The 225,825-nt window shown below is 40.6% G+C and overlaps 1 protein-coding gene and 1 pseudogene across 4 annotated transcripts; one reads left to right on the top strand and one right to left on the bottom strand.

Annotated features, from left to right (window-relative positions):
- Positions 1-3,252: 3,252 nt before the first annotated feature.
- On the bottom strand, positions 3,253-142,738 carry MAP2K6 (mitogen-activated protein kinase kinase 6). Of its 4 annotated transcripts, none has more exons than XM_003808944.6 (12): positions 141,672-142,738; positions 49,750-49,816; positions 38,668-38,716; positions 37,958-38,071; positions 36,140-36,259; positions 35,190-35,306; positions 34,476-34,527; positions 31,614-31,741; positions 30,278-30,355; positions 28,552-28,691; positions 19,090-19,135; positions 3,253-13,565 (listed from the first exon to the last, which is right to left on the bottom strand). In XM_003808944.6, the coding sequence occupies exons 1-12, from the start codon at positions 141,685-141,687 to the stop codon at positions 13,488-13,490; spliced, it is 1,005 nt and encodes a 334-aa protein (XP_003808992.1). In that variant the 5' UTR covers positions 141,688-142,738; the 3' UTR covers positions 3,253-13,487. The 4 variants fall into 4 exon arrangements, with proteins under 4 accessions (XP_003808992.1, XP_008959340.1, XP_008959341.1 ...); XM_008961092.6 differs by lacking the exon at positions 141,672-142,738 and adding an exon at positions 105,031-105,049; XM_008961093.4 differs by lacking the exon at positions 141,672-142,738 and adding an exon at positions 53,179-54,068.
- A 58,658-nt stretch (positions 142,739-201,396) lies between these two features.
- On the top strand, positions 201,397-201,486 carry LOC112437663 (small nucleolar RNA SNORA40; annotated as a pseudogene).
- The last annotated feature ends 24,339 nt before the right edge of the window (positions 201,487-225,825 follow it).

The following is a 225,825-nucleotide window of genomic DNA, read 5'->3' as shown; positions in this document are numbered from 1 at the left end:
CAGTGTCAGCAACACATGGAAGCCAAGACAGTTGGTCTTAATCTTTTCATTTGATCCATCTGGACTCATCCTCACCAAAAGCCATCTGATTTTAATAATAAAATCTTGGCCTTCACTTCCAACCTAGGCTGCCTATAATAATATTGAGTCTGAGGCTGGGCACGGTGGCTCACACCTGTAATCCCAGCACTTTGGGAGGCCGAGGCAGGCGGATCACGAGGTCAGGAGTTCGAGACAAGCCTGGCCAACATGGTGAAACCCTGTCTCTACTAAAAACACAAAAATTAGCCAGGGGTGGTGGCACATGCCTGTAATCCCAGCTACTCAAGAGGCTGAGGCAGGAGAATTGCTTGGACCCAGGAGGCGGAGGTTGCAGTGAGCCAAGATCACGCCATTGCACTCCAGCTCTGGGCGACCGAACAAGACTCTGTCTTGGGGAAGAAAAAAAAAAACAAATATATTGAGTCTGAAGTAGACTAGAAATGATTTTTTTTTTTTTTTTTTTTTTTTGAGACAGAGTCTAACTCTGTCATCCAGGCTGGAGTTCAGTGGCATGATCTCTGCTCACTGCAACAACCTCCGCCTCTCAGGTTTAAGCAATTCTTGTGCCTCAGCCTCTCAAGTAGCTGGGATTAGAGATGTGCACCACCACACCCAGATAATTTTTTGTATTTTTAGCAGAGATGGGGTTTTGCCATGTGGCCTGGGCTGGCCTCAAACTCCTGAGCTCAGGCAATCTGCCTGCCTCTGCCTCCCAAAGTGCTAGGACTACAGGCGTGAGCCACCACGCTTGGCCTTGAAATGATTTTCTAATGAGTCTTCAGGGCAGCTGATATGGTTTGGCTATGTCCCCACCCAAATTATTTTAGTTCCCATAATTCCCATGTGTTGTGGGAGGGACCCAGTGGGAGATAATTGAATCATGGAGGCAGTTTCCCTCATACTGTTCTCATGAGAGTGAGTAAGTCTCAAGAGATTTGAGGGTCTTATGAGGGGCTACCCTTTTGCTGGGCTCTCTCTCTCCTCTTGTCTACCACCATGTTGAGACATGCCTTTCGTCTTACACTGTGATTGTGAAGCCTCCCCAGCCACGTGGAACTGTGAGTACATTAAACCACTTTCTTTCGTTAATTGCACAGTCTCAGTTATGTTTTTATCAGCAGCATGAAAACAGACTAATACGACTGCAATACTGTTGTGTTGTTAGGTTTTTTTCTAGTCTGTTTTGGAAGTGCGGTGGTAGAAATAGGAAAAGCATAGAGAAAGAATAACAAGAATATATAGTCCAGGAAAGCTTTTACCGGGAGAGCCTTTTATACCATGTTCCTGGAATATAGGGTTTCCAACAACTCAATTAATGTACAGACTCACTACGCTTTTTAAAATGTCTTTTATTGGTTGTACATTTTCTTATGAGATCAACACACCATTTTCTTTCAAGAACACTTTGCTCCTGAATACTTAATGTTACTTGTCCCAGCTATGAAAGCCATAGCAAGCACTTTGACGGAAAAAGGTGGTTGGGTGTTTTTTTTTTGCCATTATCACTGTCTTCTCTATCGTTAAACTTTTGTTTGAGTCAGTTTGTAGATTGACACAACATTGAACACAACACACACGGTGTGAAGTTTTACACGCATATACACACATCTGGAGACCAGTTACAGTGTCTGCAGCTTGTTCCTTTCTCCTCAGCAGTATGAAACTGAAGAATATCCTGAGATAGGAAGTCAACGTGAAAGTTCCTCATTAAAAGAGGAGGTCAAGCTTGATTTAATCTCCCAATTTCATTTTCTTTTTGAGGTGGTCAGAGGGGACCCAGAACGGTAGCCAGATGAACCGTGGAACAACCACATGGTTTAATATCTCAGCTGTTTCCTTGGTCAAAAACACAGATTCACAGAAATATTTCATGGCACATCAGAAACCTACTTTTTAAAAATATGATCTTGGATTAGAAAGGAGGGAAATGAAAAGGTTGTTTTTTACTAGATGTGATGGGAAATCCCACCACAGAATGACCTACATACTTGTAAGGCAAAATTACCCTCACCTTTGGCAATTATTATACTTCCTTGTCTACTGACTGATAGAAGTCAATCATCCAGTCTTGTCCCCCATCAATGTTATTTGCATGAAAAGATGAATTTCTCAAGAATAGGGACCCAGGACAGGTGGCTTCTCCAAATGTTAAAAAGAAACATAATTTCTTTAAAGCTACATTATGCCTCAATTCAGTATATTTCTGGGAACACTATCAAAACTTAACCTATGTTAACACCAATGCTTATATCTACTGCAAGTCCTGCATACTGGCTATTTCCTTGGCTTTGGGATTTGGAGATAACATCATTAATAATGATAAACAATAGTTCAAATGAAAAAAAAATGCACACAACCTGGGTGACAGGAAAGCTAGCCTAAAATGAAAATGTTTGGAGCCACCAAAGCCAACAGGCAAAGAAAACAAAGGCATGCTGTCCCACAAAACAGGTATTTTAAATACAATCCTGAGGCCTTATTGAAGTTATCACTTGATGCTCATATATTTCCATATAGAAAAACACAGTTAGATATACACCCCCAACTCCTTCTTTCCTTCTTCAGCTCACAAGCAAAGAGTTCCCAAAGGCCAGAATTTAAATTTAATATTCACCTCAAGAGCATGGAAACATTCCACCCACATGCTTTACAGGTCTTTACTTTATAAACTTCTAATGAGTTTCATGCTCTACAGTTCAGCCTGCCTCATTCACAAAGAGACAATGCGGCAATCCGTAAAGAAGAGATGATTCCAACCAGAAAAAGCTGCACCTGGCAGGAAAGATGGGAGCCTCAATGAGGGAATCCACTGAATAGCATTCATTCTTTTATTTTAAACTCTCCAGAGACACTACTTTGAAGTGCTGGAGGTGGGTTTTGAAAGACAGGGGTGCATAGGACCTCTCCGATCTCCTTTCAGAATATTTCAGGTACCAAGAAGAGGTAGCAAGCTCCTAACTAGCTTATGGAACTACCTCATTCTAGCATCAGGGCATTTTCCACTTGCCCAAAGGCTCTCTTTGCAATAAACATGGTTTGAAAATAACTTTAGGGTGCAACAGGCAAACAATCAATCATATATACAAATAACATGTGTCTATCACAAAATTTACAGAAGGTAAGAAAACGTGTTGTTGTGTTTCCTTACAAAGTCCATATTAACAAACGGAAGCAGCATTTTCAGCTATGAAACTGAAGCACAAAGAAAGCTGAAGAAATCCACCTCTTTTATTAAAATTCTTGTAAAGTTCAATTCCATAAAGAAATTCTAGTGTCTCATCAAGATTTTCACAAAATATATAGAAAACTGTTCATGTATTTAAATAATGTGAAACTACATTCCTAACACCTCTTTCAGCTTTAAATGACTCAATTTGATGATTCAGTATCATAGGAAGTATGTCCTAGTTGTGTAAGCGAATTACACAAAAAAAATACTTTTCCTCTAAAAATACCTATTATTCTATTAAAACATCATTTCAGTTCATATAGAAAATCAGTCCACTCAGAAAATAAATTTGAGACTAAAGAATAAATCAAACACAGAGGTAATACAGGAGATAAACAGAATTTTCTTAATCAAACCTCCTCAAGTGGCTTTTATGCAGATTGGCCAAGAACACTATAAACTGCTGCCCAATGTAAATTTTTGGCACATATAGTTTTCTAAAAGAGTTGCTGTGAAACCCCAGCTATTACATTTGCTCTAGTGGCAAACATAACACTGTCAGAATTCACCAGACTCTTTATGTGTGTGTACAAGGCACCTGATATGACTCAGCTGGTGTTTAAGCATTCCCTTGTGTGCAGTTCATGACAGATACGCCACCACAGCTTCCAACTTCTAAAGGCTGTACCAGGTTTCCATTACCCTTCTCCACCTACAACACCTTTGCAAAAGGCAGCAAGGGGTAGCTCTGTTAGCTTGAGTCTCAGACCATACCCCTGTCTGTGTCAACATTGTCCAAAGGATTTGCTTTTTTCTGATAGGTCAATGAACAAAAACGGTAACTCCTGCCTCTGCAAACCTAGAGGTGCAAAAATTCCACTGCGTATGAAGAGCCCAGTCACTCCACACCTTGTCACTGAGATGGTGAACAAAGATCAGGTCATTCTCAACCACTTTAGGAAAATGTCGCATGTAAGGATCTATAATGCATGGCTGTCATACAACAATTCCTTGCACTTTTCTTTCAAAATGATTTATGCTCAATTAAAATTAAATGACCCTGTCTTCTGGCCACCTATCTCCCTATCTCTGTGAGCATACTCAATACGGCAAAAGCCAGGAACTCACAGCCATGGTTGGCTATAAAATTTCCCATATTTGAGACTGTTTAAAGTCCTAAAGTGGTCATTTAATCCAACGTTCCCAAGTTTTTAATGGCCACAGAGACTTCCAGTTAAAAGGAACAATACTAGAAGCCAGATATTCTGACTGGAGGTTGACAGAGGTTCAGATAGGCAGAGTTCACCTTCATCACACTCTTTTTGCCTTCTGTTCACAAGAGACCCTCAGGGGCACCACTGAATATGGTCTGAAAACCACAGCTGTACCTCGCTCTTATCTCCCCAAGTATTGAACATACAACAGGACAAACAACTTGAGATCAGAAAAATAAAATAAAATAAAAAACTACTTCTTCCCCATCATTCATGGCTTCTGAAACTTCAAACTAGCTTTCAGTATTATATTTTAAAATTATAAAATCTAGTCCATCTGGTGAAGACCTGTAGTGTATTTCTAAGTACATTCACAGTTCTCTGAATTATGGGAAAGAAGCTTGCTCATCAGGTAACCTTCTCTAACATCCACCTTTCTTAAAAATGTCTGCCCTCTGGAACAAAAGGTTAAGGAGCTCAGGCTTTGGTATTTGTGTTTCTTTACCCAGAGGTGGCTGATGGATGAGGGGTATATTCTCAAAATGCTTTAGGCATATCGTTCCTTTTTCTCAACCATCAAATTTCCCGTTAATCATTTACTTTTGTTCAGCCATCTGTCTGAAAAGGTAACTCTTTCAAATCAATAACACTAGGGATACAAAAGAAAATGTTCTGATACCCAAATTAATGCCACTCTCTGAATCTTCTTATAGCTCAGTATTTTTAAGGAAAAATAACAATAAAGGTTTGGCTTTTTGATGGGTTTTCCCATAGTAAATCATCTCTATAATATAGCAACACTGCAAATAAATTAAAAGATATACTTGTCTGCCAGCTTTTTTTTTTTTAATCAGCTTGCTCCTTCAAGGGGTTCCTAATTTAGCACCAACCTTTGCATTTATCACTTCTTCCAGCCCCCAAACATGACTTCACATCACTGTTCAGCCTTATATTCCAAAGTCCAGCAACAATCCCCTAAGATAGTGGTTTGGCTTACTTTGTTGAAATATCTTGCAGACTCCAACACAAATATTGATAGTGACCAAATGATGCAAATTACCCATTTCTGACCACAATAGAATATTACTTAGTGAAATCAGATACCCAACCTTGCTGCTCATCTTTAAAGGAAGTTCTTATTATGAGGTCGCATGTTTGGAATGAGGGTTTTGCTTAAACTTTTCTTAGATAGCCCTTAAATTTTTAAGAACTGGAAACAATAGGGTTCATTTAGGCAGCCTGATACAAAATTGTTGACTTTGATTTTTGTTATATGAAAATGGCCAGATCAGTTCCTTACCACAAAAGCATTAAGTCAGTCCAGGTCATCTGTGACCGGCAGAGAAATAACAAGCAAATTGCAGCAAAGGAAAACAGAAAAGACTTTTGAAGGCCTGGTCTAAGCTACAAACTCCAGAAATTACTTAGAAAGTTCTGTTTCCCACATTAAGACACAAGTAAGTGCCTAAACTTGCCAATACGCTCCCTGAATTCAGCCTCCAGGCCTTAAACATTAGCCTCCTTCCTTGAAAAAGACCCTGAATCTCAGAAATGCAAAAGTGTAAACTGGAGAAAGCTATGGAGCACATCAAGATTAACTGTCCACAAAAAAATTCTGTTCATACTGACAACATCTAAGAAAGAAATACAACACAATTCTTCCAAAATTTAACTGTAAACTCCCAAAAATAAAGGGCTCAATGTCCAAGTTCAAATGATAATACAAGTGATGTCAAGATACTGAAAGTCCCAAGGAATTAGGCTGAGTATTTTTAAGTTCTATTAACACGTGTTTGTGTTACAAGATGATACTGATTTCTTACCAACAAAAATTCCCTACTACAAAGTTTTTTACTTTATGTTTCTGCTTAGGCTAGCAAGTGCCTTCATCACCTCTATAGCAAAGAGGCTTTCAGAGGAGTTTTGCTTGAAAAAGAAATCTGGGTCAGAAACTGAAAAGATTACCTTCCACTAAAGTCTTGATTTCAAACTACTTCATTAGAAAAATCTGTAATAGTACAATATTTGCATAGCTGTAAACAGTGACTTTCTAAACCTCAGAAAAATAACACATCTTCTATGTAGTCACCAGGAACAGGTAGTGAGTGATGTATTTGGTGGCAATGTGCTTCCCCTGGAAGGATAATTTCATTTTGAAGGCTCTGAAATTCAGGTTTTATTTCCCTAGGTGAAGAGCAAACATTCTTTTAGGTAAGTTGCTGGATCAAATACTTCAATATGCCCTGTTAAGGAGTTTCCAAGTATCATTCTAAGCATAATGTATGTTTGCCTAATGGTGCAGCAGGAAAAAGAATATTTCTGAATAATAAGGAGACTATAGCTTTAACCAAGATGTGTGCTATTATTGTTCTGGAAGAAAAAAAAATGAGAAAGCTTCGGTCACTGGCAGACTGTCATTTTTATAGCATTCTGTATGGCAAAGAGGGTGCAAGTCCTAACGGAAGGTGAAGCAAATTACATAGCTGTTCTCATTCTATAGGGAAGACAAGATTTCCACTAGAGGCTTCAGGGCCCATAAATTCAACTAGGGCCAGCAACCCAAGAAAATCACATCAGAAAGGAGGCATTTTGCATAGGCCCCTTAAAATTGAAATTTACTGATGATTTAAAAAAAGAGAAGTACTCCTCTCACTTTTGTGGGACAGCACAAAATGAGTAGGCCTGAGTCTTCTGTCGCAGTGAGAACAGGGAGCTTTAAGAACACCTGAGAACAAATTTTGTGACTTCAGACTACTCTTTCCTACTTCCTTAAAATGTGAACAAATAATTGAGGTGGATAAGTTGGAAAAGGTTAAGAGCTCTATCTGCCTTCTTCTACGTTTGAGGTAAGTCTGACCTCCCAAATTCCCCAATCTCAGTACAGGTCAGGGAATAGAGAGATTGACTAGTGTCTGGGTTTGTGATTCTCCTTGTGTATAAACCACACTACAGAAAGAAAGAAAGAAAATGCAAATAACCTAAGCCAAGGATACAGTTAACAACTAAGAGAACTGTGACATTTATTTCCAAATTGAAGTAAATTATGTTGGTGATTGCATAGAAATGGAAAAAGTAAGTACTTCAGTTTGATCTGAAGAAAATTGTTCTATCAGCTTCCAGAACAATTCATACTTACCTGAGGACATTAACAAGCAACTTTCATGGGACTAAACAGTCCTCATCCTTTCTGAATCCAGTTTCCTATGTCCATTTTCCTAATCTGCCTCAACAGCAGCTGAGCTCAATAGTCACTAAAATGGAAGAACTCTACACATCTAGTTAATCAGAGTTTTATATTTAATGCTGTAAGACTGGTGTTGGCAAACCATGGCCTGTGGGCCAAATTTGGCCCATTGCTTGGTTTGTAAATAAAGTTTTATTGGAACACAGCCACCAGGCTCATTCATTTGTGTATTACGTATAGATGCTTTCATGATACAACAGCAGAGCTGAGTAACTGTGACAGAGATGGTATAACACACAAAGCCAAAAATATTTACTATCTGGTCCTATACAGAAAAAGTTTGCCAACCATGGTCTAGGATGTCACAGTCAATATTCTACAGAACAGAGCTACTAACCCCGTGGAGTATATAAACTGCAACCCCCTCCCAACAACAACCAAAAAAAGTTTGCAAAATTATGTGTTTCATATACAATGTAAATTTTCCTGGGGAAAAGGTCCTAGCTTTCAACAGATTCCCAAAAGAATCCATAGTACCCAAATTAAAGCCAAAAAACACCCCAAAGAGCATCTTTAGCTGTCAGCACATTTAACAGCTCTAGAGCCACTCAAACACAAGAGGAACATAGACCTCCTAGAATAAAATAGTTTTCTTTCTATTCTATCGGGTCTGGTAGCTCCTTCTTCCTAGATTTTACTCTGGCATTTTTCCATCTGACTATGTAAATTTTCAGAGGCCTAATTGAAAACTGCACCTTCCATTTGAAAAGTTAAAAAAAAAAAAAGTCCTATGAAGCTGACATTTATTCAAATACCTTTTCACTTGCTAATTCATTAAAAGCAGAAGATCCTTTGAGCCAACAAATCCCTCTTCAAGTCATAGATAGATGTTAAGGCAAAATCCCAGCACAATTGACATTTAATCCATTTTACTAGATCTGACTACCAGCTCCAATAAATTTTGTAAATATACAAATCTTAGCTTCGAGGGCAGAGGGAGTAACACAGCCAAAACAGCATTTGGGTAGGAAATTAGGAACTAGGTATCCACTGTCCTTTCAGGCCAAAGAAAAAAGTGTTTTGTTAGACACTTTTAAGAGAAACAGAATTGTTTCTCTGAGCATAATTAATAAAGCCCCTTGGTCAACAAAGACATTTTAGTGATAAATTATGCAACATTAACCCCTCTCTGCCTCCTTTGAGATTATAATTCCCAAGACACTAAATCAAGTTCAATGAGAGAAATCAGGAACCCTGTCCATCTTAGCACCAGCCTCCTCCGATGCTGGGGCTTATGAGTATTGCATTTTTCTAGACTAAGACACTACGGCATTGCAGGGCTGATGAACAGCAAAGAAGAGTATGGTTGCAGTTAAAAAATGAATTAGCCAATGGCAAGCAAGAAGAATACTAATAATAACAAAACAAAGAGTGAAATAATGTGGAGAGTTGAGTGGCCAAGAATTTCATTTTGAGGGTCACCAACAGCAGACAGTGCAAACATTGGCATAATAGATATTTGTGGTCCCCAAATTATGTACTGAGCTATTCCAAGGTACCACAGAACACACACAGGCTAAGCAAGATGTTGTACATTTTTTTTTTTTTTTTTGAGATGAAGTTTTGCTCTTGTTGCCCAGGCTGGAGTGCAATGACACGATGTCGGCTCACTGCAACCTCCGCCTCCCGGGTTCAAGCAATTCTCCTGCCTCAGCCTCCTGAGTAGCTGGGATTACAGGCATGTGCCACCATGCCCAGCTAATTTTGTATTTTTAGTAGAGACGGGGTTTCATCATGTTAGTCAGGCTGGTCTCAAATTCCTGACCCGAGGTGATCCACCTGCCTCAGCCTCCCAAAGTGCTGGGATTACAGGCGTGAGTCACCATGCTCAGCCAATGTTGGAAATTTTTAAGGGAAATATAGTGATATATGCAGGACACTGTGCAAACTGCTATTATTAAGCTGTTGGGACCTAATTACTTAAAACACTGAACTATTAAGTATATATTTTGGCCTGGGGCACCATGAAAAAAGTACCAAGACAACTAATGGCACCCTGAACACAGAAAGTTTAGGAATCTCTGGCACATACAATTTTTTGTTAGGCTTGAAGGATATACAAGAACTGTAAAATACAAACAATTTCAAGCCATGCCCATACATACTTGTTTCCATTTCAGATGGCTTAACTGTGATAAAAGCTGCTTATTTAACCCATTTGTTCTGATTAAATCAGTGTGACCAAACACAGTCTTTAGAAAAAATAGATTATTCCCCCACATCAGGACCTTCAATCATAGAAGATAGGTGACTTTCACTTGCAAAATCCGTGATGACCTGATATTTTATCAACAAACATATACCTTTATGGGGGTTCTATCTCCTTCAAAGTAGTCATTTTGGGAGATTACACTTATTCTGGTGGAAGAATGACTCTGCTTAAAAATAATCATGCACTTTGGGCAGGGGTGGTGGGGGCGGGGTGTGGAAATCTTCATTTGAAATTATCTTCAGAGCCCATGACATGGCGTTTTACAAAGAGTCAATGATGCTAAAACTCCAGCTCTGAGGGAAGATTTAACTTCTAGAAATTGTCAAACACAACTTTGTGCAAAATCTGATAAACAAGGCAGGTAAATCAAAGGGGGAAACACCTGGTAAGGATTTTTGTAAAAAGCAAAACAAACAACAACAAAACCTAAGTAATAATTCTCAAATGATGACACACATCTCAGAGGAGGGAGTGGATTCTAAAGCCTTTTCTGAAACAGGAGTGGCAAAAATAATTTAATAGCATTATGAATACAAATATGTAGTCTCTCAAGATGGCTACTCTGGTGGGCAATATTCACTCATACGTACAAACATAGGGTAATAGTCTTAAAAGTTATGCATATTACTTTTTTGGGCACACCTCTTAAACCAATAATATCAAAAAAGATGGCTATTTTAATAAACATTTTCAAAAATTATAACATGGACAATTATATGACATAAAATCAAATACATCTGGGGAAATAAGCATGATCTCTTTTGTAGAGCTATACTGATTTTGTAATACATTGATAGGTGTAGACAGGGCTGATATTCAGATGGTCTATGCTGGTGGGGCATTAACTATTTTGAGGGTCATCCGTGAACACAGATGTCTTTATATATAAGTCTATATGTACAGAATACTCCCCATTTATATATAGTTTAGGTATCTTGATTTTTTCAAAAGTTGGTTGATTGGCACTTACAACACAGTTTTCCAAAAACAAAACCATGCTCTAAAATTTAGTCTTGTGAGGCTATCAGGTCATTCTTTTGACTTTACCCTGTAAGATATTTAATAACAGTGCAAAATATTGCTTCTCTGGGGAAAAGGTGTTCTAAACTTCCTATCAGTATCCCAGGAACATGCCTTCCCTCAGAGTGACAAAGAGATTTCCACTGATGAGGACAGGGAAAGAAATAGGACCTGTTTTTGTTACTCTCTGCAATGGCATGTTACTCCCTGCAAATGTTCAAAAGAAAGTAAATTTAAGTCAGTTCTCTTTAGAAGGTACTAGATCAGTGTTCTGAACCCAGCTTCATATCAGAATCACACGAAGGTGTGTAAAAAACAAAACAAAACAAAAAAACACCAATTCCTAGGCCCCACCAGTTAAATCCAAATCTCTGGTGACTGGAACATTGGCAGCGACAGTGTTCACAGCTCCCAGATGGTTCCAATGTACACGAGGGTTGAGAACCATAGACTAACTTTTTCTCTACCCTACTATTAATATGATTGTTTTTGCAAGTTTGGCCTAGGTTCACAGATGGGAGAGGCATACATATGAGAAGTTACACATTCTGTTTAGAATGTCTCAAAGTGGAAAAACAGGTAAGAGTAATCAGACCTAGACCAGAGAGACAATTTGCTTTACATCGTTCACCAAAAGCTAAAATGGAGTAACCGGATTTTTTTTCCTATTGCTTCCCGTTTTCATAGATGGGTGAATAAAGTAAGGAATACAATTGTAATTTTTCTCTTGATCTCCAAGAGAAGAACTTCCAGATTTAGGAAGAGAGATGGGAAAGTGAACAGCCATAATCACTAGGGTGATACTCCTTTTCTGGCTAGAATAAAATGAGGACAGAGGTAGCTTCAGAGCAGAGGAAGCTCATGTTTAATCAAGCAGATATATCTTGGAACTGAATATGAAGAAGTGTTCGGAAGTGTCACACTCATTCTGGGCAGGAGCAACTCCTCCTTGTCAAGAACAAGGAGGAAAAAATGCAAACAGAGAAAAACATATGATTGCACTTCAAAATCTAAAAGGGGAAGGAAGAGAGGATTCAGGGAAGCAATCCTCTCCATATTGAACTTGAGGCCAAGAAAGAAAAAATAAGGTGTTTTTTTCTTCTTTTTAAAATCAAAATCCTCTGTCCTTCCTTGTCCAAAAGCAATGCTTCCTGGTTATTTATCATAGGTGTATATTTTCCCTGTCAATTACTTCACTCCTTGATCATCAAGAAACCTAGAGCTACAGATCATAGAACCTGTGGGTATATTTAGCCATGAGAAAGAACTTTTGCTGTTTAGTCAACTTGCTAGGAGCTCCCAATGAAGCTCATCTCCTATAGAGGAGCCAGCTATTGCACGCTGCTGAAGAAAGATGCGGCCTCAACACAACTTGTGGTCATCTGGTAGTCCATGCCTAGGAATTAATTCAACCTTTCCCATTATTTCCTCATCTTATCAAAGAATTACTCACTACCTTTAATTTTCTCCTATTCTAGCCCTTCTATGAATAGTAAGGCTGCTTCACTGAACAAGAAAACAAACAAACAAAGCCAAAGAGTACATTAACTACAAAGACAATCCTTAGAACTTACACATGGCAGGAGGGACAAACGCAGAAGAAGGCACCATTTTTTTCTGTGATTTAACACATGTCCCCCTCAAAACTGACAAATGTCCTCCTTACCAAACAGAGATGCTCATAGAAACCACTTGGCAGGACTTGTGAATTGCCAAATAGACACACAAACACACACACACACACAGGTAGATGAATAGGTAGGTGGATATAAAATCATATTACGAATCACTTTCCACTAATACTATACCACAAGTGTCAGGAGAACCAAATGTTTTACTCTTTGAGCTGTGATATGAGTGATTTTTATGTTTTACAAAGTTGGGAAAAAGAGTATGACCAGAGCATCTTGTCACTTCCCCTAAAAGATGTGGTGATCACCCAGGATTGGGCAGATGTTTGCAAAAATGGCAGCAGTCACAACAGCTGGAACAGACATTTCACAAGAAGAGCTCCTTTTTGATATTTTTATAATATTCTCAAAGATGCATATTAAATAATTTCTTCTGGACCACAGACACAATTGAACTTAAAAAATAAAAGCCCTATAAATATTGCTAACCCAACCTTATATTTTTTTTTGAATCTCCCTTCTTGTATAAAATGGAATCTTTTCAACCAAGCACTTAAACATAAATATTAAAATAATAAATGGGACAAACTACAAATCTACTTATAATTTCATCACTACCGTAGCACCTTTTTGTCAGGGCCAATGCATTCATTTTGTAAAGAATAAGAGAAGTCTGAGAAGCTTGAGGACTCATATGACACATCATTAAATATTTAATCACCTTTTGAAGTCCTAAGCCTTTATCATAATTCATCCATCTAGACAGTTCATTCTATACTATAGATTCCAAGGCCCCCTTAAGAGGGGGAATAAAAAGAAAATTGGGAGAGAAAACCCTCTGAGAGGCAGGGTTAAATTATCTCAAAGATGACTTTCTATTGATGCTGTAGTGAACTTGCTTCACCCCGAAACCCACCAATCCACAGTAGGGTCAACCGATTAAGTCCATTGCTTTTTAGTCTCCAAGAATCAGTTTTACAAAAGATGCCACATCTGTTCCTTTGGATTCATGTAGGGTGAAAAATGGATGTTGCTGGAAAAGAAAAAGAAAAAGATAAAACATGGTATTAATATCTTACAGACAATCAATATATGAGATTAGCAAATGAATAGATCTGCTTGGTACAGGGATTAAGTATCCCTATCAGAGCTAGGCTGGGCTTTTCCTACCCTTTCCAAAATCAAGCACACATCTAGTGATGCAAACATTTTAAAGATATCTCTTAGTTGTCACTCTTTCCATCTTGATATCTCTAGGTTTCCACTATATTCTTTAAATTAAAAAAAAAAAGTGTAATTATGCTACGTAAGTCTCATCTACAGCAAAATACAAAGATTGACAAAAAACAACCCAAACTCTGATTTACAAATAGCCCTGGGCCCCACAAGGTCATTTTAGGCTAATATAGTCGTAAGATAATAAGACAATTCATAGGTGTATGTACTTTTTTCTTTTTGAGATGGAGTCTCGCTCTGTTGCCCAGGCTGGAGTGCAGTGGTGCGATCTTGGCTCACTGCAAACCCTGCCTCCCGGGTTCAAGTGATTCTCCTGCCTCAGTCTCCCGAGTAGCTGGGACTACAGGTGCATGCCACCATGCCCGGCTAATTTTTTATATTTTTAGTAGAGACAGGGTTTCACTGTGTTACCCAGGATGGTCTTGATCTCCTGACCTCGTGATCTGCCAGCCTCGGCCTCCCAAAGTGCTGGGATTGCAGGCGTGTGCCACCATGCCCGGCCAGCAGTATGCACTTTTATTTCTCAGGAAAAAGATGATGGAATGAGAAGCCAATTTTGTTGAACAGTAAATGTTCAAGGAAGGTAGCCCTTGCCCTTGACGTTGGAGAATTGGTTTAGACTAAAACAGTTAAAGCCATTTGCCAAGCCACGAGCTTTATTTATGTCTCTCCTGATGAAGAGTTGATCCATCTGAAAAATAATGTAGACTGCCAAACTCTAGTTATGTGCAGAGAAAACTGAACTCGGAGATTAAAGATTGAAAAGGGAAAAGAAGAGTCTCTATCCTCACAGCTCGGAACAAGTAAACTCTAAAAACATAACAAGTCTTATGCTTTGCTAGGGGAGCAAGCATGGTATGTGATTCAAGAGGCCATGCATTTCAAAACAATTCTGAACAGGAAGCCATTTTCTCTGCACTAGAACAATTCTCCCCAAACTGCTCAATTTTGTTACAATAAGTGCCCAGCTCTCACAGTGGAGCCTGCCACCTCTACTTAGAAAGATATATCAGGTCATGAGCCACAGTTCTTACAGTGGAAATAGAACCAACCAAACCTACCCAAAATGGATAATTCCTACAGGTAGAACTTAGTCCTACATGTCTCACCTCCCATGCTCACTTCCTTGATTGCCTGGTAGTACTATTTTCAATGACCAGTTGAGTAGCTAAATGTAAGCATTTTTACATCCAGACACATAAGTGACTCACTCTGTTTCCCCTGACTTTAGGGAGTTTAGTTTACAACCTTTATGTTGCCCAGCTGTAGGTTTTCTAATTATATTTGTTTTAAACCTGACAGCGGAGGGTTGGATGAGTCAGCTCCGTGGAAAACTGAGTTCCCACTCATGGAAAACTCTAGGAAACAATGCAAATGGGAAAGGAACAAAGAAATAAAAACCCCAAAGAAGATAGCGGGTCACGATTAAGTATCATGACTCAGAAAATGGAAAAGAGATTTTCTCCCTTTGCCCATCTGAGGACACAGGTTGGGTGCTGGCTTGGATCCTTACACTCATGAAATCAACTGAAGCTCTGAGTGCCAGGTCCTTCCTCCTGAGCTCCCTCAAAAACGAAATAGCAGCCATACTTCTGATTAGTAACCACATACACAGCACACTTACCAAGGACTCTACCATCATGCTTATTAGCTTTCCCATGTCCTCTGGACATTTGGAAATCTTTTAATGTACTTAAAAGCTTTTTACTATCAAAACAGGACATGCCAAACCTCAGATTATCTTGGTGACTGCTTCCAACACCTGCCAGCCCCACCTTGCCTTTTGTTCTGCTAGTGGCTATTAGCTCAGTAGATGTTGCCTGAGTCTGCAAATGAATTAAATAACCTGACTTGAAGGCTGTAATCAAAAAAAAAGAAAATCGCTAGGCATCTTTCCATTTATTCCCAGGTTGAGAAAATGCTATGAGAGCCAGAAGGGCAGGGGGAGGGGAAAACGGGTAGGCATGACAAATGGAAAGTGTGACTTGCCTTCTTGTGTGGGTTTTGAGGCTGTAAAAGGTTAAGAGGGAACCCAGTCCCTCCTATAAGCAATGGATTAAGATTAGCAAGGGCAGCAACCAGGAAATGGACAAATGAGGGACTATGAATAATACTCAGACTATAATACCAGGCTGGGTTTCCCAAAAGAGGAGCCAGGGAGACAAGAAGGGAGGACTTTACACCATTTAGGCTCACTGATGTGCCTGAAGAAAACATGGAGATCCGTGAACATACTACGAGGAATAGACAGACAAGCTACAGTCACCAGCAGGTCTCCCTGTCCCATGCACAGCACCTCATCCCTTAAGACTATGGTTTTGAATGGGTCAGGCATCTTTGTTTAACATACAGTTCAATCTAGAACTTCCTAAGATAATTGGAGAACATTATTTCACTGGGCAATCACTTGAATGAACTGGTTATCTTTTCTGGTGATTATCATCTAGGACAGGGATCAGCTACCTATGACCCAGAGGCCAAATTTAGCCCACTGCTTGTTTTTTTAAATAAAGTTTTATTGGAACACAGCCACACACACCCCTTTTTTTTTTTAACACATCGGATATGGCTGCTTTCACATTGCAACACTGAATTAAGCCATTGTAAACAGCAACTGTATAGCCTACAAAGACTAAAATACTTACTATTTAGTCCTTTACAGAAATCGTTGGCTGCTACCTACTTTAGAAGAACAAATTCTACTGAGTCATACTCCCCAGTGACATTTGAGAGAAGAAGCAAATGACACGATCTTAAAGAATACACACCCTTCAGTCCGTGTTAGGGAGAGAAACATTTGGGATTTCTATAAGAGGGACATGTCTAGGTTAAGGCCTTAATTAAACTGTCCTTCACCTGGAAAAAGGATTATTTTTTTCCTTCATACTTCCTCACCAACTCCTAAAATCTAAACAATTGCCTCTCAGCAAGTGTTTTCCCAATGCTAAAGTCAGGGAGTTTGGACTCAGATTTTCCGTTTGAAAACCTCAGTTCCACAGGAAAGCAGGGAACAGTTATAGTCTTAAAAGGCAAGTCCATTTCCAGTACCACAAAGACTAATGCTGTAAGAAGAAAAGGGGGACTGACATGATTTTATAACATTGATATATATGTAGGCCATAAAATATCACCGGGTTAGAACATATTACAAATGTAGAATTTGACATCAGCTGCCCATGTATATTAAGCATTCTTTTCTCAAGTGTGTTTCAGTGAAATTTCTGATCCGAAACCATTTGGAAGAAGAAAAAGTAGCCAGAAATATATAGAAAATGTTCTTCTTATCTGAACTTGGTTACAAAACATGGCAACTTTAGAATAGGAGTACAGGTGCACACTTGTAGTCCCAGCTACTTGGGGGGCCCAGGCAGGGGGATTGTTTGAGCCCAGGACTTCGAGACCAGCCTGGGCAACATAATGAGACTCCATCTCTAAAAAATAAAAATTAAAATATAAATAAATAAATAAAATAGGATTACAGGCTCCATAGTATCCTACAAGAATAACTGTATATCTACTGTATTTTATATGAAATTAATTTTAAAATGCCCTAGCGGGTGCATAAGCATATTAAAAAAGAGTAAACAGAACCAAAAAAGCCTTTGACTGGCTATTAAAAAATAATCGGGAAGAAAATATTCAACTTAAACATGTACTATGCTAGGATTTTCTCAAACATTACTCATATTTCCTTAACTGTGAGTTTTAGTTGAATAAAGATGGTAGAGTGCTGAGCACCAGGGGCTGCCTTTTAATGCACCCAATGGAGGCCCAATGAGATGGTCTCATCTCCAATTCATCCAGTTGCAAAATGGTTCAATCTTCAATCAAAGCTTAGGCAACAGAAGTGAAAACCTATGTGATTGGCTGTAACTATCACGCATCTTCCTGATCAGCTTTCTATAACTCTTCCTGACTCGACATTTCCAAGCTGTGCTTCCTCATATCTAAGCCACCTCACCACAGCATTTGACACTAGGAATCCATGCTTCTAAGACATGCCCTGAGTTGGTCTTGAAGACAGCAGGGCTTGTGGCTGGGATAGCAGAGGAGCAAGCATTTAATGCCTGATGAATAACTGTGTTCCAGTAAGAAAGGGTGTCAGTGTTTTATTGCTTTTGAAATTGTGCATGAACGTAACTCTTCCTTCCCCTGCTAAAATGAAAACCTTGATAATTGAAACAAATCTAGGAATTAACATAAATTAGCAAATAGTCTGAATTTTATATATTTCTCCCCCCCAAAAATGTGTTTCTCCTACATTCAACATATACTTAGATAAAGCAAAGCACTGCCAAGTTTAGGTCCTTGCCATTTGTATTTAGCTTTTAGAATCATTAGTAATTAGCTTAGAATTGTAGTTACCAGAGTTTTGTTTGTTTGTTTGTTTGTTTTTCTTTGAGACAGGGTCTCACTCTGTTGCCCAGGCTGGAATTCAGTGGCACAATCACGGCTCACTGCAGCCTTAACTTCCCGGGCTCAAGTGATCCTGCCACCTCGGCCTCCTGAGTAGCTGGGGCTACAGGCAAATGCCACCATGCCTGGCTAATTTTTTGTACTTTTTGTAGAGGTGGGGCTTCGTCATGTTGCCCAGGTTGGTCTCCAACTCCTGGGCTCAAGCAATCTGCCCAACTCGGCCTCCCAGAGTGCTGGGATTACAGGCATGAACAGCCACCATGCCCGGCCTATAGTTACCACAATTAAGAAACATTATTTTAATACAACAAACAATGCTAAGATCTTACTTTCTTCACTCTTGCTTTTTATAGACACAGCAAGTGATAAACTGTGAATGCTGAGGGAGTATAATTTAAACTAATAATGCTTTGTCTTACTTTTTTCCACCAAAGTGAAAACAAAAAGCAAAATTTTTTTTTCCTCCCTAGCTACCCCCCAAAAAGTTGTTCATCTAATTTAGCCCAGATATTTGATCAAAAATTGATCAGTCAAAGAGCATTTAAGTTTTCCTCATTATTGAAATCTCTTAAATCATACTTTCCTTAATTTTATCTTAGTAATATGAGGCTTCTCATATCTTTTAAATTCAAAAATATAAATTGTATACACATAATTTGCTCTGTATCATGACAGGTTTATTAGCCTGGAAAAAAACTACTAAGAATAGTGACAGGTCCCAACCTATGTTTAAGAAGGATGTAGGATGAACTCTTTAACTCTTTTTCCTGGAGTTCAATTCCTGTCACTGATGTATCAATGAACCAACTCTTCCCATATGGTGATGTGATGATAATTTAGGTCTTAGTGACTTTGCCTTTTGTAGCTATCAGTATAGTCATGTTTACATTGCTAACAATACTCACCATTAGCTCTGGGTATGTAGGCCGTTCTTTGGAATTCTTCTTTAAGCTTAAAGAAAAAAAAATAATCATTAAAATCTAGAAGCCATATATATTTTCATTAGACAAGGATTTCAGAACCTGTAGAACACTAAACATAATCAGCTTTAAAAGTGTATTGAAAACACAGCCTCCTATCTTGACTTTCCTCTTCTGTAACGCTTATGTATCATGTTTTAAATCACCCTGGTTGTGCCTTAATGGGAAAAATAGTTGTGTGTGTGTGTGTGCGTGCGTGTGTGTGTACTTTCCTTTTGATACTTTACTGATGATATACACACTAATTTTTCTGATCTATAGCCATTTTTTTTCAAAAAATCTACTTTCCTTCAAAGCAGCTTTAATGCCATTTCCACAGACAAAGAAATTGGCAAGTGTTTCTTACATTGCCATTTGTTATCTCTTCACTGTCAGGTACCTAGTTCTTTTTGCTTCTGTTTCCCATGAATGTATAATTTGCTTTTATATAGTCCTAACCAAACCTGCCTGAGATAGAAGCAATAAACCCCTAATATTTATTTTCTTTTCCTTGAGACAGGGGCTGGCTATGTTGCCCAGGCTGGAGTGCAGGGGCATACAATCTCGGCTCACTGCAGCCTCCACCTCCCTAGGCTCAGGTGATCTTCCTGCCTCAGCCTCCTGAGTAGCTGGGATTACAGGCACGTGCCACCATGCCTGGCTAATTTTTGTATTTTTTGTAGAGGCAGGGTTTCACCATGTTGCCCAGGCTGGTCTCGAAGTCTTAGGCTCAAGTGATCCACCTGCCTCAGCCTTCCAAAGAGCTGGGAGTACAGGTGTGAGCCACTGTGCCCAACCCCCCATAACATTTCTAAGGTAATACTGCTTGTTTATGACAAAGGTAATAAGACCTGTTTACGACAGCTGATAAAAGAGAGAGCGCACTCAGTGACAGCAATTATTCTTGTTAGAAATACTTTATGGTCATGCGCTATTGTCAGGTGACTTCTGGTTATTCTGCTCTCCATTGACACAGACATTTAATAACATTTGATACCGGAGGCAATAAATGCTGTTACTTATTATTTAACAGTAATAAAACTGTAAGATGAAGAGACCAACCCATCACCCCATTCTCAGCCCATCCCTATCCTCTATCCAACTCTGGCCTTAAAATGAAAAAAAAAAAAAAAGAAAAGAAAAAGAAAGAAAGAAAAGAAAAGAAACAATTTACTTGGAGTTGGAATCCCAGGTTACAGAATGCAGAAAAAGATGATTTTAAAAACTATGATTTGCAAGGCAACCTACAGACTCCTGTGCCCAACGGACCACAAAATCATACATGAATGGAAAGGAGCTTTGCCTGGCATTGGAATGGAAAGGAATTTTGCCTGGAGTTGGAGGAATCAAAATGTAACTGATTGTTAGGTTGCTGGGATTTGAGCTAACGGATCATTTTGAGCAAATGAGACCTAGCATGTGTGACGTGAGCTCTGCCTCACCCTCTGAAGCTAAGCATGACGGGGTAAGGTACAGAACCATGAGAGAGCGAAGTAGTTCAGGCACTTTGAGAAACTGTGGTTTAAAACGAAATAAAATTTAAAAAAAAAAGAGAGAGAGAGAAAGTTTTTGAACCAAAACAACTTAAAATCAGCCTACCAGTTTGTTCCAGGCAATGCTGTGGGTGGAAGCCAGGGAACCTGAGACAGGCTACAGGTAGATGTGAGGACAGAAGTTTCAACCTGGAACTGAGGGCAGACCTAGGACCTAGTGACCTCAGTGACCAGACAACCTATGAGAGAAAGTTTCATCTCAACTGAGGATAAAAATAAGAGCGCATTAGAAAGAGGAATTAACAGGCGGCAAAGTCTGATTGATATGGGAACGTGTGCTGAGTGAAATGAATGAGTCCGTGTAACTCCCACCGATGGTTTTGTAGGTACCTAGATGCTGAGAGTCTACGTGGGTGGTTCTCAGCTGGAGGTCATTTTGCTCCCCAGAGGATATACGGAAAATGTCAGGAGGCATTTTTGGTTGTTACATCTGGTGGCAGCGTGTTACTGGCATCTAATAGGTAGAGGCCAGGGATGTTGCTAAACATCCTGTAATGCACTGGGCAATCCCGCACAACAAAGAACACTCTAGCCCAAAATGTCATGAGTGCAGAGATTAAGAAACGCTGTGCTTTGTGTAACAGGTGGTCCCTCCTTGTTGCGGCTTCCTCTCCCCTTCACTTAAAAGGACCATCTCCAGCTGGTTTGTCTGTCTTTAAGCACATTCTCACCACGACCGTCTCCTGCCCTCAACCCCAGGAAGCAAAAGTGTTTCTTTCTAAGTTCAAGAGCTAGTTTACCTAGAAAGAAACACAGAAGAAGCAATGTGATCCCAGGAGCGTTGCTGACTTGCACACAGACCCTGGTAAAAAAAAAAAAAAAAAAAAAAAAAAAAAAAAAAACAGGCTAGAAGCCCTGAATTTCCCACTATTGTTCAAAGCAAATCAAAAACCAGAAATGCTTCTCTATCGTTGGAACAATGTAACACGCTAAGTAAATAACAAAAAGCGCAAGCGCAACATTAAATCCACACTCAATATTCAGATGGTTGATTCTGGCTGTCTCTATTTAGACCTTAAACTCCGCATTGCATCTGGAACATTCTCACTGAGGACCCAGGCCCACTCCATTACTAGCTTTCATCGGTCAACAACAGAACCAAGGCAATGTCAGGAAGAAAAGCTTGTTTCTCAAATGTAAAAATGTGCTGATTTTTTACCTTATATTTAGCAGAAAAGATAAAATGACTGTCTCTTTCCAACAGATAGATGAGCTTAAACATCTCCATTTTTAAAAATACTGTATTTTTTTTAAATGCTGTATTTTTTTAAAATACTGATTTTGAGTCAGGATATCTTATCTTTTCACTTCTGGAACAGCTTATAAAGATTTCTCAGCCAGGTGCAGTGGCTCATGCCTGTAATCCCAACACTTTGTGAGGGTGAGACAGGTGGATCACTTGAGCTCACTTGAGGTCAGGAGTTCAAGACCAGCCTGGCCAATATGGTGAAACCCCGACTCTGCTAAAAATACAAAAATTAGCTGAGCATGGTGGCAGGAGCCTGTAATCCCAGTTACTAGGGAGGCTGAGGCACAAGAATCACTTGAACCTGGGAGGCAGAGGTTGCAGTGAGCTGAGATTGCACCACTGCACTCCAGCCTGGGCAACAGGGTGAGACTGTATCAAAAAAGAAAAAAAAAATCTCCAGATTTTTGTTAACTCTGTATAAAGAAAATATGGGGAAAGTACCCTAGTTGATCCATCATAAAGTGTTAAGGATTCCTGAAACCTCCAAGACTAACTGGTCAATAGGCTATTCCTTGACTCATGGCCCCAGATTAGAAAGCTCACAATCTACCCCAAACACTACTGCAGAATATAAATGGAAAATACTTACACCGCAAAGCAAGGCTGTTTATTAAATTAATGTAACTGATATAACCCATTCTCTCCATCTTTTAAATCAAGAACACTTCAAAACATGGGCTAAGAATAGCAATACACTCAGGATAAGGTTGGGGGGAAAGCAAATTTTCCATGTTTAGTAGGAAGTACTTGAAATTCAGTATACAATAACAACTTTGGAGTTCAAAGCAACACCAATTTCTTTTTGAACTGGAATCAGACTTTTGAATTTTCAAAGAGCTTGTCATTTTCAAGCGTGCAATTAGCTAACTGCCCTAATTCCTTTTCCAAATGCCACAACACACGCTTCTGACCATAGCTGACACTAAAAAACAGCTCATGCTGTCTTGAGAATTGCTAGCTTGTAGTTTGTGCTGACCAGAGGATTTCTGCCTATTTGAATTCCCCCGATCATTTCCAAGAAGGGCTATTTGGTACATCCACAGAATAAAAACACATTGCGCGTTTCAAGGCATACATTTGTCAAAAGCTAAATAAACATCTAGTGCCTCTTTTTACTGTCCTTCCTACACAAGTAGGAGACTGTATTTGACTGTCTGTGTTTTATGCTAGTTTCCCTGAGTCAGACAATATTGATGCTTGAGTGGGCCTCCACTACCCTTCAATATGCCATCAGACTGGTCAGTTAGGCCCACAGCTTCTTAAATAGGCCTGGAGAAAAAGCCAAAGGGAAGTCCAGCTGATTTGGCACTCGGCAGTTGACTTCCAGTGACTTCCTTCTGTGAACCTATAGGAAGAGTTTATAATGAAAAGTGTAAACCGGCTAAGATTCCAATCTTTTGTGAACTCGTTTGTTAACCCTTCTGCAGGACTAGAAAGCAAGACTTCTCTCTTAGACTTCTCTATGATGAATCTCAAAACAAGGCTGACATGGTCAACACAACCCAACTCAAGAACTCCTTAAAACCCCTATGATAAGAAAGAGATATATAGGAAAAAGAAGAAGAAAATCTCATTCTGTAGTCCTATCTCAAAATAAATACAGAAAAGAAGGGTTTGTAAGAAACCATTGTGGGTTTGCTTTTTTCCTTTACGTTCATATGGTTAATTCTTCCTTCTCCTTCAAGATAACATTTGTCAGATGTTACTGCAAAAGAAATGCAAAAACTGGAACTCTGGACTCTAGGTCTAACTTTGGGTGTGGTGATGATAGCCTGTTAGAGCTTTTCTACTTCACCCCACAAACTAAGTGATTTACTGTCAACTAACAAGCAGTGATCAGTACGGATGGGCCAGACAAGAGTGGCTACCAAGTCAATTCCCTGGATACAGAATTATGGTACCTAGCAACATGGTGATGGCATCGTGCCAAGTTGATTCCTTGGCACGTGTATGATACCTAGGCAGGTGTATGATACCTAGTAGCTTTGTGACATCGAATGCTTAGGTAGGATACACAAGTTCACAAATACTCTGACAGTTACCTAGGCTGTGGGTATAATGGGTTCTTTTTCTGCATACCAAAGACAGATGTAGGCAATAAAAACATAGATGTATCTATCTTGAAATTTGAGATTAAATATTTCACTTTTGAAATCTGTAGTCTCCCTTCCCCACTTAGCACATAGAGGGGCCTTTCTGAGAAGTCTGGGAGGACCATAGCCTACATAATAAAAATATAAAAAACATGGAGCTCACGAAAAAAAAAAAGGTCCTTTAATGAAGTTATGTCTCAACAACACAGCTTTATTCATGAGAAAAGTAAAAGAATAGCTGATAAAGGGGAGTTACGTGCACAGGGAATGTTCATGAGGAGGTAGAAGAGGTACTTTTCTGTTAACATTATCACTTTTCCATTCTTTCCACCAAGCTCCAGATCAAACCTCAAGCTTTCAGTCATCAAACAAGTAAAATCACCAGATGGCTAATGGATGGAGGTATGCACCCATATATGAATACATGTATGAAAAATAAAATTGCTTCCGTAAAGTTCTAGGCCAGTCATAAACTCTAAAAGAAAATCAGTGCTACTTTTCGAGTATAAGATGACTTTTTCAACCCAGTTGAAAAATAATGTTCATACTTAAGGGATATCAAAGAAAATATATTGGTGGTTTGTGGCAGGGAAAAAAGTTATTGACCTGGGATCTGAAATAGGAGAGCTTGCATGCTGAAAAAGTCAAACTGAGGATAAGTAAGAATGCTCATAAAATTCAGAATTAACGATTCCCTTCTATTTCTTAATTCCCATACCAACAAAATGACTATTTTAGACAACTGATACTCTTAAGTATAGCATTCTACCAGAACTATAATACTGACACTTTGAGGAAGGAAAATTTATCTTTTAATGACTTCTAGGGTAAAGTGATTTGGGTTTTGTTTCTAGATAGTTTCATATTTTATTTTATTTTATATTACATTTTGTTATTTATTTAATTTTATCTTATTTTGGCAGGATCTTGCTCTGTCACCCAGGCTGGAGTGCAGTGGGACAATTATGGCTCACTGCAGCCTCAGCCTTCCAAGCTCAAGCGATCCTCCTACCTTGGCCTTCCAAGTAGCTGGGTCCCCAGGTGCACACCACCACACCCAGCTAATTTGTGTATTTTTTGTAGAGACAGGGTATTATTTTTAATATACCCAGATATAAGACAAACTGACTTACTTGAGTAGAAATGACATGACACCGAGCAAACAGTATTAATAGAATTAACAGTTTCAGGAAAGCTGAGACATGTCTACGGCTCAAAATTTTTTAATTAATGAACTGTGGTAGCTGGGATTAAAATTAAAAGAAAATGAGAGAGAAGGGGATATCTTTGCAGGCAGCCATGAAGGCACTATGGGTGTTATAAGGAGAGAGAAGGCACAGGGCAGTCATTATATGAAGAGCAATGATGCTGGTATCTGGAACTTCCATATATGTGTGCATACATTAAAATTAGAAAAATTGGCCGGACGCAGTGGCTCACGCCTGTGATCCCAGCACTTTGGGAGGCTGAGGCGGGGCGGATCACGAGGTCAGGAGATCGAGACCATCCTGGTTAATACGGTGAAACCCCGTCTTTACTAAAAATATAAAAAATTAGCTGGGCGTGGTGGTGGGCACCTGTAGTCCCAGCTACTCAGGAGGCTGAGGCAGGATAATGGCGTGAACCCAGGAGGCGGAGCTTGCAGTGAGCTGAGATCGTGCCACTGCACTCCAACCTGGGTGGCAGAGCAAAACTCCGTCTCCAAAAAAAAAAAAAAAAAAATTAAAAAACATTTATTTCTCAAGACGTTCATTTTTAAAATATCTCTAAAAAGTTTCAATGCTCTGATTCTTTGGAGAAAATTCCAGTAAGAGAAAAAATACACTGGTGAAAGAAAATTCAAGCAATTGGATGATTTTTTTTTAAATAAATTGAAGAAAATAAGCCTTCTAAACAGAAACTAGTTGATGGCAGGTCCATAGATCATATGTCTAAACCTGGGGTTATCACCGCAGCTGTACATAAAAATGACTTGAGAACATTTAAAAATATATTAGTATCTTGGCCCCTCCCCAGATCAATTAAATCAGAGTCTATGAGGATGAGGCCTAGGGGGCAGTGATTTTGAAAGCTCACTAGAGTTTTATAAATGAGCAGCCACAGTTGAGAATCATTGGATTAAACTGGTGATTCACAATGGTAGACTCAGCTTTCTCAAACTTTTCACACCAGCCTCGTTCTTACCAAAATTTCCTAAAGCACCCAGAATCTTGGGAAAAGGGGATAGGTGGGAGAAGGGTAATAGGGAGAATAATTTGAAGAGACTTAGCTAGATAAGATAATTCCCCATTACCACCCCTCTTGAGAACTACTGTTCTGTACTACCCAAGATGCCTCATCCTTTTTTTTTTTTTTTTTTTTTTGAGATGGCGTCTCTCTTTTATCACCCAGGCTGGAGTGCAGTGGTGCAATCTCAGCTCACTGCAACCTCCGCCTTCTAGGTTCAAGCAATTCTCCTGCATCAATCTCCTGAGTAGCTGGGACTACAGGTGTGTGCTACCACACTTGGCTAATTTTTGTATTTTTAGCAGAGATGGGTTTTCACCATGTTGGTCAGGCTGGTCTCGAACTCCTGACCTCAAGTGATCCGCCCACCTTGGCCTCCCAAAGTGCTGGAATTACAGGCGTGAGCCACCACGCCTGGCCCCTCATCCCTTTTTTTGATGTGACCTTAAACATCTGAGGATGAGGCAATAAATAAATAAATAAACAACCAACCAACCATCCACAAAAAACAAGTCTTTGAATCCAGAAGGCAAAATCATGAACCCAGGTCAACCTGGCAGAGGTACTACCACATCCAGCACACTCCCTCAAGGAAAACAGACAGGAAGCAGCCTAGAAGATGTATCTTTTAAGAGGCATCCAACAACTATTACACTAGTGCTCGAGGCTCCAGCCCCTCTCTAGTCATCCAGCCAAAAACAAAAACAAACAACTGCAGACCAGCCTCATACATCATCAGGGAAAAGTACCAGGAACGAGAAGGGGCCTAGGGCTAACAAAGAGTCCAAGAGCTCTTAGGTTCACAAGCAACAGACAGTTGCTTTGTTTTATGTTTCTTCCATGTTTCCTGATGAATGCTGTATTCACAGCTTTTTTTTTTTTTTTTTTGAGATGAAGTTTTATTCTTGTTGCTCAGGCTGGAGTGCAATGGCATGATCTCGGCTCACTGCAGCCTCCACTTCCCAGGTTCAAGCGGTTCTCCTGCCTCAGCCTCCCGAGATTACAGCTGTCCGCCACCATGCCCAGTTAATTTTTTGTATTTTTAGTGGAGTCAGGTTTTCACCATTTTGGCCAGGCTGGTCTTGAACTCCTGACCTCAGGTGATCCACTCGCCTCGGCCTCCCAAAGTACTGGGATTACAGGCGCGGGTGCCCTGCCTCACAGCACTTCTAAAAAGCATGGAGGCTGAGGAATGAAGCCATGGGGAAGATGTTCCTTCAGCTTCCTCAGTACCTCAAACAGCCTTCAGAGCTCCAGGCCCTTCCCCAGCAGTGAGTACTCAGAACGGCTCCCCTCCCAGGGTCACAGCTGGGCCTGCCACCATCTCCGAGCCCCCTTCCTCCCAATTCTCATCTACTTCTCCCGGATGGCCAAATACGCTAACCTGGCTCGGGGTGTGCTTCACTTCTGGCATCCTGCTTCCAGCATCACTTGCCATGATCATTACTATCAAGCCATGCTAGGCATCATGACCTCTATGCAGACAGAAATTACTGGATTGTCTAGAGAATACTCTCCCCTCTTGCTTTTCTTGACTGCCCTGGCAGTTTTCATGAAAATATAGTTCACCTCATGAGTATGGCTCCCTCCCACTTTCCACCCCAACTTCCTTTGGATTCCCTTCCCAGAACTTCAGCATTGTCTCTTATGGTGGGCAAGTTTCTCCACAGTTAGCAAGTATTCAGTAGCAACCAAGGTTCTACAAGACTTCTGGGGACCTAAGAAACACTCTCAAACTACCCACTATGTTCTCACCGAAAGTAATTCTTTGCCTCTACTTCCTATCCCCAGGCCTCTAGTGGGTCCTATCAGCTTTCTCTTTATGTTTTAATCAACATCAAATTGCTTAAAGCTCACATAAAGGAGTTTCTTGCTTTTGTGACATTGTGAATGATGTTCCTTCTGTTTGGAATATGTTTCCTTTCCTATTTCCCTTTTGTCTGGAAAATTCCTCTCGTGATCGCAGCTCCAGATTTATCTCCTCCAGAAAAGCCTATCCTGAGGTCTTCCCTCTGAGTTCCTTAAATCGCCTATGCCCCTATCTCTATCACTGGACTTGCCACATTATACTATAATTATTCATTTATGAGACTTCTCTACTTGACTTTGGGCTCAGTGAGGGCAGGGAGTGTGATACGGTCATCTTTGCTTCTCCAGCAGAGAGGGCATACTCCACAAATGCTTTCGGAATGAATGTATGCATGATGGATTCAACCCCGATGGAAGAAATTCATGAGAACTCATCTTCTTCTTTCACACTGACACTTGGGAGGTGAGGCTGTCTTACCACTGTGAGGTAAAGTCAACAAACTCTGCAGAGAACTTGTCTGCTGGGAGTTGTGGCGATGGCTCCTCTACCACCTGTTTGAGCTGCTGAAATGGAGTTCCCCATGAATCATAGGGAAATCGAAGGATGGCCAACTCAATCTGGAGAAAAGAAGAAAAAAGGAGACAACAGTTTCAACAGGGCTGCTTTAGGGAATCACCCACGTTTCATTTGTGGATAGACAGCAGGAAACACAAGGCAAAGTTCAAGTATAAGTCCAGGGGTAGGGGGGCAGGAAATAAACTAATAATTTGTTCTCTAGCAATTTTCCCCAAATTCCTAGTGCTGGGGATTTTTAAATATTACTTACTAGACACAGCCACTTAAGCCTATCTAAAATGGGGACCCTCACTAAAACCCACTGTGGCACTTCATAAAAATTGTAAGCCAACCGTATTAAACTTCAGGATGTAAAGCTACGAGGATTTCAAACGTTTGGTCTGAAAAGTAATTCCCAGCCTAAGATCTTTCCAGAGCCGAGCATCTACTGCCACCTTCAGGTCCCTTGGTGAAATGACAGGGAGAAAAAGCAACCTAGAACCAAATGACAGATCTTTTTTTGGACTTGAGAAAAGGCCACTTTGCATTACAGGATCATGTGCTTTCTGGGCAGGCAGGAGAAATAACTCATGGGATTTATTCAGCTGCTGTGCCTGGGGAGGAGCCAGGACCACAGTGGATAATTCCAGACCTTGGTGATCCACTGAAAATGTATGACCACCAAAGTTATGAAATTTACAATCACCAAAGTTATGAATAAGTTATGAATAAATCATATAACTTTAGGGCTGTGTCTAAGGAAATCATCCTATTGGTTATCATGTATTGAGGATATACCTGACTGATATGGTTGGGCTGTGTCCCCACCCAAATCTCATCTTGAATTGTAGCTCCCATAATTCCTACATGTTGTGGGAGGGACCCAGTGGGAAATAATTGAATCATGGGGGTGGTTCCCCCATACTGTTCTATGGTTCTCATGGTAGTGAAAAAGTCTCACGAGATCTGATGGTTTTATGAAGCATCTCCCTTTTCACTTGGCTGTCTCATTCTCTCTTGTCTGCCGCCATATAAGATGTGCCTTTCACCTTCCGCCATGATCGTGAGGCCTCCCCAGCTGCATGGAACTGTGAGTCCATTGAACCTCTTTTTCTTTTAAATTACTCATTCTTGGGGATGCTTTTATCAGCAGTGTGAAAACGAACTAATACACTGACCTGATCAGACTTTGACTTCTACTTCTCCAATAAAAATATCCTGGGAAGCATAGCCTATGTCCTGGATAACACGGCCCTATCAGGGTTCACGCACATTAGCATTCTTTGCACAGCTTAAGCTTCTTGCCTTGGCTCGAATAATTTAATTTTAAACTATAAGGAATCTAGTCAGATCCTCTCGTTTTACAGAGGAGGATAGGAAGATAGTCCATGTGACTGTAACAATTACTCAAAAAGGCATACAGCTCGTCAGAGGTGGAATCAAGAGAAAGATTGGTTTCCCCAATCCCATATCAGTGTTTTTATTATACCACAATACAAACAATTATTACTCAAAATCTCCTACCATCTCAGCAGGAGAGGGCGCCCCAAACCAGCATTTAGGGCATTTGTTTCTTGAACCCAACGTCCACCTCATTCTAGTTTCATTACCCACAACCTCATAGTTCATGATGATTGGCATACACTACCATCGTGATGCCCAGACTCCAAATGTCAGACTTCACACTGTATCCCTTCTGGTTGAGCTCTGGGTTTATTCTTTCAGGCTGGAAAGGAGACAGACAACTGAGAAACTGGGAAGACAACTGAGATAACGTTCTTAGTTCAATAGTCTCTGGGGATGGGGGTAGCATCAGCTGCCAAGTGAGTTGTTATAAGCTGTTAACATGCCACCAAGGCCAAGAAGACCCGGTTAACTACAATAAATATCAATGTCTCCGTGGGGTTTCCCTTCTTCTGTGTTTGTCTTTTCTTGGACACAGTAATGGATCAAGTTCCTTTCATAACAAATTTAAAATTTGCCTTAAGAAGAAACAGGGTATACATTATAAAGCTACTTTGCCCATCTAGAATTATCCTTGTTTAAAACACGAACAGTCCAGAACTCAATAAAACAAGAGTCACTGGGCCACTGTCCCATGCTAATAGACCTGAGCAATTTTTAGCTAAACACAGAAGGAAGCTTTTCAATTCAAAGCACAAGTCCATTTCCAGATAGAATCTAGTGTCCGTTCCTTCAGTTAAAGGGGATTGCAAGGTCTCTGCTAATGACGGTGAATCTTCACAGCTGTGAGGTCCTCTCATAACTAATCTAACTGCCTTGTTTGGGTAATTTAAGCTCTATTTACTATTTTGTCCTCAACAAACAAGGTAATACTCCCCTGCAATACAGTGTGGAAAACTGTGCAGGCTATATGTATTGTGTATATATTTTTTCAAATAACGTATCTCTTTCACTTGATTTTTTTAAAGTAATATATATATAACTATGTCTGTGCCCCACCAAAACCCACAGGTTAAAACCTAATCGCACATGTGGTGGCATCAGAAGGCAGGGCCTTTGGGGGGTGATTGAATCATGAAAGTGGAATACTAATGAATAGGATTGGGGCCCTTATTTAAAAAGCCCTAGAGAGATCCCTCGCCCCTTTCACCGTGCGAGGACTAAGCAGGAAGGTCCTATGTATGATCCTGAGAAACGTGAGCCCTCATTGGACACCGAATCTTCTGGTGCCTTCATCTTGGATTTCCTAGCCTCCAAAACTGTGAGAAATAAATTTCTGTTGTTTATATGCTGCCTGGCTTACATTACTTTGCCACAGCAGCCTGAACAAACTAAGACAATATATGAAGCAAGTGAGTAAAGATTTCAGACATAAAATTTTGAAGAAATACTAAGAGGCAGACTACTTCTGGAGTCTTAGGTACATTTCCATTTTCCCTCTGTGGCCATCCATTTCTTGTTTCCCAGCATGATTTGTCGGCAGTGACATTACCAGATGCCACCCTAGCTAATGTACTTACGGCCATGTATGGTTTGCAACCTGCATCAATTGTTTTAGCAACAGAGTCCACCAAGTAGCCACTGATTCCAAAATCGCACATCTTCACTTGACCGAGAGCATTGATGAGTACATTAGAAGGCTTGACATCTGAAAGCGAAAACAACCAGAATGCCATCATTTCAGCCTGCTTCCAAGGTTCATTTCTCTGCCACCAGAGGGCCTAAAATCTCCATTTGTCCTTCATCTTCCTTTCCCCAAGTTGCCCAACACAGAAGTAACTGCCATCCCTGACCCACAGTTAACAACGGCTTATTGCTTTCAACTTGATTTTCTATTTCATGTTTTGTTCCGGCCTTGTAGAATTGTGAATTTCTCCATACAAAGAACTGTTTTCTCCACTGATTTTATGATCTTCATTACCCTCATACTTGTAGTAAGAGCCTAAAAAATTATTACTGAATCAAATGTCCAATTCAAAATGATTTATTGATGTTTAACGTAGGAGTAATAAAACAAAGAACAAAAACGCAGACTGTGACACAATGATATACCAAATATGACCAAAGCAACCTTTGTGTTTGTTTGGTTTGGTTTTTCCTTCAAGATAAGGTCTTACTCTGTCACTCAACCGGTGTGCAGTGGTGTGATCATAGCTCACTGCAGCCTCAAACTCCTGGGCTCAAATCATCCTCCCGCCTCAGTCTCCTGAGTAGCTTGGACTACAGGTGTGAACCACCATGCCTAGCTAACTTTTTTTTTTTTTTTTTTTTGACAGACAGGATGTCTCTTTGTTGACCAGGCTGGTCTCAAACTCCTGGCCTCAAGCAGTCCTCCCACCCCACCTCCCAAAGGGCTGTGATTACAGGTGTGAGCCACCAAGCCTGGCCCAAAGCAACAAATTTTGATTGAAACCTCTGCTAGCGATGTGTCAGAGGTCACATAGTGTAAAGGATCATAAACCCAGGTATTCCAGACCACAGGGCAGGTTACTGAAGAAGCAGTATGACAGACCAGATTTTAAACGAATCCTTTTGACTAGAAAAATTTAACCCACCCGCCCATATGCCCAAAAAATGGAACTAAGATTATCTCTGGATAATAACATTTGAAATTACAGCTAATTTTTCCCTTTGTGATACTTTTCATAACACCCATAAAATTGGAAGTAAAAGATTTTTTTTTTTTTTTTTTTTTGAGACGGAGTCTCGCTCTGTCGCCCAGGCTGGAGTGCAGTGGCGCAATCTCGGCTCACTGCAAGCTCCGCCTCCCGGGTTCACGCCATTCTCCTGCCTCAGCCTCCCTAGTAGCTGGGACTACAGGCGCCCGCTACCATGCCCGGCTAATTTTTTTTTGTATTTTTAGTAGAGACGGGGTTTCACCTTGTTAGCCAGGATGGTCTCGATCTCCTGACCTCGTGATCCGCCCGCCTCGGCCTCCCAAAGTGCTGGGATTACAGGCGTGAGCCACCGCGCCCGGCCGGAAGTAAAAGATTATTACAAAAGCTTTAAAAATTATCCTTTATAATTTTCCCTTTAAGCTAGAATATACACAAATTTCATTTTATTATTTTTATACCTTACATATTTTCTCTAATATGAATTACATATTTCATAATGGTGAAATAACCCTTAATGTTAATTTCAAAGTTGTGAATAATCTACAGTCTTTTTCCTATCTGTATTCCTTCCTATTTTCTTCTCCTCATCTTCCTTCATCCTATTTTTCCAATTTTTAATAATAACAACTTACAATAATAGGCACACTGTGGAAGGCATTTTACATTATTTCCAGGCTCAGAGAGTTTAAGAATTATCCCAACCACAAGGCCCTCTTACTTACCAATACATTCCATTATTCTTCCCAAAGACAGGGTTCAGGTTATCTCTTCCCAGAAGTTTCCCTGACTACAATCACTACAATCACTACAATCACCTGCCTCAGCCTCCCAAGTAGCTGGGATTACAGACACCCACCACCACACCTAACTAATTTTTGTATTTTCAGTAGACGCGGGGTTTCACCATGTTGGGCAGGCTGGTCTCAAATTCCTGACCTCAGGTGACCTGCCCTCCTTGGCCTCCCAAAGTGCTGGGATTATAGGCATGAACCACGGCACCCAGCTTGGTACTTTCATATTTCTAAGGTGGTTTTTTTTGTTGTTGTTGTTGTTGTTTTGTATATTTATCTTACTTCCCTATAAGAATCCTGATGCATAATTTAATCAGAATATATTTTCTTCTCAGATACCTCTCAGGGGATCTATTACATTTTAGAAGTGATTTTAAAAGATGAATAAATGGATGAATGGGTGGATAGAAAATGAATGAATGGATGGATGGATGAATGGCTGGTTGAAGAGATAACAGGCCAATAAGAAGGAAGAAAAGGAAAGAGGAAGAGATAAATCATTATATCCTGCCTCCTGTTGTCTGAAAGGGCTCTACATTCTACCAGAGTTTTTCACACTTTCATGTGCACAAGAATCACCTGGAAATCTTGTTAAAATGCAAATTCCAATTCATTTGATCTTGAGACCCATGATTCTTTTCCAACAAGCTCTCATGTGATGGCCAATACAAGATCGATTTTTATCGTATTCTCTAAAATTCTCAATGATATGATCTCATAGCTCTGCTTGCTAACAAGTGTTTATATTCAATTTGGATGTAAGACAAAGATCACGTCTTCTTCTTATGTCCTCAGCCATGATAAGGAATACTACTTATATGGTTTGCTATCCAATCTCAAAGGAAAGCCCCTTAGTTCTCTTGCCTGAGTCAATTCTACTTCCATCCATGGGGGATTGGGGGTAGGCACGGACTCCAGGTGAAAGAGATGAACTTTATCAAAGGAACAGCCAAGGCAGCTCATGGATGCTTACCTCTGTGAATGACAGACAGCTTACTATGTAAATGTTCTAATGCTTTTACAATCTGCAAGAGAAACACAAGATAGATTTATTTATCACATTGCTGGAAAGAAATTGAATGTTAAGTATATCAAGGTTTATTATCCTTGGCTTTAGGTTACCAGTGAGATATTTTCTCAAATAGTGGTGGTCCTATCTAGGAAAATACATAGGAAGTTACACAAATTGGACTCCATCCACCAGAGAGGACTGTATCTTATATCAGAGAGGATGTCTCCCTCATCTGTCTTGTTCATTTGTCCTCCTTCTTTTTCTCTCCACCCTCCTGAGCCTGAATAGCCATGAAGGTAGAAGACCTTCTTTCTATTTATTTTCCTTCTGCTTTCTTCTATGCCTACTAGTCTTAAGAGAACATTTTAAAAATCCATAAATGAAAACCAAAATAAACTAATGTCAGAATATAGACACCAGGAATGTGGTCATAGCTGATGAATGCAGCACTTAGAGTCATTTAACCTAGAGTCTGCCAAACCAAAGCAGTGCTAGAATCTTCTACACAGTGCTCAGAAAGGAAAGCATGTATTTATCCATCCACCAATAAATGTCAACAGACATGTACGAATAGTAGCTGTGGCCCAGGTAGTATTTCTTCATACTGAGGTCCGAAGACACATAGGGACTTTATTTCTCACATTATCCTTGCAGTAGGGATCAAAATGTACTCACAGAAACTGCTATTTTCCCTAAGATGTCCTCTGGAATTGTCTGGCCTTTATCAATAACTTGTTTGTAGAATTTATCTAGTGATGTATCCATGAGCTCCATGCAGATCCACACATCACCCTGGAGACCAATTGTTTCAGGAATTGTTTAAAAGGATGAAAAAGGGAGAAAGAAAAAAACAAAAACCAGTAAACCCTATCCTGAAGAATTAACTATTTCTTTCTTGAATTTTGGGGGGAAATACATTGTTTTCTGTCAAGATCATAAAGGAATTTACAAATAAGCAAGGTTATCTACAAAGAGCAAACCAGTAGGTAGCCGAGCAGAACCTGCATGTGCTCTCCTACCCCTTAATGAAAAATGGAATCTAATTACTAACAGACATAAGCAATACAACCCCAGATATCCAGGCCTTTACTGATACCACTGTCTAGGAGTTAGGTCTAGATGCCTCCTCCATGTCGGATCTCTCACACTAAATACCAGCAATAGTCAGTCAAAAAGCTGGTTTTAATGAGGTGAAGCCTCATAATCCATATAACGCTAAAGTGGAAAACAGAGGTAGAGAAAAGAGATCAAAGTAAGTCTATATGGTACACAAGTAGGCTAGATGAAGCTCCTAAAGCAGTCAAAAGACCAGAATATTTCAAATTATAAGAGATCTAAGCAAATCAGTCTATAGGCGATATAGAAAGTTCTGCCAAGATAAACAAAACAAAAAAGAAAGGAGACGAGAAACTCCACATCTTAAAAAGGCTAACCACATTTGAAAATACCATAATTTCAATCCAACCTTGCTCCAGGGCATGTCATCATTGCACACACATAAACCCCCGTATACAAGATGTGTCAAACAAGAAAGAGCTCTATGATTGTGATGGCATTTACGTGATCAAAGAAACTTCTTTTTAAGTTATTGTTCCTCTTGGACTTTGAATTGAAGGGTCACCTACCTCCCGAAACAGTGCGCCATAAAAGGTGACAGTGAATGGACAGTCCACCGTCCTCATGGAAATATCCAAATCCATCAGTAGCCGTTTCTGTTCCTGGCTATTTACTGTGGCTCGGATCCGCTGAATGGAAATGCATGGAAAATTTATGGTTACTACTCTGAGGATGAGGCAGGCAGGGACCTGAAGGAGTCCCATCGTGAAAATAGTACAGTTCATGACACAAGTTCTGGCAACGACATTGTGAATAGCCACCCTAAGTGATTAGCTATTTGTAACACATGAAAATAAGGAAGGCTGTTACTCATTTGATTTCCTGAATAGTCCTGGTAAGAAACAAATTGATAGTGTGTTTTGGAGAGTGACAAAATGTTTTGGAATGTATTTCCAAGGTACGAAAACAATCTGGTTTACTGTATTATGTCTGTTCAGTGCAAAGAGGGCACAATATTAAGGACTTTGCTGCTTATCTGGGGTCCCAAGAAAATAAAAAGCCAAAAGCTCTTCTTTGGGAACATGTAAGAGTATTTGGAGGGAACAGTAACTGTAAGAGAATTGGTACAGCTATACAAAATAGAAGCAATTAGAGAAATAGAGAAACTGTTCATCCCTATCCCAGTGCTTCTGAGGGAAGAACAATCTGTCACACTAGGAAATGTAGCCTTACAGAAACATGATTATGTCATTAAATGATAGGAGAGATACAATATCACTAGGACTTCACACTTTTTGCCTACTTAGCAAGTCAGCAGAAGAACAGACTGAAAAATCTACAAGATAAAAGTATTCCCATTCTTTAAAAGCAAAAGGATCCAAGTCACCTGATTATTCCTAACAATAGCCCCAATCTATTAACTCAGCTAGAGATGTTAATTCTTTATGATCCTCCGAACACCTACTCAATAATATGAAATGATTTTAAATTTCCTTTCATAGCTCAAAAACTATGCAAATTTACTCTAGATATATTTTACCCTCCTTTTTCCACAAATGGAGACAATTTTCTCTCCCAATTCTGGTTTCTTGATTTTCAGAGGCAATTCTTTAAAAGCAACAAAATATAGAATAAAAGAGATCTATGAGTCATAACAGCCAAATGCAATACGTAAACTTTCATTGGGATGCTGATTTGAAAATCCAACAGGACAAAACAAACACACACACTTTGAGATGATCAAGGAAATTTTCATTTGGACTCCGGATTAGATGAAGGAAGTATCATTATTATTATTATTAATATTATTTGAGATGGAGTCTCACTCTGTTGTCCAGGCCGGAGTGCAGTGGCACGATCTCGGCTCACCACAACCTCCACCTCCCGGGTTCAAGTGATTCTCCTGCCTCAACCTCCCAAGTAGCTGCGACTACAGGTGTGTGCCACCATGCCTGGCTAATTTTTTGTATTTTTAGTAGAGACGAGGTTTCACTATGTTGGCCAGGCTGGTCTCGAACTCCTGACCTCGTGATCTACCCGCCTTGGCCTCCCAAACTGCTAGGATTACAGGCGTGAGCCACCACACCTGGGCCATTAATTATTTTTAAGTGTGATGATGACATGGTAGTTTTGTAAAAATTAAAAATGGTAGAAGAATGGGTGGAGGGAGAGTTAAGAGTTTAAAAAACAAATAAAAAGTAGATACAACTCACACCAAGGAAGACTTTTCCATACCTTTGGAGGAAAATACTGTTCCCTGCAAATAATCTTTTCTGTTTTACCCTACGGAAGATGGTTTTGCTTCTATTAAAAGGGCTGGTTGACAATTGAGGTGGACAAATGTATACACAGCAGATATAAAACATTTGGGAGAATGTCAACTCTACCTTCACTGCCATGATCTGCCCGCTGGGCACGTGCCGCATCTTCTCCACCACCCCGTACGCACCTCGTCCCAGTTCCATTATAGGCTCCAGGTCATCTGCCTTCACCTCAAAGTTCTGCAAGAGAGAAAAGGAATAATGCAATGGGAAAGAGAAAAATAAACAGAACAGAGAGCACATTATCCTCTATCTCGTTTCTATCAATGTTCTAAGGATTATTTCTGGGCCAGAAGATTTTCTAGCATGTCAAAGCAGCCTCTGAAAGCAAGAAGCTACAAGAAGGGCCAAGAGATGTCTAGGAGCTCCCACGGTAGCCCGCCTGCTTGTCCCAGGCGACACAGAAACCCAACTTGGACTCAGCTTGCCAATGTCTCAGTTGAAGCTATTTCACTGAAGTTCTTTAGCCATGACCCTTCATTGTGTCTGTAACCCACTATTGACTGATGGCAACTAGATTATGTCTGAGCTTTGAGAAATGCCCTCCCAAGAGAACCATCTACTCTATTCAAATACCTTCCATCAAAACCACAATAGCCTGATTTCAATTCAACATTTTTTCAAAATAGCAAAAACTTTGCATACCACTTCCCTTTAAATGCAAACTTTTTTTGACTCATCCCCTGACAGCATGCTAGGGAAAATAAATTTTTCAGTCAGAAAGCATACATATAAAATGGCCAACATATTAGGTGGCAGACATGATTTTTTCTTACCTGATTTCCAATAGAAATGCAAGCCTTGGAGTCTAAATCTCGAGGTGGTCTAAGAAAGATAAGGGGGAAAAGAAGAAACATAAGCTATTGAGTCAATTATGTCCTTCCCAAATCACACACCACTGAGGATATTTTTTCCTTAGGAAGAAAGTGGAAGTTCATGAGTAAACTAAAGCAGCCTATGAGTGTGAATAAGAGGGGATTTGAAATAAATTACATTTGGGTTTAAATCACTTAATCTCTTTGGGGCTCCCTTTCTTCTTTAACATGGGGATATTAATATACCTATACTGTGAAGCAGGAGTGAGTATTAAAAGAGACAATACAAGTAAAATGCTTAGCTGAATGTTTGGCATACAGTAAATATCTAATTTGTATGAGCTATACATGTGCTATTATATAGATTAGGATGCCCAACCCCCAAGCCATGGACTAATACCAGTCAGCAGGAGATGAGTGGTGGGTGAAGGAGAGAAGCTTCACCTGTACTTACAGTAGCTCCCCATCGCTCACATTACCACTTGAGCTCCATCTCCTGTCAGATCAGCAGTGGCATTAGATTCTCATAGGAGCACAAACCCTACTGTGAACTGTGTATACAAGGGATATATGTTGCGCACTCCTTATGAGAATCTAATGCCTGATGATCTGTCGCTGTCTCCCATCACCCCCAGATGGGACCATCTAGTTGCAGGATAACAAGCTCAAGGCTCCCATTGATTCTACATTACGGTGAGTTGTATAATTATTTCATGATGTATTACAATGTAATAATAATAGAAATAAAGTGCACAATAAATGTAATGTGCTTGAATCATCCCGAAATCATCCCCCAACCCAGTTCATGGAAAAACTGTCTTTCAAAAAACCAGTCCCTGGTGCCAAAAAGGTTGGGGACCGCTGATATAGGTCATTGTGCTACAGCAGTAAGTCTCAAGGTTTTTCTTTCACCCAAGAGCACCAATATATGTAATTATTTCACCACATGTCTCACAATTGTTTTAAGAAACAAATAGTAATGGCATATATTCTGTTAACTCACAAAATTCATAGAACATAAGAATTTCAAATCTCGTCCCTTCTTTTATAGATGGACAGAAGGTCCAGAGAAGTAAAGTGACTCCTCCCAGCCCACAGCTGCCCCAGGTCCCCTGATTTCCAGTTCTGCATCCTCTCTACTCTACCAGGCTGTCTTATCAAGCCCAGCAATATTTCTTCTGTGCACAGCACATATACAATTCTGGGGTCTTCTTAGGAGCCAGAGGTTTGCTGATTTTGTTTCTATAGTCACTTCCTGAGTATTTATTTCTACCACTTCAATGATCTCTCAGGTGGTATCAATCTACTTAAGAGAAAAATGTTTGGCTCTGGCTGTGCACACAACTAGGAGCTGAGAAAGGCATTTTCCTGAAAGAAATGTACCAACAGTAGTACAATAAACATAGCAAATGCTGGCCGGGCACGGTGGCTCACAGCTGTAATCTCAGCACTTTGGGAGGCTGAGGCAGGTGGATCACCTGAGGTCAGGAGTTCGAGACCAGCCTGGCCAACGTGGTGAAACCCCATCTCTACTAAAAACACAAAAATTAGCCGGGCATTGTGGCGCATGCCTGTAATCCCAGCTACTTGGTAGGCTGAGGCAGGAGAATCGCTTGAACCCGGGAGGCGGAGGTTGCAGTGAGCCGAGATTGTGCCATTACACTCCAGCCTGGGTGACAGAGTGAGACTGTGTATTTAAAAAAAAAAAAAAAAAAAAAAAAAGCAAATGCCGAGAAACAAATTGTTAATGTGATCAAACAAAAAGAACAACTAGAGGCTAAAGACGAAAGAATCCTGGTGCTGCCAGAAAAGAGGGAAAGAGGGTGAGCAGACAGGTAAAGACTCATGTCTCTCTGGAAGCACATTCCATGCCAGAAAAAGGCAAAGGAAAATGGAAAGATGAAAGTGAGAGAGAAAAGAAACCTTTGCCAATGAGGATTTTTTCTAACTCTCAGGTATTATGATTCTAACCCTTTTGCTGAAATTGAATACATAAATAAAATTTAAAAGTAGGAATATGGGCAGGGGCGCAGTGGCTCACGCCTGTAATCTTAGCACTTCGGGAGGTCGAGGTGGGCGGATCACCTGAGGTCAGGAGTTCGAAACCAGCCTGGCCAACATGGTGAAACCTCATCTCTACTAAAAATACAAAAATTAGCCGGGCGTGGTGGCGGACACCTGTAATCCCAGCTACTCGGGAGGCTGAGGCAGGAGAATCGCTTGAACCCAGGAGGCAGAGGTTGAAGTGAGCCAAGATCGTGCCACTGCACTCCAGCCTGGGTGACAAGAGCGAGACTCAGTCTCAAAAAACAAAACAAAAAAAAAGAGAAATACAAATACAGATATAAACATGACTCTAAGATTTTAATGTCAAGCCTTCTCTCACCTCAAAATCCTTTTGGAATACATAGAATACTTAAAGTTTTTTATACTAACTTAAAACTGGGGACTGAGAGGGAGAGAGAGAAAAAAACAATACAAAACAAAACACACACACATGCCCCACAAACAGCAGTGATGTGTTTATATATCTTGTGTTTCTGAGCAGGGAATTTTTCTTCAGAAAAGGTTTCTGGAAGAATCAAATTTCTAAAATTCTAATTCCTCTTTCTCAAGATTTCCAAAGCTATTTTTCCTCAGTTGTCAAAATTTGCTTGTACTAATTTGTAATGGCACTTTGAAATAAAGGCAAATATGACTTGAAACATGTGACTAATATAAACAACAAAAATCCTTTGCAATTATTCAACACCCTGATTTTTTTTTTTTTTTTAAGACAGAGTCTCACCCTGTCGCCCAGGCTGGAGTGCAGTGGCACGATCTCGGCTCACTGCAACCTCTGCCTTACCGGGTTCAAGCAATTCTCCTGCCTCAGCCTCCCAAGTAGCTGGGATTACAGGCACCACACCCGGCTAATCGTTGTAGTTGTAGTAGAGACAGTGTTTTGCCATGTTGGCCAGGCTGGTCTCAAACTCCTGACCTCAAGTGATCCGCTTGCCATGGCCTCCCAAAGTGCTGGAGTTACAGGCATCACCCACCATCCTGACTTTTTAAAAATATGAAGCAACAGAAAGGTCACTAATTATTTGGGGCTGCGACTGTTTTTTTTGCCATCCAATGAGGTTATCGAAAAACGAGTTCTTCCAAGTCTAATATTCTTATATTTTATATATATACCAGGGCTCAGCAAATTACAGCCTGTGGTCCAGCTAAGAATGACTTTTCCAAATTTAAATGCTTGTAAAAAAACAAAAAATAAACAACGGCATCCTCTGTGGCCCATGTAGCCTAAAATATTTAGTATCCGGCCTTTTACAAAAAAGTTTGCTGACCTTGGCTCTATACTAACTTTGCATTACCCCTGAACCTAATAGAAGGGTCTGGTGCCATTTTCCAGATTGAGAAAAATGAAACCCAGAAAAGCTGGGTGATTTTCTGAAGCCATACGGTCATCAACGGAGCTGAAAATAAAACTCAAGTCACCCGAATCTCAGCCTTGATTTAAGGAGGAGAAAGAGGAAGAAGAGAAGGGAATATAAAAAACTGGGCTAAGAGCTTTTTACCTGCTCTCGTGATTCCCATCGAGGCAGACTGAATACAAGGAACTTGCTCCCAATACCCAGGCCTCGTCTGATGAAAATAATCAATTCGCCTGTGCCGCAGGCCCTTGGGCTCATCAAGTGGGCCAAAAATATCAAATGATGGGGCCAAGACTGACAAATCAGATTGGATTAGTTGACACTGTGTTCTCTCCAGGGCTGGGCATATTCGTTTGCCAGGGGCATTGCGATTCTGCAGGAAGTTTATACTGTGGGTGGATGTTCTCTGTCACTTTTTCAATATTTTAGTCCTCTGGGGAAAGAACCAAGCTTATTACAAAAATTCTTCCCCTGGAAGACCAAAGGTCTTCCAAAGGTCACCTAGTATTCATTTTTTTATATGAACAACCAGCTTCGGTTTAGTACGATAATTATTCATTTATAATTTTACATGAGGAATCAGTTCACTGGTTACTATCGCAATTACTATTCATTGATTCAGAAATATTTATTAAGCACCTATTTGGGCAAGAGACTGCGTGAGACCATTTACATAAAATAGCTTCCTTAATTTTTACAACTCTCAGAGGTGTTATTACCTCTATTGAAATAGAATAGGGTATGAATTGAAATCAAGGTATAATACCTCATTAATACCTCTTTCAACAATTAATATTGAAAGTGACTAAATAATTTAAGAACACTTAGGCCGGGCGCAGTGGCTCACGCCTGTAATCCCAACACTTCGGGAGGCTGAGGCGGGTGGATCACGACATCAGGAGTTCGAGACCAGCCTGGCCAACATAGTGAAACCCCGTCTCTACTAAAAATACAAACTTAGCTGGGCATGGTGGCGGGTGCCTGTAGTCCCAGCTACTTGGGAGGCTGAGGCAGGAGAATCGCTTGGACCCAAGAGGCGGAGGTTGTGGTGAGCCAAGATCATACCACTGCACTCCAGCCTGGGCAACACAGTGAGACTCTGTCCCAAAAAAAAAAAAAAAAAACACTTAGAAAGACAATGAGATTAGAACCCAGAGCTGCATCATTATGGCTTCTCATGCACAGTATGCTGTAAAGGATACTACCTCTCATTTCACTAGCCATAAACTGTTTGCTCACAGCCTCTACCAGTCTGATGTGTGGCTAACAGTACATAATTGAGAGTCAGAGATTCCTGAGCTTATATGCCAGTTCTTCCACCGAGAAGCTGTGTGATAATACTAACTTGGAGTTACCTTTCATTGAGCAATTGCAATGCACCAGGCACTACACTAGACACTCATATGGATTATGACATCTAATCCTCATGACAGCAACATCACTGTTATTCCTGAGTTTTGTTTGTTTGTTTTTTGAGATGGAGTCTCACTCTGTCATCTAGGCTGGAGTGCAATGGCACGATCTCGGCTCATTGCAACCTCTCCCTCCTGGGTTCAAGCGCTTCTCCTGTCTCAGCCTCCCAAGAAGCTGGGGTTACAGGTGCCCGCCACCACGCCCAGCTAATTTTTTGTATTTTTAGAAAGGGAAACTAAGGCTTAGCGCAGTTAGGTATTTTGCCTAAGATATTCAACTAGTGAAGTTTAGATCCCAAATATAAACCTAAGTGTTCTGGCTCCAGACCCTGAACTCTTACCCATGAAGCTATGCTCAACAGCTTGGAGCAATGCACCTGACCGTTGCATCGTTCTGTTTGTTCACATGTCAAGTGAGAATAACAAACACTGCCTCTGAGTTTCTTGTGGTGGTTAAATGAAATAATATGAACTAGCATCAAACTGATTCAGAATTGGTCACTATCAATCAAGGGAAGGGACAGCTCACACTGGCATTGGTAGCTCAAAGAAAGCTCAAACAGAGGGGCCACACACGTTGAACTCGGGAGAATGGAGCTTTGTCAAGGCCTATTTATTTTTGTGAAGCGCAGCAGAAGGAGGCAGGGTATGAATGGGAAGAAATCACCAAGCCAGCCTTCAAAAATTGCCAAGAAAAACACAAAATGTGGGAGCTACTTCTTTAGGAGTACAAATTTAAGCCTTGGCATTAAAGTAATAACAAGGAGACTCTTTGAGCTACAGCGGTATACTCTACAATAATGAAGTGATACTTTTTGCTTCACACAGTGAAACAGATAAGTATATTCACAGTATACCTTATTAATACCATACGAGGGAAAATATAAGCTGCTTTTATCCTTGTTTATACCAAGAAAGGGTTTATGGTAGCCTTCCAAAATTCATAAAATTTATAAAATTAACATATAATTTATGCTATAATGTAAACTAATATAAAAGGTAAAGAATAAAAATTGTAAGGGGAAGGGATGTAAGACTCCTGGCAGGTTGATGTAAGAATAAATCCCAAAGGAAATAGCAAAAATAAAAGCAGAAAGCAATAAAATTGAAAATAGGAAAATAAAACAAAGCTGGTTCTTCAGAAGAAAAAAAATCAATAAAGTTGATAAACCTCAAGCAAAATTGACAAATTTAACAAAAGAAGACACAAATTATCAGTATCAGGGGAAAAAAAAAAAAGGATGTCACAACAGATTGTGCAGCCATTTAAAGGATAGGCAGGAAACACTATGAACAATTTTACTCTCATAAATGTGATAACTTGGAAGAAATGGACCAACTCCTCAAAACCACAAACTACCAAAACTCAGCCATGATGAAACAGATAATCTGAATAGTCCTATAACTATTAAAGAAATTGAGATTGTGATTAAAAAGTCCCAGAAAAAAAAAATCCAGGCTCATTTTCTTTCATTGGAGAATTTTAGCAAACATCCAAAGAATTAGCACCAATATTATACAATGTCTACCAAAAAATAGAAGCAACACTTACCAATTCATTTTTATTAAGCCATTATTACCTTAATATTAAAACTAGAAAATAATAGCACAAGAGAAATAATAAATAAACCACCACAGACCAACATCTCCCAAAAGCCTAGAAACAAAAATCCTCAACAAAATTTTAGCAAATCGAATCCAACAATGCACAAAAATATATATACCATAACTAACTGGGATTCATTTGGGGTATGCAAAGCTAGCTGAGTACATAAAAATGAATCAACATAATCTACATATCGACAGATCAAAGAAGAAAAATCTTATGATCATATCAATTGATGCAGAGAAAGCATTCAACAAAATTCAATACCCATTCATAATAAAAGTTCTCAGGCAGGGCACGTTGGCTCGCGCCTGTAATCCCAGCACTTTGGGAGGGCCAAGGCAGGCAAATTGCTTGAGCCCATGAGTTCAAGACCAGCCTGGGCAACGTGGCAAAACCCGGTCTCTACAAAACACAAAAAAAAATTAGCCGCGTGTGGTGGCATGTACCTGTAGTTCCACCTACTTTGGAGGCTGAGATGGGAGGATCACTTGAGCCAGGGGAGGCTGAGACTGCAGTGAGCCATGATCACACCTCTGCACTCCAGCCTGGGTGACAGAGTGAGACCCTGTCTCAAAAAAACAAAAACAAACAATCAAAAAGAACCTCTCAGTATACTGAGAGGTTTTATATAGTTGGGAACCTTTTCAACCTCATAAGTAACATCTACAAAAAACCTACAGTTCGCTTCATACTTAATAGTGAAAGACTAAATGCTTTCCCTCTAAGATGAGGAACAAAGCAAGTTTGCCTGCTCTCATCAACTTTATTAATCTAGGACTGGACATTCTTGCCACTTCAATAAGGCAAGAAAATGAAAGTAAAAATCAAAGTAAAGATTGGAAAAGAAAAAATAAAACAGTCTCCATTTACAGATGCCATGACTGTTTATATAGAAAACCCTAACGATTCGATGACAAGCTTCTAGAACTAATAAGTGATTTTAGTAAAGTCACAGAATAGAAGATCAATTGCAGAATCCACAGAATTCAAGATCAATACAGAAAAAAATCTATTGCATTTCTATATACTGACAATGAACAAGTGAAAACCAAGTTCACAAATCAAATTCCACTTAAAATTTCCTCCAAAAAAAACTTAGGTATAAATTTTAACAAAATCTAATATAAAGGAATTGTATTATAAAAATGCTGATGAAAGAAATAAAATTTTTAAAGTTGAAGAAATATACCATGTTTGCAGATTGGAAGAACCAATGTAGCAAAAATGTCAATTTGCCCTAAATTGATCTATAGCTTAAACACAATTCCTACTAAAATCTCAGTAAGTTTCTCTGTGGACATAGATAAGCTTATTCTAAAACTTATATGAAAAGAGAAAGGCCTTTAGAATAGTCAACATAGTTCTGAAAGAGAACAGAGTGAGAGGAATCATGTTTCCCTGTTATGACTTACTCTACAGCTGTGGTAATCAAGACAATGTCATACTGGCAGAGGGAGAGACAAATAAATCAGTGGAACAGAATAAACAATGCAGAAATAACTTCAAACAAATATGCCCAATTGGTATTGACAAAGGAGCAGAAGCAATTCAATGGAGGAGGGATAGCCTTTTCAACAAATGGTGCTAGAATAATTGGTAACCCACTGGCCAAAAAAATAAAGCTCAACCTAAACTCATACCTTGAACAAAAATTAACTCAAAATGGACCATGGGCTTAAATGCAAAATGCAAAACTACAAAACTTCTAGACAGATCTAGGACTAGGCAAAGGGTTCTTAGACTTATTATCAAAAGCATGATCTGTAAAAGTAATAATTGATAAGTTGAACAAATTTTGCTCTGTGAAAGACCCTGCTAAAAGCATAAAAAGACAAATTACAAACTGGGAAAAATATTTTCATATCACATATATATCGGACAAAGTCCTCGTGTCCAGAATATACAAATAACTCTCAAAAGTAAACAATAAAAAGTATCTAATTAGACAATGGGCAAAAAAATATGCACAGACATTTCACCAAAAATATATAGATGGAAAATAAACACCTAAAAACATATTCTACATTATTAGCCACTAGAGAAATTGTAAATTAAAACTACATATAGGCTGGGCACGGTGGCTCACGCCTATAATCCCAGCACTTTGGGAGGCCAAGGCAGGTGGATCATCTAAGATCATGAGTTCGAGACCAGCAGACCAGCCTGGCCAATATGGTGAAACCCCGTCTCTACCAAAAAAAGAAAAAAAAAAAAATTAGCTGGGCCTGGTGGCAGGCGCCTATAATCCCAGCAACTGGGGAAGCTGAGGCAAGAGAATCACCTGAAACCAGGGGGCAGAGGTTGCAGTGAGCCGAGATCACGCCATTGCACTGCAGCCTGGGCAACAAGAGCGAAACTCCGTCACAAAAATAAATAAATAAATAAATAAATAAATAAATAAATAAATAAATAAAAACTACATATATATCACTACACATCAGAATAGCTAAAATGAAAAACACTGATCATACCAATTGCTGGCAGAGATCCAGAAAAACTAGATTATTCGGACATTATTGCTGAGAACATAAAATGGTACAATTACTCTGGCCAATAGTTCAGCAGTTCTTTCAAAACTAAAGATGGGCTTACCATATAACCCAGCAATTGCACTATTGGGCTTACACCCCAGAGAAATGAAGACCTATTCTCATGCAGGAACTTACGCATAAATGCTCATAACAGCTTTATTCATAATAGCCAAAAATGGAAAACTACCCATATCTCCTTCAAAGGCTAAGGTGTTGAACCAACTGTGGTATAACCATACCATGGATGGGTACTTAGCAATAAAATGGAACAAACTATCAATACATGCAATTATTTACATGAACCTCAATAAAATTACATGGAACAAAAAAAAATCTCAAAAAGAGATGCATGATTTTGTTTATATAACAATCATGAAATAACAAAATGGCAAAGGAGAACAGATTAGTGGTTGCCAGGGATTAAGGACGGAGATGGGGAGAAGAGGTGGGTTTGATTATAAGAGGGTAGCATAAAAGAGTCTTGTAATGTTGCTGTAGTGAAGTATCTTGATTATAATAGTACTTATGCAAGACTTACACATGTGATAAACTTTATAGAGCTACACGTGCACACACACACACGCACAAATGAATACTTGCATAGCTGGCAAAATTAAGTTCTATGATTTGCACTACTGCCACATTCTTGATCTTGATAATGTATTATAGTTGTGTAAGATGTTAACTTGGGACGGGGGGGGAGTTTGGCATGGCCTGGGGAAAGGGATCTATGGGACTTCCTTGTACGTTTCTTTGCAACCTCCTGTTAATCTACAATTATTTCAAAATAAAAAGTTTTAAAAGTATATCCCATAAATTCCTATACAGGTAGTACAAGTAGGCCACATATTTGACTGTAAGCTCGTGAGAAACCAGTCAGAGAGGAAACAATAGTAATTACACAGTTCACAGGTCTACGAGAAAAAGAAATTGCTCAGAGAGACCAAAAAAAAAAGAAAAAAAAAGAGAAAAAAAAAACAATCTTGACAGCAAGTATGGGAAGACGGATCTTCCTCCTGCAGATTCTAATGAAAGGAACATTCTATCTTGAGTTTAGACTCTTGAGCTACAGTCCAGAACCCTGAAGAGTAGCCCTCAACTCTACTTTGTCCTTAAAAATTCTCCAGTGGAAAGTGTCTGTATACTGCTTCACGCAATGCAAGGACCAGTGGCTTTAGCAAAGTCTTACAGCAGACAAGATCCCATTTAAGAACACATTCCAACGCTAGGGGGTGCACTTCCTGGTAGCAGATCACAGCTAAGATCAAAACCCATCACAAAGGGAGGCACTTTTGTAGACAGGAACAAAAGCCTTACCAACTCACTTTTCCATTAGGATGCCCTCTCTTTGCCCTTGCCCTGTCTCTCTAACACCTCTATTGTGAGTTTCCTTGGAATTTCCATTCCTCTCATGCAGATGCCTTGGTAGGTGGTTGTACCTCCAGCTGGACAGGAAGTACCGTTCCCACCACACAGAGACAGATAAAAATAAAAATAAAAAAAAAAATAAAAACAAGAAGGAGACATCCTCACAGAGAGGATGTCATTTACACGACATCCTTCACTAGGACTTGAGCTGACTTAGGGATTTGGGCCAAAACCTCAGCTAATAAAAAAGTGTTCCTTTACCTCATTCTTCCTTCTGTTTATATGGGACAGAATTTAAGTGTCAGGATGTGGGTCCTCACCAAATACCATCTTTCCATCTCAACCCAAGTTTTATAGTAGTGGCTTTCACAGGGATTTGCCTGTTTGCTCCAATCTACAGGGAAAAGGCAAGGAAGTCCACATCCAGGGGCCTTTCTGGCCTTACATAGAGCCCCATCTGCCAAATATATGTGATATTCACTTCCTACTCAACCAATAACTTAAGACACTGAGTTCAAAACTACCCATTCAACGTAACTGACTGATAAGATGATTATTTCAGGTCTCAGAACAGTGAGCAAATGGCTTCCCCCTTAAAGGGCTCTTCTAAAGTCAAGGCATTGCTCACCAGTCCAAAAATAAACCCCCAGGAGGAACCTGAAAGCACAAGGATTTGGATTCAGATGATGATCTTGTCAACTTACGTGGAACTGGTCTGAGGTTGTTCAAATGCTTCTTTTGGAATTTTAAGGCCAGGGTTTCGCTTCTTGCCTATGGGGAAAGACAAAAGGAAAAAGTTAAGGACTAAATCATAGCAAGATAGCAGAGAAAGAGACTGCGGCAAAGGAAAGAGCTGACCTGCACAGGCAGCTCTCATGTCTCCATTCAAAGCGCCACTTCCTACCCAGGAAGTCTGTGAGTGTTAAGAACCCAAGCACCAGGTAGGACAGAGCTTCTCAAATACAGACTGTGGTCATGAATGAGGTTTTTCATTAGTCCAGGGGGCAAACATCAGGATGAGAATGCCAACTCTTTTCCTAGGAAGATCTGCCCTTTCTCCCCACTGAGAATTTGTCATTGCAACTTTTTTTTTTTTTTTTTTTTTTTTGAGACAGAGTCTCACTCTGTCACCCAGGCTGGAGTACAGTGGCACAATCTCAGCTCACTGCAACTTCTGCCTCCTGGATTCAAGCGATTCTCCTACCTCAGCCTCCTGAGGAGCTGGGATTACAGGCATGCACCACCATGCCCGGCTAATTTTTAAATTTTTAGTAGAGACGGGGGTTTCTCCCTGTTGGCCAGGCTGGTCTCGAACTCCTGACCTCAGGTGATCCACTGACCTTGGTCTCCCAAAGTGCTGGGATTACAGGCATGAGCCACCATGCCTGGCCTTGTTTTTTGTTTTTGTTTTTTTTTCTTTTACACTATAATGGTGATGGCAGACACTTGGTTATAGCTTTTTTTTTTCTTTTTAGTGTTAGTAAAGGGTGGTCACCCTTATCTTAGTAACCCACTATTTTCTAAATCGATCTGTTAACTACTACAAAGTTAGCAATGGAAGTAGAATAAAAAATGCTTTTCCACTGTTCTGCCCTCCCCTTTTCCCAACCACCTGCTGTAATTTGAAAAACTTAAGAGAGGGATAGAGTAATACTTATTTACATTTTCCCTGTTCCAGAAAGGATTAAGATAACAGATGAGCTTATGCAAGGAGGTTATAACTTCTTCTTGGGCCAAATGGAAAGGTAACTTGATGTTGATCATACCTGGGCTGAAATTACAAGAGAATTTGGCTCGAATACTTTTGTTGATGAGTAAAAAAGAACAGACTGAGAAATGCCAGCTCAGGAAGCAGATCAGAGCAAACAAGGGCCTGGGGTTTTCCTCATCCATGGAGATCCTGTGTCTCTTTGCACTTGGCAGGGGAAACTAAGGGAGAGCTGCATAGAATGGCTGGAAAGAATGCTACCTTCTGCCCAGGCACGGTGGCTCACGCCTGTAGTCCCAGCACTTTGGGAGGCCGAGACGGGCGAATCACGAGGTCAGGAGATGGAGACCATCCTGGCCAACACGGTGAAATCCCGTCTCTACTAAAAATACAATAAATTAGCCGGGCATGGTGGCAGGCACCTGTAGTCCCAGCTACAGGGGAGGCTGAGGCAGGAGAATGGCGTGAACCTGGGAGGCGGAGCTTGCAGTGAGCTGAGATCACACCACTGCACTCCAGCCTGGGCGACAGTGCAAGACTCTGTCTCAAAAAAAAAAGAAAAAAAAAGAATCCTACCTCCTTTCCCACCTCTTCTCTACATTGCAGATGAGCACTCAGAGATAACACAAGCCCTGGATATGGCCCTGGATAGATCCTGAAGCTGCAAAGAAACTTAAGAAATCAACTAAAATAACCTCCTTGCAGAAAAATAACATCCAAAGACTTCAGTGACTTGCTCCACATCACAGAGGTCAGCAATGACCCAGTCAGAATCAGAATCCAGGTCTCCTGACACCCAGGTGGGAGTTCTTTCTACCATCCTGCAATAGAAGACGTTTAGAGATGACTGGAGAGGGGGCAGGTGAGACGTACACGGGATTTTGAGTTTTAAAATACCCAGCTGACATCTGGTTCTTCCACGCACCACGCAATTTCTAGAATCACTTTTCGTCTGACTCTCAGTTTTCTCAATTGTAAAATGAGGAAGTAACAACCATACTCACCTCACTGGACTGATATGAGAATCAAAGCAGATAACATATATGAAAAATCATTAAGATACCTTAAGTAGCTGTTAATTAGATTCATTTAGGGAAACAATCAGTACTGTCTCATTTTTTTTAAAGTCATTTAAAAAATTAATGAAGAGAACTGGCCACATCATTAGAGCCCACTATAATGTATAATGAAATTTTTCAATTCCTTCAGAATCCAAAATCAGATCAATTCTGCCAAGTTGTATATAGCCAGGAAAAAATATGCTTCGCAGTAATCAGCCTAGAGAAAGCCTTTTAGGACCATCTTCAGAATAAGAGGCTTTCTCAATTCTCTCCTCATTTGGGTTTACTTATGTATTTTATAAGGTTCAAAACTCACCATTCACTTTCCTGCTCTTGGAACTCAAACAGCTGTTAAGGATGTTACTAAATTAGTCAGTTATTGACATCGCATAGAGCTTTCCTATGTACCAGGAACTATGCTAGGTGCTGGACCCAGTTATGAGAATCCAAATAGATATATGGCCTAATTCCAACAATTCCCATCCATGCACCTCAGCCAAACAGACAGGGAATGTTACTTTCGATGAGATTCTTCAGTGAGGAATGAATGACGGATTCAACTTGTTTAGATAACTATACAGATAACTACATACAAATTCCAGTGCAGGTGACAGATAATTCAGGTAATCCCAAAAGGCGACCCTACAGTTCTCTCAACGAAAACAAAAACTGAAGTAACATATATTTTGCCTATGAAAACTGGTCTCCAGTTGTCATTTAAGCAAACCAAAAGCAGAAGTTACTCTTAAATTCCTATATCTTTCTCTTCTTTACCTCTAACTCAGTTCTTACAAGATAGATGTAAAGAGAAATAGCTATTTATTGAGAAAACCCCTTTGGAAAACCTTAATATAGCAAGTAATTAGTAGCAATTCTTAACAGCAATTAATTATTACACCATAACTTAAATCACCAAAACATCTATACAAAGAAACAGTAAAAAAGAGAGAAAGTTTTTAGCACAGAGACCAAAGAAATAAAAGACCAAAATAATAGTAAAGTCTTCCAAGTGGGAGGAGAAGGCCTTTGATTCTCTCTCCAGATCACTGTTACACCCAGCCACCCCCACAGCCCCCCACATCAACATCATTCTTACCCTGAATTTACTGCCTCCTAGTTGAAATTGCCAGCCTCCTGTCTCCAGACTCTAAATCCTTGACTATGTATATAAGTTGGACATCTGCATATCTTAAACCTAATATTTCCAAGTATATCAGCTCCTCAGAACAATAAGAAAAAAAAATAGATCCAGGAGACACAAAACCTAGTTGAATTACAGTGTTAGAAAATACTCTGCCTTCACATTTACATCAAATAAAATACAAATCACAAGCACACACAGCAACACTCTGCAGTTCACTTACTTGCCCATCTCTGACAGAGCAGCACAGTAAGAGACCAGCAGAGGCGACTCTGGTGAGGTTTTCGAGGCTGCAAGGAAGACCAGCAGAGGAAAACCTAACAGAAGTCATTCTTCGCTTAGCTCCAAAGACCACACTTCGGCAAGGAGAAACAGAACTGAACAGGCTCCACCCCCTCCTCAAGTTCGGATTGCAGCAAACCTCTGCAAGCTCATTGTTCCGAGGAAATTGCAGCTTCAGGAAGGGAGAAGGGAAGTGGGTCTATGTGGACACCCAGGCGTGACATTAATCATTAACCAGACTTGGAGGAATAAATCTATAAATCTGGACAGTACCATGTTCTGCAGCTTTTCTATAAATGCCTCTTTGATTTCTTAAAAGAAAGAAAAACAATGTGTGGTCAGTTTCCAGCTGTGTTTACTTCACAGCAATCTGTTCCCCCAGGAAGGCAGCCAACACCTGACGCTAACATTGAACACTGTTTAAAAAAAAAAAAAAAAAAAAAAAAACATGGGAGGGAGCACTATGAATAATAAAGCTAAGTGGCCAACTATGTTCAACAGTCTTTGCCTTTGATATTCTAAAGCAAAGCAGAAAAAATGTCAGAAAAAAAAAGGCTTTCTATGATGTCATATGCTAGAAACAAGCCTTCTCGGAAACAGAGAATTCTGTAGATTTCTGCAGATCGCAACAAGCCTCGACTGCTTATTGGCACAGTCTGCAAAGGGTAAGCCTCGTCGGCCTGATTGGGCATATGCAGCACTATATTGCATCAGACCCTGTTACACGCATGACTGTGTTCTCTGAAAATAGTGTAGTCCCACCACACACATATATTTGCAAAATTCATCTGAAACCAAAGCAAAGCTGGGTCATTTTATAATCCTGGCCTGGAGCAAAGTGGCACTGGAAAAAAAAATTTTAAAAGCCTTGCCAATAGTTAGAAAATATTTACCAGGCCACAGAAATGTTTGCTAGCTTTGACTGCACCGAAAATGATGGGGTACACGAGAGGTCTTGCACACACTCTGAGAGGGTAAGCACAAAGCACTCCTCTGATGTTCCTCATTACATAAAACAGAAGATTATGTTCCACTGCCAACCCAAACAGCATGAGAAGCCCACGCGGTCAACAGAAGGTGGCATCGTGAAGATATGCTGATGCCTAAATATTTGTTAGCGTGGCCGAGGGTTGGGGGGCACAACTATGAGAGTTTATGATTATTGACACAGCTTCACAAAAGGATGGCAGTGTTTCCAGTGCCAAATTTATTTTAAAAATCTGTTTCCCAATATGAATGGGATTTCCAGCCAAGTAACTGGCAATCTAGAGGCCTTGGCTGCCCTCTCCTTACTACTTGCATCTAGGCTTACGTTCCAAGGGTAGTTGGCAATAAAACCAGCAGTGAAGTATCATTCAGTGTTATTAAATTGCAATCATCATATGCAAAGCAACGAACGAAGCAGGGCAGGGGAAGAGGCGTGCAGGAAGAAAGCTGGCTTTGCAACAGCAATGTAAAAGTGAACAGGGACCCTGCCATCCTCCAATCTTCCAAAACCACTGGCTCTTATATACCACTGAGATTCCAAACACTGAGGACAAATCTCTCTGGAATTACAGAAAGTTTAGAGAAGAAAAGCTGAAAACCTCTTTTTTTTTTTTTCTTTTTTTTTTTGAGATGGAATCTTGCTCTGTCACCCAGCCTGGAGTACAGTGGCACAATGTCAGCTCACTGCAACCTCCACCTCCCGGGTTTGTGTGATTCTCCTGCCTCAGCCTCCTGAGTAGCTGGGATTACAGGTGCCCGCCATCACGCCCAACTAATTGTTGTATTTTTAGTACAGATGGGGTTTCACCATGTTGGTCAGGCTGGTCTTCAACTCCTGACCTCGTGATCCACCTGCCTCAGCCTCCCAAAGTGCTGGGATTATAGGCGTGAGCCACCATGCCCGGCCTTTTTTTTTTTTTTTTTTTTTTTTGAGACAGAGTCTCACTTTGTCACCCAGGCTGGAGTGCAGTGGTCCTATCTAGGCTCACCGAAACCTCTGCTTCCCATGTTCAAGCAATTCTCATGGCCCTCAGCCTCCCGAGTAGCTGCGACTGGGAATACAGGCACGTGCCACCCCACCCGCCTAATTTTTGTATTTTTAGTAGAGATGGGGTTTTGCCATGTTGACCAGGCTAATCTCAAACTTCTGACCTCAGGTTATCCGCCCGCCTTAGCCTCCCAAAGTGCTGTTACTGGGATTACAGGTGTGAGCCACTGTGCCCAGCTGAAAAGCTCATTTTAAAACCTGCAGTCAGTTTGATTTCAGAGTCAGAATGAATCTCCTAAGAGCCTACCTTTGCTCATACTGTTCCTTCTACCTGGAGAGCTCTAGCTGTCTTGCAGACAAGAACTCAACCTTCCAAATTCAAAACCTCCCTCATAGAACCTTCCCAGAGCTTCCTGAACACAATCTAAGGATTACTATCCACACATTCCTGCTTTCACATTCTGGCACCTTACACTCGGCCTGCAACACAATATGGGCTCAAAGCAGCTTCCCTGAAACTTTGATATTTTAGTTGAAAAATGTCCACTGTCTCTACAATAGATCTCCACGACCATCTTCCTCTCATTTCCCGCAAACCTTTTCTCACAATCTAGAATTATGTTATTTTTGTATTTATTTATTTACTTCTGCATTTATTTATTACTTGTTTATCTACCTTTCTCCACTAGAATATAAGTTCCATGATGGCCAATGATTTTGCCCAGCACCTGCACATCATAAATATTTGTTGACTGAATGTTTGTTATTCTTTTCTCAACTGTTTTGAACATTTGTACAGAGCTCTTCAAAAAACAAACAAACAAAATGAACAACCAAGAATGGAATGGAAATTGCACAAACCTCTGCATCAATAAGAATCATTTCAAATCCCAGCTGTCCCACTTAGTGACGTAATGTTGAGAAAGTTTCTTATCTTAAACTGAGTTTCCACACCTGCAAACTGGAGATGATGTACAATCTCCGCAGGTCATTAAGAGACTCGATTGACACAGTTCTGTGTGAAGAAGCCTAGCAGGGTGTAGCATAATATAGGTACTCAATAAATACTTTCTTTTGTCCCTTCCATGTTTACGCTTACATTTTTAAAATATGAGCTAAGCAGAATGTTCCCTGGATGGCATCTTATTTCTTCAAATTCCGTGCTCCATTCTCCCTCTTTCGTGTTATTTACGCTAGAATTACATTTTTCAAACATCTCATCAATCTTGAATCTACCTCTCTTTGTGCCCACTGACTATGGGAACTTCTCCAGGTCTATAGATTCAGGATTTCTGGGACTGAGTGTAGTGAGTGCTTATAATTTTACATTGCCTCAGTATCCATTTTTAAACCTAAGTTAAACTATCTCATCTCAGAATCAGGGCTCAGTCACTCTTGACACGGTGTCTAATACCACACTCCACCAGAGTGGCTCCAAACCAGTGGCCAGACATGAAACTCAGAGACATCTCTCCTGCCTAGCAAGCTGGCCTCCCTACTTTCCTGCCACTCCCTTTAAACAGACCATGCAGACATTTGCCCACAAACGTTAAGGTGACCACCTCTCAGTCACGCTGTGACCTCCTAGAACTAGTGCCTGCTTGCTTTAAACCCAACAATTAAAGCTGCCTGTAGGAAACTGGATAATGCCCTGTACCCAATAAAGACATTGGCTCACTGGTCCCTTCTCTCTCTCTCTGCGCGCGCACGTGTGTGTGTGTGTGTGTGTGTGTGTGTGTGTGTGGCTTCCAGGTGTGTGTGTGTGGCTTCCAGGCGTGCTGGGTGCCATACAGAGTCTCTAAGTGCTAAAAAGTCTTAAAATCTCACATTGTAGTTGTGTCACTGAAGCCACACTTGCAATCCTATCCCTATGGGTGAAACTGCCCCAAAAGAACCCATGCAGGTGGGTCCCCTGCTGATGCCCTTTTGTCCAGGTCTCTCAGCTACTGGGGACAGTAGTTACCAGCTAAGTTGATAGAGTGAGGCTTCAGGATCCATATATTTTTTTAAGTTTCACAAGTGTCTGAGAAATCAGCCACAGTTAAGTAGCCCTTGTCTACCATATGTCTATGTAAAGTTGTTTTGTGTTTGTTTGTTTGTTTGTCTTGTTTTACCATTTCTCACTTTATGTTGCCAACGTCACTTTCCTCCCAGGCTCTTGTCACATACCCCACAACCCGCCAGTTCTTTCTGATTAGTAAGAATTAAATTCCAAGCTAGCTCCTCACTGTGTTATCTCTATCTTTGAGCTGAAATTGTCAATCATTCCCCAGCGTACACATTGCAAGGGTCAAAACTTATTAAGATGCAATTCTGCCATCGAAGCATCAGGAGATATGAAAACCCAACTCCATAATAACAGCGGGTATGTGTGATGTGCAATACAAGCATTGCACCCTGAAAGCAGGAGAGAAGAAGCAAGACAAGCAACACTGAGAAATGGTCTCACATACGAAGTGGTATTTGAAGTGGCCCTTTGATTTTGGTAGGATTTAAGGGTACCTGAGGGTTTGTTATACTGTATGTCTTCTTTATATATTTAAATATTTCCAAAATCAAAGTTTAAAAAGACCATGGGTGGGATTTTGACAATCAAGACTTGGAGAGACAATAAGGGGATTCTAAGTAAAATGAAGATGAAATATCTTTGTAAGGAGAAGCACTGTGGTATATTCAAAGAATTCTGAGTTTTCTACTCTGGACAAACTGAAAAGTGGTGGAGAGAGAAACCCGGAGGAGGAAGTTGGAGTCAGAGATCAAAATACTGTAACAAATATATTTTAAATTTCAGATGTAAAAAGAGAAGTCATGTATGTTTTTCAGTAGAGGAACATCATGCCACATCCATGCTTCAGAAAAAAAAAAAAAGATGTAACAAGATGAACTGATCTAATAATATCAGGATGTTTTGAAACTGTGCTACACACACACTCATGCATAAACCCACATACTCTCATGCCTTGATGTTTTATGCCTCCAGGTCTTTGCTCTTATTTTCCTCAGAACGTTGTTATTACCTGTTTTCCCCAGTCAACTGCGACACTCAGCTCAAGTATGTTTTTCTCCAGGAAGTCTGCCATGAAAGTCCCCAATACAATAAATACCTTTCCTCTGTGTTGCTACAGTACCCCGAACCTTCCTATGCCGATTAAGTGAACCCATCTGTTCATCCATGTCTTCCACTAAAAATGCAAGCCCTTTGAAGTCAGGGCCCATGTCTTCTTACCTATGTACAGAGTTTAAGCACTAGACCCAAAAATAAGAGGTAGAGACCACAGTAATCTGTCTCACAAATAAGCTGCTTGAATTTTGCAGAGGCAAAATCTATAGGCTCTGGTCACTTACTGCATAAGAGGAACAAAGGAACAGAAGCGTAGTAGTAGTACTGGAAGTAGTAATAGTAATAGTAGAAGTATTGCTACTAGTAATAGTAGTGGTAGTAAAAATGATGCTCGTCATCTGGCTTTTCCACCCCCAAATGAAGTTAAGTGAAAGAGGAAAGCCAGGTCAGTGGGGGTGGCCAGTGGGGAAAGGGCAGATCATGAGTTCCAATTCAGATGTATTAAGTATAAGATGCTGCAGGGACGGGACGCATGGCAGAATTCAAGCAGGCAAATGGAGCTTAAGAGAGGGACAGGAGGAAATGAGTAGATCTGGGAATGACAAACAGAGAGGTAGAAAGTTGCCTGAGACAGACAGGGAAACAAGAAGAATGAAAGAAGGTGGCCAGGTGCGGTGCCTTATGCCTGTAATCCCAGCACTTTGGGAGGCCAAGGTGGGCGGATCACTTTGGGTCAGGAGTTCGAGACCAGCCTGGCCAACATGGTGAAACCCCATCTCTACTAAAAATACAAAAAATTAGCCGGGCGTGGGGCACACGCCTGTAATCCCAGCTACTCCAGAGGCTGAGGCGGGAGAATCGCTGGAACCCCATCTCTACTAAAAGTACAAAAAAATTAGCCGGGTGTGGGGCGCACGCTTGTAATCCCAGCTACTCTGGAGGCTGAGGCGGGAGAATCGCTGGAACCCGGGAGGCAGAGGTTGCACTGAGTCGAGATCGCACCACTGCACTCCAGCCTGGGAGACAGAGCAAGACTCCCTCTCAAAAAAAAAAAAAAAAAAAAGAAGGGAAGGCAGCCAGCCAAGCTAAGAACATTTTGAAGAATCAGTGAAGGACACAAAGAATTACATTCCTGTCAAAGGAGAATGAGCCAGCCTGTCCATCCACTAATTGGGAAATGGCCCCATTTTAAGAGAATAAAAGTGCTCAAATGGGTTTTATTACAGCTTCATGTGATTAAAGCTAAAAAACAAAACAAAAAAAATCCTAGTAGACCTTTTATGTCATGTTAACAATTTTGGTGTTGACTAAGATGTTCTTAAAAGAACCTAAAAGCAAATCACAGCCAATGCCCTGAGTTATGTTCTAGGCCCAGGGAGAAGGCAGGAGGCAGGCAGTAGGGAACTCCTACTGTCTCGGTTCATCTCCTTCCTCATTTATGGGCTGCTTCACTCATTAGCATTGATCGCAAGGAAATGTAGTCATAAGGGTGTTAAAAACATCACTTTAAAATAAAAATATGGCAACGGGTTGCAAAGAAGTTTAGTGGCGTGCTCGAGCTTTTCAAAATACACACTGGGTTTTGGTTAGGTTTTAAAAAATAAGTATTTTTTTTTTAGAGATAATACTGAAATGTTTACGAGTGAAATGATATTATTCTAGAATTTGCTTCAAAAAAAAAAGGCAGAGTGGGGGATGGAGATGCAGATAAAATAGGATTGGCCATGAGCTGGTCATTGTCAAAGCTGAGTGCTAGATACCTGGCAGTTATAATACAGTCCACTTTTGAATATGTTTGAAATTTACCAAAATAGCCAGGCGCAGTAGCTCAAGCCTGTAATTCCAGCACTTTGGGAGGCTGAGGCGAGTGGATCACCTGAGGTCTGGAGTTTGAGACCAGCCTGGCCAACATGGTGAAACCCTGTCTCTGTTAAAAATACAACAATTAGCTGGGCGTGTTGGTGGGCACCTGTAGTCCCAGCTACTTGGGAGGCTGAGGCAGGAGAATCACTTGAACCTGGAAGGTGGAGGCAGTGAGCCGAAGTCTCGCCACTGCACTCCAGCTCGGGCGACAAGAGCGAAACTCCAGCTCAAAAAAAAAAAAAGAAAAGAAAAAAGAAAACGAAATTTACCAATATATAAAGATGTTCTTAAATAGTAACAGAATCACAGAAAATTCTGTTTTAATAGTTAAAAGAGTGGCATAGTGAATAAGAGGGGTGAATTTGTTGTTGTTTTTTTTTTATGTGGAAGTAATGGATTATTTTTTTCCTCTGGTCCAAGACCACAATTTTGGGTTTTTGTTTTGCTTTTTGGTTTTTGGTTTTTTTTCTAGACAGAGTCTCGCTCTTGTTGCCCAGGCTGGAGTGCAATGGCGTGATCTCGGCTCACCGCAACCTCCACCTCCCAGGTTCAAGCGATGCTCCTATCTCAGCCTCCCGAGTAGCTGGGATTGCAGAAGTGCGCCACCATGCCCGGCTAATTTTGTATTTTTAGTAGAAACAGGGTTTCGCCATGTTGGCCAGGCTGGTCTCGAATTCCTGACCTCAGGTGATCCACCCGCCCCAGCCTCCCAAAGTGCTGGGATTACAGGCATGAGCCACCACGCCCGGCCCACAATTTTAATAGCACTCTGATCACCTCCCTTTTAACCAAAGGAAACTCCAATATAGTAACTTTAATTCAACCAGCTGCTTGAAGACTAAGGGGTAATAAAGAAACAAAGGAAAGTTCTTCATCTGCAACTCCTCCCCTAGAATGCTATCAGTACAGGGTCTATTCTGCCTCTCACCCAGCTCCATCTGATTTCTTTGGAGCTGAATTCTATCCCGATGCCACTGGCCCTTGTTGGGGTACACCTTACAAAGAGGCCTCTGGAATACATGTCCCTGAGGATGTTTTGCATTATCTTACATAATGTTCTCTTTATAAAGACTCAGGGGAAAAAAAAATATGTATCAGTAACAGAAAGAATTGGCTTCTCCTGCATAATTGATCAATTCCTGCCTAGAGCAAATGAGAATGATGTTTCCTTCCTTGGGTTAATGGCTAAAAAGCTTAGAGCTAAACTAGGAATTATATTCATATTCATTTCTGAGTCACTGTTTTTTTGCACGTCTACTTCGTTTCTGTCTTATCTATTCTTTTAATAACATTTTATTATAGGACATTTTAAATGCAGGCATACACTGCATAATGATGTTTAGGTCAACTGTCACCTGGTGACATGGTAGCTGTCATAATGTCATAGTGCAATTCATTACACACATTTGTAGTGCTACTGGTGTAAACAAACCTACTGCACTACCAGTCATATAAAAGTACAGCACACACAATTATGTATAATACATAATATTTGATAATGATCATGACTATGTTACCGATTTATATATTTACTATATTATACTTTGTATTGTTATTTTAGAGTGTACTCCTTCTACTTATTTTTTTTTAAGTTAACTGTAAAACAGCCTCAGGCAGTGTCTTCAGCAGGTATTCCAGGAGAAGGCATTGTTATCCTAGGAGATGACAGCTCCATGCCTGTTATTAGCCCTGAAGACCTGGGACAGAATGTGGAGGTGGAAGACAGTGATATTGATGATTCTGACCCTGTGTAGGCCAAGGCTGATAGGTGTATTTGTGTCTTGATTTTTTAAAAAGTTTAAAAGTAAAAATTAAAATAATTTTAATCTAGAAAAAGCTTAGAGAATAACGATATAAAAAAATATTTTTGCATAGCTATACATTTGTGTTTTAAGCTAAGTGTTATTACAAAAGAGTCAGAAGTTTTTAAAAAATTACAAAGTTTAGAAAGTTAAAAAGTTACAATAAGCTAAGGTTCATTTATTGCTGAAGAAAGAAAAACATATTTATAAACTCAGTGTAGCCTATACAGTGTTTATAATGTCTACAGTCATGTACTGTAATGTGAGGCCTTCACATTCACCCACCACTCCTTCATTGACTCACCCAGAGCAACTTCCAGTCCTGGAAGCTCCATTCATGGTAAGTGCCCTACACAGGTGAACCACTGTTTATATTTTATACCATATTTTACTATACCTTTTCTATGTTGACATACACAAATATTGGCCATGTGGTTACAAGAGCCTACAGTTTTCAGCACAGTCACACGCTGTCCCGGTTTGTATCCTGGGAGCAATAGGCCATATCATATAGCCCAGGTGTGTAGTAGGCTATGCCACTGAGGTTTATGTAAGCACATTCGATGATGTTCACACAACGACAAAATCACCTAACAGTGTTTCTCAGAACTTATCCCCGTCATTAAGCAACAAATCACTGCATAGGAGAAAATAAACAAAGTAGTTATAATCAACCCCTATATATTCATTTCCCCAGCTTCAACAATATTGACTCATGGACACTTTGTTTAGTCTGTATCCCAACCTCTTTCCCAGACATCAAATTATTTCATCCATATACTCTTTACCAAATATCCCTAAAAGAAACTGACTATTGAAAAAATAGTAACCGTAGTAGCACTATCACACTTAAATAATTTCTTAATATCTGCTCAGTGTTCAAAATTCTAATTGTCTCACAAAAATCTCAAATACTTTTAAATTACTATATGTTTGAATCAAGATCAAAATTAGGAGCATGCCTTATAAGCAGTTAAGTTTCTTAGTTCCCTTTTAATCCAGGGGCTCTCCCTTCATTTTGTTTTTTTCTTTCTTTTTTTTTTTTTTAAAGACAGAGTCTCACTTTGTCACCCAGGCTGGAGTGCAGTGGCACGACCTTGGCTCACAGCAACCTCTGCCTCCTGGGTACAAGCGATTTTCATGCCCCAGCCTCCCAAGTAGCTGAGATTACAGGCATGTGCCACCATGCCCAGCTAATTTTTGTATTTTTAGTAGAGATGAGGTTTTACCGTGTTGGCCAGGCTGGTCACAAACTCTCGGCCTCAGGTGATCTGCCCGCCTTGGCCTCCCAACGTGCTGGGATTACAGGCGTGAGACACTGCACCTGACCTCCCTCCGTTTCTTTTTGCCTCTCCCTTTCCTCTCCTCCTGCAACTTCATGCAATTATTTTGTTGAAGAAATGCAGGCCATGTGTCCTGTAGTTTTTTCCACTGGATTCTGCTGCTCTTATCCCTTATTATTGACTCACACATCCCTCTGTTGGTTAGAAATTGATCAGATTCAACTTGATCAGATTGTTTGGCAAGACTACTTTGCAGGTGGCCTCACTTACTTTTAATTTACGCTAAATTGCTTAATTTTATGCAACCTAGCAAGCTAACTTAAACTCTTAATGAAAAAAGGAAAAATGAATAAATATAAATAATCCCTCAGCAAATTAACATTTTCATCTCTGTCAATTTGGTAGGTACAAGGGTACAAGGGGTGTCTCATTGTTTTGAATCACATTTTTAAAATATTTAATGAAGCTGAGTATACATATATATATATATTTTTTATTCTTTTTTCTTGAGATGGAGTCTCACTCTGTCCCCCAGGCTGGACTGCAATGCACGATCTCAGCTCATTGCAACCTCTGCCTCCCGGGTTCAAGAAATTCTCCTTTCTCAGCCTCCCAAGTAGCTGGGACTATAGACGTACACCACCATGCCCAGCTTATTTTTGTATTTTTAGTAGAGACGGGGTTTCGCCATGTTGGCCAGGCTGATCTCAAACTCCTGACCTCAGGTGATCTGCCTGCCTCAGCCTCCCAAAGTGCTGGGATTACAGGCGTGAGACACCACGCCCAGCTGCAGCTGAGTATTTTTTATATATCCACTGTCATCTGTATTCATTTTTCTGTGAACTCCCTGTTCAAGTCATCTGCTCATTTTTATAACAGGTTATTATTATTGTTTTCTTTGTAAAAGAAGGCATTGCCCCTTTTGTAGTTAGTGTTGCAACACACACACACAAACACATACACTGTTTTTTTTCCTTTTTGGTTATATAAAATTTTAAATTTTTACATTCTTTTATGTTCTCTGCATTTTCATAAGGTAAAAACATTCTTTCCGCTTCCCCAATGGCTAGATAGTTCTTCCAATATCACCTATTAATCTGTCTACTTGTTTCCAAATGAATTGTACACAACTTTTTAATATTTAAGCCTCTTATTCTTTTGTATAAGTTCATTGGCTGACGTGTCCAAAACATATATGAAATATTCATGTAGACATCTTCGTTTGATCCTCACTTTAAGAGAATTCTTTCTTGCTTTTCACAATTTAAAAAAAATGATGCTGGCTTTGGATTCAGCTGAATAGACCAACTGAATGATTTTTCTCATGTTGAGGAGGTATATCACTCTTTTCATTTTACTGAGTGGGCTAGGCTGAGGATGGTTCCCAAGTTCATGCCCATATCCTAATCCATGCAACCTATGAATGTTATCATGATAATTTTTTGCAGATGTGATTAAATTAAGGCTTTTGAGACGAGAAGATGATACTAAATTATCCAGGTGGGACTTAATTGCAATCAGAAGTGTCCTTACACAGAGGGGCAGAGGGAGAGTAGACACACGCAGAGAGGAGAAGGAGAGGCGAAGGCTGAGTCAGAGACTTTGGTGATGCAGCTGCAATGTAAGGAATGCCAAAGGCCAGCAGCCACCACAGGCATGGATTCTCTCCCAGAGCCTCTGGAGGGAGCCTGACACGCCAACACCTTCACTGTAGACTTCTGGCCTCCAGATGTCAGAGAAGAAATTTCTGGTGTTTTAATGGGACAGAATACAGAGCCCAGAAACAAGGCTGCACACCTACAACCATCTGATCTTCGACAAAGTGGACAAAACTGGATCCCTTCCTTATACCATATATGAAAACCAACTCCAGAGGGATTAAAGATTTAAATGTAAAACCCAAAACTATAAAAACCCTGGAAGACAACCTAGGCACTACCACTCAGCCATAGGAATGGGCAAAGATTTCATAATGAAGATGCCAAAAGCAACTGCAATAAAAGCAAAAATTGACAAACAGGATCTAATTAAAGAGCATCTGCACAGCTAAAGAAATTATGAATAAACAGACAACCTACAGAACGGGAAAAAATTTTTGCAAACTATGCATCTGACAGAGGTCTCATATCCAGCATCTATAAGGAACTTAAACACATTTACAAGAAAAAAGCAAACAGCCCCATTAAAAAGTGGGCAAAGGACACAAACAGACACTTTTCAAAAGAAGATATACGTGTGGCTAACAAGCATGTGAAAAAAAGCTCATCACTGATCATTAAAACCACAGTGAAATAACATCTCAGACCAGTCCGAATCAAATCAAAACCACGGTGAAATAACATCTCAGACCAGTCCAAATCAAATCAAAACCACGGTGAAATAACATCTCAGACCAGTCCGAATCAAATCAAAACCACGGTGAAATAACATCTCAGACCAGTCTGAAAGGCTATTATTCAAAAGTGAATAATAATAATAATAATAATAATAATAACAGATGCCAGCGAGGTTGCAGAGAAAAAAGGAACGCTTATACATTGTTGGTGGGAGTGTAACTTAGTTCAACTATTGTGGAAAGCAGTGTGGCTATTCCTCAAAGAGCTAAAAACAGAACTACCATTTGACCCAGCAATGCCATTACTGGGTCTATATCCAGAGGAAAAGAAATCATTCTACCATAAAGACACATACACGTATATGTTCACTGCAGCACTATTCACAATAGCAGAGACGTGGAATCAATCCAAATGCCCATCAATGATAGACTGGATAAGAAAATGTGGACCGGGCACAGTGGCTCACACCTGTAATCCCAGCACTTTGGGAAGCCAAGGCGGGCAGAATAGTTGAGGTCAGGAGTTCAAGACCAGCCTGGCCAACATGGTGAAACCACGTCTCTACTAAAAATACAAAAATTAGCCGGGCGTGGTGGCATGTGCCTGTAATCCCAGCTACTCAGGAGGCTGAGGCAGGAGAATTGCTTGAACCCTGGAGACAGAGGTTGCAGTGAGCCAAGATGGTGCCATTGCACTCCAGCCTGGGCGATAGAGTGAGACTCCGTCAAAAAAAAGAAGGAAGGAGGGAAGGAAGAAAGGAAGGAAGGAAGGAAGGAAGGAAGGAAAAAAGACAATGTGGTACATATACACCACGAAATACTATGCAGCCATAAAAAAAGAACGAGATCACATCCTTTGCTGGAATATGGGTGGAGCTGGAGGATATTATCTTTAGCAAACTAATACAGAAAGAGAAAACCAGATTATCTCATGTTCTCACTTATATAAATGAGAACTAAATGATGAGAACACACAGACACATGAGGGAACAACACACACTGGGGCCTATCAGAGGGTGGAAGGAGGGGGAGGGAGAGGATCAGGAAAAATAACTAATGGGCACTAGGCTTAATACTTGGGTAATGAAATAATCTGTACAACAAACCCCCATGACACAAGTCTACCTATATAACAAACCTGCACATGTACCCCTGAACGTAAAACAAAACTTAAAAAATTCTGGGGTTTTAAACCACCAAGTTTGTGGTAATTTGTTACAGCAGCTACAGAAAATTATTAAATAATATGCTGTTATCAGAAATGGACAATGAATTTTGTCAAATTTTCTTTCAACATTTATTGAAATAATGCAGCATCCTTCCTGCCACACCCACACTGCCACACTCTCTAACAAATGTATTTCTTGCTTTTCCCATGCTCTTCTCTTCCTTTCCCTACCCCACTTTCACTCTCTTGCCTTCTTAACTCCTGTAGCATTTGGCCTTCAGAAGCATCTTGTGATCCTGCATTGCTAGTGGCGACAGAAACAAAGAACTGGCTAATCCCTGGACTCAAGAAACATCTACAGAGTCTCCATTTGACAATATAAGAAGGCAAAACCACCAAAGTTGAGAAATTAACTGCAAACTATAAAGAATGGATATCAGCAGAGGAGTCCCCTCCTGCTCTTCCGTGGAGCAAGGAAGGAGGAGAGGCTGACCCCCTTCCAGGTCTTTCTAACTCAACGCCATCTTGGAGGAAAAAGCATAAGGAAGAAATGCAGCTCTTTCCCCAGGCCTGAAATTCCTCATGAATTCTGAAACTCTTCATGTTCCCTGCCAACAAGAAACAAGAGGGTAAAGAAACCGCGGCCAAAATAATAGAAAATATATGGCAAGATTCTTTACCCTGTAACTCAAACCCTGCAACCTGGAAAACCTCAGTTTAATCCTTTGCCCCATGGCTGTTTCTGCAATGTCTAGTTACCTTTCTTTCCAGAGAAGCTGGACGTTTGTGAGAGTCATGTTTTGCAAAAGTCATAGCCTAGCAAAAGAACACAGTAGCTTTTGCCTTTTGTTCGGCTACATACTTTCCTGGCTTAGCGCATTTCCCACTGGTGACACTTCTGGCTAAGGGTTCGTGATGCCCAATTAAAAAGCAAAGACAAAGAAATTGCTTCAAGAAAGTCAAAAAATTTAAATCTGAGATTTTCTAAAAAGAGAACGCTAATCTACAAAAACTAACAACTTATTTTCAAAGTACTGTAGTTTGGTTCATGCAAGTGTACTCATTTCAATATTAACTAGTTCAGATCCTCACGTAACCCTTAAAGTGAAAATTCCACAGTCCTATAGAAAGATTTAAACTCTGACTTTTTAACTCCTGAAGAAATAATCATTACCGTAATTAACAACTATTGCTTCAGGCAATGCCATAACTCAGGGTGTCAAAAGAAGTGGAGTTCTGTAGTCTTAGGTAATAAGTCTGGAAATTGTTCCAGGCAGTCACCTTGAAATATCTAAATCAGTTAATCGCGAAGACTGAGCACAAGAAAAAGTATATAAATTCTCTATTGTACCAGAACAATGTTCCACCTATGTGATCACAGAAATGTGGGTGAAACGTATTAGAGTAAATATGTTCCATGTAGTCTCATATACACTGTAACCTACGCAATGTTCCCAAACTTATTTTATTTTTCCTTTTTTCCTTTTTTTTTTTTTTTTTTTTTTTTGAGACAGAGTTTCACTCTTGTTGCCCAGGCCGGAGTGCAATGGCGCAATCTCAGCTCACTGCAACCTCCATCTCCCGGGTTCAAGTGATTCCCCTGCCTCAACTTCCTGAGTAGCTGGGATTACAGGCATGCACCACCATACCTGGCTAATTTTGTATTTTTACTAGAGACGGGGTTTCACCATATTGGTCAGGCTGGTCTTGAACTCCTGACCTCAGGTGATCCGCCCACCTCAGCCTCCCAAAGCGCTGGGATTACAGGCATGAGCCACCACACTCAGCCTAATTTTATTTCTATAACTGCAGTTTTTATTTTAGATTCAGGAGGTACATGTGCAGGTTTGTTACATGGGTATATTTTATGATGCTGAGGTTTGGACTGATCTCATCACCCAGGTAGTGAATACAGTATCCAACAGTTAGTTATGCAACCCTTTCTCCCCTCCCTCCTTCCCCCTTCTACTAGTCTCCAGGGTCTATTGTTGCCATCTTTATGTCCACGAGTACCGAAGTGGACATAAGTGTTTAGCTCCCACTTCTAAGTGAGAGCATGCAGTACTCGCTTTTCTGTTCCTGCACTGACTTGCTTGCCTCCATGTTCCTGCAAAGAACATGCTTTTGTTGTTTTTATAGCTGAATAGTATTTCACCGTGTATATGTACCACACTTTCTTTATCCAGTCTATTATTGATGGGCATTTAGGTTGAGTCCATGTCTTTACTACTGTGAATAGTGCTGCAAGGAACATATGTGGGCATGTGTCTTTTTGGTAGAACAATTTTTTTCTTTTGGATATATACCCAGCAATGGGATTGCTAGGTCAAATGGTAGCTCTGTTTTAAGTTCTTGGGGACATTCTCAAACTGCTCTCCAGAGTGGCTGAACTAATTTACGTTCCCACTAATAATGTATAAGCATTTCTTCTTCTCTACAGCCTCACCAGCATCTCGTCTTTTGACTTTTTAATAATAACCATTCTCACTGTCTCATTGTGGTATTGATTTGCATTTCTCTGATGATTAGTGATGTTGAGCATTTTTTTGTATGTCTTCTTTTGAGAAGTGTCTGTTCATGTCTTTTGCCCACTTTTTAATGAGGTTATTTGTTTTTTGCTTGTTGAATTAAGTTTCTTACAGATTTTAGATATTAAACCTTTGTTGGATGCATTGTTTGAGAATATTTTCTCCCATTCTGTAGATTGTCTGTTTACTCTAGTGTTAGTTTCTTTTGCTATACAGAAGCTCTTTAATTCCCAAACTGATTTTAATGTCTAATCAAAAATATGAGGAGATAATTTATAATATTTCCTACATACAGTAATTTCATAAGATTTTCTTTGAGTTGTAGGTTTTTATTGGATTGATTTTAAGTAAATATTATTGATGGAAATTCTCACAAGTCTTTATTATTGGGAAGCAGAATTAAAGACTGAAGGAAGTACCCACTCATATCCATACAAAGTCAGATGATTTTAAAGTCTCCAACAAAGTTATATGTAGTAAATTGGAAAACAACACAACAAGACCCTGTGAAAAAGAGACCTAGTGGGAAAGGACCAAGCCCCTCATTAGCAGTGAAAACTTGGGATATTATTAATGTAAGCCTCACCCTTAAAACGGGAAAGCCAATATCTACCTTGGTGGCATTAAAGGAGCAAATCAATATAGGCTGTGATGCTCAATAAATATGTCTGGGATAAATGAACGCTGTAAGTTACCAGTCAGCTACACTGCTGTTTCTGGCAGGTACCTTCTTATTAACAAGTGGCTGCTCATGAGAATAATAATAGCACCTAGAATTTATTGCGTATGTGTTACATGCAAGGCACAGTTCTCAGCATTTCACACGAATTGCTTAATTTAATGATCACTACAGCTGCATGGGGTATTACTTCCTCTGTTTCAAGGACCTTGTCCACATACACAGAGCTTGTACAGATGTAAGCAGTCGGCTTTCCCATATAATTGTATTTAGTCCTTCAGCTGAAATTACTCTTCATCACAAGTCTGTTTCCACTAGCTCGTGTAAGGATTATTGCTGAACTATGTCAGGGCTATATATAAATTCTGGTATCCAAAGGAAAAAGTCCAGGATTAAATCCACTGTACAGGCTTTCTACTCACATGTCCAGGCTCTTCTGGATCACAGAGGCAGGTTATAAAACTGTTTACCAGAAACTGTTTTGACACGACCCAGGTCTATCAAGGGAGATCTAGACTCAATCAAAAAACTAAATTGCCACGACCTTTGCCCAACATATTTTCACCTTCCTGGACTTTGGTTCCCCTGATGCTAAAATGGAAAACGTTTGGGCAATCGACTAGCTGATTTTCTCACTAAACGGTGCTCTGGTGTTTGAGAAGGGTACCACACCAGCTTTACAGATAAGGTCACCAAGTTTTGTATTCTTCAATAGCTCTGTAGTGTGTTTACAAACGAATGCCCCTTCCCTAAGCAGGGGGTTTGGATGACATTGAAAAGCCTATTCCCTACTTGACATAAATTACTTTAGCAGAAGGGTAAGGCTGAAGTGACTGTTTGAAAAGCTGTGTCTGCGATCCTTATTTGCAGATGCTGAGCAAGATCAGTGCTGTTTGTACTATGTGTGGCAATGTCCCCTCTCAATATCAAAGTAAAGGGCTCTTAGTCCCTTAATGGACTCCCTGCTCACCTTATCCCGATGATATTCTCAACCTGATGCTTCTCACTTCCTGGTAGAACACTCATCAGTCTCAGACTAGACTAAACACTCAAGATCACTGAGATTCTGAAATCTGGCTTCATGCCAGAAACCTTAACATTCAAAGTGAAATGAACACACTTGACCAAATACATCTTGATGACTCTCTCAGGGCATTTTCTGTACAGGGAGAACTTCCATCTCTTAATCTCAAGAATGGTGCTTTCTCCCCCAAGAAACTGGCCCATTCTCCAATGCCTAAAATATAAACAAACAAAGTGGGACACCAAATAACACTCTCACTGCATCCAGCCCTGTAGCCAGAATATGAGTCTAATTACAGTCGTTGGGCTTCAAGTACCACAACTTGGAAAAACAATTTAGAAAATGCCTTCTCCTCCTTGTGGCCACCCCACTTCTCCTTCACATGCAGAATGCTTCCAAGTATGATATGTTCTAGACTTAATTTTAGCACAAGGCTCTTTGCTTTGTAACTCTGGTCTCTTCATTCAAAGTTTACATAAATGGAAATAGGAAAATACACAGACTTTTCAAAAAAAAGTTGACTGTGAGAAAATAAAAAGATTGTAGTCTATTGAGAAAGACATAAACATCTAAGGAAAGTTTTGATGCTGGGGACTTTTTGTACATTTGTTACTACTTTCTTAAAAAATGATGGGAAATTTGAGCAACTGTGAAGCCAAGAAAAAAAGCCCATGAGGGAAAGGGTCAAAAGAGGCCAGAGAGGTACACAGAAATGATGAAGCAGTGTCCCAAGGGACAACGTGGGATCAAGAACACAGGAGACAGGTAGCCTCAGAGACAGGAGTGAAGGATGTCTCTCTTTAAGACAAGAAGGAAAAGGGGCAAAAGGGGGTGACAAACAGAAAAATCTGATGTGAAGGGAAGCTGTGAGAGGCACTCAGTATAGATGTATAACAGGGTGTTCTGCCAAGATTTCCCATGGGGTCCTAAGCAGCATGAAGCCAAGAAACATTAGGAACAGCCACAATAGGTCAGCAAAGGAGTTCCCGTAGTTTCAAATGAAATTTTACCCAGTACTCTAACAGTGTATAAGCTTCTGAGGAAGTAGTCAGTGTTCCATAGAGATAAGAGAAAATTCAAACAGGCAAACAACTCTGCAAGGCTGAATTGCAGGCATGATCTAAAACTTCCTTCTTTCTTCTAAAGGCCTCCTCCATTCCAAAGTTGCTCATCCTAAAACCTGAAAAAAAAATGACTCAGAAGTGGTTCCCATCTCAAGAACTACCCACGAGTCTCAGTGGACACATGTGAGTATGAGATGTGAGTATGGGATACTTTTCTAGAAATTTTAGAATGTTTGCTACTGAAGAGTTTGAATTGTTAATTTAGAGTTGGTCCGTGACATTACCTTTGCACTCTGACTCTTATTAAAATACCTTTATTGAGATATAATTTACCTATTCACTTATTTAACATGTATTTCACCTATTTTAATTGTACAATTCAATGGCTTTTAGAATATTCAGAGCTGTGCAACCATCATCACAATCCATTTTAGAACATTTTTATCACCCACATAAAAAACACCATACCCATTATCAGTCACTCCCTCTTTTCCTTCAACACTACCCTTCCCTCTAGCCCCTGGCAACTACTAGCCTACTTTCTGTCTCTATAGATTTGCCTATTCTAGATATTTCATATAATGAAATTATACAATATGTGCACTTTTGTGACTGGCTCCTTTCACTTTGCAAAATATTTTCAAAGTTCATCTGTATTGTAGCTTGTATCAGTAATTCTTCCTTCCTATAGCTGAAAATATTCCACTGTATAGAATACCTGTGCCACCTTTTATTTATTCATTCATCAGATATGTATTGTTTCCACTTTTTGGCTATTATAAATAATGCTAAGTACATTCATGTACAAGTTTTTTGAGTGAGCATATGTTTTTAATTCTCTTGAGTATATACCTATGAGTGAAATTGCTAGGTCCAACAGTAACTCTATATTTAACCTTTCCTGGACCTGCTAACCTGTTTCTCAAAGCAGCTACACCATGTTACGTTCCCATCAGCAATGTAAAGGGTTCCAATTTCTCCACATCCTCACCTACACTTGTTATTTTCTGTTTTTGTTACAATTGTCATCCTAGATGTGAAGTAGATCTCACTGGGGTTTTGATTTGCATTTCCCTGATAATCAATGATGCTGAACATAATTTTACATATTTATTGGCCATTTATAGATCTTCTTTGGTAAAATGTCTGTTCAAATCCTTCACTCATTTTTTTAGTTATCTTTTCAGTATTAAATGAAAGGTTCTTTACATGGTCTACATACAGGTCCTTTATCAGATACATAATTTATAAGTATTTTCTCCCATTCTGTCAATTGCCTTTTCACTTTCCTGATCGTGTCTTTGCCACAGAAAAAATTTTAACTTTGATGAAATCTAACTTACCTATCTTTTCATAGGTGCTTACGGTTTTGCTATTATATCTAAGAAATCATTGACTAATCCAAGGTTATGACAACTTACACCTATGTTTTCTTCTAAGAGTATTACATGTTTAGCTCTTATATTTAAGCATTTGGTTAATTGTAGTTTTTGTATATGGTGGGAGGTAAGGGTCAAAATTCATTCTTTTACATATGTATATCCAGCAGTCCAAGCAACATTTGTTGAAAAGACTACTCCTTTCCCCCTGAATTGTCTTGGCACTCTTGTCAAAAATCAACTGATTGTAAATGCAAGGATTTATTTATGGACTTTCGATTCTATTCCATTTGTCTATGTCTATCCTTAATCCAGCATCACGCTGTCTTGATTACTGTAGCTTTCAGTAAGTTTTGAAATCAGGAAGTGTGATTCCTCCGAGTTCATTCTTTTCCAAGGTTGTTTTGGCTACTCTGAGGCCTTTAAATTATCTTATGAATTTTAGGATTAGCCTATCAATTTCTGCAAAGAAGTCAGCTGAAATTCTCATGAGAATTGCATTTAATCTTCAGATCAATTTGGAAACTACTGCCATCTTAACAATATTAAGTCTTTTGACTCATGAACATGGTACGCCTTTGCATTTATTTAGATCTTCTTTAATAATCTTTCAACAGTGTAGCTTTCAGAGTATAAGATTTGCATTTCTTTTGTTAAACTTATTCCAAGGTATTTTATTCTTTTTGAGGCTATTATAAAGGAAATTATCTCACCATATTTTATTTACAAATTGATCATAGCTAGTGTATAAAAATACAATTGATTTTTGTATGTTAATCTTGTATCCTGCACCCTTGCTGAACTTGCTTGTAAGTGCTAATAGTTTTTTTAGTGGGTTCCTTAGAATTTTCTATATATAAGATTGTTTTATCTACAAACAGAGATCATCTTACTTCTTCTTTTCCAGTGTGGATCCTTTTGATTTCATTTTCTTGTCTAGCAGTACAATGTTTAACACAGATTGCAAGAAAAGACATCCTTATGTTGTTCCTGATCTATGGGAGATGTCCTCTGATTTTTGCTTTGACTCCTGCCAAGCCCTCATGAAGACAGTCATCACTAGATTAATAAATTAGGGCCTGGTCTAATATATTTGGAAACTACTGCCATCTACTCGTCATTAAAAGTTCCATAAGATGATAGTGAAAATATAAATTGGTAAAGTCCTTTGAAGGAAAGCTTGGCAAAAATCTGTCTTATGAATGCATAGTCCTTTTGTCCCAGCAATTCTACCACTAGGAATATATACTAAAGATATAAAGATATAACATCTCCCGCTCATGCAAAATGATGTATGTACAAGTTTTTTAAACACCGTATTGTCTGTAATAACAACTGTCTAACAACAGGAGATGGCTAAATGAGGAACAGGGCATTCAACAATGGAATGCTATGGAGCCAAAACAAGAATGTAGAAGTTTTTTTTATGTATTGATGTGGTACGATCTCCAAAATACATTAAGTGAAATAAGATGCAGAAGACTACAAATTACCATTTGTATAAAAAAATGGCAAAAAAAAAAAAAATACACAAATGGAGTTGCTTATACATGCATAAAATATCTTTGGAAGACTACATTAGAAACTGGTAATATCAGTTGGTTACGGGGAAGGCACACCGTTGCTGGTGGATAAACATAAGAGAAAGACATTCTACTGTAAACCTTTATAAACTTTTGCAATTTTTGAACCAAGTGAATATAGTACCTTTTCAGAAAACTAAGTTTAAAAAAATAATAAATCACATACCATAAAAGCCAGAAAATAGTTAATAGCAAATAACTGAACAGTCTGTGAAGGACTGAAAAGAAATGGTGCATGGTGGTATCAACAGTCCTGACATTGCCAAAACCTAGGTTATTTTTCTGAATCTGATGCTAACCAGAAACTTGAAGACGTAAGTTGCCTAACTTTTGTGGACTCAATTTCTTTGCCTAAAAATCCAGGGATCAGAATAGTTAACTTTACAGTTTATACAGCTAATTGAAGTCAACTTTTTCTGGGGCCAACCCTACACTAGAACTTTTACGGGCATTTAAATCTCACAGCCACCCTATAAAAATGAACTATGTCCTTTAAAAAAATTAAAAATAGGATTACCATATAATCTAGCAACTCCACTTCTAGGGATATATCCAAAAGAATTGAAAGTGGGGTATTAGGGGCCAAATTGTATTCCCACAAAATTTATGAAATCTTAACTCCCAGTACTTCAGAACAGCATTTTATTTGGAAATACATTTTTAAAGAGGTAACTAAGTTAAAATATGGTATTTAGGATGGGTTCTCATCTAATATGAATGGTGTCCTTATATGAAGAGGAAATTTGGACATGGACACACAGACGCACACACACGAAAGATCATGTGAAGATATAGAGAGGGACAGTCATTTATAAGCCAAGGGGAGAGGCCTCAGAAGAAATTAATCCTAATAACACCTTGATCTCAGATGCCTAGCCCGCAGAATTATGAGAAAATAAATTTCTGTTATTTAAGTCACTCAGTCTAGGGACTCTGTTATGACAGCCCTAGCAAACTAACACACGGGTCTCAAGGAGATATTTGTACACCCATGTTCATAGCAGTATTATCCACAATTGCCAAAAGGTGGAAGCAACCCAAGTGTCCACTGACAGATAAATAGATACACAAAATATGGTATATAAAGACAACATACGGATGATGGAAGATTATTCAGCCTTAAGAAGAAAGGGAATTCTGACACATGCTACAACATGGATGAACCTTGGAGACATTATGCTCAGTAAAATAAGCCAGTCATAAAATGACAAATACTGTATGATTCCACTTAAACAAGGTACCTGGAGTAGTCAAATCCATACAGACAGAAAGTAAAGTGATGGCTACTAGGGGCTGGAAGAGGGGGAAAAATTTGGGGAGTTACTCTTTAATGAGTGTGGATTTTCAGTTTTATAAAATGAAAAAAGAGTTCTGGAGACAGATGCATACCAATGTGGATGTACTTAATGCCACTGAATTATACTATAATGATTAAGACGATAATTCTATGTTGTTGTATTTTACCACAATTTAAACATCTTTCAAAAGGGAACAAATGAACTATTATTCTCTCATTTCACAGGTTCAGAAACTAAGGTTTAGATGCTAACATTGTTTTCTCAAGTTCTAACAGTTAGTATTCCCATCCAGGTCTGAATCCAAAACCAAGCTAGAAGTACTACTTTCCCGTCCTACCATTAAATTTTTCCATTTTAAATAAAATTTTTTAAAAAACTTTTTTTTTCTATTACCTCCAAATTCAGGTTGTTTTCAGATGATTTTTCTTCCCCAACAAGCATTCTGCTTGTTTAGCTACCCTGGAGGTGTACGCTTTCTTCAGAAGTTTACTTGAATCATTCCCATGCTTCCCAATCTCTATATTCCTGATGGCACAATAGCTTCTTGTTTCAGGATCCAAAAAGAGGAAGAATGAAATGGACTTTTTCCAAAATACCCAGTGGCTCTAATGACAGATGCCAAGACAGCTTCCTCCTTGTATGCCAAAGGCTACATTCTCTGCAGTTAAACATATTACTACTTCTCCTCAATTGTCTCAATTTCCAAATACTGTTGGACCAGAAGCTTTGCTCTCTGAAAAGCTGAAACTAGTCCCCGGGGTAAGACTATGTGGAGAGTCCTGTTCCCCGTGCTTGCCAAGTGGCAAACAGGTTAGGGCTGGTGAGAAGAACAGAATGTCCTGTGAAAAAAAGGAGGGATGTAGAGGTAGCCACGAGCAATAAGGGTTGCTGCCATGGTGTTTCATGTGCTGGGGAACGAAAGTGAAAGAACATGAAGGAGCTCAGGGTACCGATGCAAAATTCTAGGAAATGATGCTACGTTCTTTAGAATGCTCGGCTCTCCAGAACATAAGGCCCTGAATTGCTGGAAGATTTTAAAAAATACTTTTTGCTTAAATTTTATGAACAAATAAAAAAACATTCAACCTGGGAATATCAGATTAATTCTCCAAATCCCTTTATACTGTGAAAGAGCCAAGAGCTAAGTAACTCTGCAGCCAGAGTTGGGAGGCCAAGCCGGGTGGATCACTTGAGGTCAGGAGTTCGAGACCAGCCTGGCCAACATGGTGAAATCCCGTCTCTACTAAAGATACAAAAATTAGCCAGTCACGGTGGTGTGCGCCTGCAATCCCAGCTATTCGGGAGGCTGAGGCAGGAGAATCGCTTGGAGGCAGGAGAATCGCTTGAACCCAGGAGAGGTTGCAGTGAGCTGAGATCGCACCATTGCACTCCAGCCTGAGCAAGAGTGAGATTCCATCTCAAAAAAAAAAAAAAAGAACAAAAGGAAAAGTGCATTTCCTGGGCTCAGCTCCCCAAATATTCTCACAGTAAGGCAAAATCAGTGACATAAGCCTCCAAGTCATTGCTCAGATTCTGTCGTGTTACTGAAATTTTGTTACATTTAATACAGATTGAATATACTTTATCTGAAATGCTTGGGACCAGAAGTGTTTTGAATTTTTTTTTTAATTTTGGAATATTTGTACATGCACACTGAGATATTTTGGGGATGAAACCCAAGTCTAAACATAAAGTTTATTTATGTTTCACAGACACCCCTTTACACATAGCTTGAAGGTAATTTTATACAATATTTTAAATAATTTTGCACCTGAAGCAAACTTTGTGTTAAGTACCCGAGTGTGGCATTTTTCACTTGTGGCATGATGTTGGTGCTCAAAAAGTTTCACATTTTGGAGCTTTTCAGATTAGGGATGCTTGACCTGTACTGCTTGGAAGAAGTAGGCCATGAACTAGGGCTAAGAATTTTTTTTTATAAAATAAATAGCTACAGCTATTGTAGTCTTCTCTTTCATCGCAGAATGCATCCTGTTCTAGATATTCTGGCAGAAGCTGTGATCACTGGTCACACCACACTTCCTTCTGAGTGTTTACACAACCACATTATTTTTCAGTGAATTGAATACTGTATAAGCACAGGCTGAAACACAGCCACATCAGACCTAGAAAGAAAAATGGAGACGCACACATTCAACATGCATCTAAGCTCAAAACCTGTCCAAAGTCTTCAACCTCAGAACCTAAGAGAAGTTCGCCCCTGTGCTAGCTCACGGCTGGCTCTGGCACAAGGCAGGCAAATGTCTTACCCAAGGAGCCACATAAGCTAACAGTGCCACCAAGAAGAGAACTGGAAGAGATAAATACATAGCACTTTCATTCACTCATCCTCTCCTCAAATATTTACTCAGCACTTACTATACGTTAGTTAGCACTGGGCACTATACACTACGCCTTGAAAGTAAAATATGAGGCCAGGCACCGTGGCTCATGCCTGTAATCCCTGCACTTTGGGAGGCCGAGGCAAGTAGATCACCTGAGGTCAGGAGTTCGAGACCAACCCGGCCAACATGATGAAACCCCATCTCTGCTAAAAATACAAAAAATTAGCTGGGCATGGTGGCAGTCACCTGCAATCCCAGCTACTCAGGAGGCTGAGCCAGGAGAATCACTTGAACCTGGGAGGCAGAGGTTGCAATGAGCTGAGATTGAGCCACTGCACTCCAGCCTGGGCAACAAGAGTGAAACTCCATCTCAAAAAAAGAAAGTAAGTAAAACATGAATGAGAGCTAGCCCCCTACTCCTGCCCACCCCCATCTTCCCATATGTCTCTTCTGGAATGATTAAGTTACACAGTGATATCCCCAGAGGCTACAAGAAGGACACATATGCAATGGTAACTTCCTGCGTGGCCTGAATGAGCTGAGGGAATGGGGAAACTAGAAAGCAAACTGGCCTCTTTGGTTGAATTTCCAGTCTTTGGAGAAGTTGTCTATAGCTCCTTTCTAGGCTGCCTACCAAGTATAATTCAAACTATTCAAACTGGCGTTCAAGCGCCTACCCCAGCTGTGCTGTCTTCTGTGTCCACTCCTAAGAAATAACTACAAGGCACTCAAATGGAAGTCCCGCTATTTCCCGGAACACACCCAATCTTGGTCTGGACTCTACTTTGACCATACTAATCTTGCCACCTTTAACACCTTTACCTGTCCTCTCTCCCTGTAACACATGCACACCACTCTCTGTTTATGAAGAGTTCTTTTTCCTGCATTTCTGTCCAATGCCCTCTTCCTATGAACCCGTCCCTCATCCACTATCTCCTTCCCTTCCCTTCTACCTACAAGACTAGAAAGTTATCTGTGCATCTGCTGCTTTGCATAGTCATACCAGGCCCAAAGCAGGAACTTAACAGATGTCACATCTGCTAACTCTCCCAGTTGCATAACGAGCTGATATCCTCATTGTGCAGACGAGAAACTGAACTTTAGAATAGTCAGGTAAATAAACCAAAGTATTACAACTAGATAAGAGTGGAGCCAGGTGTGGCTTGTTCAAAGCCTGCATTTTCCTCATTAGACCCTTTGGAGTGTAGTGTGTGCATGGGACACAATTTATGTAACACTCCTAATTTATCTCCTCTCACCTCCCACTTCAGTCCCCGATGCGGCTTTCCAATCCAGCAGAGGTTCCAACCAACTTCCAAACAGGTGCAACTTGATAGCACCTCATCTTTGGCTGTACCAGATGCCTTCTATCTCTGGACTCCTGCCCTCAGACTTCTCCGACACCTGAAGAAAGCTTCTGGGACAGCTGACATGCACAACCTGGGAGCTAAAACATGTGGGACCAGCAGTGACCAATGAACAATGATGGACAGGAGACGATAACCCCATTAGTTCCTTACAGTGCTGAGATAAATTTCCTGAGTCTCCTAGAAGATCTGATGGGATTGAACATCAGTTGTACCTAGCATGGCCGCTGTACTGGCTTTCCTTCCTTCCCTATTTCATCCCCCCTCGTCCCTCCTCCTACTCCTTGGGATCACATTGACAAATAAGTCTCTTGCACGCAATTCTCTATTTCAAGCTCTGTATTCAGTTAGCAGACGGCAGAAATGTGGTCCAAAGCAGGAGAGGACTCAGCAGCAGCAGGCTCTGGAACAATCTGCCCTGTCACTCAAGCCATGTGAATGAGAAGATCCAGTGGTGGCTGGTTGAATGCATGACTCCCCTGTGGATGTCAGCCAGAGTCTTCTTCTCAGACAACCAGTGCTAGCACAATGGGCCCATGGATGAGATGGCTCAGGTGGCAGGATAAAGGCTGTATGTGGGCTCGGCATTGTGGGCTTTCTCTTAGCAATGACCTAGCTATTACCACTGCTGAATGGTCCAGCCAACCAATAGCAGAGGGAGATGCCAATCTCTACAGCACCTGCACGGATATCAGCCAGGCCCTTGGGGAAAGGCTGATCATAACAGACCACTTCCACCCCAAAAAGGAGAGGGGAGATAGAAATTCATGCTTACATAAATTGACATGTACTCCAGTTTTGGGTTTGCTTTCTCTGCCTTTAGGGTCTCTGCAAGTGCCACTATTTGAGAACATAAGAATGCCTAATCTATCAGTGTAGTATCCCACACAACATTGCTTCAGACCCAGGGATTGATATATGTCAAAGGAGGTGCAGCAATGAGTGTATGAGTAGGGACTCCATGAGTTTTCTCATATACCACCTCATTCACAAGCATCCAGCTTAACTGAAGACTGGATTGACCTGTTAAAGGCTTAGTTAGGAGACTATCCTGAGAAACACAATCTGCGATTCCAGTATCACCTTGATTCACGCCCCAGCCCTGGAATTTCTGCAAGGTAGCTTGGTTTTTTGGTTTTGTTTTCGAGGGGTTTTTTAGTGAAGAATGGTGTCAGAATCTGGGTAGCAGGTGTTCTCATTGTTATTGGGATCTCATTTCTTCTTGGTCCTTTTAAGAGGCAGAACTAGGAAATATATGACCGTATGTATACTATACATATATATGTCTTCACACATATTTATAAATATACACATACATACATCTGCACATAAACACACATATATGCATTCACTTGCATATTTTAGAAATCATAAATTCAATTCACACCAATATGCCAATTCCAATCCACTCCATAGGGCTATTTCTGCCTTTTCTCATTTGCTCAACCTTATTATACACCTAAAAAGGGTTTCGAGATTGCTTCATCCATACTACTACATGGTTCACATCTTAAGAGTGATGAAACTTTGTCCCAAAGCTACCCGGCAGGATTACACTCCTCTTATTTGTGAGAAATGTATCACATACCCATGGCTGAACCAGTCTCTAGCAAAGGAGACAGGGGACCATCATGATTGGTTTAGACCAATCATTCTCCCCCATCCCCACCACCCCTGGGACCAGAGGCCAGGGCCCCCTCTCAAACACACCATCCCATGGAGGAGGGTGAGCTACCTGGAGATAATAAGGTTTCTCCTAGGAAGAAGGAATGCAGGCTACAGAGCATGGATATGGGAAAGGCAACCAACTATCTCCTATATTAACCTACAATCCAGAGTCGAATAGGCAACATAAAACTTCTGAAGTTATATATAAAATGTTCTTTGTGTGTACACACGTGAGAGGAGAAAATCCTCAGTCATCATTTTCTCAGAGGGCTCAGTGACCCAAGAAAAGTTTAGAACCATTTTCATTTTAAACAAACACAGATTTCAATCTTAAATTGAACAAGAACAAGAGGTTTCCAGGAACTTAAACCCTAATTCAGAAAATACAAGTGTTTTCTCAATCTCATTTATTACACTCTGCTTTGAGGGCAGGAATCAGAAGACTGCACAGCCTTTGTCAAAATACAAATGTTTGTCTCAATTTGAGTCCTCTGAGCTTATTCCTAGAGCCTGACTTTTCAGGCTTCTAAGGCAATTAAGGGGCACTGAATCCTCAGTGAATTAGACATGCTGCCTTTTAAATTCTCATTCTTCTAAAGAAAAAAGGGGATGGAGCAGGAGTCCCTGAAGGAATAAAGGAAACAGAAGTGCAAACCGCCATAAAGAAGAAGTGAATCCATGGCTTAGGAGCTAAAGAGCAAATGTCAAGGCAGCTTGTCAGTTTCAATGTGCTCTTGGGATTTCATCCCATTGGCCCCAAATGCAGCATTCAGGGTCCTAGAAGTATTACCACCATCTGGAACAGCTGTGGTCACAGAAAGAGATCAACTTGTCCAGAGCTTTAATCCTCTAGGGCTTCTTCAACAGTTCTATTTAATCTATCTGAAAAGGCTTAGTACAAAACTGCAGCCATTACGCAGGGTAAGAAGGAGAGAGGGAGCATTAAAAAGCATGTGCTTTTGGGTGTGGCTCTTACATTTTTGCCAGGCAGACAACTGCTGTTCAGGCAGAGATGAACGCATGGAATCTAGAAGATTTTACTCAGCCACCTCAGTCAAAAAGTGGCCCTATAAAACAATCATCCAAATGAAAGACTTTTGAGAGTAAAAGAGGATACTATTAATGATTAAACCAAGACAAAAGCCACGAAGCAGGGCAGACTCAGCCAACCTATGACATCCTCATCAATCAGTACTTTATATTACTCTCCTCTGCTCTGGTCTCTGTCATTGACTCAGCACTTTGTACATGCCCAACATTGTGTTAGTATCATAGAGAATACGCAAAATTAATTAAAATGAAATAGCATACCATAAATACCATAACACACCAAAACATGTAGCCCTTGCCCATACGGAGCCAGCTCTTCACATTAACATCACTCTGGCCGCCTTAAGCAATAGCCATTTGGCTAGCCTTAAAATTAAAATTAACTGATGTTTACTCTGAGCTAAGGCATTAGGAGCATTTATTTGCATGCTTTGGTTTTTAAATCTTTGATTCAGAATATGTCCAAGTGACTCATTAGTCTATTTTGGTCTTGGGCATTAAGCTGCATTCAGAAAGTCTGGCTTACGATCACACATACCAGGGTAGAGGGAGGCTCTCCTAAGAAACCACTGGAACATCTGCCAGAGGTGATGAAACCAAACAGATCTGATCAATAACACCTTGAAAATAGATATATTGAACCCTGAACACATTTTTACATTTTAAGTCAACTCCAAAGCATCTCCTGGATCAATTATCATTGATGTACATTAACTGCCCTAGTCCTCTTAGCTAAAAACATTTCAAACCTAGGACTCCCAATTTCTTGCACTCTTCAACACTGGAGGGGGACAAAAGTAATTTTACCACTGATGCTTAAAGAAAAATTTACCTTGAAAAATAAATACCATAGATTTCCTGAGTTCAAAAAGAAAATATTTATTATAAAATTTAGAAAATAAAGAAAGGTATAAGGAAGAAAGCTGAAATTACCCAAATTCCACTACCCAGGCAAAACTGCTATTAGTATTTTGGTGTATTACTTTACAGCCATTTTTGTACACAAACCTATAACTATATATGCTTGCATAGATATAGAATTTTCTCCTAAAATTAAGACCATACTGTGTATATAATTTTTAATACCATTTTTATCCCTTGGCATTTTACTGTGAACATTTTCTGCAGAAATTAATCCTATTTTTGTAAACTTTTTTCAGTTGCAAATTATTCCACTCAAAATACAGTTAAGTACTCACTTAACATTTTCAACAGTTTCTTGAAAACTGTGACTTTAAGCAAAACAACATATAATGAAATCAATTTTACCACAGGCTAATTAATATAAACAAGAATAAGTTTCCTACGGCCTATTTCTGATCACAAAAAATAACCAGATTTCTAAATAAAGACCAAGACACATCTAATATTAACACTGAAGTGAAAGTGGGCTATGCATACATTTAAGAAAGATGAATAGGCCAGGCGCATTGGCTCACACTTGTAATCCCAGCACTTTGGGAGGCCGAGGTATGTGGATCACTTGAGTCCAGGAGTTCGAGACCAACCTGGAAAACATGGTGAAACCCCATCTCTACTGAAAATACAGAAGTACAGAAATTAGACGGGCATGGTGGCGCATGTCTGTGGTCCCAGCTACTTAGGAGGCTGAGGCAGGAGGATTGCTTGAGCCCAGGGAGTAGAGGCTGCAGGGAGCCGAGGCCATACCACTGTACCCCAGCCCGAGCAATAGAGTGAGACTCCATTTCAAAACAAAAGAATAAAACAAGTAAGATAATGATGTTGCCAATTACTCCAGTTCAGGGTGGCCAGATCTTATCCCAGTAGCTCAGAGTACTGAGCTGGGACCCAACCTGGACAGGATGCCATCCCGTCTCAGGGTGCACCCACCCTCACCCACACTCACTCAGATGAGGACAATGTAGACATGCCCACTAATCCACATGCACATCTTTGAGATGTAAGAGGAAATTTGAGTGCCCAGAGGTTACCCTTGCACACACGGGCAGAATGTACAAACTCCACACTGACAGCGGCCCTGGTTGGGAACCGATTTTGTTTTCTCATCAACACTATAATAAAACAATGTTGAATGAAATGGCATTATTCAAGGACCCACTGCACTACAAATCTTGCTTGTAACAATGCATATTTATTTGTAATTTATTATTGTTAATGTTAAACTTTTTTTTTAGATTCAGGGGTACACGTGCGGCCTTGTAACAGGGAGTATGTTGCTTAATGCTGAGATTTGAGCTTCTTTTGAACTCATCAAGTAACCAAATGCAGAGCTAGCATGCATTTGTAGCATGTGTGAATATGTTTGGCTCTTTAAAAACACCAAGTTGAAGAACGATATGTTAAGTCACTCAGCTTTACAGGACTTGAAATCAACATGCTCAGAATAACCCAAGGCCTCTGAAATGGATAAAGAGATAAAAATCAGGGTGGTATCAGACTACTTTCTCTAAAGGCCAATCAGAACAGAAGGACATCCCTGGGGGGAAGATGTGCTAGATACTGCAGCTTCTAGAAACAGATAGTAATTTTTAAATCATACAAAATCATTCATCTAAACATTTTAATACTTTCTACAGGCTTTATATTTTGTGTCAAGTACTGACAATACAAGGAGGGCTGAACCATAATCTTTTCTCTCACGGACTTTACAGCCTACAGAATAATACAGATTTAAAGCTGACACTTTGTTGTGTTTTTTAACATATGAATTATTTATGGAATTTTTTATTTGTTATTTTGTTTTTTTTTTGTTTTCCTTTATTTTATTGTATTCTATTATTTTAGATTCAAGGGAACATGTGCTAGTTTGTTACATAGGTGTATTGCATAATCATGAGGTTTGGGCTTCCAGTGTACCCATCACCCGAATAGTGAACATTGTGCCTAGTAGGTAATATTTTTAATCCTTACCCACTTTCCACTCTCCCCTTTTCTGGAGTCCCCAGTGTCTATTATTTCCATCTTTATGTACGCACTGTTTAGCTCCAGCATATAAGTGAGAACATGCAGTATTTTGTTTCCTGTCCCTGAGTTACTTCACTTAGGATAATGGCCTCCAGCTCCATCCATGTTGCTACAAAAGGCATAATTCCATTCTCCTCTGTGGCTGTATAGTATTCCATGGCATATATATATACCACATTTTCTTTATCCAGTCAACCACTGATGGATGCTTAGGTTGATTTCATGACTTTGTAAAGCTGACATTTTGAATGCTTGAGCCCACTGAAAGCTGGTGGTTGAGAGTGAGCAAAATGAAATTATACCAAGTCAGCAAGGAGTATAACAACAGTTCTTTTCCACTTAATACATTTCATTTTTTTCTACCCTATTTTGATAGTTTGAGATATATGCTCAATCAATTAATTTACCTGCAATGAAGTTATTATATTGAAAAACATATACTGAGCTCTTCCTGTGTGCAGGTACTGTCCTAGGTGCTGTGAATTTCCCAATGAAAGCACCACGGCCTCTGCCCCTATAAACAGCCAGGGTGAGGGTGTGTTTCAAGGCTGGTTCCTGGAAAAGGAGTGTGCATTGGGAGGTGGGGATGGGAGACGGTAAAAGGGAAAGTGAGAAGAGGCAAGGCATTCTGGTAAAGGCCATAAGCAAACACACCATCAAAAGCAAAGAGGTGTGGTGTGTCCAGAGGGCTAGGCCGAATGCGTGAGGAGGTAGTGTCAAGTTCTAGGCAGACAGCACCAGGAAACAAAAACAGAGGTAAGCAGGTAGTGCCGTTGAGGAGTTTGAAGCAAGGTTGGTATGGTCACAGTTCTGTTAGATGATGCCCTGCTTCATACTTCATTGACAAAATAAAAGCCATGAGATGGCACTTCACTTATCTCCCATCACAATGTCACAAAGCATCCAAATCCTCCATCTTCCCTTCTATACACAAGGGGGCATGTCCCTCCCATCAAAGGCCAAGCTCTCTGCTGGCTCTGGATTCATCCACTCTTGTCCTGGGAAAGATTCCAGTGCTTCCTTGCAGGGTTTCCTCCCTTCCCTGACGGATGAAGCATCTATCCTCCCTGGATGAAGGATTCCAGGGCCTCATCTTGGTGATGCTCCGAGTATCATCATCATGCTACTTTTGCCTGGTTTATTCTTATCAGTAAACATCATTTGTATTTGCCTTAAAAAATGCTTCAGTTCATTCCACATCCCCTCCAACCATAATCCAAGTTATCTAAAGAGTTGTCTACACACTACATTGTTTCTACTTTATGGTTTTCTTTTTGCAACAGGGTCTCGCTCTGTTATCCAGGCTGGAGTGCAATGGTGTGATGAGGCTCACTGCAAACTCTACCTCCTGGGCTCAAGGGATCCTCCCACCTTAGCCTCCTGAGTAGCTAGGACTACAGGCACACACCACCATGCCCAGCTAACGTTTTGGATTTTTTTTGTAGAGATGGGGTTTTGCCATGTTGCCCAGGTTGGTCTTGAACTCCTGGACTCAAATGATCCACCCGCCTCAGCCTCCCAAAGTTCTGGGATTACAGGCATGAGCCACCATGCCAGGCCCATTGTTTCTACTTTCTAACTTCCGCTTTCATTGCTCCACCGACCATGATGTGGCTCTCCTTTGCCATCATATGTCCAAAAAAGCTCTTGTCAAGGTCATCAACCACCCCAAAGATACTTTTCTCTTTATTTACTTATTTATTTTTTTGAGATGGAGTCTCACTCCATTGCCCCCAGGCTGGGGTGCAGTGGAGTGATCTCCATTCCCTGTAACCTCTGCTTCCCGGGTTCAAGCAATTCTCCTGCCTCAGCCTCCCGAATAGCTGGGATTACAGGCGCCTACCACCATGCCTGGCTAATTTTTTGTATTTTTCGTAGAAACCAGGTTTCACTGTGTTGGCCAGGCTGGTCTTGAACTCCTGATCTCGTGATCCGCCCACCTCGGCCTCCCAAAGCACTGGGATTACAGGTGTGCACCACTGCACCTGGACCCCTATAGATACTTTTCTCATTTGACTCTACCTTTGTGGTAGGCAGAATAATATCCACTCCACTCTCAAAGCTGTCCATGTCCTACTTCCCAGATTCTGTGAATATGTTACCTTCCATGACAAAACGATCTTTGCAGATGTGATTAAAGTTAATGATTGATCAGGATTACTTGGATATTTTGAGCGGGCTCAAAATAGTCCTTAAAAGTGGAAGAGGAAGGTAGAGGGGTTGGTTAGAGAGATGCAATGTGAGAAGAACTTGACCAGCCTTGCAGGCTTTTAAGATGAAGGAAGGGGACAGAACTCAAGGAATGCATGTGGCCCCTAGAACCTAGCGACAGTCCTCAACTGACAGCCAGCAAGAAAACAGGGATCTCATTTCCACAATTACAAGAAAGTGGGGTCTATTCTCCCCTAGAAAATAGGTCCTGCACTCTCTGCTGCAGACCACAAGGGCCTCTGTAACACGATTCTTGCCCATTTTTCTGATCCCATCTCCCATGACTTGTTCAATTGCTCTGTGCATTAATCACTCTCTTCTAGTGTTCAGTTCTTTGAAACCAATAAGCTCTTACACATCTTTGCACAGACTGTTCATTCTGTCTGGATTGCTTGTCCAACCCGCCTTTTGTTGTTTTTGTTGTTCTGTTTTGTTTTGTTTTGTTTTAGGCTTTTTGCAGCCTGAAATCATGGTTTTTAGTTTCTCTCTCTAGTGATAAGCAGAAAAGAGGGATGATGAAGGGGCTTTACTGGCCCAACCAGAAACAGAAACTAAGAACCCATAACTGTATTCTCTCCCTTGGACACCCCTGGCTCCCTTCATTCCTCTTCTAGTTTCTTCGCACCTTTTCGAACTCAGCTTCGATGTCATCATCAAGGACAGCCCTTGTTCATCAACCCTACACAAAGGATACCTTCCCTTTCATCCTCCACCTCAAATCCTGGTTTGTTTCCTTTGCAACAGTTTATAAACACATTAGTTATGTTTGCGTACACGGCTTTATTGGCCTTCAGTACTAGAAACTAAGTTTTGCGAGAGGAGAAACAGTGATTCGTTGGCTGTGTTATCCCAGCCCTGAAAAGAGTAATTGGCTCGTAAATGGTTGTTGAATTACTTCCTTAGTCATTCTGGTGGCAGATGGAGAGTGGGTCAAATAGAGGATGAAACTGGAGTCAGGAAAACTCATTGAGAGATTACAGCAGAGGCTCAAATGAAGGATGAGAAGGGCCTGGATTGGATTAGTGATGGTAGAGATGGGGAGAAGGAACTCTGAATTACACTAAAGGTCCTTCTATGGAAATAGCAGGTAACAACTGAGAACACTATCACAGGAGAAGCAATCTAGGAATGCGGGAAGGGGTGCACTTGGGCTGAAACAGGTTAAGATTCAGGCACCATCCAGGTAAAGAAATCCAAGGCCAGTTGTGATGGCTCATGCCTGTAATTCCAGCAGTTTGGGAGGCCAAGGCAGGTGGATCACTTGAGGTCAGGAGTTCGAGACCAGTCTGGCCAACATGGTGAAACCTCGTCTATACTAAAAATACAAAAATTAGCTGGGCGTGGTGGCACATGCCTGTAACCCCAGCTGCTTGGGAGGCTGAGGCAGGAGAATCACTTGAACCTGGGTTGTTGCAGTGAGTTGAAATCACATGCCACTGCACTCCAGCCTGAGTGACAGAGTGAGACTCTAACAAAAAAAGAACACGAAACTAAGAAAAGAAATCCAGCAAACAACTGCTTACTCAATTCTTAAGCTTCAAGGAAAAGACTGAATAAAAACTGAGATTTGGGAGGTACTGTTATACATAGATATGTACACATTAACATTTTTATAGTATGGTAGTTCCAGGATGTTCTCAGTTGTCTCACCAAGAAGTCTAAAAGCATTACTTAACAGTCAACCTAGCAACAGTGAAAATGGAAAAAGACTCAGTCCAGAGCTGTCCTCTAGAAAACCCAATCAATACACAATGAAAGGAAACTCACCACAATGGCATTTCACAGCTCCATACAATCCATTCTCCTCCCACTTTCCCCCTCCTGATTATCTCAAGCCTTCCTGGCTACAGATGGCCCACTTCCTAACAAACATCAGCCAATGAGCACCACATGGCTGTGCTCCCTGCAGAGCAGAGCAGTCAGATATCATTAAGTATTAGGTAAAACATCATTCCAGGAGTTCTCCCTGACAAGTATCAAAACACAAATTCTAACATGTTTCAGTCTCTTCTTGTACCTATTCATATATGGTACCTCGCTTACTTAATTCCATGTTCTTTGCCTTATATAGAGACCCCTTTATTACTGCCTAGGATGCAGGTATGAAGAAATAATTAGTGGAACAAAACTCAGCTTCAAGTAAAGCATTAACCAGAAGGATAGAATGGGAGCCGCTGAGATTACCAGTTCATGAGTCATTACCAATTCTTATTGTAATCCATGTAAATATTAAGATGCACTTTTCTGCTTTGTTAGTATTATCTTTGCAACAGATTTCATGGTAGAACCACCATAATAAACAGATGGTACATCAAAAGTTCACTCGTTAATCTGATTGTTTAGCTCTGCATATATTTCTCAGATACACAATATTTCAATGGGGAGCCTCCAACATCAGCCCAACAAAAGCCTATTTAACTGATAACATAAGTGAATCCTAGATGTTTGAACCTGGAACAGGCCTTAAGTGAGTAGAAGTCATTTTATGAGGAAAAATGAGGAAAGATGAGGAAACCGAGGCTGCTCCAAGTCATACAATTAGTCCTGTGAATAATGCTTTAAACCCATCCACCCAGTATAACCTGTTTCTGTAAGAAAATGCCACGGGATTTCCCGGCATTCACAGGGATTGCTAAGAGCATCTGATTTCCACTTTTGCTTTGGAATGCAAAGTCTTGCCTGGTTTCAAACCACTGGAGGGGATGCAGTGCCGATGGCTTGAGAAACAAATTCCAGAAAGGAATGGGCCAAGGAATAGACCTGAGGGATGATAAGGAGGGTCTACACACTTTCTGGGAAAACGGAGATCATAGTAAAAGTAAAAATACAGAATACCCTCTTGCATTTTTGACTTCTTTAATTTACAATATGCTTTTCCATAGAGGAAGAGAAGATAAAGGACAAGCTACTAGAGGAAGGGGGTGGAAAGAGGAGGTCTATATATTTCTTTTTTTCTTTTCTTTTTTTTTTTTTTTTTGAGACAGTCTCACTCCATCACCCAGGCTGGAGTAGGGGCTTGCTCTTGGCTCACTGCAACCTCCGCCTCCTGTTTCAAGTTATTCTCCTGCCTCAGCCTCCCGAGTAGCTGGTAGCTGGGACTACAGCTGTGCGCCACCATGCTTGGCTAATTTTTGCTTTTTTTTTTTTTTTTTTAGTAGTGACGGGGTCTCATCATGTTGGCTAGGCTGGTCTTGAACTATTGGCCTCAGGTGATCCACCCACCTTGGCCTCCCAAAGTCCTGGGATTACAGGCATGAGCCACCACACCCAGCCAAAGGTCTATATATTTCTAAGAAGTGGAGGAAAAGGCTCAGAAGAATTAGAGGCACTAAAAAGCATCACCAGGGCTGGGTGCAGTGGCTCATGCCTGTAATCCCAGCACTTTGGGAGGCCAAGGCGGGCAGATCACCTGAGGTCAGTAGTTTGAGACCAGCCTAGCCAACATGGTGAGACCCCATCTCTACTAAATACAAAACATTAGCTGGACATGGTGGCACACGTCTATAATCCCAGCTATTTGGGAGGCTGAGGCAGGAAAATCTCTTGAACTCAGGAGGCAGGGGTTGCAGTGAGCCGAGATTGCACCATTGTATTCCAGCCTGGACAACAAGAGCGAAACTTTGTTTCAAAAAGAAAAAAAGAAAAAAACAAAACATCACCAGGAAGGGCACATCCCTCCTCTGCATCCCCTATCTTGTCACCTCTACCATTAACAAAATCAGCAATAAGGATGTATCAGGAGGTGGCCTTTTGTCTTTCAGCCTGCTGCCAAGTGTACAGTAGGTCGCTTCACAAACATTTGCTGATTGAATACACATACACTGGGAATCTTAAAGCAAAAGGAAGAAATGTTTACCTTTGCTGAAGTTATTAAACTTAGGTTGCTTTTGATACAAAATGCAAGAAGGCAGGAAAAATTCAAATAAGGGAAATAAGGGCAGGCTGTAACTTTTAGATTTATAGAGCATAGTAATATCATTTTATTAAAGACTTTGTGTTCCAGGCAGTCATTTCAGTTAACCCAACTAGGGTACTGACAAGGACAGGATGAATCTGGAATTCTTGCCTGGATATGGTCCAATCTCGTATGCATAGATTACAACTTAAATGAGTCCAGGTGGCTCTGACCATTAAAATAGCTACCATTCATTCAATCAACAAATATTATCAAGGAGCTATTATGCATCAGGCTCTGTGGGGGTCTGTAAAAATAAACACAATATTTATTCTCTTAAATAAATGCACAATCCGGACGGGTGCAGTGGCTCACGCCTGTAATCCCAGCACTTCGGGAGGCCGAGGCGGAGGGATCACAAGGTCAGGAGTTCGAGACCAACCAGACCAACATGGTGAAACCCAGTCTCTACTAAAAATACAAAAATTAGCCAGGCGTGGTGGCACGTGCCTGTAATCCCAGCTACTCGGGAGGCTGAAGCAGGAGAATTGCTTGAACCCGGGAGACAGAGGTTGCAGTGAGCTGAGATCACACCACTGCACTCCAGCTGGGGCAACAGAGCGAGACTCTGTCTCAAATAAATAAATAAGTACATAATCTATCAAAGATAAAAGGACATCTTACAAAAATAAGTAGCGGCGGCTAACACCTGTAATCCCAGCACTTTGGGGGACTGAGATGGGCGGATCACTTGAGGTCAGGAGTTTGAGACCAGCTTGGGCAACATAGTGAAACCTCATCTTTACTAAAAATACAAAAATTAGCCAGGCGTGGTGGCGCACGCCTGTAGTCCCAGCTACTCAAGAGGCTGAGGCAGAAGAATCATGTGAACCTGGGAGGTGGAGGTTGAAGTGAGCTGAAATCGTGCCTCTGCACTCCAGCCTGGACTCGAACTCCAGCCTGGACAAAAGAGCAAGACTCTGTCTCAAAAGTAAAAAATAAAAAATAAAAATAAGTAGTGAGTGTTTATAAGGGGAAAGCACTATACTAAATGTGCAATAACTCATTTAATCTTCATGAAAATTATGTAATCAACTATTACTGTCTCCATTTGACAGATGAGGAACCTAAGACCCAGACACTGTAATCCCAGCTACTCGGGAGGCTGAGGCAGGAAAATCGCTTGAACCCAGGAGGCAGAGGCAGCAGTGAGCTGAGATCACACCACTGCACTCCAGCCTGAGCAAGAGTGAGACTCCGTCTCAAAAAAATAAGTAAATAAATTAAAAAATAAAATAAAAACATACAATATTTTAAATATTTATTTATCAATCAATAAACTGGTTTTGTTGTATTGGTGAGCCTATGCAATGTATAGCTGGAGTGCAGTGGCGCAATCTCGGCTCGCTGCAACCTCCGCCTCCCAGGTTCAAGCGATTCTCCTGTCTCAGCCCCCAGAGTAGCTGGGATTACAGGCACACGCCACCATCCCTGGCTAATTTTTTGTATTTTTAGTAGAGATGGGGTTTCACCATGTTGGCCAGGCTGGTCTTGAACTCCTGACCTCAGGTGATCCACCCACCTCGGCCTCCCAAATTGCTGGTTATAGCTTATTTTCAAAATAAAATTCTTTCTAAGTAGATTCACTAATATACATATATGTATTTGTGTGTATATATATGTGTGTGTGTATATATACATATATGTATGTGTATGTATGTATATACATATATGTGTGTGTGTATATATATAGAGAGAGAGAGAGAGCGAGCTAGCTACTCTGGGGGCTGAGACAGGAGAATCGCTTGAACGTGGGAGGTAGAGGTTGCAGCGAGCCAAGATTGCGTGTGTATATATATACATATATGTGTGTGTGCATATATGTGTGTATATATATACACACATACATATATGTATATTAGTGAATAATATATTCACTATTATATAGTGATATATACATATAATAATAGATACACACATATATACACATACATATATGTATATTAGTGAATAATATACATATATTCACTATTATATAGTGATATATATACATATAAGTATATATACACACACATATATACACACATACATATATGTACGTGAAAGCAAAATGTAAAAAAATGCTTCATATTGATTATCTGAACATTATAAAATAACAAAAGCCGAATCATTTTTTCTTGGCACACGTTCACACACTTCAAATCAGTTTCTTAGCCATAAACCTCTAACACTGTGTCTCATGGAGGTGTCCCGGTGGCTGGTGCACCCACAGGTCAGCAGGGGCAGCAGTGTCAAATACATCTCCCATTACCATGAAGGAGTCAGCCAATCCTGACCGTATGGATTTATCAGCCAGAAAGCACCCTGCGTGCTGCCCATGAAAGGCAAAAAAAAAAAAAAAGACAAGTCATTGCTGGGCCTCTTTCAGATGGGGTTTCACTGTGTTGGCCAGAATGGTCTCGATCTCCTGACCTCGTTTTCCGCCCGCCTCAGCCTCCCAAAGTGCTGGGATTACAGGCGTGAGCCACCATGCGCGGCCAAAAACATGACTTCTTAAAGGCAAATATGGAGAAAAGGGCATTCTAAGGGCAAGGGGAAGGAAAGCAGCAAGAACAAGAGCATGAAGGTGGAAAATCCAAGGGCTTTGCAGAACGTCTAGCTGACGCCCGGAGTGTGAAAAAGGAGAACAGTGCAGGAGAGGCCCAGAAATGAGGCCGAGACTTAATCACACAGGGTCACGTATGCAGGGCAAAAATATCCATGGCGTATACACATATTGAAGAAGAAACTGTAGTTCTGAGTGGTTGAGAAGGTGACCCAAGGCCGTCAAACTCAAATGGGGTGGAAATGGGACTTGAACCTAAAGCTCCTTAGATGGCTGGTCTAGAATTCACTTGAAAAACCATCTTTGTCATGGCTCTAGAGGAAAACGTAGATGGCTCAATACAGATCTAGTGGTGTTCAGTAGCACACTGTGTTCTTTTGTTGTTTTATGGAGGGACTGTGTGTGCTGGAGTCCACAGAGACCAGCCAAGCATCTCTTTACTCTCGGAAGAATGTACGTGCCACACCAATCAGCTGACCAGAGTCCATCCCCTGGATAGAGGAGGTGCTAACCTGTCCCCTGCTAACTGAGGTAGAGGTTCTCGTGTCCTCTATGGCCAGTGTTGTGCCTTGCTATATTTAAACCCTGCCTGTGAAGGATTCTGCAATGTGCCCAGGGCTATGAGATGAAGCAGGGGGCGCTGAGAAGGAAAATGCAGCATACTTTCGCATGCCACCATCCCGAATGTCTGTAATTCGTCCCAAGTGCGAACTAAAACCTCACTAATTTCACCTTCCTTTCCAAACTGCCTCCTTGCGAATTTCTACACATAAATTCTGACTAAACCTGACATCGTGTTTTCTGCAAAAGAAAGCAATCTGACTGCCAACCACGGAGGAAAAGTTATGAAGAGTGGCACACAGCTGCAGCCTTTTCTTTCTTTTTTATTTGGTAATGTGTGATTGACGATTAAAATGGAATCTTGCTGGCCTGAACTCCTTCCTGACTACTATTAAGCTGGTGAAGCTGGCAACAGTTTCTCTCCCCTCCACTATCTGAGTTAGACTTGGGACGAGGATGCAAAGGGCCTCAGATGACCTCCGTGAGCAAGGGGTGCCTGCGGGATGCTAAATCGCAGCTCCCTGGGGGGCCTTGGAGATATCCCCAGAAAAAGTGGAGCCCCACAGCTTTCTCAGCAGCCTGCTTTATCAAATGAGCTCTCCCCAGAACAAAAACGACCCTGTCAGGCACCATAAACAGTCAGGAAAACATGCCCCTAAACAAAGCTAGGCTATTCAGTGGTCCCAGAGCTGTCTCTTCCACCCCTCGGGTTCACCAACCCAACAACTCCCACAGAGTTGGCTGCAGAAATTGGAAGAAATAAATCTCCGCTGAAGGAGAAAAGGATGAAGACAGGGCCAGTCACTGCCCTCATTCTTTCCATTGCATCGGGACCACGTGCTGCTGGCTATGTTCACAGGGCAGGTGAGTGGTTTAGAAACCATGTCACATACAGAGCAGTGAGGACACCCAGGAGTACATAAACCAGGGAGGAAGAGATTGAGGAAAGTCATGAGAGTTTTCTTTCAATCATTTCAAGAGCTGTCTTGTTGAAAGGGGAGTCAATTTGCTGTGAGTTACTCCAGAAGGCAAAGGAATAAGGGAATACCACTCACATCTTTTACTATATGCTTTTTATAGTAGAAAAAGGACTTTCTTGTTAGTCAGAAAGGGATATTGAGTGTTTTGAATCTGTATCACATCCTACTTCTCTAAGGAGCTCTTCCTTCACTCCTCCTGATCAAAGGTTGATTCTGTCTTCAGCCTATTCTTTCCCTGTGCGGCTCACCCACGGCAACCTATTCTCCAGGTTTCTACCACTCTATGTCACTTCTTAATACTGCACCCCAACCAGGTATGGTGGCTCAGGCCTGTAATCCCAGCACCTTGGGAGGCCAAGGCAGGTGGATCTCTTGAGCCCAGGAATTCAAAATCAGCCTGAGTAACATGGGGACACCTCCTCTCTACAAAAACACCAAAATTAACCAAGGGTGGTGGCACACCCCTGTAGTTCCAGCTACTTGGGAGGCTGAGGTGGGAGGATCACTTGAGCCCAGGAGGTCAAGGCTGCAGTGAGCCATGATCATGCCACTGCATTCCAGGGTGACACATTGGGACCCTATCCCAACAACAATAACAAAATACTGTGCCCTGGTCTAACAAGTCTTAGCCAGACTTTTGCACTGGTTTTCTTACTGATCTCTCATTTTTGAGGACTGCACTTCTCCTGTCCACTGTCCTCCATCACAGGCATATGTTCATGCTACTTCCCACATTAAAATCCCAACACGTTCCTCCTTGCTTGCCCCAGCCTCATCTCTCAATACTCCTTCAGCTGCACCAGGTAATCTCACACCTCCAGGTCTTGCTCATGTATCTGCAATGCGTTAAATACCTCCGTCTTCCTAATGGTGCAAACTTTTGACATTCAGCTCAAGCACCTGTCCTTCTAATGTGAGTTTCCACCCTTTCTCCATGTACCCCACCTTCATGACACCCTCCCCTCACCACTGGACCCTGACTTTCCCAGTATGTTTAGCAATCTGTTATGTTTATTTGATGACAGGACTGCCCCACGCTAAGCTGGAAGCATCTCAAAGGCAAGGGGCCACTTTTGTTTCATTGCTCTATCCCCAGAGCCTAATGTGCTATCTGGGATGTGTCTGATGAATATGTAAAAAGAAAGAAAGGAGGAAAGAAAAAGATGAAGGGAGGAAGGGAGAGAAGGAGGGTAAAAAGGAAAGAAGAAAGGGAGGGAGGGAGGGAGGGAAGGTAGAAGGCAGGGAGAAGGAAAGGAAGGAAGGAAGAAAAAGAGGAAGGGAGGGAAGGAGGCAGGGAAGAAGGAAACAAAAATTTTTTTTTTAAGAAAGACACCTTGCAATCTATGTATTTCTTTTTTTCCTCTTTTTTTTTTTTTTTTTTTTTTTTTTTGAGACAGAGTCTTGCTGTTGCCCGGGCTGGAGTGCAGTGGTGCAATCTCGGCTCACTGCAGCCTCCGCCTTTCGGGTTCAAGCGATTCTCCTGCCTCAGCCTCCCGAGTAGCTGGGACTATAGGCACGCACCACCACATCTGGCTAATTTTTGTATTTTTAGTAGAGACAGGGTTTTACCATGTTGGCCAGGCTGGTCTCGAACTCCTGACCTCAGGTGATCCACCTGTCTCGGCCTCCCAAAGTTCTGGGATTACAGGCATGATCCCCAGTGTATGTATTTCTTATTCTATTTCCTTTTAATCTAAGTTCTTCTCTTTTCCTTGAATTGTAAAGATTTAGTTCACATATTCTCAAAGGAAAGATAATGACTTATTTAGTTACTCTGAATATGGGTGCATTGCAGAAAACAAGGGAAAATTCTAGTTAGAATCAACTACATAATATGAACCATCACAAGAAAAGTACAGGCAATTATTTGCCTGAAGGAATTCAGTAATCAAAGGAATTAGAAATTAAAATAACTAGCTTAATCTTTTAAAAAAATCACAGTAAACCTGAATTTGTAAAACACGTTTTTAAGTATAAAAACTTTCAGTGACCAACTACTTTCCTACCCTGGGGGCTGGCAAGTAAAGACACAGTAAGATCCAATTTCTCTCTGGCTTAGAGGTTGCTATTCATGTTCAACTTTGCACACCAGCAAAGGAGGTTAGAACCAAACACAAATTTTTTTATAAGGTTGCCAACCTCTAAGAGGTTTGCTTTAATGTGCTCCAAAAGGTCAGTGAATTTGAAAATAAGGAAGTCCCTGGTGACTTTTGAGAGAAGAGTTTTGGTGGAGAAGTGGGAAGAGAAGGCAGACTACAACAGAGAACGGGGACAGGGGCGACACACCATGAACTTGACAGGAAAGTAACACCTGCAAAGAAACAGGACAATTACTAGAAAAGGCCACAGATGCTAACAAAAACTTCTTTTCTTTCCTGAAACCTGGAGACACTGCACAAGGTAAGAGTATTTCAATAATGGGAATGAAAGCCAGGTGGAAATCTAGGGACAGTAGGAGAACGATAGTGCTATTAACAGCAACAGGGAAACTGGAAAGGTAGATGGGTATAGACCACAACAGAGTTAACACTAATTTTGAAGGTGAGCATCTTCACTCCACAGTTTTGGGGAAAATCAGAGACAACTAAAGAGTTAAAATTTGCCCTGGAATGTGGTCCTTATACTTCAGGGTGATAAGAATCTCCTGAGGTATTTGTTTAAAATACAGCGGCCCTCCCCACTGGGATTCTGATTCAGTAAGTAGAGGGCAGGTCCTTGAATGTACATTTTAAGAAAGGAGCGGCAGGGTGCAGTGGCTCACGCCTGGAATCCCAGCACTTTGGGAGGCCGAGACAGGCAGATCACTTGAGGACAGGAGTTTGAGACCAGCCTGGCCAAGATGGTGAAACCCCATCTCTACTAAAAATACAAAAATTAGCCGGGCTTGGTGGCGGGCACCTGTAGTCCCAGCTACTTGGGAGGCTCAGGCACGAGGATCACTGGAACCCAGAAGGCGGAGGTTGCAGTGAGCCTAGATGGCACCATTGCACTCCAGCCTGGGCGACAGAGCAAGATTCTGCCTCCAAGAAAAAAATGAAAGAAAGAAGGAGGGACAGAAGGAAGGAAGGAAGGAAGGAAGGAAGGAAGGCAGTTGCAATTTTGTTAGGACTCCCTGAATTCTAAGGTATTGTGTTATAGGTAGTAATGGGCCATAATTTGAGACCAGCCTAGAGCAGTGCTTCCCGAACTTTAATGTGCACAAGAATCTTCTGCAGACATTGCTAGAAGACAGATCCTGATGCAGCAGCTCTGGGGTGAGATTGGAGATCCTGCCTTTTTTGTTTTGTTTTGGTTTTGGTTTGGGTTTGAGACAGCATCTCGCTCTGTTACCCAGGCTGGAGTAGTGTGATCATAGCTCACCACAGCCTCTATCTCCTGGGCTCAAGCAATCCTCCAGCCTCAGCCTCCTGAATAGCTGAGATTCCAGGCACAGGCCACCGTGCCCAGCTAATTTTTGTTTGTTTGTTTGTTTGTTTTTAGCTCAAGTGATCCTCCTGCCTCGGCCTCCCAGAGAACTGGGATTACAGGTGTGAGCCACTGCACCCAGCTGCAATCCTGCATTTCTAACAAGCTCCCTGATGTTGCCAGGCTGCTGGTCTGCAAGTCCAGGGACCATACTTGGAGTAGCAAGCCCCCAGGGAAGGACAGACTTTAATAAGAAGAGGATCCCCTGTGAAAATTCCAACTTGAGCTCCTTTGTTCATTCAGACATTCATACAAATACCAACTGTGAGCCAAACACTGAAGATTTCCAGGTAAATACCACTCAACCTGGGGGATAAACGTGTCCACAGGCATCAGATAAGACAGGGAAAATAGTGTAATGGTGCTGGCATGGGAGTCCTTCCTCAAATGCTTCCTATTAATGCACAAAGGTAATTAGAAGGACTAGCAAGGGCCATGCTTTGATCTGCTAAATCCCAAGCTGCATCCTTCAACAGAAGAAACCACCATTGTAGAGAGATGCTGAGGTCTCTCTGGGGTAGGAACTCTTGCTGAGGAGGTCTCACAGAAAAGACATTTGATTTAGATCAGAGAGAATGGTTCCACAAGGAAAAGGAGATGTTCTAGAAGGGAACAGCATATGCAAAAACGTGGGTTGTGAGAGGATTCCGTATGCGCGGCCGTGAAGCAGTAGGTCAGGTAGGGCGTCCAAGCTAAGAAGCTGGCATTTATCAGTCAAATGGAAGTGTCCAAAGGAAGCAGCAGGGACAACTTTAAAACGGAAGCGTGGGGACAGATGTGTTGTAGGAAGATAGTCAGCAGCAGTGCAGGGCAGGGATTTGTAGAGTGATGTAAGTGTAGAGTGGGGTAAGAGTACTCATGAAATGGTCGATACCCACAAGAAAGCAATTAACTAGGATGAAGGAGGAAGGCTAGGTGGGGAGACATCTCTGGGTAGAAATAACAGGGTTTAGTGGTGACAGACCAGTGGGGAAAAATCACTTAGGGCAGACATCACCAGACGCCTAGACCCCACTGAGAAAACAATTGATCCAGTCAAGCAAATCTCTGTACACAACAACACCTCACCCTCCAATTACCATCCACCTTATGAACGTCACAGTTGGGTAGCTCTGAGTAGACCAAACTCTAATGAGTTTCAATATCTGATAATTACAATGGAGAAGGTTAATTCAAGCCAATCTCTAGAATCAATGATTTCCTGAAGTTCTAAAGACATAAAATTGCCTTACTTTAAAATAAGACTCAACACAAACCCCAGGCCATCCCTAACCAAGTTTCTTCTCTGTAATGGAACAGAAGAGACATCTCAAGACACAGGTGTTATTTTCCACCAAAGAGGCCCGAAGCATAGGCACTCACCGCTCCAGACCAGCCACAGCCAGGTTCCTAGAAGGTCCACTAAACAGGATGATCAACTACACCCAGTTTGCTCTGGATGTTTCTGGGTTTAAAACTGAAAGGCCAGGACAGGCGCTGTGGCTCACGCCTGTAATCCCAGCACTTTGGGAGGCCGATGCGGGCGGATCTACTGAGGTCAGGAGTTCGAGACCAGCCTGGCCAACATGGTGAAACCACATCTCTATTAAAAATACAAAAATTAGCCAGGCGTTGTGGCACGTGCCTGTAATCCCAGCTACTCGGGAGGCTGAGGCAGGAGAATCGCTTGAACCCGGGAGATGTAGTTTGCAGTGAGCCAAGATCGCGCCATTGCGCTCCAGCCTGGGCAACAAGAGCAAAACTCTGTCTTAAAAAAAAAAAAGCAAAAAACTGAAAGTCCAGGAACCCACTCAGTCCCAGGCATATCTGTAGGGTTGGTCATGCTATAACTAAACAAATCAGTTTTTAGAACTTAAGTTCCAAAAAATGATTTTTGCATTTTTACAGGGTTAAGGGGGGGGAAAAGAACCAACAAGAATATGCAGAGACCATATGTGGCCCACAACACCTCAACTACTCACCATCTCACTGTTTGTAGAAAAAGTTTGCTAATCCCTAGTTTACGCCAACCATAATGCCCCGCCTTTGACAGGACAGGTTTGAGCATGAAAAAGTGACACAGCTTTGGGTTCCAGGTTCGAAACCTAAAAGAAAGTCGGCTGGGAGCTCCTGAAAAGATTTCCTTCCTGATTAAAAATAATGAGACTCAGGAGAAATACTGTCCTCTCTTCCTGCCTTTCGAGGTTGTCGTATTACATCATGATATTTAGAGCTACAGTAGCCCTCCTGTGACCAGAAAGAAAAAGTCAGGCAATCAGGAATTGCAGGGATACCATCCCTCACCAGGGCATGGCTAAACTACTGAATTAACCAGCCCTGGAACAGTATAAATCCAGTTATCTTCATAAAGGGTGTAATAAATCCCTATTGTTGCAACCACTTTTGTTGGGTGTTTGTTTACATGCAGTGGACAGAATCCTAATCTCTTTCCATTATCCCTCACTAAATGAAGCAACTCTCATACCTCCAATATAATGGAGCTTGGGAAGTTGCAATAGGCATTAAAAATAGTTTGCTCCTAGCTGGAAAATTCTTCAGAACATTGTACCCTTACCTCCCCTCCACCAAAAAAAAAAAAAATGATAGTAAGAATGACTCTCTAACTCTTGCTTAGGAAAGAAAGCACTAAGTCTTTGAAATTTAGCCTATTAAATGCTTGAGCAATTCAGTGTCGTAAGATTAGACCTTCTATTTGTAAAACGAAAAGAATGATGTTTGTAAGCAAAATGCCGTAAGATCCCTTTAAAATGTTCCTACTTGCAAAATATTATTATACCCATATCTATATCTTCAAATGAATTTCCACATATTTTTATCAGATAGTCCTTGAATTTACCTTTTGAATTGTCCTATGTTGCCTTAATAACAAAAATTACCTTTAGCTTAGTCAAATAGGTTATCTCTAAGAAATATCATCAGTTAGGCTGGGCATGGTGGCCCACACCTGTAATCCCAGCAGTTTTGGAGGCAGAGGCGGGTGGATCATGAGGTCAGGAGTTCAAGACCAGCCTGGTCAACATAGTGAAACCCCATCTCTACTAAAAAAAAAAAAATACAAAAATTAGCCGGGCATGGTGATGCGTGCCTGTAGTCCCAGCAACTCAGGAGGCTGAGGCAGGAGCATCACTTGAACCTGGGAGGTGGAGGTTGCAGTGAGCCCAGATTGTACTACTGCACTCCAGCCTGGGCAACAGAGCAAGACTTGGTCTCAGAAAAAGAAAGAAAGAAATATCATCAATTATGTATGCACCCATGATAATGTTAGAAGGCTATGCCCTCCGGACACAGTGAGAACATCTGCCCTGATCATTTTCTCTGTAAGACTGGCTTCTAGGAGTAATGGCTTAATCACTGGAACCTGGAAGCTTTCACAAAGCTCAAAGGCTGTCACCACACTCACTGATGGAGGAAGCGCTTCTGGCTAGAAATATAGACATCAGTCAAATCCCAATAGCTTCCTGATATTTCTTTTATTGCTCCTACCAAACCACAACAAAGAGTTTTTGACCGTGTCACTAGGAAATACGTTTTTCTGAAAATAGCCTTTAAAATCTGAAAACTCCTATGTTTGCGGCTATAACTGGAGGGCCATAAAGGTTACCGACACGGGTAAATTTCCTTCTTTATTCCAGCATCTAAAGCAAATGTTCAGGACTTTTCTTTCTTCTTTAAATCCAAGGACGTGATTCTCAGCCTTGGCTGCACATTGGAATCCCCCGGGAAGCTTTAAAATATAATGATGCCTGGGCTATCCCTGGAGTTCTGATTAATTGTTCCAAACTCAGCCTGGGCATTGAGATGTCTAAAAGTTTCCCAGGTAATTGTAATTTACACCCAAGGTGAATGGTAAGTAGAAGAAAATCTAACTAAGAACTATACCCAAGACAAAAATTGCTAAATTGCATTTACAAAGGGCTAAAAGAGAGGACTAGAAAAGGTTTCTCCTACTATTCAAGACTTCCAAAAAAGAATAGAAAATTATCAATCAATAAGCAATTCAAATATATATGCATACATATGCATTCTAAATTACTTAAAAGGAGAGAGGTGAGCAGGAGAAAGAGGCCAAAATAAAGGAAAGAAAATGAATGTGTTTGACCCCCTTAATCATCAGTCTTACAGTTGAACCTACATCTCCATGTCCACACCTTGCTTTAAGTGCAGCAAAATCATTTTTTCAAGTACACCTAACAGCAAGCTACTGCCCAAGGGCCAAATCTGGCCCACCACCTCTTTTGGTAAATAAAGTTTTATTGGAATGCAGCACTTGGATTCATTTGCCTGTCATCTGCCTGCCTTCACAGCAGCAGAGTTGCCACAGAGACTGTACGGCCTGCAAAATTTTAAATATTTACTATGTGGCCTTTCACAGAAAAAGTTTTCAGACCACTGCTCTAGTTCTATCACGTAGTTTGTCATACCAGGAATTAATGCATCTCCCTTTTATTCTCCTCCCACTAGTGCCTATCCCAGAAATCTGCACTCCTGTTCCTGCCAAACTCCTGCTCTGCATCATCAGGTAATCCCCAGCAAAAGGCAAAGTGTCTCCATGAGTCACTTCGTCCCAACGCTTAAATGGTGTTGGCTTCTTAGCTATGACAGGGACATCACAGAGCACCTGGTTGAGGCTGTCACTCTGTGCAATAACCAGCTTTCGGCCAAATGAAAGACAGCACCAAAGTCATCACCAACTGACTATAATTGAATATGCCAATGTTAAGATGCAAACAAAGACATTTTATATTATGCTTTGGTACGACCTAAATCCTTATCGCCCTAATCAACTTCTGCTTTTGCCTAATTAAATTTAATTGTCATCATCTGCTTTGCTACTTTGCTAAAACCTAAACAATCCATTTTAAAATTATCCCCATAGTTCTACTATTTCTTTGCAAAATTTTTACTACGGTAGCAAAAAATAGAGGCTATTGTAAGAGCCCCTCATCTGTCTTATTATTTGCTTGCTTTCACCTACACCTATCTCTGTGTTTTTAAATAGAAATGAAACTCCACTTTAATCTTCTGGAAGGAAGACAGTGGGAAAGACATGTGAATCTACTGCTATCTAGATTTCTTGAAATTTTCCTATGAGGCAGGTAGGGCTTTAAAAATAATGTGATACGCATTTGCTTACAAGATGAAAGTTCTCTTCTCTATCCACCTGTAAATTATTATCTTCCCTTTAGCTATCTGGTAATGAATTGTGGATTCAATACTCAGACATCCAAGGCAGGAACAGAGAAGGTAGGCATCTTATACTTCCTTTCCCTTACTCCTAATATCATTAGGGTAGAATGTGTCAAATTCAGTACTACTGACATTTTGAGCTTGCCCATTCTTATTGTGGGGATGGTCCTGTGCAGTATAAAATACTCAGCAGCATGCCCGGCCTGTACACACTAGATGCCAGTAACACCCTCCCCCTACCCCAGTTATGAAAACCTAAACTGCTTCCAGATGTTGTAAATGTACCCTAGGGGTAACCTCCCACCCTCCGTTGAGAAGCACTGCGTTAGGGGAACTTGTCCATAGACTCTACCTACACCCTTGTGGCCGCATTCCTACTGCCTCCATCCCCACCGCTGCTACTTTAGCTCAGGCCTTCATCATCTTCAACATGGACTATTACAGTACACTCCCAACAGCCTCCTTGCCACCCACCTCCAGGGATCTCACACATTCTCCAAACTGCCAGCGGTGTGCAGTGGATGCTGGAGTGCACCACCAGAATCACCTTCAGCCTGAGGCACTCTCTCCTCTAGTTGCTGAGCCTTCTCCAGGAACTGCCCTCAGGGAAAGAGAACCACTTCACTATGGTTATGTGCCCCTCTGCAGGGGCAGCCTGTATCCAGTCATGCTCAGCACAGGGGTATAAAGGCCTGACCTCTCTGCCTCTCTGGATAGGGCCACTCCACCTCCAAAGCTTCCCTGTGGGACCAGGTGAATCTGTTACAGCTGGTTCCTCATTCAACTCCTCCTTTGCCTAAACCTGCTTTGTTAGCATCCCCTCAAATGCTGGTCCCAAGAACACTCCCCAGTAAACTTCCTGTATGCAAATCTCCCCTCTTGGGTCTCTTTCCTGAAGGGCAAGACCAAAAACACAGAGCTGTCTTTCTAGATTACAAACCTGACCATGTTTCTTCCCTGCCAACCTTTCCACATTCACTTCTCATCGCCTGCACTGAAGAGTCCTAAAATAATTTTTAGAGTCGCATCAAGGGGTCACAATCAGTGATCTGCTGCGAAAGCAGCTCTTTGGTTTGTGGGGTGGGGAGAGAAGGCCCTAATGTGTAGCATTTGCTGATTTCCACGGTGCAAATATTTCCACCACTGTTGATCTCCAGCTACCACCGGCTTGCAACCGGCTTGCAAAATGACTGGCTATGTAATAACCAGCTCCCATAAGCCAGACACAAGCCAGCTTGAGCACACCACTGATAGCCCCTGACCATTCGCTATTGTTAACTCTAATTGTTTGCCTTCGCTTCAGCCATGACAAATTCTTGCAAATCTCAGACCTCCAGGATGCGCTGAGGTTCTGTGCCCTTATTCACGCTGTTTTCTCTGTCTAGAGTATGTTTCCTTTCCCTGTCTGACTCATGCAAACCTACTCAATGCTCTGGATCCAGCTCACATAAAATCTCTTCCATAAACATTTTCAGGATTCACCTCCACCCATCCCATTTCACTCAAAGGTGAAGCAGAACCCTCCTTTTTGTGTGTCTGCATGTGTTATAAATACTTTCTATCATAGTGCTCTTCCTATATTTTATTACATATTTCTGTTTACAAAACTCTACTGTCTAGACTGTAACTACTCTGAGGGCAGGGTCTTATTTATATTTTTAGTAACTGGCAAAAAGTATACTCATGAGATGTGTTTAATGAATAAACTAAAAAAAAAAAAAATTGGCCCCACTTCCTAGCTCAACTTTATCATGAAGTACAAGTCTTAAAAATGTCTCAAGGAAAAGACATTCCGTTGCCCCAAATGTGAATCATAAGTTTGACCTCCCACGTCCTACTTCCAGAATGTTTCAGAGAGGCAAAGCATGGATGAAGGCTGGGACAGGGCATGACCTCTAAGGCTTCATCCCAAACCCAAGGGTCTCTGTATCAAGGAAAAAAGCACTTGTGGAAACAGGAGCAATTTTTGTTGGTCCAAGGGGAGGGTGCAGGTGCACCATCTGGTTACCTCCTGGCCAGGCAACTTGGAGACCAACCTTTTCAGATGCTACTGCCTCAGACTCAGAGTCAAGCTGAGTACTTTATTGTGATTCATTTTTAAATCAAACTACATGAATTCATGCAGTGCCTACTGCTTGTAAAATGCTGTATCTTTAAAATAAGAATAGAAAGGCCAGGTGTGGTGGCTTAGGCCTGCAATCCCAGCACTTTGGCAGGCCGAGGCAGGTGGATCACCTGAGGTCAGGAGTTCAAGACCAGCCTGGCCAACATGGTGAAACACCGTCTGTACTAAAATTATTAAAAAAAAAAAAAAAAAATTAGCCAGGTGTGGTAGTGCACACCTGTAGTCCCAGCTACTTGGAAGGCGGATGCAGGAGAATCACTTGAACCTGGGAGGCGGAGGTTGCAGTGAGCCAAGATTGTGCCACTGCACTCCAGCCTGGGTGACAGAGTGAGACTCCATCTAGAAAGAAAAGAAAGAAAGAAAGAGAAAGAAAGAAAGAAAGAAAGAAAGAAAGAAAGAAAGAAAGAGACAACCAACAGCTCAGAGGACTCTGAGGAGTAATAATCATCCCTGCTTTTAACTCAAATGTACCTCCCCACCCAAAAAAACTTCTGCAAAACAAAGAAAAATAACCGTAAACTCTTCCACAGCACCTGCTTGCTGTATACCACTTCTTTTTTAAAGCCTTCACATATATTAACTATCTATGTATAGTTTATGTACTATATATTATATGTAACATTTATATGATGTATATTATATAGCATATAATACTAGTATTAACTCTATGTCCTGGATACCAGTATCATCCCCATTTTACAGATTAAAAAACAGAGATGTTAAGTAATTTGCCTAAGACTACACAGCTAGTAAGTGGAAGAGCAGGGATTTGAACCCAGGTAGCCTGGCTCCAAAATCCATGCCCTTCATAATGCTAAAAGAAAGAGAAAAACGCTCCTTTACAGCTTTTCTCCACTGTCATCGAAAGATAGGTAGTATCCCTTTCAAAGACTGTAACCCGGGAGTGCCGGCCTTTGCCCTTAACCTTGGCATGCCACACATGGCTGATCACCTGCAACAGCTACACCCAGCCAGCCCTACACCTACTAACACCTCCGTTGTCAAGGAAGCCTTTATTTTTAACAACTTCAGTGTGTGGAAATGCCATGAATCCCAAGGACAGAAGAAAAGAGAGGCGAAAAAGGAAAGGCAACTCCACCTCCGGCAATGAAGACAAATCCCTCTGAGCAATGCTGCAAAGCGCCAGGATGAGTTAAAGCAGCAGGAGGACATCCGGCCCCGCAAACAATCAGTTCACTGACCAGGGAGAAGGAGCCTTCTCATTACCTGGGGATGGCTAAAAGAGTGAGCCACAGGGGGTCAAGAGTGGAGATGTGGCTGAGAAAAAAAAAGCAGAAAGAAAATACAATGGAGAATGAAAAGAGCCCTGGCCAGGGCCGGCTGCAACTGGGAGTGAGGCCAAGGCAGTGATGGGCAGACTCGGCAGCAAGCAGCAAGACAGCCATGGGGGAACCACAGACCTCCAGCCTCGGGCTGGGAACAGAAAGGTCCGCACCTTAGCAACCTTAATGGGCTCTCCATGCACTGCAGACCAGCAAAATGACTGTGTTTCCTAAATAAAAAGTTAGACTACATTTAAGTGACAAGAAAAAAAAGACAGTGATTTTTTAGAAAGAGTCCAGTGAAAAACAGAGTCAAATTAGGCCTCTGCACTCAGAAAGCTAAACTCGAATTTGAAAAAAAAAAAAAAAAAAACATATTACAATATTTCCCTACAGGGCTAGATAATTGAGCCATTGCTAGTGGGGTAAGGGGTCCTGGGGATATACATTAGAAACAACAAGACAAATTAGGGAAACGCTGTAACAATACTTAGGTGAGTCTGTCAGGGTTTATTGATAGAAGAGGCATTTAAAGATGCCTCCCTGTTTCAGTCCCAGGCTAACGGGCTGACTTCCCTTCATCTCTACCCCAAGAACGGCTCAGTCCTCTTTCTGCTGTATTCCAGATGCAGCCTCTCAATTTCGGGTTGAAACAGCCCTGTTTGCCAACTGACCTCAACAGTCTGGCAGTTCTGCACTCCCCTGGACTCAGCCCAGTCTCTCCCTTAGCAAGTCTCCCCAGCACGGGCTCCCCGCTAGGAATAAGCGTCCCTCAGCTCCTGCTCACTCCTAGTACACCTTCATTAACTGTCTCTTCCCTGATCCACTAATGCTCACCCTTCTGAATGCCCCAATGGCCCAAACTAAGCCGTTGCCCTATTTCTTTCTTTCTTCATCTCCTTCCTCCTCCAATGCCTTTTACTCAACTGCCTTCCATGCAATCATCAAATTCCAATTCCTAGCCGGGCATGGTGGCTCACGCCGGTAATCCCAGCACTTTGGGAGGCCAAGATGGGCACATCACTTGAGGTCAGGAGTTCAAGACCAGCCTGGTCAACATGGTAAAACCCCGTCTCCACTAAAAATACAAAAATTAGCGAGGCATGGTGGCAGGTGCCTGTAATTCCAGCTACTCGGGAGGCTGAGACTGGAGAATCACTTGAACCTCAGAGGCAGAGGTTGCAGTAAACCAAGATCATGCCACTGCACTCCAATCTGGGCGACAGAGCAAGACTCCATCTCAAAAATATAAAAATGACATTAAAAAACTCCAATTCCCAAACCTACTTCTACATGAAACTATTTTGTATGTAAGAAACAAAGGTTAGGCTGGGCGTGGTGGCTCACACCTGTAATTCCAACACTTTGGGAGGCCGAGGCGGGTGGACCAACTGAGGTCAGGAGTTCGAAACCAGCCTGGCCAACATAGTGAAACCCCGTCTCTATTAAAAATACAAAAAGCAGCCAGGCGTGGTGATGCATGCCTGTAATCCCAGCTACTAGGGAGGCTGAGGCAGGAGAATTGCTTGAACCTGGGAGGCGGAGGTTGCAGTGTGCTGAGATCATGCCATTGTACTCCAGCCTGGGCAACAAGAGTGAAACTCCGTCTCAAAAAAAAAAACAAACAAACAAAGGTTATAATAAAATACAAAGTTATATAAATCACCCACAACATCAAGTGGTCCAATGAATGACCACTTCAGATAATTGCATAATTCAATATCTTTAAAAAAAAAAAAAACCTTATTCTTAAGTCTAGCAATTGTGTTTTCCAGTACCCATTCTGCAATAAGCTCAAAGCACAGCAATTGTAAAAGGGTGGAGGAGGCGTTCGTGCATGTACTTTGGCGTCTGTGGGGGGTACTCAAATGATATCCAAAAGGCAGGGTAAGCAGAAGCAATGAGACTGAGTGGCTCTGGAGTGCCCCTGATCGAAGTTGGCGTCCCGACTCTGCAATTAACTACTTCTGTGACTTCAGAGAAAATTACTTAACCTCCCTGAACTTTGGTTTCCTCACCTGTGAAAGGAAGAAACAACACATACCTAATAGGTTAGTAGTGAAGGAGCAATGAGCTGATACACATGAGAGCTCTGGAATACAGTAAGTATCTATCAACATTGGTGGAGAAACTGAGGTACAGAAAATGGCTTAGCTCAGCCAGTCCTACTTCTGATTTAGCCTGAGTAACATGATTCTTAATCCAGCAATTCAATCTCTTAGCATTTAGTATAGCTTAGGCTTTCTGTGTGTCACTCAAAAAATTTGTTGACTAATGTAAATCCAGGCTGTATCCTTGTATTGTGTTCCCATTCCCTAGCAGAATGCTAGAGTTCTGTTGCTTAATGGAAAACTGTCAATTATTGGCTTGAATCTTGATATTCTTAGGCCAAATGATAGATCCACCCTCCCCCATCCCGGTGTCTATTAATCACCAGAAGAGACTACAGCAATAAAAGTAAATATAATGCTAAGGTAGCAGCTGGTAAAACAACATGCTGCATACCCAAAATACCTTTATTGCAGGGTAAAAAATAAGCACTTCTTTTCTTGCTTAAAACCCTTAACTCCTTAGGTGTATGTGTACCCATTTGATTTCTTATGCAGTGTTCAATACATATTTTAATAAATTGAAGTAAATTGGAACTAAACCTAAGATTGATACATTTGAAACTGAAGCTGATAGTATAAATATCTCAAAATAAGAAAAAGAGACCTGCACAAGCTTTACTTTTCCAAGCCAGATTAGAGAAATGCACCATATCTCTCATCTAAATAACTATTAAGGAGAAATAAAGGTAGTGTGTATGTCCTGTCAACCCAATTATTACACATAAATCAGGAGCTCTTTTAGTATTCTTAATGACGCAGGCTTTAAAAGCAATTCATTTGTTACCCAGAGAGAATTCTTATAGGGAAATACTCATGGTTCAGTGAGAAGAATATTTAAAAAAAAAAATGGAGAGATTCGGTCCTAGCCTTGGGTTCACCAACTGGTAGTCATGTAAGCCCAAAACAAGTTACTTCCTTTAAATATGCAGAAGTTTTCTCATCTACAAAACAAGAAAAATATGTATTCTTCTTTGTTAACTTTTTAATATGAACCAAACAACATTTATCCATGATTTGATCTTTGATTTCTGAAAATTGTTCACAAATCAAGGCAGGGCTGTCCACATTTACAATTTCACTTTTGTTAAATGAACCAGAATTAGCTTACTGACAGACAGACTTAGCTAAGGCTGAGCCAGCCCTTTTGCTTTTGAGGTCAGGAAGTAATCTAAGACCCAAGAGTTTTCTCTCCACTGCTTAACTTCCCTGAGTCAAGTTTCCTTCCTCTACCTCGGAGTTGGTAAAATTTCTTTCTGATGAAAATGTACTCTGGGGCCGGTGTGGTGGCTTATGCCTGTAATCTCAGCACTTTGGGAGGCCGAGGTGGGCAGATCACCTGAGGTCAGGAGTTTGAGACCAGCCTGGCCACCATGGTGAAACCCCATCTCTACTGAAAATACAAAAATTAGCCGGGCGTGGTGGTGCACACTTGTAATCTCAGCTACTTGGGAGGCTGAGGCAGGAGAATCTCTTGAACCCGGGTGGCAGAGGTTGCTGTGAGCCAAAATCGTGTCACCGCACTCCAGCCTGGGCAACAAGAGTGAGTCTTCATCTCAAAAAATAAAAATAAAAATAAAATAAAATGTGCTTTGGATTTCCAGTAAGTCTCCAGTAAATGAAAGTTAGTGGCATGTATGCAATAGCCAACTTGGAGAGTTCAGTGGACGTTTGTCATGCATTTGCCATCTTCATTCCCTTTTATGTTTGGTGACTCTTCCACCTCTTGAGGCAGAGTCTGCTATCCCTTATAGGAGCTAAAAGTGCTGGATACTCATCTCCCAGCATTCATTGCAGCTAAAGTGTGGGCCCTGGGCAACCACTGCCACCTCAGAATCAGTCCCCAGTGATGCAGACATGGAGAGACTGCAAAGGATCCATTTTGGGACTTGACAATGATAGCAGCAGCCCCATCCAGTTGGGGAGGCTTTATTGGCAGCAGTTTTGTTGAACTGGTGGTAGCTGTGTTATATTGCACCAGACCCCTTCCTTCAATATGTTTCGGGGCTTCACTCCAGCTGGATTGCCTCTTATTCTAGTTCTCTGGCCCTGTGGAGTGAGCTACACCAAATTCTTTTGATGGATTCTTTTTCTTGCCAAAATTGGCAAGAATCCGTTTCTTTTAACAAAAAACTCATTGACCCAGAAATCATCCTCAAGGCCAAGAAATCAACCAGGACCAGCAGAGTACCCTGCTCTATCCTAAAACCTCCCAGTGAGGTGCCACTAAACCTCCTGACTCCATTCAACCTTTCCATTTACAATATATATCACACAGTGAACCACAGGGATGAAAGGGGGAAATCCCAAAAGTAACCAAATTGTAGTTCAATGGTACAGAAAGACAAACCTAGGAGATTAGATCATCTAAAATATTTTAGGACCAACCCTACTCAGACCTTTTATATGGAAGCAGAATGGGATGTTAGAAGAAGAGCACGGACTTTTTAGTGAAATAATCTTTAAAAATCTAGTTTTGGTCATTCCCTTCATCATCTCTTGTCCTTCAATATCCTAAGGACAATACACCCAGACACATCCCAGTTGTAGCAACAAACTGATACCCCACACAGGACATGTTTATGCCTCCTTTGCTTTTCCCAGGCCTATCACTGTGACTAAAATGCATTCCTCTTTCTGGAGAACTCTTATCCTTCAAAATACAGCTCAACAAGCCCTTCCTTTGTGAATCTTTCTTAATTCCACCTCTCCCCCTACCAACTTATCACTACTTTCTCTGCGTTATCGGAATCTCTACTGTGGCCACTGTGCTTCCCTCGGTTTTGAGAGTGTCAGTCAACCCCTTTACCCTAAACCCCAGTGATGAGCTCCCAAGACAAGTGAAAGTCTTACTAGGGCAAGGATTAGGGTAAGACAAGTGTGGCACCTAGGGCACAAACTTTATGCAAGTACATAAAACTGGTCCTTACCCATCTTTCTTTCTTCAGTAACTACCTCAGAGAACTACCGTAGAATAACCGCTCAGATTTTTATCAACTGAATGGTCAATAATATAACAAAGTGTATAGGATTCAGAGAATATTTTATATGACGTAGAGAGGGTAGGGTCTAATACTACCACAAACAGGTCGGATAACCTTCCTGAAGCTTGTAACCTGGCCAAATGGGAAGAACTACACAGCCTCCATGGCGCCTTACACTGCCATGGTCTATTGCTTGGTTACTCCAAGTTCAAAGGAAGTTCACAGAGGAAGAGATCAGGACAGAAGGGAACAGCCACAGAAGACTCCAGCACTTGTGCTGAGGGCTGACAAATGCATGGATGGGATTTGAAGGGGAAGGAGGGGAAATGGACATTCTAAGAATAAACATAAGGTATGAGAGAGGTACAATAAATTCAAGGTAAATAAAGATAAGAGGCTGACTAGAGGAAAGAATGCATGTTAGGGTGTGAAAAACAAGCTGAATATAAACTGGATGGTCTGGGTGGGAAGAGACAATAAAACACCTTGGAAAATCAAGCAGGAAAATTCTGGGGTTTGGGACTGAGCAATAGGATGGAAAACACTGTTTTATATTAATAGAAGACCAAGAGCTATAATTACTGAATCTCTATTAGATGCCAGATATGTTTAGGTATTACACATAAATAAACTTATTTCATCCTTGAATCAAACCTCTGCAGTTGCTATTATCACCATCCCCACTTTACAGATGGGGAAACTGAGATTACTGAAGTTAAGTCAAGTATTCAAGGTTACACAGCTTACAATTGGCAGAACCAGATTTAACTTGTGCTTTTTGCCCTGAATACACACCTTAGGTAATGCATGTTGAAAGACAAAGGGACAAAGGGAACTAGGTTTGTCTTTCTGTACCATTGAACTGCAATTTAGTTACTTTTGGATTTCCCCCTTCCATCCCTGTGGTTCACTGTGTGATATATATTGTGAATGAAAAGAAAGAAACCAGATGATTTAATGTCCACAGGCTTATGAAAACAATGCTATTATGGACAGAGGTTGGGAAATTGAGAAGGAAACAAAACTGGGATAAAGAAAGCAAAACAACTGCATTTTTTGTGATAGTTATCAAGTATGAAGTGGTGGCAGATGAAGTCAGAAGTGTCTTTCAAGGAGGGAGACCATCAGGATTAAGGATCCAAGGAGAGGCAAGATCTAGGGAGCAAGATCTGGAAGTTGCCATCATGAGAGGTAAAATCCAGAGGTCTGGAAACAGTGAAGCGCTCTTAGAGCAACAGCATACCTCAAGAGAAAAGCCATTCTGGGAAGGGTCCACATTTGGGAGGGAGAAGATGAAGAAGGAGTCAAGAGGTAACAGAAGGAATAATCAAACTAACAGGAAAGTGAGAATAGCACTGTGTTTATAAAAAGGTAACTAAATGGATTTTCAATAAGTACAGATAGCACAAATCAAAGAAAATGTCCAGAAGAAAGTTACTTCCTCTCCCCACAGGGAGAGTGTCAGATAAGACCTAGTAAAAAATCAAGACCTCTACCACCGTTGAGTGGTAGCAAAACCACCCTCTCTACAGCATCAGTGGAGGCCAGATGGGGAGCAGAAACCAAGTGCCTTTCTCCCTCCCAGCCAGAGAACTGTCAGTGGAGGCCTAGGAGGAAGCCTGAAGCACCCCCACCTATCAGTAACAGGGAGTCCCTTCTCTCCAGGTGTCAACAGAGGCCCCGTGGAGAATCTAGATGTCTACACCCACCTGGCAGTAAGGAGGCAGCACCCCCTTTCAGCCACCAGGTTAGTGTCAGAGGAGATCTTCTAAATCATAAGGTTTAGGTAAGAATCATAAGAATTAAGTAAGAATCGGATATCACAAAATGTCCAGATTTCAATCAAAAGTCACTTGTCATACCAAGAAATAGGAACATCTCAAACTGAATAAGAAAAACAATCAATATTGAAACGACACAGAAGTGAGAATTACCTGACAAGAATTTTAAGGCAGCCATCAACGAGCATTTGAATATGCCTGAAACAAATGACAAGAGGACATCTCAGCAAAGAAATTGCATATATAAAGAAGAATCAAATGGAAAATTTAGAACTAGAAAAATACAACAACCAAAATTTAAAAACTCAATGGATGGTCTCAAGAGCAGAATGGAAGATACAAAGCAGAGAATCAATAAATTTGAAGACATATCAATAGAAATTACCCAATTTGAAAAATAGAGAGAAAATAGACCTGAAAAAAAATCTTCAGGGACATATGAAACTATAACAACAGACATAACATTTGAAATCTCAAAAGAAGAAGAGAAAGAATTTGAGGCTGAAAAAGTATTCAAAGACATACAATCTTCATTGGTTAATTGAGGGACTAAAAAACAAACAAAAAAAATACAGTCACACCCCACATCATGACATTTCTGTCCTACATACACAATGGCGGCCCCATAAGAGTATAATGCCATATGTTTACTATACCTATAGTCACATAACACATGAATGTAATGGCTGACATTTGAGAAAGGTATATATTATCTGCACACACACATACACACACACACACACATATATATACACACTCACACATGTGCCCCTATGGATTCATGCTGTGCAAACTCCAAATAGGATAAACTCAAAGAAATTTAATGAAAACATATCATAGTAACCAGAAAACTAAAGAAAAGAATCTTGAAAGTAGCCAGAAACAGTGCATTATGTATCAGAGAAAATAAGTTGAGTAACAATAGATTTCTAATCAGAAACAATGGAGGCTAGAAGGATTCAGCACATTTTTCATGTGAAAAAAAAAAACCTGTCAACCCGGAATTCTATAGCCAGAGAAAATACCCTTCAGAAATGAAGGAAAAATCAAGAAATGTTCAGATAAAGAACAACTCTGAGAATTTTTCACCAGCAGATCTACTGTTTTTTAAAAAAAATGGCTAAAAGAAGTTCTCTAAAGTGAAAAGAAATGATAAAAGAAGTCACAGGTGAGCTGTGAAAGCAATGTTAGTATTAAAGAGAAAGTAGGTATCACACTATGAGATGCAGAACAGAATGGGTGGTTTTGAAAAGGAAGAAGCCAGAGGGGACCACTGTAAGTCACAAGAGGAGATGAGTTATATGGGGTGAGGCTGGGGTAGGGATAGGGAAGTAAGGCATACTGATTGGAAAGTACAGAGGGTTCAAGTCTAGGCCAGGCGTGGTGGCTTATGCTTTTAATCCCAGCATTTTGTGAGGCCAAGGCAGGCAGATCACCTAAGGTCAGGAGTTCCAGACCAGCCTGGCCAACACAGTGAAACCCTGTCTCTACTAAAAATACAAAAATTAGCCAGGTGTGGTGGTAGGTGCCTGTAATCTCAGCTACTCTGGAGGCTGAGGCAGTAGAATCACTTGAACCCAGGAGGTGGAAGTTGCAGTGAGCCGACATCATGCCACTGCACTCCAGCATGGGTGATAGAGCAAGACTTCATCTCAAAAAAAAAAAAAAAAAAGAAAGTACAGAGGGTTCAAGTCTCTATTCAGATTCTTTCCAACTATATGCCCTTGGATAATTTCTTACCCTTTCCAAGGCTTGGTTTTCCCCCCTTTTTAATGGTAATAATAGTAGCAACTTCGTAAAACTATTATGAAATTTAAATGAGACAACACTTATACAGTATTTAGCACAGTGTCTGGTGTGTGAATGTAATGGCTCAAGAAATGCTATTCCTATTCTTAGTAGCTAAAGTAGCTATTTTAGCTAGAAGACGAGCTGGCCTAAGGGAATGTTGTTCTCAGGAGGCAAACTTAATACCAAAAGAAATGATTAGAAAAAGAAGGGAAGAAATCAAGAGGGCATACACAGAAGAACAGGGTGGAGTGTGGTGTGGAGGAGATGGCTTTTGGTGCACAGAGCGCAAAGATAACATCAGACAAGAGAAGTAAAGTCCCTCTGATCAGAAAGACGTGTTCAAACTCTGGCACCACAACTTACTAATTGACACAACCTAGAAAAGCAATTTGACCTCCCCAACCTTCAACTCCCTCATCCCAGAAATGGAAATAATAAGCCTGACCTTACATTTATCATCTCTGAACCTTCTTCACAACTCTGTAGAATGCTAGAAATCTCAGGCATCTAATAAATGATAATATTGTTATTTCTCAGAATAGAGGAAATCGAGAATTGATGAAAGGACACATACAGAGAGAGAGATGGGAAGTCAGCATATGGATGTATGACTGGAGATGAGTCATCTATTTTAGATAGACTCAATCTTTTTAAGAAAAGAGACAAACTCAACTGTTGAGAATGAGAGAGGGCAGGGAGAGATGGAGACCTCATAGGAAAACAGAAGATGTAAGCAATTTTCTCTGCAATTCTCAGAACATTTAAGTTGAAAGGGACCTGAGGAATGACTTAATTCTTTCTCTGCCTCCATTTTATGAATGATAACCGGCAAATTTGTTCTTTAAAGGGCCAGATAGTAAATATTTAGAGCTTTTGAACCAGAGTTTCTGTGCCAATAACCCAACTCTATCATTGCAGTACAAACACAGAGCTATGCAAGTAGGGCTGTGTTCCAATAAAACTTTATTTATAGACACTGAAACTTAAACTCCATGTAATTTTCAGGTTCATAAAATATTCTTTTGACTTGTGTAAAGCATTTTAAAATGTACCAGCTGGGCGTGGTGGCTCATGCCTGCAATCCCAACACTTTGGGAGGCTAAGGTGGAAAGATCTCTTGAGCCGAGGAGTTCAATATCAGCCTGGGCAGCATAGTAAGACCCCATTTCTACAAAAATAAAATAAAATAAAAATTAGCCCAGTGTGGTGGTGCACCTGTAGTCCCAGCTACTTGGGAGGCTGAGGTGGTAGGATGGCTTGAGCCTGGGAGGCCAAGTGAGCCAAGATGGTGCCACTGCATTACAGCCTGGGTGACAGAGCAAAACCACATCTTAAAAAGAAAAAAAAGAAAAGTATCAACAATTTTAGCTCAGAGGATGTACAAAAAAATGCAGAGATTCATAGTTTGCCAGCTCCTACCATATAGTGATTATGAGCTCAGGCTAAAGAGAGTCAGACATGAGTTTGAATCTCTCCCTCACAATTCACTGAAAGTAAAACTTCAGCTATTGTATTTAGTCTTCTATGACTTCCATATAATTTTTTGTGAAGAATTAAATGAGATAATGCACGTAAATTAGCTTAGCAGAAGGCCTGATAGAAAGCCAAACCCAAGGTAACCAAAACAACAAGCAGAAACATTGGACCCAGGGAAATGCAGGCAACCCAATTAGTTAACATCTAAACCAGAATCAAAACCTGTGTGTCCATCTACTCAATGCAATGCTTTTTCCAGTCCCATAGCTATTGGTAGACTTAGCTTTACAACAAGTCAGCCATTCATGTGGCACCAGAAAGTCTCCTGTCCCCCTCGGAAAGGTTTCCTCATCCCTGAGATTTCACCACAGGAGCAACGCACATTCCCCTGGATGAGTTCTCAACTCACTTTCTATTAGCTACACGTAAGTGTAATTTATTGGCTACTTTTTCAGCGGCTCTCTAGATACTAGGTTTTCATAGGAAATATAAAGAGAAAAATGTGGTAAAGCAATGCAACAGAATTATTATTCAGCTATAAAAGGGATGAACCACTGATACATGCTACAACATGGATGAACCTTGAAGACTTTTTGCCAAGTGGTAGAAGTCACACACAAAAGGCCATACATTGTATAATTCCATTTATAGGAATATCTAGAATAGGTGAATCCAAAGAGGCAGAAAAGTAGATTAGTGGCTTCCAGGGACTGCAGGAAGAAGGGTTGAAGAGCAACACCTTCATAAGTACAGGGCTTCCTTCTGTGATGATGATAGTGTTTTGGAATTAGATAGTGGTGATGATTGCACAACCTTGTGAATAAACAAAAGGCCACTGAATTGTATACTCTAAAATCATTAAAATGGTGAATTTTGCATTATGTGTGTTTAACCACAATAAAAATACATACATATACAGTTGGCCCTTGAACATCAGGGGTTTGAACTGCACAAGTCCACTTATATGTGGATTTTTTTTCAATAAAAGTTTCACCAAATGTGTCTGCCTCTCCTGCCTTCCTCTCCACCCCTGCCACCCCAAGACAGCAAAACCAACCCCTCTTCTTCCTCCTCCTCCTTAGCCTACTCAATGTGAAGACGATGAGGATGAAAACCTTTATGATGATCCATTTCCGCTTAGTAAATATATTTTCTCTTCCTGATGATTTTGTTAATATCATTTTCTTTGCTCTAGCTTAGGTTATTGTAATAACATAGTATATAATACACATAACATACAAAATATATGTTAATCAATTGTGTATGTTATTGGTAAGGCTTCTGGTCAACAGTAGGCTATTGACACTTAAGTTTTAGGGGAGCCAAAAGTTATATACAGGCAGGCACGGTGGCTCACGCCTGTAATCCCAGCACTTTGGGAGGCCAAGGCGGGAGGATCGCCTGAGGTCAGAAGTTTGAGACCAGCCTGGCCTACATGGTGAAACCCCGTCTCTACTAAAAATAAAAATAAATTAGCCGGGCCTGGTGGCAGCAACCTGTAGTCCCAGCTACTTGGGAGGCTGAGGCAGGAGAATCACTTGAACCTGGGAGATGGAGGTTGCAGTGAACCGAGATCATACCATTGTACTCCAGCAGCCTGGGTGACAGAGTGAGACAGTGTCTAAAAAAAAATAAAGAAAAGAAAAGAAAAAAAGAAGAAAGAGAGAGAGAAAAAAAATTATATGCAAAGTTTCAGCTGCATGGGGGGGTCAGTGTCCCTAATCCTCACATTGTTCAGGGTCAACTATATAGAGGACACATGAGGATTCTGCAGGTGTGACAAGATATTCTCCTATGAGAAGAAGGAAGAGGAAAGACTAGAAAAGGGAGGGTGAATTTAGCAAAAACCAACTTAGTCCACTTTACAAGTTTGCATAAGGCTCGCCCTGGATACTGATAAAAATAATTTATTTATTCTAAAGGTACTCGTTGACCACCTACTACGTGCCAGGCACCGAGCCTGAATCTGAGGATAAAACATTGTAAACAAGATAGAAAATTCTTAAAATTCTTTCCAAGGTTTAAATAACCAAAGCACAAACTCCCATATAGGTATTTTTGTAAAACTATATAAAAAATATTTACTGTACCATCACTATTATAAAACAAAAATAATTATAGTATTTTTTTATCAATTTTCATTTAACCCTACCTATTAGCATATCCAACAGTGAGCGAAAGGAAGTAAAAGTTCTTTGGATCAAGTAAATCAAAGGGCTGTGCTCTTGGAGGGGGAGGGATTAGGATGGCAGAAGCTCCAGGAAAAGGATGGAATTTAGATAAGATCTGTTAATTTACAAACTTGTTATCTTTCCAAAGCTAAATCTCTACAGAGGACAGAGAAGTGTGACAGCTGTTCACTTCTTTTAAAGTGTTGTTTGCAGTCTAACAATCTAATGCTGGCAGCACATTTGTTTTTTTTTTTTATTTTAAATCGATTCCAAATGATTGGAACATATTTGAAATTATTGTTTTTTTGGCTGGGCACAGTGGCTCACGCCTGTAATCCCAGCACTTTGGGAGGCCGTGGAGGGCAGATCACCCGAAGTCAAAAGTTCGAGACCAGCCTAGCCAACATGGCGAAACCCCATCTCTACTAAAAATATAAAAATTAGCCAGGCATGGTGGCGGGTGCCTATAATCCCAGATACTCAGGAGGCTTAGGCGGGAGAATCACTTGAACCTGGTGGAGGTTGCAGTGAGCTGAGATCATGCCACTGCACTCCAGCCTGGGTGACAGAGCAAGACTCTGTCTAAAAAAGAAAAGAAAATTTTTTTTTTAACTTTTACGAACATCAGATCTAAACCAACTCACAAAGCCAATGCTGTTCTTTCCTTGAAAACTTCACAACCTTTCTTAATTTTACATTCTACCATTTACAACTCTTTCTTTTCTTTTCTTTTTTTTTTTTTTTGAGACAGGATCTCACTCTGTCACCCAGGCTGGAGTGCAATGGCACGATCTCGGCTCAAAACCACCTCCACCTCCGGGTTCAAGCAATTCTCCCGCCTCAGCCTCCCGAGTAGCTGGGACTACAGGCATGTGCCACCACACCTGGCTAATTTTTGTATTTTTAGTAGACACGGGGTTTCACCATATTGGCCAGGTTGGTCTCGAAATCCTGACCTCATGATCCGCCTGCCTCAGACTCCCAAAGTGCTAGGATTACAGGCTGAGCCACGGCGCCCAGCCGCATTTACAATTCTTATTCAAAGGCCATTCTTCCTCTATCTCCATTGTTTATCTTTTATTCCTAGCAGAGTGAAAATGGAAAAATGCATTTTGGAAAACAAACATGGGTCAGTTTTATATATAAATTCAGGTTACTATTAGAAAATGGTTTAAGTCATTCATTTTTTCAAGCTTCGACCAAAAACAAAAGCATGGATGATATCCTTGAGCCCAACTGGAGTGCAGGAAAGGTAAAATGTTTGAGATATTTCATCCGCTAGCATTCACCCATCTTAATTTTACACTTTTGCTTTTGTACCCTATCTCTGTATTCACATTTTTTGGCCTTAATGGATTTTCTTAATCAAATTAGGTAATTCTTTAAATAATAGTATGTAGTGACCGTCCAGTTACAGACAAAAAAACTGAGGCCCAAGGCGGTTAGAGGATGTGGAGGAGATCACAGATCTTGTTAAAAATGTAGATAACTAATTTTTTTCTCTGATTTGTTGCTAAGTTTGTTGCTAAGAACTATGCAAGGCTGTGGATACAGACTTTGGAAATTTCAAGATTAAAAAAAAGAAAGTGGAAAAATAAAAAATAATGTGAACTGCTTATGAAATTTGGAAGAGCCCATGTTAGGTGTGGCTTTGCATTTTATCATAACCTCGGTGCATTTTCCTGCACTTTTGTAAGACTCCGGAACCCTGGAGCACTCTCCTGTTTCAGAGATTAAGACTGACTTCCAAAGGCCCAGAAGCTCCAGCTCTAGAACACAGAGGCTGAGTTTTCTGTTCTGTAAAACCTCCAGAGTGGCAGGCACTCAAATGTGAGTGAGCAGCACTCACATGACCTCATGGAAGAGGCCAATGGGGAGAGCCAGCAAGCTCCCTCGTTCTTGGCAAGCAGGAATGTTAAGTTACAAAAAGCAGAGGGGGAGACATGTCGTATGAATGAAACCGTATAATCAGACCTCAAGGCATGCCCTGTTGAACAGAGGCAAGTGCAAGTTGGAGAAATGCCAACAAAATGTCATTATGAGTTGAGTCATCAAATGGTAGTTAAAGAAAACTACATTCAGTACTAATCAACCCATGCAAACTCTCTTCTCTGTAAAGGTTGGTACCTTTTAGGGGTAGATTTACCAGAGGAAAGCTCTTCAAAGCCAATTTGGCTATCCATTCCATTCTGAGCTCAGAATATTAACAAAAACCTGTTGCTAAGGGACATAGATGCATAGTTGAGTCTAAAATACAAAATGATGCTAATCTAGCTGCTGGAAGAAACCCTCTCTCGGCAGCACTTCATAGTATATTGAAGTCAAGCAATCAATGCCTCCTCAACTGCAAGGCCTTCTGTACCCTGGCTCCTGTCTATTTCTCCTGTCTCATCTCTCACGGGTCTGCTAGGTGACCCCTACATCCCAACCATACAAAACTTTAAAATTTTCTAGATACTCGTGTCATTTCACTTGCCCCACAGACCAAAGCTGTATCTGCTTTGACTGTCCACTCCCAATCCTTGATTCTCCCATTCACTTTTCAAGATCCAAGCAGTTAATAATCACTTTCCCTTTGAGGTATCATTACATCACAAACATTGGCAGAGACATCTGTCCCCCATTAGAATGTGAGTTTCTAGAAAGTAGGAATCATCTCTTTTTACACTCTCCATGCCTAGCAGTGAACCACACAGTGAAGCAGCTAATACATGTCCAAGGAATTAATAAATAGAGGAATGGCTACATGCACGATTGAACAGACCCACTCAATCAGCAGATGACCGACTGAATAAACAGAGGTCCTGATTTCCACCATGCCTGGTGTTCTTGTTTGTTTTATATCTTAAAGCCTCAGCAGTTAGTTTCTGTCTTTATAGGAAGACTATAAGGGCTCCCCAGAGAGTCAAAGTCTGACTTAGCTTCAAGATGCACTGAGATCCTAACAAGAGCCCAGGCATGAGTTTTACAAGATCTGTGTTCCACACTTGGCTTACCGCTACCTTGGCCTTTCCAGTTACATAATCTCTCTCGGTCATAATTGCTGCATCTATAAAATGAGGTGGTTGGGCTAGCTGATTTCCAAAGTCCCTGCTATGTGTAATATTCCATGATTCTGAAGTCTTGTCTTTAGATTTTGCCTGATATCTCTTGCCCTGACTCTTTGTACCACATATCATTGGGCAACTGTTACATCATTGGACAATTAAGCTTGTACTTGTCACTTAACCATTAGAGAGCATCAATGTGCCTTTTCTGGTTCTCTTGGTTCAAGAGCATTGCCTCAGTTTGTTCACCAGAGGGTATTGTAGCCTTTTTTACTGTTCCAGTGGTCTTGTTATAAAGGTAATCAGCAACAGAACAAATCATAGTGTATATGGTCTGAGTCTCTTCCCCTCACAAAGAATATAAGCAAATCCAAGGAGATGCATCTGTAATAACCAAGATCCTTTTTTTTTTTTTTTAATTTTAGGTTCCAGGATACATGTGCAGAACGTGCAGGTTTGTTACATAGGTAAACATGTGCAATGGTGGTTTGCTGCACCCATCAACCCATCACCTAGGTATTAAGCCCCACATGCATTAGCTATTTGTCCTGATGCTCTCCCTCCCCCACCCCTCCCGATAGGCCCCGATGTGTGTTTTTCCTCTCCCTGTGTCCATGCGTTCTCATTGTTCAGCTCCCACTTATAAGTGAGAACATGTGGTGTTTGGTTTTCTGTTTCTGTGTTAGTTTGCTGAGGATGATGGTTTCCGGCTTCATTCATGTCCCTGCAAAGGACATGATCTCATTCCTTTTTATGGCTGCATAGTTATTCCATGGTGTATATTTGCCACATTTTCTTTATCCAGTCTATCATTGATGGGCATTTGGGTTGGTTCCAAGTCTTTGCTATTATGAATAGTGCTGCAATAAACACACTTGTGCATGTATCTTCATAATAGAGTGATTTATATTCCTTTGGGTATATACCCAGTAATGGGAATGATGGGTTAAATGATATATCTGGAGTAAAAATCAAGTTCTTAATGATCAATAGTACGTAACCTTATGCAGAGTTTGTATTAAAAGAATGATGTAAAACGCCACAGGTCACAACACTACAAAGCTTCATTTAAATATCAGTCTAACCAACCATATTCATTCCTTTCATTTGCTTAATGCATTTCCTTTCAGTCTGCGTATGACATCAGCCATTTGACTGTTCCTTCTGTGACCCCTACCCAGAGAAGCTGGATCTACAGCACCTCCAAGTGGGTAGTGAGCCAGGGGGTAATGCCTCATATGCACAGGGGTGAACACCTGACTCAGATCCAGCCAATCCGGCAGCCACTCCTCATCACATTATCCCATTTTTCTCTTTTTTTCTGAAAGACAGAGAATGTCATCTCAGACCAGAAAGTTTAGCCAAAATATGGTGGGTACTGAAACAACTACACATCATATAGATGCAAGAAAGTCACAGAAGGTGAGTCTTTTAAACTATGTGCATGTTGATTGATGAGTGAGCAAAAAGCCTGGTCCACAAGAAAGGCAGAAAGCAGAGAAGACCCTCAGAGAAAAGCCGAATGAGGGACCCTGCAAAGGGAGGGGATAGACCGGATAAAGAAAGAGGGAGGGAGTCAGAGAATGCCTTACTTAGCTCCTACCAGGCCTAGCTATACCTCCTGCAACTGGACTCCATGAAATTCTCCTTAACGCAGACTCTTACTTAAGGTAAAACAAAATACACATAAATACACAAACACATGCACTTATTTGTAATCATAGTCCAGATATATTTATATCCACTCCTCCTGGGTCACAGGCATCTTTCCATTAATGGTACTGCCATCTCCTCACAACCTATTACATCAAGTGAGTATTTGATAACTTAAGCTATCCCCTTACTATTATAATTATTATATATAATTATAAGACATAATTATATGTATAATATACAATATAGTATAATTGTATATTATACAATAAGGGTGTTTCTATTTTTCACTGTTTGGACACAGCAGTGGTATAGAAAAGAAGCATGAACTTTAGTGTTTAAATAAACTAGATTCAAATCCCAGCTCTGCACCCATTAACGGTATAATCTGAGACAAGTTATGCACCAAAGTTGCAACTTCCTCCTTTGTAAAAAGAAGATAAATATTGCCTACTGCCCAGGTTTTGAGAAGGATTAGACCTAATTAGCAAAGTGCTTATCACAAAGCCTCGCACACGGTAAGCACTCAATAATCACTTTTATAGGCTAGATTCTCATAAATAAAAATGCTGGATCAAAGGGTATGAAAATTGTCCAGGTTCTTGATACGGGCCAAATGCTTTCCCAAAGACTGAGTGAGTCGCTCTACATCCCCCTGATACATTGTTAGAATAGAATAGCAGTATAACCCTTCCTCTAGCACTTGCGTTTCTTCTATCCAGCTTTGCCTTGAATGTAGAAGTCCAGAGCTGAGGGTTGCTTGTTCACATTAGACTGCGTGCTCCCTCTAACCTGACAGAGAAAACCAGTAGCTGGTTTCTGTCTTAAACAAAGTGGCTTGACAGTCCAGCTGATTCACTGCTTCCTGTTTTCCTCTGACTCCATTGGTCCCACTTAGAGAGCTGTGTACAGGTACTCAGCATGGAAGATAAGTCCGGGCTTGTTTGAAACAAGCCCCAAACTAGTTTCTGCTGCTCTTTTTCTGTGTGTCCTTCTACACCCTACCTACTCAGGCTTCTTATGAGTGCATCTTCACAAAATAGCTAGATGAACAAAGACTGCTGCTGAAGCTGAAAGAATCAGAGATGTATAATCATTTCTTACAGGCAGAACTAATATGGAATAAAAGCTCACATGATTGCCTGGATTCTGCAGCATAGTTTCTTGAATCCTTTCACTCTCTGATTCCTGGTTTCCAATTGGCTTCTCTATTTTATTCTTTCTTTTTTTTTCTCTTTTTGACAGAGTCTCGCTCTGTCACCCAGGCTGGAGTGCAGTGGCACGATCTTGGCTCACTGCAACCTCCACCTCCCAGGTTCAAGCAATTCTCATGCCTCAGCCTCCCAAGTAGCTGAGACTACAGGCATGTGCCACCACGCCTGGCTAATGTACTTTTTAAATATGTTTTTAGTAGAGACGGGGGTTCCACCATGGTGGCCAGGCTGGTCTCGAACTCCTGACCTCAAGTGACTCACCCACCTCAGCCTCCCAAAATGCTGGGATTACAGGCATGAGCCACTGTGCCCGGCCTATTTTATTATTTCTTTCTTCCCCTTCCACATTGACTCATCTAATTCTTGACTTTCTGCTGAGCCTCTGCTGCTCACCTGTTCTTTTGTTATTCGGATCACCTGTCCCACGACTATCCCTCCACCTAGCTCCAAGGGATGCCCAGGCCCCACGCCCCGGCTTCACCTTCCTGTGACTTTCTCTGGGTTGCCCACCTGGCCCCCACACTTGAAGCCTGCTGCCATCAACACCCCAGCAGGATAATCTGATGGATGATGGACATCAGCTCTCAGCTGGAAAAGTTCCTTTCCACTGACCTGACCCCCAACCACCTCACACAACATGCCTAACAATTTCTTTCCTTAGTGCCCTTTCTTACTGAAAGAGCTTCTGATATTTTACTCATAATTTTATACTAAAGGTACCCAGATCACATAAAGAAAATAAAGCTGCATATTAGCTCTAGGAAATATACACATAGTTGAAAAGACCTTTGTTAATAATCAATATTGCAAGAGCTTGGTAACACATGAATACTTTTTTTTTTAAGACTTACAGGCCTTATCTAAAAATAAGCTTTGCCATGGCTTGGTTCTTACTCTCTCTCTCTCACTCTCCTTTTAGAGGCAAGATCTTACTCTGTTGCCCAGGCTGGAGTGCAGTGGAATGATCACTGCAAACTTGAACTCCTGGGCTCAAGTGATCCTCCCACCTTAGCCTCCCAAGCATCTAGGGCTATAGGCATGCACCACCATGCCCTGCTAATTTTTTTTTTTTTTTCACTTTTTGTAGAGACAGAGTCTCACTATGTTGCCCAGGCTGGTCTCAAAACTCCTAGCCTCAAGTGATCCTTCTGTCTCAGCCTCCAGCCTGACTGGGGTTTACAGGCATGAGCCACCAGCCCAGCCCACTCTCTCCCTCTGAAACTTTGTCCCAGTAGGACTAGGACCATTTGTTACAATGGGAAGGATGATCCTTTCTCCCAACCACCAAGTCCTGTCTCTGTATCTATACATCAAAGCTGCCTGTGACAACCACAGGGAGTGTTGTGTAGGTCTCATTACCACTAAACACAAATTCAGTTTTGGGAATCAATACAACAACATGTGGTGTGTGTGTGTGTGTGTGTGTGTGTGTGTGTGTGTTCTCTAATTTAACACACCCCAGTTTAGAACTATCCAGTCTGTCATTAACAATTAAAAAAAAAAAACAGAAGAAAGGGCAGGTAGTCTGTCCTTTCAAGGACCAGATGGGAAGTCTCTTGTTTTACTTCCTTATTCTCCTGAGAACCACACTGCAAGTTCTGCTATACCAACTTAAGGTCCTTCCTCTACCAACAGACTCCTGATCTTCCCAGGCTGAGTTATGCACCCACCTTCTTTGGTATCCTACTCGTATCTTATACCAGAACTTACATGCATTTCACACAGAGTATCATTAGTTTGCTGACCATGTTTGCCTGCCACGTTACGGGTTGAACTATGTCCTCCTAAAATTAAAATACTGAAGTCCTAACCCTCAGCTAACCCTCAGCATCTCTGAATGGGATCTTACTTGATGACAGATGATGTCATACTGGAGTAGGGTGGGCCCTAACTTTAATATGACTGGCTTCCTTATAAAAAGGGGAAATTTGGATACAGACACAGACAGGCAGAATGCCATGTGAACATGAAGGCAAAGTCTGGGCTATGAGTATACAGGGGAAGAAATGCAGAGATTGCCAGCAAACACCAGAAGCCAGGGAAGAAGCACAAAACAGATTTTTCCTTATGGTCTTCAGAAGGAGCCAGCCCTGCCGCCAACTTGATCTTGGACCTCTGGCCTCCAGAACTGCGAGACAATTAATTTCCGTGGTTTAAGCCACCCAATTTGTGGTACTTTGTTACAGTAGCTCTAGCAAACATAGACATCCCACTAGAATATGAGCTTCTTGAGGGTAGTAAGAGGATTCTGTTCATTTTTGTATCAATCTAGCACAGAGTGAGGTACAGGTAATTTATTTGGTTGTTCTATAATCCTTGTTAAATGCAATCCAGAGACAGCTAGTCCTCTACCTGCCATGTCTTGCTCAACACTGACTAGCTATCCTGTCCTTAGATAGGGTTATATCAAAAAGAAAGAATGAAACTCGGGATGGAAAACAATTATTCCAGACTGAATATATCAAAATTTCTCAATCCCGTTCTTAAACCAATTTCAGAATTAAATCTGCATTGTTTTCCTCTACTTTCCTTACAAAAATAGAGGCTCATTCAGGAACAAAGTCCCAAGCAAGAAGACTTTGCAGGCCACTTGAATGAGATGATATGGCTGACAGGTCTTCTACCTGGCTGGGTCATATGTTACCTTTAACCACACAGCAAAGTGAGGCCAAAACTGCCCTGTGGCTTACATGAATCTGAGTAGGGGTGACTCAATTCACCTCCTTCACACTGTACTGACTCTGTTTAAATGGAGTTATTGAGGGAAAGAAGGTGATTAAATGCTAGGTTCACAGAGAAACAGCCCACTGTGAGCCCCAGAGCTATATGTCACTCTGTTTTTGAAACCAAAATAATAAAAGAAAAAATGTATTTAATCTATTAATTGTATTAAATATTTTATCTTTTATCCTGTATTTTTATCTTCCTTTTTATTTTTATATGTTTATCTTTTTATCTCTTAGAACTGTATTTTTCTGAAATTAAAAATAGAAAATAAATTATGAACTCCCTTGCTAATATCTAATACCATGCTTGAGAAAGTCAATTTGGTAATACGAAGAACTTTCCAGAACACTATTTTACTTGAGGTAAATAAAATGAGAATTCAAAAGTACATTGAACAGGTTTCCTTCTCTTACACTGATTTCAGATGATTCGAGAAAAACAAAAAGAAATGGAAAAGGCAGGTTGGCATGTTAGCAGGTTATAAAAAATGAAAATTACAGCCGTGGCCAAGCTCTGGAAAATATTCCCTGACCCAGCTACACGTTGATTATTGAACCAACAGCTTGCTTATATAATTACAGTGTGTCTATAAACCTGGTTGATATGATATACTTGTTTAACTATTAACCTCTAGATTTCCTGGAGTTTCCACAATCCAAAAAACACCTAAAAGTATGAGATATGATATATTCCATTTATTCACCTATTGCAATCACAAGCAATAGCTACAGTATTAATCTTGGTAAGAAAAAGGAAGTTCTTAGAAAACACAAGTAAGGTCTCTTAAGCTTCAGATACTTTGCTGGGGCATTTTCTTTTCTTTTTTTTTTTTTAATCCTTCTAAAGAATTGCTCTATTTTATTGTCCTATTGTGCCACTGGATACTAGAAGTCAAGAGTCCTTCCCGTACCTATGTTGGATCTAATTTCCTCATTGATTCTAAAAATCACATTGATACCTCCACACCTGTCAACACTTTCCTGATCTCTCTCTTATTCATAGGACTTTCCCACTCAATAGTATCTCTTTTAAGCTAATCTAGGATTCCAGTTTAGATTCTACACATTTTTATGCTTTTCTTACCTCCTCCTAGACAATAACCTCCTTAAGGGCTGGAAGGAAAGGAAGAGTGAAGCAAATGTATGTTTATAGAGAGAGTACTATAGCAAAGTACCTCAAATATAAAGTGCACTCAATAAATATTTGTTGAATAAATGAATGCCAAGCACTGGCCAAAGCATGTTACATATATGACCTTGCTTAATCTTCATAAAGACCTCGTGAATGAGTGTCAGTCTTTTTATTTAGAAGGTGAGGAAACCGAAGCTAGAGGTTAAGTAGATTTTCCAAGGCCACATGGCTAATCAGTGGAAGAGTAAAGTCAAATGCATTTCTGTCTATTTCCACCCAGCATGATGTCCTAAACATAACAATAGATCAAAAATGTATTCGTTGAGCCGGGAACAGTGGCACTGCCTGTAATCCCAGCTACACAGGAGGATGTTTGAGCCCAAGAGTTGAGGCCAGACTGGGCCACATAGAAGACCCTGAATGAAAAAAGCAAACAAACAAACAAAAACCTTTGTTGAATTGATCTAAACAAACTCCTTATCCAAGTCCTCTTTTTAGGTATATCCAGAGTTTGTGATTTTTTTTTTCAAATGGCAAAGGTGTTTCGGGTACAGGAAGGGGTAAATAAACTGTGAAGACTGCCTCGCAAGGTTTACAAATATCACAAAAAGGTTATCTCTACATTTACTTCAAACTAATTTCCATACTCTGAACTATTCTGTTCCCACTGATTCTTCAGATTCTAGCCCTACACTTACAGCTATCTCCTCTCATCCCATTTGAAATTGGAGGAGGGAGAATAAAGGAAGGGAATAAATAACTTGTCACTCAACAACCAGACCATCTATTTCCGCAGCTTCGGCATGGGATCATGAAAAACAACTGAGGCATAGGTATAGCTGTTCTGCTTTGGCTGGAGAGAAAGCCGAGAAAGAATTCATTGGTTTAGGCCGGGTGCGGTGGCTCATGCTTGTAAGCCCAGAACTTTGGGAGGCCGAGGCGGGCGAATCATGAGGTCAGGAGTTCAACACCAGCCTGGCCAACACAGTGAAGCCCCATCTCTACTAAAAATACAAAAAGTAGCTGGGTGTGGTGGTGGGCGCCTGTAATCCCAGCTACTTGGGAGGCTGAGGCAGGAGAATCACTTGAACCCGGGAGGCGGAGGTTGCAGTGAGCTGAGATAGCACCACTGTACTCCAGCCTGGGTGACAGAGCTATACACCGTCTCAGAAAAAAACAAACAGAAAAAGAATTCATTGCTTTAAAAGGAAATTCATTTCCATCCCCATCTACCTCCTCTGCCACAAAAACAGGCAATTCCAGTTTCCTCCACTCTGTCCAGTACAAGAGGAAAACACTGGAGATGTGGGTTCATTCATCATTTCAAGGAAATTGTTACATTTACATAGAAACAACCAGGAAGAAAAAAGTCACTAAGCCAAAAAGGGGCTGCAAAATCCCCACACTTAGGTATGCTGCCACACTGGCCACGTTCCTGTTACTGTTTTAATACAATTTAACTTAGATGTGTAAGGAAACACACAAGGTTTGAGTCGGCTTAGTTTCTGTGTGATACAACCTACAGAACAGCAAATGGAAGCGATATTTGTTACCTACATTTTAATATAACATTCCTGTATATCCAGACCAGTAACTATCAGTGGGCCAATTGTAATCAGCCTCCTTCAACCAATGGGCAGTTTCTATTTGGAACTCAACCTTAAGAGTCAAAATGAGTCAGACTCTGTACTCTGTGATCAAAAGACATATAAAGGGACATGTCAAAAAGAACCTATAAATAGCTAGACACAGGTCAGCCCTTCTTAATTACCATACTTGGCCCTGGTATGCCCAAATCTATCCAAATTCCTACAGAATACACTCGTTTTTCATTCTTCGACCATGTCTTTGGTGTAATGGATTTCATACCTTTATTTTGGAGTGACGTCTCAAGTGGAGTCGCCAGGAGCTCAGATTCTGAGGTCAGACAGACCTTGGCTAAAACCTCTGCTCTGCCACTATCGGTTTGGTAACTGAGGCAAGTTCTTAACCTCTCCGGCCTCAGTTTGCTGATCTACAAAATGGGATATCACCTCACTGATCCATAGTGAGAGTAAATGATAGAATTCACATTCATCACTAAGCACAGTATCTGGAGCACAGAAAGAATCACAGCAGTGATACCATCTGGGATGGTAGAAATTAGCACTTCTTTGTACGTGACTTAAATTTACATCATTCTGGATGTGGTGAACAAATCTGGGCTCATTCTACCAAAGCTCCTCTGTCTACATGTAGCTTTCACCTCCCTTCATTTTCAGACCCTCTATCAAAACCTTCTCTCCTAAATATACCCAATATCCACGATGTAAGCGACTCTGTGAGCACAAAGAATATTCGTCCTCAAAAGAAAATTGCCCACCCGGGGTTAGGGGGTTAATGTAAGAAAACAGCTCTAAACTTTGCAGGAGATGACAACTGGAAACCTCTCTGATCCCGTGCAGGGAGGCTTTCACGTTGACACAAAAGAAATGATGGAACCTCTGAGCTGGGTCATGATAATAACCAACAAGCCAGGCAATGGTGGTAGCAGGAGAGTTATTTTTGATTTCTTACGTCGGTGCAAAAGTAATTGTGGTTTTTGCCATGAAAAGTGATGACAAAAAACAATATTACTTTTGCACCAACCTAATACTTTCTAAAGAAATGTGGGCTCAATAAGGGGAGGATGAAGAGTCTCAGGGAAGAATTAATAAGCAGCTTCTCATCGAAGGGAAGAAAAAAAGAAAAGAAATATAAAGCAAACAGGAAGAACACAACTAAGGGGAAAAGACCCCAGGACGGGCAAAAGGAGACGGGTAACTTAGTTCAGAGGAAATGAGCAATGACCTACAATTCTTATAACTAGGAGAGACACCACTCAGACATTTCCTGTGGGCTGGGCCCAAGAGGTCTCTGGCTGAGCAGCAGACCAGTAGTTATCCAGGTTAACAACTTCCAGTTAAAGCCAGAGAGGAATGTTTCTGGGAGCTCTGTCATGAAGAGACCCCAGTATTCGATGGAATAAAGTCATAAAGGAAAGGGTCAACAAACATTTTCTGCAAGGGACCAGATAGCAAATATTTTTGGCTTTGTGGGACATAGGGGCTCTGGTGCAACTACTCAACTCGACAGCTGTCGAGCAAAGAGCAGCCATGGAAAACATATAAATGAATGACCATAGCTGTGTTCCAATAAAACTTTGTTTGTCGATGCTGAATTTGAATTTCGTATCATTTTCATGTGTCATGAAACATTGATTTTGATTTTTTTTTCAATCATTTAAAAATGGGAAAACCATCTTCGCTCACGGGCTATACTTAAAAACAGCTGAGGCTTGGCCGGGCACGATGGCTCACGCCTGTAATCCCAGCACTTTGGGAGGCCGAGGACGACGGATCACAAGGTCAAGAGATCGAGATCATCCTGGCCAACACGGTGAAACCCCGTCTCTACTAAAAATACAAAAAATTAGCTGGGCGTGGTGGTGCACACCTGTAATCCCAGCTACTCGGGAGGCTGAGGCAGGAGGATCGCTTGAACCCAGGAGGTGGCGATTGCAGTGAGCCAAGATCGCGCCATTGCACTCCCAGTTGGGCAACAAGAGCGCAACTCCATCTCAAACAAACAACAAACAAACAAACAAACAAAACAGCTGAAGCTAGATTTGGCCCAGGAGCTGCAGTTTGCTGCACAGGCCCTCCAGTCAGACATCCATCCTGCCTCTGCCACCGACTGGCTATCCAGCCATGGGCACATTGGTTAACAACAATTGATTTCCTCACTCGTAAATTAAGGATAATAACACCACCTTTGTCCACAGTGTTTATGGGACATCCTAAAGCATACTATATGAAAAGTAACTGGCTTAGGGTAAGTGATGATGACAACAGCCTTGGCAGTGGTACAGGGAGGGGTTGTGATCAGCAGCTCCACCTGGGGCTAATGGTCTGTCCAAAGAAGACTGATCTCAAGAATCTGACTTAAGGAGGGATGTACAGACCAGAAAGTAAAACAGATGACAGGGATGCTGCAAATGCTTATTTAATGCTTCAACTCAGAGTGGAGTTGACTAAATTACGATGATTTGGCCAGGCGTGGTGGCTCATACCTGTAATCCCAGTGCTTCGGGAGGCTGAGGTGGGTGGATCACCTGAGGTCAGGAGTTTGAGACCAGCCTGGCCAACATGATGAATCCCTGTCTCTACTAAAAATACAAAAATTAGCCTGGTATGGTGGCGGGGACCTGTCATCCCAGTGCTTCGGGAGGCTGAGGTGGGTGGATCACCTGAGGTCAGGAGTTTGAGACCAGCCTGGCCAACATGATGAATCCCTGTCTCTACTAAAAATACAAAAATTAGCCTGGTATGGTGGCGGGCACCTGTCATCCCAGCTACTCGGGAGGCTGAGGCAGGAGAATTGCTTGAAACTGGGAATCAGAGGTTTCAGTGAGCTGAGGTTGCACCACTGCATTCCGGTCTGGGTGACAGAGCAAGACTCCATCTCAAAAAAAAAAAAAAAATTACGATGATTTCTGATAGACTTCATTGTATGGGGATTATAACCTGAATATCCTCCTCAAGTCAGAAAGAGGGAGATTATGGACTACATACTGAACCGCATGGGCCAACTCAGGAAGACCATCAAAGGAGACAGAGTGGGGAACAAGCCAGGGAGGAAGGGGCTGGGCAGAGGCAGTGGAGGTGGTCAAGGAGGAAGTGAAGAATCATTTCACTGGGAGGTGATCCTTGCGGAGTTCCCTGTTTTGTTAGAGGGCAGCCAGCTGTTAAAAACACTGTCTCTGGGCCGGGCGTGGTGGCTCACACCTGTAATCCCAGCACTTTGGGAGGCCGAGGCGGGCGGATCACGAGGTCAGGAGATCGAGACCATCCTGGCTAACACGGTGAAATCCCGTCTCTACTAAAAATACAAAAAAAATTAGCCGGGCATGGTGGCGGCAGGCACCTGTAATCCCAGCTACTCGGGAGGCTGAGGCAGGAGAATGGCGTGAACCCAGGAGGCGGAGGTTGCAGTGAACTGAGATCGCACCACTGCACTCCAGCCTGAGTGACAGAGCGAGACTCTGTCTCAAAAAAAAAAAAAAACAAACAAACAAACAAAAAAAAAGGATTGTCTCTGACAATCCTTCAGAGGCCTCATAGACTTAAAAACCAGCTCCTAAAACCAGCACAGGATGCAGAAATCACTTCAATTCTATTGGATGGGATTCTTTGGACAATTCATCTTCTCATATTTTTTAAAAAGAAAGTTAGCAGAGAATCGTGCAACCTTTAAATCTGTTCAGAAGGCTTAGGTAGGAGAAATGACACTTCGCCAGCCATTATAAGTTGCTTTTCATGCTGTTCTTGCAACTTCCAAATAATTAAGCAAATACATAATGGGAATATCAGTGCAAACAAAGAAGAAGCACAAGAAGAAAACTGCATTGTAATTTAATTACCCCAAATCTTTCATAAAACTTAGGAGCAAATGAGAGCTTATCCCTACTGATGAAAAATACTTTCATTGTCAGACATTTTTTGAGCACCTATTATTTATAAGGACAATGCTATAAGAGTCAGAGATGTAAAGATATATAAGAAAAAGTTTAGTTACCCAGCAAGGGCTTTCAAACAAGACAGCCCATAAAAGGCAAACAACCATTACAGTGGTTAAAACTTGCAGCTGTACTATGTAGGCACTGGGAATCAAAATGAGAGCATTTGCAAAATATCCTTTGGCAGAGAACTGGTAAGAAACCCCACCACCATGATTCACATGTCACCATTTCTTGGACACAGAAGAATAACCCCTGCTCATTATACCATCAGCTCCCCCTTGCCAGACTGCTCCCAACAAAAACAAGCAAAGCTAAAAATGTGAAATATACTAAAGATTCTGAAGAAAAAAAAAATTTTATAAATGTGGATTATTAGTGTTCACGTGTGGTTTGGTGAAAAGAACTTACGGACAGAGAATCTGTAGATCTAACTTCTCCCTGTGACTCCACTCTACTGTCTTCAGGAAAGTCACTCACTTCCAAGGCCTCAGTTAGCTTATTTGTAAAATGAAGTGATTGGACTATAAAACTTTCACAGCTCTAAATTCTATCACTTAATATCAGGATGCATAAATAGGCGCATTTATTAAGGCTATGTTAAGGATATGTTAAATCTGATTGACTTATATGACTTGTGAGGTCATTAAAATTGATTCTTAACAAGAATCTTAAAGATTCTAGACTTAATTATTTTAACAAATGTAGGAAATTTAAGTCAACCACCTTTTGTGATTAGGCATTGCACAGGAAGCTAAAAAAAATTAGATTAAATTTCTCTGCAACAATGCATATAACACAACCAGGTGCTATGTAAGAATTATTTATAAACCTAAAGAAAAACTAATTTTGCCTGAAAAGATAACTGAAAATGCAGGAATGCCCAAAAGTAAGCTATTTATCAGACTGGAATTTAATCAGATCACTACATTTTTCTTATTATTTTCATATAGGTCTGGATAGCTATAGACTATATAAATAAAATGAGTTTATAAAATATGTGATAGCAGCTTAAGACATTAGGTTAAAATTAAAATTAGAACTCATCAAGGAATTAAATTGTTTAGATACACAGAACCCAACTATCAATCCAGGATTACCTAACCTCTACAATATTGCTATTTTCTGGCTAACTTTGAAAATAATTTGATCCCCAAATTAATTAATTTTTTTTTTTTTGAGATGAAGTCTGGCTCTGTCACCCAGGCTACAGTGCAGTGGCACAATCTCTGCTCACTGCAACCTCCACCTCCCAGGTTCAAGCGATTCTCCCAAGAAGCTGGGATTACAGGTGTGCACCACCACGCCTGACTAATTTTTGTATTTTTAGTGGAGGCAGGGTTTCACTATGTTGGCCAGGCTGGTCTTGAACTCCTGACCTCAGGTGATCCACTTGCCTCGGCCTCCCAAAGTGGGGTTACAGGCGTGAGCCACCATGCCTGGCCACCCAAATTAAAATTTTAAGGATATATTTCATGAGAAAAAAAGAAATTTGGGCACATGAAACACAAATGTCAAAAAAAGTGAAAAATGCAACTGCCTTATCACTAATAATATTAGAGTAGAATATTAATAGCTTTCATCAAACTGCCAAAGATTTTTTCAAATTGTTATACCCAGGATGAAGAAAGGAACCATCTTCCTGAAGAGCAGTTTACTTGGCAATATTTACCATTATGCTTGAAAGGACAGAATGGGCACGTCTAAATATTATTGGTAGAAATGAGAATTAGTGTTACCTCTATGGAGGGCAATTTAGCAATATATCTATACATGCCCTTTGACCCAGGACTTCCACCTCTAGGAATCATCCTAAAGAAATAATTGGGCAAATGTATAAGGATGTATGTTCCAGGTATTCCTTACAGTACTGTGTATAGCTGTGCAAAAAAATGGAAACTGTTTGAAAACTCAATATGACATTAAGTAAATGGCTACATTCTTACAAATTAAAATACACGGTTGTTAAAAAATAGGTAACCTTATGTGTACTACTACAGAAAGATATCCAAGATATATGGTAGAGTATAAAAAAGCAAGTTACAAAATACAATATATAGTGTGTAAAATAACATGTACATACAAATATGGAGATAGTACCCAAAAAACTAACAGTAATTAGCTCTGGGTGGTATGACTTTGAGTGCGTTTTATATTCTTATTGTGAATTTATCTTTGGTTTGAATTTTTTGATTAGCATATGTCTTTTTTTTTTTGCAATAATAAAAAGCTATTTTCAGAAGGAAGAAAAGAGAATGGAGAGTGAAGAAGAACTGGACATTCAAAGCCTGTGGTTTTGCTCCCTGGAATTTAATCTAAGGGCATAGTATGCATGATAATGTAGGAACTGGTATGATCATCACGGAAATATTCACAATAGTGAAAGTTAATAAACATTAAGAGTCTATTTAAATAAATACAATGGAAGAGGATACTATGAATGTAGAAATATATAAACTTGGGAATATTTTGCCATATATTGGTAAGTGAAACAAGAGGGAACGAAATAGACTTAGTTTTACACACATTTTGGATGCTTCATACACAGATAGAAAAAAAAGTCCAAGAGAATAAATGCCAAAGTGTAGACTGCAGTAACTAGTCATTCTTATTTTTCCTTTTCTATGAAATGTTTCTATAATGAACAAGGGTTATTTATGAAATTTCTTTTAAGTTTTAAAAATATTCCTTGTAGATCTTTCAGATTTTAAAATACTGGGGAGTCATTAAAGCAACACTAATCTGAAAAACAAAGACAAGAGAATCTCAGCTCTTTTCTCCAACATTAAATTTACCACCCAGAGACCCCTGAAGCCCCCTACAGTTAACAGGCCGCATGCTCTAAAGAACTGAATGCAATGCTAATACAAAGCAAGCTCAGGAAACCCAAGCTACCTATTCTGATTTTGTGTCCTGAGATGTACGGGGTTATAAAACATACTGGCTCAGATTACAGGCTAAGCATGACAAGTCCGTCTGGTACAACCTAACAAAGGAATTTATAGAGAACAAGAAATTTACACATTTCATTTCCCAGGGTGGAATGAATTACAGAAGCAAAGAACCCCAGTAGAGTTAAGACCTTTCCTACCACTCTGCTATATGCTTCTGAATTGTGCCTCATAGGCATTTCTTACATGATTTACTTATTGCTCTCTAGAACTAAAATAAACTAATATTTTTTAAAGGTGAATAGGAGGAGAAGTGAGAAAAGTGTATTTTAACAGGGTCAAACTTTTTGTGTATTTTCAGGTGAACTAGGGGATGCCAGATCTCCCTACCTCCCTCTTTCTCTCCCTCCCTCCGGAGATCATTATGGCTGATAACAATAGTTTTTCTCTCCCGGGTAGTGTAGATGACACATTTTTCCTGTAGCTTGTCTTCCTGTAGTGTGCAGGAATTCCTGCACTTTCTGGGTGCCCTTCCTGTTAACTTACATTTCAGATTTCCTCAAAAGGCATTCTACTGCTTTAATATTTGAAAAATGTCAACTCAACCCCAGACAGCTAATATAAACAAGCTGAAAAGCATACCACCTAAAGTTACAACTGTGGAAAACAAAATTTCTTTTTAAGAAATTCTTTCTCGGAATCTCACTGTTGGTAAGGCTGTAGAGCAGTAACCCAGTCCTTCCAGCTTCCAGAGAGTCTGTAATTCCTTTGCCTCTGCTGTGCCTTAAATTAGAGGTCTGTTAAACCGAATTATAGTGATCTAGAAAGTTCGTAAAGGTCCTTGAATTGAACATGTTGTTAAATTCTTCAATACTATGAGATTGTATCCACTTTTCACTTTTCCTCCCATTTCCTTGGTTAGAATATTAAAAAAGAAGTTTGGTACTGCAAAAAGTATTTTGGCCATTTGAGAATAGCGTAGCTGAATAAGGCCAATTCCACATTTAAAGTCCAGGCCAAGGCGGCTGGCTCTTTTGCCATTTCCAAAATGATCACCCACTTCTTTCTACCAATAATTTTCCTTTCGGACAAGAACCCCATGTTCATTCCAGATGTACTTTCCAAGCAGAATCCAATTAAGAAAACTCATCTGGGTAAATGGGGATTGATTTGAAGGACCACCAGTACCTGATCCATTGTAAACACATCCATAGGGAAGAGTGCAGTGCTAATATCTCCTTTGGCTTCTCAACTCAAAAACTGGCTCTACTAAGAGGGAGCTACGTTCATAGTGAGCCCAAAAATATGCAAAAAGGAGCCTGATTTAGTTTAGACCCTAAAGTCCAAAGATAAGATCACAGTAAACACCACCTTCTTCATAAACCTTCCTGACTATCCCCCAAATAGATAAATCACTTCCATTTTTAAACTCCAATAGCACCATTTCTCTTCAATACCTGTCCTATTATCTTGTATTATAATGATTTCCTTACATTCTCGTTTTCACCAACCCGAAGGAAAAACTTCATTTTAAATATTTTTGTGTGTCCTTAAATCATGTGCACACATACACACACAACACATACATATACATGCATATATATACACACATACATATGTATATACATGCATATCACAATATATTACACATATATTAAACTGAATTGAATGAATGAACGAATGTTTACCAAATACAAAGTAACTAAATGCCATCTCTTTAATACATCAAAGCATGGGCTGCCTCTTCTGAACTATTATTTCTCTACTCAATAAGGAGATTTTTAGGTTTTCCCCACTTGAGGAACATCTCCACCTGATATGTCAATTCCTAGGTTCTTCAGCACTCTTAACTTTTCAGATTTCCATTCTCCCCTAATACTCAAAGAAAAGCAGAGTGCTACTTTGAATGCTTGAGATTACTACTTCCTTCTTGGGCTGCTGAGATATATGACTCCCATCAGGTAGAATTAAAAAGCGGTGCAACAACTCCCCACACTCCCTCCCAAAAAAATAGCAAAAAGCTTGTTAGACCCTTTAATTTCACCATGTCTTACTCAAAGAGTGCCCTGGGTAGCCTAATTCAATAGTATCTAACACCTCTCTTCATCATCCCATACTTCTCATATGGCATATGCTTTCTCTATGGTAAAGAAACAATTGTTCTGAAACAAGTGACTTGGGGTCCCAGGGGCACCTGACAGCACCTAGTCTGCTCTTTGATGTCATATCAGGAATTTTTTAAATCCCCTTGCCAGAGTGGCATTAAGCCTGCAAAATACAACTGTGTTTAAAAACAAAAATTAAGAAAAGAAAATAAAAGAACATAAAGAAAACAACCATAACGTGAACTTCCAACCTATTACAGCTGACTAAATACACGCAGTTACACACTTAAAATATTTCATTATGCTTGTCAATGAAACAGTGCAGTCCCTTCACACTACTGTAATGCTTAAAAGTACAGTTTTACCCCCAATATTTTCCCCCAAGATGCAAAGCATCCCCCAAATGGGCAGACATAAAACATTAGGTCTTCACTGCTGCTTCTAAATTTTGCGAGCCAATAAGCAATTGGTGTAAAGTGCAAAATCTCAGAAGAGCAAGACTCGTCTGCTTTTTTGTGATATGCTGTTATTCACCCTTCACCTTTACTTCCTTTAAAAATCAAAAGTTACCTAATGTTCAAGGCGATATCAATGGAAATTTAGCTAAATACTGGCACCGCAACGGTCTATTTCCCCCAAAGAATATAAGATTACATTAATTTCCTAGTAGTTTAACTCAAGTTTTACCTTTCATCTTCACCTATAGAGTTTTTAAAAGTTTCTATTCCTGTTGCATACGAAATTACTTACAATATCTGTGCATAGTAAAGAATTTTACAATTATATAAAGCCTTGCACATTTAGACGCTACCAACCTGCTCTGTCTCTCCTGACTGTGCAAAAGGCAAAAAGAGCTCAGTAATCCTAGCAGAAGAATGCAAATAACGTCAATGCACAGCTGAACTGCAAGCCCTGCCTTACAGGAACTCTCTGTGTCTGCAAAAAAAGACACATACTAAACAGGAAATGCAACTGAGCTGTGGAAAACCTCAAACTTAAAAATGCACTCGCCAGGCGAAAATTGCATCCATGCATTCATAAATGCATGCACAACCCTTTGCATTTTTGCAACTAATGCAAACAGCCTCTTACCTTTCGACTGAGACATTTTCCCCTTTCCTTTGATGGGGGAGGGGAGCACAAAAGACTTTGCCTTGCTTCTCTTCTGTAGCTAGTTTTGCAACAAAGATGCAAGCTGCAGGCGTGCAATCTTCATGCAAGTGGAGTTTCTCTTGACCGATGCAGCAGATGGACTTTCAGGGAATCAAGATGGAAATGCACACCTTGCAAAACAGACTGGAAAGTGATTTTTCCCCCAGTTGCAACGTTAGGGAAGGCTGTGCTGCAGCTACATGATGGGCCAGGGCTGGCAGCTAAAAGCTCCAAACTTGGAACTGAGTATCTTAGTGCGCAGACGTCCTTCCTGCGAAGGGCGCGAAGGCCGCTGGGTAATGTAGTTCTCCGGCGGAGTCCACCGGGCTCTGATTTAAGGAAACGTGGTGGCCCCGGTCGCTGAGCGAGATAACTGGGTGCGACAAAGATTGCGTCCAGATAAACAAGTCAGACACACACTCAGTAGAGTGATGGGTGAAAAGCGGCAAGGCCAAGACGGGGCGGCAGTTTTGTTCTCGAAAAGCCTCTGAAACAACAGCTAAAGAATATTAGGTTAGCTAAAGAGCTTTTAGCTTGTCTAGAAGGTCTGTTTGGGAGTTTAGTGTGTTGATTTTGCAGCTCAGCACCTGTTGTGCTGTTCTTGCCTGTAGACGTTTTACCCTCACACCTCCGTTTTTTGTTTGTTTGGGGGTTTTTTTTGTTTTTTCTGTTTTTTTTTTGTTTTGTTTTGTTTCCGAGAGTGAGTCTCGCTCTGTCGCCCAGGCTGGAGTGCAGTGGCGCGATCTCTGCTCACTGCGAACCTCCGCCTTCCGGGTTCAAGCAATTCTCCTGCCTTAGCCTCCCAAGTAGCTGGGATTACAGGTATGCGCCACCACGCCCGGCTAATTTTTAGTAGAGACGGGTTGTCAACATTTGGCTAGGCTGGTCTCGAACTCGTGACCTTATGATCCGCCCACCTCGCCCTCCCAAAGTGCTGGGATTACAGGCGTGAGCCACCGCGCCCGGCCACACCTCCATTTTTAAAAACATTTTTTCTAGTATGAAAAATGTATGGATGATTTGGTTGGCTAGAGGTAAGGTTACCTTTGCTCTGTGGAGAAGATGCAAAGTTTCATTTTTGTCAGAAACGATCCAGGTCAGTTATTTCCAAGGAACCCGAAACTCAATAGGGGGTAGGTGTGGGGAAGAAGATTGGAGGCTTCTCATTTCTCACAGGGTTACAGAGGAAGTTCTGCTTTTTATACATCAACGCTAACTTTATCAAAATTAAGGTACCTAGATGATTTTTTCTCACCTGGGAGGAGAGTCCCTGGCCTAGGGGGAAAGTGGGTGGAAATGAATACCGTCGAATATCTTGAATTTATTCATTAAAATTAACAGATACTTGTTCAGTGTCCAGGATGTGCCAGGCGCCTTTCTAGGGCCCTGGGGTGTTCATTCATTCTGTACCGCACACACATAGTGGGTACACAGCACCCTGATGGAGAACGGCATCACCTTTTTCACAAGGAAGCCGGAGATGCTTAGAACAATTCACTGCAAGGAATGGAGAGGAGTGAGCAGGGCATGGGCAAAAATGAGCTCGGACTTATACTTCATGGAGCAGACAGACTCAGAAATGTTCTTTTAAGACAGAGGGAGGAATTGAGGAATTCAAGGAGGCGTGGACAAAGCACTGTGGCAGAAATAAGGACAACCTTACTCAGAGGCTGCCAAGGAGACCTTGTTGCCTTGTGTGCAGGAGTGGTGAGGGCGGGGGGGAATTTACAGGTGAGGACTCCACAGGGCCTTAAAAGGTGGGCTAGAGGTTTGGACTTTATTCTGCAGGTACTTGCGGGGAGGTGAAAGGGTCTTGCAAAGGGGCGTAACTTAATCCAAGCATTGTTTTAAGAAAGTAAATTTGCCCTCAGCAATCAAGGTGGGTTGGAACTGGGAGAGGCTAGAGATAGGTCAGGTCAGTAGTGAAAGGCAAAAAGAGGCACTTTGAAAGAAGATTCAGCTAGATTTGATGATCTCTAATGAAAACTATTGGAATTGTATTTAGGATGCTGGAAGCCAGGACCATCTGCATAAGGGATGCATTAGAGGGAAGGAAGCCGTCTTATTTCAGCTGCAAACCAGCAAATCAAATCTTAAATATGCAATAGGTTGTGAGACTAACATTAATTTACTTAAGTTGGTCCCCTTTACTGACATTCTTGAGAATTAGTGAAGGCAATCTAATCTCCATATTAGCTTCTGCCCCTAAGAGGAAGGCATTTCTGGTCTGTGAACACAGGTGCAAGGACTTTCTAACTCTTTTATTGTCCTTCTAGGCTAATCCATGTTGTCCCTTCCCTCCTATCGTATACACACAAGCTCAGCACCCCCTCAAACCACCATGGTTTCCTAAGTCTCATTTAACCAGGAGACACGTGTGAAAATCTAGTTCACTTTCCCAAACACTGATGGAGCCAGGCCCTGGGATAGCTACTGGAGCTTTCTGTAAACTGGCTTAGCCCAGGCAGGGCCTGAACAGCCACCTAGAGCTTGCTTCAATTTGCATTTTATGTGGTCAGCTGCATTGCTCTTAAGTAGCCCCAGACTCCCTTCTTTATGGAAGAGTTCTAATCACAACTTGTCTGGTGCATTTTGCCACTGTCATTACTGCTCTTACTTTCTCTGCATAGGCGTGCAGAGTCCACAGCTGGCAAATGGATTGTAGCTTGAAAGTCAATCTGCAATTCATTTTCCCATAGCACCAACAATATGTTCAGCAGCTAATATACACACACAAGCACACATGCATACACAAAACACCTCTCATCCATAAATTGGCTGAATCATCCGTTTAAAAATAGCAAAATTTTGTATCATATTTCTTGCTGGGAAAAATGTATCCTGAATTTCAAGTAGGAAATTGGGATGACAGGGAACTCAACCTCTCTGTGAAGTCTTGGTTCCCAGAAGAAAAAGTTCTTCTTCCTGCCTTGGTGTTCAAAAGTTTCCTCTCCCACATACGTGGGTGGTGGAAGAGGAGGTACCTGTGCTCTTCTTCCTGCCAGTCTTCGTGGTATCATTGGTACTAGGAGGAGAATCCTCCCCATTGTGGCGTAAGAAGGCAGGAGTGAATTCTGGCAGGTGTCTCCTTTTATATGCACATCAAGTGTTCATCTTCAGGTGGCCCATGCTTCTGTTTTAAATCCCCCATCTTTTTTTTTTTTTTTTTTTTGAGATGAGTCCTCGCTCTGTCACCCAGGCTGGAGTGCAGTGGCGCGATCTCGGCTCCCTGCAACCTCCACCTCCCAGGTTCAAGCGATTCTCCTGCCTTAGCCTCCCGAATGGCTGATGTTACAGGCACCCACCACCACACCCAGCTAATTTTTGCATTTGTAATAGAGACGGTGTTTCACTGTGTTGGTCAGGGTGGTCTCAAACTCCTGACCCCAAGTGATCCACCCACCTTGGCTTTGCAAAGTGTTGGGATTACAGACGTGAACCACCGCGCCTGGCCTCCCCCATCTTTTTAATTGTTTGTTTGTTTTTATTTTATTTTTTTAATTTTTTGAGACAGAGTCTCACTCTGTCGCCCAGCCTGGAGTGCAGTGTCATGATCTCAGCTCACTGCAGCCTCCACCTCCCAGATTCTCCCACCTCAACCTCCAGAGTAGCGGGGATTATAGGTGCATGCCACCAAGCCCAGCTATGTTTGTTTGTTTTTAGGGAGAAGAGTCTTGCTTTGTCTTCCAAGCTGGAGTGCAGTGGCCTGATCATATAGGTCACTGTAGCCTCAAACTCCTGGGCTCAAGACATCCTCCCGCCTCAGTCTCCCAAGTAGCTGGGACTGCAAGCGTGAGCTACCATGCCCAGCTAATTTTTGTTATTTTTTATTGTAGAGACAGAGTTGCTACGTTGCCCAGGCTGGTCTCAAAGTCCTGGCTTCAAGCAATCCTTCTGCCTCAGCCTCCAAAAGTGCTGGGATTACAGGCACCAATCTTTGTAATTTTCTGTACTTCAGATCTTTCTAAAATGCAAGTCAGATGCACTCTCCTCTCAGTTTCTAAATATCCTCAGGATCTATTCCAAACTCCATGGCATGGTATAATTGGTTCCTCAAGACCTGGGCCCTGCTTTATCTCCAGCTTCATTTCTCATCGTATGTTGACATTAGAGTCAGGAGAAGGCAGCTTTTCTCACTCCTTGCCATTAGGTACATGCTCTCATGCTCGCTCTCTCTCTCTCTCCTTTTTTTTTTTTTTTTTTGAGACAGTCTTGCTCTGTTGCAATGGCATGATCTTTGCTCACTGCAACCTCCACCTCCCAGGTTCAAGCAATTCTCCTGACTCAACCTCCTGAGTAGCTGGGATTACAGGTGTGCACCACCACATCCAGCTAATTTTTGTATTTTTAGTAGAGAAAGGGTTTCACCATGTTGGCCAGGCTGGTCTTGAACTCCTGACCTCAAGTGATCCACCCACCTCGGCCTCCCAAAGTGCTGGGATTGCAGGCATGAGCCACCGCACTCAGCCTGGTACATGCTCTCTGTCTAGCAAGCATTTTCCATTTTCTTCCTAGTTCCTTCTGACTTGTCCTTGAAGACTCAGCGGGCATGTCCTTTGGACTTTTTCAGCCACCCTCTGTAACACATCACCCTGGATTCCAACAAGGTAGTTACCACTGGCAGGGAAACCTGAGCACCTCGCCTGGAAAGAGCCTTGTGCTGTCACGTTCGAGGTGTGAGATCCTTGGAAGGAGGCCCTTAGGTTAGGTCAGACTGGCATCTGAAGGAATTATTCTAGAGGCATATGCAGGGAGGAGGAGGTCGGGGAGGTGTCACATATATTCCACAGGCCAGGAACAGTACCTGCGACTTAATATCCGAATATCAGTGTTTCTCAACTGGGGGTAATCTTGCCTCCCAAGAGATGTTTGGCAAGTCTGGAAATATTTTGGGTTATCACAATAGGGGGAGAGAGTGTGATACTGGGATCTAATGGGTATATTGGTATACAGGGATACTGGTAATCATACTATAGCATACAGAAAGCCCCACAACAAAGAATTATCTGGTCCAGATGTCAATAGTGCTGAGTTTGAGAAACCCTGCTACATACCATGGAAAGTTACTAGATGCTCTGCTTTTTTCTTTTTTGAGATGGAGCTTCACTCTTTTTGCCCAGGCTGGAGTGCAGTGGTGCAGTCTCGGCTCACTGCAACCTCCGCATCCCAAGTTCAAGTAATTCTGCTGCCTCAGCCTCCCGAGTAGTTGGGATTATAGGTGTGCACCACCATGCCCAGCTTATTTTGTATTTTTAGTAGAGACGGGGTTTCACATGTTGGCCAGGCTAGTCTCGAACTTCTGACCTCAGGTGATCCGCCCGCCTCAGCCTCCCAAAGTGCTGGGATTACAGGCATGAACCACCTGGTCTGGCCTAAACGCTCTACTTTTAAGTTAATTTAAAGCTAATGAGATTTAGTAATGGGATATTTTGACATAGGAAAAACACTAGAATCTAAGAGATTTGGATTCTAATTCTGGCTGTAGAAAAAGTTAGCTGTGTCTCCTAAGGCAAGTCATTTTACCTCTCTGGGCCTCTTTTAGTTCCACTATAAAATAAGGAGACTCAGACTAAGGCCTCTTCCAGTTTTAACATTCCATGTCTCTAAACCCAACTCACCTGTTTGATTAAAACCACTAATGATTTAAAGAGAGAAGGGAATTGTGATCACACATTCTATTTTATACACTGGCTAAACATCTTCCTGATCCCTTGCTTTGGCAAGCCACTGATGACTCTCATAACAACGTCTCTTAAGAGATGAGACAGGCCAGGCGCGGTGGCTCACGCCTGTAATCCCAGCACTTCGGGAGGCCGAGGCCGGCGGATCATGAGGTCAGAAGATCAAGACCATCCTGACTAACAGGGTGAAACTCCGTCTCTACTGAAAATACAGAAAAATTAGCCAGGCATAGTGGTGGGCTCCTGTAGTCCCAGATATTCAGGAGGCTGAGGCAGGAGAATGGCATGAACCCGGGAGGCAGAGCTTGCAGTGAGCCAAGATTGGGCCACTGCACTCCAGCCTGGGTGACAGAGAGAGACTCCGTCTCAAAAAAAAAAAAAAAAAAAAAAAAGATGAGACAAGAAATACTTATATTACCATTTGAAATACTGCCTTCAAAGTAGTAATACAAATCTGCACATGACATTTATGAATGTTTTCCAACAGTGTCTACTAGATGTCAGAAACAAGAGAAAGGAAGCTACCAAAGTTCAAGCTAAGAACTCAAGTCTAAATATCTACTTTTCCAGACTCTAGAAAATCATTGCATATTACAGGTGTGTTATATATAGTGAAGTATATGGGGGACAAGCAGGTGGAGGATTCATTTAAGGGACTGGATGGCAAGTTGTGATGGTAAAATATTTTTAAGTACAGTTTTGTTTTTTTTTTTTTTACTGCACTAAAGTGTCACAATGAACTATGATTACCAGCAGAAATTCTAGAAATCTCAGTGTGATTCAACTTACTATATGGCTGGCTATAGCTGTTTAGCCTTATGTCTCATTCATCCACCATAGGATTCCTTTGTTTAAGCAATCCAGTCCAAACAGGATTACTTATCCCAATGAGCCATGAATTGACATGGCACCACTTCTATACCTTAGTGCCTACTGTCCAATGACTTTGTTCTATGACTTTGCCTTTTTCTGGCCTCCACTGCCATCTCTGTTTTCTAAACTCTGTTCTTCATTTGAGGTTCTAGCTCATCTCTTCCATGAAGATGTCCTTGATCACATCCCTCTGTCCCATTAAAGAGTATCCACCCTTTTAAATTCTGGTGGCATCTATTAGCTCTTATGTGCCATATATCTGATATTATCTCTCAGTAACATTACTTAACTACAAATTTTACCTTTTCTACAAAATGGTGTGTTCCCTGCACCTTCCTAACCTACTCCTTTGGGAAGACCTTGCTTGTCTGTATTTGGCCCTTGACTCTAAGCTTAAGCAGGGACAGTTTCATCAACATCATGTAGCCCCAGGTCTGGCATTTGTCATGCATATAATATGTGCTCAACCAATATTTGTTTATCTGATGTTTGCATGGATTTATTATCTACTGAATGAATTCATCTAAAATAGGTTGATTATCTGTTAGCTTATCTTAGCCTTCTTTGTTAAAAGTTAAAGAAACACCAGCATAAAGATTTGCTAAGAAGAAGAATTTCTTTTTTTTTTTTTTTTTTTTGAGACGGAGTCTCACTCTGTCGCCAGGCTGGAGTGCAGTAGTGTGATCTCAGCTCACTGCAACCTCTGCCTCCTGGGTTCAAGCGATTCTCCTGCCTCAGCCTCCCGAGTAGCTGGGACTACATGTGCACGCCATCACACCCAGCTAATTTTTTTGTATTTTTAGTAGATACAGTGTTTCACCATATTGACCAGGATGGTTCCGATCTCTTGACCTCATGATCCACCCGCCTCGGCCTCCCAAAGTGCTGGATTACATGCGTGAGCCACCATACCCGGCCTAAGAATTTTTATTTAATTATCTCATTAAAAACATTTTGGCTAATACTTTCTTGAAACTCCTATTAAGATTCTAGATTTTCAAATTACTGTCAACAAATCTTTATAATTAACAGTGCCTAATATATCTTATGGAAATGCCAACGAACTATCTAGAGTCCTTATTGGATGACATTCTCATTGAATTAAAAAATGTATAAACTGAATGTTCGACATTTCTTAGTAATTAAATAGCCATTTAGAGCCCCAGTGTGATGCTGTTACATACTTTTCCTCCAAACCACATTGCATCTTGGACAGGCATGTCAGCATGAGCCAATTGACAACAAGATGTATGTTCTGGGAAAGTAAGAATAGACATTATTCCAGCCTAGCATTCACCCTTTAAAAGTGTCAGCATATCATCTGTGTATTAAAGCACTGGCAAGTAGTGAACTACGCTGAATCATTAGATTGAGTAATACAGGGCACACAAAAAATTTCAAGTTCTGTTAAGAGAGGAAATTGGAATGGTGTCTAATCTCACAAACAGCATATATTTTTCTCTTCTACCCTAATCAATCAATTTCTCTTTCCTGATACAGTTGTCCCTTGGTATCCACGGGTTTGGTTCCATGGCCTCCCTCAAATACCAAAATCCATTGATCTCTGATGCAAAATGACATAGTATTTGCATGTAACCTACACACATATTCCCATATACATTAAATCATCTCTAAATTATGTATAGTACCTAATACAATGTAAATGCTATGTTAATAGTTGTTAGACTATATTGCTTAGAGAATACTGACAAGAAAAAAAAAGTCTGTACATGTTCAGTACAGGTGGAAATTTTTTCTGAGTATTTTTGATCCACAGTTGGTTGAATCCTTGTATATGGAGAGCCAACTATATATATATATATATATATATATGGAAATATATATATACATATCACACATCTGTGTATATTTTTCTCTTTCTTACCACACTCACTCATTTTCTGCCGGTCCTGCCCTGCCTGGCTTCAGAAAATCTGAAGACACCAGAGCTCTACAGAAAGCCAAATAAATGGCTGTGCTCTCTCTGTAAAGTTTCAGTTACACTTAGATTCGGAACTCCTTTGTAACTCACCTAATCAATTTCATATTTAACTAATTACTGGCTTGTCTTGTATGGGGTCATTGAGAAAGAATTGCACATTGGTCACCCAGAGTCCTAGTTTCTCACTTTACCACTTCTCCCCGAGAGGATGACTTCATAATCTCGTGTTTATACTGTATTTTCTTTTTCAAACTTAAAGAATTGAAGAATCTCACTGTGGCTACCACTTCAGCTTTCAAAGGTAATATGCTACAGAGGGCGCAGGGTGATCGATGGATGCCCAGTGACATGAGGGGTGTGTAGTGAACATTGATTAAGTTATAGAGAGAGCAGAGAGAATTCCTTTAGAATGAGAATTGTCAAATTGTGGCCTATGGTCCAAATCCAGCCCACTGGCTCTTATTATAAGTAAAGGCTTTTTTGTTTTTGTTTTTAGTTTTTTTTGTTTGTTTATTTGTTTGTTTTTTAGTCTTGCTCTGTCACCCAGGCTGGAGTGCAATGGCACGATCTTAGCTCGCTGCAAACTTGGCCTCCCAGGTTCAAGCGATTCTCCTGCCTCAGCCTCCCAAGTAGCTGGGATTACAGGTGCCCACGACCATGCCCAGCTAATTTTTGTATTTTTAGTAGAGACAGGGTTTCACCATCTTGGCCAGGCTGGCCTCGATCTCCTGACCTCAGCTGATCTACCCGCCTTGGCCTCCCAAAGTGCTGGGATCACAGGCATGAGCCACCACGCCCTGCCATAAGTAAAGTTTTATTGAAACACAGCTATGCCCATCCATTTAAGTACTGTCTATGGCTGTTTTTGTATTTCCCCAGAGTTGAATATTAGCAACAGAGAGCATCCGGCCCCTGAAGTCTAAAATATTTACTGTCTGGTCCTTTACAGGATAAATGTGTAGATCCCTGCTTTACAAACTGGTCTTGACTGCATGTTTCCATAAACTGGAGTTACTGACAAATGTGTCATAAGTCATGAATCTTGCAACATAAGAAAAAAGGATTGGCCAGGTGTGGTAGCTCATGTCTGTGATCCCAACACTTTGGGAGATCGAGGTGGAAGGATTGCTTGAGCCCAGGGATTCAAGACCAGCCTGGGCAACATGGCGAGACCCTGTCTCTATTTAAAAAAAAAAAACAAGTTAATAAAATAAATAAATAAAATTTTATAAACAGACAAAAGGATTTCTCAGTTTTCCTTGAGTATATATCGGAATTTCCACCTATTTTACTTTTCTTACCTATCTCTCAGGATGTCCAAGTCCTGGTACATTTAAGTAGTCGGTCTATGTATTTAGAGAAGGACTAGGAAAAATCAAAATATAGAATTCAGCCAAAGAAATGCCAGCTGTAAAAGACATATCTCACAAATCTGCTTTTTAATCTCAGGGACCAAAAGAAATAAGAGGGAAACACCTCAGTTTATTATATTTCATTTTTTAAGTCTTCAGTCTTAAGCCTTTTCTTAAGACTTACAATAATGATAGGGTATAGGTTACAAAAATGTAAAAGTATGATTTCTGGTCAGAGAAGCTTAAAATTCTGAGAAACCCTGCTATACACCATGAGTAATGTTAATAACATTTTTGTAATATTTTACAGTTTACGGTCTCTTTCCACACACACCATATCATTTTATCCTTACGATGACGCTGTGAAGTGGGTTGTCCCAACAGCCCAGTTTGTCATCATCACCTCAGGGTGCTTTACTTTCGCAAGATGGAAAAATCTGTGACCTGAAACCATCTTGACTGCAGATGTAAAAATGTGTCTTCTGATTCCTACTTCCTAACTTTAAACGATCTAATCTAGTATTAAGCTAGGTAACTTTTCCTAAGTGCCCTGGAAATGTGTCCTTTTCAGGCTAAGAGTCATCTAGCAACATTCTGGCTCATTTTATATTAGTTGTTAATGGGACAAGCTCAATTCAGGACTTACAAAGTCCACAGCAAATCTGTTTATCTCCTTACAACCCTGTACCTTGGCCAATACACTGTGACAATTCAATAAATGCTGTACTATTTGAGGATGAGTTAGAAACACTGATATAGGACAAAGTGTTGTACCCTTCAAGGCTCCTTGGTCTGTTCACATTGATATTAATAGATGGTTCTCAGCTTCAGTCACAGAACTGAATAATTCAGGTCATACTGAACTACTGCACTTTTTTAAAAACTATAAAATATTCTGGGAAATTTTTTAGGTAAGTGACATATGCAAGTTATAGAAAAAGTTTAAAAGTCCACAGAAAATGAAGTTGTCTGAACTACAATTGTGTAGAAATAATCAGATCCTCAATATAAGAAATAAACTTGTTCTTAAGCTGTTGCATCTGGATTTGCATCTAGAGTGAATGTTTTATAATTAACAACATATGGCAGATAAGTAGAAAATACTACTGGTTTTTAAATATTTATTCTCTTTTGAGATTGGTAGACTAATAATTGTATCTGCAGACCAAAGTCAAAAAACCAATCAGTTTTGTCTGTTGGGATTTTTGTTTCATTTTTTTGTTTTGTTTGAGATGGGGTTTCACTTTATCGCCCGGGCTGGAGTGCAGTGGTGCAATCATAGCTCACTGCAGCCTTGACCTCCTGGGCTCAGGTGATCCTCCCACCTCAGCCTCCCAAGTAGCTGGGACTACAGATGCACGTTACCATACCTGGCTAATTTATATATATACATACACACACACATTTTGTAGAGTCGGAGTTTCATCATGTTGCCCAGGCAGGTCTCAAACTCCTGGGCTCAAGCAATCTGCCCACCTCAGCCTCCCAAAGTGCTGAGATTACAGGCATGAGCCACTGCACCTAGCCTAGTTCTAACTGTTTTTTAATTAACATATCACACAATTGGGTAATATTTAATCAGTGTTATGTGGCTGTGTAGTATTGGAAAGTAGCTATTTGAGAGTATAATGAACACTAATGGCATTTTATAAATGGGGCTTCCTATTATCCATAAAGATTATGGCTAACCTCGTAGCGCAGCAGCATGAGCTACATCCTGTACATTTGTTAATGATTCTGTATCAGACAGTATAAGAAGTAAAACGGCAGAGACATTAGACTGTACTTTATGGCCACCAGAATTCTTTGGAAGTGTGTCCTGGAACCCCTTTCTGGCAGCCTTACCTTACTGGCATTTAGATGGAAAATGAAGAGAACCTAGAAACCCTGCACGTTTGCTAAAGATAACTGAAGATGTCCACTTTATAGGTCCTTATTTATTTTTTTGGTTCTGGTTTGTTTTTTGACCCAAATAAATATCAAAATGAATTTATTAAACATTTTTGGGGGCATATTGCCAAATCGGATGCTACTATATATAAAGAAACTGTGTGGAGTATGGTAACACCATCTGGCACGATGAATAAATTTTGGGATGCTTGTGGAAATTTCAAAGAAAAATGTAGGAAATTTTGTGCATAATTTTCTTAAACTTATTTGTATGAGATCTAAGATTATACAGGTTTCCAATAGACATTTGGATGAATTTTGTTAATACTCAGATAATCCTTTAAGAAAAAATATAATGCCTGGCTTTTAACTTTTAAAAATTCATTGTTTTGGGGCCAGGCGCGGTGGCTCATGCCTGTAATTCCAGCACTTCGGGAGGCCGAGGTGGGTGGATCACAAGGTCAGAAGTTCAAGACCAGCCTGGCCAAGGTGGTGAAACCCTGTCTCTACTAAAATACAAAAAATAGCTGGGCGTGGTGGTGGGCGCCTGTATTCCCAGCTACTCAGGAGGCTGAAGCAAGAGAATCACTTGAACCTGGGCGGCAGAGGTTGCAGTGAGCCGAGATCACACCACTGTACTCCAGCCTGGGCGACAGAGTGAGACTCCGTGAAAAAAAAAAAAAAATCCATTCTTTAGTACAATAGGGGCTTCTAACAGTAGCTATTTAAAATATGCTGTGTAAAATATTTTTAAAGGATTTGTGAACATCGTAATGCAAGCATACCTCAGAGCTATTGAGGGTTTGGTTTCAGACCACTGCAGTAAAGCAAATATTGCAATAAAGTGAGTCACACGAGTTTTTTGGTTTCCCAGCGCATAGAAAAGTTATGATGACACTATACTATAGTCTATGAAGTGTACAATAGAATTGTGCTCATAAAAAAGTATACACATTAATTTTAAAATACTTTTTCTTTTTTTAAAAAAGACCGTTTTTTTTTTCCTTCAGACGGAGTCTCACTCTGTCAACCAGGCTAGAGTGCAATGGTGCGACCTTGGCTCACTGCAACCTCTGCCTCCCAGGTTCAAGAGATTCTCCTGCCTTAGCCTCCCGAGTAGCTGGGACTACATGCATGTGCCACCATGCCCGTGCCACCATGCCCAGCTAATTTTTGCATTTTTTAGTAGAGATGGGATTTTGCCATGTTGGCCAGGCTGGTCTCGAACTCCTGACCTCAGATGATCCACCCGCTTGGACCTCCCAAAGTGCTAGGATTACAGGCGTGAGCCACCGTGCCCAGCCCTTTTTTTTTTTTTTTTTAGAGATGGGCTTTCGCTCTGTTACCTGGGCTGGAGTGCAGTGGCATGGTCATAGCTCACTGTAGCCTTAAACTCCTGGGCTCAAGCAATCCTCCCATTTCAGCCTCCAGACTGGCTTGGATTACAGGAGTGACCCACCATGCCCAGCACAAAAAAAATACTTTGGTGCTGAAAAATGCTAATGAGCACCTGAGTCTTTAGCAAGTCATAATCTTTTTTGCTGCTGGACAGTCTTGCCTTGATGTTGATGGCTGCTTACTGATCAAAGTAGTGGTTGCTGAAGGTTGAGGTGGCTGTGGCAATTTCTTAAAAGAAGACAACAATGAAATGTGTGACTCAATAGGCTTCTTTTGATGAAAGATTTCTCTGTAGCATGCGATGCTGTTTGATAGCATTTTACCCAAAGTGAAACTTCTTTCGAAATTGAAGTCAATGCCCTCAAGCCCTGTTGCTGCTTTATTAACTAAGTGGATGTAATATCGTAAATCCTTTGTTGTCATTTCAACAATGTTCACAGCATCTTCACTAACAATAGTTTGCATCTCAAGAAGACACTTTCTTTGCTCCTCCAGAGGAAGCAACTCTTTATCCATTCAAGTTTGATCGTGAGATTGCAGCAATTCAGTCCTATCTTCGGAGTTCACATCTCATTCTAGTTCTCCGTATTTCCACTACACCTGAAATTATTTCCTCTACTGAAGTCTTGAACCCCTCAAAGTCATCCATGAGGGTTGGAATCAACTTCTTCCAAACTCCTGTTCATGTTGATGTTTTCACCTCCTCCCATGAGTCATGAATGTTCTTAATGCCATCTAGAATGATGAAGCTTTTCTGGAAGGATTTCAATGTACTTACTTTGTCCAGATTTATCAGAAGAATCACTGTCTATAGCACCTGTAGCCGTACAAAGTGTATTCTTTAAATAATAAGACTAAAAAGTCAAAATTACTTTTTGATCCGTGGGCTGCAAAATGCATGTTGTGTTAGGCATGCAAACAACACTCATCTCTGTACATCTCCATCAGCACTCTTGGGTGACCAGGTGCATTGTCAATGAGCAGTAATATTTTGAAAAAAAGTATTTTTTTGAGCAGTAGGTCTCAACAGTGGGTTTAAAATATTCAGTAATCCATGCCATAAACAGATGTGCTGTCTGTCATCCAGGCTTTGTTGTTCCATTAACAGAGTCCAAGCCAAGTAAATATAGCATAATTCTCTCTCTCTCTCTCTGAGACAGTCTCACTCTGGTGTGATCACAACTCACTGCAGCCTCAACGTTCTGGGCTCAAGTGATCCTCTTACCTCAGCCTCCCAAGTAGCTGGGACTACAGGTGCATGCCACCACCCATGCCTGGCTAATTTTTGTTTTTGTTTTTTTTGTAGAGGCAGGGTTTCAACATGTTACCCAGGCTGGTCTCAAACTCCTGGGCTCACCACCCACCTCAGCCTCCCAAAGTGTTAGAATTACAGGCATGAGCCAACGCACCCAACCCTAGCATAATTTTTAAGGCCCTAGGATTTTCAGAATGGTAACTAAGCACTGGCATCAACCTAAGTCACCAGCTGCTTTAGCCCCTAACAAGAGTGTCAGCCTGTTCTTTGAAGCTTTGAAGCCAGGCATTGACTTCACCTTTCTTGCCGTGAAAGTCTTAGATGGCATCTTCTTCCAATAGAAGGCTGTTTCATCTATACAAAAAATCTGTTGTTTGGTGTAGCCATCTTCATCAATGATCTTAGCTAGATGGTCTGGATAACTTACAGCAGCTTCTGTATCAGCCTTTGCTGTTTCATCTTGCAGTTTTGTGTTATGGAGATGACTGCTTTCCTTAAACCTTATGGACCAACCTCTTAAAGCTTCAGAGTTTTCTCCTTAAGCTTCCTCACCTGTCTCAGCTTTATAGAATCCAAGAGAGTTAGTGCCTTGCTCTGGATTGGGCTTTGCCTTAAGGGAGTGCTATAGCTGGTTTGATCTTCTATCTAGATCACTCAGAGACTATCTTCACATCAGCAATCAGGCTGTTTCACCTCTTCTTCTTCTTCTTCTTCTTTTTTTTTTGTGATGGAGTCTCACTCTGTTGCCCAGGCTGGAGTGCAGTGGCACGATCTTGGCTCACTGCAACCTCTGCCTCCCAGGTTCAAGCAACTCTCCTGCCTCAGCCTCCCAAGTATCTGAGACTACAGGCACGCACCACCACACCTGGCTAATTTTTTTTGCATTTATAGTAGAGATAGGGTTTCACCATGTCGGTCAGGCTGGTCTCGAACTCCTGGCTTCAAATGATCTACCCACCTCAGCCTTTCAAAGTGCCGGGATTACAGGCGTGAACCACTCACTTTTTTTTATCATTCGTGTGTTCACTGGAACTGGAGTAGATAGCACTTTTAATATGTTTTGAGAACTTTACCTTTGCATTTACAACTTGGGTAACTGTTTGGTGCAGGAAGCCTAGCTTTTGGGCTACTTCAGCTTTCAACATGCTTTCCTTACTACGTTTAATTATTTCTAGGTTTTTATTTATTTATTATTTTATTTTATTTTGTTTTGTTTTTGAGATGGAGTTTCACTCTTGTTGCCCAGGCTGGAGTGCAATGGTGCGATCTTGGCTCACTGCAACCTCTGCCTCCCTGGTTCAAGTGATTCTCCTGCCTCAGCCTCCCTAGTAGCCGGGATTACAGGCACGCTCCACCATGCCCAGCTAATTTTTATATTTTTAGTAGAGACAGGGTCTTGCCATGTTGGCCAGGCTGGTCTTGAACTCCTGATCTCAGGTGATCCACCCGCCTTGGCCTCCCAAAGTGCTGGAATTACACACCTGAGCCACAGTGTCCAGCCCCTAGGTTTTGATTTAAAACGACAGATCTGCAATTCTTCCTTTCACTTGAACACTTAGAGGCTATGATAGGGTTCTTAACTGATCAAATTTGAATACCGTCATGTCTCAGTTAATAGTGAAGCCAGAAAAAAGGGAGAGGAGACTGGAATGGCCAGTGGGTTGGTGGAGCCATCAGAACACACATAACTTTTATGATTAAGTTCAATGTCTTATACAGGGGTGGTTCAAGATGTCCCCCCAAAATTACAATGATAACATCAAAAATCACTGATCATAGATCACTGTAACAGATATAAGAATAGAAAGCTTGAAACATTGCAAGAATTACCAAACTGTGATGTAGGGACACAAAGTGAGCATATGCTGTTGGAAAAATGATGGCAATAGACTTGCTCCACTCAGGGTTGCCACAAAACTTAATTTGTAAAAAAAATGCCGTATCTTCAAAGTGCAACAAAGCAAAGCACAATAAAACAAGGCATGCCTGCGTTCATTCTGACCCCATCTTAATGAGGTAGCCAACCAAAGTGCCTCCCAGTTTGAAGCTAGGGAAACTGAAGTCAGTCCACAATATATATTTGATTCTTATAGAATCAAGAAAGAAAGTATGGTACTACTAATTTTAGGTCCCAGTTTTGTGTTTTAAAGACTTTGATAGAGATAGTAAAGTATCAAATAGCAAATATACATTGCTTATGACATCTAACTACTTACTTAGCTAGGACCTTAAAAATTACTAAAACTCGGCTGGATGCAGTGGCTCATGCCTGTAATCCCAGCACTTTGGGAGGCTGAGGTGGGTGGATCATGAGGTCAGGAGTTTGAGACCAGTCTGGCCAACATAGTGAAACTCCGTCTCTACTAAAAATACAAAAATTAGCCAGGCATGGTGGTATATGCCTGTAATCCCAGCTACTTGGGAGGCTGAGGCAGGAGAATTGTTTGAACCCAGGAGGCAGAGGTTGCAGTGAGCCGAGACCATACCACTGCACTCCAGCCTGGGTGACAGAGCAAGACTCTGTCTCAAAAAAAAATAAAATAAAATAAATAAGTAAAATAAAATTACTAAAACTCACAAAATGTAAGCAAAATGGCAGCCTCAATGTAAATTACATTGCTCTATTTATTCCTTTATCTATAGATACTGTTGATCTGTTCATCAACACTGGAGGAGTCAAGTCGATTCGGCTTTTCATTTGGTAGGCTAAAGACACTGTTTTAGTTTGCAAACTGAGAATCATTGTCACAATTTTAAGTGGCCTGATTTTATATAACGTTGATCTAGAAGTAATATCGAGGTAAAATGAAACAAATCATTACTGACTATTCTCTGTTATATTTAAAATTAAGTATCAGAGCAAAAAGTGTTTTAAAAATATGATTAAAATAAGATTAAGCTATTTGGATGTTACCAACATATTAGTACATCTCACAGCCCAGACACATAAATCTTGTGTTCTACAAAGAAGTGTAGTTATTTTACATGCAAGTCTTTACATAACCAATAGCCATGGTTTTTTCAAGGACAGTAGGTAACTCTAAAATATGGAATTTATTGGCTGATAGTGATTTTCAAGTGTCCTTCTAAATAAAATGTTTCATATGTTATATTTGAAACCCATTTATTATAACAAATGTTACAACACCATTTGTTACAAATGTTGCATTAAAAAATTATTCTAAGGGTGCTTGCTAGTTTTTTCTCCCATTCACATATGATTTGGGAAGGGATTTTAGTATTTAATACCTATCCTACGTATCTTTAAGGTTAATATAGTATATATTTCAAGATAGCTATAAAACAGGATCTTGAAAGTTATCATCATAAAGAAATGATAAAGATTTGAGGTGCTTGACATGCTAACTACCCTGATTTGATCATTATACAATGTACACATATATTGAAACATCACGCTGTTTCCCATAAACATGTACTATTACTATGTGTCAATTACAAATAACATCTTTTTTAAAGTTTATGTAAATAGAAGAGTCAGGTCGGGCACGGAGCCTCACACGTGTAACCCCAGCACTTTGGGAGGTTGAGGCAGAGAATCACTTGAGGTCAGGAGTTCAAGACCAGCCTGGTCAACATGGTAAAACCCATCTATACTAAAAATACAAAAATTAGCCAGGTGTGGTGGCACGTGCCTGTAGTCTCAGCTACTCGGGACGCTGAGGCAGGAGAATTGCTTGAACCCGGGAGGAGGAGGTTACAGTGAGCCATTATTGTGCCACTGCACTCCAGCCCGGGGAACAGAACTAGATTCCATCTCCAAAAAGAAAAAAAAAAATAGAAGATTAGATACGATGAGTATTCCTTAAAGTCAAGTGCTTTACTGAAACCAGTTTAGGCTGGAAAAAGTAGCAAATATCCAGATGACAGTATATCATATTAAATTACAAGCAACTATTTCATGTAAATTAGTAGATATGGTCAGATATTAACAAAGAAAGATAAGAGTTTCAGTTTAAAGCATATTTGATCTTCTTATAATTTATACCTTGAATACCAAATTAATATAACAAAAAAGCAAAGTAATCAATTTCAGATTAAGGGAAAAAATTAGGTTCATTTCATGGGAAATTGTCCCTGCCTCATATCTCAGAGTAACTGAGCTTCTCTGTTATTTCAGCTCCACTTATGATCATCATTGTTTTCATTCGGCTGAACAGTTAGATGATGGTTAAGACTTAAGACGTTTCAGCTGATGCGATACTATTCATTGTGATTTAGGCTATAATACTGTGAAGCATTATATACAATAAAAATTCAAGCGAATGTGAATTTGGAGCTCCGCTTTTCCATTTTGAAGACTTTGGTAGAGATTTAGTAAAGTGTCAAATACGAAGAACATATGCTTGGAAGATTTTGTTTTCCTGTACTGTACTCCGTAGAAGCAGATAAATTGACACAATGCTGGCACTTGCTTCCATCACCCATTCTGGTTTCCATTATCTTCTTCAGTTGTCCATAGATGTAATTTGACTACACTGTAGCTATATAGTTTGGCCATAGTTGTGAGGGGATCAAAGCACAGGCTCTGAAGCCACACTGCCTGGGTTGGACTCCCAGCTCCCAAATTGCTAGTTCTGTCATGTCAAGCTAAGCAAATCACTTTCTATGCCTCAGTTTCCCCACCTGCAAAAAGTTGATGATAATAGTACCTACCCTATGGCGTGGTTGAGAAGATTAAGTGAATTAATTACACTAAAAGCACTAAAAAGAGTGCCGGGTACAAAATAGTGCCTGGTGCATATGTACTTAAGAGCTATTAGCTATTGAGGTTTTGGCTATTATTATTGGTATTAAATTTCCACACGTTGGCTTCTTTCTTGAGAACAAAGATATAGTATTTGATATGGAAGAAAATTAGGATGTAAGAACATGTGTCCTACCAAATGATAAAAGAAAATCTTTTCTTCTTTTTTTTTTTTTGAGATGGAGTCTCACTCTGTCGCCCAGGCTGGAGTGCAGTGACCCGATCTCGGCTCACTGCAACCTCCGCCTCCCAGGTTCCAGCGATTCTCCAGCCTCACCCTCCTGAGTACCTGGGATTGCAGGCGTGCACCACCACACACAGCTTAATTTTTGTAATTTTAGTAGAGACAGGGTTTCACCATCTTGGTCAGGCTGGTCTCAAACTGCTGACCTCAAGTGATCCGCCTGCCTTGGCCTCCCAAAGTGCTGGGATTACAGGCATGAGCCACCGCGCCTGGCAGATAAAAGAAAATATTTTAAGACCAGAGATAAGAAAGCTCTGAAATTAGAGAGCTGTTAACACCAATGTGAGGAAATATTAATAGAAATGCTTAGTTTAATGAAAGGGAAAGGGAGAAGACATTTTTTTTTTAATTGAGGGAAATCAAAACACTGTTGGATGCTTGTGAAGAGGAAATGGAGGCCATCTGGAGAAAACAATTCCATTCCACAGTGTGGAATGAATTTAAAGGACAGCTGAATAGCCTGGACATGCATTATATAGGCCCTCGGCCATATAATGTCGTAGATTAACAAAGTGAACAGCAGGGGGCGTAGTGGTGGTTAATGAGAGATGGTAAGAGTTGCCCAGCTTCAAGGATCGGTGTTTATGATGTGGTTTCCCCTGTTAAAAAAATATACTGGCCAGGCGTGGTGGCTCACGCTTGTAATCCCAGCACTTTGGGAGACCGAGGCGAGAGGATCACCTGAGGTCAGGAGTTCAAGGCCAGCCTGGCCAACATGCTGAAACCCCGTCTCTACAAAAATACAAAAATTAGCGGAGCATGATAGCAGGTGCCTGTAATCTCAGCTACCCAGGAGGCTGAGGCGGGAGAATCGATTGAACCCGGGAGACGGAGGTTGTAGTGAGCTGAGACTGCACCACTGCACTCCAGCCCGGGCGACAGAGCAAGACTCCGTCTCAAAAAACTCTCTCTCTATATATATATGTGTGTGTATATATATGTATATGTGTATATATGTATATATATGTGTATATATGTGTGTGTGTGTATATATGTGTGTATGTATATGTGTGTATATATGTGTGTATATATGTGTATATATATATTCACACATACATACACATATATGCGTGTATAGATAGATAGATAGATAGATAGATACAGATATAGATGACATTATTTTGGTCTTTCCAACCATTTGAGTACATTAGGACCTTAAGATTCAACATTCTTCCATTTTATTTATTCTGGCTATATATTTCTTACACCCATTAACTTTTTTTTTTTCTTTTGAGACTGAGTTGCCCAGGCTAGAATGCAGTGGCATGATCTTGGCTCACTGCAACTTTCACCTCCCAGGTTCAAGCCATTCTCCTGCCTCAGCCTCCTGAGCAGCTGGGACTACAGGCGCCTGCCACCACAGCTGGCTAATTTTTGGTATTTTTAGTAGAGACGGAGTTTTGCCATGTTGGCCAGGCTGGTCTTGAACTCCTGACCTCAAGTGATCCGCCTGCCTCGGCCTCCCAAAGTGCTGGGATTACAGGCATGAACCACCGTGCGCTACCCCATTAACTTTTTATTAATTTTTTCCTTGTAACCATTACTAGTGGTTGCTGCCTTTTCACTAGTTAACTTGTTAATTAACCAATTGGTTCAATTAAAAAATTTATGTTAGGCATTGTATGTATTTATTTTTTAGAGATAGGGGTCTTGCTATGTAGCCCCGGCTGGTCTCACACGACTAGGCTCAAGCAGTCCTCCAGCCTCAGCCTCCAGAGCGGCTGGAACTACAGGTGTGTGCCACTGCACCTAGCTGTTAGGCATATTTTTAAAATATGTTTTCCCTAGTGGCCTGGTTACCTGATGAATAAATAACAGAGAGGTTTAGGCATGTATTAAGGATATTTTATTATTATTTAAAATGGAGAAATTCTTATTAAAGATTTATTCATTGAATATGTGTTTAAAATAATTGTTTATTATCTATCCAGAATGATCCGCATGGATTGTTTGGGATTAGAGGTAAGAAGAACCAGAAAACAAAGAAAAATTAGATAATTTTGTATTAGCTGAAATATTTACCTTCTGTCATAATGAGTTAAAAAACATACATAGAAAATAACTCTTCTTCCTTTATCAATATTAAGAGAAATCCAGATGTGAAAGCTATCCTGTAAGAATCTGCAGGATTTCAAAAAGATATTCATAGACTTATATTGAAGCTTTAATATATTCAAAAAGACTTTAAAACCCAACCTACAGGTAGCATGCTCTATTGCTTTCTTTCCATAATATTTTTATCATATTCTTGGGTTCTTATAGACTCTAAAGTTAAATTTTTGACTTGACTAAAATTGTTACATTTAACCCCTTTTAATTTAAATCTTTTAATTTTAATCTAACTTTAACTTTCAAATAGTACATTTTTTAGAAATTTATGATCAGTGCTAGTTTTGAGTAGATCATAAGTGAAGAAAATTAATTTTTTTTTTTTGAGACGGAGTCTTGCACTGTCGCCCTGGCTGGTGTGCAGTCGCGAGATCTCGGCTCGCTGCAACCTCCGCCTCCCGGGTTCAAGCGATTCTCCTGCCTCAGCCTCTCAAGTAGCTGGGATTACAGGTGCTCACCAACACGCCCGGCTAATTTTTTGTATTTTTAGTAGAGATGGGATTTCACTATGTTAGCCAGGCTGTTCTCAAACTCCTGACCTCATGATCCACCTTTCTTGGCCTCCCAAAGTGCTGGGATTACAGGCATGAGCCACCGAGCCCAGCCGAAAATTGAGTATTTTTAAGATTTCATGTTCACAGTGACTGAGATTCTTTCAAAGAAAAAAAAAATTTCTGCAGCAAGAGCTGAGCAAATATCTATTGGGGTGCCTTCCAGAAAATGAACTGAGCCTTGTGTCTTAAAAACAGCACTTTATTTGCAGCAACTGGGATGGAATTGGAGACCATTATTCTAAGTGAAGTAACTCAGGAATGGAAAACTAAACGTTGTATGTTCTCACTTGTAAGTGGGGGCTAAGCTATGAAGACACAAAGGCATAATAATGATAAGATGGACTTTGGGGACTCAGGGGAAAGGGTGAGAGGTGGGTGACAGATAAAAGACTACATATTGGATACAGTGTACACTGCTCGGGTGATGGGTTCATCAAAATCTCAGAAATCAGCACTAAAGAACTTATTCATGTAACCAAACACCACCTGTTCCCCCAAAAACTTATTGAAATAAAAATAATAATACATAACAATAATAACTGCACTTTACAAATGTCATGAGGGGGATGAAGAACTAAGCAGAAACCTTCATCCATGCTGGATGATATTCTATTCCAGTTTCCTCTTCAATCAATTTTGTATAATGCTTTAGAAGCAGAATAACAAGTAATATGAAATCATTTTTCAAGATGCTATATGTACACACTCTTAGTTCTATTTCTGTATTCATCGGAACAGACAATTTATGCGATGCATTTGTAATACTCAGGAACAAAGACCTATTTCCCCGAAGGTTATGAGCATTCTTGAATGTTACAAATGCAAAAAAAAAAAATTATTTTCATGTTGTCACATTTAGATAATGAAATGTGCTAGGTTTACAGCATCTCCACGATGAGTCTCAGGAAGTATGCCCACGGTGTATGTGAATTTTATTCTGAGATTCCAAAAGTGGATGTAGGCAGTTCTTAACAAGCATCGACAACAGTAATTAAACAGTGAGTGTTTGGGAAGATGGAGGGAAAGCAGGATCTGGACCTCAGCTTCTGAACATGAGTATCTTTCATCCTTGGAAAAACAGGTATTCAGTTGATCTGTTTCTTATCTTTCGTCTGAGTTTCAGGATGGGAACATGAATCAGTGTGTGACTGCAATGAGCCACCTGATTTCTTCAAATGCAAGTAAGGAAAAGGGTCCAGTAAGGATGACATATTAATCCTTTTGGCACATGATAGCCATTTTGCTTATTTTGTTTTACTTTGAGTGGATGTGTCGGGCTGAGGGTAGAATTGCCACACATTTGGACCCTCATGATTCTACCCAAGATGATTGCATGCTGTTAAGCATGCACTAGCAACGTAGGAGATTCCAAAGTTCAAAAGTAGCCGCGTTATCTTTGTTCCTTCTGTTATTCCCATTAATGTTTACATGGAGTTGTTTGCTCTGTAATTGTGCCAATGGTGTTGTGCTGTAGAACACATGCAACATATATAGAAATAATATTCATGTTAACATTTTCATAGCTACCCGACTAATAATCAAATACAGAAATCCATGTATTGCCAAGAAGCACAGATATTTTATAGCTCTCTTTCTTTTTCATAAAATCTAACCCGAGTGAACAGAACACAGATCTTGGTTGGTTACTCTCTCCACCAACTTCCCCTGAAGTTCTCCTATCTTTGGGGGCACAGTTCTGCCTAAACTCGTCTCTGTCACATTCCAGATGCACGGCAGAGTTCCGCATGTGTAAACACCCTACCCCTGCTTTGTACCATGTTATGTAATGACTGTAAACGCTCTCGTGTACCTGAGCATAAACTAGAAGGAGGAAGAGGCAGAGGCAGGTGCCGATCTAAGCCTTCATGAAATTTCTACCAGAAAAAAAAACGTGGCCGGGCGCAGTGGCTCACGCCTATAATTCCAGCCCTTTGGGAGGCTGAGGTGGGCGGATCACCTGAGCTCAGGAGTTCGAGACCAGCCTGGTCAACATGATGAAACCATGTCTCTATTAAAAATACAAAAATTAGTTCAGTGTGGTGGCACGTGCCTGTAATCCGAGCTACTGGGGAAGCTGGGGCAGGAGAATTCCTCGAAGCCCAGAAATGGAGGTTGTAGTGAGCCAAGATTGTGCCACTGCACTCCAGCCTGGGCAACAAGAGTGCAACTCTGTCTCAAAAAATTAAATAAATAAAATAAATAATTTGCTTTATAGCTAATAGTTAGCTGGCATGCCAATCTCAGATTCCAGCAGCTAACGGACTACCATGTTCAATCAGGTATATCCGACTGTTGGAGTTGTCTTATTCAATGACTAAATTTGGTTGGAGAAAAGAAAGGAGAGGGGAATAAAAACACGAGGAGCTGGCCGGGCGTGGTGGCTCACACCGGTAATCCCAGCACTTTGGGAGGCTGAAGCGGGTGGATCACCTGAGGTCAGAAGTTTGAGACTAGCCTGGCCAACATGGTGAAACCCCGTCTCTACTAAAAATACAAAAATTAGCTGGGTGTGGTGGCGGGTGCCTGTAATCCCAGCTACTCAGGAGACTGAGGCAGGAGAATTGCTTGAACCTGGGAGGCGGAGGTTGCAGTGAGCTGAGATTGCGCCACTGCACTCCAGCCTGGGCGACAGGGCGAGACTCCGTCTCAAAAAAAAAAAAAAAAAAAAAAAAAAATACAAGGACCTAAACTGAGTCTAAAAGAGAGCTTTGAGGTCAGCTATTGTGAGGTTTCAGTTATAACTTCACAGATGGTCCGAGCAGATAAAGAAGAAAAGGATAGTTTCAGAGATCTGGTAGTCAGTCTCTTGAGTTCTGCTACCAATGTTAAAGGTGTTTTCATTTATTTATTCATTCATGTATTCACTTACTTATTCATTCACACACCCATTCGTTCATTCTGCTTTGCAGGGAAGATGAAGTGGGGATAAGAATGAGTTTGGGCGCCAGGCATGGTGGCTCATGCCTGTAATCCCAGCACTTTGGGGAGCTGAGGTGGCAGGCAGATCACCTGAGGTCAGGAGTTTATGACCAGCCTGGCCAACATGGTGAAACCCCATCTCTACTAAAAATACAAAAATTAGCCAGGCGTGGTGGTATATGCCTGTAATCCCAGCTACTCAGGAGGCTGAGGCAAGAGAATCATTTGAACCCAGGAGGCAGAGGTTGCAGTGAGCCAAGATCGCACCATTGCACTCCAGACTGGGTGACAGAGTGAGACTCTGTCTCAAAAAAAAAAAAAAAAGAATGAGTTTGGCCATCTGACTTGATGATCTTATTCTTCCTGAGAGCTTTACCCACTTGTCACTGATAGGAAAAACTTTGATTGTAAAACCAATTACAGATCACTCTATTTAGAGGTGTGGCGATCATGGCAATCATTTTGCTTAAAGTTACCCTTAGCCCCCTTTTCTATATACTTTGAGAATCCAAGAAGCTATCAGAACCAATGATGTTGTAGCTGAACTGAGCCTCTGGCAAAAGAAAAGATAGCTGATGCAAAACAAAACCACAATTAAGTGATGCAAAACAAAACCACAATGAGATACCACCTCACACCTATTAGGATGGCCACTACAAAAAAAAAATAAACAGAAAATAATAATTGCTAGTGATGATGTAGACCAATTGGATCTCTTGTCTACTGTTGATGAGAATGTAAAAGGGTGTAGGCATTATAGAAAACAGTGTGGAGTTTCCTTCGAAAATTAAAAATAGAATTGCCATATGATTCAGCAATCCCACTTCTGGGTATATATTCAAAAGAATTGAAAACAGATGTTAAAGAGATATTTGCACGCCCATATTCATTGCCGCATTACTCCGGATAGCCAAGAGGTGGAAGCAACCTAAATGTCCATCTAGAGATGAGTAGATAAAGAAAATGTATATACATACAATTGGGATTCGATTCAGCTTTAAAAAGGAATGAAATCCTGTCACATATCTCAACATGAATGAACTGTGAGGACATTAAGTGAAATAAACCAGTCACAAAAATAAAATACAGTATGATTTCACTTATATGAGGTATCTAAAGTAGTCAAATTCATAGAAATCAGAAGTATAATGGTAGTTTACAGAGACTAGGCATAGGAAAAAAAGGGAATTGTTCGATGAGTATAGAGTTTTGGTTTGGCAAGACAAAAAACTTCTAGACATGCGTTGTACAACAATGTGCATATAGTTAACACTACTATACCGTATACTTAAAAATGGTTAAGGTGGTAAATTTTACATTATGTGATTTTTATGCAATAAAAAAGAAGGAAAGAAAGAAGGAAAGTGAGTGAAGTTCCCAGTAAAACCCTAGTTGTAACCTTTTTTTTTTTTGAGACAGATTCTCGCTCTGTCACCCAGGCTGGAGTGCAGTGGCACAATCTCGGCTCACTGCAACCTCCGCCTCCCAGTTTCAATCAATTCTCCTGCCTCAGCCTCCTGAGTAGCTGGGACTATAGGAACGTGCCACCACGCCTGGCTAATTTTTGTATTTTTACTAGAGACGGGGTTTCACCATATTAGCCAGGATGGTCTCGATCTCCTGACCTCGTGATCCGCCCACCTCGGCCTCCCAAAGTGCTGGGATTACAGGTGTGAGCCACCACACCCAGCTTTCCCTAGTTGTAATCTTAAGGCTGATTGGCTCTATAAATTCTTCTAAATGTATAATTGCTTAATTAATACTTTGTTACATTCATGACTAGATGCCTTTTTTGCTAAATGGCCTCATATCTTTTTGAAAGTATGCTGGTTAGAAATGATCAATGAATGAAGAATAAGCATCCTTGTAATTTCTCTCTTCAATTTTAATGATCTTTATCTCCATTCATTTCAGCAAACCTAGCCTTCTCATTCTCTTTCCTAGTTCTAGGGCAGAGTTTCTCAGCCTCAGCGCTATCGACATTTTGTGCCAGTTCTTTGTTTTAGAGGACTGTGCTCTGCAGTCCCCTAGTCATGGCAACCAAAAATATCTTCAGATGTTGCTAAATGTCCCATTGCGGGCAAAGTCACCCCTGATTGAAAACCACAGCCCAAGGGTGAAGAAGTTTTCTAAGATAGTCCTGGATTACAGGTGTTTTCCCAAGTGTATGGCATCCCTTTTCATTCTCAACAGTGTTGTAATTTGACAGTGAATTAAATGGTCACCCAATTTATCTCAGTAAATAGCAACTCCATGTTTCTAGTTGCTCATGCGAAAACTTAGAGACATTCTTCACCCCTCTCACTTTCCCATTTAGCCATTAGTAATCCTGTTTTTTTGTTTTGTTCTGTTTTTTGTTTTTGTTTTTGTTTTTTGAGACGGAGTCTCACTTTGTCGCCCAGGCTGGAGTGCAGTGGCGCGATCTCGGCTCACTGCAAGCTCCGCTTCCTGGGTTCACGCCATTCTCCTGCCTCAGTCTCCGGAGTAGCTGGGATTACAGGCGCCCGCCACCACACCTGGTTAATTTTTTTGTATTTTTAATAGAGACGGGGTTTCACTGTGTTAGCCAGGATGGACTCGATCTCCTGACCTCGTGATCCGCCCATCTTGGCCTCCTGAAGTGCTGAGATTACAGGCGCGAGCCACCGCCCCTGGCCAGAAATCCTGTTAAAACCACTTTCAAACTATATAAACTATCCAGCACGTCTCTCTTCAACCACACTGGTCCAAACAACCTCTTCTTGCCCAGAAGAATATGTGTTCTTCTTCAGACTCTTCCTGAACGGCTGCCAAAGTTATTATGTTGAATTAGTCATTTGGATTATGCACTCCTCTGCTCAAAACGCTCCAATGGCTTCCCATTCCACTCCGAATAAAAGCTAAAATCATTACAAGATCTTCAAAGCAGCCTTACAGGACTCGCTGTTGCAGCCACACTGGCCTCTTTGCTACTTCTTGAAAACCTCACACTGTCCTCTTTCTTTTTTTTTTTTTTTTTTTTTTTTGAGACAAAGATTCACACTGTCACCCGGGCTGGTGTGCAGTGGGGCGATCTCAGCTCACTGCAGCTCCCGGGTTCAAGCGATTCTCCTGCTTCAGCCTCCCGAGTAGCTGGGACTACAGGCATGCACCACCACGCCCAGCTAATTTTTGTATTTTTAGTAGAGACGGGGTTTCACTGTGTTGGCCAGGCTGGTCTCGAACTCCTGACCTTGTGATCTGCCTGCCTCAGTCTCCCAAAGTGCTGGGATTATAGGCATGAGCCACCGTGCCAGGCCAGCACTGTCCTCTTTCAGATCTTTGCTTTGTCAATTCCTTTGGCCTACAATCTTTCCCCTAAGATACCGTAAAGCTTGAGCTCTCAATTTTCAAGTCTGTTTTCTAATGTCTCCTTCACAGTGAAGCCTTCTCTGGCCATCCTATTTCAAATTGCACTCTCTGCTCTCCTCCCTCATTTCCTTTTTACTGTAACCCTTATTACCATCTGATATACTAAAATTTTACTTGTTTATTTATTTATTTACCTGCTTATTTATTGTGTGTCTCTCTGAATTAGTACGCAAAGTCCACAAGGGTATGGATTTTTCTTTATTTTGTTCACTGTCATACACTCAGTGCTTATAGCAGTTCCTAGGAAACACGTAGTAGAAACTCACCAAATGATTACTGGACACATGCAATGATGAATTTGTTGAATACTTACTATCTTCTAGAGGTCAGGCTAGATCCTGAGTGTACAAAAGTGAGTGCAATATGGCATCTGCCTTCAAAAATTTACAATCTAGCTAAGGATGCAAGTGCATAAATAAACAAGCACAGTAGAGTACGATGCCTGCCATAAAGAGAATGCATGGCTGTAGCACAGAGGAATTGATTTGTGAGGCTCAAGGACTGCATTGCAGATTGAGAGGAGTAAGAGGAAGTGAAGGGATACTACTTTAGGGGCCGTTTCTTGTCACCCAGTCCCCATCTATTATCTGTGTAGCTGCTGCAATGCAAACGTACTCTAAATGGCAATGTAAAGCTGTGTTCCAGTGGCTCATTATCTTACACACCTACACCTGCAGTGAGAATTCAAACTCTTCAGCATGGTATATAAGACTTGTCATAATCTGACTTCCTGTCCAAATCTATTTGCCATTCTCCTCCAAAGAGCCTTTCCCTCTAACTAGACTATTGGGAACAAAATGTGTTCTCAACATTTTTAGCTTGTCTTTGTTCCTTGAATGCCCTCCCCCACAAAATGGTCTGATATGTTTCAAGAGCCAAATAAAATAGAATCAATTCTACTAAAGGCTTTCTTTCTTTTCTTTCTTTCTTTCTTTTTTTTTTTTTCTAAGGCAGGGTCTCACTCTCTTTCCCAGACTGGAGTGCAGTGGCACGATCTCAGCTCACTCTGCCTCCCAGGCTCAACCTCTGCTTCCCAGGCTCAAGCGATTCTCCTGCCTTGGCCTCCTGAGTAGCTGGGATTACAGGTGCACACCACTACCACCTGGCTAATTTTTGTATTTTTAGTAGAGATGGGGTTTCACCATGTTGGCCAGGCTGGTCTGGAACTCCTGACCTCAAATGATCCACCCGTCTCAGCCTCCCAACGTGCTGGTATTACAGGTGTGAGCCACCGCACCCAGCCTATATGCATAAATTAAATGTGTACTAAACTATATAAAGTTGTATCATTTATAACCACTAATTTCTATTATCCTGATGAAGCCATGAGTTGAAAGTTCTACTCAAGTGTTTTTAAAGGTAAATACCACAATCAAATAGACCACAGTGACGGTTACAATCAAGATTCAAGACTGGGCATGGTGGCTCATGCCTGTAATCTCAGGACTTTGGGAGGCTGAGGTGGGCAGATCATTTGAGGCCAGTGGTTCAAGACCAGCCTGGCCAATATGAAACCCTGTCTCTACTGAAAATACAAAATTAGCCTGGCATGGTGGCACATGCCCGTAATCCCTAATCCCAGCTATTCGGGAGGCTGAGGCAGGAGAATCGCTTGAATCCCAGAGGTGGAGGTTGCGGTAAGCCAAGATTGTGCTGTTGTACTCCAGCCTGGGCAACAAGAGTGAAACTCAGTCTCAAAACAAAACAAAAATTAGCTGGGCATGGTGGCACATGCTGGTAGTCCCAGCTACTTGGGAGGCTGAGGCACAAGAATTGCTTGAACACAGGAGGCAGAGGTTGCAGTGAGCCAAGATCACTGCCACTGCACTCCAGCCTCGATGACAGAGCAAGACTCTGTCTAAAAAAAAAAGAAAAAGAAAAAAAATTCAAGTGACCATAGTCAGGCCAGATGAATTAGAAGCATACTTTATAGAATAGTATCTCTATATGACCTATTACTCCTTGAATATTTATTCAACAACTGAATAATTCAATACTCAATTGAGCAATCCTCCCACCTCAGCTTCCCAAATAGCTAGGACTAGAGGTGAATGCCACCACGCCTGGCTAATTTTGTATTTTCTTGCAGAAAAGGGAGATAAATTCTCACTATGTTGCCCAGGCTGGCCTTGAACTCCTGAGCTCAAGTAATCCACCCACCTCGGCCTCCCAAAATGCTGGGATTACAGGAATGAGCCACTGCACCTGGCCACTGTATTAATTTTATCACATTCTCAAGAACCCTATGACTCAGGAGGCTGAAGCAGGAAGATCGCTTGAGCCAGGAGTTCAAGACCAGCCTGGACAACATAGCAAGACCCTGTCTCCAAAAATCAGACCCCTATGAAATAAATTCTATTTTCTTCACCCGTGAAGCTGAAGCTTTAGGGAGGTTTAAGTACCTTCACTAGTCAACACATGGAGGACTTAATATCTGAACCCAGTCCTTTCCAAAGCCAAACCTCATTCTTTACTCTGCACTTCTGCTTCTGTGTTATGTGTCTAGATGATTTCATTTCACAGGCATTTATAGCTGAATTGAGGGTACTCTTTTTCACCACATGTATATGTTTTTTGATAGTAATCTATGTATTAGGAATCATGGTTGGTCACAGAAATTATCTAGCTCATTTATAATTGTTAACTTATTGAGATTAATACATTGACTGATAATAATGTTTGAGTTCAAGTTGTTAGCTTGAGCCGGTGTACAGCAGACTGGTGTTTAATTACATAACATGCTTTTGTGAAAACAGACCAGTTGTAAGACCATTATCAGCAACTCATGAGGGAAGATTCCAAGAAGAAGCTGACAAGACTTAGATATTTCCCTGGGTATTACGGACTTTATTTCAAGTGAAATGCAAAGCAATTAAGTTTCTTTTAACTGAATTCCTTAATTATACATAATTGTTACTCTTATTTACTTTTTATTTAAAAGTCAAGAACCATGATTTCTTGCAACTATACAAAAATACTAGTGAAAATGGAAAAAACACTGGAAGATGATAGGCCAAAAAATATATATACACATATATATACATGTATATATATACACATATATATGTGTATATATATATACATATATACACATATATATGTGTATACACATATATATATACACACACACATATATATATATACATATATACACATATATATGTGTATACACATATATATATACACACACACATATATATATGTGTGTATATATATATATTTGGTCCAAGAATAGTAGGAAAAATAGGATGAGTTTTTTCCATTTATTAAAAATTTCATATCATTTTAGTTTTTAGTTTTTCTTTACTTTTCTTTCTTTTTTTAAGACAGGGTCTCATTCTGTCACCCAGGCTAGTGTGCTTCCACTTCCTCAGGCTCAAGCGATCCTCGCACCTCAGCCTCCCAAGTAGCTGGGATTACAGGCATGCACCATCATGCCTGGCTAACTTTTGTATTTTTCATAGAGACAAGGTTTCATCATGTTGCTTAGGCTGGTCTCAAACTCCTGGGCTCAAGCGATCCACCTGCCTGGGCCTCCCAAAGTGCTGGGATTACAGGCTAAGCCACCACAGCTGACAGTTTTCCATTTTTTAAAAGAAATAGATGTAAAATAAGCAACACCATTCTGAGATAATGTGATGTATTTACTGCATAAAAGAGCATAGTGAATTCTATTCTAATTTACAGTTTATGTGATATTATATAAGCCATTCAATTCTCTATACACAAGTAAAATATTTTTCCTACGTATAAAGTAAATATTATAGTTAGAAATATGGAGTCTAAGATGTATATTTAAAATGTTTTCCTCTAAATTCAGCCAGTCCTGGTGGTTCACGCCTGTAATCTCAGCACTTTTGGAGGCCAAGGCAGGCAGATCATTTGAGGTCAGGAGTTCGAGACCAGCTTGTCCAACATGGTGAAACCCCGTCTCTAATAAAAATACAAAAATTAGCCGGGCATGGTGGCACATGGCTATAGTCCCAGCTATCCCAGCTACTCTAGAGGCTGAGGCAAGCAGGCCGCTTGAACACGGGAGGCAGAGGTTGCAGTGAGCCGAGATCATGCCACTGCACGATCAAGAAATTTAAAATACAAAAATTTTTCTCTAGATTTTTCATTAATTTTAAAATAGGTATTTTTCCAGCCTGTTTTAGGGTAGAAGTACAATTTAGATGTGTCTTGGGTGATACTAATGTCTAAAGCAAACTTGTTTTCAGTCCACCATCTTGTATTCTTTATTTTATTTTATTTTTTTGAGACGGAGTCTCGCTCTGTCGCCCAGGCTGGAGTGCAGTGGCGCGATCTCGGCTCACTGCAAGCTCCGCCTCCCGAGTTCACACCATTCTCCTGCCTCGGCCTCCCGAGTAGCTGGGACTACAGGTGCCCGCCACCACGCCTGGCTAATTTTCTGTATTTTTAGTAGAGACGGGGTTTCACCGTGTTAGCCAGGATGGTCTCGATCTCCTGACCTCGTGATCCGACCACCTCGGCCTCCCAAAGTGCTGGGATTACAGGCGTGAGCCAACGCACCCGGCCTATTTTTTATTCCCTTAAACCAACACCCTCTTCTTCCACTACAAACCCTATTCAGCCCACTCTATTCCTTAGGTATCCAGTGCTTTCACCTTTTAGAAATCTCCCCATTCCTGACCCAAAAAAAAAAAAAAAAAAAAAAAAAAAAAAAAACCACCTAGGAAAATAGACGGAAAATCCCTGAATGGCCTCCATAACAAAACTCTACACGTTATCCCCATGCCCTCTTCCTCCGGTAGGTTCCATTGGGGGAAAACACCTATTCTAGGTTGAATTGTATCTTCAAAGAGGTATGTTCAAATCCTACTCAGTATCTTTGAATGTGACCTTATTGGAAATAGGATCTTTGTAGGTGCAATCAAGTTAAGATGAGATCATGCGGGACAGGGTGGGCCTTAATCCAATGATTAGTGTCCTTTTAAGACAAGAGAAATTTGAGCACACAGAAGACACATATGGAGAATGCCATGTGACAATGGAGGCGAAATTGGAGTGATGTGTCTTCAAGCCAAGTGATGCTAAGGGTCGCCGGCAACCACTGAAAGTTAGAAGAGAGAGAAGGAGGGCTCCTCCCCCGGAACCTTCAGAGAGAGCATGACCCTGCAGACTTCCGAACTCCAGAACTGTGAGACAACAAATTTCTGTTATTTTAAGCCCTGCAGCTTGTGGAAATTTGTTACAATAGACCTAGAAAACGAATATACCACCCGAACCTACAAGGTCTGTGTGGAATCACCGTTTATTTGGGTGAAGTGAGGAAAAAAATGTGGTATCTGAAAAGAGAAAATGAGAGATGGAGGATCCCAAAGTCTGTGTAAAAAAGGATCCCTAAGTCACTGACAGGCACTCACTGAAAACATCAGCTCAAACCAGGAAGGATTCTGCTGTATCCAGTTTATAACTGTGTGCAAGAGGTCGTGATAGGATATGGTCTAATAATGTCGAATAATACTTGAGAAATCCAATCTGCATAAAGCTAGCCACAAGGCCAGGCACGGTGGCTCATGCCTGTAATCCCAGCACTTTGGGAGGCCAAGACAGGTGGATCACCTGAGGTCAGGAGTTCGACACCATCCTAGCCAATATGGTGAAATCCTGTCTCTACTAAAAATACAAAAATTAGCCAGGCATGGTGGCACACGTCTACAATCCCAGCTACTCAGGAGGCTGAGGTAGGAGGATTGCTTGAACCTGGGAGGAGGAGGAGGAGGAGGAGGAGGAGGATGCAGTGAGCCAAGATCGCATCACTGCACTCCAGCCTGGGCGACAGTGTGAGATCCCATCTCAAAAAAAAAAAAAAACTAATACACCAAAGATCCATGCTTTGAACTCCTTCTGGTCAGAGGAATCAAAGAAAGGGCTCAGGAAAATCAGAGCATTCAGAGAGGGAAGGGAGAATCCCAGAAAAGATAAAATGAGAGATGGAGGATCCCAAAGTCTGTGTAAAAACTCTGCCAAGTCTCTGGCTCACCTTGGGATCATGCAAGAACAGAACCAGCTGAAGGCAGTCTGAACTGAGATCTGAGATACCTCCCACACAGAGTCAGTCAGTTGAACCAAGTTAATTGCCAACTAAAACATAAATATCAACACTTGGAGGAAAATAGCAGAATCCATAATGTCCAGAATACAACGCAAAATTACCCAGTAATAGCAAAACTAACAAGAAACATCAAAAGCTTACATAAGAAAAACTGTAAAACCTTCCTGGAAGACACAAAGATAAACTTAAACAAATATACACATTCATGTTCTTGGATAGGAATACTCAATATCATGAAGAACTTTTCTCTTCATTAACTTATCAATTCAATGCAATCTCATTAAAAATTCTATTATGTTTTCTCCTGGAACTAGACATGTGGTGTATAAAACGCATTTGGGAGAATTAAACAACCAAGAAGACAAAATAGAGCAATGGGTGGAGATGGCAGTGCCAAATATTAAAATATACTCCAAAGCAGTGATTCTCAACCAGGGACTATTTTGCCCCCCAGTGTTTGGAGACATTTTTCATTGTCATAGCCAGGAGTGGGAGTAAGGGTAGAGACAGGGGGCACTACTGGATTTTAGTAGGTAGAGGCCAAAGATTACACAGACCAGCCCTCAACAGCAAAGAATTATCTGGTCCAAAATGTCAATGGTGTTGAAGTTGAGAATCTAGGCACTAAATCTTCTCTAATTAAACCATCTTGGTATTGGCGCATGAGTAGATGGGCCAGTGGAACAGAATAGAAAATCCAGAATTAGATCCACTTGTATTTTTAATTTAGTATACAATAAAGGCACATTGTGCCAGGCGCAGTGGCTCAAGCCTGTAATCCCAGCACTTTGGGAGGCTAAGGTGGGCAGATCACCTGAGGTCAGAAGTTCGAGACCAGCCTGACCAATATGGTGAAAACCCCTCTCTGCTAAAAATACAAATTATTTTTAAATTTTAAAAATTAGCGGGGTGTGGTGGTGGGCGCCTGTATTCCCATCTACTTGGGAGGCTGAGACAAAATTGCTTCAACCTGAGGTTGCAGTGAGCTGAGATCGTGCCACAGCACTCCAGCCTGGGCGACAGAGCGAGACTCCATCTCAAAAACAAACAAACAAACACAAACAAACAAACAAACAAAACCCAGCACATTGCAAATTCATGGGGGAAAGATCAACTTTAAAGTACCAAATATAGTAATATGTGGATAGCTATATAAAAAATGTTAAAAGTTGGACCCATTCTTCAGACATACTTTAGAATAAATAAAAAATAGATCAGCTATTTAAATGCAAAAAAAGAAACATAATATACATACAGAAATTTTTGTTCAACATATAAAGCCAACTTTATAAATTATAATGAACACCCACTATCCACGTTAATAAGTAAAATATTGCTCTCACTACAGAAGCCGCTCCTCTATGGTACCTTTCTAATCACAACCCTTTCCCTCACTCCATAGGTACTCATTATCCTAATGTTTTGACTTTTATTTTTATTTATTTATTTATTTTTTTGTGACGGGGTCTCACTCTGTTGCCCAGGCTGGAGTGCAATGGCGCTGTCTTGGCTCACTGCAACCTCCACCTCCAGGACTCAAGCCATCATCCCACCTCAGCTCCCAGAGTGGCTGGGATTGTAGGCATGTGCCACCACGCCCAGCTAATTTTTGTATTTTTAGTTGAGATGGGGTTTTGCCATGTTGCCCAGGCTGATCTCAAACTCCTGTACTCAAGTGATCCACCCACCTCGGCCTCCCAAATTACTGGGATTAGAGGTGTGAGCCACCACGCCCAGTCTATGATATTCTGACTTCTAGGGAAATCGCTCTCTTGGATTTCTTTATATCTCTAAGAATCTAAATACAACTGTTGAGTTTTGCCCTTTATCATATTTTATATAAATGAAAGCATGCTATATCTCTTTTTATGTATCTTGCTTTTGTGTCTTTTAATCAAGATTATGTTTGCATAATACTTCTATGTTGGCATGTGTGACTATAGTTCGTTTTGGGCTTTTTTGTTTTGTTTTGTTTTTGAGACAGAGTCTCCTTCTGTGACCTAAGCTGGAGTGCAGTGGTGCAATCTCAGCTCACTGCAACCTCCGCCTCGCCAATTCAAGCGATTCTCCTGCCTCAGCCTCCTGAGTAGCTGGGATTACAGCTGCCCACCACCATGCCTGGCCAATTTTTGTATTTTTAGTAGAGACGGCATTTCACCATGTTAACCAAGCTGGTCTCAAACTCCTACCTCAGGTGATTCACCCAGCTAGGCCTCCCAAAATTCTGGGATTACAGGCGTGAGCCACCGCACCCAGCCCATTTTGTTTTTTTAATAATATTCTTTTTATGGATTTGTTTATCCAGTATACTGTTGATAAGTAGTTGGGTTGTGTCCAGATTTTGGCTCTTATAAATAATTACACTATGAACATCCTTGTATATGTGTATGGTGTTATGTCCATGCCTTGTTCCAAATTATATAAGAGCATCTTGGGTACATGTATGTCTATGTAAATTCTTGAAAAGAATGTGCATTCCACTGTGGTTGCAAGCCATGGTCTATAAATGTCCATTAGTTCAAGTGTTGTTAATCATGTTGTTCAAATCTTCTGTATCTCTCTGTTCTGACATTTTAATGTGTTTGTTCCATCAATTACTGAAACAGTTGTTTTCGTTTTGTTTTTACAATATAACTTACAGATTTTTTTTTCTTCTTCTTTTGGTTCTTTTTTTTCTTTATATATATATATTTTTGTTTGTTTGTTTGTTTTTTGAGACAGAGTTTCGCTCTTGTTGCCCAGGCTGGATTGCAATGGTGCGATCTCAGCTCACCGCAACCTCCACCTCCTGGGTTCAAGCGATTCTCCTGCCTCAGCCTCCTCAGTAGCTGGAATTACAGGTATGTGCCACAATTCCCGGCTAATTTTGTATTTTTAGTAGAAATGGGGCTTCTCCATTTTGGTCAGGCTGGTCTCGAACTCCCGGCCTCAGGTGATCCGCTCGCCTCGGCCTCCCAAAGTGCTGGGATTATAGGCGTGAGCCATCGCACCCGGCTCTTTATATGTCTTTAGGCTGTATTATTAGCTGCTTATAAAATGTAAAATGATTACCTTCCTTTTAAATTGAGTGCTTTAACCTAATGAAGCAACCCACTTTATCCCTAGTGTACTAATCCTTTCTGTCTTAAAGTCAACTTTCTCTGATATCAATATGGCTACCCCAACTTCATTGTGGTTAAAACAATCTGATGCATATGATCGTATTTATCTTCTTATTTGCCTTCTTGGGATTTACCAAGCCACTTAAATCTGTGGATTGGTACCTTCACCAATTTTGGAACACTTTCCGCCATTATCTCTTCAAATATTGCCTCCATTACTTTTCCCTTTTCCTTCTATAATTGATCAAATGTGTTAGGCTTCTCCACATCTCTTAAGCTCTCTTCTGTATTTTGCATATTTTTTTCTTCTGAGCTGAAATTCTGAGTAATTACTTCAATCTTCTCATTAACTAATTCCACTAGCTTGTTTTATCTGTTTACTAACATATCTGTTGAGTCTTCATTTTAGCTATTACATTTTTCATTTTGAGACAGTCTGGGTCTGTTTGGTTATTTTTCTAATCTTCAAGGTCAGTCTTGTAGGTTCATGCTGCCTGCAAATATGCCCAAGCTTTCGTCACTTATTCCTTTGAGCACATTGAGGATATTTGTTTTATAATCTGTATGTGGTCATTTGTGGGACTGTTTCTGCTGTCTCTGTTTCTGCTGGTTTGAGTTCATGTTGCCTTGTTACCTGTATCTGGGTTATCATCATTGATGGAGCGCTGGCCATTGTCCTTGAAAAACTCTGTGAGGATTCTTCAGTGCTTATGATGATGGTAGCCTCTTCCTGAGAGATCTGTTATTTGTATCTGCAAGTACTTGAGTGAACTACCAATTGGGAACCATCTCAAACCAACTTCAAGGCTTGGGAGTCCCCATCCCATCTCAGTTGGGCATACCTAGAGTGCAGATCTGCTGGTTTGTAGCCTTATCATGCCAAGAATAATAATTTTATCCAGGCGTGGTGGCTCACGCCTGTAATCCCAATAATTTGGGAGGCCAAGGAGGGCATATCATGAGGTCAAGAGATTGAGACCATCCTGGCCAACATGGCAAAACCCTGTCTCTACTAAAAATACAAAAATTAGCAGGGCGTGGTGGTATGCACGTGTAGTCCCAGCTACTTGGAAGGCTGAGGCAGGAGAATTGCTTGAAACCGGGAGGCGGAGGTTGCAGTGAGCTGAGATCATGCCACTGCACTCCAGCCTGGCTACAGAGTGAGACTCCATCTCAAAAAAAAAAAAAAAAAAAAAAGAATAGTAATTTTATCTCTATCCCATTTTCTTCTCTTCCATACCAAGGGAATATTTATGCCAATGCAACTCTGTGGCTGGGATGCTGGATAGGTCAGTTGCAGTTTAATTTACCCCGAGAGTGTATCCTTTGGGAATCCTGGCTATTATATGGAGAGAGAGAGACTTCTAAGACCCCCTGCTTTAGATGTGCTTTGGCCTTGACTTCTGTCTCTCCATTCCCCTACTTAAGGCCATGGGACTGAAGCCCAGCTCTGACATAAAGCTTGGCTAAATTTTTTTAAAATAAAAATTAGATAAAAAATCAAATAAGAGAATCAACTTTTTTTTTTCTGCCACCTACAATTAACTACTATTTATTGGCTGGGCACCGTGGCTGACATCTGTAATCCCAGCACTTTGGGAGGCCAAGGCGGGTGGATCACTTGAGCCCAGGAGTTCGAGACCAGCCTGACCAACATGGCAAAACCCCATCTCTACCAAAAAAAAAAAAAATACAAAAAGTTAGCTGGGCATGGTGGAGAGGGCCTGTAGTCCCAACTACTCAGGAGGCTGAGGTGAGAGGATCACCTGAGCCACAGGAGGTCGAGGCTGCAGTGAGCCATGATCACACCATTGCACTCCAGCCTGAGAGAAAGTGAGACCCTGTCTCAAAAAAACAAACAAACAAAAACAGCAAAAATAAACAACAACAACAACAAAAAACCCCACTACTATTTATTTGCTTATTTTTATTTATTTATTTATTTAGAGATGGGGTATCACTCTGTCCTCTAGGCTAGAGTGCAGTGGTGCAATCATAGCTCACTGCAGCCTTGACCACACACCACAACGTCCGGCTAATTTTTTTTAGTTTCCTTCCTTCCTTCCTTCCTTCCTTCCTTCCTTCCTTCCTTCCTTCCTTGCTTTCTTGCTTTCTTTTTTTAAAAGACAGGTTCTTGCTATGTTACCCAGGCTGGCCCTGAACTCCTGGCCCCAAGGGATCCTCCCACCCCAGCTTCCCAAGTAGTCAGGATTACAGATGCAAACCACCTCACCTGGCTAATTAACTACTATTTATGTCTTCTCATATTTGTTTTGCTATATTATTTTTTAAATTATACATGCTCTTTTGAAATAAGTTAGAAAAGGAAGAAATATAAAAATATGAACATTTAAATACTTGTGTTGTCAACAATGAACATCATTCTAGATACCACGAATGCACATGCAACTCTTTGTGCATATGTGCTGATAAAAGGTCAATGATGGGCCGGGCGCAGTGGCTCACACCTGTAATCCCAGCACTTCGGTAGGCCGAGGCGGGCGGATCACGAGGTCAGGAGATCGAGACCATCCTGGCTAACACGGTGAAACCCCATCTCTACTAAAAATACAAAGAAAAAAGTTAGCTGGGCGTAGTGGCGGGCTCCTGTAGTCCCAGCTGCTCGGGAGGCTGAGGCAGGAGAATGTCATTAACCCAGGAGACGGAGCTTGCAGTGAGCCGAGATCATGCCACTGCACTCCAGTCTGAGTGACAGAGCGAGACTCTGTCTCAAAAAAAAAAAAAAAAAGATCAATGATGGATGGATGGAGGGTTAAAAAGAGAAAGATCAAAATGCTTTTGTAAAAATGTTAACTATAAATGCTGTAACTATAAAAATGGGCTGGGTGTGGTGACTCACGCCTGTAATCCTAGCACTTTGGGAGGCCGAGGCAGGTGGATCACCTTAGTTCAGGAGTTTGAAACCAGCCTGGCCAACATGGTGAAACCGAGTCTTTACTAAAAATACAAAAAAAAGTAGTCGGGCATGGTGGCACATGGCTGTAATCCCAGCTACTTGGGAGGCTGAGGCAGGAGAATTACTTGAACCTGAGAGGCAAAGACTGCAGTGAGCCGAGATCACGCCACTGCACTCCAGCCTGGGCGACAGAGAGAGACTGTCTCAAAAAAAAAAAAAAAAAAAAAAAAAAAAAAAAAACCTATAAAAATGATAACTAAAATGTTAAATTTTCTTGAATTTAGTATAACAAAAATAAAAGGAAGTGAAATTGTTGAATTTCTTGTGTCTTTTCACCACGGATGAACTCATTTCCTAAAATTTGTCTGTAGGTTAATTTTTTTTTTTTTTTTTTTTGAGACAGAGTCTCACTCTGTCGCCCAGGCTGGAGTGCAGTGGCACGATCTCAGCTCACTGCAAGCTCCGCCTCCCGGGTTCACGCTATTCTCCTGCCTCAGCCTCCCGAGTAGGTGGAAGTACAGGCACCCGCCACCACGCCTGGCTGATTTTTTGTGTTTTTAGTAGAAATGGGGTTTCACCGTGTTAGCCAGGATGGTCTCGATCTCCTGACCTCGTGATCCGCCCGCCTTGGCCTCCCAAAGTGCTGGGATTACAGGTGTGAGCCACCGTGCCCGGCGGTTAATTTTTTTTTTAAGGAACAAGTGTAAACAATAGAAACATTAAGATATTGGAGTCATTATGCTATTTAGAAAACATAATATGCTTCGATTTTAGACAGTATGTATCGTCTGTCTTCTGTGAAAGTGTAAAATATTCTTTCTTTTCTCTTCCCTGTTATATCATTTTTACTTCATCCACGTTATTGCATTCACATTAACTTCCTTGACTACAACTGTCATGGCTGTTTTTGCTCTATATTCAGAGGAACTCAAAGTTATCACAGTATTTTCACTTCTTGCTTCTTCGTTTTTGAATTCTTTTTTGAGACATGAATGTTTGTTGTCAAGCATTCAGAAGGGCACCTGGGGGCTAATTCCCTAAGTCATTTCATGTTTGAGAATATGATCTTATAAATGGAATGACAGTAACTGCAATTGAATATTCCTGGCAATACCTTCATTCCATAAAAGCTTTGTAGGTTAATAATTCTCAAACTTCAATATGCAAAGGGAATTTTCTGGGGGCTTGCTGAAAATGTAGATTCAGTAGGTCTGGCACTGGGCCTGAGATTCTACATTTTTAACAAGCTTCCAGGTAATGTTCATGCTACTGATCTGCAGACTCCGCATTGAGTAGCATGTTTGTGGACTTTGCTTTATCATCTTTGGACTCCAAAGGCTGTTATAGAGAAGTCTAACACCAACTTTTTCTCTGTCCTCTTGAAGGTGATTTGCTTTTTCTACCTGGATGCCTAGAGAATTCTTCTATCATTGAGATTCAGTCATCATGTTGAATTTGAGCCTTCTTTATCAGACTTTCCTAGGAAAAAACTGTGTCCTTGTAAATTGAGAGATGAAGTTTTTTCTAGATGTATAGGATATTCTCTTGAAGTCTATTTTTAAATACATTTCCTATACCATCTGATGGGGTCTCTATTTCAGGGAAAGAAATTATTTTTATTGGATTATTTTAGTCTGTGTCCTGGATCTCTCTTTTAAAAAAAAAAATTTTTTTTTTTTTTTAGAAACTGGATCTCACTATGTTGCCCAGGCTGTTCTCAAACTCCTGGCCTCAAGCAATCCTCTGGCCTCGGCCTTCTAAAGTGTTGGGATTACAGGTGTGAGCCACAGTGCCCAGCCATGTGTCCTGAATCTTCTCGACTTCATTTATTGCTTTATTCTCTATATTCTTTATATTCATTTACGTTGATTATCTAAAGCCTTTCCTCTATGTCAGTAATTCAATTCTCAATAGTATATATTTTAATTGTTATTTCAGATTTTTTAAATTTGGTGGTGTAATTACGTTGTTTTGAATCTTGTAATGCTTTTCCTTGGATGAATATTATCCCTTTTTATATTGTTGTTGACCTATGATTTCCTTTAAGGTGGCCGTTTGCCTCTTTCATGCTACATTCCCTCTTCGCCCATAGGATACTTATATTGTTACCAAGCTATTGCTTTTGCTAAGATTCGCATGGCTCTACCTGGACCTCGTGTTTGTCCTGATATAGTACAGGTGACTTCTTGTCTCTTTTTCTACAGTGCATGTCATCTGTTTATTCACCTTTTGTGTTATTCCACTCGATTTGTGTGGCCCTGAGTTTTGTATCCATTGGAGACTGAGCCTCCTTGTTCATTCCTCTATCTCGCCCCTGCCCTTTCAACAATAGTTTTTACTAATCTTCAGTTCAAAGAGAAAAAAAGCAAATGAACCAACTCAATTTGATTGTCCCCAGATTTGGGGGAGGATTCTTTCCAATATGCCTTTTGGCAGTAGGAGGTTGGGGTGAGGGCGGCATAGGAACAAGGTTTAGAGACAAGCACTTCTCTGTTTCTCTTTATAGACTTGTCCATCTCTTTCTCTGTCAACCCCTTTCACTTTTGGATCACAATTGCTGATGCCTTTTCCCCCCCCAGTGATCCTTTAGAAATTTAAGGCAGGAGACATCGCCCCACGGTTTCAAATTCTCCAGTAGCTCCCTATTTCATTGAGAGTGAAAATCAAAGACTTCTGACTGGCTCACTGGGCCCACAAGGATCTGCCTCCATCCTTATCCCATTACTTTTCTGCCGTTGTCCACTTTTCTTGACCTTGCTCATTCTGCTGAGGCCAGCTGACCTCCTATTCTTCAAGCAGGGGCGTTTACTTGCCTCAGGGTTTTCTACCTGAAACATTCTCCCCTCCCCCCACCCCACCCCACATGCTTAGGGCTTGCTCCTTCCCCTCCTTTAAGTCTTTGCTCAAACATCACCTCAAACTGACCTCTGACCAAGCTATTTAAAACTAGAGCCCTCAGCCCTTTCCCTGCTTGATGTTTTCATTTTTCTCCTAGCACCTACCACTTTCCAATACACCATGTCATTTACTTCATTTCATTCCCTGTCCCCCTCTCCTGCTCTGATCCTCACCCCCTCCCAAGGTGAGCTTCCCAAGGACAGAGAATTTCCTGGCTGTAATAGTACCTGGCACCTAGTCAGTATTTAATAAATGTTGGTTGCATTTCTTTATTTGTTTTGGGGACTAAACTCAAAAGATTTTGGGGGCAAAAAATAAAAAAAAAATTTTATCTTGCCCAAGTTCCTATCTAAGGAGTCTGGGGAGTCATGCCCTAAAAAGTCATAAATTCAGATGGATTTTAGTTAACTCTATATATCATGATTTACTTTCCAAACGGACTCTGGCATAACATTACAAGACAAAGAAAAAAATCAAAATATTTTACCCCAGAACATGTTTATTTGCCATATTTTGAAATGGCCCTGGCCGGGCGCAGTAGCTCACGTCTGTAATCCCAGCACTTTAGGAGGCCGAGGCAGGCAGATCACTAGGTCAGGAGTTCGAGACCAGCCTGGCCAATACGGTGAAACCGTGTCTCTACTAAAAATACAAAAATTAGCCAGGCATGGTGGGGCGCACCTGTAGTCCCAGCTACTCCAGAGGCTGAGGCAGGAGAATCGCAGAAGAGTCGCTTGAACCTGGGAGGCAGAGTTTGCAGTGAGCTGAGATAGTGGCACTGCACTCCAGCCTGGGCGACAGAGCGAGACACCATCAAAAAAAAAAAAAAGAAAAAAAAAAAAAGAAGAAGAAGAAGAAAGAAAGAAAGAAAGAAAGAAAGAAATGGCCCTGCAAAGCTGTTCTTTGTAGGGGAAAATTTGTATCTGTAAAGAATCTCTATTAACATAGCTAGATCTTTTTCTTCCAGATCCTCCCAATCCTAAAGAGATTAACTAAGATCTGAGCAGGAAACATTTGTCATCTATTGTCTCTAAAGGCAGCCACTATAAAACTTCAAAAGAACTTTGGTCCCCACAGTCTCTATCTTGAACATTCCCTTTCTGTCTATCCCAGGTCTTTAGACAAACCCAACCAATTGTCAGCCAGAAAATGTTTAAATTCACCTATTGCCTGGAAGCCCCCCACTGCTTTGAGTCGTTCCACCTTCTGGACCAAACCAATGTATTTCTTTCTTTTTCTTTTCTTGTTTTGTTTCGTTTTGTTTTGAGACGGAGTTTCGCTCTTGTTGCCCAGGCTGGAGTGCAATGGCGCGATCTTGGCTCACTGCAACCTCCGCCTCCCAGGTTCAAGCGATTCTCCTGCCTCAGCTCCCTGAGTAGCTGGGATTACACGCATGCGCCACCACGTCCAGCTAATTTTTTGTATTTTTAGTAGAGACGGGGTTTCTCCATGTTGGTCAGGCTGGTCTCAAACTCCCGACCTCAGGTGATCGTCCCGCCTCGGCCTCCCAAAGTGCTGAGATTACAGGCATGAGCCACTGCACCTGGCCTAATGTATTTCTTAAATGTATTTGATGTCTCAAGCCTCTCTAAAATGTATAAAACCAAGCTGCGCCCCGACCACCCTGGGCACATGTTCTCAGGACCTCCTGAGGGCTGTGGCATGGGCCATGGTCACTCAAATTTGGCTCAAAATAAATCTCTTCAAATATTTTACAGAGTTCAACTCTTTTTGTCAGCAGTTTGCATGTTTATTTTGCTCATCCTAGTATTCAGGAGAGATGTTCTTTGAAGACATTTCTATTGTCACTTTCACCCTTCTCATTTCATCTTACAACCTATTTAATCTATTTCAATGAAGCCCGATCTTGTTCCTAGAAAACCTGCTGGAGTGTGTAATAAGCTTGTAATCAGGAAGCCTTCCTCTTTATCCAAACCGTATCTTGAATGCTAGCCAGCTCAGATTTCTTTGCTCAATGGAGTAATATAGAAACACATACAGAAAGAAAATATTCTTCACTTATCTGCACTGCAAAGTCTGTTTATTTTTGTGATAAGTTAGGCTTGGAGACTTTTAAAAAATATGACAGTTGGACAATTATTTTTATATCTATCTATTTATTTATTTATTTATTTTGAGACAGGGTCTCACTCTGTCTTCCAGGCTAGAGTGCAGTGGCACAATCACGGCTCACTGCAGCCTCAAACTCCGGGGCTCAGGTGATCCTCCCACCTCAGCCTCCCGAGTAGCTGGGACTTCAGGTGTGTGCCACCACGCCCAGCTAATTTTTTAAAAATTTTGGTGTGTTTTGCCATGTTGCCTAGGCTAGTCTCAACCTCCTGAGCTCAAGCAATTCGCCTGCCCAGGCCTTCCGAAGTGCTGGGATTACAGGTGTGAGCCATTGCACCTAGCCTGGAAGTTAATTTTTACTCCCTTACTTTGACTCTTATTTGCCCTTTCCCTTTATATTTCCCCCCATGGTGACAAAAGCCATATTATTAATTAATCTGCAACAAGTGAGTGATCTCTGTAAGTGAGGGAACTGTGAACAGTGGGAAGATGGTTCCCTTCAAACTCCACTGCATATATTTCCAGGAGTTTTTCCTGAGCCTCTGCACCCCTAGGCACTTCAGGTAGTAATAAATCCCTGCTAGCCCCTTTGCGGATTTCAAAAGCATTTAATATGAAATCAAAACATGGTTTTAAGTGAGATATCAATACTTAAACATTTATAACACAATATATGTATTTTAATGAAATGTAAGTCTTTCTCTCAAGTCTACTGTGGTCTTCACTATTTTTAAACCATCTCAGCTAAATCTTTTATGTTATTGTATTTTTAATTCTGGTTTGATCCCTGGAGGTGAAGGCTACAGTGAACCATGATTACACCACTGCATCTCAGCCTGGGTGACAGAGCAAGACCGTGTCTTTTTATAAAGAGAGAAAGAGAGAGAAAAAGAGAAAGAGAAAGAGAGAAAGAAAAAGAAAGAAAGAAAGAGAAAGAAAGAAAGAAAAGAGAAAGAAAAGAAAGCAAGGAAGAGAGAGAAAGAAAGAAAAGAAAGCTGTGAAGATGATACTTGTTAACCAGAATGAAAGCTCATTTGGTCAGTAGATTGAATACAAATAATAATTCTATCATTATGTCTCAGGCAGTGTGCTATAAGTGATTATTACGTGTCATCTTATTTCATCCTTACAGTAATCTGATTTGGGTAAATTTTAGGATAATTTCTGGCTGGGTGCAGTGGTTCATACCTGTAATCCCAGCACTTTGGGAGGCCGAGGTAGGGGATCCTTTGAGCCAAGGAGTTCAAGACCAGCCTGGGCAACATGGCTAAAACTTTGTCTCTACAAAAAATACAAACATTAGCCAAATGTGGTGGCATGTGTCTGTGGTCCCAGCTACTCTGGAGGCTGAGGTGGGAGGATTGCTTGAGCCCAGGACGTAGAGGTTGCAGTGAGCCATGATCATGCCACTGCACTCCAGCCTGGGTGACAGAGCAATATCTTGTCTCAAAAAAAAAAAAAAGAATAATTTTTTCTTTTCCTCCCAGATTATGTGTACATAAAGGATACTTTTCAAAAAGGTTAAAATCGTGACTCAAATACAAACATAAAATGAACATGTGCAAGATTTTATTTAACTTATTAATTAATGAGGCAATGAATAAGATATTAGAACTGAGTCAAAGGAGAATTCAAAGACTACACATGTATAGGTATTAGGAATGTTGGAATGAATAAATAAATGTAAATGTAAAACAAGTTAATATCCAAAGGCAATGTTCAATTGCATATCAGTGAACACAATTTGCATTTCTGCAGATAAGAATCATTTGTATCACTATCTGTATTTTATATCTTATGGAGTTATAAAATAGCTCAAAGACAATGAAAGGTGGAGATAGCCCAAAGGTTGTTCTAGACAGGACACTCAGTACTCTTTGTCCATTTCAAAGTAAGAAAGGAGTTCAGCAGGACTGGTTTCACAAAGTACAGGTCACAAAAGCCCTGCTGATAAAACAGGATGCGGTAAAGAAGGCAGCCAAAACCTAGATGGCAATGAAAGCAACCTCTGGTCGTCCTCACTGCTCATTATATGCTAATTATAATATATTAGCCTACTAAAGGAAACTCCCACCAGCCCCAAGACAGCTTACAAATGCCATGACAACATCCAGAAGTTACCCCACATGGTCTGAAGGGGAGGAACCCTCAGTTCTAGGAATCCCCCACCCCTTTCCTGGAAAAGTCATGAAAAATCCACCCCTAGTTTAGCATATGATCAAGAAATAATCATAAAAATAGCCAACCAGCAGCCTTCAGGGGTGCTCTGCCTATAGATTAGCCACCCTTTTATTCCTTTACTTTCCTAATAAACTTGCTTTCACTTTATTTCATAAGCTCACTCTTGAATTCCATTCTATGCAAAGCCAAGAACCCATGCAGCCTCCCAGGCTGAACCCCAATGTTGGGGTTCACCATATGACAAAAGAAGTCTTTCACTGTTATTCCAACTTTATAGATTTTAGAACTCAATACACAGCCTGGCCACAATGACAAGTCCCCATCTCTATAAAAAATAAAAAAATTAGCTGGAAGGCCGGGCACGGTGGCTCACGCCTGTAATCCCAGCACTTTGGGAGGCCAAGGCAGGCAGATCACCTGAGGTTGGGAGTTTGAGACCAGCCTGACCAACATGGAGAAACCCTGTCTCTACTAAAAATACAAAATTAGCCAGGCGTGGTGGCAGAAGCCTGTAATCCCAGCTACTTGGGAGGCTGAGGCAGAATTGCTTGAACCCGGAAGGTGGAGGTTGTGGTGAGCCGAGATCGCGCCATCGGACTCCAGCCTGGGCAACAAGAGCGAAACTCCGTTCCCCCACCCCAAAAAAAAAAAAAAATTAGCAGGGCATGGTGGCACATGCCTGTGGTCCCAGCTACTCAGGATGCTGCAGTGGGAGAATGTCTTGATCTCTGGAGGTGAAGACTACAGTGAACCATGATTATACCATGGCATTTCAACCTGGGTGACAGAGCAAGACCCTGTCTTCTTATAAAGACAGAAAGAGAGAAAAAGAGAGAAAGAAAGAGAGAGAGAAGGAAGGAAGGAGGAAGGGAGGGGAAGGAAAGAAAGAAAAAGAAAGAGAGAGAGAAAGAAAGAAAGAGAAAGAAAGAAAAGAAAGAAGGAAAGAAGGAAAGAGAGAAAAGGAAGGAAGGGAGGGAGGGAAGGAGAGAAAGAAAGAAACTCGATACATAAAAATAAAAGATCAATTTAATATATACAAGATCTTTAATTTTTGGAAAACAAATGGTAATCTTTAAATAAAGCAAATAGGCCAGGCACGGTGGCTCACACCTGTAATCCCAGGACTTTGAGAGGCCGAGGCAGGTTATCACTTGAGTCTAGGAGTCTGAGACCAGCCAGGCCAACATGAAGAAACCTCGTCTCTACAAAAAATACAAAAATTCACTGGGCGTAGTGGCACATGCCAGTAATCCCAGGTACTTGGGAGGCTGGCTGAGGCATGAGGACCACTTGAACTGGGGAGGCGGAGGTTGCAGTGAGCTGAGATCGTGCCACTGCACTCCAGCCTGGATGACAGATGTCTCAAAAAAATAAAATAAATAAACATAAAATAAATAATAATAAAAAAAGCAAATAATCACAGAAATTAGATTTCAACCAAATAGTACAAATCAGTCTTCACAATTTATAGATGAAGATCAGTCCTCACATTTTATAGATGAAAGTATCCAAGGTTAAATAATTTGCCCCAAATCAGAAAGCTGGCTGCTGGCAGGGCTAAGAGAAGAACAGGGAAACTTGGGCTTTCTAGAGAATTATCAAAATAAACAGAAACAAAAAATTAAAAACGTTGTGTATTAAAATTACCTTTAAATATTTTACACTTAATGAATTACCCATCTAAGATAAGAATAAACTGAAGCAAACATCAGTTAGGAAAATTCCTAAGGTCATAGGGCTGGATAAAACCAGAGATTGTTTTGGTATCAGAAAACTTATTTTTGACAGGGTGCGGTGGCTCAAGCCTATAATCCCAGCACTTTGGGAGGTCGAGGTTGGAGGATCACTTGAGGTCAGGAGTTCAAGACCAGCCTGGCCAACATGGTGAAACCCCATCTCTACTAAAAATACAAAAATTAGCTGGGTGTGGTGGCATGCGCCTGTAATCCCAGCTACTCAGGAGGCTGAGGCGGGAGAACTGCTTGAACCTGGGAGGCGGAGGTTGCAGTGAGCCAAGACTGCGCCACTGCACTCCAGCCTGGGTGACAGAGTGAGACTCCATCTCAAAAAAAAAAAAAAGAAAAGCTATTTTTTTTTCCATCAGGGCAAATGTGGTGAACTCATATTGCTTAATTACATAATGATCATTTTTACATTTGTACAATTATAATCATTTTTAAATCACAAATATGTTCTCTATTGGGTTTTACTGACAAACTCAGTGTTTCTTTGATTTGATTGCAGCGTAAGCAAGGAAGCTTTTTCTGAGAAGATATACTCATTCACAGACATTTTCTTTTTAATTAAGTCAAAGTATTCCCTTGCCTTATAGATAACATTAACAAAGAGATTATTACTTCAATTACAGATGTGAAGGCCGATTTAGTAAATTAAGGATGTGCCTGACTTTTTTTTTTTTTTTTTTTTTTTGAGATGGAGTTTCGCTCTTGTTGCCCAGACTGGAGTGCAATGGCGCAAACTCCGCTCACTGCAACCTCTGCCTCCCGGGCTCAAGTGAGTCTCCTGCCTCAGCTTCCTGAGTAGCTGGGATTACAGGCGTGCACTACCATGCCCAGCTAATTTTGTATTTTTAGTAGAGACGGGTTTTCTCCATGTTGGTCAGGCTGGTCTAGAACTCCCGACCTCAGGTGATCCGCCCGCCTCAGCCTCCCAAAGTGTTGGGATTTCAGGCGTCAGCCACCACGCCTGGCCAGTGTGCCTGACATTTAATCCAACAGATAGCTAAACTGAGTTCTACAATATTTAAATTGAAAATTAAGTCATTTAGTGGAGTGTGGTGAGACATGCCTGTAATCCTAGCTACTCAGGAGGCTGAGGCATGAGAATCGCTTGAGCCTGGGAGGTGGAGGTTGCAGTGAGCCAAAATCACGCCACTGCACTCCAGTCTGGGTGACAGAGCAAGACTCTGTCTCAATAAAAATTAAAAAAAAAAAATAATGTCATGTTCAGATTTGATTTATGTGTAAAAAATTTTTGTTAGAGTTAAGAGGCATTTTTCTCAGGTACTTGGGCTGCTGAAACACAAATATAGGCAATCAATGCAACTTCATTTAACAAGTGTGTAAGTATTGCAGACTCATGGATCTGCTTGTTCAGATTAGCATAACCAATATAACAATACAGTAAATACTACTGATAATAATATCTACAATAAATATATACAATATATAATATACAATAATATACACAATATATTGTATACAATAATTGTATATTATATATAATAAATAATATATATAATAAATACCAATATTACCAATATAATAATGTATACAATGAATAATAACATATACAATAAATAATATATACAATAAATACCAATATTACCAATATAGTAATACAATAAATAGATACCATAACTTATTATTGTGAAAAATACGCAAAGGCTCCTGAGTCATACAGCTCTGTTCTTTGGACTTACCCGATCTATGTCCCTATAGTTATAACCCTTAAGTTAGAGTGAAATAATCACTCTAACTTGGAGGAAGCATTTCTTCTTTGATTAGTCAATGATCCGTCAGCAGTAGTTTGGGAGAAAGATTGTTTAACTATTCTATGACCTTAAGGCTGGCACACATCTGTTGTACAAAGAAAAGGAGTGTTGCAACCTTCCTTTGGAATAGAGATTGCCTGCTTTTGTGCTAATACATGTTTGGCTTAAAAATTATTTCTGTTGGCAAGGGCATAGGCTTTTCCAACATAGTGAGATTTTCTTTCCAGGTACATCTTACATTTGGAGAAAACATACACGTAGGAAGGACTGCTGTGAAGCCTTTTCACTGTACTTGTGATTTTGATTGACCTCTCTAGTACCAAATTGAATTTTAGACACCACAATTTGAATTTTATATTGAAAACTTTGGGTCTGTAGGAAAAGAAAAACTATCATTAAAATTGCAAAGTGGACCGGGTGTGGTGGCTCACACCTGTAATCCCAGCACTATTTTGAGGAGAGGAGGGCCCAGGGCAGATCGTTTGAGCTCAGGAGTTCAAGACTAGCCTGGGCAACATGGTGAGACCTTGTGTCCCCCAAAAAAAGCTTAGCAGGGTGTGGTGGTGCATGCCTGTAGTCTCAACTACTTGGGAGGCTGAGATGGGAGCTTGAATCTGAGAGGCAGAGGCTACAGTGAGGTGAGATGGTGCCACTGTACTCCAGCCTGGGCAACAGAGTGAGACCTGTCTCATTTCATCTTATCTCATTTCATAAAATAAAATAAAATTCCAAAGTGGATCTTGAGAATATAGAGTGTTTATTCTGCTCAGGCTGCTATAACAAAATACCATAGGCTGCAGGGCTTCAACAATAGACATTTGTTAATATTTCTTCTGAAAGTTGGGAAGTCCAAGATCGAGGTGCCGGCAGATTCTGTGTCTAGTGAGGGCCACTTTCTGGCTCGTAGACAACCATCTTCTCCTTTTGTCCTCACATGGCAAAAGGAAAGAACTCTGACCATTTCAGAGTTCTCTATAAAAGCACTAATCCCATTCATGAAGACTCCACTATCATGATGTAATTACTTTTCAAAGGCCCTGCCTCCTTATACCATCACACTGGGGGGTTAGGGTTGCAGCATATGAATTGGAAACTAGGGAACACATTTTGTCTGTGGTACTAACCCACATCCAATTCATGAGCAAATCCATAGGCTCCACCTTCAACATTTATTCAGAAGTTAACTTTGATCACCACCTCCACAGCCACCATCTTAGTCCAGGATATCATCATCTCTTACTTGGATTATTGCAGTAGCTTAACTTGTCTCCCTGACTGTGCCATTTCTAAGGCAGTCTGTTCTCAACCCAGCAGGTGAGAGTGAGTGATCCTTTTCAAGTAGAAGTCAGATCACCTTAGGTCTCTGCTCAAATATTCTCCAATGGCTCCCACCTCACTTTGAGTAAAAGCTGAAGTTCTGGCCAGGCATGGTGGCTCATACCTGTAATCCCAGTACTTTGAGAGGCCAACGTGGTTGAATCACTTGAGGCCAGGAGTTTGAGACCAGCCTGGCCAACATGGCGAAACCCTGCCTCTACTAAAAACACAAAAATTAGCTGGGCGTGGTGGTGCACTCCTGTAATCCCAGCTTCTTGGGAGGCTGAGGCAGGAGAATCTCTTGAAGCCGTGAGATGAAGGTTGCAGTAAGCCCAGATGGCACCACTGCACCCCAGCCTGGGTGACGGAGCGAGACCCTGCCAAAAAGAAAACAAAGAAAAGAAAGGAAGGAAGGAAGGAAGGAGGGAAGGAGGGAAGGAAGGAAGGAAGGAAGGAAGGAAGGAAGGAAGGAAGGAAGGAAGGAAGGAAAGAAGGAAGGAAGGGAAAAGGAAAAGAGAAGAAAAGAAAAGAAAAAAAAAAAGCTGAAGTTCTTACTATGATCTACTAGTTGTCTTAGCTCTGGTTTCCTCCCCACCCAAAGTAGAGCCTGGTATAGGGGCTGTGTGCAGGTAGCTTATGGTTAAAAATGATTCCCCAAATGAAGACTGTTTGAAAAGTGAAACAAGGAAGGAAGGAAAGGAAATCCAAGTGTGTGTTATTGAGCTGACCTCCACAATGGGCAAAATTGGAGCTGGGTCCCTCTGAGGAATCTCAACAAGCTAACTCTGTATTCCCTCAGAATGGTCCTGCAAAGGATAGAAGAAGGATGTAATTATCCATTTGCTCCCATACCCCATAAGGATTCCTGGCATGCGCAGGGCTAAGGGGTTCATGCAAGTGTTCCATGCCACAGTGGGGAAGGAGCAAGAGATAAACAGCCATCAGAAGAGGTGCTGTGGGATTACATCTGTGCCGCTAATTGCCTAAGCAGTAGCTGGAGTTAAAGGATGGCTGATAGCATGTAAGGTGCAGCTCTAATGGGGTCTGATACAAAGCCCTGTATTGCCCTCACTTCATTACCTCTCTGACCTCATTCTCATTCTTTCCATCAGTCACTCTTTCCCACTTCCTCTGCCCTGCTTGTTGTTCTCAGAACAAAATGGACATGCACCCTCCTCAGGGCCTTTGCACTTACTATTCTCCCTGCCAGAAAAGACAGCTGGCTGGCTTGAAATTCACACAGCTGGCTTCCTCATCTTCTTCAAGTTTCAACTCCAAAGTCACATTTTTTTAAATTTATACATAATATTTTACATATTTTCAGGGTACATGTGATATTTTGTTGCAGCAAATGTGTTATGATCAAGTCAGGGTATTTGGGGGTACCCATCACATTGAGTATTTATCATTTCTATGTGTTAGAAACATCTCAAGTTTTCTCTTCTAGCTACAGGTTTTTTGTTTTGTTTCGTTTTGTTTTTTGAGATGGGGTCCCGCTCTGTCACCCAGGCTAGAATGCAGTGGCAGCGATCTCAGCTTACCACAACCTCAGTCTCCAGGGTTTCAGTGCTTCTCCTGCTTCAGCCTCCCGAGTAGCTGGGATTACAGGTGCCTGCCACCATGCCTGGCTAATTTTGCATTTTTTTTTTAGAGACAGGATTTCACCATGTTGGCCAGACTGGTCTTGAACTCCTGACCTCAAGTGATCTGCCTGCCTCAGCCTTCCAAAGTGTTGAGATTACAGGCATGAGCCACTGTGCCCAGCCTCTCTTCTAGCTACTCTGAAATATACAATAAGTTGTTGCTAACTATTAATATTATCATCCTACTCTGCTATCTAATATTAGAACTTACACCTTCTATCAACTGTACCCATTGACCAACCTCTCTTCGTCCCCTCCCCTCAACTCATACAACCTTCCCAGCCTCTGGTATCTACCATTCTGTCCTCTACATCCATGAGATCAACTTTTTTAGCTTCCATATATGGGTGAAAACATGAAAAATTTGTCTTTCTGTGTCTGACTTACTTCACTTAACATAATGACCTCCAGTTCCAGCCATGTTGGAGGCAAATGACATGATTTTATTTTTTTATGGTTGAAAAGTATTACATTGTGTATATATATTACATTTTATTTATCCATTCACCTGACGATGATCACTTAGTTGATTCCATATCTTTGTTTTTGTGAATACTGCTGCAATAAACATGAATGCAGGTATCTCTCTGATATACTGATTTCTTTTCCTTAGGATAAATGTCCAGCAGTAGGATTGCCGGGTCCTATGGTGGTTCAGGTTTTTATTTTTTTGAGAAGCCTCCATACCGTTTTCCATAGTGGCTGTACTAATTTACATTTTCACTAACAGTGTGTAAGAGTTTGCTCTTCTCTGCATCCTCACCAATATCTGTTATTTCTTTGTCTTTTTAATAATAGCCATTCTATGGCTGGGTGCGGTGGCTCACACCTGTAATCCCAGCACTTTGGGAGGCTGAGGCAGGTGGATCACCTGAGGTTGGGAGTTTGAGACCAGCCTGACCAACATGGAGAAACCCCGTCTCTACCAAAAATACAAAAATTAGCTGGGTGTGGTGGCACATGCTGGTAATCCCAGCTACTTGGGAGGCTGAGGCAGGAGAATCACCTGAACCCAGGAGGCAGAGGTTGCAGTGAGCTGAGATTGTGCCATTGCACTCCAGCCTGGGCAACAAGAGCGAAACTCCATCTCAAAAAAATAAATTAATTTAAAAAAATAGCCTTTCTAAGTGAGGAAAGATGATATGCCATTGTGGGTTTGATTTGCATTTCCCTGATGATTAGTAACGTTGCACTTTTTAAAAAAATTTGCCTGTTGACCATTTGTATGTCTTCTTTTGAGAAATGTCTGTTGATGTCCTTTGCCCAATTTTTAATGGGATTACTTGCTTTTTTTTTTTTACTGTTGAGTTGTTTCAGTTCCTTGTATAGTCTGGATATTAGTCCCTTGTAGGATGAATAGTTTGCAAACATTTTCTCCCATTCAACAGGTTATCTTTTCACTCTGTTGATTGTTTTATTTGCTGTACAGAAACTTTTTAGCTTAGTAGAGTCCCATTTATCTATTTTTGTTTTTGTTGTCTATGCTTCTGAAGTCTTAGCCATGAAATCTTTGCCTACAATGTCACATTTTAATTGAGGTATCCTTAGCTATCTCATCTAAAATTTAGATTCCCACTCTCCCAATGCCATAGCTCTTCTGTCAGTTTGCCAGGACTTAGACTTCTATGAATCCATGAATGTGGGCTGGCTCTGCGAACACTGCTGTGAAGGCTACATTTTTTGCGGACCACCTAGGCACAGGTAGGTTGGTCTGCCTGGTTTGTACTGCAAGAGCAAAATAACACAGACTGGGTAATTTATAAATAATAGAATTTTTTTTTCTCACAGTTCTGGAGGAGAGCAAGTCCAAGATCAAAGCACTGGCAGCTTCTTTGAGGGTCTGTTCCAGTAAAAGCATCTTCTTGCAACAACATCCTCACATGACAGAGGGGGGAAGGGCAACAGGACATGAATGCTGTGCCCTCACCTGGTGAAGAGAGGAAGAGCAAAAGGGTCTCAGCTAGCTCCCTCCAGCCCTTTTCTAAGGTGCTAATTCATTCACGAGTTAACCACTTCCCAAAAGGCCCTACTTCTCACTACTACCACAATGGAGATTAAGTTTCAACACATGAATTTGGGGGGACATTGAAACCACAGCATCTCTCTTGCCAACTTAATTATTTTTCTCCTTCACATGGGGTAACATTTCATATGCTTTACTTTTTATCTTGTTTATTTTTTTCCCTCCACTGAAACTCTGTGTGTGTGTGTGTGTGTGTGTGTGTTATTTGTGTATGTGTGTTTTGTTCATTGCTCTACCTTTAGCACCTAGTACAGTGCTTTGCACATAGTAGGCACTTAATAAATATTTGTTAAACAAATGAATAAAATGAATTGAAATGAATCAAGATACTGCTGGCAAACCTTAAATTCCCTTATTTACGAACAGTGTGGACAGTACAGAGGGAATGGTGTACCCTAGTTTGAAGCTATGATATTCTAAACAGAGGTACTTGACTCAGAAACAGAGCAGCTACGTTTGCCAGGACTTAGACTTCTATGAATCTATGAATGTGGGCTGGCTCGCAAACACTGCTGTGAAGGCTACATTTTTTGCAGACCACCTAGGCACAGGTAGGATAGTCTGCCTGGTCATTTATGATACCTGCAAGCTATGTAGTTGGTAGTTTTATGTGGCTTAGATGTTCTGAATTATCCGGGGATCATGAATTTCCAGTCAAGCCAGGGGCCATCACCAGCATCCTGGAGAACACAAAGATGTTTCACCCAAGAGCATTGGTTCTTTTCACTTGCAACCATGGGTTGAATGTGGGCCTTAGTGACACTCATTTCACTGTAGATGCTAATGAGCAAATGTGGCCAGGTGGCTGGTCTCTTCCAAGCAAACACACGAGGCAATCAGTTCAGCTGGCTATCAGCTTTGGGAGTTCATAGTATCCGGCTCCAACACGTCCTAACAAACCCTTCTATAACTACCCACAGAGGGCAGTGCTTTTCTAGGCTATGTCAAAATATTGCTCTAGTGTGGCTGCTGAGTTCTTATGCCTGAATGAACCATTGAGTAATCTGTGCTCTCAGCTTAGGACATGCTTTTATACAGTCAGCACAGGTGGGCCAGGAAGCCTGTCTGGTTTTCACTAAACTAGACCCTGTTAGTTTTACAGCATAGTTCACCTTCCACAACAGAGAACGGCATGACCAAGTATAGAATGTAATTTCTATGCAAAGGTGGGAAAATTAACCTCAGGCCTTATTTAGAAACTATTTTATTGTGCTATGATATAAAATAATGACTTACTATGCCAAAAATTCTAGAAAAAATGTCAGTAGGGAAAGTTGTGTATTTATAATGTTTATTCAAAACAACTGTTTATATAGCAGTCTTGTTATTTACAGAACCAAGATGAAAGTCAAAGGGTGGATTTCTCTAAAAGTTTTACACTTGTTATATGAACTTAATACATAATGGGGTAAGCTAGTAATGGCATCTAATGGCAATTAATATGTATTTTATTTTATATACATGAAACATCATGTTTATTGAAATTGTTATGCAATTTGAATTAAACTGGTTTGGCTCTTATGCATTATCATGTAAATATGAATGTATGTTTTTAAAATGAGTTTGGTTAGCCCTTTTATGTTTGCTTTTTGTTTGTTTTCCAGTGCAGAATTTTATTGGCTTGTCATGAATTTTCAGCAGAAAGTTAACAGGTATCTACTTAGTAAAAAATGTATTTATTTATTCCAATGTTTATCCAATCAAATGTATTTTCTAATAAGTTAGAAGACCAAAAAATCTGGCAACTTCTAGCTTTTTATTCAAGTCTTTGTATTCCTGCTGCTACTACTCTTATTGACTCTAAAATAACATTTCTCTTTGAGTCTGTTTTGGGTTTTTCTTTATTTTTTAATTTAACTGTATTATTGTTATTTTTAGACTCGCTCTGTTGCTCAGGCTGGACTGCAGTGGTGTGATCTTGGCTCACTGCAACCTCTGTCTGCCAGACTCAAGCAATCCCCCCACCTCAGCCTCCTGAATAGCTGGAACCACAGGTGCGTGCCACTGCACTCAGCTAATCTTTGTATTTTTGTAGAGATGTGGTTTCACCATGTTAGCCAGGCTGGTCTCCAATTCCCAAGTTCAAGCGATCAGCCCGCCTCAGCCTCCCAAAGTGCTGGGATTACAGGAGTGTGCCACCACCTTCGAGTCCGGCCTTCGAGTCTGCTTTGAATGCACTGTTATCACATCTAGTGCTCACAACTGAAGAACAACATCTATAATAATCTGCATTTTGCAGATATTGAACAGTTATCTACCCTCGGTCACATTGCCAGAAGGTGGTAGAATTAGAATTAAAATTCAGGAGTTTGTTTCCACACCAGATACTCTTAACCATTTTATTAAAACTTGACAAAACTTAAATATATATATATATATGTTCATATACTGTGCATTTCTTATTAATACCACTTTATTATGCTTATTGAAAAAATATTCTCCCAACTGAAAACCTTTGGTAAGGTATAAGATCTCCCCAGTGAAGAAAACTTCCATTCTATGTAGTGTGTGTGTGTGTGTGTGTGTGTGACAGAGAGGATGTTTTAACAGCCTGTTGCTCTGTTGCCCAGGCTGGAGTGCAGTGGCACAATCATAGCTCACTGCAGCCAGAACTCCTGGGCTCAAGGGATCCTCCTGCCTCAGCTTCCCAAAATGCTGAGATTACAGGTGTGAGCCACCATGCCTGAGCTAGTTGTGTGTGTGTGTTTTTTTTTAAACTTAATTAGAATCTCAAGATGAGAAATTCGTAATGCAATAGTTCACCCTGAATTTATTCTTACCTCCCGAGCAGGAAGGATTCTCTTCTTCTTCAGAAGGCCCATGTCATTCTATCAGTATCACTTTTATAGAATTTCCTCCTTGCAACACATTATTTCTATAAATGTATTTTCTCCTCTTCCAGGTAATAATAAACTCTGGGGGCAGGAGATCTGTATTCTATGTCTGTATACCTTTTATCCACTACAAGAGTATACTCCATACTTGTTTTGTATGCTTAATAGTAATATCATGGCCGGGTGTGGTGGCTCACACCTGTAATCCCAGCACTTTGGGAGGCCGAGAAGGGTGGATCACCTGAGGTCAGGAGTTTGAGACCAGCCTGGCCAACATGGCAAAACCCCATCTCTACTAAAAATACAAAAATTAGCCAGGCGTGGTGGTGCATGCCTGTAATCCCAGCTACTCTGGAGGCTGAGGCAGGAGAATCACTTGAACCTGGGAGGCTGAGGTTCCAGTGAGCCGAGATCACACCACTGCACTCCAGCCTGGGCAACAAAGCGAGATTCTGTCTCAAAAAAAAAAAAAAAAAAAAGGAGTATCATATATGACCTTTGCCACAATCTCCTTCTATGCACACACAAATACGTGCCCTGCCTAACTCAATTCATTGGATTTTGGGGGTGGAATTGATGAATAACACAAGAAAAGGAAAAAAGAAAGAGAAATGTTGGGGAAGGAAATAACGAATACAGGAGGTCTGTTATGGGTTGCACCCGTTTGAGGAATAAAGGAATTAAAACTCCCAAAAGAGGACAAATATTAACAAAAATGTATGGATAGATGCAAAAAAACAAATCCTCATTTGCAACCCAGAACTAATTGTTTAGTATGATTTTTGACACATATAAGAAGGAGTATTAGACCAGGTGTGCTGGCTGGTGCCTGTAATCCCAGCACTTCGGGAGGCCAAGTGGGAGGATTGCTCGAGACCAAGAGTTCAAGACCAGCCTGAGTAACATAGTGAGACCCTCGTCTCTACAAAAAAAGCAAAAATTAGCCAGCCATGGTGGCACACACCTGTGATCCCAGCTACTCAGAAGGCTGAGGTGGGAGGATCAACTGAGCTTAGGAGGTCAAGGCTGCAGTGAGCTGTGATCACACCACTGCTCTCCAGCCTGGGCGACAGAGCAAGGAAAAAATAAAAAAGGAATAGTCTGATACCTAAGACAGGTTAAAGTTATGGGGGTATTGATGACCATAAAGGTTGGCTCCAAGCCTGTAGAGCTGATCATTTAAAAGCATAAAACCAGCCTGGGCAACAAGATGAAACCTCCTCTATAAAAAATACAAAAATTAGCCAGGCATGGTGGCATGTGCCTGTAGTCCCAGCTACTCAGTAGGCTGAGGTGGAAGGATAGCCTGAGCCCACGAGGTTGAGGCTGCAGTAAGCCATGATCATGCCACTGCACTCCAGCCTGGGTGACACAGTGAGAATCTGTCTCAAAAAACAAATAAATAACAAAAATAAAAAATAAAAAGCATATGACATGGGGAAATTTTCAGCTATGTTGATTTACTATTCCAGTTTCATGTTGGCATAATACATCGAGACGGATTTTTTTTTTTTTTTTTTGGTTAAGCCTTTTATCTTGAGGACATGATGTCTGGATTTGAAGGTAGTGGTATATCCCATGCTATTCTTCAGTGTGATAACTTATGAACAAATATGATTTGAATTCATTTGGGTTTAGAGAGGATGTCAGAAATTGAGAGCCGTTTATTTTTTTAAATGTAGAGAATTTTTGAAAGTGGCATCAGTATGTCCATATTCAAGTGGAGATAAAATGAACCAAAATAAAAGAACTGTGGGCAGACAGGACAACTGTGGATTATGCATCAATTCTTTTGAAAAGCACTATCTTGAAGATAAATCTTGACTCAATCTTTAGAGAAACTTAGGTAACCTTGATGAGCAGGGAAGGAATCACAAGATGTGAAATTCCTTGAAGAAAAATGTATTGACTTTAAATAATTTTGTCTAGTATTACACATAATTTTTAAAACTCTTTACACTGTATAAAGTCAGCATGTATTTTTGGCTCAAAGTTTCTCTAGTGTTTTCTGTAGAGCGAATAAAAATTAAATTTAACAGTTTCAGTTGTGGTATGCTTTAGGCTTGAAACACTGAAGGCCCTCTCCCCATCTGCCTGCTCCCCTTATGAATTTTTTCCCTTGCTCTATTTTGGGTACAATCTTCTTGCTTTGCTTTTTCTAACTTTTGTTGTTTCACTTCAGCTAATTAATTGTATAATCTGTAAAAAATTTATATAGAATTAAGGACAAATACTGCAGGAAAGTAAATTACTAAAATAAAGGAAACCCTATAAAAAATAAGGCAAGTATTAACATTCTCATACTCAAATACTTACCAGTTAGACTGACCTTATTAACTTCCTCCAATGATTATAGCATCAATTAGATGATAAGGGAATAAAGAATACATAACTCTTATCAATGAAGAACTCCTAGTTTATCAAGAGACATGTGGTTCAAAGGAAAATCTAAAATGCTAACAATACATAGGCAATCAGGAATGCTGAAATACATTTTAAAATAGCTGCAAAACTGGTGAAAGTTGTCAATATCCATAGGGCAATAATCAGTTGCTTTCTGCCAGCACACAATTCATCTGCATTTCTATGGTCAGAAATCATGTGTATTATTCTTAGCTCTCTACAATTTACAGAGTTATAAAATACCTCATAGATAATGACAAGAGATAACCCAGAAAGGTGTGCATAATACGACACCTGGTACCCTTTTATGCCCATTTCAAAGTCTAGTAATGTAATACTATAGTATAATACTAATGTAATATAATCATATTAATACACTTGGGCTTGTTGGTTTCTGTACCACTTTGTACTTGTAGGACTTACTGAGTATCTCAAAGAACTTTTGTCTATGTGGATTATAACTATCAACACTTAATGTTTTGGTAATTGAAACAAAGAAAATTTTAAATATTGATTGATTTTAAAATAGCAATGATGAACATGTTGCATATTAACATTCTATCTTGGCATTGTCAGGAGGAAAACTAATTAATTTTTTCCTAAGCTCCTCCTAGTTCTTAGCTGGGATTTCTATAATGAAAGATAGATTAACAAGAGAAAAGTTAAGTTATTGATGAATATAGCACACATCATGCAGAGAAATCTCAATGAAAAGTAATTCAAAGCAGTGGCTTAGAAACTGTGGGAAGGTAAAATATATGGGAGGAAACTAGTGCAGTAAAGTTTGTTTGCAGATTCCTCTGGTGCCATGTCTGGGCTGGTAAGAGTCTAGGGTTATCTCCAGTAAAGAAAAATTAAGGGAGAAAAGGGGTTGGATAGAGATAGCTTTTCTTCTGTTTGCTGCTTTGTAATGCCATCAGCCTGAAAATAATTTTTACGTCAAAGCAGCATATTTTGGGGTGGCATATTCTGGTTTCCTTCAGTATTATTATATTTGTATTATTTGGATGTTACAGATACCCTGAAAGAGAATCACTGTCTTAAAATGTTAGTTGTTTCCAGAATATGAAAAAGCATAATTAAGTACTGTCTTAGTTCATGCTGCTACAATACAATATCATAAACTGAGTGGCTTATAAACAATTAGCATGTATTTTTTACAGTTCTGGAGGCTGGGGGGTCCACCATCAAGATACTGGCAGATTTCAGTGTCTGATCAGGGCCAGCTTGCTGTTTCACAGGCAGCTGTCTTTTCACTGTGTCCTCATATGGTGGAAGAGCAGAAGAGGAAGGGATCTCTCTGGAGTTTCTTTTTTTTTTTTTGAGACAGTCTCACTCTGTCGCCCAGGCTGGAGTGTGCTTGCATGATCTCAGCTCACTGCAACTTCTGCCTCCTGGGTTTAAGTGATTCTCCTGCCTCAGCCTCCCAAGCTGCTGGGACTACAAGCATGCCATCACACCTGCCTAATTTTTGTCATTTTAGTAGGGATGGGGTTTTGCCATGTTGGCCAGACTGGTATCTGAGCTCCTGGGCTCAAGCGATCCACCTGCCTTGGCCTCCCAAATAGGTGTGAGCTACTGCCCCCAGCCTGGAGTTTCTTTTATAAGGGCTCCAGCCTCGGTCATTGGTCACCTTCCAATGACCCCACCTCGTAATCACATCACATTTTGGCAACAGATTTTAACATATGAATTTTGGCAGAACACAAATATTCAGTCTACATCACTGAGGATTGCTGCTTTAGGACAATACCTGTTTTTGTTTGTTTGTTTGTTTGTTTGTTTTTGGAAAAGGAAAGCACAGTTTTATTTTTCTGTCACTATTACACTTGATGGAATGTTATCCTCTTTTTTATACTGTTCAATAAAAGTAATCGATTTTATTTTTAAGACAGGGTCCTGCTCTGTTGCCCAGGCTGGAGTGAAAGGTGACCAATTTCTCTTTCACAGAGAAAACTAGGGAATGGATAACTGAGAACAGTCCATCATCGACAAGCATTTTTCAGCAGACTGGCAGCACTCATGAATACAAATAAAACAACTTGCTGCAACCACATACATCTCTTCTACATCTTCTTAAAGTGGCCAAAAAAAATAAAAAGAGGCATTAAAAACAGGTCATGAATATGACCCAGAGATATGCCTCTCTATAGCATATACAAATAAAAATCAAACATATGTAAAGACTACCTCACTGATTACCTCGATTTAGTATGAATCTGAGCCTGGATGGGAATTGTAAGCTAGAAGGATAGTGATTCAGACACAAAAATCAAAGATAGCTTTGAGGCTCTGAATCTGGGAGACTTGGAAGAGGAAGGAGTTTAGAAGAAAAGGGATGGGGGTGGTGCCATGGTGCTCACATGCACCATGAAGGGGGTGCATATGATTACAGCAGGATAGATACATTTCCAGGAAGGTGATGTCTGGGACATCGTGAGTTTGAGATGTCAAAACAGTCGGGGAAAATGGCCAGCAAGCATTTGGTGATGCATCACTAGAATTTGGAAGATGTGCCAAGTCATTTGCTTGGGCTGCTCTTACGGGTTACAGATTGAGTATTGAGGTGATACTTGAGGCCATGCAAACAGAAGAAAGCCAAGAGAAAATAAAGAGAAATGAATGTGACTTAGAACTTCGTTGTTATTCAGACTGTGCATAAGTATTACTTAATTTGTTCTAAAATAACTTATAACTTATGTAAGTTGCTTATAACTGTCTTGAAAGTGCAAAAGCAGCCAGGCGCAGTGGCTCACATCTGTGATCCCAACACACTGGGAGGCTGAGGGGGGCAGATCACTTGAGCCCAGGAGTTTGAGACCAGCCTGGCCAACATAGCGAAACCCCATCTCTACTAAAAATACAAAAATTAGCCAGGCATGGTGGAGCACACCTGTAGTTCCAGCTACTCGGGAGGTTGAGGCAGGAGAATCACTTGAAGCCGAAAGGCGGAGGTTGCAATGAGCCGAGATTGTGCCATGGCACTCCAGCCTGGGCAACAGAGGGAGACTCTATCTCAAAAAAGAAGAAGAAGAAAAAAGAAAGAAAGAAAATGCAAAAGCCAAAAAAGATTATTACACTAGCATGATTAGGCTTGAGGCCACTGACACAATGTCAAACATTATATTTAAGTATTCATCAAGATTGGTGAATACTTAAATCCACACTCAGAGAATTATGCCAGTTTCACCTCCCTTCTATTTTGAATTTTTTTTTTTTCAGACGGAGTCTCGTTTTGTCGCCCAGGCTGGAGTGCAGTGGCGTGATCTCAGCTCACTGCAACCTCCACCTCCAGGGTTCAAGTGATTCTCCTGCCGGGTTCAAGTGATTCTCCTAGCCTCCCAAGTAGCTAGGATTACAGCTAGCTAAAATTAGCCACCACGCCTGGCTAATTTTTGTATTTTTAGTAGAGACGGGGTTTCACCATGTTGGCCAGGCTGGTCTCAAACTCCTGACCTCGTGATCTGCCCACCTTGGCCTCCCAAAGTGCTGGGATTACAGGTGTGAGCCACTGCGTCCAGCCCTATTTTGAACTTTTTTATGCATTGGTTTCCTCTTAGTCTGTGACTTGCTTGCTTTTTTTTTTCAATTAGCTCATTAATCTCTTGTTTGCCTGAGTTGGATTTGTAACACTGTTTGGTTTACCTTGATGCCAATCTGGAAATCGATTGGGATTCTGCTTTTGTAACTAATTCATGGTTTTATTCAGGTGGTGATATGCTCATATTCTTTGCCTAGGTCCCCAGAGTACATTATCTGGTGTTCAACCACCAATGAATTATTGTAGTACAACATATATTTGGGTCACCACTTTTCTTTCAAAATGTTTCAGGGAACTTATTACATGCTGTGAAAACCAACCGTATTTCTATCTTTTGAAGTATACCCATCAGTGTTTAGGACAATGTCTAGCACATAGTTAGTGCTCAACAAATATAGGTTGAATAAATGAGTGTGGTCTTGAACACACAGATAAATTTTGAGTTATTTACTGAGGTTGTTCCCATCTTCTGTAAATTATATTATGAAATTCGAACTACCCAGTATACTTAACATAGAGATGGAATAGTCAAATTGGTGGCATTTGTACTCCAAAATAAGCTTTTGAAAAACACAAATAAAAAAATATTTCTGAGGGGCTGGGTATGGTGGCTCATGCCTGTAATCCCAGCACTTTCGGAGGCCAATGAAGGAGGATCACTTGAGTCCGGGAGTTTGAGACAAGTCTGGGCAACATAGTGAAAACTCGTCTTCACACAGACACAGACACACACACACACACACACAATTAGCTGAGCATGATGATGCATACCTGTTGTCCCGCTTATTCAGAGGGCTGAGGTGGGAGTGTTGGCAGTGGCGAATCCATACAGGTCTGCAGCAACGTCAATTCTTGTTCCTCAGAAGAAAGAATCTGATGGAGGGGCATAAGGCAGAGTGAGAGACTGAGGCAAGTTTTAGAGCAGGAATGAAAGTTTATTAAAAAGTTTTAGAGCAGGAATGAAAGTTTATTAAAAAGTTTTAGAGCAGGAATGAAAGGAAGTAAAATACACTGGAAGAAGGCCAAGCAGGCAAACTGAGAGATTCAAGTGTGCAGTTTGGCCTTTGACTTGGGATCTTACACACTGGCATACTTCCAGGGTTGCATTACTTCTCCCCTGATTCTTCCTTTGGGGTGGGCGATCTGCATGCACAGTGGCCTGCTAGCTCTTGGAGGGGCTGCACTTGAAGTGTGTTTACTGAAGTTGTACACAAGCTCACTTAAGGTGTTCTTCCCTTACCAGTCAAGCATTTCCAGAGAAAGGTCATATACCAGTTAAACTCTGCTATTTTGCCTCTTAGTGCACATGCTTGAGCCCAGTTGCTCAACTCCTGAGATCTTATCAGGAAGATGCTGGTCACCAGTTTCAGGTGTTTCTAACTGTTGGGCGACTGCCTTTCCCTGCCACCAGCTGCGACTAATTATTCTTTTAAAGAGACAGTGTAACCACTGACTGACCATCACCTGATGGTCACCTGACATTCCTGATGTGGAGAGGAGCCTCTCCTGCTCTGCTCATATCAGACTAATTACCTACTGTAACAGTAGGATCTCTGGAGCCTAGGAGTTTGAGGCTGCAGTGAGCTGGGATCATGCCACTGCACTCTAGCCTGGGTGACAGAGCAAGACCCTGTCTGAATACACACAAAAACACATATTTGAAAGCCTAGACTTTTACTTCTCAGAGCTGGGCTTTTTGGAAAGTGTAAACCAAAAAATAAAATTCTAAATCCCCCAACTAACTGAATAGACTCCACTTCTTGAAATCGCCTTAACAAAAATTATAAAAGTGAGAAAATTATGACAGTGAGAGGACTAACCAACCCGCATCTTGCCTTTAATCTCCAAACTGCCCTTAATTATTCCTGGGCTTAGGCCAAGCTAACTTTGAGAGACATTTAGCTTATAGTTTGTTTATTTATTTAGAGACAGAGTCTCACTCTGTTGCCCAGGCTGGAGTGCAGTGGTGTGATCCGGGCTCACCGCAGCCTTGACCTCCCAGGCTTAGCCTCCCAAGTAGCTGGGACTCCAGGTGCACGCCACACCTGGCTAATTTTTGTATTTTTTTTGGTACAGACAGGTTTTGCCATGTTGCCCAGGCTCACATTTTCAGGGAAATTGATTGGAGTAATAAATTAGTCTCCCATGGGGTGTGACCAGCCTCATGTCAATTAAATTCTTTTTTATTGCAATGCCATGGTCTCAGTGAATTGGTTTTGTCAGTGCAATGGGTAGGAAGAATTCATTAGGCAGTTACGCTGTTGTCCAAGGACATTCTAAAGTAAAACCGGGCCGGGCATGGTGGCTCACACCTGTAATTCCAGCACTTTGGGAGGCCGAGGCGGGCGGATCACCTGAGGTGAGGCATTTGAGACCAGCCTGGCCAACATGGTGAAACCCCATCTCTACTAAAAATACAAAAATTAGCTGGGCTTGATGGCACATGCCTGTAATCCCAGCTACTTGGGAGGCTGAGGCAGGAGAATCACTTGAACTCGTGAGGCAGAGGTTGCAGTAAGCTGAGATCATGCCACTGCATTCCAGCCTGGGTGACAGAGTGAGACTTTATTTCAAATAAAAATAAAAAAAAAAAAAAGTAAACCTGAGGCCAGTTGTGGTAGCTCACGCCTGTAATCCCAGCACTTTGGGAGGCCGAGGCAGGTGGATCATGGGGTCAGGATTTTGAGACTAGCCTGGCCAACATGGTGAAACCCCATCTCTACTAAAAATAGAAAAAAAATTAGCCGAGTGTGATGGTGCATCCCTGTAATCCCAGCTACTCAAGTAGCTAAGGCAGGAGAATCACTTGAACCTGGGAGACGGAGGTTGAAGTGAGCCGAGATCACACCATTGCACTCCAGCCTCGGCGACAGAGCGAGACTCTGTCTGAAAAAAGAAAAGAAAGACAAACCAATCCACAATAACAAAAGTCATGTTTCAGTGTCAGGCAGAATTGTTTGTAATAATGAACTCCTCTCCCCTCCTCTCTTCTCCTCTGCGCTCCTCTTCCCTCCCCTCCCCTCAGGCAGAATTGTTTGTAATAATGAACTCAACTCCTCTCCTCTCCTCTCCTCTCCTCTGCTTTCCCCTCCCCTCCTCTCCTTTCTTTTCTTTTTTCTTTGAGACAGAGTCTCGCTCTGTCAACCCGACTGGAGTGTAGTGGCGCTATCTCAGCTTACTGCAACCTTTACCTCCTGGGTTGAAGCAATCCTCCCACCTCAGCCTCCTGAGTAACTGGGACTACAGGCATGCGCCAATACGCCGGGCTAATTTTTGTATTTTTAGTAGAGATGGGGCTTCACCATATTGGCCAGGCTGGTCTCCAACTCCTGACCTCAGGTGATCTGCCCGCCTCGGCCTCCCAAAGTGCTGGGATTGCAGGCATGAACCACTGCACCCAGCCCGAACATTTATTTTCAAAAGGGATCTCATCAAGCTTAAAGATAGAGAGCAGCAGTAGGAGATTCTTTAATAGCAGAAGATCAGGTTTCATCGTTACTTCCACTGAAGCCTGAAATTCAACTCTGTTGTAGAGAAAATTTGAGGACCCCTATGTTGGAAATAAGGCAAGGCATAAAAAAAAGTTACATACAAAAAAAATGGCTTGTCGTGTGTTCCATTCAGCAGCCCTATCTAAAAGAACAATAAATTCAATTTACACACTGTAAACAGAAGCATTCTCCTTATTTTTCTATCTCCAACCTGTAAACATGGGCAGAATAAGGAAGGAAACCCTTTGGGGATTACAAAGAACAATAGAGTTAAAATAAATAAATAAACAAACAAATAAATACAGCCTAAATTTATTTACCTGAGATTTTATTAGAAAATTCTTCATTTCATCTCATCATTAAGATACTTGGTGGGTTTCCTAGATAATCATACACATTTAGCTTTCCTATTTTGACTTTACCCCACATTTACATATTTGTTCACTTTGAAAAAATTTTTTTATGTTATCAATACACTGTATGCTTATTGCAAAAAATGTGATAAAAATTCATATAATCCTGCTACCCAGACATAATCACTGTTAATCTTTTGTAATATATTTCCTAAGGCTTTTCTCTATGCATCTATACATATATTTTACATTGTGGCTATCACAGTACATAAATAACTTTTTATTCTACATTTTTTTCTTTTTTCTTTTCTTTTCTTTTCTTTTCTTTTTTTTTTTTGAGACGGAGTCTCACTCTGTTGCCCAGGCTGGAGTGCAGTGACTCGATCTCAGCTCACTGCAACCTCCACCTCCTGGGTTCAAGCCATTCTTGTGCCTCAGCCTCCTGAATAGCTGGGATTACAGATGTGCACTGCCACACCCAGCTAATTTTTGTATTTTTAGTAGAGACGGGGTTTCATCATGTTGGTCAGGATGGTCTCAAACTCCTGACCTCAGGTGATCTGCCCGCCTCACCTCCCAAAGTGCTGGGATTACAGGCGTAAGCTACCACACCCAGCCATTATCCTACATTTTAAAATAGAATGTAATCATTTTCCCATGATTAAAAAAATTAAAAGTTTTGGCTGTCTAATTTTCTGTCTATGTTGTGCCACAACACACTCAACTATTTTTTGAGCGTGTTAGGGTACAAACACAGACTTGTGTATTGTGGTCAAACAAAATATCTTTTGAACATTGTGTTGTTTTTCTATTTTAAATTGTAAATAAAGAATATGATGAATATAAATAAGCTCACATCTAGGGCTACATTTCAGTTCTCTCCCCTTCCTCCCCACCCATACCTTACACTATGTACACAGGATAGATTGCTAGAAGTTGAATTACTTGATCTAAGGGTAAGAACATTACTGAATTATGTTCCCCACCCAAATTCCTATGTGGGTGACTAATCTCCAATGTGGCTATATCTACAGAGAGGTCATTAGGAAATAAGGTCACAAGGATAGGACCCTAACCAATAGGAAGGACTAAAGTCTTAGAAGGAAAGATATTTCTCTCTCTCCCTGCAGCCCTGCTCTGTGAGAACACAGCAAGAAGGCAGCCCTCTATAAGCCAGAGAGAGAGCCCTCACCAGCTGGCACCTTATCTTGGACACCAGCCTCCAAAACTGTGAGAAATAAATTTCTGCTGTTTAAGCCACTGAGTCTACGGTATTTTGTTATGGCAGCCTAAGCAAATTAATAAAAACACTTTTTTTTTTTTTTTAAGACAGTCTCCTTCTGTCACCCAGGCTAGAGTGCAGGTGCATGATCTCGGCTCACTGCAACCTCCGCCTCCTGGGTTCAAGCAATTCTGGTGCCTCAGCCTCCCGAGTAGCTGGGATTACAGGCATGCGCCACCATTCCCGGCTAATTTTGTATTTTTAGTAGAGACGGAGTTTCTCCACGTTGGTCAGGCTGGTCTCGAACTCCCGACCTCAGGTGATCCGCCCGCCTTGGCCTCCCAAAGTGCTGGGATTACAGGCATGAGCCACTGCCCCCTGCCAATTTTTGTATTTTTAGTAGAGACGGGGTTTCACCATGTTGGCCAGGCTGGTCTTGAATCCTGGTCTGAAGTGATCCACCTGCCTTAGCCTCCTGAAGTGCTAGAATTCAGGCATAAGCCACCACACCTGGCTTAAAAACATTTTTAAAGTTCTTGACACATGTTGATAAATTACTTTCAAGAAAGATGTTACCAGTATGCACCACTCTGGCAGTATATAAGAACCTCTATTGCCCTGTACCCTCATCAACATTCAAAAAAATTTTTTTAAACTTAATTCTAAGATATATATCTTTAAAGTGTTTAAAAGTTCATACTTTTAAAGTTTTGTTTCATCAGAATTGTCTTCATTTTTATGGCATTGCCCCCTGAATCTGCCCCTGTATTTTCAAGTTCCCAGTGTAGTAATATTTCATAGCGATAAAAATGTCCACTCGGGAATCCCAAAACAAAGCAAACAAACACATACAAACATTTAAAACTTTTCAGCATTTTATCATCTCCATTTTTATAGTTATGTAAAGGAAAAGCTAAGAATTAAGAACCTGAGATTGTTCCAAAGCCATGTAAAAACAGGATCAACAATCAAAGACTATGATATATGCTCTCTCATTTAAAGCACTCACCTATTTTGGACAGAAAGATTTCATTTTTGTTAGAAAGTAGTCATACAGAAAAATTGCCATAGAAGCAGAAAATACACTCTCTCTTAGTAAATTTAAATAAAGCCTTTACTAGCAGAACACTCCCCTTTTCCTGATAAGCACCCTAAATTCTCATAGGTTTCATGCAAAATAATTTTTCTGTCCTTCAGCTTGAAATAGAAATAAGTGATTTAAGAGATAGGTTGGAGTTTGAAACTAAATTCCACTTCCCCATCTAGTTTTACACCGAGAACATTGTAATGTTCTCTCCACAAAATGCAAATATTTGTAGCATTAATTAGTTTACTGTTAAATAGTAACAGAAATTTGCCAATTAATGCCACTGATAATTATCTTGAGGACAAATTCAGGGTGTTGTGACTTTATGTCTGACTCACTTTTCCATTCTTACTCCATTCTTAACTCACCTGTTCCATTCAGTATTACTTTACAGTACATCGTGGACTGTTTTCCTAACTTGGCCTTGAGTTGGCACCAAGTGCACGGAGATGAAAATATCTTTCACGTCAGTCTGTCTTGCCTCATAACATTCTCAAGCTGTTTTCCCCATTTTAGCATTTCAAGGGCAGTTCTCTCCTACTGGGTCCTCTTAAAGAGGTGCCTGCAGTTGATAATAGAACAAAGAAAAGAGAAAATTAAATTCACCTCTTCTGATCAAGCAGGCAAAAGAGAACAATCCAATGTCAAACAAAGGATATTTCAAAAGTCAACAGACTTTTGCTGTCTGAAAACCCAGCCAGAAATGTCCTCAACCCAGAAAGATTTTCTTATGGGCTTTGAGTGTGCATCTTAATGTTATTTTTATAACATCAATGTTAGTTTTCATCTACTATAAATAGAAAAAAAAAACCACAACAACAACAAACCACTGAGTTGAGGAATTGGAATGATAATTTGAGCAGAGTGATGAGTGAGTAGGGTATGGAATTAAAATGTCAGTTCTTCATATAGAAAAATGTTACATTTCAGAAAAAAAAAATCTTCATGGTTATAAAAAAACTCACTTCAGTGATACTTTTTTTTTTTTTTTTCAATTTAGAAGTGCAGGGGTCAGAGGTGTTTGAACCAGAGCAAACTCCATCTCGAATAGGAGCTCGGTAAAATAAGGCTGAGACCCACTAGGTTGCATTCATTAAAGCATTCTCAGTCATAGAATGAAACAGGAGGTCAGTATATGATACAGGTCATAAGACCTTGCTGATAAAACAGGTTGCATAAAGAAGCAAGCTAAAACCCACTAAAACCAAGATGGTGATGAGAGTGACCTCTGGGGGTCCTCACTGCTACACTCCCAACAGTACCATGACAGTTTATAAATGCCATGGCAACATCAGGAAGTTACCCTACATGGGAGGTATAAATAGTCCACTCCTTGTTTAGCATATAATCAAGAAATAACCATGAAAATGGGCAACCTGACGCCCTCAGGGCTGCTTTATTCCTTTACCTTCTTAATAAACTTGCTTTCACTTTGCGCTATGGACTCACCTTGAATTCTTTTTTGCACGAGATCCAAGAACCCTCTCTTGGGGTCTGGATCAGGACTCCTTTCCAGTAACAGGGTATAACAATTCTAATTTCTTAAATGTCTAATGTGTGCTCTAAATTGAACAGAAAAGATGCAACTAAGTGTCTGTAATTTACTCGAAATAAAATTAGGCTCAAATTTAATTCTTCCTCTGTGTTCATTTGTTTTTTTTTAATTGTATAGAACAAATATGTTTCCTTATATTAGGTTCTAATAAAATTGAATCTATACTGGAAAGTAATATTTGCATAGTGTCAGTTGAGACTTTTAGAAAAGACTTGAGTGTCATTCAAAGAACATTTTGATTCCTATAGAAAATTAGATGGTGTTCCTCTTCTTTCCACTAACCTAAATGTTCACCCCAGGATAAATGGTACCAAAGGATACCTTAGGAGAGGTGTGGCAATTCCATGTCCCTGCACTTCAGCAAGGTTCTAGAAAATTGAATGTATTGATATTTCCCACCAAGATATAACTTTCTCTAATAAAACACAAATGTGACATAAATATAGTAACTCACAGCTTTATCAAGAGTGTCCAGAATCATATCTTGGCAAATTTTAGACAAATTAGATGTTATCAAGTCCCTGATCTAAAAGAAAAATAACAGACCTGGGGGTAGTGGCTCACGCCTGTAATTCCAACACTTTGGGAGGCCAAGGCAGGTGGATCACTTGAGGTCGGTTGTTTGAGACCAGCCTGGCCAATATAGTAAAAACTTGTCTCTACTACAAATATAGAAATTAGCCCAGCATGGTGGCAGGTGCCTGTAATCCCAGCTACTTGGGAGGCTGAGGCCCAATAATTGCTTCAACCCAGGAGGCAGAGGTTGCAGTGAGCAGAGATCATGCCACTGCACTCCAGCCTGAGCAACAAAGCAAGACTCTGTCTCAAAAATAAACATATAAATAAATATCTCAGCTCACTGCAACCTCTGCGCTCCCGGTCAAGCGATTCTCCTGTCTCAGCCTCCCGAGCAGCTGGGACTACAGGCGCCCACCACCACGCCTGACTAATTTTTGTATTTTTAGTAGAGACGGGGTTTCACCGTGTTGGTCAGGATGGTCTCCATCTCCTGACCTTATGATCCTCCCGCCTTGGCCTCCCAAAGTGCCGGAATTACAGGCACGGGCTGCCGTGCCCGGCTGAATTTCCACAAATTTTTAAGAAGACCAATAACAATGGAGTAAAAATAGTGTTGTCAATAAATAACCCCTATGAGGTGCCAGGCTTAGACACTTTCAAAAGTAGATTCTCTTACATTTTCAAGAAAGAGAATACATATGGCTAGCTGTCACTGGAGATTTGTAATCCTCCTCCCATAATATGGAACTATAGCTGGGAAGTGGCCACACAGCCAAGACTGGCACTTGTCTCGCATCTAGGTAGAGCCACATAGCTGTTTCTCATAAAACAAACGCAGGCTTGAGTGATAACTGTCACTTCAGGGTCTGGACTGTTAAGAAGGGGGCCTTTTGTTCCTTTGTGCCTTTTCAACCCACTGCCCCCGACTGGATGACAATGCCTAGGGCATCCTTTTGAATTACTATGTAAGAAGTAAATATCAGTGGTATTTGGCCTGTTGCACATTTTTGGGTCAATTGGTCTATTTGGTCTATCAGTCTATCCTAAGCCATATGTTACATGTGTATCAGAACAGCTAGAGTTAAAATGTTTCCTTTACTTTAATTCATACTTTTTTTCTTTTCCTTAGTTTGTAAAAGAATGAATACAAGCCATTTTAACATCATGAAACAACAGTAAAAATAAAAATAAAAAATTATTTGAAAAATAAAAATCTTCACAAGAAAATAAAAGGTCTACACAAAAATAGGTAAAGTCAAGGAATCCTACTTAGAAAACTTATCTGACTAGATAGACTGTCTTTTTAGAAAATGACACAAAAAACTATGCCAAAAATAATAGTTGAGTTACTTGAAAATAATTGACAATCTAGGAACCAGAAGTGTACAAATATGATTTTTTTTTAAATTAAAGTTTCCAATTTAACAAGCGCTCTTCCAAGTCAGTCCTCAGGCTGAAGTGCAGACATAGAGAAAGTTAAAAAACAGGACCGGCCTCATGGCACAATTTGGACATGGGTTATGTTTATATTTCGTATCCTGTCCCTTCCCCCAACATGTTGGGTGAGTTTGTACCTCTATTCCCTCTTGTCATAAAATGATTTCACAGTGTTCTCTGGCACTCCAGGGCTGAACCCATGTTAATATTCTATGTTGCAAGTTTATCCTTGTAAGTTTATCCTCCTAAGGAAATGTACTCATATTACGTTCCCTTTCCTTGAGAACTAGGGTCATAAAACAACTGCAATAAAGTAACATAAGCCACATTCTTCTAAGTATTAATAGCATAACATTTATCATGGTTGTTCACAAATCTGGCTAAGTATCAGAATCATATGGAAGCCCTTTTAAATCTATACATTTCCAGATTTCATATCTTAGAGATTCTTTTTTCAGATCTTGGACAGGTTCTGACAGTCAAAAATAATAAATACACAAACAAAAGCTTCTTGGATGATCCTAATACCCAGCTAGATGTAGAATCTACTGACATTATACTGTTTTACAGTTGACTATGTAATGGATATCCCCTTCACTATTAAATTTCTTGATGGCAGGGACTATGTTTTTAAATTTTGCATCCTTTAGTAGAGTTCCTTGTGCATGTCACAGTAAGAGCTCAATGACCATGTGTGGAATTCAGTTGAATAATTGCTGAAATTTCTTGCCAGTTATAGGCATATTGATGGACTTTCTTTCCTATGTAGTAACTAAAAATACTATCTTATGATTTTCACACTGTTACAGATACTATAAATATTCGTATTTGAATTAGTAGTATATGAAGTAACTTCTCTCAAACATATGAAAAGATTAGGCATAAAAGCATCAAATTTACAAAAACTAAAAGAAAATATAATTGACCTTTTGAGAGCTTTGGGAATTGGTGGTGATTTTTTAAGCTTAGAAAACCTGGATTAATAAAGACACGTATGTACTCCTCATATTATTTCAGCTCATTTCCAGTGCCTTTGGGTAGATATTGCTAACAGATGAAGGCACTCTTTTTTATTAAAATGGGACTTCGCTTTAGAATCCTTCTTAACCACGTATTTATACAACCAATAAGAAATTATGTGATGAGGTAGGTGAATTAAAAATGAGTTGTCTATCTTGGAAATAAAACAAAAGGTAATCAAGTTTGATTTTAAGATGCCATTTCTTAATTTTTTAGGCCTTTCTTGCCTTCCATTTGAGTGATTTTTTTCTTCTCCTTTTATCTTTTACTAATTTACAAGTTATATATCTCTACCTTTTAGTGGTATGTTAGTGGGAGATTACCTTGATGCAATGGTGTCTCCAAGTCCTTTACCAAAGGGCTGGCCCAGACAGGCTCATGGACCCAAGTAAGATGCTGAGATCACAGTTTATTGAATCAATTTAAAGGATACAGCAAGAAGCAAGGGGAAAGGGGCAGAGTAGGTTAATAATGTACTTAGGAAAGGGTGCAATTAGTATACGATTGAGTTAACTGAAGCCTATTCTATAAAATGTTTATATGTCCTCTCTTCTATTTTTCTATATTAATTCTTCCTGCTAACATTGTGGTTATAAGGACCAGAATTGCAGATAAACAAAGAAGACTTGGCAGATGGAGGGTGCCTAGAGCCAATTTATATTTTCTCTGCAAGAAAGACTCAGGGACTGGTCCGCCTGGCTATAGTTGTAACTCACCACTGTTACCTGTTGAGCACCCATGGATTTTATCTGTCTTGAGCAGAGGATACATGGAGCCAAAATGAGTCCTCATTAATATTTGGTGCCTTGGGTGTTTCATGAATATTTGGTGCTTACCCAGTCCTTCCATATCTTCTTATTTATGCACTCAGTACACACATACTCTACTTACCTTATATATCTAACATATATATGTATCTCTTAATTAATTCTTCCTTTCTTTCATTTTCTAGTCCCTGAATTGAATATTCTTAAATAATGTAGCAAATACACACGACCGATGTCTTGAAATTTTTAACATGCATACTCCAATTTACAATTTCCAAAATTAATAATAACTGTAGCCTCCTCTCAAAAGATGGAATTTAGAAACAGAGTATTTTCAACCTGACTTCCTCTTCTTTCATGTTATAGCATCTTAATTTTCTTGGTTATAATACATTATTTATATGTCAATACTTAGTTTCTCCAAATTTTATTCAGTTTCCTTGTTCAATATTTCTTCTTACATCTTGCTTCTTCCTTTTGGATTCAATTTCCTTCTTTTTGAAGTACATCTGTCAGTAGTCGTTTCAGCCTACGTCTGTGAATGCTAAACTCTAGTGGTCTTTATCCGACAACTTTTCTCATTCTCATTTTGACAGCTTAGTTGAGAATAGAATTTCCCATAGCCCTTTAAAATTTTTATTTTAATCTTTCTTTTTACCAGTGGCACTTCTATTGTCAATTTTATTTTTATTTCCTCATAGGTAGGTTATTGTTGTTGTTGTTTGAGACAGGGTCTTACTCTGTCACTCAGGCTGGAGTGTGGTGGCAAGATCATGGCTCACTGTAGCCTTGACTTCCCGGTCTCAAGTGATCCTCCTGTTCAGCCTCCCAAGTAACTGGGATGACAGACATGGGCCACCAAGCCCATCTAATTTTTTAAATTATTAATTTTGGAGACACCATGTTGCCCAGGCTGGTCTTGAACACTTGGGCTCAAGTAATACTCCTGCCTCGGCCTTCCAAATTGTTGGATTATAGGCGTGAGGTACTATGCCCAGCCTATAGGTATGTTTTCTTTCTTGCTTTGCTCTTAGGAATTGTTTTTCTTGTTTTGGTGCTCTTTAATTTTAACTAGAAGTGTTCTGATATTGATTTCTTTTAAAACATGTATCCTGTTAAGGACTTACTGCATTCTGGTTCATATCTATCTTTGTATCTCACACATTCTCTGCTATCTTCTCTTTGAATCAGGCCTCCCCTCCATTTTATTTCTTTTCTTTCTTTTTAGATCTTCTATTAAATATGTGTTAGATCTTGTTATTATACTCTTAAGGATATAACTTCACTTTTATACTCTCCATTTTTTAATCCTCTGTATAATTTCTTCAGATTTATTTTCCAATTTAATAATTATCTCTTTCACTGTATCTAGTCCATCTATTTAACCCATATGTAGAGCTTTTTATTTTTAATAGAAATAAGCTCTATGACAGTAGGAAATTTGCGTATCTTATTCACTATTTTATCTTTAGAACCCAGAACAGTGCTAGAACTCTGCAGATGTTCAATAAGTATCAAAATTATTAATAGATCAATAAATTCCTTTTTTCAAATATTTTTATTTTTTCTTATACTTTTCTTTCATTTGATTTTTATTTTCCTTTATGTTTTTAATCATTTTATGGATTTTTCTTTGATAGTCACTTCCAGGTTTTTTTTTGTTTGTTTTTTTTTTTTTTGGTAGAGACAGGGTCTCACTATGTTGCCCAGGCTGGTCTCAAATCTAGGCCTCAAGCAATCCTCCTGCCTTGGACCTCCAAAGTGTTGGGATTACAGGTGTGTGTCACTGCACCTAGTGGTCAGATTGCTTTATTAACTCAAGTGGTTGGGGCACAGATTTTTCTATTTGTTGTGTCTTCTCATATGCCTTTTGGTAGATTGTTTCTTTGTGTAGTGTGCAAATTTTATTGAGAGCTCACCTTTACTGAAAGCCATTTATTCTGTGGGATTCTTTTGTTTCCTGAGTTGTGTATATGTCCTCATCAAGGATTTTATATTTGCTTCTATAGGGCCTGGCTCTTTCTTAGGATTCTCTTTTCAAATAATAAGGTAAAATTAGATTTCCATTGGCAGAGGCTTTCAATATTCACAGGAACCATTACTCTCACCCCTACTCATCCTAGACTTCTAAGGCTTCAAAAAGTGAAAACCTCTTTAGGGTTCTAGTTTATGTAGGAATGTTAGTTCCAGATCCTCATAAGTGGCTTTAGGACCACATCTTTTAGTCCCAAATGGGGTTAAACCTCAGCTCCTGGACCTTATTATTGTGACTTTGAATTTCTTCTTCAATTCTGGTATCTGAAGCCTTTGCTGTCTCTGTTTTAAACTCAGCTTTATATTTTAAAATACTCATACTCTATTCATTATTTCTATATATTTGGAGAAGGCAGGAGTCTCATGCCATGGGAAAAAAGGGAAAATGGGAAAAAGATGATTTGATTCCACAGGTTTTGCTAATGAATTTCATCCAATTCACACATGAGACTACCATTAAGAATCACCATATTATTTTGTTATTCTTAGAGTTTTTTGCAATAGTCTTATGGATATTAACATTAAACCCAATTCAATAAATAATAATATGCAAAATATTTCAGGATATATAGATTACTAAGACAGTCTCTGCACTCAAGAGGCAAACATTGTATAGTACAGAGATTAAGTAAATTTCATAAATAATCACAATGCAGGAAGCCTAATTGCTATGGAGATGCATATAGCTCTTTAGAATAATACATTACACGTATTATCAAACAAATTACTAAAATTGTTAGAAGAATGGAAAAGGAATCAGAAGAAGGCATTTTCAAGTAATAGTAACAGGAAAAACTTCATGATAGTGGTACTAGTTGAAATGTGCCTTGAAGAATGACTAGGATTTCTGAAAATAAAAACTATGAGGGAGGGGTCAGAAGGGAGGTAGTGGCTTTTCAAAGTAGAAAGAAAAGCATTAGCTTAGACAAGGAGCTAGGAGGGTGGAGGGCCTCCAATAAGGAACAAGTAATCCAATTTTCCAGGTTAGGATGTTAGAAAAGCAGTACCATTAGAAAGTAAAAGTAAAGAAATGTAAAAAAAAAAAAGGGGGTATGGGGGTTGGTAAAAAATGGGCAAAAATTAAAGCTAATTTAATTTAAAATGTTTTACTGTCATATTTATCTAAAGAGAAAAGATAATGTTGGGTTAATTTTTAAGGATAAATTTAAAAACCGGGATCACTTACATCTTAGGTTGGGCAAGTTTCTTCTTCTCAATGACCTGATTCTCTGATTGGTTAGTTTTACAGTTTCCAGGAAGGTAAACGGAATCAGCATTTTGGTCTCTCAGGCATACAAGTACCATCTAGTGGCAAAGGAAAGCAACCACAAGAATGAAATTATACAGGAAACATTTGCTTGTTTATTTTGAATTTTATTTATGTTATAATTAGCTAATAACAGAAGGCCATGTTCTACTTGAATAGGGAAATAAAGTACCCTTTAATCAAACATTGCTTGATTATTGGATTAAAAGAATGTGAGATCAGACAAAAATGGGTTATAAAGAGCTTATTAAATATGAAATGTTTGAAAATTTTACAAGAAGTTAATATCAAATTATATTTTGGGAATAAAACTTAAAGAAGGATCTACTTGAGTTTAAAGAGAGAGAGAGAAAAAAAGAAAGTCAATGTAAATGACGAAGAGGCAGAAATACTGAAGGTAACTATTTCTTTTTTTTTTTTTGAGATGGAGTTTTGCTCTTGTTGCCCAGGCTGGTGTGTAACGGCTCGATCTCGGCTCACCACAACCTCCATCTCCCAGTTTCAAGCAATTCTCCAGCCTCAGCCTCTTGAGTAGGTGGGATTACAGGCATGCGCCACCACACCCAGCTAATTTTGTATTTTTGGTAGAGACGGGGTTTCTCCATGTTGGTCAGGCTGGTCTCGACCTCCCGACCTCAGGTGATCCGCCCGCCTTGGCCTCCCAAAGTGCTGGGATTACAGGCATGAGCCACCGTGCCCGACGAAGGTAGCTATTCTTTTGGAATTTTCTCTGCTTCCACTTTGCCTAACTCCTACTTAGCCTTCAAATCTTCAGATATGTCTTCCTCTAAACAATGTTCCTTGACACCCCAGGTCTGTATTAGATGAATCACTAATGTCCTTCTATGGACCACTAATCCCATGATGCTACTGACCACACTTCTTTGTCACTTCCCATTTTATAGCCCTCATTGCAATCAATAATCCTAAACAGCCGGTGCCATGTCTGTTTCATCCACTGTTCTATCCCAAAGGCTTAGGATAGTACCTGACATGTAATAGGTAATTCACAAATATTTACAGAATGAATGGACAGATTAATGAAGAAAGAGAATAACTGTGATGGAAATGTTCAAGGTACAAATATCGAAAGCTAGTATCAGTAAAGTCTAAGAAAACAAAAAGTTTCCAGAAAATTATTAGTTGAAAAAACTTTTTTTCTTCATTGTACATTGATTCCCTACAGGACATCCATTTATTTATAATTTCTGGTACTTTATAGTTTTCAGAGTACTTCTCTACCTCGGTGAAGAAAAAATAATAGTTCACAGCTCACATATCATTGCAGAGATCAAATAAAAGGCTACACATAAAGCATATAGAAGAGTATGCAGCACATATTACATGCTCAACAGTTGGATTTTATTATTTCCTATACCTCATCTCATAAATTCTTTGAAGCAGCACAGAGTCAAAGAAGGAAGCTATTTTAGATTTCTGTTTTACAAATTAGGAAACTAGTGATTATGGAAACTAACCATGAGTAATATATGATCATGGAGTCACATCAGTTACTAAGTTTCTAAATCCACAACATCTAAGTAATAGTTACTGTCCCTTCTATGGCATCATGTTGCTTCCTTAGAGAGACAAGAGAGAAGAAAGGACATGTGGATGCTAAATAAGCACAGCATTGCAATGCAGAGAAGGAAAATACAATATAAAAAGTGTACTAGCTTTTCTCTTGCTTCCCTGACAAATTGCCACAGCCTTTAGTGATTTAAAACAACACAAACTTATTATTACAGTTCTGTAGGTTAGAAGTCCAATACAGGTGGGGCACAGTGGCTCACGCCTGTAATCCCAGCACTTTGGGAGGCTGATGCAGGAGAATGGCTTGAGCCCAGGCATTCAAGACCAGCCTGGGCAACACAGTAAGACCCCCATCACTACAGAAAATTAAAAAATTAGTTGGATGGGTGGCATGCACCTACAATCCCAGCTACTTAGGATGCTGAGGCAGGAGAATCGCTTGAGCCCAGAAAATTGGGGCTGCAGTGAGCTATGATTTCCTCACTGCACTCCAGATTAGGCGACAGAGTGAGAACCTGTCTCAAAAACAAACAAACAAACAAACAAACAAACAGAAGTCCAACACACAGATCTCTCTGCGATAAAGTCAAGGTGTTCCCAGGGCTCTCTGTTCCTTCCTGGAGGTTCTAGGGGATAATCCGTTTCCCGGCCTTTTCCAACATCTAGAGGCCATCCACATCCCTTCCTCCATCTTCACTGCCAGCAGTGGTGGATTGAGTTCTCCCATCACATAATTCTAGTCTCCTCTTCTGCCTCTCTCTTCTACTTTTAAAAACCTTTGTGATTATATTGCATCCACTGAGATAATCAAGGAAAATCTCCCTATTTTAAGATCAGCTAATTAGCAACCTTAATTCCATCTCCAATCTTAAATCCATTTCTCCACATAAATGAACATATTCACAGGTTCCAGGGATTACGACGAGTGGGGGTGGGGATCATTATTCTGCCTATTCCAGGGGAATATTGGCAAGGGGATGAAAGGGAGGAGGAAGGTAGGGCACTATTTTCAAATGGAAGTGTTAGAGGTGTAACTTCAGGCTATCCTCACATTGATCTTGGCAGACACTAAAACCTCTGAATGTTTTTCGCATGGCTAAGCTAGAACCCATCCCACTTTGTACTTGTGCTATTGTATTTTTCAACTTGAATGCAGACATTTTCATATATTTCTGTTAAATTTTATCTTTTAGGTTTTAGCTCACAGTTCAAATTGTTAAAATAATTTTGTTTACTGGTTCTGTCTTCAGTCATATTTTCTATGCTATGTAGTTTTTGTTTCACCTGTTGATTTGACCACAATGATTTCTTCACCTATGTAATTTATGAAAAATATGAACAAAAATCAGGGTACAGTTATCCAACTAATTTTGAATTTACCTAATCATAATTAAATCAGGCCCCTATTTTAGGCACATCCACAAAGATATGAAAGACTGGATTAAATGCTTTGCTGAAATTAATTTATATCATGGCCATAACATTCCATCTTCTCTCAAAGATCAAATAAAGAAGTGTGGTGTGACTTGTCTTATTTTAGTCAGTCTGGTTCCGAGTGACCACCAAATTCTAATACATTTAACTATGGACTCTGGAGTTTTACTTTTCTGTTCTACAGTTTTCAATGTCTACCTTTTCACCATGTTTTAAGCAAGTGATCTATCATCTTTTTCCTTTTTTACAGTTTCTCAGAACTCACCAGCAATAGATCTTAGGTTACTTGTAAACAGCTGTGGGACGTAATTTGTCCCTGGAAACATGAACTTATTTGGAACAGATGGGTGTTTTCTTACTACCTCCTCACCTGTCTCAAGTTTCAGTCCTCTTTGTATGTTGTTTCACCTTTACCGACGTAAAGTCCATTTTCTTTACTGAAAAGGAAAAGAAAAGAAAACTTGAGTCAAGTTTCTCTTTAATGTTTACATTATTCTCTTAGGTAAATTACAAACTGTGTTTATAAAAATTTATGAAGGTTTATTTCTCTCTGCCCTCTATTATAATTCTTCACTCTAATTAAACCAATCTTCCCATTTTTCCCTCTTGAAGTTACCAGGTATCTCTAGTTCTCAAAGATTTCTCTACAGCATTTTATAATTTGCACCACATAATTTAACAGTGGAAGAAATATTATCTTCCTTATTTGATGCTTTTATAGTATTTTTTAAAAAACTCTCAGAACAATTGTTGATTTCTTTACCTTTTTTCGTTTGGTTCACCTAGAAAGTTGGGAGATTTTACCAAACAAGAATACTGGACACTTAATAAATACTTGTTGGTTGGTTAAGTTTTAAACATCAAATTTGGCTATACATTCTTCAAATATCAGTCTCTTTGACTAATTTTTCTGTTTGGAGAAACAAAAAGGGTAAAATACTTAAAATTATTTTTGTTGTAATAAAAACAATAGTAATAATAATATTAGTAGTAATAATAAAAATCAAACTAAAACTACCTTTAGAAGTCATTCTCTTCTCCAATCCCTCCCCTGTAACCCTCCAACAATTATCAATTAATCATATTACTGAGCTATTTAATAATAATTTCAGCCACATTTGATATGCTAGTTTGGAATTCTATTTACTGGTAAAGCTGCTTGATTCCCTGCCTACTTTGTCAGCCAAGGCTGCATTTCTTTATATGTTTTAACTCATTCTAGACAAACCTACCAATTTGAAATAGCGAATACTGAATCTAAACTCTGAATATATAAACCACATCATTTCTCTTGAAACCTTTTTTTACCCTTGTAGAAATGTTAAATGTTTAAAAACAAATAATAGCATTTAATAATCACAGATTTTAAAAAATAGTCATGTAATTTTCAATGTATTTTAATCATGCAAATTAATGTACTAAGTTGATAGTAAAAAAGGTGCTGTAACAATTTAACAATTTTGCTCTTAATTTTGGCAAAAA

This window comes from Pan paniscus, chromosome 19 (assembly GCF_029289425.2).
Source record: "Pan paniscus chromosome 19, NHGRI_mPanPan1-v2.0_pri, whole genome shotgun sequence".
Classification (NCBI taxonomy): domain Eukaryota; kingdom Metazoa; phylum Chordata; class Mammalia; order Primates; family Hominidae; genus Pan; species Pan paniscus.
Note: the sequence above shows the minus strand (reverse complement) of the source record. Positions and strands in the feature narration are given on the sequence as shown.

Bases quoted from the DNA above. Each gene is read 5' to 3' on its own strand.
- MAP2K6 (XM_008961092.6), bottom strand. The intron at 36,260-37,957 runs GTAGAGTTGACA...ATTTCCATTCAG, and splicing joins GGCAGATCATGGCAGTGAAG to CGGATCCGAGCCACAGTAAA. The intron at 28,692-30,277 runs GTAGTGTATGCC...TCTTTTCTCCAG, and splicing joins GGAGTCTGGGCATCACGATG to ATTGAGTTGGCCATCCTTCG.